Raw genomic sequence first — 221,749 nt, 5'->3', positions numbered from 1 at the left:
CTGACCTTATAATCTGTGGGATACCATATGTGGGGAAGAAATGTGTCACTAGGTTCATCTATTACAACTAGGCAATATTTCTTCCCCCGTGTTTGCAACAACTTATGCATGATCTGCAAAAATGATTTGCATAGTCAGAAATATTTATAGTGTAGCATTAATGCTTTACCAGATGTGACATATTCCCCCCTTGACACGTGGGTCTTCCCAATGTGTCACTGTAGCCGCTGTGTTGTATAAATGTTTTGGGAGGATTGGTTTATCTTCTATCTGATTGATGTCATCTTTTCTCTGTGCTCCTCTCTTTAGCCAGGCCTTTATTTCTGTCTTGGTTGCTGACTGTTGGGCGTCTTTCAGCACATCTGTGTCTATAAATAGCAGATCTGACATTTTCTCTTTAATAGGTTGAAATGAGTTAGTTCTGTCCCTGATGATGTTTTAAAACCTCTATTTTGCCAAATCTTAGCATGGTGATGTACTGATCCGAAAACGTATTGGCTGTCTGTGTATATAGTAAGTATTTGTCCCTCATGTAATTCACATGCTCTTACTACAGCATATAATTCTGCTGTTTGGGCTGAGCATGTATTGGGTAGAGATTTAGCTTCTATTATCCTATCGATGGTTGTTATTGCATAACCAACTCTATTCTTTCCATATTCATCTTTAGATGATGAGCCATCTACAAACACAACACATGAATCTGGTATAAGGATTTGAGAAATGTCTTGTCTGGGTTTTGTGTCTTCTTCAACTTTTGCTTTATAAGAAAGTGGTTTTCCATCTTCTGCAGTAGGTATTAGAGTACTTGGATTTAAAGGGCACATCTTTTTAGAGTTGTGTTTGGCTGTGATAATAATAGCGATGTCAGTGTGATATGCCTTGCATGTAGCGTCAGGTGCTTCTCTTAATATTCCTGACTTCAACATATCTTGTATTACTGGCTTAGTATCTTCTCCAGCTTCTGGCTTTAAGGGGTATTGGCGGACTGATAGCCTTTTTTCAGATATTAGTTTAACCTTGTATGGTGGGAACCCCTTTATAAGCCCTACATCAGTTGATGATTGGGACCATAGTTCAGGTGGGACAGCAGCTAGGGCAGGATGCATGTTGCTCTCTTTGCTCTCAGCTAAGCCCTGTATTTGTCCCTCTGCCTCATCTAAATGTATCCTTGGATGGACTTTGACTGTCCACGCCAGAATGAGCTTCCAGATTCCTGTATTAGGATCTACCTTTGACAGTGTCAGTGCTGTTCCTGCAGAGGTTTAAAGCCTCTGTTTTTCCAAATTCTTATTATTCTTTTTTATTATATTTTATAAAGTAAGTCCTTATTACATTTAAAAATGAGATCAATATTTTTGGTAGTTGCTATTATTATAAATAATGCTTGGTTTAGTTCTTATTAAAAATAAAAAATAAAAACTCACTCACTGATGAACACAAAAAATGAAGGGCATATTATATCTTATAATCTTAGTTTGTTTTACCCAGTTTTATAGATACAACATACACTTTCAGTCAGCTTTGTATTTAGTTCAAGTAACTAAAGTTTGTTTCAATTAACTAAAGTTTTATCTATTTCAGTCCAGTCCAGTAATTCTGTTAAGGTTAATTTAATCTTATGTTAAGTTTGAGTCTAATTCAATCATTTTGAACCTGACTGGAAAAAGTCTAAACATCTGTTAAAATCTTTTTGTTTTACCATAGAGAACTGACCTAATATTATTATGGTAATGTTGAGGACTCTAATTTTTACATAACATGAAACAGACATTTATTTCACAAAAACAGAAAGTCAAACACAGACATTTGGCCACATGAAAGTTTAAATAACCTGTTTGTAAAAGAATTAGGAAAAATTGAAGACGGGTCTATGAACTTTCTTATGGTTATCAGTATTTTCAGTAGAGGTAGAACCTTTGCCATCTTTAAATGATTTTTTGAAAAAGATTCTGGAAACCTTATTAAGATATAAATTTGGCAAAGATCATCAGAACATCAGACCTTTATTAGCGCTTTTAATGTCCCTCAAAGATGCATTACAATGAAATCAGTCATTCCCATTCACACACATTCACACACTACTTACTTATTTCTCTGTCAGAGTCATTTTATTTGCAAAAATTTGAACATAATTTGACTTCTATTATTCTTAAAATGCACATCGTTTCCTCATAACCCCTTTTGTTTCCACTAGGTCTGTTTTGAACGCTTCAATTCTTTTTTTTTTTATTCACCAAGAATCAATAAGGTGGTCTTAGTGGGTCCACCTTAAAGGTGTTATCTGTTGGGTGTCATGTTATCATTGTCAGGTCAGTGAGGTTCATAAGTCAGTCAGAACCTTGGTCATTTGTTCTGTGCACATAATGTTTCATAGATCCAGCCTATGATTAATCAGCAAAACGTCCACCTATAGGAGAAAAAATGATTGTTAATGAATGAGCTGCATTTCCTAGGAACACTGTCTTCCTCCTGGATGAGCATCACCTGTTGAAAAACTTTCATCATTGTTTGTTTCACATATTCAATCAGATCTTTATATTATACCAGTAGGTGAAGTTTTTAGTATCTCATGTAGACTGACATATACTGTTGCATTTGGAGAGGATCTCAGATTAAATAAACATAGTTAGAGCTTCAATCCAGGTTCATTTTGTGTCTGCAGACTTTAGCCAATTTTTCTTTTCTTTCTTTTTTTTTTTATACATAAAGAGCAAGATTCAAAACATTTTCAAAAGGCAGATTGTGGCAGAATGTAAACAAAACTGCTTATTGATTGACAAAATAACTTTCAAGCACACAATCACCATATTAAAAGGCTCTACTTCTAGAGAATCACTAAACTTCTGGGGTCCGGTTTTGGCCCGCGGACCTTGAGTTTGACACATGCAGAGGTAGTTACAATTTTTTTTTTTAGACCTTTCAGCAGAGACAGACTTCTGCTGTTTGCAGAAGTTTTATCTTTGTTTTCAGGCAGCTGCATCTCTTTATCAAGGTCGTTTCACAGAGCTGAAATTTAACTTCTCTCAAAGAGGAAAAATCAAGAATGCAAACAATCTGAGCCAAATATGGAATTATTTCCCTGTAAAATGAATCTTTTGCATTTTATCATGATATTGTTGGTAGTATAACACCATAGAATGATTTTTAAAGCACCTGTTTCTCACTAATGCTTGCCTACAAAATCTTTTACTCTCAGATTACTTCTTTAACAACATTCTGTTCTCTCTTCTCTAGTCATTGTTCACTGGGTTGTCCAGTTGGACAGTTTCCATGTTGTCCACATTGTCACCTCCTCTTTTAACTTCTTTTACCACGTCCTCTAAAACCACCTCTTAGTCTTTATAATTTGGGGCTACCTTGGTATTCTAAACTGGGATGGGTGGCAGTCCGCCCCCCTTTATTTGTTTTCAGTTAAGCTGAAAGTTTTTTCCTGTGCTTTTCTTAAGGCCTCAGTATTATGGCTATGTCAGTTAAAAGCTGCTCTTATTGTTGTTCTTTTAATTAAACTTTTTGTTTTAATCTGTTTATCAACTGTGTGCACTCAGGGACTGAAAAGTCCCCTTTGAAATTATAATCTGGCAAGGTTTTTTATTGTCTCTTGAATCTTTTGAATGCATAATCTCCAGTTTAAGATCCCCGTGTAGTTTTAGGATTTCAGTGATAATTAAGTTACCTGAAAATCCGTATTTTTATGCCATCGTGTACATATTTCTGTTAAATCAGCGCTTTTTCTCTGTTCTTTCCCCATTGTTCTTTGTTATTTTTCTCTTTTTAGTTTTCATTATTGCTAATTTTAGATCCCCTTGTAATTTTAAGACATCCTTTGTATCTAATTTGCCCAAAAACCCATGTTTTTTATTTTTTATTCCATCTATGATAGATCATACCTGCTCCTTTTACATAGTTCTCCATAAACTTTACCTCCCATTCTAAGTCAATTAGTTTACTTTGTTTCTTCCCCATTATGTTTTATGTTAGTTTAATTATAGTATAAATGTCCCAGATAAAAGGTCACTGGCATGAGACTTATGGAGAGGACATTAACACGCCCTTCTACTGCGACTAATTCGCAGCGGTGTTAATTTTCTGGAATGAAATCCGACCTGAATCTCCAAAGTCACCAGTACGTAGTTTTAATCTGGGCAAAAGAAAACACAGGACTAGCAGAATCCTGCTATGATTCTATTAAAATGCTTAGTCCTCCATACACACACAACACAGTCACACAGTTAGTTTCAGGTACCTTGTAATTTTTTCTAAGTTAACTTGGTGTTATTTTATGAGCTCAATTTACTTCGTTCTTTTTACTTTTATAGCGCTTATTCTATTCCCTCGCAGGGGAATAACCCTTAGTCGTTTTATTTGGCCCCCTTCTTGGCGGGGCCCTACCTTAATTTGTCTCTATTCCTTTCACGGTGGAATAAAACCATTCGAATGCAGCGTCCTTACCGGCGACGCACTACCAACGACTGTTAAGTACTTTTCCTATGAACTGTATTTTAAAACTGTCTCACCTCGGAGTTGACTTCTTGGTGACTCTTTGGACCCTGTGAGAGTCACCCCGCGCAGAGGAAGGCAATAACCCACTGGCCAGGTGTGAATTCACACACACCGGGACTTTCAGCCACTCCGGCTAATGGAGGCTGTGCAGCGGTGCTTCGCTCGACGTCAGGCTTCCCCCACGGATCCCAGAGTCACTGTTAAAGCAAAGAGAAATAAGGTTATTGAATTAATCCGGCTTCGAAGGACCAATAAATGTTAGGTATTATTTAGTCAACTCAGAGGTAAGAACGATACAGTCAGAGTTACTTGTGACAAGGGTAGCCCACTTTGCAGTGAAACTACAAAGTTTTGACACCCTATCTCTTTATTTATATGCACAGTTCAACAGACAGTTCAGACAGGGTGTGTGTGTGTGAGACGGAAAGGAGGCTGGTTCACACAAAGATAACAATGATCTCACACACACAGGGAGGAAGGCATAGTGCAGGTGCCTTCCAACCCAAGGTTTTTACATGAGTGATAACAAGTTTTTGCACCCATCCAACAAGATAGAACTAAAATTATGAGTCTTTAAAAAGGACAACACATTTCCTATAGTAAATATTTATATTAAAAAGTATTTTTATCAAAAAGTCATAGCATTTGAGGCTCTAAACAAGTTTTACTTAGCTAGAAAGAGGGCAAAAATGGTTCTTTGGATTATAAAGGTTGCAGACCCCTATGATAGATCAACACAAAATAGTGCATATTTGAGAAGTGCAAAGAAAATTATATATATTTTTAACATCGATCTAGTCCAGTTTGTGGTGGTAACATGACAAAACAGGAAACAGTTAATGGATGCTTTTGCAGGGCATTGTAAATGTATACAAGTCCAGACGTAAATCCAATTGGAAATCTGTAGGAAGACTTGCAAATATGCTGTTCACCGACACTCTCCATAAATTCTGAGTACTTTGTGTTGGTCCTAAAATATACAGAAGTTGGTAATTGTAATGTGACAAAAATAATGTTTAACAGGCATAACTACTTTTGCAAAACACTGCATCATGGCAGGCAATTCAAGAACAACATGTACAGGTCCTTCTCAAAATATTAGCATATTGTGATAAAGTTCATTATTTTCCATAATGTCATGATGAAAATTTAACATTCATATATTTTAGATTCATTGCACACTAACTGAAATATTTCAGGACTTTTATTGTCTTAATACGGATGATTTTGGCATACAGCTCATGAAAACCCAAAATTCCTATCTCACAAAATTAGCATATCATTAAAAGGGTCTCTAAACGAGCTATGAACCTAATCATCTGAATCAACGAGTTAACTCTAAACACCTGCAAAAGATTCCTGAGGCCTTTAAAACTCCCAGCCTGGTTCATCACTCAAAACCCCAATCATGGGTAAGACTGCCGACCTGACTGCTGTCCAGAAGGCCACTATTGACACCCTCAAGCAAGAGGGTAAGACACAGAAAGACATTTCTGAACGAATAGGCTGTTCCCAGAGTGCTGTATCAAGGCACCTCAGTGGGAAGTCTGTGGGAAGGAAAAAGTGTGGCAGAAAACGCTGCACAACGAGAAGAGGTGACCGGACCCTGAGGAAGATTGTGGAGAAGGGCCGATTCCAGACCTTGGGGGACCTGCGGAAGCAGTGGACTGAGTCTGGAGTAGAAACATCCAGAGCCACCGTGCACAGGCGTGTGCAGGAAATGGGCTACAGGTGCCGCATTCCCCAGGTCAAGCCACTTTTGAACCAGAAACAGCGGCAGAAGCGCCTGACCTGGGCTACAGAGAAGCAGCACTGGACTGTTGCTCAGTGGTCCAAAGTACTTTTTTCGGATGAAAGCAAATTCTGCATGTCATTCGGAAATCAAGGTGCCAGAGTCTGGAGGAAGACTGGGGAGAAGGAAATGCCAACATGCCAGAAGTCCAGTGTCAAGTACCCACAGTCAGTGATGGTCTGGGGTGCCGTGTCAGCTGCTGGTGTTGGTCCACTGTGTTTTATCAAGGGCAGGGTCAATGCAGCTAGCTATCAGGAGATTTTGGAGCACTTCATGCTTCCATCTGCTGAAAAGCTTTATGGAGATGAAGATTTCGTTTTTCAGCACGACCTGGCACCTGCTCACAGTGCCAAAACCACTGGTAAATGGTTTACTGACCATGGTATCACTGTGCTCAATTGGCCTGCCAACTCTCTTGACCTGAACCCCATAGAGAATCTGTGGGATATTGTGAAGAGAACGTTGAGAGACTCAAGACCCAACACTCTGGATGAGCTAAAGGCCGCTATCGAAGCATCCTGGGCCTCCATAAGACCTCAGCAGTGCCACAAGCTGATTGCCTCCATGCCACGCCGCATTGAAGCAGTCATTTCTGCAAAAGGATTCCTGACCAAGTATTGAGTGCATAACTGTACATGATTATTTGAAGGTTGACGTTTTTTGTATTAAAAACACTTTTCTTTTATTGGTCGGATGAAATATGCTAATTTTGTAAGATAGGAATTTTGGGTTTTCATGAGCTGTATGCCACAATCATCCGTATTAAGACAATAAAAGACCTGAAATATTTCAGTTAGTGTGCAATGAATCTAACATATATGAATGTTAAATTTTCATCATGACATTATGGAAAATAATGAACTTTATCACAATATGCTAATATTTTGAGAAGGACCTGTATTATTTTTGGTTATTTCTTAACTTGACTAATGATAAATGATATTCAAACAGAAAGAATGTCTGAACTCAGGTTTCTCTGAGCAATTATTGCCAGTAAACATGTTGAAAGTCACATACTTTATATCAAACCAAAATTTCTAAAGTCAGTTGCATTAATGTATAAATATAAAAACTAAAGAGGTTTTCCTTATTTTTTTCTATGTAAAGTCAACAAATGCACTTTTTGGTAATTTAAATACATTTATGTTTTAAAACTTGTTAACATTCCAAATTATGTATCAAACAAAATTGTTTTGTTAAATCTTATTTGAAGAAAAAGAAAAGCAACATTTGAATATTATAGAGACAGTATTTATTCCCTCAGAAGAAAATTTAATGTAAAAAACCTTCCATTAAGGACTTATTTTCAGCAAATAGTGGATCAGCCTGATTCAAATAGTTTTAGTAACAAAATAAAAGAATAATAAGCATATTTTCAAAAGCAATGTGATCAAATCTGGACTCTTTAATGACTTCTTTTTGATGTGTGTTAACTTTGTTAAGATTGTTCTGTGCTCTTTGTTCTTTCATTTTTTGAAAATTGCTAATTTCTTTTAAGACAAACAGAGACCCAGAATGGGTGGCTTCAGCCACCCATTTTCAGACTGTGCATCTTTATTTTATCTTGGATTTAGTTGTTTTTACTAATTAATGTCATTGGTACTGTTGAGTCTTTTTCTTCTACTCATTGAAATTTTCAGGCTGAAACAAACAGACAGATGGATTCTTAGTAAAGAAAGTGATCAAATAAATTCATTATGTAAGTGAAAAGTGTTAATCTAAAGCTGAGTCCTGCAGACACAGACAGTGCTGCACCTCATGTTGAAGGTAAACAGAGAAGATGAAGCTGTAATCTGTGTCAGACAGTGGAGCAGAGTTTAACTCAGACTAATGCTCATAGGCTTTATTTACAAATCCCCCAGGATTAGAAGAGGAGGTAGAACAGAAAGACAGGCAGGCAGGAAGAAAGACATTTCCCACCCTAAATGTGACCTGTTTCATCTCTAATTCAACTGAAAAACTAACAAATCTGAAAAACAAAAGTATGAATGCTGCATTAATCTGGTTTCATAAGTGTGTTTACCCCACAAAATACTTTGTTTGGATGCAATTTTAGCATTTAATCTTCTTTGGTATTCTTTTCATTATTGCCCAGTCTAGCTTGCACATTTCTTTCAAAATCTATCCTATGATGAGGAAATTTCTTGGTCACAGCTGCTAGTTCTGAAAGCTTTTACTTCCACGAAAGCCATTCTTTCGTTGTTTTAGATGAGGGGTGCCCACGTCCTGTCCTCAAGAGCTATTATCCTGCAACGTTTAGATGGATCTCTTCTCCAACGCACCTGAATCAAAGGCATCTGCAGAGCTGAATGAAGGACTTCGGCCAGGTGTGTTGGAGAAGGGATGCATCTAAACGTTGAAGGATGGTAGCTCTTGAGGACTGGAGTAGGACCCTTTGGTTTAGATGTGTGCTTGGTATTATGTTAAGAGTGTTCACACTTATGCAACCAGATTACGGCAATATTTATTATAAGAATCAGATTAAGGACAAAATATTTTGGTACGGTTTTCTCTGTTACTATATCGGGTACATGCACCCAAGCAAACACTCAGCAAGAATTACTTGTACTTCCAACTAGTATAACCTAACAAGAATGAGTTTGTATAGTCTTCGAAATAACAATCAGCTTAGATGCACATTCTGTATATATAGAAAGAACAATGTCTGATGTTGCAACACTTACTCGATTAACCACACAGGAAGCAGTCATGGTTTGGACAATAGTTTTATTGTTCTTGCAATGTAACTTTTTAACCACATCATGTGAAAACAAGGCAGAAAGGTCTCTGTGTTGTTACATAAAAGCTGTGTAGTGCGGCATTGTACAGTTTCAGCGTTTTCGTAGTACAACCATTCATTTAAGACCAAACATGGGGCTCAGTAGGAGCAGTTCCACACAGCACAAAATACACCTGTAGTAAACTGCTCTGTTACCTCTTGACCTACTTTTTGTTTTTTCCTTTTATCTATAATCACAGAGACAACTTTAAGTAAAATACCCAACATAAGCAATCCTTAGATTCAAACTATGAAAAGAAAACAGGTTGTCTGTCCTCCTAAGTTGCTGATTTAAAGCTGCTATTTACAGGCTTCAAGCCAGAACTTAAAAAAATTGTAATCAGTTGCAAAACCTAAAGGCTACAGAACTGGAGAAATGATTTAAACTAGTCTTTGTCAACTGCTGAAATATTATACTTTACAAAGTTATTACAAAAGGCAATTGGTGATACCTAAACTATTCTCCTGTTAAGCAAAGCCAACAAAGATAGAAGTTTGGAAAACGTCCTTCTGCAACGATTGATTTAGGACAAAGAAGAAAACAAAGAGACTGTAACAATGTCAGAATCATAAAAAAGGCATCTTTCATAGATAAACCAACAGGAATATGTTACACTTTATAGAGAAAAATCATAAGGCAACAATAAGAGTACATTTAAAGAAATGTAATAACATTTAAAGCATTACCTTTGATGCCTGCAGAGGAACTGTGAAGGCTTCTTGAACTAATCCAGCCCCAACTCAAAGAAGTTCACACAGTTCCCAAAACCTCTGAAACTACTGTGTACAGAATCAGGGCTGATAAAAGGTCAAATACTGGCAGCACATTTGTAACAGGTGACTTAGGTTTGCTACATAATGACAATTGCCATCAGTCACAAAAATGAGAAGAGAATCTTTTTTCAATATGGTGCATTCCACTTGTGCCACCAGGACAAACTTTTCCAGTTTAAAGGTTGGAACAATCAAGATAAAAGTCAAACTTGGAAAGTCAAGAGGCGACCAACTTCACCAACACTCCTCAAAATCCAATATGGCTGCCGCACAAAAAAGGCAGTGATAGCTGCTGTAAAGTGTGGTACCTTATTAAATCACACACACACACACACACACACACACACACACACACACACACACTCTTGTTTTGCTATATGTAGTGAGGACCTTGTGTTGACTCCCATTGACTTCCATTGATTTTCAGTCATTTTCAACCCTTTCTATGCCCTAGCCCTGACAATAACCCTAAACCTAATCATTACCAGTGCATGTCGTGAGGACCAGCAAAATGTCCTCACTTTGGTACAAACGGTCCTCAATTTGATGGTGAAATTGGAAAAATGGTTCTCACTGTGATGCCAAGACAGGAACACACACACACATACACACACACACACACACACAGTGTTTTAGTAGGGAAAAAATTTTAGTTACTGGCTTGGATTGCTAGTTGTAGTTAGCCTGGTTATTGAGATAAACAATTAGCAAATCCTGCTGCTATTTCAACTTGAAACTCAAGCACAAGTTGAAATATCTGCATTAATAAAGCATTTAGTTTATGGATAACTTGTTTTATCACTCCTCAAAATTTGGTTTACAGAAAATACCTGAACTGCCATTAAAACACTGGATTTCTACCTTTTGTTCCACCTTTTCAGTCTCCACACAAGTATGATTGAAAATAAGAAAAGTCATACAAACAAGGGGAAAAAAAAGAAAAAACTGTTTTTCCAAAACCCTTGGAAGCACCCACATTTTAAAGTGATGATTAGGAAATCAAGGCAATCTTAAGTACAGAGCTTTGGAAATGTTTACGCACAACTATTCATAAAAATCAACCAACATGTTGATTGGTGTCCTAGTGCATTTCTTGGAATGTCACTCCAGCAGGTAAAAAAAAAAAAAAACACTTCCTTTTACTTCTCCGTTGTCTCTTCTCGAAGCAGTCAGGCCATCTGAGTTGGATTGGGGTCTGACGGCTGCGTGTGCATCTTGGTGTTGAGGAGAGAGTTGATGTAAGGCCAAATCCTGTCTGTCTCTGTTCCAGAAAACGAGTGCAGGATTCCTTGTGATCTGAGGGAAGAACAGAAGTGGTCGTGGCTATAAACATTTCCAGGTGAAGGAAACATCTCACTGACCAACACAAGCAGACAAAAGTCTTTTTCTTGACAGCAGCTCAGATCGGAATTCAGGTTTCTCATTAAAATCCAAAAATAAAAAGACCTCAGCTGATACTTGGTAACGTCTGCCTTCCTAAAACAACAACCAAATCTTTGAAGCTTTTTTTTTTTAGGACTTACGGTGACATTTCTAATTTTCTCCAAGCTTTTTTTATTAAACCTTTTTATCTATAGTGTCTGTCTTTTCAAAAGTGGAAACTGAAGAGAAGGTGGGTGGTAGGAGGGGGATATAAATGAACAAATAATAATAATAGTTTAGGAATCCATTACCGGCCTGTTGTCTATAGGAGGACCAGTTATGGTGTTGTGCCACAATCATGTTTAATTCTAAACAAACCTATATCAAATCCTCAGATATGTAAAAGAAATAAAAAGATCCAATTCCAATCAACCAGCTTTAAGATTTTTATTTAAAATCTTTGATCATATCTGTCATCGGGACTTAATTTTTGCATAGAATCCACATCCTAATTATGAATTTTACAACTTTATCAAAAAAAGATGATACAAATAAAGTTGTTTCAAGTAGCAAAAGTTAATCTGGTCTGTGTACTGAAAAGTATACATTTAATTTTATGCTATTCAGTTTCTCAATAAATATTCCATATACAGGGGTTGGACAATGAAACTGAAACACCTGGTTTTAGACCACAATAATTTATTAGTATGGTGTAGGGCCTCCTTTTGCGGCCAATAGAACATCAATTCGTCTTGGGAATTACATATACAAGTCCTGCACAGTGGTCAGAGGGATTTTAAGCCATTCTTCTTGCAGGATAGTGGCCAGGTCACTACGTGATACTGGTGGAGGAAAATGTTTCCTGACTCGCTCCTCCAAAACACCCCAAAGTGGCTCAATAATATTTAGATCTGGTGACTGTGCAGGCCATGGGAGATGTTCAACTTCACTTTCATGTTCATCAAACCAATCTTTCACCAGTCTTGCTGTGTGTATTGGTGCATTGTCATCCTGATACACGGCACCACCTTCAGGATACAATGTTTGAACCATTGGATGCACATGGTCCTCAAGAATGGTTCGGTAGTCCTTGGCAGTGACGCGACCATCTAGCACAAGTATTGGACCAAGGGAATGCCATGATATGGCAGCCAAAACCATCACTGATTCACCCCCATGCTTCACTCTGGGCATGCAACAGTCTGGGTGGTACGCTTCTTTGGGGCTTCTCCACACCGTAACTCTCCCAGATGTGGGGAAAACAGTAAAGGTGGACTCATCAGAGAACAATACATGTTTCACATTGTCCACAGCCCAAGATTTGCGCTCCTTGCACCATTGAAACCGACGTTTGGCATTGGCATGAGTGACCAAAGGTTTGGCTATAGCAGCCCGGCTGTGTACAGGTCCTTCTCAAAAAATTAGCATATTGTGATAAAGTTCATTATTTTCCATAATGTCATGATGAAAATTTAACATTCATATATTTTAGATTCATTGCACACTAACTGAAATATTTCAGGTCTTTTATTGTCTTAATACGGATGATTTTGGCATACAGCTCATGAAAACCCCAAATTCCTATCTCACAAAATTAGCATATCATTAAAAGGGTCTCTAAACGAGCTATGAACCTAATCATCTGAATCAAAGAGTTAACTTTAAACACCTGCAAAAGATTCCTGAGGCCTTTAAAACTCCTAGCCTGGTTCATCACTCAAAACCCCAATCATGGGTAAGACTGCCGACCTGACTGCTGTCCAGAAGGCCACTATTGACACCCTCAAGCAAGAGGGTAAGACACAGAAAGAAATTTCTGAATGAATAGGCTGTTCCCAGAGTGCTGCATCAAGGCACCTCACTGGGAAGTCTGTGGGAAGGAAAAAGTGTGGCAGAAAACGCTGCACAACGAGAAGAGGTGACCGGACCCTGAGGAAGATTATGGAGAAGGGCCGATTCCAGACCTTGGGGGACCTGCGGAAGCAGTGGACTGAGTCTGGAGTAGAAACATCCAGAGCCACCGTGCACAGGCGTGTGCAAGAAATGGGCTACAGGTGCCACATTCCCCAGACCTGGGCTACAGAGAAGCAGCACTGGACTGTTACTCAGTGGTCCAAAGTACTTTTTTCGGATGAAAGCAAATTCTGCATGTCATTCGGAAATCAAGGTGCCAGAGTCTGGAGGAAGACTGGGGAGAAGGAAATGCCAAAATGCCAGAAGTCCAGTGTCAAGTACCCACAGTCAGTGATGGTCTGGGGTGCCGTGTCAGCTGCTGGTGTTGGTCCACTGTGTTTTATCAAGGGCAGGGTCAATGCAGCTAGCTATCAGGAGATTTTGGAGCACTTCATGCTTCCATCTGCTGAAAAGCTTTATGGAGATGAAGATTTAATTTTTCAGCACGACCTGGCACCTGCTCACAGTGCCAAAACCACTGCTAAATGGTTTACTGACCATGGTATCACTGTGCTCAATTGGCCTGCCAACTCTCCTGACCTGAACCCCATAGAGAATCTGTGGGATATTGTGAAGAGAACGTTGAGAGACTCAAGATCCAACACTCTGGATGAGCTAAAGGCCGCTATCGAAGCATCCTGGGCCTCCATAAGACCTCAGCAGTGCCACAGGCTGATTGCCTCCATGCCACGTCGCATTGAAGCAGTCATTTCTGCAAAAGGATTCCCGACCAAGTATTGAGTGCATAACTGTACATGATTATTTGAAGGTTGACGTTTTTTGTATTAAAAACACTTTTCTTTTATTGGTCGGATAAAATATGCTAATTTTGTGAGATAGGAATTTTGGGTTTTCATGAGCTGTATGCCAAAATCATCCGTATTAAGACAATGAAAGACCTGAAATATTTCAGTTAGTGTGTAATGAATCTAAAATATATGAATGTTAAATTTTCATCATGACATTATGGAAAATAATGAACTTTATCACTATATGCTAATGTTTTGAGAAGGACCTGTATATTGACCCTGTGGAGCTCCCGACGGACAGTTCTGGTGGAAATAGGAGAGTTGAGGTGCACATTTAATTCTGCCGTGATTTGGGCAGCCGTGGTTTTATGTTTTTTGGATACAATCCGGGTTAGCACCCGAACATCCCTTTCAGACAGCTTCCTCTTGCGTCCACAGTTAATCCTGTTGGATGTGGTTCATCCTTCTTGGTGGTATGCTGACATTACCCTGGATACCGTGGCTCTTGATACATCACAAAGACTTGCTGTCTTGGTCACAGATGCGCCAGCAAGACGTGCACCAACAATTTGTCCTCGTTTGAACTCTGGTATGTCACCCATAATGTTGTGTGCATTTCAATATTTTGAGTAAAACTGTGCTCTTACCCTGCTAATTGAACCTTCACACTCTGTTCTTACTGGTGCAATGTGCAATCAATGAAGACTGGCTACCAGGCTGGTCCAATTTAGCCATGAAACCTCCCACACTAAAATGACAGGTGTTTCAGTTTCATTGTCCAACCCCTGTACATGTCAATAAATAATTTTCCTTTAGGATCCAAGAGGCTATTAAAATGGATTCCTCTGTGACTTCATATTTTAGTCCATTAAATTTACTTTAAATTCAGTTGATTAAACTACATGACTACATTGTGATTAAAACTAAATAAAAATGTATTTAAAACATTACAATTAAACTAAACTTTGCTGTCAAATTGTTCTTAGTAGTTTATTTTTATTCTTTTGTGTACAGTATTTCACTTGAATCTGATGCTTTTCAGTGTAAGATCAGAATTCTGAGGTCAAATTACAGTTTCTGAAAATCTGACTTGTAAATACCAATTTTAGCCAATTCTGATTTAACTACTATAAGAAGATATAATAACAGATTATTTTTTTCTCTAGCCTTCCTGCCATAAGTAGTCACTAATTATTTATATCAGAATTTTACTCAACTCCGTTCAGCCTTCCTGTTACCTGCTGAATGTCTTGATCTCTCTCACACTCTCGCATCCGAAATGAATTGTAGACACATCTCAACTTCACCAAAAAAATACAGCCTCCTTTTAAAAGAAGCACAATTTTTGTGCTTTCCCCGACTTTATTTTTAACATCTCACTGATTCTCCAAATAGCTAACAGACTGAAGAACTGACCTGGTAGCTCTTACTACGGTGCGTTCACTGTTCAGAAATGCTATCAGATCTTTGGGTTTCTGACTGGCCGGTCTCTGGTCAGGGTGGATCAACCTAAAAATCATCTGATTCTGGTAACCGGTGGATTTCTTGGTGCATCTCTAATTTTCCCTCTATAATTCTATTGTTAATGTAAAAATTATAATCCTATTCATTCTTACTTAGGCTAAAGGTATAAGGATTCTTGTAAGTTACTGACACCATCAGGTTGATGCATGAAAAGAAAGAGCTGATAAGTATTTTTAGAAAATATGAGCAGTCTCATGATTTCACACCTAAGATCTTCTGTTTTCAGATTGTTCAGCATGAAAAGCGAGTATTAACCTACTTGTATAGGTCTATAACAGGCTTTGCCACTTCCTTGTAGTGTCTGAGTCGTGCCATCAGAGCTTCTGGCTTATCGTCATCGTGCTGAATCAGTGGCTCCCCGGTGACGTCATCTTTGCCCTGGGGATGGCAAGCCAAGGTCACAACAATTCAATGTTGCAACAGACAGTCTATCAAAACCTCTATGGCAAAAAGAATTGATAACATATAAATGAAAAACATATGACCATAAAATACTCCCCAAATGCTCACATATCAACATATGAGAGGATAAAACATCCAAAAATCCGAAATCTATTAATTAAAGCTTAGTTTAATAAAATAGGTTTTTAATAGATTTCAGTCATCTTAAAAGTAAATTATTAACATCCCCCAAAAACTCCCTATTTATTAATAATGTGTCATGTTTTCTTCCAAAAAGATCAATTTTATAAAAATTATCTTGTTCTCTAAACTAAATTCTATTAATCAAATCTCTTTTGCCTTTTAAATATAAACAGCTGAATAAATGGTCTCATCTCATTAAATTATATGCAAACTGGATTTATTTTATTTAATTATAAAAAGTTTACATTTATTGTGACAGGGTCTTTAAATTTAAACATTTTAGTACTTTAATGCCTGTAAAGTTTGAATTTATTGTGGATTTTCTCTAATCTATGCAGGGTCAAAATTATACATACAGGCTGAAATATATTCATACACCCCCACTGAAATTTAGTCAAATGTACCTTAGCAAGTTTTTTATGATCATTAGGTAGCTTCTGGCATAATTCTGTTGGAAATTTGACAAGTTGTCTTATCAGAATTGGTAGCACTGATTTTAGTATCAAAACCCGTTCTGATGTGTGTTTGGTATCACGGTCCTGTTGGAAAATCCAATTGTATCCAAGTTTGATCCACCAACCTCCTGACTTTAAGGTTAATATTTACTGTGTTTATAAATATAGTTAAAATACTTAATAGTATTTATAACTTTACCCATAATATTTTAATCAAGGTTGACAGATTGGTTCAGATAGTTGAAATTTGGACACAGATGGGTGTTCCAAAACAACAATTACCTCAAGCACAAATTAAATCTGTTTTTGGAATGAATCATCGCCAGCAAACGCACACTTTTACGTCTGATACCTGCACTTGAGGCGTGTTGAACCCCATGTTGTAAACTCTCCCGCTGGCAGGGTGGATCCAGCGGTCACTCAGCCTCTCCTTCAGAGTCTCGTAGGGAATGTTGAGGTTGATGACCAAGTCCATCTGGTAGAGATTGTTCAGGGCCTGAGCCTGTGCCAGTGTACGAGGGAAACCTGGACACATTTTCAGAGGGAGAAGAAAGAAACTCTGAGAAGCCGTTACAAACTGTGATTTATTAGTACACACGCCCTGTTTTATGTCTCCCAAAACATAAAGCTATATTTATAAAGCTGATTATTGATGTGCATGACTAATAGCTTTGGTCGCCATTTCAACCTGTGATGTTAAGCTGTCACCGGCAACAAAACCTGAACCGACAACGTTTGCTGATTTCCATAGAAATGGTTTGTGACTGTGCTGCAATAACAGAATTGTACTTTTGTGATTGAAAAAAAAAACTAAGAACTGAGTCACACTAATTAATTCAACAGTAGTAATGAAACACAGGACTCACAAGTCAAAAAAGCTGATGTTTAGAAATGTATGATTCACCTAACTTGCAAGAGCGAATGTTGGACAGGTTAGCTGATTGGATCGCTTTAAATTTACATTGAACAAGGCTGAGGAAGGCTAAGGCTAAAAAAAAACTTTTTTAAAACAAAGGTGTTTTTTATTTATAGGTCTCATGCAAGATTCTAATTTTCATTAGCTGTAAGCTGTTATCAACCAAATTAACAAGAAATAAGCAATCTGCTAGTATGAATCTACATGAGTTTCTAAATTGATATATTCACTTTCCTATTTTAATATATTGAGATGACCTTGTAAGCAAAAGCAAGGGCAGAACATTGGAAACCAGATCAACTTCAGTGAAATCTGTGTTTGTTTTTCTAACCTTGATTTGTGTCCTATCTGATCCTACTGATCCTTTACATGCTTAATATTCATGATCCAGCGTTTTAACATTTAAACACTCACAAGTTTGTTTCATCAATGTTTGGCAAGTATCTCACCCACAGAGGGTAATATTTAACTGTGAGAGAGACACACTGACCTCCTTCCTTTTAAGTGTGTTTGTGGGTGTATGTGTTAGTGTGTGTGTGGTTCCACACACAAAGTATGTTAACAAAACAATGAGCCTGGTTATTTCTCCTCAATCGGTGCTCAACAGCCATGGTGACAGATGTGTCACCACACCCAGCGATTACAGACAAGCTCAATACAGACACACCAACTAGAAATCCTTTATAGCTTTATGTACACTGAGTTAACAAAACTAAGCTACATGGATTTAGATCTTACATTTAAGGTAAACTGAGACGGACTTATAAGTTCATGAATTGCACCTGCTCTGTTTTCTTGACGTACTCTCAGCATTTCTACCTGTTTTCCAAATAACCCACACTTTTCCTGAGTACAATTCCCAGAGGCAACTGATCTTTTTAGCCTATTTTAAAGTGTAAATACAGAGGTTCAATATGAATTCATGGCAGGTATTTTTAAAGGGGTCAGATTCTAAATATGGAAACTGCTTAAACCAGATACAAAAAGGAAGGAAGAAAAGAACAGAGTTGAAGAAAATATGGATTTACGTATAGTCAATAGAGATGGACAGATGTCAAACAATGGACAAAGAGACTGTCAGTCAGTCTGATTATGAATAGGTTGACAATTGACAGACGGAGTGACGAATGTTGGATAGACTGATGGACAAAGAATGGACAAACAGACTGATGGACGGACAAACGGCTGGCTGGATGGATGAAACTTTTAGACAGTATGACAGGAAATAAAGTGTGGAAATCCATTTTTTCCATAATCTATTTTTGTTTTCAACACTTTGATGAAGAAGATGTTAAAATAACATTCCTTTCCTACAGCAGGACTGGCTGCTATCACTCATGATTATCGCGTAAGAGGACCTTAGGACTCATATTGTAACAATGTACCATAGAGAAAAAGACTTAAAGCTACAGCTGGACAAAATGTTCTCAAACTAAAATATCTAGGACTCGTGTTACTCCTCATAGCAGCAGGAATCCTGCTGCTCCAACAACAAAATGTGTCATCCTAAAATAATAAAGTTAAAGATAACAAGAACACACCAGCAGAAATCTCTACAGCTTGAGAACATAGTTTACATTTATCTATTCTGAGAGATGAACTCTATGAGAAAGATGTCAAGTGAGTTTAAAGTTTAAAGCCTGTCCAAGACCTTCTGGGTGGTTTTTAACACTTCTGCTAACATACAGTGGTTACAAGAAAAACAATATTAAATTTTATATTTGTTAAATATGCTCAGACCAGGTGTCAGCAACCTTTACAATCTTCTTTAAAACTACATTTATATTTGAATTAAAGAACAAATATTTAATATCTCATTTTAGGTTTTAGAACAAGAAATGTGTCCAACTTTTATGAGAAGACAATAAAAACTATTTTCTTGAATAAAACTTTCTAAACTTATGGAAAATGAAAAAAAGAACAAATTGTTTTCAGCCTAATGACAAAATGAAATAACTAAACAGAGAACAATTCCTTGTATCATTAGTGCCATTCGGCTGTGGAATGCAAATATATCATGAAAAAAAACTAAACTATAACTAGCTTTTCTTTACTTCTATATCTAAAAACATTTCTCAGGTCTTTATAATTTTAGGCCAAAGTTGTGAAAAGTCACTGCGGACAGCCGAAAGAACTGCATGTGGCTCCAGAGCTGCAGATTGCAGACTCCTGGCTTAGAGAAAGAATAGAAGAAAAATCTATAGTAAAGCCTCTTCCAAGCTGTGAAGGACAGTAAAGTGACCATTAAAGTTTATGTCTGGCTTGGTTCCTTGGTCCACAGGATACTACAAGTACAGCACTCGGTGATCTGGAAAAACCGAACGACACAAAACCAAAACCAGTAAGGTAAATCAACAACAGAATGGGTAAAAAGTGAGAAAAGGCCTTGCAATAGTAGTTTCAGACTCTTTTCCATAAATTGAAAATAGTAATTCAAATAAAACAGGAAGTAAAATCAAAATGACCAACATTTTTTTATTTTACTGTAGATCTATTCAAAGGATAGTTTAAAAAGAATGTGAATTTTTCTAAGTCAAGATAGTTTTCTAGCAAGGGCTGTGAATCATTACTCCTTTACTTCATAACATGAAAGGTACAAGTGTCTAAGCGTAATTAAGTTAAGTCAGTTAGTCAGTCAGTACTGTAGTTTTTACAAGTACAAACATGATTAAAATTGCTAAAAGTTTTCAGATTTTATTTTCAACCAACCCTCTATAGATAAGCTAAGTGGCTTTCAGATTCAGTGGTAAGGTATGTAGGCAGACAGACTTATGAAATTGCAGAAGTATTTGCATAGGTACCTGCTTATAAATTTGCAATTCACTGTAAGGTTCTGAGGGGTGGCATCTGCATGGGCCAATCAGATTTAAGGGTTAGCTGGCAGTTCCCACATCTACCTTAAGGGTGCATGATTAAGAGCATCTTTCAATATAGTTATTCATGACAAAGAAGTGAAACTGTTATACAAGTTCCGCTTTTCTTTAGTAAACAGAAGCAAAAGTGGCAAACACATAACTTTTCTTACCGTCTAGCAGCCAGCTGTGGTTCCTCAGCTGCTCCAGTTTGGGCAGCATCAATCTGGTCATCACCTGGTCAGGCACCAGCATGCCTCTCTCTATGTAGCTCTTCGCCAGCACACCTGCCTCTGATACATGACAGCCAGGAAAACATAGGGCACAGCATGTTTGTTTCTGCTTCTTCATACTGAAGATTTGAAAAAGATAAAAACCAGGATAAATCAGAGCAGGGCCTGTTTGACATGGAGTCACCACATCTGACCAGTTTCTGTTTCTGTAACTGAAATCTCGAAGTTTATGATGGAAGTATTGGAGCTCCTGTTGGTTATTATTACAAAAATACTTCTACTGAGTCCCTGAGTTCAACAAACACATCTTTTAACTGGACTCAAAAAGCACAAAAAAAAAAAAAAAAAAGCAACGGGTCCTTTTGAACAAATCACACCTTTCTTTAAAGTCATTGTTCTAAACTTTAATGCCAGTTTATTTCTACTTTGCATACGGTGTTTGGTGCGAAGAAGATTTAAATGTTTGAGGAAATTATGATAGAGCGACAACACTTAAAACTAAACTACCAAATTGTCAGAAGGTTCTGTGAATATCAAAATGATCAACCAGAAATCTTTGCTTGTTTTCATCTTTAGAGTGATGTTGTGGCATCAGGAAAGTGTTGCAGCCATTTACTCAATCGGCCTTTTTTTTTTTAAACCACCAGAGAATGGCCCTATAAAGTTTTTTTTTATGCTGCAGTTTTTTGCAACAATGTCTGCACGTTTTTCTCCCAAATATGATATTTATTATAAAACAAAAGCATTAATTGCGAAGATACACAAGACAAAATGAGTCATGTAGGGTACGCTCTTCCTGTCGTCATCAGTTAGTGTTGTTCTGGCTCTCCTACCTGTGTCAGCTGCTATGCCCTCGCGTAGAAAGTGGCCACTGGACAGGTACTGCAGACCAAAGCTGTGTGCAATCCTCTTGCAGATCGTGCCTTTTCCAGATCCCGGTGAACCCAAAACAGCAGCACGGAAAAACTTGGCCATACCCTCCTGCTGCAAAAACAAAAAACTCCCAATGTAAGAGGTGTCAGAGATGCTCCAGATTTAGGTTTGCACCAAATATACAAATATTCTATTCTGGTGTACACGTGAACAAAAACAACGCTTTGAAACTATTTCAGCGTGTCAGTGAGACCGTGTGGACCTTTACGCACTGCCTTATCTCTGCGTGCAGCGGAACTGTTCCCCTCTTGGACAGGAATTAAGTAAAAACGCCTTTTTTCTCTCTTTTTTCCTTCTCTCGCTCCTGTGGACGTGGGTCGCTTGCCTGTGTCTTTAAGAACAGAGATTGCCCTCCGCGAATGAATGAGGGAGTTTCCACAACGCCCTATTTTTCTACGCGCATCATCCAGAAAAAATGCGGATGGGTTTACCTCGCTGGGTACACTGGTTACTGTAGTTTTTAACACGATGGAGACCGTTGACCAAAGTCAGAGAGTGGCGTGGCTCAATTATTTTAATCTATCAATGATGGAAATGTGACATAGCATAACACACTTAGTCAGGCGAGAAAGCTCCAAAAAAGACAACATAGAGAGGATACCAAACGTAAACATTGGCAGAAGAAATTAGTTGCAAAGTTTCCGGTGTTGGTTGTGTCACTTCCGGTCTTTAGAGCACGGTTGTGGAGGGGGGATGCTACAGAAAGTAACCGCAAGTGCCCACACTATTGGCTGAAACAAAGATTTATTTATTTTAATATATTTGGTTTTCATATTTCATAAAGCAGTACTACAGTAAAACAAATCAACATAAAATTATACTACATACGGAGAACCCAATTAAAGAGAAACACATAATGTGATCATTTTTCTGTTTTATCCAGCAAAGTTTACTTTTCAAGTAATAATAATGATAATAATTTTACTACTACTACTGCTACTGGTAATAATAATGATAATGATTATTATTATTATATGTAATAGGCTCAGCAGAGACTGCACTTTTTGAGGGAACAAATAACATTACTTCCTGTCAGCATTTTCACAATATTCTACAGAGGGCCCTGAAGATTATCATTAGGGGAGCTGAAAGGGTCAATGGATGGTCCAGTCCCTCTGCCCGGAATCACTTTCAGTTTTATAGGAACATTTTCAACTGTTACTTCTGCCATATGTTACCACAACATCAAAAGCAGAACCACCAGACTGATACACATATTTCTGCCTCAAACTGTTAAAGTGCTAAACTGTTGTTATTATTATTATCCCTTTGATTGTTGAACTTATTCTATATCTTATCTGTGTTGTGTTTTTATCTGATTTTGTTTTCTCATTTGTATCTATTTAATGACTTTTCACACTGGTATGAATCCCACAGAAACATTGTTTTGTCTTGGTAAATGCTATTTAGTATGTCATTAAATTAAAAAAAATTATTTAAACTTATACTGAGTTCATTATTATTATTATTATTATTATTATTATTGTTATTACTCCTACTACTTAGATTATTTCAAGTCTGCCATCAAGTCTGCCATCTGAGAGCTGACATTCAAATATTATTTTCAGAGGTTTTATTTTTGTTTATTTATTTTTAGTTGTTGATCATGCATTAATGTATGTTGTGTATTTGTTGTGCAATTCTCAGGTATGTTGTGCCCAAGATTTTTATTCCTGAAATTATATCCTGTTATTATTTAGTAGACAGCCACATGTTTAAAATAAAGATCATATGCCAGTCTGTGATGAGCAAAATGATGGAACAGCTCTCAACAGCTGTCTTCTCTTTTCCAGGAGAAGATTTGTCTGGAGTTTATCCAGGAGGTCTTAAAATCCAATTGAAAATCACGTAGGTAAACACTTTAAAACAGGTTGAGACTATTATCCAAAATGTCGTAATTGACCATTAAATGTTAACATCTTGTTCCAATGGGGCTTTATGAATCATAAATGATATCATTAAATAGAGCAGGCCCGAGGCATAAAATTAAGCTTCTGTTTAGGGGGAATTAAACCATTAGGGGGGCCCAAGAACACTTAATTTCACACAGATTATAAATTTGTTTATTAAGAATGAGTTTACTTTCAAATTTGGTGCCATAGAACCTTGGGCTGACACTTCCAATAAAACAGTTTTTTTAGGTTTTCAAAGAATAGTTTTATACATACATTTTTCTATTTACAGAATTTTACATTTTGAGACTTTACAGATACATTTCAGTAAGTTACAATATCATAATTTGAGGGAGATACAAAAGGCATGAACTGCAGATAGGATTAAAACTTTAAGAGCCACCATGCACACATGTACTTCTGAGTGTTGGCACCTGAACATTGATTATAAAAGAGCTTTCCCTCACAATCCTCTCAAGGCTGTAGCCATTCCTGTTACCAAAGCACCTTTTTTAACTATTATTTCCTTCCACTCAACTTTACATTCATTTGTTTGGACATAGCATTCTGCAATGGCACTGGCAAATTCTGCAGCAATGATCTTTTATGTAATGACTATCTGCAGGACGACAGTTAAGTCAGCAGTCTTCCCGATTAGTGTGTATGTCCTTAAGATAACATGTCAATGTTTTCTATTTTTCTGAGAAGCTGAATCTGAGGTTTTCATTAGTTTTAGCCCACAATTAAAATAAACTGAAATAAATAATTTTAATAGTTTTAAGTTGTATGTTATGAATAAACGTTTACAACATGATTGTTATTGAGCTGCACCTATATTTAGGGAGTAAAATAAGGATGTCATGTTTTTTACCGCAAATATAGGGGAGTAGTGAGCTTTTCCTAGATTTTACCACTTGTCAGTGACTTCGCCAGATTAGAGATTTTATGATATAAAGTCAGTGGATTTTATTGTTGTTTCAAGATTTTGCTCTGCAAGCAGGAGGCGCAAAGAAAGGAAAAAAAAAAAAAACGGAGCATGAGTCGCATGTGATTTGCGGACGGCAGGAATCCAGTGAGTACTTGTTGCGAGCCATACGGCGGCGGCAGCGTCCCGAAGCTGTCAAATATTGCGCACACCCTCCAGTCGGCAGTCAGTGGAGTAACTCAGGCTAATCCATCAGACAAACAACTCGGAAGATTAACCTTTTTTTATACTAACGAGTTTTTCCCGGCGTGATCGGAAGCTTCTCCTGAAATCTTGATAAGTGTTTCCTTTTTTTCTATTGTCACATGGCTTAGAAGAATTCAATAACAACAAAAAATGGCGACAATCACGTTGCTCTGTGTGGTCTTGCTGCGTCATAAAAAATATTCATGTAAACACGGGGAAATAAGCGAGCGGGTTGTAGGTAAGTTTGCTCAGTGTTTGCTACAGATGCAAAGGAGGTTGAATGTAATTGGGAATAAATTGTTATTTTTGGATCGACCGCATGCTTTTTGTTTTTGCTCAGAAAAAAGGGGTGTGTGTGCAATGCTGGGCGTTAACGTGTGGCTGCAGGGTATTCACTGCAAGCGTTGCACTTATATTTAATCGTTCTTTTATAATTGCATTTACTTAAAATAGTTTAAAGAGTTTGTGTTGTTCCGTAGATAACGTAAGAAACTGCTGTGTTTCGCCTATAATTAGACATCTTTCTTTCCTTTTTTAAAAGAGAGCAGCAACAAGCTGTGGCGGTTCTCCTGCTTTGCTTATTATTAGTACACGTATCATAGAAGGGTTGGTACAGTTGCTGTTATTAGGCTGTTATTTACATTAAGCGTTTACGCAACAAGAACGCACTTTCATCACAGGGACTCTTTCTACATCACTGAGCGCAATGAGCGTCGTACCGAACCCCAACAATGTGTTTTATGCCTCGCTTTGTTTTAGTTGTTGCACATGTTGCTGTTGCTGCCCACGTCTGACACGAAGCGTTTTGGCCAGAGCCCTGTGCTGCGGAGCTAATGGAGTTGTTTACATGAAGTGCGGGAGGGCGGACCAAAGACGAAGGGAGGCGGAGCCACGACGTGGGCCAGCGCCGCTCACCGAAAGCTCGAGACGCTTCTCGCGCCAGGAAGGGGTGGAGCTCGAGACGAGAATCATAACAAGTCTGACGTCACTCAGCCTTGTAGTTGGTATGAATAATACACATTAGTTTTGTCTGCTGAAGCGGAGACAGGAGGGTGGGGAAACAGAAATATTCTTGTCTGTGTTATTTATTTATGTTTTACATGAAATAGATTTAATGAGGCTTATGTGCACCAGCAGGACATGAAACTGCGTTTACACGCCTTTACATTAGCAATAAAACATGGCGCTGGTGGTATACGGGTTAAGCACCATATACGGAGGCTACAGTCTTTGAAGCGGCCGTCCGGGGTTCGAGGCCCGGACCCGGCGGTATTGGCCTAATGTCTCCCCCTTTCTCTACCCCTCTTTCCTGACTGCCTACTGTCAAAAAATAATGGCATCTAGTCCCGAAAGAATATTTGAAAAATCTGCTGCTGGGGCAGGACAAGGAATGGACAAGCTTTAATTGTTTTTATATAGTCTTCCATAGTGCCATCTATTAAACGTCTGTAGTTAATTACTAGCCCCACCCTCAAATGATACCAGGATGTAATGTTTAGGTTGACATTTTATCAAGTTGCAATAGTTTAAAATTGTGGACATACAGTTTTACAGGGGATAAGTAACAATCTTCTAACAAAGAAGTAAAATATGACAAAATCATTAAAAGCTTACAGTATGTTATTATACATACTACATTCTAAGCATATCAAAAAGACTTGTTCAAGTGAAAAATATTTGTAATTTATTTTCAAAATTAAGGAATAACTTTAAAAAGTTTTAAATTTTTGTTATTTTATAATTTTGTTATAAAATAACAATTATTTTTCTCCTTCATAGTGCCTTGATTGAATGTGTGTCACTCACTCCTGGCCCCACCTTCATTTAATACCTGTATCATCCATAGTTTGGGTGAACATAAGGAAAGGTAAAATTTTGCAGGAGCTGAAAAAACATTTTATGAAAACAATTGCCACAATAAATTAGTTGATTTTTGAAATGAATGCACAGAACATCATTACCTTACAGCCTATTAGGTTATTTTAAAAAATCATTGGGAAGATCGTGATTATTTGTTTTTTCACTTTATTCGATTCAACCTTTGAGTTCTTCCAAAGCAACATAACATCTGGCAACCCTGTACAACAACTTTCTAGAGATACCCTTGAATAAATGTCCTGCTTTAAAACAGAAATTATCCTAGTTATAAATCTAGTTTTACAGAAGATGCAGAAATTTATTGTTTTTATATTTCATTACAAAATCCTGACAAATAACTTGCAGTTACTTTTAATCTGAGAAAGTTCACACACGTGGCTGAATGTTGTATTAATGAACCCCTGCCCCCTTTGGGGTGCCATTGATATAAAGAGAGACATTTTAATGATATTTAAAAAAAAGAAAGAACTGAATGTAGAAATTGTTGTGATGTAAATGGATGTATATAAATATGTACACCTGGAATTTGTTACAGACACTACCACTTGGATGTGGAGCAAAACCCATCAGTACATTGATTATTGGTTTAATTATGATCTTTTTTACATCTTGTTAAATTTGCTGTATGTTTCTGCTTTAACTTGATGTACTTCGGTTGTTTCTGTTCCAGAATAAAATAAATAAACAAATATTATTGTTGTGCAATGTGCCAACCTGCAGCCCGGACATAACGTGAGGATGACAAAAGGAGTGAAGCCACCAATGCTCCCAGACTTGACAGGCTGCCCTGGTTCAGTTATCACAGTGCTGATGCTGTCTCCATCGAAGGTACAGTACTGTGATAACTGAAGGATGGCTGCCAACTTGTCACTGGTGCCAGGATCAGCAGGTGGAGAGCTGTAAATATATAAAGATTTGTGAATGAAATTAAATTTTTCTAACAGGATCAGGGCAGTCTCTGTGTTTTTATTGGGTGCCCTACCTTGAGAAGTTTTTTTTCTGCCCACAAATTACAATAGATATATAGCTATCTACACATCAAGTTTAAGTTTTTTTTTTTTGTAATTATCCACTTGAAAATAAGTTCTCCAAAACAATCGTTTTGTGGTTTTTTTCTTAAAAGTTTCAAATAAAAACAGCATAATGTCTACATATGTATGTATAAACTTATTACAGTCATTCAGCTAGACCAAAAGAAGGCATGTGCTTACAGCTTCTTGTTGTATCGCCTGAAGTGCTTGAGGTCAAGGGTTAGGTTGGAGGTGGGGCTATATTATTTTCAAAAAGATGCATACTCGTTGTCAACATAAAAAAGGACCAGTTTACAGGTCTATTTTAAGGTTGTTGTTTTTCATATGAAAAAAAGATCCACAGTTATACAATATGCTTAGATGAATATTAAAACATAGAATTAAGTAATAATTGTCTTCTCAATGATTCTCTTTGTGGAGCAAATTTGTGTTTTCCTAGGAACAAACAAACAAATATCATAAACATCTCATCAATATTTGATTTATCAAATGTCAAAAAAGAAAATACCTTTCATGCTTTAACATAAAGTATGATTTCATCCAGCAGCTATTTTGCTATTGTTATTTATTTATTTGTATTTGTGGCTTGCTTACTTGTGTCACCTGATGTTCAGGTGACACAAGTAAGCAATAAATTTTCTTACTTGTAAATTTGTATAAATTATATATAAATATACAAAACAGACCAGAAAAGCCTGTTTTTCTGACGACTCTGCCCCAAAAAAGCTCTCGTTGTTTTGCATAGCTGTCAACAGGGGGAGCTATAGATTCGTATACTTTGTGTTGAATTCTGTTACACTGATTTGTCTTTAAATGTTTATGAAATTTTAGTGACCAAATATTTGTATATGGGTCATTTATATAATGAAAAATCATTGTTATTATCATTTTTTCTCTTAAGGTATATGTATAGTTTGCAGCTCCACTCAGCACTGCCACACAAGTAATTTTCTACTAATCACCGTGTCAGAAAAACCAAATCACAGTATATTTTTCTCACATTTTAAAGGATGGAAAATATTTTTTTAAACTCATCTGAGTCATGTTTTTCAACTGAAGGTTACTCTGCACCTGTCCTTAGCTGTATGTTTCACTTAAAGGGTACACGGTGCTTATAGGCTGTGGAAATCCCCTCAGGAGTCATGATAAATGTTTTGTTTTTGTCTCACACTAACTCCCGTCAGCTAATCGTGCTCTGAGCCACATGTTTTTCTCACTCAGACTCATGTGATAACTTGATACTTTGCGGTGGAGAACAGTTTTTGACAGCTAAACCTAAAAGTCAAGTGGATTTTATACTTGTGCGGAGAGTTATTATCTCCAAAACGAGATTCACCACACATGCCTTTCATGATGGTATGCTACATTACTATTAGCTTCTTAAAGGTCAACTTGCCATCAGTGTCCAGGATCATTTTTGGGGGGATTTTTCTTCTTTACACTTCCCTTCATAAAAGGCAACGAGTGACTGCTGAGTGGATGTGGGCAGTCCCTCTCTGACAAAAAGCAGCCCCCTGTTATCTTATGAGGAACTTTCAGGACCTTGTTCTTTCGATCCAGGAAGAAAAGTAGATTATTCATTTACCACATGTGCATTCCCTACATGTTGCTGGAAGTGGACGCCAAATGACTCATATGAAGTTATCTGCAGAAGTGATGTCATCTGGTGGGTTGTTTCACTTTGACTAAAAGGGGGAGGGGAGAGACAGACAGACAGAAAGCAAAAAGAAAACAAACCAAAAATTGGACCTAATTTATTCTGCCTTTCATCAACCTTTCATCAACCAAACCATTATATAGATGACTATGCAAAACTGTTCATTCCCCTCAAATGCTTCCCCATTTTGTCCTGTTACAACCAAAAAGTTGTAACAGGACAACTTTATGGTTGTAAAAGTTTAACATATTTTATGTCATAAACCAGCATAAAGTGATGCCTAAGTTTTCTTCCAGGATTCCGCTGGTTTCTCATCCATCTTCCCATCAACTATGCAGCTTCCCTGTCCCTGATGAAGAGATACACCCTCACATCATGGTGGGGCCACTACCATGTTTAATTGTGGGATTAATGGGCACAGGGTTATGGGCCGTGTCATTTTTCTGTGTCTTCCACTTCACAGTGGTGCACTACTTTGTGTTAGTCTTTTATGTAAAATCCCAACAAAATATTATGATTTTTGATTGTGATTGGGGCGACAGTGGCCAGGGTTTGTCCTGTAACCGGTGGATTGCTGGTTTGAACCCCCGCTCTGTCTGTCTCAGTCGTTGTGTCCCTGGGCAAGACACTTCACTCGCCTTGCCTGCTGATGGTGGTCAGAGTGCTCGGTTTCGCCGATTGTATGGCAGCCTCACTTCTGTCAGTATGCCCCAGGGCAGCTGTGGTTACAAAGTAGTTTACCACTCTGTGTGTGAATGTGTGTATGAATGGGTGGATGAGTGATTGCAGTGCGCTTTGAGGTCTCTTGATAGAGTGCTATACAAGTGCAGGCCTTTTACCATTGTAATGTAAGAAAATTGAAAGTATGAATACTTTTATAATATCATAAAGAACTCTTGGAACAGAATCAAATGTTTTATTCTCTATAAGTGGTCTATTTATCATTCTGTTTTTTATTAATATATGCACAAGGTATTACGACATCTAAAATGAACAAGCAGTTGTAGTATTATAGGAGGTCGTTCAACAGGACTATATCCTTTTTTATTATTAACACTAAATATTACTAAAAGTGCTCTTAAAGTTACAGATTGCTGTACATGCTGTACATCAGGACACAGCTGACATTTTTGTTTCATTTTTATGGAACAGGAAGGAAGTCATTGGGCTGCAGCGCAACCAGCTGACCATCAGAAAGAGAAGCCATACAGACTCCCAAGTAAATCAGTCTGTCACAAGGCTAAGACACAACCATCAAACTCCAACTCATTAAGAATCACTGATTAGTCTGATATAGAGGATTTTTTTACTAGAAAAACTGTTGAAAACACATGTAGGAACAGATGAGTCAAACTGCTCACAGAGAAGCAGCCAATAATTTTTCTAATTTTCTATTTGTTTGAATCCCTTATCTACAAAATATTAGATTTTTGGCGATAATGTCACCAACATTTGACTTGCTGACTTTTGAGTTTTTAAAAGAGAACCAATCTTCATTTTTACACCTCTGTGCCTCATTAATTATACCATTTTTTATTTCCTGTAACCTAAAAGTGACCTTTTAAAATATGCACTCAATGAATCAAACTGTGCCTCTGGCACAGATCAAGGCAGAATGTTTTTGTAATTAATGTAATTTAAGCAAATATAAAGAGGAAAACAATTCTATTTTATCCAAATCGGGATATTGGTTCTGTCATGTGACTTGCCAAAGTTATATGAATTTATAATATACATATTCATAGCTTTGCAAATGCAAAAAAACAAAGGTAAAAGGGACATTATCTCGTGACATCTGGAAACACATTAAAAAAAGTTTTATATATTAAACCCTAAAAGGTCTTTCCTAATGACTGCCACTCATGTAATGGCAAAGATGAATAACAACACCCAATTACTTCAGTTATATCTGTGCAAAAGTTCACTGCAGTAAATTTTCTTTATTTGTTACATTTTTGGTTAGTTTCATTGCTTGGATCTATGTGGTCATCCATTACATCACCTGGAAAATCAGTTTTCTTTTTAATCTTTATACATATTGTTGTTTATTAAATATTAATTTATATGAAATTCAAATGCAAAACTATGAATACATACTAGAGTCTAAAGTCAAGGTTTTTCTTCTGTATCTTACATTGCAAGCTAAATTTCCTGAGAGTATTCAAGAATATTTTGTTGCTCTTCGTTCTTCAGGCAGTTATAGAGATGACTACCTGAGGAAAAAAGGTATGTTCCCTTTGCTATTGATGATATGGGACTGAAGGTCAGGTGAAGGAGCAAGGCAAATTACAGTAAATCAGTAAATACACAAGTGGAGATTAAAACTTTTGGACCTTTTTTGTAATTCCGTCAGCCCAAAGAAGATTTGATGGTGAAATAATTTTTCAGGGTGATGATGATGCATTTTTGTCACCAGGCAAAGTTAAATGACATGGCCAGCACACAGTACAGATTTAAATCACGTTGAAAACCCAGGCTGGAATTAGAGTATGGGTCAAAGTAGCAAAAATTAACTTGAAATAAATGGAAGATGTAAAATACTGAACATGGTAAAACTGAGTGCCGTAAAAAGCAACATGTGATTATTTCGTCTCTGTGAAAATTAGTATCCGTCAATTTGTAGGTCATTAAAATGATAACATTGTAAATATTAATGTTATAAATACTAAAGTTTACGTTGCCTGTTTTCATTATCTGCCTTAATTTTAGCGACTCCAATTTTACTGCTTCAGTTCATCTTGTTCACAGTATCATGTTTTATTACTTCCTATAGACCAGAATACAGCAGTAGGACCGGCGCGACAGCGGAGTTGTAGTCCGAGACCCACAATTTCCCATGATTCATTCTGGGTCGAATAGGATTGGTCGAGCTCGGGCAGCAATGGTGGACGATAGTGGCAAAAATTGTGTATAAAAATATAAATAATACGCGTTGTGTGACACCAAATAAACGTTTAAGATGCTTTCAAGTGAGAATGTAGGTCTGTTTAACTCAGATACCTACTCGGTTTATTAAGACTCCACTTAATAAAAAAAAAAAGAGATTCACAAAAATTAAACTATGAATGCGATGAATCTTAAAACTCAAGTGGTAAAAATGGAGGCACTAAAATCAAGGCAATGAATGAAAACAGGCAACGTTAAATTTGATTACCTTGATATTTACCATGTTATCATTTTAATGACCTCCTAATTCACGGATTTTAATTTTCACAGAGGCGAAATTAATCACATGTTGGTTTTTACAGCACTCAATTTAACCATGTTCAGTATTTCACACCTTTAATTAATGTCAAGTACATTTTTGTTACTTTGACCCCTCATATTAGAGATGGTATGGTTATCGGTATCAATGAATCCCAAGCTTCTAAAAACGTAAAATAAATAAATAAATACAAATATCCCTTTATATCACTCATACGTTTAGTCATTTAATAAGATGCCAGAGAAAGGGCCGGGGTTAACAGAGTTTATATCAGTTTTATCAAACACAAAGTAGCTCTTCCCCTCCCCCACACGTTTCTGCACACAGCCAGCCACCTGGATGTAGGAAGAGTGATGAAGTTTTTCCTGCTTAGAAGAGATGCTAATGCAGTCCAAATATTTCTTATCGCAAAAATCAGGAGCTCCGCCCATGACATGACCCCTGTTAAGGTAAGGCTGTTTTAAAGCTACAGTTGGGAAGCTACAGGTATCACGTCTTTCAGAGAGCCCAACTAATTAACTTTGCTAAAATTAGCTTGTTTGAATTTATAAAGAGCATGATGTTGAAAATGTGTTATATTCTTTGAAAGAAGTAAAAGGTATGTTTAGTAAAGCCATAATGTTCAGCTTTTGTGAAGTGCCTTGAGACAACAAGTGTTGAGAATTGGCGCTATATAAATAAACTGAATTGAAAACTGAATTGACTGTAAAATCCCTTTATCTCATACACACAATGTTTATTTTTTATTTTTTAGAATGATTAATTTATGTTTTGTTATAAGGTGAAACAGCTTACTGAATAATCTTTAGATGTGATTATTTCTTTTTTTTTTCTATGATCAAAACCTGGATACTTCTTCAAAATTCACGGTTTTTGCCCCGAGTTTGTGCATTTAAAGGGTTAATTACGTCATGTTGATTGACGGGTGTATTAGCCAATCAGCCGCGGAGTTTTACAGACAGCTATTGCGTAACTTTCGGGAAAGGGACGTTAGTTGTCAGGAAGGGTTGGCAGCCGCAGAGGAAGATTTCGGTGCCTTCAGTTTGACTACCTAAAATTAAAATAGTCCACGTTATCTGTCGTTTTGGATACGGGACTATATTGGAAGCAAAGGTTCGAATCACACCGATGACAACGGATACACGAAAGTCGCTGAGAAAAGTAGAAACTCCGTCGAACTGTATTAACTAATGTACGACTAATCTAAAGGAAGTAACTTGCCATCCTGGCGGAGCTTGCTAGGTGAGTAAATGTCAGTTTATTTAATGTTTCCAATGGAAATGGCTGATGTCTTCTTGTCAGATGAAAACACCCACTCATTAACTATATTTTCTATTTATTGCATTGCGACGACCTAGCTATATCTTACCTGCTAACAAGCTAAGGTTAGCTAACACAAATCCACTTTCGATCATAATGTCTTCGTCCATTTTCTGTCAGCTCTGAAGGCAGATAGACGTCTCCATGCCTGGTTAACTTTTTTTTCTCTAAAAACCATCTACGGTAATAGACGAGAAATTGAGAGAAGTTCCTGAAAAATCCACATTTCACGGATGGCGTGACGGATTTATTTTTGCTGGATTTTTTAAGTTCTTTTTTTGTGTAAAATTATAAAATTAAGAAAGTGAAAGAGGATTTTGGGAAATCACTCCATATAGTCCTGATTATATCATTGTCACAATACGACTCAGTAAAAAATAAATAAATAAATATATATATATATACATATATATATATATTTATATATATATATTAGTTTGATTTAATTTCGATCCTTGGATGGCAACACAAGAATTCTGCTTTGAGCTCGAAATGATTACTAAAAATGATGGGGATGATGTTTTGTCATTGGAATATAATACGTTATATCCATAAAGATAGAAAGGTTTTATCCTAATACTCTAATTAAAAAGGCAGTGATGTGACATTTAAACTAAACAGTTAAAAAAATTTATTTATGTAATTCTATTAAATGCAAAGATTTTTTATTTTGATAATGTTTTAGGAGTTCAGTAAACATCTTGTATCTCCCCTCAACTTTAAACCTATTCTACAAATTTCAATAAATAAATTAGAATTGAGACATAGTGGCAATGACTGTAAGTAAATAAACCAAAAAATACCAGCGAAGCGTGGGCGGTTTTGTAAGTTTGAGGTTGGCAACTTCTTTATTACAAGGAAAGAACCTGCATCGTGTGAAATATTTCAATTTGCCCCTTCAATAATGTTGTTATATAAACTTTAAGGGAAATCTTAAATAATAGTTTATTTTAACAATAAATGGGAAGATTGGCAAGAAATAAATTGTATACATGTTTACATATTATATATCAGGACCTTTTATGACACATAAGGTCACTGTGCAAAGGCAGAAAAGCAATCAGCACATCATTGTAAAACAATAAATTGTTAGTGTCATAAAATGTCATGTAGCTCCATTAATTTTTGAATGTTACCATACTTTCACATTTTGGTTGGATTTTTGAATCACAGAGTAAGTACTAAAGAACATGGGGCCTTTTTTGGACTTGAATTTATATAGTAAGTGATGCTGTTTTCACAGTAGCATCCAGACTTGTTTGAACTCTAATGTATGCTTTTTATTGCAGTTTTTACACTGCATTAATAGATGTATAGCTTTACGAAGTTGCATAAATTAGTGAATATGTTTATATGAAACTGCAGTGTGACTGGATTGATGGGGACTCTGGATTAAATGTATGACATGATAGTGAGTTGTGACTGGAATGTATTGGAGAGTATCAAATGTGACTGGATTAGAATGAGACTTAATAGTTTTTAGTACTGTGAGAAGACCATTTGTTGTGGTTTGGTGCTATATTTATATTGAATCGATAAAATGCTTTACGGGAACATTAACAAAGGCATCAGAAACTGTGGATACCAGTTGGTGTTTCAGGTGTAAAATCCATTCCCTTTCTTGCCTGATGTATGATCTATGCTGTATTTTCGGTTTCATAATGTAATAGTAAATTTATTAGGTTGCAAAATATTGGGAAAAATGAACAAACAAATTCTATTATTGTTGAATATTGCTATCAACATTACAGCCCAATGATCTACTATAACCCCAAAACAAGCATATTTACCTTGTTCATTTTTTTTCCAGTATAACAAAAATCAGATCAGCCAGTGTTCTTTAATATTAAAAGATACATCTTTTTTGGTATTTACATTAACTTTCTGCTTGAAAGTCAGTCAAAATGCATAGTTTGATGGGAACTGATTCGTTTTCTATTTTCTGAGTTCTGTATGGGAGGCAAGTGACCATGCAAGTCTCCACCTCATTTGCTTTGGTTGCCCAGTTCCCAGATTCACAATAGCTTAACTTTTTCTTTTTCATTCCCAAAAAACACTGAAAGTCATGTCTTGTGGTGTGTTGTCTTCCTAGCTTTAAACTTAGCTTATATTTATATTGGGAACATTTAGCAGGATGTTGCTATGTAAGATTGTTGATCCTGAAGTATTAAATTTTTTTGTTTATATTTGTTTTTATGTTTATACAAGCTGTTAAAGTTCATGCACAGAATAATAATCTGTGTTCATTGACACTTTCAGTGTTTTGCTTTTAGTTAAACAGAGGGTATACAGGATATATGTGGGAATCTCTGCTGCTGAGTCAGTGGTGGGTAATACTCTTAGACCTACAATCAACCTGTGTTGAACTGAAGAGATATACTGTAATTCCTCATTTGTACTTCATTAAAAGAACAAAACAGTTCTACACTATTTGTGCAAATGCTGTAATTTTTTTTTGTCTTTTGGTATTGATATCTTTTATCATTTTTTGAAATATTCAGCTTTATTATGGATTTTTTTGCCCCCGTTGGAAAAATGGGAAAACTTGCAGAGATCCTCTAAAACGTGGTTGCTTTTGAAAATTAACTACTCCACATAGAAGGACCATTCAAACTCTAAAATGCTCTCTAACCATTGGGCTATTACAGTATATTTCAGCTTTTTCATTTACAGCTTTCATAAAATGCCTGCTTAAGATTTTGTTTGCATTATGAACTTTTTTTTTTTCTTTCAAAATACACATCAAAACATTTTGCTGTTGTTGCTGTTTTACTAAATGGCCACAGATCTTTCTGGGGAGCAGTTTGTGCAGGCCAAATGTAACTAAAGGCTGTGTGTTGTTTTTCCTTCATTTCCAGGCCTTTAACACTTTAGCTAACATTAGCATTTTAGCTTATTTTAGTTTACATATTGCTGTTAGCTTTCTAGATGGACTAAGTTATTGTTAGTCAACATGCTAGTGATTGCTGTTTAATCTTATTGTTGTGGATGTTCTTGATGACTTGTTATGGGTGGAGTTATACACTGGTGTGTTTGATTTTCAAAAAACTGCCTCAGATCTCTCTGGGGAGCAGTTCATGCAGGCCAAATGTAACTAATGTCTGTGTTGGTTTTCCTCCATTTTTTACCGTCATTTCCAGCCCTTTAAAGATGATTCTTTAGGACTTCAGGAAACATTAGCATTTTATCTTATTTTAGTTGCATATTGTTGTTAGCATACTAGATGGACTAAGTAAATGCTAATCAACATGCTACTTATATCCCACATACTAACTGTAGCATTTCAGCTAATTCTAACTTCTAAAAGCTAAAGTTGACATACTATGTGGCGTAAGTTAATGGGGGCCAACATGCTATTGTTAACCAACAGTGTTAACCAACGCTAATGTTAGCATTTTAGCTAAAATTATCATTTTAGCTAATCTTATTCAATTCAAATTTAAAGATACTTTATTAATCCCCGAGGGGAAATTATCTGATAAACTAATGTTGGCCTACTAGATGACAAAGGTTAATGGTAGTCAACATGCTAGTGATAGCCCAAATGCTAAGCTTTGCACTGTTTATAAATTAACGTTTTAGCTCATTTTAGTTTGCATATTGTTGTAAGCATACTAGGAGTATGTTAATGTTAGGAAACATGGTGGTTAGCGGCCAGCAAACTTTAGCCTTTTCAGCACTTTTTAGCTAAAAGTTGTACTTCTTCAGCAGGTCAGCTGGCTTGCTTTTTTAAAATGTCTACAAATTTCTAACCTTTCAACAGAGGTTTTTGCATCGATTTCATCTTGTTAAGCCATTTTTAGCATACAGTATTTCTATTTAAGTTGATCAGTTTTGCTTTAATTTCCTATGTTTATGCACAATTTTTTTTTTAATTCCTGCAAGTTTTTTTTTTTCTGTTAACTTCCGCTTCTTGCTCTCTATTCTCAGCAGAAGAATTCAGCTTACAGCATTCACACTGCATTTTTGCAGGAAATGCACATTTTCTTATTGACATTTGTAAGCCATTTGGACAGCCCAGACAGCCTTGTGTATCTTTGTTTAGGGGTGTTTTTGCACCATTAAACATTTGCAAAAGATTAAAAGTCCATCCATTTGTCCTTTTTTCACAATTTAGCACAGATCCCCAGATCTCCTACTGCAAAACTACCTCTTCCAGCTCTTGTGAAGGAATAACAATGTACTGCGACCAGCTGTGAGAGATAGTCACCTGAGTTGGTCGCTGCTCTGTCCAAGGTCTTCTCTCGCCGGGACATGTCCCTCATGATAGAGGTCCTTTACATACTCATATTGGATAGCCAAACCAAATAATCCATCACCTTTACTTATAGAAGAGCAACAGCTACTCTGTATCCTCTCTTTAATAGCAGAGGTTCATAGTTTTCCCTATGGGTAAAGCCCAGAGGAAACTAGTTTCAGCTACTTATATTTGCTGCTTCATTCTTTTTGTCAGCACGAGTGTTTGAGCAGAGATCAAATGGTAAATTGAGAGTTTTCCTGGTCAGGCATCTGTTCATTATGACAAAGTAAAGTATTTGCAAAAATGCAGACATTGGACTTATTCAGCTTGTAATCTTGCATTCAGTTCTTCTCCCGCTTGTAAACAAAATATAAGCTGTTTATGACTCTTGTGCCTGCTTCATCTCTGTGTTTGTACTGTAACTATGTAACCTATGATAAAACAACTGTAACCTATGCAAGTCTGTCATCTACAAAACAGGCTACAGACAGTAATATCTAACTGTTGAGTTAAATTTGGTTCTTGATAAAAATCGATGGTGCCTGTCTGTTTATATGTTCACATATTGGTTGTAAACGTTGCGCTGCACATGCATGTGCTATTTTTAGCTCACATAAGTGACTTCAGTTAGCGGCACTGCAGGTGATGTAGGCCGAATGTTTTATAGTTTGCAGCAGTTTGCAACGTTGCCAGGCAGAGCTGCTGCAGTTTAGATGAACCTTGTCCCTCTGATCTGCTTGTGCGTCAGAGTTCAGTTTCCCCCGAAGAACTGCATATACATCATTCTGAGCTATCGGCTTGCAGGGTATGGTTAAATACATTGATTGTAGTTATTTCCGTCCGCCTTTGTGAAGTTTCTATAAAAGGTCATTAAAAAATCTACAAACTTTTGAGTTAAATGTTTTTTTTTTTCTGTCAGGCTCAGGCAGCAAGAAAAGCCCAATTAGGAGCTGAATAATAAAAGACTTAACAAAATGTGAGCTATTTATAATATTATTAACATAACTATACATTTGGTCCTTCTAGTAGCTGAATACAACCTCTATTATATATATTTTACGGTTTAAAAGAAAAAAAATCATTTCTAGACTTTTTTTAAGCTCTTAGTCCATTAAATAATATGCAATTTAGATTTCAAACGGTCAGAAATAAGTTCCCGTATTTAGTTTAAAAAGAATGGAGCAGTAGCATGTGTAGATTGTGAGATATCTTCTGATGAGTGAGATCAGGAAATAGTGATGTGTGTAATAGTTTCCCAACCTTAGAGAACATCTAGAGAACTCGGGGAGAAGCAGAACAGAGTGAGACGCATAATAGCACTATATAGCTTTAGTCTGCATAGTTCTTTCCCTAAGCTTAAGTTCAATTTAAATCAAGTTTTCTTTTTAAGCAACTATGTAACTAGGTTGTGGCTAATCAGTTTTGACTTATAGAAATTGCTAATATTGAGCCACGGTGACTAATATTTTTTGAGCCCAAGGGAGTAGCCTGAAAATTTGTAATATGATCTAATCACTGTTATTGAAAACTAGGCATGGGTACTGGATTCGGTACTTTTATGGGAACCGATTGATTTATCAGTACTACAGAGTATCTATTCACATAAATTCAAATGGTACCATTTTTTGGTTCCTAAACACATCATTGTGACACTGAGGGACTGGAAGCAATTTTTCCAAGCCGGACATGAACACAGCATTGCACGCACAAGAGCTTAATGACGCCAGTAGTCGCTGCTACAGGTAAGTATGAAATGAGATGCAGATCACGCTCGGTGCAATATTTGTGACGCGAAGTGCAAGGCCAGCGGCACGAATGCTTTTAATCTGAAGAAGCACCTGGTTAAACATTATATTCTTCTCGTTAGCCTCAGGTCTACGGCTACAACTCTTTTGCATTCGGCACCGTTGGCACACCTGCATCTCTTACGATGTTACAATACAAAAAGCTGGATATTTTTTTTGATATATTCATTAATGTTTATATATTGATAAATATGTTAAATTCAAACATTTTGAGATTTTATCATTAAATGAATTAACATTTATTACCACATAAACACATACAAAAGTACTGAAAACTGTTACCGTTGAGTACCGATACGATTCCCAGGTACCAGGAATTGGTACCGTATTGGTTCAAATGTGATAGGTACCCATTCCTACTGAAAACATGAACAAATGGTAACGATTATTCCTGCTGCTGTTAAAATAATTATTGTTAATATTTATTTTTATTAACCACTTGTTAAATTTAGTAGTAGATTTCAAGCTTTTAATTTAAAAACGCCCTTTTGGCATTCTACTCTTCATAGAAATAACAGAGTAAACCAAGCTTTTATTAGCTTATAAAAAAGCCTTTGTATCTGCCCGGGTTGTTGCTTGTGGTAACTTGCAAACTCAAAACCCCGTTACCATCATCATAGTGATGAGTGGTGTTCGTTTAGTTTCTACACCATGACTTCCCATCTTCTAACCAAAGTGTAGTTGATTGTTGCTCATCTCAAGTCTGCAGAAACAATTTGAGGAGGTGCAGCTCTGCATTCTGCCGGAGGAAACTCCCGATAGGGTAGCATATTCTCTGGAATCTCTTCAAAAGGACTGTTTACTGTAGCAATGGTGTGACTGAAAGGTTTTGCACTACTGGAATTGTAGCTTTTTAAAGTGTTGGCATAGCTTTATTCTGGTAACAGGCTAATAAGGAGAAGAGGCCGTGCCACACCACTTTGCGCATATTCCCTGGAGATTATACTGCTTAGCTTAATTTGGAGATTTCAGAAGGACTGCCAGCTTTCCCATATCAGCATGGGGAAAAAAACAGGCAGCTCAAAGGCGTTCCTTTTCTTTGGTAGTCTTGCTCTTTCTTTAAGTGAGATCGGTACTATACAGCGTCTGTAGAAATGCATTTTCCTTTTTAAATGGCTTATTACATCTCCATGCTTCCACTGACTTAATTCTAAACACCTTACTGATACTAATGGACAGCCTGAAGCCTTATTTACTCAGTAACATTATCTACACCAAAGTGTGGTGTTGTCACAGGGACCTGGTAGCTTTTAGGAATTAAGTGTTCACACTTTGAGTTTCTAAGAGGTCAGAGATGATCAAGCTAAAAATCAGCAGTAGTTGATTTCTTGTGCCTGTCTGGACTCTATGGCTAAAGGCCCAGCTTCAGAATATTCTTGATTTCTCTCTTTTTGTCCCTATTTTTCTACATAACATAGATAGTGTAATAGAGTAGTTTCAGTCGCACCTGTTTCAAATTGGCTATCTGGTCCTTAGTAAATACTCCCGTTAATAATACATGTAAAGGTACCAAGCTAATACACTACGCTGTATCTTGTGAAAATAAAACAAGGATATAGAAGAATTGTCAGTGTGTTTTATTTTACCTCCTTCCAACATCTGAAAACCTTCAGGTTTCATTGGGTGTTAGAGCCTTACGTGATCTACTGTTCTTTTGGTAGACAAAATGAAACCAGTGATTTTAATATTCTCAAAGCCAAAGCTTGTAGACATAAAGACAAGTGATTCAACAACTCCTTCCTTTCAGTGTATTTAGTTGAATTTACGTGGTAACAGAAAAGGTAATTTATGATAGCATGTCGAGTAACCTGCTGTTTGGGAGAACGATGACTAACAGAAATCCTCTTCTGAAGAAATTCAGTTGCAGTGAACAAGATGATAGGATGGTTGACTGTTGGTTGACAGGCCAGTTGTTGTTTCATTGGCTTGGCTTTGTTGGCAACACTCATTTAAATTAATGCTTTAAGTTTGCAATGAAACAGAAAATACTTTGTCCTAAATAGTGTTTGTAGCTGCTTTTCATTTTTTTAAAGACATTCTTTCAGCTTAGTTGGGGAAGAACAAGTAAAAAAAAGTTAATAAAATGTTTGAACCAAAATGTATTTTTCCACCTATATGTAGCTATGGAATAAAGTGCTATCGATTCTTTTTTTTAATAGTAATTCTTTTCTCAAATGGTGGGAACATTAAATGTGGACTGATAAATGTTTTAAGAAGCTATGTTCATGGTATTTTGGGAAGTAAATTCATCAGTTTAGATCGAGTGTGTCCAAAGGGCCGCCCTGGGGCCATTTGCGACCCTTGGGCTGATTTTGTGTATGCATGACTCCAATTTAAGAGTGATACAAATTTGGCCTGCCAGCTATGGTGGTTGATGCAGATGGGCACTTTTTGTTTAATTTGCAGGCATGATTATTAACGACAGCTTAAAAGCTGCTTATAATGGAAAATATTAGGTACAACACAAAAGTGGATCCATATGTGCAAATATCCAAAAATTAAAATATTGCAATCATAGTTTATTGTTAATCAGTAAAAAAAGTTAAATATAGTTTTGGTGATTTTATTTATTTATTTTTATAACATTTTTCCCTCCTGTGAGTATTTTTGGGTTGACAAAAGGTTTGAACACCTCTGGCTTAGTTCTTTGATCGGCACATCAAATACTGACACATCAGGGGGTTTTTTGGTCCCCCCGATTTACTACTTTAGTCAAAACCAAGAACTCCCCCCATCTTTGGTCTAAAAACACCTCAGCAAAAAGCATGTGCTTTGTTGTTTAGTAAAAGCCTGTTGAAGGTTACGGACTATACTTGATAATCTTAAAATCTCTTTTGATTCAAAACTATGACCTATGACTTAAGAACCCACAGCTGTTTTTTTCTCTTGTGTTGTGTAGTCCTTAAAAAAAAAAAAAAAAAAGAAATCTGCACGTCAGACCTCAAATAAAACTAGAAACTGGTATTGACCAGAAGAAGGCTAAAAACCTGATTATAATAACATTTCATTTTATTGAAATGCATTTATGTGTTGTTAAATTTCTTTAAATGTTAAATGGAAATGTAAAATTTAAAAGCCGAGACTCGTTGCAGAAAAGCCATACCATTAGCCTTTCATGTTGCATCTGCCTCGTGTCATTTCTGTTTTTCACTTCACCTCTTCAGATCCTGAATGACAGCTTCATTCATGATGGAGTTGAGCAGGCAACTCTGTATGAAGATGAGGAAAAATAAGAAGACCCAATTTTCCTCCCTTCCTGCTTCTACATTGGGCCTGGAAATCCACTTTTACATTCCAGAAACACGCCACCTGGAGTATATCAAAGGATCCTACACTGCTGAGGAGCTATGTGTGGCTGCTGCCAAGAAATGCTGTAAGTAACTAATCTGTTGTTTGGTCAAGTTTACTGTTTGTATTAATGATGGTTTGGGACAACATTTTCCCTGATTTTAGTGTTTGAGGCATCAGGTTTACATGTTGCTCTAAAAAAATAACCTAGTAATTTCATAGATGCGGGCTTTATTATGAACTCAGAAACATGCATTTAAATTCTGATGCGAAAATCTAGAAAGTTAAAATAAAGATTCAGACACAGCTTAGCACATTTCAAAGCAACCTTATTTAAAAAAACTGCAACACTGTTGTAATACAGTAAAGATGTAGTTTTAGCAGCAGTGATAGAAAATCACAAGAAGTATTCAATCAGGTATACAACATTTATGCAACATTTTAAAGCCAGAAATCTTGTTGCAGAAAAGCCATTACAGATTTATAGGTTTAAAAAAAATAGAAAAAAACATTTACTTTAGAGTTTCTGGAAAAAGGATTTTAAAAAACTTAATAACGAGATGGGAAACAAAGTCATGACTTGGACTCATGTCACACTTAGGTCGCAAAAATGAAGACTGTAGACTTGACTCGGACTTGTGCTCTAAAGATTTGAGACTTAACTTTAATTTGAGATACCAGATTCAAGTCTTTTAAATAGTCTTTATCCTGACTAACTAGAGCTGACTGGAGGCTGGCTACCTGAGCAGATAGCCTGACTAGTTAGCCAACTAATATAACTGTTATATTGCATTACTCTACAAAACACAAAACAGGACAGGTGCAGACTGCAACGAATAATCAGGAATGCAGAGAGAATAATCAGAGCTGACCTTCCCTCCATCCAGGACTTATATAGGTCTAGGGTCAAGAAAAGAGCTGCTAAAATCTCTGCAGACCCCACACACCCTGCACATAAACTATTTAGAGTTTTACCTTCAGGCCGCCGCTACAGAGCACTGTTTACTAAAACCAGCCGCCACAGAGACAGTTTCTTCCCCCAGGCTGTTTCTCTAATGAACATTCAATAGAGTACAGAACAACAGCATACAGATGTTGCAAATGCACCTTCTTATCATATATGTGTATATTGTATATTGTAAATATGTATATTCTGTAATACAAAAACAAAACCAAAGAGCAAAGTGTACTGGAGTCAAATTCCTTGTTTGTATGTACGAACTTGGCAATAAAGCTGATTCTGATTCTAAGAGGAAAACAATGTACAAAGTGTAAATATTCTGTGAAATAAGCCCCTGAAAACTAAATTTAGTGGATGTTTTTATCTTTTTTTTTGCTTAAGTCCATGAATCAATATACTACTTTATTATACAACTTAACCAGCATTAGGAGTAATTGTTGCGTTTCTTTATGAAATTAAAGTTTAGAGTAGATCTGTTGAATCTTGAAACTTTGGTAGTTTTCCTGAAGGTTATCATACTGTCCGAATCTCATATTTAAATTGATCATATATAAGCAGTCATTGAACAAATAAATTTTGGATTCCGAACATTATCTCTTAGTACATTAATTAAAAACTGTTATTAGCAGGGTCCTGCTGGAAAGCAGTTCAGGAGCTATAATTTCACTCAGGAGCATTGTAGAAGCTCTGAGTAATTCTCTTTCATCTACTTAACGGTTTGGAAATAAAACCTGTTCAGTTTCAATTTAACTGAATAGGGCTTCTTTGTGCTTAAGAAAAATCTAGGGTCAAAACTTGATTCTTGTTTATCTGAGTGGGAAAACACTTTATACAAATCTCCGTATTGATTAACCAGTTTATCTTGCTTTATAGGCTAATTGACCTGTGCCATTTAAGTGCTCCTTTTTCCCTTTTACTGATTCTAGCATTTTTAGTATTAATCTTCTCCTTCTTTTACTTTTCTCTTTCTTAGCGATTTCTCCATTATGCCATAACTTGTTTGCTCTTTACAATGATGCAACTGACACCTGGTACTCTCCCAGCCACGAGTTCAACATCACAGAGGATATTGGTATCAAGTTGCACTATCGCATGAGGTAAGAAAGATGTCTCATCAGTGACTGACTACACTGGTGTTGGGTATTACATTTCTAGCAGAACAACAGCTGTTGCAGTTTGGTCAACAGTGATAACATTGCAGTTGTTTTCATGGGAGTTCTCTATCTCATTCATTCAGTACAAGCGCTTTAAAAGCCGTCCTGACATTTGTTGAAAGGGACAAATTACATTTATTTTATCATAAAATAAGTAGATTTACCATGATATAAAGAAATGTCCCTTTAAATAATTAAATGTCTTTAAAAAATATTCACTTACAAATACATATAATTGTTTCACTGTATATGTTATAAATAAATATAGTGTAAAAATTGTTTGTTTTAGGGGGTCGCCAGTCTCTGGCACTGTTATTTTGGGGGTCACAGGCTGAAAAGGTTGGGAACCCCTGCCCTATTTTGAAATACAATATATTGCCAAGAGTATTGGGTCACACCACCAAATCAATAAATTCTGGTGTTCCAGTCACTTCTATTGGTGTAGAGAAACTTGACTTTTAGGCATGAATTAGGGCAGAGGTTGCAATTCTGGTTTTCTCATCTATGAATACACTCCTGAACTTTGAGGAAGACGCTTACAGAATAGTTAAAGTTGCTAATGCTGGCAACAGTGAGTAAGTCAGCAAATTTGACCTTTTTTTTTTATAGATCAAGAATTGAATATCATCAGAGTTCATCTACATGTAAGTGTAGACAGACAAATACTTTTGGCTGTATAGTGTATAATGTCCTGGGGTCTGATTGAACTAAAATTGAAGTGTTTAGTCTTAATGACTTTTATTATATTTGGAGAACATCAGTGCAGCTTGCAAGTCTGAAAAAAAACCCCATCCCATCTATTAAGTATGGAAGTTGAAGCATCATTATGTGAAGCTGTTTTGCTATTGGAGCAACTGCTACCCTCACAAAATAGATGATGAGAACATTATGTGGAAATACGGAAGACATTAGCTGAGAAATTAAAGCTTGAGCGCACATGGATGTTCTAGATTTGGCATACTGCTAAATTAGTCACAAAGTAGCTTAGAGATATGAGAGTCAATGTTTTGGAGTGGCAATTACAAAGCCCTGATCCTAGTCTCATCAATCCGAAGTCCAAACTTTGGACTAAATTGCTTTTTATCTCCAAGTTCTGTTGTGAATAGTTTGCTGGTGCTTTAGGTTTTTGTTAGAAGACTTTAACTACCAAACTAACATTGTCATGTTTACACCTGCTTGGAACACTCAAGTTCCCTTTCAGATATTGCAATGTTCCAGTTAGGCAGCATTTTATGCAAGAAGGTAAAAGACTTCACTGCGCTGTCAGTCTCACTTCCTCTTTTGCCATTCTTGTCTTTGTTGAAAGCTGCAGAGAAAATTGCTCTGTGGATAGAGCTGATGTGCTTTGTGTTGAGTTTATCTGATTTTATGATCTACTCGCTGCAGTTTGTCTGCCTGCACTTAAGTACACCAAGCAAACAAGCAGCGTATTGTAGTTGTGTCCCAATATAAACACAGTTCTTAGCATAAACAAATGATGATTAGGTGCAACCAGTAGGGAGGTGACTGTGAAATACTACCTATAAGGAAATTAAAACTTACATAAGCAAATCCAGTAAATTAGAATAGATTTTACGGGAAAATTTATTATATTAATTAAATTCTTAATTTATTTTTATTATAATCTATTTATTATTATTAATTATTTATCATTGATTAATTAAGTGAAATTTGCTCATATACACACTTAACGCACAAAGTAAGGAATGTTGTTTTTTGGGTGATTAATACGTTCTTAGTTTCTTTATCTCCCTTAAAATGGTGCCTCATTTGTAAGAAAATGCATTTGTGGAATAGGCAGCAGTGTTAAGTATGTAGTTTAGGGTTAATGAAAAAGCAAACAGCTTTTTCTGCCATAGGCTCTTGGTGTTTATTGAAATAGATGATTGAAGTTTGTAGAAACAATATTGACAGTTGAACAATTTATTTCTTTAACAAACAGAGTAATTAGAGAGAGAACTGGTATAAGATGTTACTACCAAGAAGCATTGTTACAACAAAGAAGTAATCCACCAAATGCAAATTTCCTAACTTTTTGTGCAACTTTGGAATCGTTATTTGGAATATATTTCAACTGATTTTCTTATTTATTTTATTTTGATGATTATGACTTCCAGCTGATGAAAAAACAAAATTACATAATATTCACATATTAGTGGCACAAGAAATGCAACAGTTATAGCCCATGTCCTTGTTACATTGGTGCCTTTTAAAGCACTCAGTCTGGCTGCAGTCGACACTTTCCCCCTAAACTCTAAATACTTAGATTGGGTTTAACCCCACTTTTTTTCTTCCACTAAGCTTTCTATTAATATGTTTGGATACAGCAGTCTGTGAGCAATAACCTTTGATATCTTATGAAGGGGGTCACTGACTGGTTGCTAGACAACTGTGAAATCATACAGGGCATAGCATAACATTTTCCTACCAAAAATCTTTATTTGTCTTATAGAGTATTATGATTACCTTTAAATTATAATCTTCAAAATTAACAGTTATAAACGCTTAAAATACTTTACAATTTGATTTTAATTAAGAGCCAAATGTACATCAGCAAATAAGAACAGTCACCTGGAAGAAGTAAGTAGGCATAATAAAGTTCATTCATCGTGAAACAAGCTCAGAAATGTAAAGCAAAATCTGGTTTTCAGATGATGTTCTGTCTTCCTGTTCTTAATCTGAAGTTTTTGTCTTTCTCTCAGATTTTACTTCAAGAACTGGCATGGCACCACAGAAGGAGAATCACCAGTTTGGAGACACTGCCTCAGTAAACTCAGAGGTCAGAGCCCACAGAAAACACCAGAGGGAACACCGCTGCTTGACGTTGGTTCCCTTGAATACCTTTATGCTCAGGTGAGTGTTTAGAAGGTTTACCTTTTACGTCAGTAACTTATCGAATTAATATACTAATACTCCTTCCTTTCTGATCTCAAATCTGTTTTTTTGTTGGTGTTCTCCTATGAAAGGTGTCAAATTAACTTCTAACACTGGTCATATTTATGTTTTTGTACAGTGCCAGCATGACTTTCAGACAGGCAGGGCTCCACTGAGGACAGCGCAGTCAGAGGCAGAGCAACATGAGATAGAAAATGAATGCTTGGGCATGGCTGTGCTTGCTATTACTCACTATGCCAAGAACTTGGATATACCCTTTTCGACAGCTTCCCGTGAGATGAGGTAAAACCCAAACCCCAACATACAAGCATATGCAGTCCTACAACCTTTTAAATCTTTTTAATAAACATGTTTCCTAAGTTAAAACATGAGTTTTGCTAAATTCTTCATTTAAATTATGCCTTATTCCCACCAGTTACAAGCGTTTCATCCCAGACTCACTGAACTCCAACATAAAGCAGCGCAACATTCTAACACGGATTCGCATCAGCAACGTGTTCAAGAAATTCCTTGCCGAGTTCAACACCCAAACGGTTGGGGAGAGCAACATCACCTGCTATGATCTGAAGATCAAATACCTGGCCACACTGGAGGGGTTGACCAGCAGAATGGGCAGCGAACTCTTCAACCCCATCTCCCTTAGTATAATACAAGAAAAGGAGCTCTCCTCTGGAGGTTACTATGGTAAAAAATGTATTTAATAACGGAGGAATCCCAAGAAAACACAATTGCAACCTGGCTTCAACTTATACAGAGCAGGGACCCATATCTTTTTTACTCTGGAGCAATGTCCCCAACCTTTTTTGCATTCAAAGAAGAGGCATCTGTCATGGGACATTTGGTACTGCCAACTGTGTTAATTTCTACCTGCTTAAGTTACTTTTTTTAAAACTAGTGATTTTAAAGTTATTTTTTTATCATACTCATAGTTCAATTGAGGAATGTGTTTATGTAACTCTGATAAATTATATCTACCAGGACTAAGACAGTTAAAATTGATCTTTTATGTGAACCCAACCTGCTAGTCTGTACTTTCAAAACTGAATGTATAGATAGATATTTATGTCTTTTGACTAAGAATCTGTTTATATAATGTTGTTCTTCTGTTTGCTTGCTGTGTCCAGGGTACTATAACCAGGGCCAGGTGCAGATTAAATGTCAGAGTCAGAACCTGGAGGCAAGCCCTGACATGCAAGTTCTTATCACTGGCACCACTGGCATTTCCTGGAGGCAAAAACCTGCACCAGTGAGTAAAAATGCACAAGACCTCAGTGATCTCTAGCTTCATGAGTAAATGTGTCTTGATGTCCTGATCAAAATATTTTGTCACTACACTATATTGCCTGAAATATTTACTACCAATGCACGCAGACAGCTTCTACCAGGGGTTAAAGTAGTTTTAAATTCTTGCCGGTACTTAGGGGTGGAGCTAGAAAGGGGGCTGGGGAGGCACTGTGGGCATATATGCATGCATATATACAGGGGTTGGACAATGAAACTGAAACACCTGGTTTTAGACCACAATAATTTATTAGTATGGTGTAGGGCCTCCTTTTGCAGCCAATACAGCATCAATTCGTCTTGGGAATGACATATACAAGTCCTGCACAGTGGTCAGAGGGATTTTAAGCCATTCTTCTTGCAGGATAGTGGCCAGGTCACTACGTGATACTGGTGGAGGAAAACATTTCCTGACTCGCTCCTCCAAAACACCCCAAAGTGGCTCAATAATATTTAGATCTGGTGACTGTGCAGGCCATGGGAGATGTTCAACTTCACTTTCATGTTCATCAAACCAATCTTTCACCAGTCTTGCTGTGTGTATTGGTGCATTGTCATCCTGATACACGGCACCGCCTTCAGGATACAATGTTTGAACCATTGGATGCACATGGTCCTCAAGAATGGTTCGGTAGTCCTTGGCAGTGACGCGCCCATCTAGCACAAGTATTGGGCCAAGGGAATGCCATGATATGGCAGCCCAAACCATCACTGATCCACCCCCATGCTTCATTCTGGGCATGGAACAGTCTGGGTGGTACGCTTCTTTGGGGCTTCTCCACACCGTAATTATCCCGGATGTGGGGAAAACAGTAAAGGTGGACTCATCAGAGAACAATACATGTTTCACATTGTCCACAGCCCAAGATTTGTGCTCCTTGCACCATTGAAACCGATGTTTGGTATTGGCATGAGCTGTATGCCAAAATCATCCGTATAAAAATAAATACTCTTTGTTAAAACAAAAATATGTCCTCTTCTGTCACAAATAGCGAATATAAAATCAGTCTCTGGTGTAAATATATGTTCAGCCAAACAAACGTGTAGATTACATCATATTTACATACAGTCTGAGCGGTGAAGTGATTCAGCAAAATAACATGAAACACAACTAGTTTCTCTCCCTTTGCTTTTAACTGGGGTATTTAGCAGCGAGCAGACAGATATTAAACGTAGCGGTGCTCATTTTAAAGGCTGGCCGTTCACAAAAACCTCGAACTCCGAGGGAAGAGAAGCAAAGAGCATTGAGGCTCCAGCATAGCAGAACAGTTCAGAAACAATTTGGAATGAGGGGAAAAAAACAATATTTAGAAACAGATTAAGTCGTGTTTTAGACTGGCTATTGGTAGCGGTTCTGATCTTTGTTTGCTCGTGAATTTTTGCAGCCGTAACTGGTTCTGGATGACGGCTTCATAGCAGACAGCCGTTCTTCCATCTTCCCGGTACTGCATACCGGCGCAGAATCTTTTAGTAGTACGCAGTACCGGACCGTACCGGCTCACTTTCACCCCTGGCTTATACAAAAATGTATAAAAGAATTAGTTCCTCTTAGAAGCTCAGTAAAATTCAACATGGTACCATTATAGGATGCCACCTGTGCAATAGATCCAGTCATGAAATTTCCTTACTACTAAATATTCCACAGTCAGCTGTTAGTGGTATTATAACAAAGTGGAAGCACTTGGAAAGGACAACAAATCAGACAGGAGTGTCAGTGGATGCTGAGGGACAGAGGTCACCAACCCTCCTTTTGCAGAATAAATAGCTATAGACTTCCAAACTTCATTTGGCCTTTGGATTAAACCAAGACCAGTGTGAGGAGAGCTTCTTGAAATGGGTGACCATGGCAGAGCAGCTGCATCCAAGTCTTGAATTACTTGGGGGCAACTGCTAAGAGTTGGATGCAGTGGTGTAAAGCACACTGCCACTGAGTTCTGTAGAAGTACAGGTCCTTCTCAAAATATTAGCATATTGTGATAAAGTTCATTATTTTCCATAATGTAATGATGAAAATTTAACATTCATATATTTTAGATTCATTGCACACTAACTGAAATATTTCAGGTCTTTTATTGTCTTAATACGGATGATTTTGGCATACAGCTCATGAAAACCCAAAATTCCTATCTCACAAAATTAGCATATCATTAAAAGGGTCTCTAAACGAGCTATGAACCTAATCATCTGAATCAACGAGTTAACTCTAAACACCTGCAAAAGATTCCTGAGGCCTTTAAAACTCCCAGCCTGGTTCATCACTCAAAACCCCAATCATGGGTAAGACTGCCGACCTGACTGCTGTCCAGAAGGCCACTATTGACACCCTCAAGCAAGAGGGTAAGACACAGAAAGACATTTCTGAACGAATAGGCTGTTCCCAGAGTGCTGTATCAAGGTACCTCAGTGGGAAGTCTGTGGGAAGGAAAAAGTGTGGCAGAAAACGCTGCACAACGAGAAGAGGTGACCGGACCCTGAGGAAGATTGTGGAGAAGGGCCGATTCCAGACCTTGGGGGACCTGCGGAAGCAGTGGACTGAGTCTGGATTAGAAACATCCAGAGCCACCGTGCACAGGTGTGTGCAGGAAGTGGGCTACAGGTGCCGCATTCCCCAGGTCAAGCCACTTTTGAACCAGAAACAGCGGCAGAAGCGCCTGACCTGGGCTACAGAGAAGCAGCACTGGACTGTTGCTCAGTGGTCCAAAGTACTTTTTTCGGATGAAAGCAAATTCTGCATGTCATTCAGAAATCAAGGTGCCACTGTGAGGTACCTTCTCACAGTGTCAAAACCACTGGTAAATGGTTTACTGACCATGGTATCACTGTGCTCAATTGGCCTGCCAACTCTCCTGACCTGAACCCCATAGAGAATCTGTGGGATATTGTGAAGAGAACGTTGAGAGACTCAAGACCCAACACTCTGGATGAGCTAAAGGCCGCTATCGAAGCATCCTGGGCCTCCATAAGACCTCAGCAGTGCCACAGGCTGATTGCCTCCATGCCACGCCGCATTGAAGCAGTCATTTCTGCCAAAGGATTCCCGACCAAGTATTGAGTGCATAACTGTACATGATTATTTGAAGGTTGACGTTGTTTGTATTAAAAACACTTTTCTTTTATTGGTCGGATGAAATATGCTAATTTTGTGAGATAGGAATTTTGGGTTTTCATGAGCTGTATGCCAAAATCATCCGTATTAAGACAATAAAAGACCTGAAATATTTCAGTTAGTGTGCAATGAATCTAAAATATATGAATGTTAAATTTTCATCATTACATTATGGAAAATAATGAACTTTATCACAATATGCTAATATTTTGAGAAGGACCTGTAGGTAATGGTTCACTTGAGTGACACATCATGATGACTGATATTTTGACACATTACCTATTTCAGTGTGGTTACAGATAATCAAATGTGGACAAAACTTAGGCAAAAATGGATTTTCTGTTTTAGAAAGTTGATGTGCTTTCAACATTGTCAGTAAAATGACTACTTTTTCACCTATGCTTTCTGTGGCAGTCCTAATTGTGCATGGTCTATAATACAGATTTGTAAGCCATGTGCATGGAAATGGACAGACTTTGGAAACTGCAGCTGCATGCAGCTCTGGCGCTTTAGCGAATTTAAATTCACAAAATACAACGGATGTCAGGATTAGATCAGGACACAGTTAACAAACAACTAAAAATCTAATTGTTGATATTTTTCCTTAATTTGCTAGTTGTAAACAATATATTGGTATCATTAACTTAACCTAAGTTGATGATCTGCAGAAGATCTGCAGAAGGTAAAAAGCTACTTTTAAGTAATGTTGAATTTCTGAAACAGGTGCCAGTGATGTCCAAAGAAAAAAGCAAGTTGAAGAAGAGCAAGCAGGATGAAAAACAGAAGAATGACAGGAACAAGGAGATGAATGAAGGCTGGGTGATCTTCTGTGATTTCCATGAGATCACACACACGGTTATCAAAGAGGCAACAGTCACAATCATGAGACAAGATAACAAGAAGATGGTGAGACAGATGCACAAACTCACTTGTGAAGTACTGTTAATTACATGTAACTGAGGTTTTATGTACTTATGTCAAATACTTAACAAGCCCCATCCTTCACGTTTCCACCTTTTCCACTGAAAAGATGGGATTTAAATATGAGGGATTTTCTATACGCGGCAAAAATTTTAATTTATTTTTTCTACTGTGGTGAAAGGCCTTGAAAAATGTATTTTTAATCAACCTAATGACGTATGGGGAAGTTGTGACGAAAACTGCACCCGCCAATTATCGTTGCTCAGCACATAACCCCGCCCCTAAACAATCCCGAAAGTCCTAACTCAATACTAGGACCTTTTATCCAGGAAACTATGAACTCTGGAAAAAACTTGGGTAAAATTGTGTCGAGATGCGTGGAAGGCTTTCAAAGATTATGGTTGAAGGTCCTTGCAGTGGAAAAGGGGCTCTTGTCCTTGGTGTGTGTGTTATTGTAGAATGGTGTTATAAAATCAGGTGTGTATATCTAAATTGCATTAAAACTGGGGCCACAATTATAGTGTTGGAGACTCCCCCTGCTGATTGATGGCAGAACCTCACTCCGCCCCAACCCTGAAAGCCCTATATGTCTCTAATGTTTCAAAATTAAGGTGCGAGATGAGGCCAAGCAATAGTTGACAGCACTTAATGGTTGATTACAGGCAAGAGCAAAGCTTAGTCATGTTAGCGATGACTAACAGTGACTTCATAGTTCCTTTTAAAATGGGTGTGGAATGAGTAAAATTTAATCTCCCAAAGGGAACGCTGAAATGTTTAGAAGAGTGTATGATCTCTAATATCTTCACCTCTATTAATATTCCAATGTTTGGTTTTTCCACAGGAACTCCAGATGTCCTCAAGGTCTGAGGTTCTGTCCTTCGCGGCCCTTGTTGACGGGTATTTTAGGTTAATTGTGGATGCCCACCATTACCTGTGCAAGGAGGTGGCCCCTGCTTCAGTGGTGCACAATATCGAGACTGGTTGCCATGGACCCATCTGGTTTGTATTGGCAGCTTTTGTTGGTTAAATCATACGGAACACTTTTACTGAATATTATGATTTGTTTTATTTTTTTTATCTTTAAATGTAATGCCTCTGTTTTCCTGTGCAGGCAGAGATTAGACGCGGCCATATTACGTCAGTCAAATCCATGTACCACCTTTGACTTAAATACCTACATTGTAGCAGTTTAAATTTTAATGTACTTTTTCTAAGAGTTACTTTGGTCACTTTTAACATGAAAATAAACTTCATTTGAAAAAAAAAGTATACTGTACTAACACAAATCCACAACACCTTAAAATATTATGTTTCTCCTTCCAGTACGGAGTATGCCACCCAAAAGCTGCGTCAGGAAGGCAATGACGAAGGAATCTACATACTGCGCTGGAGCTGTACCGACTACAACTACATAATCATCACTGTGGTCTGTTTTGAGGTAGTGTAGAGCGACCATGACATTTTTGTATTGCTCAACCTCTGTTCTAGAAATTTTCATGTGGCACATGAAAGCTTTTTTTATGACAAATCATGTTAGGTCAGTGGAGTGAAGATTTTCAGAAACCATGGTACACCATGTTCTGTTTGTAACGGGTTTGTTGACTTTTTAAATTTAAATATGAGGGCTCAACCATACATAACCAGGGGCACACAAACACCTATTTACTTAGTTAAATATCAAGCCTTTTCTTGTAGAGCCACATCTGAATAAAATACAATATAATTGCAGTTACTTTATTACATAAAACCAATAAAAAGGATTTCTAATACAGAAACATTACCCTACTGAAAAATAATTTCACGTACTGTAAAGTGTATGCACTCAATACTGAAAATGACTAACTGCATCAGTGCAGTGTGGCATGGATTTTATCAGCCTGTTGCACTGCTGAGGTGTCAAGAAAGCCCAGGTTTCTTAAATGCCAGCCCTCCGCTCATCTGCATTGTTGGGTCTGGTGTCTTCGGTAAGGTCATGCCAGTTTGCTGGCCAATCAAGCACAGTGATCCCATGGTCATTAAACCAGGTATTTCTGCTTTTGACAGTGTGAGCAGGTGACAGATCCTGGTGGAAAATGAAATCAGCATCTCCATAAAGCTTGTCAGCGGAGGGGGAAGCATGAAGTGCTCTAAAACTTCCCTGGAACCTTAATTTCCTCATTTAATGCTAAATTTACTTTCATCTAAAAAGGACTTTGGATTACTGCGCCGTCGCCCAGTTCCTTTTTTTCTTACCATGAATAAAATGTTGATTCTCTAGGGCGTAACTTTCAGTAAAAAAAAATGCATTCTATATTACTTGTATGCAAATTTCCGATATCCTACTTGATTTCATGGAACCAGCAATGTCAAAGTGACAATCCCAATTATCTGGTCAGTTTGTGGGGTTCACAAAGGAGTTGTTATTATTGTTATTATTATTATTATTATTATTATTGGAAGAAGACTAATTCTTATCCTAGTTATCATTAAAGAATATGAAACTGTCCATCATATATAGTCATGATTCCCAAGGCATTCAATACAAGTGTTATTGCATTAGTTCAGTGGAACATTTCCCTGGTGTTGGTCCTGCATTTCTATAACCACATGTAAAACTTAAAAGAAAAAGCCTCGTCATTGAGACTTTTACAAAAAAAAGTTAGTTTTTTTTAATTAGAGCTTTTTTCATATCTTATCATTTACTTCTCACAATTTTTCTTTTTTGTTGGATTTGATGTTTGACATCTGCTTCAGCCTCATCTTCCTCAATTTTTCCTCAAAAGGGTTAAATTAACTCCTTTTAGTTTGATCATAACACTGTTTTTCTGTTTATTTTGGTCTGTGGAGATTTGTTTGTTCATAATATGCATTTTTATCCAGACTGACATCTTCAATGGACCCAATAAGATCCGTCAGTATAAGAACTTCCAGATTGAGGTAGACTCCGATGGATTCCGCCTATATGGAACGGACACGCTGAGGCCCACCTTAAAGGAGCTGCTGGAACACCTGGAACGCCAGTGCCTTCACACCGACAATGTGCAGTTTCAGCTAAGGCGCTGTTGCCCTCCACAGCCAAGGGGTAAACAAACAAAGGATTCAGTTTATTTATATAGCACCAATTCACAACACATGTCATCTCAAGGCACTTCACAACAGTCAGGTACATCCATTCCAATTAATCCTAACAATTGAACAGTGCAGTCAGATTCAGTTATTTATTCAAATTGGATAAAAAGTGTTTCTATCTAAGGAAACCCAGCAGATTGCATCCAGTCAGTGACTTGCAGCATTCCCTCCTCCTGGATGAGCATGTAGAGACAGTGGACCGTCACCGGCGTTGACTTTGCAGCTATCCCTCATACTGAACATGCATGTAGCGACAGTGGAGAGGAAAAACTCCCTTTTAACAGGAAGAAACCTCCAGCAGAACCAGAACCAGGCTCAGTGTGAGCGGCCATCTGCCACCACCAACTGGGGGTTTGAGAGAACAGAGCAGAGACACAAAAAGAACAAAGAAGCACTGATCCAGGAGTACTTTCTATGGGAAGGAAAAGTAAATGTTAATGGATGTAGCTCCTTTAGTCATTTCACCTAGAAAGAAAGAACAGATAAACTCTGAGCCAGTTTTCAAGGTTAGAGTCTGAAAGAGAGCACATATAATTAGTTACAGTAAAAGCTCAGTCAATCGCCATGTCTAGGAGAGAGAAAGGGTTAAACACTGAAAGACAGGGCCAAGTGGATCATCTGTAGAAGGTGAGTATTAAACTGTTGCCAGCAGAAGCTTGGACAATGCCCCTCTCTAGAAAGGTGTCACAGGTAGACACAGAGCCAGGCCAGGTGTAGCTTTTAGGAAGAGAAAAGAGAGAACAAAGTTAAAAGCTGAAATAACAGCAAATAATACAAAATTGGAGAGTAGTGTGAGAATGTAGTGAAGAGGGTGAAAGTGGTCATTATGTCCTCCAGCAGTCTAAGTCTATAGCAGCATAACTACAGAGATAGCTCAGGATAACCTAAGCCACTCTAACTATAAGCTTTATGAAAAAGGAAAGTTTTAAGCCTAGCCTTAAAAGTAGACAGGGTGTCTGCCTCACTGACTAAAACTGGGAGTTGGTTCCACAGGAGAGGAGCCTGATAACTAAAGGATCTTCCTCCCATTCTACTTCTACAGATGATAAACTAGTCAAATAAATCCAATGTAATAGCAGAGCAAAGAGAAACCAACCAGAATACAAAGTCATTGATTGAAAGGCAAACAGAGAAATGCAAAAGAAATTAAAAACAATTCCAATGAGAGATTTACCTCTACTCATCATGGGCATGAATATGTTTAGTTGTGAGCTTTCAATGATGTGGTGTAATTGTACTTTTTCTAAGGTTTAAATCATATAACTTATATCAAATAAAAATAGGTGCACAAGTTGGCATTTGTTGTCACAATTACACATATGAGGTTCAAATATATACTTACTCCCCTCTACTATGTGAATAAATATTCCTTAGTAAGCTTCAGAGAAACTAGATGCTTTTTGTAGCCATCAACAAAATATTACCAACGTATTCTGACAATATTTGACTCATCTGCTTATTAGAAATGGTGGAGCTCATTTAAACTGGTTTGTATTCTGACATAGACCTTGCCTTTTCATGTGTTCATCTATTTACAACAGGGTTTAATCAAGGCCATTTCTAAAGCTTATTGTTGGCCCTGTTAATCTATTTTTAATCAAATTTTGATATTGGTCCAGTTTGTCCAGTTTTTAACCATCTTGCTATTTATTTGAGGTGAAATGGAGAATTTGATGAAAGTACTCCTCTATTATTCCATCAACTATGGGCAACACACCAGCACTACTGGCAGCAAAGCTACCCCACAGCATGACCCTACCATCACTGTGCTTGACAGCTGGTTCAGTGTCCTTGGGTCTGAATGCCTTTCTTTGTGTCTCTTAAGAATACTTTGTCATTGTAGCTTAACAGCTCAATCTTTGTCTCATCTGATCATAATACTTTTACCCAGAAGGCATTTAGCTTGTCCATGTGGACACCTGAAAATTTTAGTCGAGCTTAGTTATCCAATTTGGACCCTACTTGGTCTGAACCTTGTCAGTCCAAGACTATGAGAAACTGGCTTCTCCATGGACAGTAAAACTAATATTACAATATCTTCCTGCTTATAAAAGGTTTCAACCTTGGTTGTTCTTAACATCGTAACCATTTTCTTTTCATCTGAGGGTTCCAGATTAGCCCAGATAGATTGTTGACAGCAGGACAATAATCCCCGTCTGATTTGTCCCTAACCTTAACTCCATTGAAAACGTATGGCCTACGCTTAAAAACAAAATCTGTGCCCGGTAACAAAAATGTGTTTGATACCTGGACTGGTCAAATATCGAGCAGAATTATGCCAGAACCTTGTTGACTGTGACAGAAATAATGTGTTTTCGCTGCAACTTGCTGAGGAAACTTTAATCATATAATTATGTTGATGTATATATAATTATGACCCTGTGTGGATTTTAAAATGGCCACAAAAAAATAAATTCTTGCTCATTTCCTTTTAATTGTGAGATCAGTCCACCATGGAAATACAATCCATTATTAAAAACTATTGACATTGACGTCAGTGATGAGTGGATGTAAATGTCTGACTAACTCTGTTATTGCCTGTATGATTTAAGTCAGGTATGTTTACACAAAAATGATTTCTGTAAGTGGAGCCTTTGTTACCGGCTGATGTAAAGCGAATGACGTTTACACAAAAGGTTACAGTAAATGTATTTATTGAATATAGGTACATTTTAGTTTTGAAAACCATTGTTTTTTTTGTTTTGTTTTTGCAACCTATTCAACACTTCCTTCCCTACAAAGACACATAATAGCAGCAGCAGAGTAACATCCATCTTTGCTCTGTGGTTACAGGCGTAGAATACTGCACATGCGTTTGATCGTCTGTATGTAACTCGAACATTTCTACCTTGCATATGTGTAACGCCAAGATTTCTAGAACATGGACTTGCTCTGAAGGCGTAGGTGTGTTTGTGTTGGGGCAAGGGAAACTGTGTTGGCAGCGTCTGTGAAACGGTGTCGGGGAGGAAGAGTTGTAAAATGTGGGTTTCCGGAACCAAATTAGCACTCTTCTGTTTACACAGGGAAAGACAAAGCCATGTTTGTATAAATGTGTGAGCTGTTTGTTTGAGGAGGGCTGGGTGTTGATTATTATCACACTGCTCATCCGTAAGCTGCTACATCTGTTTAAGTGGAAAATAAAAGATTGGGGCTGTTTTGTTGGCCGGGTTCATTTATAATGTTGCACAACGGTCTTGCTTGAACAATAACACATGCCCACATCCTGAGAGTACAGTTTGCTCTAACTTTCTTTCCTGGGTTTGCCTACTGTTCAAGTATTTGTAAATATAAGATTACATAAAGAAATAGACTGTTGTTTAAAGCATACATGTGTGTATGTTTTTTTTAAAGTAATGGCAGGATTATATGAAAGGGGTAAAGAGTGAGCGCAGCACAGTGTGCCACCTATTACGTCGTGGCAGATCTGAGTGTATGCTGTTTTCTGGGTTTGCATAAAACCCATATTGCATGTTACAAACTCCTTTGACAAGTTCCTGAAGGTGTGCAGACAACCCCCAACCCCACCCCCACCACAATTTGTTGTCACTACATGAGAAACCCACACTGCACACACAGTGTCCTAAAGTGGAGACACAAATACTCATGTTTACCATGTCCTCCCATGTGCAGAATCTGGCACAGACTACAAACTTCATGAGGTTTGATAGCTGAACATGAATATCTGTACTTGTCCCTGATGTAATTGTTGATCATTAGTTTTACCACCTGTAAACACAGTGTTGCTTTCATGCACACCTCCCTGCTGAGGCTTTACATTATACGTGGATGTTGAGAAAGATGCAGATTTCCTCCTTTGATCATTTTCGTTCCTAGTGTAGACAGATATTATCCCTACTACCTGAATGCAGTGCAGACATTTCAAACCAACCAAGATTTTTGGACAATACCTTCACCATGGCAACAATACAGGCAGATGTGCTTTCTGGAGGATTAACAAACACAGTTCTGTAGGCTTTTATCCAAATCTAGAATGTTTTGATTTGTTCAGACTACAGTAATGAGATCGACGTGCAATTTGTGCTGTTTTCTTACAAAAGTTTTTTTTTTTTTTTGTGGTTACAGAAATTTCTAACCTACTTGTGGTTACCAAGGAGAGAGCCCTGACCTGTCAGCCAACAAGGCATGAGAGGGAGCTCTGTATCTTCCATCGCATTCCTAAGGAGGACATTGAGCAGGTACAGATTCTCCTGTGCTATTTTGCCCTAATGCTGATATTATAATCTCGCTTGATCATAAAGGTAAAATGTAAAACTCAAAAGAAATTTAGGCCTTACAGTGTGTTTTCAATAAGCTTCCAGTGTTACAGTGCTATCCAAATGTATTCACACCTCTTGAACCTTTTCACATTTTCTCATGTTTTTGGGATTTTATGTGATAAACCAACACAAACTAGAGCATAATTGCGAAGGGGAAGGAAAAGGATTTATGGTTTCAGAAAAATGTTTTACAAACAAAAATCTGAAAGGGTGGCCAGCAATACACACTGCCTGGCCAAAAAAAAAGTCGCCACGAAAAAAAAAGGTCACACACTTTAATATTTCGTTGGACCGCCTTTAGCTTTGATTACGGCAAGCATTCGCTGTGGCATTGTTTCAATAAGTTTCTGCAATTTCACAAGATTTATTTCCACCCAGTGTCGCATTAATTTTCGCCAAGATGTTGCATTGATGATGGTAGAGTCTGACCGCTGCACAAAGCCTTCTCCAGCACATCCCAAAGATTCTTAATGGGGTTAAGGTCTGGACTCTGTGGGTCCCCACTATCCTTCCAGTTTTTCATAATGCGTTGGACAGTTCTTAACCCAATTTTGGTAGTTTCTTCTTTGATGTTTTCTCTGTTTGATGCAGGCCAATGATTTGACCCTTCTGAAACAGACTGACATCTTTTCCATGACCATGGGATGTGTCTTTCGACATGGTTGTTTAAGAACTGAGAAGCAACTCATTGCACCAGTTGGGGTTAAATAACTTGTTGCCAGCTGAAACATAATCATCAACCCATGCAGTAATTATCCAATGGGAGGCTCGTATATATTTGCTTAGTTAAGTCCAGGCGACTTTCTTTTTGGCCAGGCAGTGTTCATTCAGCCCCTATTAGTTGTATAGTTGGTAGAAACACCTTTGACAAGTCGGTTGAAGTGTGTCTTAGGGTCATTGTCCTGCTAGAAGAGGACCCTCTGCCCCAGTCCCAAGTCTTTTGTGATCTCTAACTGGTTTTCTTTCAGAATTATCAGGTCTTTAGCACCTACCCCTTCCCTGCTCAAGAAAAGTAACCAAACGTTTTGGTGCAACTTCACCTATTTCCAAGTTGCATAGAGAGACAACTTGTGGTCATGTGAAGACTTGAGCAACACAAGCCCAGACATGTTGGCATGTTTATACAGTTGGTTACCATTCAGGTGTCGCTTGAGTCCTCACATTACCAGAAAAAGCCTCCCAACAAGCATGGTCCTTCCACCACCATGCTTAAAAAGAGATACGCCATGTTTGGGATGATATGCAGCAATAATTGATTTTAACACATGCCTTTGCTTGTAGCCAATAAGTAAAATTTTGGTCTCATCTGAGCAGAGAACCTTCTACTACCTGCTTGTTTTTTCCCCTACATGGTTTGTGACAAACTTCAAATCCAGCTATTAATGTCCTCTTTCTGTAAGCAGCAGTTTTCTTCTTCCCTTTCTTCCACAAAGGTCCAATTAGTAGAGTTGATCACTTTTATAGTTGTCCTGTCTCCACCTGAGCTGTGGAACGCTTCAGCTCTTCCACAGCTACTTGGCATCTTTTTTTTTTTTTCTTCCTAACCTCACCCTTCTCTATAATTTTAGCCCTGACCTGTCTGCTGTGTGCCTTGTTCCTCTTGGGACTTTTTGTTCAATGATGTTCTTTAACAAACCTCTGAGGCCTTCAGAGAATTTATACTTAGATTAAATTGCACACAGGTTGCCTAGGAGGCTTCTGAAAGCAACTGGTTGTCCTGCATTGTATTTAGGAATATAAGAGTGAAGGGTGCAGAAACAAATGCATGCCAAACATGTTTTTTGTTTTTTTTTGTAAATTTAAAAAAAGTACAAATTACAATTATTGTGTTTTTGTGTTGGTATGTCATGTCAAAATGTCAGTTAAAATATTGAACATTTTGAAGTTTTTGGTTCTAACATAAGAAGAAATGTGAAATAAAAATAGAGCGTGTTAGAAACACTTAAATATAACACAATAGCACCACAAATACAGGTTTTAATTAATTGATTCTAACTTTATAATACAGATTAAGAAATATCACAATTAAATTATTCATTCATTCATTCATTCATCTTCTATACCACTTATTCCATACTGGGTCACGGGGAGCTGGTGCCTATCTCCAGCAGTCTGTGGGCGAGAGGCAGGGTAGACCCTGGACAGGTCGCCAGTCCATCACAGGACAAACAACCATGCACACACTCATTCACACCTAAGGGTAATTTACTGAGACCTGTTAACCTAACAGTCATGCTTTGGACTGTGGGAGGAAGCCGGAGTACCCGGTGAGAAACCATGCATGCACGGGGAGAACATGCTAACTCCATGTAGAAAGACCCCTGGCTGGGAATCGACCCCAGGACCTTCGTCCTGCAAGACAACAGTGCTACCAACTGCACCACCATGCAGCCCACTATTAGCTTAATCAAACAAAACATTATTTTGCTTGCTAGAATAGGAAAAAATATCTACCTTTGCTTTTAAAAATGCTAGTTTTTCTGAAGGCAACTCTTGTTGCAGTAGCAAGGTACTTTGGATGGATGTTCCTTCTAAACTCTTAACCATCTTGGCTCTGTGTTGTTGACCAGGAGGAGCACCTTGGTGTGGGCACAAAAACCAATATATACCTGGGCACACTGAGGGTCAAAAATGAGGAAGATGAAGATGCAGGTTACACATCTTTCCAGGAAGTCAAGGTGGTCCTGAAGGTGCTTGGTTCTGGACACAGGGACATCTCCTTGGTGAGGCACAGTTTCATAACAAGTATTCTAAAATGGCATGATTTTGCTTTTCCTTATGACTAGCAGCTTCAAGCTGTGTCAAATAATCATAAGCAGTAAGCGTGTTTGTCTCTCTGATGAAAGGCCTTCTTCGAAACTGCCAACATGATGCGACAAGTGTCTCACAAACACATCGCTCTGCTCTATGGAGTTTGTGTTCGTCATCAGGAGAGTAAGTGCTGTTCAACTGTCTGGTTGAGTTTGTGATGCAGTGGCTTAACCTGATCACATGTCTATTTCTGCCACAAGATATCATGGTTGAAGAATATGTCCAGCTAGGACCACTGGATGTGTTTATAAGGAGACAACAGAGTCCACTGAGTACAAGGTGGAAGTTCCAGGTGGCCAAACAACTCGCCTCAGCTCTTAGCTACTTGGTAAGAAGAACAAAGCTTTGTTTTTCACTTCGTGGCATTTTTCTCTTTTCGTTTCACTTAATCAAATATATGTATTTGTTTATTTTCTGGACCTAAATAAACCAACTGTAGGGTTTTAATATTAAAGGATAATGATCTGAACATGGATTTAACATGTCTGATATGGGGTTTTCAGAGCACTATTCTTGCTGAACTTTGATGAGAACAAGTCTAGAGCTGCGATGCTGCCTTTAAATGATAATAATAATGTAGACCTTCATGAGAATGAGAAGCTCACATTGATTAATGGAACACAATGTTTAAATGTTTTGAAATTAAAGCGCAGCCTTCAGTGTGATTTAACACACACACATGTACTAGTCTTTTAGTGCATCGTGTGATTTCTATGTGTAGAAACATAACAGAAAGGGAAGAAAAATGGAATAAGTCACTTTCTGCTGAGTGGGGTAGTCTCTGAGCTAAATAAGGACAGTTTCTGTAATAGATTAAATTATCATACAGCAGGCATGTCTCTAAGTTGAAAAAATGTGTCAGGAAAGACCCCAGATCTCATCAAACATGTCACTTCTGAATTAAAGAGAAGCTGACTTTTAAATAAACACTTTAGAACAAATTGCACTGTTTTATGCTCTTTCTGTATTAATGTGTCTTTATTGTTGTGTGTATTTTAGGAAGACAAAAAGCTGGTCCATGGCTTTGTCTGTGCAAAGAACATTTTACTGGCCAGAGATGGACTGGACGAAGAGGAAGGAGAGCCCTTCATCAAGCTCAGCGACCCAGGAATACCAATAACAGTGCTCTCCAGGGAGGGTGAGGACAAAGTGCTGGCAACCTCATTTCACTTTTGTTACAATGCAAATCAGAAAGTTGCAAAATAGCTACCATGGAACATTTCACAGCAACTTCCACTTTACCAGCTGTAAATGAAAGTAAAAGCAGAATTGAAAAAAAACAAAAACAAAGTCTGGCAGCTAAATGTAAGCTATTTAAGTTAACATGAAGTAGTTTAAATTTTATTTTATTAACACTAACCAAAAGATCCTGCAATACTAAAAGTAATTGGGCTAAACTCTTGATACTTTCTAAAATGTACAGGAGCTGCTAAAGGACCCTTTCTTCAGCTTAAATTGCCCTCTGCAGTATACTGTGTTTATCTTCCCACACAATACAGGAAAAAAAGAATGTTTCCGATGAAGGGTTTCCGATCTGGTAGTCGGAAACAAGAATCATATTTGTCGCCTAATCTTTAGACTTTGCATTGAGCAGCTCTCCACCTTTATTTATACGACTTTAGAGAAGTCAAACTGAAAGGAGAGATCTCAAATTGCTCAGTTCTCCTCATATAGCAGCTTCATGTTTCTGTTTGTCTATTAGTGCTAGAAATCGTTTGATTCGGCTGTGCAGATGGATCCGACAAACCACAGGACCAACTGGGTTCATAATGTGCTCAGGGTCTCTTTGGGAGTGCTCCTTCCTACTTCCCACTAATCTGATTGCTTTCCACAGGCTCAAGATGTTTTCCTCTCTTTCTTTCCTTTTATTGGAACCCTGACACTCAATTTCTGCCTACATTTATCTCTTTTCAGCCCCCGCCACCCTTCTCTGACTTCCCATCTCTTTCCTTATTACAAACAGACATCCTCTCATTCAGGCTATGGATTTGTGGAGCTAAAAAGCCAGCTATGGAAGTCAGATCACTAGATCCCTTTTCTAGTAGCAATGAAATATTTTAGCCAGGCAATGCATCATCAACCGTTTAAGCTTCCTACACAGTATTTCCGTATCGCATCAAACCAAGTACATCAGACCGTGACAGGAGCCCTACATGAGCATTGAATTTTTCATCAAATGTTTTCCTGTCAGTTTGCTTTAATCCACCTGTTTTACAGGTGGATTAAAGCAGAAATAATCCGTTCCACAATAGAAGAGGTTGTGAACAGTTTTTTTTTATATATATATTTATCTCTAAGCTACAGATTAAAGCAGGTTTTGATTTTCTGTAGCTTTGAAAGGACTTTGCTTCACACCGCTCTTAAGGATGCAGTTATTCCTGTTGCTTGTGCATCTATGTTCTAGGACAGTTTTTCCTTCCCCTCAACTTTACAATAATTTACTTGAATACAGGTCTGAGTGAGCTTTTTGGCTGTGATTTTGTGTTTTTATGGCTTGCCCTTCCTTTGGAGGATTTCAGTGACTGTCAACTGGACAACTGTGTTCTCATCAGTCTGACTTTGGTTTGTGTAAGATTGATCCTTTATCATTTCTGTCCTGACTATACGTTTCTTATTGGTCGTATGTAATACTCAAATTTCCTTGGAAACTGAATGTTGGATTCTCATTAGCTCTGATCCATAATGATTAAAAGTAACAGAACTAACCTCAAATATTTTACAAAAAGTTCTGAGAAGTCAAAGTTTTACTTTTTGAGTTGAATTACTGAAATAAACCAATGATATTCTAATTGATTGAGATGGATCTGTGGTAAAGTCTGAATATCAGTAAAGCAAACGTGATCACCCTAAGTGTTGCTCAGACAGGATTTTATGCACAAACAGCCGCTGTCTTCGCTGTCTTCAATTACAGAAGTAATATTTGTCAGACTTTCCTGGATTCCACCCATGAAGTCCCACTTAGATCACACAGAGGCAGTCAGCCAAAATCTCTCTCTCTCTCTCTTACACACACACACACAGTTAATAGTTCTTATATGTTGCTAAATTGACTTTGTATCTGTAGAGTGCGTGCATCGCATCCCGTGGATCGCTCCTGAATGCGTGAAGAGCATGTCAGCATTGAGTGTGGCTGCCGATAAGTGGGGATTCGGTACCACCCTGTGGGAGATCTGTTATGATGGAGAGGTTCCGCTCAAAGAGAAGAAACTAACAGAGGTAAAGGAAACATATAAACAGCAATAACTGCACACAGTCAGATTCCTCCTTCGTTCCATGATCGTTTCTTTTTCTTCCTTTCCGTACTCAATTTGTCGTGAGCAGAAGGAGAGGTTTTATGAAGCTGAATTCCAGCTGGCCACCCCAGATTACAAGGAGCTTGCTGAACTCATGACTCGTTGCATGAACTATGACCCCAAGAAGAGACCCTTCTTCAGGGCTATCGTCAGAGACTTGGATGAACTAGAGGAAAAAAGTATGTCTGAAAACATTTCTGGTTTGCACTAATTATATATTCAGTGTTTACACACAAGCTGTTGCTGATATAAGCTCCAACCTCTAAGACCCTTTTGTTTCAGTAGCTTAGCACCATTGTGTCAAGTTTCATTTTGTTTAAACCATGAAGACGCAGCAAAACACTGTCGATCAGACCAGCATTCAGACCGTATTTTTAACCTACGAAATACGACCTGGATGTTATGCGTGGTTTGTTTCTCACGTAGCAGCAGCCTCATATATAGAGAGAGAGTTGTTTACTTGCTCAGATGTTCCTCAGGAAGTTCACTGGGTGCATTACCAGTGATCTGCCCCTTCTTGGGCCCCACAGCACAGTTCAGTCCATTCTTCCACCTAGTGGCCACTTTGGGATGCTGCAGTCTGCCTCAGTAACAAAAGAACATTCCACAGATATTTCTCTATTTAAACCTTTAAAACTCCCAAAGAATCGGACAATTCAGAATTGGGCTTGAGAATCTTTTTTTAGTCTTTCTGTATAACTACATAAGTTTGGCTTAAGTAATGCAGTAGCCAATTACATGGAAACAATTGCAACCAAATAGTTACATAACCACAAACAATTCTAGAGAAAAACCTGACACAGACGACCACAATAGACTTCCTATAACTCAACTATACATATGTTCAAAGATGGCCCAGATTCTCTCTATATGTATATATATATATATATATATATATATGTGTGTGTATGTATGCGCACACACACAAACATATGTGCAGTTATCTCAGCAACTTGATTAACCAAGTCAAACACATTATATAGATGAATGACACAGCCTTTTTTCAAGCATTTATTTCTATTAATAATTTTCCACTTACAGCTAATAAAACATTAAACACAGTCAAGAAAAGAATATTACATCAAACCAATAAAAATAAAATTTTTAATACAGGGCCCAATAAAGAGTATGTTTGTTATTTTGAAACGGTACATTTAATCTGAAATATTATTTCTCTGTTTCTCAGATCCATCCATCAAACCTCATCCTACCACAGTGGATGACCCAACTGTGTTTGAAAACAGATTCCTGAGGAAGATCAGAGATCTTGGAGAGGTAAACGAACGCTGTTTGCTCTGTTTTGTTGCTTTTGTGTTAGACAAATAGAACAACTTTACCATCCGATTAACACAGTTGTTGTATTTTATTTTCTGCATATAGAAGTCAGAAACCGCTATCTATAATTACATTTTTCACTAAACCAAAGCTCAGAAAATATTGTATTTTCATAATGTTATAATGCCATAATTTGAAGTTGTTCACACCTTCTACTTAAAACACAGATGGTTTATGTTCTTCACGCAGGGTCACTTTGGGAAGGTGGAGTTGTGTCGCTATGACCCTCACGGAGACAGAACAGGTGAAATGGTGGCTGTAAAGTTTCTGAAGCCCGAGAACGGCGAGGAGCAGAGCAACAACCTCTTAAAAGAGATTGAAATCCTGAAGGCACTTTACCATGACAACATCGTCAAATACAAGGGCATCAGCCATGAAGAAGGTACAGCAGAGTGCAGACACACAAACTGGACACGGTTGCAGACAATAATACATGAAACAGATATCTGTGGTCAGCATACACTGCTGTGAAAAACTATTTGTCCCCAACAGATGTAAGTTGGAGCTGTATGTGTTAGACTTACATGTTTCAGATTCAACATGCAAGTTTTAAACACAGAATGCAGTTTTCAAATTTTGATTTTATTTAAGCAACAAGCTATCCTAACCAACGAGACCCAATGTGAAAAAGTCCTCCTCAAACCGAATGACTGGACGTGCTGACTGATGGAGTATTTTCCATCGCTGTGGAGGAGTTTTCTCACTCTTATTTGCAGAATTACTTTGATCCTGCCAGATTGGAGGGATTTTGAGCATTAGTGGCCTCATTCAGACTTAGACTTCCAGGTTTTTCTTGGATCATTTTCCTGCTGTGTTACCAAAGTGTGCTTGAGTGTAAGGTCTTGAACTGATGGCCAGACATTCTCCATCAACAGGTCATCCAGATCCAGAGGCAGCATAGCAGCCCCACATCATCACACAACCACCAAGTTTGCCAGATTTAACAGCTTTCCAGAAGTTCCTCTAGAATCTCTGGTTGTTAGATCATGAATACTGACCCTAACTGAGGCAAGAGAGTTCAGCTGTGTTTTAGATATTGTTTTGGTTCTTTTGTGACTTGCTTGATGGCTCATTGATCCACTCTTGAAGTTATTTTGGTTGGTCTGCTACTCCCTAACTGTGTTTTATGTTCTTACTCCCTTTTATAGATTATAGTTCTCACTGTGATTTGCAGGAGTCCCAAAGGCACAGATAGAGATCAATAGCTTTGTTTCTCATTTGTTCCTGATCTTTTATCCTACTTCCTGTGGTCAGTCAGGTTCAGTGATTCCTTGGTTCTTCAGGTCTGGCAGGAATCTAGCCTGTGCGTGAAATTTAACTCTTACTTTGTCCCGCAGGGCTAGGTTGGTTGGCATCGTTTTTTTTCTTTTACTAAATGAAACCAAAATGTGTTCTGACAAAAAAGAAGAAACAGAATAAATCCTTAATACCTTTTCATAGCACTGTATAGGGAACTCCATTATTAACCCACTGGATCTGCCCTACATGTTATATTCACTACGTATTTAAGTGATCTGATACCTTGTTAAATTTTCAATGTTACACAAACCAACAAGAAATAATTGATAGTTATCGTGGGTATCCTATCAAAGAGATGTATGTTAAAGACTAAGAATTAAACACTAAGAAGGCAATGATAAAAACTAAAACACCAAAATATAAAAACGTGGTTAACGTGCTGCTTGTAATAAAATATGTAGCCTTTTTTTTTTTCTTTTTGTTTTAGAAAAGTGACATCGATCAATGTCACGTTATTCGATGTCGAATAAAAATATCCTTTATTGTCCCTCAGCGGGAAAATTCAGGTATACCAGCAGCAGAGTGATCAGCGAAATTAAAGCAGAACAGATTCGCACAAAGGTACAAATATAAAGAATAAGGGCAAATTTACAACATGAAAGAATACAGTTCATTAAAACTAGAAAAATGTGCATTTCCTGCGAAATTGCAGTGTGAATGCTTTAAGCTGAATTCTTTAGCTGAAAGCTGGCAGAAACAAGCTGAAGTTGACTGCAGAAAATGTGCTGAATTAGCAGAAAACAGAAATGCTAAACCGCTGTTGACAGCAGACTATCAGCTGAAGTCTGATAAATTAGCAGAAACATTAGCAAAGAGAAACTGTCATATGATCTGTTTTAAATAGGAAGACTATATATGAAATGCAAGAACTGACAAAAACCTTAAAAAGAAAACAGGAAAGAGCTGCCAGTTGATGAGCTGAAAAAGCATAGACTAAAGCAAAAATATAACCTAAGAAGCTAAAGTCAGTGCTAAAATATGTTGACATGTTAAAAAAGGGCATACATTTCAGAACAAGAAATAACTCAGCAAATGAGCTGAAGAAACACAAACCCAAACTAAAAATTGCCTGAAAAAGGCAGAGTGGAGGACAGAAAGAGAGAGAGGAGACACACAGATGGAGAGTTAGATAGACGTAGACTGGCTTTGGCCACCATTCTCCATCCCCTGGCTTCACCCCTGCAGCTCCACAGTGATGGTTCAGTGGCAGTTGAAAACAGCTGATCTCCTTCTCCACTGAAAGAAATGTGATGCATCGTCTCGAACAAGCATCTCTCATACGAAAGCAGCATCTATTATCAAAAAAAATTCCTCAACTGTGAGTGAGAGTAAAAAACTGACAAGGCTCACGTCTCTAACAACGACCCTCTTCACTGAGAGTTGCAGTCCTCCCTTTTTTTTTTATAGCAGACTGCGGCTCAGTAGGAAGAGTAGTAGTCTTGCAATCAGAAGGTTGTGGGTTCGATTCCAGCTTCCTCCTGCCATATGTCAATGTGCCCCTGGGCAAGGCACTTAACCTCAAGTTGCCTACCGATCTGCATATCGGTGTATGAATGTGTGAGCGTTAGTGAATGTGGCTTTGAGCGGTCTGTATGACTGGAAAAGCGCTATATAAGTTCAGTCCATTTATATTTTGTATGGATCTCAATGGGTCAGGAGGTTTGACATGCCTGCACTCAGGGAATGTTTTAAAGAAAACCTTAAAACCTACAGCAATGACACACATTTCCTGAAAGCAGAAAGACAGAGCTACGTTTTGATGCATGAATTACTTTAGTAGAGGGAAATCTGTAAGAACAAGAGCAATTTGTTTGTAAAATTCCGTCAAGTTTCAAAAACGGAGAAAAGCTAGAAGGTGCACGGTGAGAGTTTGAAAAATTGAAATCTTGCGAAACGTTGCATAAAGCTTGAAATTGCAATGTTAGAAGAACTGTAAGAGATATCACAAAACTGAATCATTTGCAGATAGCTCAATGTCTTGTGACCCGTTTAAACTTTGAATGGAGTTTCTAGCTGAAAGGATGTGGAAGTAGTTAGCTGTGAAAGAGCACAAACTTTTAGCTGAATTTTGCAGGAGCAGTGATGGTTGTAAAGTCTATAAAACCGTCCATACCCCTTAACGTTCTCACATTGATACAATACAACCACCACCCTTAAAATGGTTTCTTATTTGGATTTAATGTGATAAACCAAAACCATAGAAAGCAAGTGAAGGCAATCGTTTTCCCTGGATTTATGAACGCAATGCAGAGCACATTTTTCCAATTTTCTTTAAGTCATTTTCCTTTCACTGCACAATTATGCTCTTTGCGTTATCACTAGAATCAAAATTGGTTGAAACCTCAAGGGTGAGGAGCACAAATGCAAGGTACTGCAACCAGAAATAGCTTAAATGGGACATTTGGAATGAAAATTCATAACATTTAGATGAAAATCATGTTATGTTTAAAACAAAAAAGGTGCAATCCATAAACCATCTCTCCCAATTGGATGTTGGTTATCCTTCAGAGTCTTTATTTTAAGCTGGATTCTGTTTTTACCAACTGATAGTAACTTGTATGTTTTAAAACCATCAGGCAGCTGATAATGCAGAGTTTAGCTGATGACAAAGCAACACTGCTTGTTTTCATCTGTAGGTGGAAAGGCCATAAAGCTGATTATGGAGTATCTTCCACTGGGAAGCTTGAAGGAATATCTTCCCAGAAACAAGACCAAGACCAGCCTAAGCGATCTGCTAAGCTACTCCATCCAGATTTGTCGGGTAATACATTTTATTTTCCTGTTTCTTTATGCTGTGAAATTGTTTCAAATGCCTAAAGACATGGTCTTTTTGGATAATGCGTTTTTTTTTTACACTTTGTTGTAGGGCATGGATTACTTAGGATCACGCAATTACATTCACCGGGACCTGGCAGCCAGAAACGTGCTGGTGGAGAGAGAGGGCACGGTGAAAATCGGAGATTTCGGCCTCACCAAGAGCCTCAAGGAAAATGACGGATATTACACAGTCAAGGATGACCATGACAGCCCCGTTTTCTGGTGAGTTCAGACTGTTGAAAGCTGAAGGAGGACCGTAAATGTTCTCTCCTCGTACCCCACCTTGTTTATGTTGTATTTGAAAAGGTCACTGGTAATTTAGATGAATAAATCAGCTGACTTGCTACAGCAGCAGTGGATATAAGAGACTTTGCACATGACTAATTTCCCTTCAACCCTTTTGGGTTTCAGGTATGCTCCCGAGTGTCTGACCTTCTGCAAGTTTTACCTCGCTTCTGATGTCTGGTCCTTCGGAGTGACAATGTATGAAATTATCACCTACTGCGATTCCTCCAAAAGCCCAATGACGGTCAGTCTTCCTTCCTCTTTGCTGAGATGATTATGCATTAAAACACACGCCACATACATTCATATTGAATGAACTGCAGCAGCATTGTCCACATGGGTTTTTGTCTGTGGCAGATGTGTGAGCTTCGTGATCTTTCACTGACATCTGGCTTTTTATCTCTCAATTTTGAGAACCAGGCTTTTATTGTCTGAAGGTTTTAGTACTGGAAGCTCAGTAAAGGAGAACATCCAAACCTTTATGGACTTCACCATTTTCATTAATAAAGTAGCTTTTCATGATTCCTTATTGAGTTTCACTGGCAGAGGATCAAACGTCTGGATCATTTACCTTTCAGTCAAGTTGTTTCATCCAATCCAAACAGTCACATTCCAGGTGCTTCTGCTCATGCTAGTCAACCTTGTGCTCTGAAGTAGGAACCAAAGATAGACTAACACCACAACCAACCCATAATGAATTTTGTGATTTGCTTTTGTCATTACCTTCACAGACCTTCCTTGATATGATTGGCCGAACTCATGGGCAGATGACCATCGTCCGCTTGGTGAAAGTGTTGCAAGATGGGAGAAGATTGCCTCGTCCTGATACTTGCCCCGAGCCTGTAAGTAACTTGTATCCAATTTAAATGGATGTACGCAACTGTTGCATGATTAACAGCCGATGGTCTTGATTTTTAATTTTCATTAAATATTAAACAAAAGACACAAAGTTTGATATTTTCTTCTGAATCAGAGCAACATCTAGAACATGCAGGACACCACTGCTTTGCAGACAAACGGTGAAAGAGTTTGAATGTTTATGTTCCAGGTGTACGAGCTGATGCGGAAGTGCTGGGAGCAGGCTCCTGAGAAGAGAATCACCTTCAAGCGTCTGATCGAGGAGCTGACCATCCTGCAGCAGCACCTTCAGCAACAGAACAACCTGTAGATCTCCAGCTACTGAAGGCCCTGGGAATGAAGCTTACTTTAACGGCCAACATGCGACCAGGAGCCAGCTGCCAAACTGGTCTCAGACCAGCAGCTGCACGTTCAGCTTCACAACACAGAAAATACAAAACCTTCATACTGGCTTAGAAACCTTCCACCTCGTCACAAAAATAGCCTCAATTTCTCGCATTTGGAACTTTCTATTAAAAACCCGATATTTCCTGTTGTGATGAACATTTACGATGAAATGAATCTGGCTCATGTTCTACATAAAATATGCGCTTTTTAAATGAAATTTAAACTCCATGGACAAAGCAGTGCTTTGAGGATACAGCATCATAAATGAAGAACTGAAAGGAATGATTTTGCATTAGTTTGTATCCCAGCCGTGACGTGTAAACAGCTGCTTGGACGGACAGAATTACAGACCAAGATATCAAGCCTACCTGTGGGGTGGTTGTGCTGCTGCTGGTTTATGGACTTCTATTTGAGAGAAAAATGGCACGAGCCGAGTTTACCGTCATGGGTTTTTATCAGTTTACTTAGATTTGTTGTTCCAGATGTGCAAATTCAGCTACTGAGAGGTGGAATTAAATTAGAGCCAGTAACCAGACAGCTGTATAACCTTCAGGTTAGGACTTGAGTAAATTAACCTGAAGCTTTAAAAAAAAAAAAAAATACAACCATGTATCTCAATTCTTGAAAATTTAATTCTTCAACTTGATGGGGAAAGCAAATAGTAACCTTGCTTTGTATCTACTGTTAAAACTGCAGTTACATAGGAACTGTGGTTTTTTTTTTTCTGTCTTATTGTGCAATTGATTAGTGAATGCTGTAACTTGTCAAACGTTTAAGGAAAGGTGTTTCTAAGAGCGACACTTGGGGGCAGCAAAGCTTCACTTTTCCTCTGTTTTGTACCCAGGCCCGTCAGAACCACACAGCTTTATGTCTATAAATGTTGCATGAGTCACAGCTGCAGATTTCAGCAGGAAAGAAGTTAGATGGGCAGGATTTGCACCGTCTCACATGGCTATTTTAAAAATAATCCTACATTTTATGTGTTAAACAAGTCATGTTTATGCATTTAGCTTGCATGTACTCAATATTTCAGAAATATATAAATGTATTTATCCACATATGTGAAACAGCTTGTAGCTGAAGGAACTTTTTCTGCTATAAATATCACCGAGGGGTGAAGACGCTTTAATCCACACTTTATTTAGGAATGTAAAAGGCAAATCCTTCTGCTCCAAGAAATGTATAATTTTTTCCAAAAAAAAAAAATACAAATTCACAATGAAAAAATAAATAAGGTCTGAGTTGCTTTCTTTAAGTTTAAATCATTATATTCAACTGAAATGGTTCTATATATTACAGCAGTATGTCATGCAAAATCTGCTCTAGAAATACCTTATAAACAGTAAAACAATATTAATATGATGTAAAACTTCTCAAACTCTGCAGTTGGAAAAAAAGAAACAGTTGAAAAGCAAAACATTTGTGTGGATCAGTAAACAGCTAACCAAGAACTATTTACAGCCATTAAATTGGTGAGAAAAACAAATGTATAAATAGTGCTAAGCTGTGGTCAACACACAATCATTCTCTATTGCAAAGCGCAGCCTCTCTACTGATCAATGTGCAGATGCTCACACATCACCGTGAAACGCAACAACTCCGATCCTGAACTTTAACCCAAGCACCCAACATCAGTGTTTTCATTTTGCAAACAAAATGAGTGAAACACCAAACCCTGCAACGTTTCTGCTCTGATTTAACCAAGCACTCTCCAAAAATGTTTGTTGCGTCAGGCCATTATTTGTAGTTTCATTGCTGTGCAAACCCTGAGGTGAAAAATGCCCGCCCACTAGCAGGCTGATATTAAGATGATCCGAGCATCCTTCAGCTCATGTTTACACCCGGGCTTTGTGCCGATTAGCATCATCGACAAGGTCAAAATACAGAAGAAAAACACCAATTCAGGGAAACTAATGCTAGCAGCCAAGCTTCACTCAATCCTTTTCTCTGGTGCTGAGGAAGCAGGAAGATTCTCTCTGCAGGTAAGACAGTAACAACAGTTTGGATCACACCTGCAGACCTGTGTCAGAGTCCACCTGGTTTATATCCCCAAGCAGTGAGCAGGCAGTTCCACAATGTGACAGCTCTACAGGTGCCTGCAAAGAGCAGGAGTCTGGCAGACATAACCGACACTTCAGTGAGCGAGCAGACAGTGGCGGAATAATCCCTGCAGGCTGAAGGCAGCTGAAGTTGTTTTTTTCCTATTTCTCTTTCAGTCTGTCTCTCCCTGTTTCTCTGTTGCCTGCCAGGAGCTCATTTTTAGACAGCGACACAGAAAGGCGCCTAGTATTATCTGCAATTCAATGGTTCGAGACAGCCGGAACTAAGAAGTTTTAATCAAGTCAAGATGGACCAGACAGAAACCTACTGAGAACAAATAAACCAAGGGGGCAACAGATTGTTAATTTATAATCACTCACATCTAGAGCCAATTGCTTCTTACAGGAAGATGATAATCGTGTACTTGCAGATACTGGCTGGATATGTTCACTTCAGACAAAAACAACTGCGCAAATTCATAAATTATTTGGAAATAACAGGATTTATATATCCTTAATGAAAGTGTGGAGGTCTGAAATCAATGCAAGATCATTATCAGTCTAGTCTGGTAATGATTCTTCTGGTGTAAACTGGCCTGCAAATATCAAAGGAAAACCGAGAATAAAAAGGGCAACAGTGCGACAACTTTGAAAAACAAATGAAATTTCTGCTATAAACCCCACAGCAATAACTACCATGAATGAATCTGCAGATACTGTTGCTAACAGGAAGGACGTTGAATAATAAAACATCCCCAGATCTTTAAATCTTTGAGCATGCTGCTACTGTAAAATAATAAACATGATGAACACCATAAATACAACTGTTCAGCATGTTCCTCTACCCTAACGACTAAGTTATTGCTACAATATTTTCAGGCAAATAAGCACAAATAAACACTTTGGCAGAATAAAACATAGCACATCAGATCCAACTTTGCACACGTCATTTTGTCAGTAATTTTGCTGATCTTATTTTTTATTAAATATTAGAAGTTGGTTGAGTCTGCACAGATACATGTTGTGGAAAATGCAAAACTTTGAAGCATAATGAAGCGTGATGGTGGAAACACCATAAGGGGCTAATCTGCTGCCTCACCTACACCAGAAACAATGAGAAATTGTTTTATGGGGTTTTACTGGACAAAGTCAGGGCAGCAAGACATCATACTGATGAGACGACGATATAAACTATTTGTTTTTTGTATATGTTTGAAAAAAAAGCAAACGGGTTCAGCTGAAACTATTATGTATGGTCGAATTAAATGACTAATTTTCCAGCTGGAGACAAATGTACCAATCCAGTAAATTATGGCTGACCCAAATATGATTGAAATAAATGTCATAAAGTCAGATGAATTTATAATAATAATAATAATAATGAAAAACAACAATAGTAAAAGGTTAAGGAATCCAGCAGATTGTGTCACCTTATTCTCTGCCTGGAAAATGCAAAGAGTTGGCGTCAAGCTTTTCATTTCCAGTTCTTCAGAGTGTTAATTTCTTAAAAGTAAACCAAGAGGAAATGTTATGTAGAAAATTATCTCTAATATTGTTATAGGGGATACATTTTCTAAAGACAAAACCATATGAAATCATGAATGTTTAGAAGCATCACCCAAACACATGAAGCAAAGAGTTTACAGGGGAAAGACGCTTCAGTTTTACAATCTGAAATGGTCTGTCTGCGTTCTCAAACATTTCTATAGTTTTAGACAGATGATGGGATATAGTGAAGAAAAAGTTGGCACAACAGGCGGATCTGAGGAAAAAGTAAAGGAGACGAGACGGCACAGGAGACAAGCCCGACCTGACCCCTTCAAATCCTGCGGCCTCAGCTGCTAAGCTCCACCTCCGGCTACAACACATTCCTCACTCCTCAGGAATACGTTTTCCTCTTGAAATAAGACCAATCACTATTTCATCTGCTCACAAGAGGAAACAAATCAACTATCAGCATTGAAATGGACCAGACAGAGGGGTCTGAATTGATTCTGTCAGGACCAGGCCCAAATAAAAATAAAAAAAAAGAGCAGAGAAAATGCAAAATGGTCTCGACAAAAAGCCAAAGTACAGAAATCTGTTATTCTGTAGAAACCACAAACTTCCCCCAAGGAGATCTGGCATTTTTTGTTTCACGATAAATCAAAAAAGAACAAAACTGTACACAGTAAGTGAGATGGGTCTATGAGCAAATACTGTGGAACAAATTGTATTTTTATAAAAACTAGGCACAACGATGCGTTGTGGAATTACACAAATAAAACTAAAATCTTAATGCAGTAAAATTCATCGTGAACATACAATCATTGTTTAAACAAAATTAAAGATAAAGTAAAATATTATTAAACTAATAAAAGGGATATACCTAAATAAGTTGATAATTAATATTTAGATTCATATTTAAACCTAGAATTGATTTACTTTAAAAAAAAAAAAAAAAGTGTTTTTACTGTCAAGCAGATTTTAATTAGTGTTTAAATATAGCACAGATAAAGCAGAAACATTTAGGTGTTTAATACGTAAACTGGCACAATTAGACATCATTAGGCAAAACCCAGAATACCAGATGGTAGCAAAGTGTTTCAATATGAACACTGGTATGTGCTGAATATGGATCAGCACCCGATGGTTGTTTACCTACTGGCTGTGTGGTCGTGTGCTGCGAATTCAACAGAATCAACAAGGGGCTTACACACTTTAGTAAGGTCATAACCCCAATAAATACAAAAGGTGGAGGACGCATCTCAGATGGATCAGTATGACAAAAAGAAAAACGTGGGCAGTGTGGATAACGTGTAAACCTGTAAGCACAACTACAGGGATGCAGACCGCGGCTAAAAAACACTAAAATAAAATCTATTTTCCTGGTTTGTACATAAATCTTAGCTAAACATTTACAAGTCCCATGTTCTGGAATTAAACACTGTATGACTAAACAGATCTTTTGAGGCTCACAAGGTTATAAACAGGAAGTTTAGATTCTGTCATGCAATTACAGTGCCTTGCAAAAGTATTTCTACCCCTACCAACGGTTCACCTTTCAGTGGGACAACCACCATATGCAGCTAGACCTACAGTTGGCATGTTCATCTCTTAGCCTAGACAAAGTCCAGAGCTAAATCCTACTGACAAACTGTGGCAAGACTTGAATATTGATGTTAACAGATGCTCTCCATCCAATCTGACCCTGAAGTTTTCTGTATAATGAATGGACACAAATTTAATGAACATATTTCAGTCTATATACAAAGCTGCTAGAGATAAACCCCGATAAAAGATGGTCTCAAGGGGACTAAATGAAAACTACACACACAGATTTTATTTAAGATTTTAAACAAAAATACAATCCATTGAGGTTTGTGATTTCATCATGAACAAATGTGAAACCATTCTAGAGGTGGGAAAACCTTTGCAAAGCACTGTCTACTCAGCAATTAGGTAAATGTTAAGATTGGCTATTTGAACTGCCATGCACTTCCAATAAAACATATTTTTTGTAGATATATTTTGGAGACCTTGCAACAGCTTATTTTGAACAAAGATAATCAAGAATGGTTTTGGAGCTTTAAACTCCTTCATGAAGTCTACAGTAGTTCCTTTCAGTTTGAGTTTTATTATCTTAATTTGATCTTTTTCTAATGACCTTTGTGTGACCTGGTTCAGTTTAGGAGTAGATGTAATTTTCTTGTATAAATTTCTTTGACAAAAATTGCACAGGTATGTATGAAAATTAACCTTACTGCAATTTTACCACCTAATAAACATGTCTGCGTGGATCTAAACCTCACGTCTATCCTACCTACAGTAAGAAATACATCTGGGTTTGCTTCAGCTCATCCTGTGTGCTGTTGGTTTTCACAGTATGTGAGCATGACTGCCATGGCAATACAAGCGATATTGTTCTTAGAGATATAAAATTCTGATTTCTAAGCAAAATGCAAAGACATAAAAATATAGATAGAAAACAAAGAGAAAGCTTTCACCATGAGTATAAACCAGTGGCAGTTTAGAACTGCTAAAGACTTGAAGAAAAAATAAAAACCTTGTACATTCATCTTTTGACTGTGGCTGGAGCATTCCTTATTGCCGTTTATTTTTTGACAAGTCGCTGCACTTAAACAGTGTTCAAAATGTGAAATAAAAACAAGCCACCTCCTCTCACTATACTAACTCTGCAAACTGTCTCTGCAATATTATTATCAAAACTTAAGTCATTTTTGCAAGAAAAACATAGAAAATAGCAATACGACAATTCATCAAACAACTTTAAGGAATTATAAAAACATGAATTGGTTGCACAACTTCATTGTGGATTTTATCTAATCCACACAGAACAAAAATTATTATTACACTTTCCAATACATGCATACACCCCCACAAATATTTGCATAAAGGTCACTTGGCAAGTTGTGGAGACCCAGTCTCCATCAACAAGGTTCTGAAATAATTCTGACTGGATATTTGATGACTCTTCTTAGAACTTGTAGAGCTCATTAAAATTGATTTGTTTTTCCATCTTAAGCCAAGAGCATGAACGGTCTTTAGGGTAAAGGTCAGGACTGCAGCTGCATTATTCATTCCAAACCCAGGTGTCATGTGTATTTGGGATCAATGTCCTGTTGGAGTTTCCAGCTTCAACCATCTGGCTGTTGGTTTGTGAAGAAGCTGAAAAAATTTAAGGTAGTCCTTTATCTATATTACTCAACATACTTCAGCATGATACTGACACCGCCAGGCCTGACTGTTACCGACGTGTGAGGTTTGAAACCCTCACTTTAACTCTTCCACATATACTTCTTGTAACTCAGCCAAAATACCTGAACTTGTGCCTCATCTGACCACAAAATGCTGCTTTTCCGTGTGGGCAGCTGCAAATTTCAGCTGAGCTTAATCTTTATTGGTTGGCGTCTCCTCAGTTCATGATGATCTTAAACATTTCTCACTGTGGGCAGTCTCAGTGGTGTCTCAACGGTTTCCAGTTTATGACAGGTTAAAGCCTTGATGGCTGATGGGTTAGAGCGTTTAAACTTGGCCATGTTGCATCAGGACAATGATTCCCAAATGTTCACAGAAAAATGGTTTTGGAATGGTCCTGACTTCAACTCTAATGAAAATATATTTACCAAGCTTTAAAGCCAGGTCTGGGGCAGGAAATCAAATATTTTTTCTCAGAATATTTGTGGTAATAGTGGCCTTTATTTTGTACGTTGACTGACAGGAAGTTGGGTGGAGAGAGAGAGGAAAACCTGCAGCAAAGGTCAACAGGCCGGGACTCCATGAGGGCTGCGTCGAGGACTGTACCCTCTGTATTTGGGTCACTCGCTTTACCCCAGCACCACCACCAGACCCGGGAAACCAACCATTTTCAATTGAGCTGTACCAATTCTGCCCAGAAGAGTGGCCAAACATTCAGTCAACATTCTGCCAGGAGCTTGTTGATGGCTAAAGAAAACACGTAATTTGCTAAGGGATTTTTATCCAAATATTAGCAGGGGTATATGTACATGTTATATCCCTGGCAGATTTAGATTTAAAGTAATGTTTTAATTTTACCAACATGTTTCTTCTGACTGGAAGTAAAATGTTTTGGAGTGGTCCAGTCCCAACTTGAAACTGATGGCGAGTCTGTAAAGGAAGCTAAAGATTAGGGTGATGGGAAGGAGGTCACTACAAACGGTCAAACGAATCCAGCAGAAACCTGCAAAAGGCTTTTCAGTTATTACAGAAAGAGTTTGATTACTCTAAAGGCAATAGCCTTTTCCACCGATTATGGAAAAGAGTATTGGGGCGTTGCTCCTGGAGACGTTTTATTACTTTTAATTATTACCATTTAACTGTTTCCGAGTAGCACCCTCAATCATGTTTTTATAACCGAGCGAACCATTTCTTGGTATACAGTCTGAGCGTTTCATGAAAGTGGCAGCTGAATATGGACTTAAAGCTTCTGTAACAGTTTTAAAACTTTCAGAAAAAAATATGTTTTACAACAAAAACAGCAGAGGAGGAAAACCGTACAAAACAAGACAAATAACTACGTTAAAGTCTCATCAGGACTTATTAATACAATACTCAAACTCAGATTATTATGTTACAAATATATAAGATTATACTGTAGATCGACAAAACGCTGAATATTCTTTTGTACACCACACTCAAAAATGAGCATCAAAACGCCCTTTATTATACGTGTTATTGTCTGTTATGCATGGCTTCATATAGTCTATACTACACTGCAATATTTACATAACAGTTAGTTGTTTGTTTTAATTCCTTCAACTTCATCTCAGAAGTCCAATTACTGAGATGATCTTTTTTTTTTATTTTATTTACCAAAATTAAGGGCTTTGATTGATTTAGACCCTTTTTTCCTGATCTGCTCCCAAAACATGGGATAGAAATGGCTGACACTTCCTACAGATAACAGCATAGCAACACACAAAACACACACACTCGCACACTCACACACCCTCAGGTAGGTTAAGAGAGGATCCTAGGTAATAAAAGGCAGTGAAGCTAGAAGAAACAGATGTCAGTCTGACTGACGAATCAAATCTGAGAGTGCGATCCTAAAAAAGACGTGAAAAGGACCAACTGGGAGGGCAGTTTCAGCATCCAGACCGGATCAGCTGCCTGAAAACACAAAAGCAGCTTCTACAGACAGATATAATATACTTTAGATTATGTTTGAAAAAAAAGATGTACAGGATTATATTATATAGGAACAGTGACAAAGCAACAAACATTTAAGATAAATAGTTAAGGCTTGAACAAGACAAAAGCAATACTGTGAAAGAGTACGAAAGTTTCAAAATCAAAGAGCACTATGGCTTGTTTTCACTCCAGCCATCTGCAGGCCTGATTTGACCCAACTCAACACCTACTGCAGGGATGCAAAATGGCAGCCACAGAAAAGGCCACTAGAGGGAGCCGTGACATCCAGCTGGTTGTGTGTCCCTCCTGAAGCTATGGGTTTTAAGATAATTTGGTTCATTCTAGAGCCTCTTCCTCTTGAAGTAGTCAGCATACTGCCCCCCCAGGCCCTGGGAGTGCTGCCCGATATACGCACCCTCTGATGGCGGCGCCTCCTGCACTGCTAGCTGAGGGTAGTCCCTCTTAATGCCCCGGGTCTGGTTCTAAAGAGACAGAAATGACAGGGGGGATGGCACTGAAAACATTTTATGCATAGTTGTGCTTTGGAGTCATAGTCGTTTAGTTTCAAAGCCCTTTAAAAAAGGAGGTTTTTAGGCCAGGGTTTAGCAACCTTTATAACCCAAAGAGCACTTTTTATCCACGTTTGTTTAAAGTTAAAAAACAATTACTTGGATTTGGAGAAAAGGTTAATACATATTCTAGGAATTGGTTCGATTCCTAGAATATGGTTTCCTAGGAATCGATTTGATTGTGAAGCTGAAGCACAATTGTAGTTTTAGGTCTAAGAACATGTGAACAAGTACCCCACATACCATTACTGTAATTCTGTTGTCAAATGCCTTCGCAGAGGTTGCATGGAAACAGAAAAATTGACTTAACATTAGCTTATGTAATTAAACAGAGTTATTAGTAAAGCTAAATATGAAAAGAAGACAAAAGGTCACTGTCTGCTCATTAGAAACTGGTACTCTTTATCTGCCAGTTGAAGGGGGCAGATTCAAAGAGGTTCCTGAAGACCAATGTCTATGTGTGTTATGTGAACTTAATGCTGTTGAGGATGAATTTCATTTTATTTTTCAATGTCCTCTGTATTATGTTTTGCGAAATAAATTGTTAAAGAAGAACAGAAAAAATCCTAATTTTTGTTGACTAAGGCAGGTATGTTAAGTTGGCTATTTAATGAAGATACTTTTGTTAAGGCAAAATGTATTGAAAATGCTTGACAGTGCAAAAGAGTTTTGAATCTTCTATAATGTATGGTTGTTTTGTTTTTTGATTCTTGTTTGGTGGTGATCTTGGTGTTTCCTCTTTGTGACCATGGTCATGACACTAATAAATAATCAACTCAAATCAAATGACACTATTAAAACAGTAAAAGGTGTACTAACATGAAGTAAATTATCCAACTAGGCGTTACGGAAAGAGGACATGTCTTATATTGAAGCCACAACTAGTAAGTAAGTAAGTAAGTAAAATTTATTTGTATAGCACGTTTTCGCAGATAGGATGTAACAAAGTGCTTCACAACAGAATAACACAACAGAATAATATGGCGGTAATCAGTACAGAATAAAAACACAGTACAGTTATAAATACATATCATAAGCTCAAGTCTAACTAAAAGATTCGTGACATAAAAATGTCTTTCGCTGCTTTTTAAAATCATCCACTGAGTCCAAACTTCGCAAGGAAGTAGGCAGTGCATTCCACAGCCTGGAAAGAGCGGTCACCTCAAGTTCTGAAACGAATGTGAGGAATCATCAAAAGATTTTGATTTGACGACCTTAAACTGGGACAGGAGTTATATCTTTGTATCAAATCAGAAATGTATAAAGGAGCCCCACTGTGTAAAGCTCTGAAAGTTAAAACTAGAATTTTAAAATGAAATCTCAATCTAATAGGCAGCCAGTGCAGCGACTTTAAAACAGGGGTTATATGGGTTCTTCTGTTTAAGCGAGTTAGTAATCTCGCAGCAGAGTTTTGGACGACTTGAAGACTGGCAAGCCCTTTCTCATTAAAACAAGTAAACAGACCATTACAATAATCCAGTCGTGTAGAGACAAAAGCATGTATTATCATCTCTAATTCAATCGAGGAAACTATAGGTCTAAGTTTGGGGATATTTCTCAATTGGAAAAAGCAGATCTTTATCATTTGTTTTAATGATGCTCCAAGGAGAGGGCTTGATCAAAAATGACACCTACATTCCTGAGGCTATCTTTTTGTGAGAGAGTTAGATCACCCAATTGTTGTTTAATTTCAGACATAGCACTGTCCGGTGCAATAATCAAGGTCTCTGTTTTTTCTGAGTTTAGTTGTAAGTAATTATTGTTTAACCACTGCTTAATGTTTGTTAAGCAGCCGATCAAAGAGGACAGTTTGTGAGCCTCAGTAGGCTTAAAGGAGCGGTACAGCTGAATGTCATCGGCAAAAAGGTGATAAGAAACATCATTAAACTTTTGAATTATCTGACCTAAGGGAAGAATGTAAAGTAAAAACAGAATAGGTCCCAGCACGGATCACTGAGGAACTCCACATAGCAGTTCAGTAGAATCTGACATAATGTGGTTTGCAAACACTAAAGGTCCTACCAGATATGTAGGTTGAGAACCACTTTAAAACAGACCCAGACATCCCTCAGTCTGTTTATCAGGATATCATGATTAACTGTGTCAAAAGCTGAGGAGAGGTCTAATAAGACCAAAACTGTGTATTTACCGGAGTCTGCTGACATCATAATGTCACTGGTAACTTTAAGTAGTGCTGTTTCAGTCGAATGCATTTTACAAAAACCAGATTGGAAACGGTTATAGATGTTGTTTGTTTCCAAGTAGGTTGTAAGTTGGACAGCAACTGCCTTCTCAATAAGCTTTGACATGAAAGGAAGTTTAGAAATTGGCCTATAATTTTTATGTAGTGTTGAATCCAAATTAGGTTTTTTAAGCTTTGGTTCCACAATAGCATGTTTAAAAAAGCTGGGGACGACTCCAGTCAGGAAGGAAACATTAAACAAGTTTACAACTCAAGGACCAATTTTGTCAAAGACCCTGATAAAAAACTAAAGGCAGCAGGTTGTATTAATCCGACGTGTTAACTTAATGATGTGAATTAAAGAAAAGAACTTCATTATCTTTATCTGAACCACCATACTAACTAGATACAGTTAGTTTGGTTTGGAAACATACCTCTGGATGTGACGGCACTGATGAGGGCTGTGAAAATTACATCGAGCATTAGGAATGTCCCAGTGAGGTATTCCCAATAAGTCACACTCTGATACTTCACTAAAATCAAATCCATTGTGTGCCTCAACACTCAGAAGCTTCAGAGTGCAGTAAAATAACAAATTTCATCAGCATTGTATGGCCTATATAATCAGGACTGAGTCCCACTCAAAATAAAAAGGATGTTTCAGATGATGATGACAGATAATTTATGCACACACACAAACACGAGTTTCTCCAGGACACTTTTTTTTATTTCTAAAGATATCTGACTTGACACACACAGCTACAGTGTTCAGAAAGCTCACATCTTGCTTCTGCTGACAAGCAGTCGCGTGGAGCAGTTTGCTGAAGTCTTAACGTAAGTATGTTAATGCTCTTTTGATTTGACTCCTTGATAATAAAACTAACATATTTCTGTGCTGTTTCAGTTAATCTTATGTGGACAAAATATACAACGAAAATGTATTTTTGTGTCACATGGCATGAAGACAGAAAGATGCAGCAACCAATTCAGTCTCTCTTTTTAACAGAAAGTCATTTTAAATGGAGAGAGTGTAGAATTTCTATAGCAGCTCTGCCTGCTGTCTACTGCTGATAAGACACTGAATATTAACAAGTCTTTAAAACAATGCGGTTTAAGTTAAAATACTGAACAGAAAGGGAAAAAACAAAGTAGCTACTCTTTGTACAGTTGCTTAGTTTGAGTGTTGAGAACTGGCAGATTTAGCATTCCTTAACCACAGAGTGAGGGGGCCACAGAAGCAGTTTGCACAAACAAACGTAAATCTCACTAAAGGCAAGACCCAGCAAGGAAGTCTGGAACCATTTGGTTTTTTTATTTGTCAGTTTTCCTTTCTCCTCTAGCTTTTTTCTCTGACAGGTTTTTACAGCCTTAAACTTAAACTTCAAAAAAAGAGAGAAAAAAGAAAGCCAAGTAAGCTGCACTGATGTACCTCTACACGATCATTCTATTCATAATAATATATTTCATAGGGGTCTGTATGGTGGAACAGTTGTTAGCACTGCAGCCTCTAAACAAGAAGGTCCTGGTTCGTAGAAGTAGGACATAAGTATAGATTTGGTCACCACAATGAAGGAAATAAGGAAGGACCCAATATAGGAAGGAAGGAAAAAAAGAAGGAAGGAAGGAAGGAAGGAGGGAGGGAAAGATGGATTAACCCTGTTAATTGGTTCTATGGTCTGATGAACACTGAAATTCAGTTTAACATACAAACTATATACAACTGAATCCCACCTACAACCTAGAACAGCCTGAACGAATATGTTAATGTTAAGTTTAATGTTCTGTTCATATGAATTTTGTGCTTTGAAAATTATTTGTTTGGTTCTCCCTATTTGTGTACTTTTTATTGACTAATAATAACTTTTTTTATATAAGGACTCAGGTCAATATAACTGTTCTGTTAAATTTAAATTAAAAGCTTAGAATGAAATGCACTTTTTATGCCCCTTTAGCTTCTGTTAATGTAAAAGATCTGATCGGCAACATACTACTGCAATTACCTGGTAGTGCAAAAACCTTCAGCAGCACATTGTAAAACATTTTATGTAAAATTATCCAGAAAAATAGAAAGAAATGTACAATTATTTAAAATCATGTTAAAGCTGAATGTATGCAGGTATTTTGTAAAGATGGATCTGATTTACTCTGCAGATGTCGCAATGTGGGCCAAAACTGTCAAGTTTAAAGGATTCAAGGACCACACAAATCTGATTTTGTTTTAATTAAAAAGCGCTTAATAGCTACAAAAGGATTTCTAAAAGGATTTTTGAATATTTAACACTTAGTTTTTGTCATGTAAATTGCAAAGTACTAAAACCACTTCTGTTTGTTGTTTTGTATTGTCCACCAGGCACTTATTCTCAATTATTAGGTGAGTTCTCAGACTTCTTATCTGATTTACTGATAAATACTGATAAGGTCATTACAGTGGGGGATTTTCATGTTGAAACTGAAAGTGAAAGCCTAAATATAGACTTTAATGCTATGTTGGACTCAATTGGCTTTGCTCAAAACATTTGCGGACCTACCCACTTTTGCCTTCATACTCTGGACCTTGTACTTACATACGGCATTGAGTGTGAAGAAACTACAGTATTTCCTAATAACCCTGTCCTGCCTGACCATTTTTATTAACCTTTGAGTTTAATTTAGCTGAGTACTTCACACCTGAAAGAAAATTCCATTGTAGTAGATCGTTATCAGAGAATGCTGTAACACCCTTTAAAGAATCTGTTCCATTTTTTTTATTTCATCATTATAAAAGGAAAAACACAGTGGAGGTCAGTAAGTTAATTTTTTCCCTTTCACAAATTAATGTTCTTGTTCATCGTGTTACTTCCTATTTACGTGGTACATTAGACAATGTATCCCCCTTAAAAAGAAGGTAATTATTCATAGAAGGCTGGTGGTTTAATTCAGAGCTGCGTACTTTAAAGCACAATGTTAGAAACTACACAGTTGGGGTCCTACCTAATCGGGAAAAATAGTCTATTATAAAAAGACGCTTTGACAAGCTAGAACAGCTTATTTGTCATCGTTAATAGAGGATACTGAGAATAATCCTAGGTTTCCTTTTAGTACAGTTGCTAAACTTAGAGTCATAGCTTTGTTGAGCCATCCATTCCCTTAGCTCTCAGCAGTCATGACTTTTTGGAATTCTTAGATATTTAGATATGATTAATCTATCCTTAGTAAATGGATATGTACCACAGGCTTTTAAGTTAGCTGTAATTAAACCTTTACTTCAGAAACGTTCTCTTGATCAAGATGATTCAATAAATTACAGACCCATATCCAATCTTCCGTTCATATCTAAAATTCTTGAGAAAATAGTTGCTAATCAAATGTGTGAGCATTTACACAGCAATGACTTGTTTGAAGAGTTTCAGTCAGGCTTCAGAGCTCATCATAGCACTGAAACAGCTCTGCTGAAAGTCACTAATGATATTCTTATAGCCTCAGATAATGGACTTGTGTCTGTACTGGTTCTGTTAGATCTCAGTGCTGCATTTGATACAGTCGATCACAATATTCTCTTAAAAAGGCTGGAATATGCTGTAGGGATCAGGGGAACAGCGCTAGGCTGGTTTAAATCTTATTTGTCTGACAGATTCCAGTTTGTTCATGTAAATAATAAATCTTCAAACTCCTGGGTTACTTGTGGAGTACCACAGGGTTCAGTGCTTGGGTCAATTCTCTCCAATTGGTAAAATTATCAGGCAGCATGGGATAGGTTTTCACTTATGCTGATGCTGATGACAATGAGCTTTATTTATCCATAAATTCTAAAGTCTTGAAGACATAAATACCTGGATTACTTTATCTTTTCTGCTTCTAAATTTAGTCAAGATAGAAGTTGTAGTCTTCAAAAAAGAAAATAATCAATCAAAGTGGATGGCATTAAATTGGGCACATGTAATAAAGTAAAAAAACCTTTGTGTTATTTTTCGGCTGATCCAAAATGCTGCAGTAAGAATTCTGATATATGATTGCTCTTTTTATTACAACTCCGATTTTAGCTTCTCTTCCTTGGCTCCCTGTTAAATCCAGAATAGAATTTAAAATTCTCCTCCTCACATATAAAGCCCTTAAAGATCTAGCTCCATCATACATCAGAGATCTGATTGTTCTATATGTTCCTAACAGAGAACTTCGTTCTCAGACTGCAGGTTTACTGGTGGTTCCTAGAGTCTCTAGAAGTAGAATGGGAGGCAGATCCTTTAGTTATCAGGCTCCTCTCCTGTGGAACCAGCTCCCAGTTTTAGTCCATGAGGCAGACACCCTGTCTACTTTTAAGGCTAGGCTTAAAACTTTCCTTTTTGATAAAGCTTATAGTTAGAGTGGCTTAGGTTATCCTGAGCTATCTCTGTAGTTATGCTGCTATAGGCTTAGGCTGCTGGAGGACATAATGACCACTTTACCTTGCGTTATTTAATGTTATTTCAACTTTTAACTTTATGTTTTCAGTCTACGGATGATACACTTGGCACGTTGGAGTTTTTTCTATGACTAACTGTATGTGTATGTTTCATACCCTAGACTTGAAAATTGACTCAGAGCCTATCTGCTTTGCTTCTCTCCTAGATGAAGCCACTAAAGGAGCTACTACTGCCTTTAACATTTAACTGTAAATTAACTTCAAATCTTGGCCTAAAAGTTTTTCAAAAGTTCCATCTGCATAACCTTTTTATTATTTTCAAAAGTACCTTTTGAAAATAGAAGTAACTTTTGAAAATAACTTTAAGCAGGTAATAAACATATTTTTCATTAAGCCCACATTTCTTTATGACAAATTGTGTTTTTTATTGATCTGGTGCAATATTCTAATCTTAAATGTCTTGTTTTTATGAGATGTAAGCAGAAAATCAAAATGAACAGAAATAAAGGCCTGAAAACTAGTCTGTATAATCAATCTATATATTGTGTTCCCTTAGTGAATTAAGTTACTACATTAAATGAACTTTTTATTAAATTATTGTAATATTGTAGTTTTTTGAATACGACTGTATGATGAACTGTTGTTTGCTTTTGTTGTACAACAACTTTTTTCACTTTCATTGAGTCTTTATAAAGCAAACAGTCTTCTGAATGCTTAAAATACAAATGCATTTGAACCAAACAGTCAAGCTTAAAATTCATAATGCTGCCCTTAATTAATCTGTTAAACACAAATACACACAGAACACATTTTCTAAAAAACATGTAGTAAAAAACCTGAACTTCAGAAATTGTGTGTGCAATTCTGAGGAACATATCTGCAAAGTCAAATGCTAAAATTTCCTTTTCTAACCGTAGGAAAATATGATGTGATCTCTACTCACATAGTAGTACGTGTTCCAGTCGGTGGCCGTGGTGTGTCCGTGCGTGACGGAGCTGGGTGTAGCTGCAGATGGGTGTGGTGCTCCAAGGAAGCCAGGCATCAAAGGCAGAGTGCTGTAGGCTGGGAGCACGGCGGCAGCAGGTAGGACTGCTGCAGGAGGTGCTGGACCATTACTGACTGCATGCAGAGGGACCCCTAGAGGCTTACAAACTTCTACTTCCTGCAGCAAACACATCAACACACAGAAAACTATGATCAGTCAACAAGCTGCAAGGTGCCCAAATGTTTGAATCAATATGCAGGATAAAACACTCCCCTAAAATGTTAAATTTATGTTCCTTATAGTATTGCATGTCATGATTTATCTACTTCATAATTAATTTAACTTTTCTGTCCTCTAGTGGTTGTTGAAAGTCATCCTCTACTTATTTTATCCCCTTTATGACCAAGTTTGGAACATTTAAGTAAAACCTGAATAAAAATTTCCCCGCCAATATAAATTTTGTTAATTACCTAAACTTCAGCTGAAGAATACCAAAAAAATATCTGAATGCAAACTCTTCAGAGGACCCTACGAATTTATATCTCCTCCTGCACAGTAAATCACTCCTGAAGCAAACAGGATTACTGAGGTCAACTATCTACATATAGTAGATAAGTTTGTATCAGGTTGTGGATGTAGAGTGATGCTTTTCTCTAGTTTATTAATACCCTTAAAGATGGCATCAGTGGCTGACAGGGATGTCATCCGGTCTAATCAAACCTGCAAGTATTAACTTTTTTAAAGCTTTACCACAAATTTTTTTTTATACTGGCTGGAAGAAACTTGCATGACATTTACTGTATGTGTAAAGTAGATGCAACATATTGTCTTAAGGATATCATTCATATTGGTGGATTGCATCAAGCTTTAAGACCTACTTGACAGCTTCTTATATTTCATTTAAGGGTTTGCATTCATCCTTGACTTGTTCTAAAACATATTGCATACACTTGCTCTTTTGAAACAGAGCATGCTGATAACAGAACTTTAGGTGTAAATGGAGAAAATATGAGGTGCCCGTTGCAACTTTGCCAGACTGCATGTGTACCTTGCTGGCGAAGACCTGGTTGGTTGTTGCAGGTTGGGAGTAGTACTGAGTGACAGCCTGCATGTAGGTAGAGTAATCCCCGTACGTGGAGACGGCAGGAACCTGAAACACAAAGAGATCACAATAACAGAGATTACGATCACTCCACCAATATATCGTAATTAATCAAAAACTCGAGGCAATTCTCCAAAACTGGGGTGGGGAAACCCTTTTTTCAAAATAAAATCTGTCACTGTAAAGGGTGCTTTGCAAAGGAATTCGTACCCTATAAATGTTTTCACATTTTATCATGATGCAACCATAAACTTCAACGTATAGTACTGCATAATTCTGCATAATACGTTAAAGGAAAATGATACATGATTTTAATTCTTTTATAGAACAAATCTGTAAAAATTGTGGCAGGCATTTCTACTTAGCCCCCTCTTACTTACTCTTGTACCTCTCAATAAAATCCAGCACAACACATTTAATCTCAGTATAAATGCAGCTGATCCTTGTAGGCTTTAGAGGTTTGTTAAAAGAACAGCAGTGAAGAAATGGCATCACCAACTAAAACTGGTACAAGTAAGGCACAGCTGCACATCTACCAGGTCCACTGAAACTGACAACCCAGGTATGGATAGTGTTAATCACAGAAGCCACCAAGACCCAAAGTATCACTAGAGGAGCTGCAGAGATCCACAGCTCAGGTGGGAGAATCTGTTGACTGGGCAACTAGTAGTTTTGCACTTTACCAATCTGACATTTATAAAAGAGTGCCAAGAAGAAAACTATAGGAAGTTCTGAATGCAGTTTGCTAAAAACCAGGTAGGAAACACAGCAGGTGCTCTGGTCAATGTCACCAAAATAGATCCTTTTGAACTTTTGTCTTGCATACAAAATTTGGTCACAGAAGACTTACACTGCACCTTGCAATGAAACATGGTGCTGGCAGCATCATGCTGCGGGGATGATGGATTGAGCTACAGAACAGGTAATCCTAAAAGAAAACCTGTTGGAGGCTGCAAAACACTTGAAACTGGGGCGTAGGTTAAACTTCCACCGGGACAACAACCCGAAACAACCCACTGCGTGTCAGTATTATTTACTAGAGTCGAATAGCCACTTTTTTCTTTACTGGAAATCATCGATTGTGGACGCTGGTGGTGTAGGGGTTAAGCGCACAACCTTGTGCAGAGGCTATAGTCCTTGTTGCGGCTGTCCCGGGATTGAGTCCCGGACCCAGTGACCTTTGCCGAATGTCTCCCCCTCTCTTTGCCCTCTTTCTTGTCAACCTACTGTTGATAAATGAAAAATAAGGCCTGTAATGCCGCAAAAAAAAAAAAAGCACAAAATGGCAGCAGCTGGTCAATGATTTAGCAATCTGATTTGATAAAAGTATCACCAAGCTCTGATACGGAACATATACCAAGGTATCCTCCACAGAAAATCTCTGGACGTTTTGTAACAGTATTTTCATCTATTCTCAAAAATCAGGGGCAGAATATTCTCAGTCAGGCTGAATTTGCTCTTTGAATTTCCGTGGCATTACTGCATGCTACCTGTGTGTGCTCCTTGCTGTAGTCTGCAGCCGTGCCATCCTGTGGGGCAGCGGTACTGTAGGTGTGGGCTTGTGCAGCCTGGTAGTGCTGGTACCACTGGTGCATGGCCTCCTAAGGAACACAGATCAGCAAGCATCAGGTAAACAGTGTCAGACATTTGCTATTCTCTTGATGTTTTTCATGCATCCATCGTCATGCTCCCTTCTTTGTCACTCATAAACCATTGTTCCTACAGACAGCTCTTTTGTTTCCCTTCTTTGTCTCGTCTTTCCAGACAAATTAAGCCGACCGTTTTATTGGTTGTCTAATCATGACTCATTTGTTTGGATGAGCAGATTGTAATTAACATTTAAAAAGGGGTTTTCTTCTGGCTGCTAAATATCAGATATGTCAGTTGCTGCTAGAGGAAGCACAACGACAAGTGCCGAAAAAGAAACGGAGTGACAGGGAAGAAGGTAAAAAGAATGGACAGGAGGAACAGACAAACAGCCCGTAGGAGGGCTTCAAGAGTTGTTTTGAGAGAAGGACTGAGTAGCGAGGGGAGCAGGGGACAGATGGAGACACACGTTGCTCACTGCCAAATTCACTCTCATTCTTCCTGTACCGTCATCCAAACAGAGTCTCATTTGTCCCAGATTCCCATAGTTACAGCTCCCCGTTGCTGCAGCAGTCCATCCCATCACCTATGCAGTTCAGGTCCCAACTGTGACCCAGGAGGCCAACAGATATCTATTTATTAGCATACTGGTTTTGCAATACCTGTGTGTATGCTTGGTTGTACTGGGTGAAGTCAGAGGAGGTGTCAGAGCTGTACGGGGCAGGAGTTGTAGCTGCTGTGCTATGGGAGAATGAGGCAGAACCCTGAGAGACCATGGGAGCGACCGGGTTCCCGTACACTCCGGTGCCTGGCTGTCCTCCCTGAGGCTTGTTGGCCACAGAGTCTAAAGGGACATAAACAGGAGACACGGTGTGTGAATTCAAATGTACAGTGCCTGGCAAAAGTGTCCGTACCTCTTAGGCTTTTTCAAATCTTGTCACGTCACAACTACAGACTTCTATTGGAATTGTGCTTTTCTGACTAATACAAAGCAGAACCTAAAGATGATGCGTAAGAACAGGCATACATGGTTTTCAAAACATCTTATGAATAAAAATTTTAAACCCACAGGATGTGTTTGTATTTTGCCTTCCTGAATCAACACTTTGAAGAATTTGCATTTGTTCAATTACAGCTGTAAGTCTTTTGGGGTATATGTCTCTACCAGCGTTCAAAATCTACAGAATAAAAGTGTTTGCTTATTCTTTTGCATAACAGCTGGAGACCAGTCAGATTGGATGGTGCATTCAGTAAATATGATGTGCCCCCACAGATTCTCAAATGAATTAGGTGTGGACTTTAACTAGGCCATTCAAACATGAATATGGTTTAATCTAAAGCATTCCATTGTAGCTCTGGCTCTATGTTTTAGTCAAGTAAATCTCTGCCACAGTCTCAAGTCCTCTGCAGACCAACAGTACTTTTTCCAACAATTGCCCTGTTTTTACTCCATATGTTGTCCAATCAGCAGTGACCAGCTTCCCTTTCCCTGCTGAGGAAAATATCCACACAGCATAAGGTAGCCTTCATGTTTAATGGTAAGGATGATGGGTTCAGGGTAAGGTGCAAAGCAAATCTTCTGCGACAGAGTTTTGCATGTTTTCCAAAAATTTTAAATGATTAAATTTTGTGGGACCAGAGCACCTTGTTTTGCATGTTGGCTGTGCTGCGTAAATGGCTTTAAGCAAACTATAAATGAGACAACAATGGCTTTCTACTGCATTTACATAAAGTGTATGACTAATAGTTGACCTTTCAAGAGATTTTCCATTTGAGCTGTGGATCTCTGCTGCGTACCCCAGGGTTACCTTAGGAATTGTGGCTACTTCTCTAAATAATGCCCTTCCTGCTCATCAGTTTAGGCCAGGGGTCTCCACTACTGCCCTGCAACGTTTTGATACATCCCTGCTCCAACACTGCTGAACCAAATGATTGAATTACCCCTACAACATGCCATTGAGTGTGGCAAAGGCCTGGTAATGAGCCATTCATTTGATTCAGGTGTGTTGGAGCAGGGATGCATCTAAAAGCTGCAGGACATTAGATCTTGAAGACTGGAGTTGGAGACCCCCGGTTTAGGCACACTGTCATGTCTCGGTTTGCAGTTGTGCCATGCGCTTTCCATGCTCAGATGATGGATCAAACAGCACTCAGATCTTCAAAGCTTAAGATACTGTTTTATAATCTAATCCTGCATTAAACTTCTCCAACTTTATCCTTGACCTGTCTACTGTGTGTTATAGTCTTCATGATGCTGTTTGCTCTATAATGTCCTCTAACAAACCTCTAATGTTCACCTCTTTCTATTAAACCATTACTAATCTCCCATTGCAGTAGGGAGTGTCTTCATATCATTTAACTGAATCTCCTGTGGATTCTTTCAGTTCACTCTTGCCCATAGAGAGCTTAAAAATGTTGAGCATTTTCCCCCCATATTTGGGTACATTCTCCTGCTGAAAGGGGCTGCTGCTGTACACAAGTTTATTTTTCTCCAACAATGTCCAAGTAGGTGGTAGTTGTCAAAGTAGCTTCCACGTAAGTGGCAGCACCCACAGTTACGCAGCAGAACCTTTCTTGGCCTCCACATGTCAGAGGATTTGATGTTGCAGCTGACTGGAGAGTGGAAGCAGAACATACACAGAAGATCCTGGCTCTGATTGGCTTCCACCCAGAGCAAGGCTACGTGGAAAAACATTGAGCCATCAATGTTTACACTGTACTGAATGTGCATCACCCGCAGGGAAATAAAGTGATGCTGCAAGAGAGCTTCAAAATTTCCCTTCCACGTTTACAGTGCATCTGGAAAGTATTCACAGCGCTGCACTTTTTCCACATTTAGTTATGTTATAGCCTTCCTCCAAATGTATCAAATTAGGCTCTTTTCTCAAATTCTACACACATTACCCCATTATGACAATGTGAAAATTGCTGCAAATTTATTACAAATAGAACACGCAATAGTTCACAGCTATTGCTTAATCCTTTGTTGATCCACCTTTGGCAGCAATTACAGCCTAAAGTCGTTTTGAATATGATGCCACAAGCTTAGCTCGCCTATCTTTAGGCACTTTCGTCCATTCTTCTTTGCAGTACATCTCAAGCTCCATCAGGTTGGATGGGAGACATCCGTGCAGCCATTTTCAGATCTCTTCGGAGATGTTCTATCGGATTCAGGTCTGGATTCTGGCTTGGCCACTCCAGAACATTCATAGAGTGGTTCTAAAGCCACTCCTTTGAGATCTTGACAATGTTCTTTGGGTCGTTGTCTTGCTGAAGAATGAGCCGTCATTCCAGTCTGAGGTCAAGAGTGCTCTGGAACAGGTTTTCATACAGGATGTCTCTGTGTATAGCTGCATTCATCGTTCCCTCTATCCTGACTGGTCTGCCAGTTGCTACTGCTAAAAAACATCCCTATAGCATGATGCTGCCACCACCATGCTTCACTGTAGGGATGGTATTGGGCTAACGATTCCTTAGACTTCAAAGACTTCGTGTTTGGGCTCTGACATTCACTGTCAAGCTGTGGGATCTTATATAGGCAGGTGTGCCTTTCCAAATCCTGTCCAACCAACTGAATTTACCACAGGTGGACTCCATTTAAGCTGTAGAAACGTCTCAAGGATGATCAGCGGTAACAGTTTGTACATCAGCTCAATTTTGAGCTTCATGGCAAAGGCTGTGAATACTTAAATAAATGTGATTTCTTTGTCATAATGGGGTATTGTGTGTAGAAGTTTGAGGAAAGAGATGATTGTGAAACCCTTTGCAATACAGGCTGTAACATAACTAAATGTGGAAAAAAAAAAGCAAAACTGTGAAAACTTCCCGGATGCACCCCAAGAAAGCAACCTATGAGATTTTTAATACCATGTTGCAAACATTTAACCTGTTTAACTGGAGATAGAATGTTAAAATATTTAATCCAAGTGTAGTTTTGTGTATAGAAATGGACAATCCACCATGGTCCTATATTTAGTCTTCCTGTTTAATGTACAAAAGCAACATTGTGTGTAATTTTGACAGTTTATACAATGGACAACAGAACTAACCAGGCTCATTACTGTGTAAATATCAAATAAGAGCTTATTTTATTTTTTGTGTGCATGTTATTGCGCTCACTTTGCAGAACAACTCCCGGCATCACACTGGCCAAGTTCAGGTAAGGATTTGAGGGCAGTCTGACTTCTTTAGGAGGATCACCCAACAAAGAATTCTGACCACTGTTTACCTGATGAGAAAAAGACATTTTAAGCCTTTAACTTCTTCACATTTCAAACACAAAGTTCATTGTATTTTATTGGGCTTTTATGCGAAAGAACACCACAAAGTAGCATGTAAATGCAAAACAGTAGGAAAATGGGACATTATTTTACAGATTTTTACAACATCTTGAACATCTTATAGAACACCGTTAAAATAATCATCGCAAGAATGGCTAGAAGATGGCCACAGATGAAAAAGTCCTGTTTGTATTTAAGCACAATCCCTTTAAGAGTCACAGACAACATGTGGAAGAAGGTGATCTGGTCAGTTGAGACCACAATTAAAACTTTTTGATTTGCATCCAAAACACTCTAAGCTGTAGGGATGGTCATTAGCAAGCGCAGGGAAGCAGGATGAAAGGAGCTAAATACAGAAACCTGAAGGAAAAACCTTTCAAGACTGCAAAGGACCTGAGACTGGTGCCAAGGTTCGACTTCCAGTATGAAAGCAATCCCTAAACCTACAGCCTAAGATGTATGCTTAGGATTGCTGTCACAAGAAAATAAAACTAAATTATAATAAAAAATGGAAAACTATTAAAAGCTTGCAGCACTGTGATTTTGTCAGTGCACTGACTTGTAACAAATAACGGTAGAAAATTCTGCAAGTGCTGTGGCATAGTTAAAGGCCAGTGCAGGTGAACGCTGCATGGGATTTCAGAAACGGAAAGACAGCTGGAGAGGCAAACAGACGGTTCTGGGATGAAAATATGAGGCCATGAAAGACTGAAAATATTTTTACTTTTGCTTTCCTCTCTCCACCTGCGTTTTCAGTTAGATTGATTAGGTTAAATGAGAAATAAATACCCTTTGTTAATATAAGAGATAACCAGGTAATATTCTGTGTCATCAGTGTAGGTTAGGTTACTGTACCAGGTTATGATTACAAGTTACTCCATTTAAAATGCAATAGTGTATCTATTTAAACAAAGCATCGCTTCAGCTAGCTTACTTCAAGCTGATTATTGCACTAGTTTAACGAGGAAAAAACAAAACTGAGAAAGACAAAAAATAAAAAACACACCGGTTTCGCAAAATGAATAGTATAGGCCTGACTTATTGGCAGCTGAATTTTAAATACCGGTAGATGTAATAAAAAACTTGTATCTGTCAAACTCTAATTGTGATACAAAAAGCTAGTTTGTGTGTATTTTTTATAGTTGCAATGTCTGGTGTGGACATAGGAAAATAAAACTTATATTTATAGTTTATTACCAAATACACACTTGCAAAAATAGTGTTCAGCATATAGTCTGGTTGTCAACAGCAGTTACAGATGCTTATGTGGCTCTTTAGAAAAGAAACTGCCTACCCCTGTATTACGGCAAAGTATTCATCAACAGCAATTCTAGCTGGCTCATATTAACACCGTTTAATCTACTGGTGAAACAAAGATCTTTAGTGACTAGAAAAGTGTGATCTTTGCTGATCTTGCAAGCAGAAGGACGAAGCTAGATGGAACTGGGTGGCTTTTTTACACCTTGCTGTGCTCACCATGTTAGTCAGGCTGTTACCATCTGAGCTGCTGTGCTGGCCTGATGATGTATACACTCCTCCAGGGGGTTTAGGTGGAGGCGGACCAAGGCCTGAGCTACTTAAACTCAAAGTGTAGCTCTGTCCCTGTGGCTGGGAGCTCCCCATCGTCCCAGGAGGAGCTGGCTGCCTGTCGCAGGAGGTGGAACGGGAAGAGGTGGAAGCAGAAGGGGTTGTAGACACAGTATGGGAGATGTTTTGGTCTCCCCCTCCTGTTCCTGATCCTCGACCCTGAAGGTAAGGCATCACACCTGCTGCTGAAGCCACTACTGCAGAGCTAAGGGTAGAAGGTGGCACAGACTCCTGCAGCAACTCTAGGATGGAAAAGATGAAAAACATATGAGAAAAGTTTTAAAAAAGCAAAGGAAATGAATGAGAGGAAAAGGGAAGATAAGAAAGGAGGAAGATAGCACGAAGAAATAAAGAAGAGGAAATTAAGCAAAGTAAGGTGGGGGAAGGATACAGACTATATAAGAAACAGCTTCCCCTGATGACCATCAGCATTCATCTCCTCTGGAGGAAAAAAACCTTTCTCTGTGAAACCTGAGATCCCAGCCTGTCTCAGTAGAGCTGACGGTCATATTTTAGAATGGGCTTTCTGCTCATACTTTATCACTTATCAAACTCATCTACAGCTCAGCACTTAGCTGCACACTCCTAATATCTAACTCGCTCACTCCAGGGTTTAATAACAAAAAGATGTACATACACATAAAAACAAAAGGCACACACATACAACACTAAAGGTGAACACACACAGTCATAAATATTACAGATCTAATATGGCTGTGACAAATAACCTCTGCAGCACAATGATAGAATTGGCTCCAACGAGCCTTAAGGGCAACATTCCCAGCTAACACTGATCAAGGCTTTAGATTACAAACAAACAGAACTGAAAAAACACACATACAAACACAGAAGGACAGACCCACAAATACATTAGTACACGCAAATGTCTACTTTGTCTCTGCGCATTATATGTGAACTATAATTTCCATTTATAACAATCCACCTCGTCTCTACAGGGGATTCGAATTGGAAATTCACTGCTGCTTTCTGGGGATGTTTTGCACAGTAATGTACAGCTATGAGATATGCAGCACTAACATCCCAAACATTTGCAGTTTGTGACAGCGAGTTCAAATATTTGCGCTGATCTTCCAAGATGAAGATATCCCAACCTTTGGGCACTAGAGGTCAATGAATAGCTTGCTGAGCATGAACACGATGTGAATTAGGCTACGTTCACACTGCAGGTCTGGATGCTCAATTACGCTGAATCACATTCTTTTTAAATGGTTGTTCAAACTACTAATTAAATGTGATCGCCATCTGACTTCAATTTGACGGTTCACGGCCCCAAAGCGACCCGCAAGCGCAGATGGAGAATGAAGACGTTGCACAGCAGCGCACCGTTTATGGAAGTAATAATGGATGTCGGCGTCTGTGTAATATTAAGTTGTTGAGCAATTGGAACCGACGATGTTATGACCACATCATAACAAGGTAAAGAAAGGTAAGAAAGTATGAAGGACTGAGGGGAAAGGCCATGCAGATTCGAGCTATGCAGGCTAAAGCTAACCTGCCAACAGGCAGAAGTTCACGCCTGAAGACACAGACCCTCCTCATTTGCATAATGAGGCGGAAATGCATACGGAAATGTAAAAAGCACAAGCATAAATGAATAGCAATGAACAAATAGTGTAAAAAAATACAAAGGAGAAATAAAGGACAGAAAATATTAAAACATACAGATAAATAAATACATTTCAAAATAAGTCATTAATAAATAAAGTTGAAAATTGTAATGGATAATAAATAAAAAGGGTAATTATTACAAAGGTGAATAAATAAAGAAGCTAATTAAATTAGATATATATTTATGTTTCATTGAATAATTTAATTGGTGCCTACATTTATTTATTTACTGCATTTTTTGTGTATTTAATCGTATGCTTATTTATTTATTGAGCATTTATTTATTTATGTACATATTCTTAATTATGGCAAGATTGGTCCTCCACAAGAAAGAATAGAGTACAAGTGTTAACAACGGCCTTATGTGGAGCAGTGACTACAACGGCTATGACGTGAAAGTCAGATGAAATGCGACGTGAGCATTTAAAATGCGAACACTTTGAAAACTATCAGACGCGCATCCGATTTAGTTCCACATATGAAAGTGGCACAATTCAGATTTTTTGGGGAGGTAAAAGAACAGACTTAGGCCATTCTGACTGCCATGACGAAGTTGGATTTGGGTCGCATTTGCCCGCAGTGTGAACATAGCCTTAGATTTTAATATTGTTTTAAATTCCTCCTGTTTAAGCTTCTTCTTAGTGACCTTGAACACCTTGGAATAGAGCATGATGGACTTAAATCAATATTTAGATTCAAGAACCTTGGAGGTTCTTGGAGGTTTAATTTACCCCGGCTGTTTTTTTTTTGTGTTTCCAAGTCCAAAGATGGGCTGAGTAGCAACTCTTCCCACTGCCTTTATGTGGACCGAGGTCTCACTTGGTCTTGAAGTGTGGGGGAGAGATTCCCGAAACAAAAATAACAGTTCAAGCCATAAACGTCTGATCATATATCACAGTTTACACTGCAAAACTGAATCAAAATCAGCTCACAGTCAGAATAAAGTTAGTAAAATTCAAAGATTTGATAAATAAAGCATGAGAGTTGCGTCCCAAAGGAACCTGAACCACACACCTCGTATCAGCTTCCTTGCCTCATTTCTTAAAAGCTTGTTAAAGACCCACAGAAAAAAAAACAAAAAAAACAAAAAAACTTAAAATATACATTGGATGAAGGATTAACTTCTCCTGTTACCATAGAAGTTAATGATTTGAAGTATTTACAGTTAAACCTTACAGAAAATCATGTTGAAAAACATTAGACCAATTCATAATGCTTAGCACTCTTCCTCCACTAAACTCCACCCAAAGGCTTCTGGTAAACGTAAAAGCTCTACCTCTTTGAAGACAGGCAGTGGGTGAGAGATATTACTGAAGCATCTGCATAGCGTAGCGTGAGATTTGGTAACATTACTAGATCAATGCTGCAACATTTGATTTCATTTTGTAGCAGGCCCACAAGCCTGTCCATAAAACAGTGTATGCTACATTATGGCATAGTGACTTCTTATGAACTGTTCCTCCAGCTCTTTCTTAGTGTTAGTATTCATTATCTATATTTTCTTTCAGATTAGCACATTTGATTATGATTTCACTTTATTTGTAATATTACATTAAAACTGTTTGTTTGCCAATATGGATGCACACATTTGGCAACCAACTGTTATGTTTGTTTAGATCATTAACTGTCTCTATTTTTGCTGAGTTTTATAAAATTGTTTGGAGGAGAGGACTTGATGGAACACCAGGAAGTGGAGGAATCCATCAGGCTGCTGGAAGTAGGGGACTTGACTTTGTAGAAGCTGCCAAAGATCTCTCAATCCTATTGATTGAAAACATTGTGTTTATGCTTTTGTAGTTTTAACATTTTTGTTGTAGTTATATTTTGTTGGTTAGAATTAGTTCCTTAGATATATTTACTGTTTGTCTTAGTGTCCCTTCCCCCCTTCTTGTTTCTTGTAGGCTGGCCTCTTTGTTAGGAGAGTTTTTTTTTTTGATTGTTACCTTTCGGGTTTGTCTGAGTTGACAATTCATTTTGGGCCCTTTTTCTAGATTCTTGAATTATTTCATGTTCCATGGACTTTTGTTAACAATTTCTTTGAAAGAATTAAAAAGAAAATATTTTTTTAAACCTTTATCCTTGTGCCTTAATGCATGATCCCTGACAATAACCAATAGTGCGATTAGGAACTGTTTCACACTCATTAAATAACATTTAAGGTGAAAAACAAGATTGCATTGGGTATTGCAGCTTCCATGTTGTCATGTGACCTGGTGTGCACACAGTGCTTGTGTAGGCCACAACATAACATTTCCATATCAAAAAAAGCTTCTTCAGTAGTCTTATGTAAACTTCAGATTTTCCATGAAATGAATTTTGATTTTATATGGGCTCTAAGCCAAAATCTTCTAAATTAACAATAATGCTTGAAATGTATCACTCTGCTCGTAGTTTAAATTTTTGAATTTAATAACTGAAATCCAGTTTTTGACGATATTCTCATTTATTGAGATGCAAATGTAAAGGATATGAATTCTTTGGTTTGCCCCCACTAGGCCACTGTTGTAACATGGCAGTTCAATAAGGTATAAGGTGTGAAAACAGACAGAAAATGTGCTTTTGAGTAGTACTTGTTTTTCTGGTTAACAAGAACCCCACTGAAATTTCTGAGATTACTTTTTCAAGATGGCAGAAATATGATATGAAGTCTGTTATCTTCTCCTCCTCCAGCGGATCCAACTCACCACCAGGTGATGATCAGTGGACAGCTCAGCCCCTCTCTTCACCCGAGTGTCCAAAACATGCGGCCGAAGATCTGATGATACGACAACAAAGTCGATCATCGACCTCCTGCCTAGGGTGTCCTGGTGCCAAGTGCACTGATGGACACCCTTATGTTTGAACATGGTGTTCGTTCTGGACAAACCGTGACTAGCACAGAAGTCCAATAACAAAACACCACTCGGATTCAGATCGGGGAGGCCATTCCTCCCGATCACGCCTCTCCAGGTGTCACTGTCGTTCCCCACGTGGGCGTTGAAGTCCCCCAGCAGAATAATGGAGTCCCCAGGAGGGGCACTATCCAGCACCCCCGACAGAGACGCCAAAAAGGCCGGGTACTCCGCACTACCACTCGGCCCGTAGGCTGAAATGATAGTCAGAGACCTCTCCCCAACCCGAAGGCGCAGGGATACGACCCTCTCATCCACTGGGGTAAACCCCAACACGAGACGGCTGAGCTGGGGGGCAACAAGCCTGCCGCCTCTCCCCGTGGGCCACTCCAGAGTAGAACAGAGTCCAACCCCTCTCAAGGAGATGGGTTCCAGAGCCCACGCTGTGCGTGGAGGCAAGCCCGACTATTTCTAGTCGATATCTCTCGACCTCCCGCACAAGCTCAGGCTCCTTCCCCCCCAGCGAGGTGACATTCCACGTCCCTAGAGCTAGCCTAAGCATCCGGGGATCGGGCCGCTGAGGTCTCCACCTTCGTCCGCCACCCAATCCTCTTTGCACTGGTCCCTCACGGTTCCCCCTGCAGGTGGTGGGCCCACTGGGGGATGGCCTCGCGTCTCTCGTTCGGGCTTGGTCCGGCCGGGTCCCGCGAGGAGCAACCCAGCCACCAGGCGCTCTCCGACGAGTCCCGACCCCAGGCCTGGCTCCAGGGTGGGACCCCGGCTCCGCCGTACCGGGCGACGTCACGTGCCTCGATATTTTTTTCTTCATGAGGGATTCTTGAACCACTCTTTGTCTGACCCATCACCTAGAGCCTGTTTGGCATGGGAGACCCTACCAGGGGCATTTAGGCCCCAGACAACATAGCCTCTAGGATCATTTGAGCACTCAAACCCCTCCACCACGTTAAGGTGATGGTTCAAGCCAGTCAGACTTGGCAGGCCCAAGCGCATAGTGAGGGTCTGCTGGGAACGTCTGGCGGAGCCCTCGGCCAGGGATGTATTCAACTCCCACCTCCGGGAGAGCTTCGACCAGATCCCGGGGGATGTTGGAGACATAGAGTCCGAGTGGACCATGTTCTCTGCATCTATTGTCGATGCTGCTGCCCGTAGCTGTGGCCGTAAGGTCTGCGGTGCCTGTCGCGGCGGCAATCCCAGAACCCAGTGGTGGACACCGGCATTAAGGGATGCTGTCAAGCTGGTCAAGCTGAAGAAGGAGTCCTATCAGCTGTGGTTGGCTTGTGGGACTCCTGAGGCGTCTGACGGGTACCGTGAGGCCAAGCGTGCTGCGGCCCGGGCTGTGGCAGAGGCAAAAACACGGGCCTGGGAGGAGTTCGGTGAGGCCATGGAGAAGGACTACCGGTTGGCCTCGAAGCGATTCTGGCAAACCGTCCGTCGCCTCAGGAGGGGAAAGCAGTGCTTCGCCAACACTGTTTATAGTGGGGGCGGGGGACTGCTGACCTCGACTGAGGACATTATCGGGCGGTGGAAGGAGTACTTCGAGGATCTCCTCAATCCTGCCATCACGCATTCCGTGGTGGAAACAGAGGCTAGGGACTCGGGGTCGGACTCTTTCATCACCCAGGCTGAAATCACCGAGGTGGTTAAAAAGCTCCGCGGTGGCAGGGCTTCGGGGGTGGATGAGATCCGCCCTGAGTACCTCAAGTCTCTGGATGTTCTAGGGCTGTCATGGTTGACACGTCTCTTCAACATTGCGTGGCGGTCGGGGACAGTGCCTCTGGACTGGCAGACTGGGGTGGTGGTCCCCCTTCATAAGAAGGGGGACCGGAGGGTGTGTTCCAACTACAGGGGGATCACACTCCTCAGCCTCCCTGGTAAGGCCTATGCCAGGGTATTGGAGAGGAGAGTCCGACCGATAGTCGAACCTCGGCTTCAGGAGGAGCAGTGTGGTTTTCGTCCCGGCCGTGGAACACTGGACCAGCTCTATACCCTCTACAGGGTGCTCGAGGGTTCATGGGAGTTTGCCCAACCGGTTCACATGTGTTTTGTGGACCTGGAGAAGGCATTCGACTGTGTCCCTCGTGATGCCCTGTGGGGGGTGCTGCAGGAGTATGGAATCGGGGGCCCTTTACTAGGGGCCATCCGGTCCCTGTACGAGCGGAGCAGGAGTTTGGTCCGCATTGCCGGCACTAAGTCGGACCTGTTCCCGGTGCATGTTGGACTCCGGCAGGGCTGCCCTTTGTCACCGGTCCTGTTCATAACTTTTATGGACAGGATTTCTAGACGCAGCCAAGGGCCGGAGGGGGTCGGGTTTGGGGACCAGTGGATTTCGTCTCTTCTTTTTGCAGATGACGTGGTCCTGCTGGCCCCCTCTAGCCAAGACCTACAGCATGCGCTGTGGCGGTTCGCAACCGAGTGTGAAGCGGCTGGGATGAGGATCAGCTCCTCCAAGTCCGAGGCCATGGTACTCGACCGGAAAAGGGTGGCTTGTCCTCTTCAGGTTGGAGGGGAGTTCCTGCCTCAAGTGGAGGAGTTTAAGTATCTCGGGGTCTTGTTCACGAGTGAGGGAAGAATGGAGCGGGAGATCGACAGACGGATCGGTGCAGCTGCCACAGTAATGGGGGCGCTGTGCCGGTCCGTTGTGGTGAAGAGAGAGCTGAGCCGAAAAGCAAAGCTCTCAATTTACTGGTCGGTGTACGTTCCTACCCTCACTTATGGCCATGAACTTTGGGTCATGACCGAAAGAACGAGATCCCGGATACAAGCGGCTGAAATGAGCTTCCTCCGTAGGGTGGCCGGGCACTCCCTTAGAGATAGGGTGAGGAGCTCGGCCATCCGGGAGGGGCTCGGAGTAGAGCCGCTGCTCCTCCACGTCGAGAGGAGCCAGTTGAGGTGGCTCGGGCATCTATACCGGATGCCTCCTGGACGCCTTCCTTGGGAGGTGTTCCAGGCACGTCCCACCGGGAGGAGGCCCAGGGGACGGCCCAGGACACGCTGGAGGGACTATGTCTTTCGGCTGGCCTGGGAACGCCTTGGGCTCCCCCTGGAGGAACTGGAGGAGGTGTCTGGAGAGAGGGACGTCTGGGTGTCTCTGTTGAGTCTGCTGCCCCCGCGACCCGGTCCCGGATAAAGCGGAAGATGACGAGTACGACTACGAGTCTGTTATCTTACTTTGAAAACATTTTTTACATCCTCCTAAACTCATGATTCTCACAATGTGGTACTTGGGATGCCTTTGGTGGCACTCAGCGAAAAGTTTATAACATTTATAGTCAAATTTAACTATTTCCAAGATAAATATGACAATTGTTTGGTTAAAAAGCCAAACGAGTTGGAAAAGATGGATAGTTTAAATTACATTAATCTTGCCCTGTGATGGACTGGCGACCTGTCCAGGGTGTACCCTGCCTCTCGCCCATAGACTGCTGGAGATAGGCACCAGCTTCCCCGTGACCCACTATGGAATAAGCGGTAGAAAATGACTGACTGACTGACATTAATCTTTGCTTCAAACAGATACTAATAAGTACAGTGGAGCAGGTTCTAAAAACCAACCCAGTAAAAACTAATCCAGATGACAGAGAAACAAAAACGAGTGCCAGCGGCAGCGGCAGCTTTCGAGGTGATCCATTTACCTCTTAATGTGGATCGAAGACTTTCATGAAACCCAACTCATCCATGTTCTACTTAGATGTCAGATCAGTAGGATTTAACAGCCGTTGTACTCTGATCAGGCTAGCTAGACAAGCTAATAGCAATATCTCAGAATTTGATGAATCTAAACAACAGAAGTAAGATGTTTACAAACTGAGATTGCACATGCGTGAACATTTATGACGATATAAACTGCCAGAAGTATACATTTACATTCTATTACTCCATCTATCACTAGAGTTAGAAACACGGCAGCCATATTGACTTCTAAGGTGAGGGTTGGTGTCTTGACAGTATGGTGGTAGTTATAAAACATTTCAGAACCACTGTTTTAAACAAATAACAGAGCAGTTGTAGCAGGATCAATGAACTTTTTAAAATGCTATTCAATGTTATAAGACAGAGCTAGTTAAAAAAAACCCAGGATGAAAAGCAGTTGTGGGTGAGATAGACCGTTGGCCTTGGTTTTATCTCTTTTGTTCTCAATGTTTCAGCTGTATCTTATGAGTCAGCATTGCTCACCTGTAGGAGAGTCTCCCAGGAGGCCTTTCCCCAGCGGTAAGAGACCTGGAGGTCGCAGAGATAAAGCTTTCTGCATCAGCAGCCTGGAAGGGTCTCCAAGCAGACTGGTGACCTGATGAAGGTAGGGGAGAGGGATGAATCAGATGAGAAGCAACAGCAGAGAGGACAGAGTCGGTCCAATTTCATTTCCATAAAACAAATTACAACAAAATGTAATCTCAACTAAAATGGAGTACAAGAAACACACAGTTTGTATCGTTATTAACCAATTTCTTTCTTGCATTAGCCATAGATTTTGGAATCATTCAGAAATACCACTGGGCAAAAAGAGAAAAGCTATGTTTAAAATACATAACAGCTTAGTGTTTTCAATGCTGTAGGGACCCTGAGGGGGACAAGAAGCATAAGCAAAACATCTGGTCTCTCAGCTTTAAAAGCAAGCATTTAAGCATCACCAAGTGTGACTTTTAGCTTTGTTCTCAGCAATTAAAGAAAACATGAGACATTTGAAAAGAAAATATGTAAATGCAGATGAAAAAGTAAACGTCATTACCCCCAGGTTTTACTTTAAACAAAAAAAAAGCCAATTAGGTGGAGTGATTCCGAGGTGATTTAGTTCTATTGTGCATTTAGAGCAGAAGTTGAAAATGTAAAAGCACATATGTCAAAGAACACAACCACCTCTCCCAATAATACATGCAAATTGTGTCTCAAACACACAAAAACACAGGTGTCTTACACTGCTGATGCGCTTGTCTTTGATGTGAAGAAGCTGCTGCTGTGCGAGCTGCATGTGCAGGAGGTTCTGGAGGAGGAGTCCGTTACCAACCAAAGCGTTCTGAAGAGTTACAGCAAAATGATAAAAATTCCACTGACATGTCAACAAACACGGATGCTGGGAAAAATCTCACAAAGATGGCAGCGTTAATGTGACCTGGTGAGCTTTTCCCAGCGTAAGCAGAGCTGCAGTGAGAGGAGGTCTGAGGAACGGGAGGCCTGCGTTACGCCCGTACTTTCCTGAAAAACACAAAATGATTTACAGAAATACCAATTAGGCATCACCTTCCATTTTCCCCTTTTTAAAAGCCACTAATGGATAAAATCAAAGTTATGTCATTTAAAGCACATTTCAAGCGATCACAAAGCTGTCTGTTGCATAACCAACACAGGACAAGCAATATTAGAAAAAATTATAAACCTCAACAAATTTAAAATGTAAAATTCAGTTTATTCTTCAGGAGGCTGAAAATGTTACTGCAATTACCTGTAGGCTTTCTTTGTGTTGCATAAGACAACTGGCCAGGTAAAAACCATTACTGTGAATATTTTTGCAGAGGTCCAGTTTGGCAGCAACGAAAACATTTTTATATGCAAAAAGGTACTTTGAGCTATACTGTATATGTGAAAAAGTTAATTTATTTCAGCAGTATCAATTATAAACAATCATCACACTCAGTGATACTTCAAGTTTTTATTTCATCATGTTAATGATTTTGGTTTAGAACTAATGAAAATCAAAAATTAATTTTCTTGGACAATTTGAATATTTTAAAGAGGGAAACATATTATGGTCATGGTGCGACCTACACAATCTTTGGTAAGACTGCTGACTTGACAGATGTCCAGAAGACAGTCCCTGACACCATCCACAAGTGGAATAAGCCACAAAAGATCTTTGCTAAAGGGGCTAATCGTTCAAAGAGTGCTGTATACCAATACAGAAATGGAAAGTTGAGTGGAAGGAAAAGGTCCAGTAGAAAAAGCTGCACAAGCAACAGAGATAACCGCAGCCTTGAAAGCATTTTGAAACAAAGCCCACTCAAAACTTTGTGTGAAATCAAAAATTGCTCATGTAAAGCCCCTTCTGAAACAGAGACATTAGAAGCAAGGAAGAAGGACTGGACTACTGCTCAGTGGTCCAAAGGTGGGACTTCTTGATGTCTCCCTTTGACTGGGAATCTTGTCGAGGTGGAAGAATAAGTAACGTTAGTTTTTTCTTTTTAAGAGCAAGCCTAAAGCAGTCAGCAGCAAAACTGGATCTGAGTTGTGTTTACTGCACAGTCTCTTATTCCTATTTTTTGTTTATATATTTTCTGTCTTTTTGTATATCACCATGTTTCCATTTGCCTTTCACATTGCTGCTGTTACACCTGAATTTCCCCAACGTGGGACAATGAAGGATATTTCTTTTTCTTCTTCCAATCTGACAAAAAGCCAAGACATACGTTACTGCTGAGGGAAAAAGCACCTCCAGAAAGCCAAAGTGAACATTATTGACAGACAAGAACAAAACCCTGCCTGAAATTGCATTGAAAAGCTGCGGGGTAAACTAAAGATAAACGTCAATGCCAGAAGGCCATCAGATCTGGAGGAACTTGAAAGCCAAAGAAGAATGGGCTAGGATTCCTCAGGAGACTTCTAACAAACCTGTGGAAAACCACAGCTACTGCAAGCTGTTATGCAGCAAAAAGGATGTTACAAATGATTAATAGTACTAGTAAAAAGCTTGGCGTTTTCCATCAAGGGGGCTAATAATTTTGTCTTCACATGGAAGTCGAATTTTCACCACAATTTGTCTATTTTCTTCATTTTCTTTCAACAGAACACAAACATCTTCACAAAGGGTTTTGCAAAAATGTGCATTTAAGAGAGAAGCCTTTAATGAATTATTAGTTACTGAATTGTCTCCTTATTTGTTAATATGGAAAAATACTAGTTTACTGTGAAAATATAGGCATTGGGTAGTTGTGAAAAATTAGTCAACTGGGCAAATTATCAGCCAGAACCTGTTTAAGTTTTTGTTCAACTTAGAAGAAACAATGCAGAAAAAGAGACCCAAGGAGATATGGAAGCAAATCGTTACCATATTTCAAATGAAAAAGCATTTCCAGAAATGCTTTTTCATTTTAAGAATGTGGCTGCATTGTTTGACTCATAAATGAAATTAGTAATCAATCATCCTATTTGCATTTTCTTCTTCACAACTGAACATTTTATGCCATAATCAAAAAGAAAACAAAGCAGACATTGCTTTTTCGTTTTCTGCCCGCAAAGTACTGCCCAGAAATCGAAAACGAAAAAGCATTCCGAGCTGCGGGCGCAGCAGAGTGACGTCAGCAGCCGCTCTTCCTCAGCTCCCTGCGGACCGAGCTACCCATCTTGTTCGGTAGGGGGCGCTGTGCACATTTGCATTGCATTACATTGCAAACGTGCCGAGAAATTGATTGAATTGCAGCAGGGCCGAGCTCAATTTGTGGCAGTGGCAGGCAGAACTGGTAGTTCTGGTGGCAGGCTGGCAGGGGATTCCGCAAGGATGAAATGTGCAGTCGTGAAGAAGAAAATGCAAATGCAAATAGGTGATTGATTACTAATTTTATTTATGGGTCAAATAATGCAGCCACATTCTTAAAATGAAAAAGCATTTCTGAAAAAGCATTTCTGGAAATGCTTTTTCATTTGAAATATGGTAACGATTTGCTTCCATAAGGAGAGAGCGATTCATAAGCAGTTATTTGTGCAAATGATGTTTTTGTGACTTGGAAGAGAAAAAACAAAGACTGGTGGTCTATCTGACAAAAGAGAAAACAATGCAGGAACAGAATCCTACCGACCAAAATTAAACGTGTTGTTTTTGGGTTAGTTTTATTAGCACAGGAAGCCTCATTTATGGAGGTTCTACCTGATTTCAAACACCTCACTCACAGGTAAGTCCCATCCAACCTCCGCCTTTACTTCAGCTTTAACCCGACTTACCCCCGCCCCCTCAGAATAAATGTAAGCGTCAATGCTAATGGTAGGTTCCACCAGAATAGGTGCAGAAAGTTTAACATTTAATCAAGGTCCTAATTTTAGAGTTTAATTGTGCATGCTCCTGTTTAAGAGAGCGCCACCACCCCTCCCATCTTCTCTCCTTCCTGTTCTCATTTGTTCCACTAATGTCACACAATTTCATTTTAATACCTGATTAGCCATTCATCAAATAATGAAGACTAGATGATTACAGAAGCCTACATAGCAGTGCCTAAGAGACAGACACACTCAAAGATGGCAGGTCTTTGATTAACAGCTAAGTCCCCTTCGGAGGAAGAAAATTACTGAAATAATTTAGGGCTTTGATGGGCCTTAAAATCTGTAAAATTATACAAAATCTGCAATGTGCATGTAAGCTGTCAATGCACACATTTTTGGCTGAATAGTTTTTGGCTCTACATATTCTACATGTAGCAAGAAACATGCAAACAGAAAGAAGTACAACATTTTTATATTTCTCTTGAGGGATGTTCTCAAATTAGAGTGTAAACATATTTTAGCAAACAGATGTAACGTGCCATTATTCTTAAAGCTCTGAAGTCTTAACCCGTTTGCCTAAAATATTTTTTCAATAACTGCACAGCTGGCATTTTCGTTGCACCTAATCTTTATGTAAATTAGATATACACCTAATCTTTATGTATTCACATTTGCAACATGGATTGCAAACACGAATATATAAAAGGTAAATTTGTATACAATCATTTGCAATTTTAAAAAAGTACACTTTTCCTCATCAGCTGCAACTATTCAAAACAAGCTAAATAAACATAAGACTTAAAGTAAAACTGAAAATAAACACCACGGAAATCTTAGCATTTCTCTTTGAATGAGATAGGAGAGTTTACACATCAATGTTTAGATATGTTGGGAGTTATGATTATTGATTGATTAATCTTGATCAATAATTATAATTAAAAATCATAATTTGACAAAATTAATTTCTTAACCAAAATCCTCATTTATGAATCGAGACCAGAGATGTCTTCTGGTGTTGTAATTGTGGCTCAACGCCGTTGACAATTACAACCGTTAAATTCTCCGTATAATTAATAACTATTACCAGAGATGTCCCTGTTTAATTCACCGTTTCCGCCGAAACGTGTGGAACTTTAACCTTATCTTGACTGACGAATCACTCTTGCACAAAATAAACACAGAACGCCTTCTGTTTATCTATGTGAACATTTATTAAATCACAGCCTGATACAATCCGTTCTTCTGATTTAATAATCTTCACCTACTCAACATGCAAAGTTCTACATAAAAGGGGTAAAATATCTAACTAAGCAAAAATAAAGCAAAACAGCAGTTATGGCAAAAATAACAATATGACACGGGGTGTGGTGGTGAGGGGCGGTGGGGCGCAGCTACACTGTAACTCAGTGATACTCAGTCATAAAACCTCCCCCAACTCTTGAGCAGACAAAGGGTTATAAAACCTTTGGCGGCAAGCTAGCAAGCAGTGAGGTTGAAGACAAAGAAAATGGGGAATTTCACCATGAGGTTATTTTAGCAGTCCAGTCTCACAGTGCACCTGCGCTTGCTCTCAGGTGTTCAATACCCCACAAAACATGCACGAGCTGGGAGCACAGCGGCTTCCAGATGTCCACACAGCACATCAAAGTTTCAATAACAAGGTTACATGCACATATCATTCAGAACACATTAGATTCTAACTGCACTAAAAATCTCCTCTACCCTGCCCGGCTATTCCTAATAAAGAAATAAAAAGATTAAAATAAAGGATGGGTTTTACTTGGTGAAGTTTCCTTCTAGGGCAGCGAGTGAGAGGGAAAAAGGGGGGTGAAGCGTTGCTGCGCGTCCGCAGTTAAACTCCAAGAAAGCGGTCAGTCTTCGTCCTTTGGCCTCCTTGGCGAAAAGGGAAAAAACGTGATCTGACCAGCAAAGTCAACTTAGGATGAAACACGGTGGCGGTTCGTCTCCTCGTGTTTTTAGTTACATGTTCAACTCACGTCTTCAATCGGCAAAGTGAAATTTCTGGCCTTCTTAGTCCAAAAACCTCAGTTATGAATTGTTCGGTGGCCAACGAGAGAGAATTAATGAAATCCACTCGGGACTCTTCTCCAGGTGATGCTTCAGATGTTGGTAACCGAACCCGTTCTCCAGCTGAAAAGCAAGTGTTCAAAATGGAGGCCCTGTTATATAGCTTTTTGTGACGTTAGTCTTGGGACGCCCCGTCATATCAGTCGTAGTGTCCGACGGGGTTTTGTAGGAGCGGACTGTCCTGGATACAAAATGGCCGAAAACACCAGGAGGCTTGGTGGCGTCCAGCACCGTGCAAGTAGTCCAATATTCAGCCAACAAGTGGTCCAACAGATAATGAAGGGAAAAGAGGCTAAATATTCTCCCTTATGTGTTTTACTATTTTCTGTGGCTAACTTCTGGTTTGCAGAATTTTGCATTGCATTCCTGTCAGGGCTACACTGCAGTCCAGTCTGCACCCAGTGCTTTTTTTTTTTTTTTTTATTGCATCTGTTTATTTATTCTCCTGAAATTTTATAATCAGGGTCATGGGGAGTTGTGCAGGGGTAAAAATAAAGGCTTACATCACCTGATCTCGAACCGAAAAGGCTGAAAGTAAAAAAAAGTAAGTCCTACAAGAGTAGATTCATGACAGAAGAAATTCCAACTTTTAACTTGGACTCAGAACATGCTGCTTTTTTTATTTGGTTTGTGTTAATTATTGTTTGCCTAATAAAGGAACCAGATAATCTGGCTGGGACGAAGTAGAATGCTGCTCTGCCAGTTTTCTTTGTATAAACGCACACAAAATACGGATTGAATTTCTGTTGAGATGGTGTCAAAAAGTGGGAAAGGCTGCCTAATCCTGACTAGCACCTTTTTTTTTCTTTCTTTTTTTTATAACTTTATATATTTTCAATATAACACATATCAGAACAACAACAAAGAAATCCCAAATTCAAACTCTTAAAAAAAAAAAAAAAAACGGACGGGGAAGGGGAAAGGGAATGTTACCTCCATAGTAAATGCCTAGGTGTAAACATCACTAGAATTGGTCAAGGCAACCATGTGGACTTAGAAAAGTTATTATAACTTTATCGGATATGAGTAATTTTTAAATATTCAATAAACAAAGACAAAGTCTCTGCGAATAGCGAGTGCTTTTTAACATTTAGAGGACTTTATTCAGTTTTATTTATATAGCGCCAATTCACAACACATGTTGTCTCAAGGCACTTCACAACAGTCAGGTACATACATTCCAATTAATCCTAACCATTGAACAGTGCTGTCAGAGTTAGTTATTTATTCAAATTGGATAAAAAGTTTTTCTATCTAAGGAAACCCAGCAGATTGCATCCAGTCAGTGACTTGCAGCATTCACTCCTCCTGGATGAGCATGTAGAGACAATGGACAGTCACTGGCGTTGACTTTGCAGCAATCCCTTTATATATGGTTAAGGCTCTAAACAGTAGGATAAACCGCTGTGGTATTATTTTACCTGCCCTGACAAAAAGGCCTGCACTCAAACACATCTAACAAATTGGTAACAAGTTCAACAAACAAATCAGATCTTTGCATTAGCTGCTAGTAGGTAGCTAGTAGATGCAGGAGAAGACCATTGTATTTTCCTTCTACTTGTAGTGAGGACAAAATGTCTTCAAAAAGCTTTACTTGAATATTAATGAGGTCCAGAGTAGAGTTGCATTAATCAATTTGTTCTCTATGGTGGTTAAAATATCCTGCTGTGTTTTTACTGCTTTCTGCAGACATCTGCAGCGACTCGTGACACAATGAACAACCAAAACACTGAGTTTTTAATGGCAAAGTAACGAAAGGTGGCTTCAACTGTGATTTTATTTTCAAACACCAAAAACAACGATACTAATACTTAACTATTGCCACGCTGTTTATTAAAGCCACTTTCTTCCCTCCTATACAAGTTCATTCATGAAGCTGCAGGAAAAGGAGCAAAACTAAACTGATGTGTCTCAGCAACAGCATAGAACAACATTGCATAAAATAAGCAACATAAGTGAGCCCTTGATCAACCTGCTTTGGCTTGCTGTATTTAGCCTAAATTAATGGATAGGTGTGCCCAAGTAGGCTTTTGGTGCTGAATGCTTGTGGTCCTATTTACTATTAAATTAAAGTGAGAGAAAGGGGTGTGGTTAATAAAACTTTCCTTTTCAAGTAGATTTAGATTTGTCTGTAAAAATCTTGATCTTGACCTTGAGATGACATTGTTGTAAATAAGCGCTATATAAATAAATAAACACCATCTGTGTAGTTATGTTGCTGTAGGCTAAGGCTGCTGGAGGACATAATGACCACTTTCTTCGCTACATTCTCATACTACTCTCCAATTTTGCATTATTTTCTGTTATTTCAGCTTTTAACTTTGTTCTCCTTCTTTTCTCTTCCTAGAAGCTACACCTGGCCTGACTCTGTGTCTACCTGTGACACCTTTCTGGAGGAGCATCGTCCAAGCTTCTGCTGGCAACAACTTAATGCTCACCCTCTACCGATGATTCACATGGTCCTGTCTTTCAGTGTTGAACCCTTTCTCTCTCCTAGACATGGCGATTGACTGAGCTTTTACTGTGACTAACTATGTGCTCTCTTTCAGACTCTAACCTTGAAAACTGGCTCAGAGTTAATCTGTTCTTTCTTTCTAGATGAAACAACTAACGGAGCTACATCCACTAACATTTACTTTTCCTTCCCATAGAAAGTACTCCTGGATCAATGCTTCTGTGTTCTTTTTGTGTCTCTGCTCTGTTCTCTCAAACCCATCGTGGCAGATGGCCGCTCACACTGAACTTGGTTCTGCTGGAGGTTTCTTCCTGTTAAAAGGGAGTTTTTTTCTCTCCACTGTCGCTACATGCATGATCAGTATGAGGGATTGCTGCAAAGTCAACACCAGTGACTGTCCACTGTCTCTACATGCTCATCCAGGAGGAGTGAATGCTGCAAGTCACTGACTGGATGCAATCTGCTGGGTTTCCTTAGACAGAAACACTTTTTATCCAATTTCAGAATCAGAATCAGAAATAACTGAATCTGACTGCACTGTTCAATGATTAGGATTAATTGGCATGTATGAACCTGACTGTTGTGAAGTGCCTTGAGACAACATGTGTTGTGAATTGGGGCTATATAAATAAACTGAATTGAATTGAAATTGATCTAAAATGTTTTTAGTGTCCTTTGCATCAACCACCTTTACTGGCAACCTGAGTTTGTTTCATTCATTAACTGTGATTGGAGGTGACACCAAATTCCTATTAATGGCCCCTTGCACCTCACTTTGGGCATCCCTGGGTTGAATAATCTGACAATTATCATAGTTCTCTACAGAAGTGCTGGTAGTTATGAATTGCAGACATACCTCCTCTTTTTCCGCCCTGGTACGGCCTCATAAGGATCTGCAGGGCAGCTGGATTGGTCATACTGGTCAACAGCTGAGCCAGGTTTGGTTCTGGTAGTAAGCCTTTCCTGTTACTCATAATCTGAGGAGATGAGGAAACAAAAATGTCAAAACAAGTAAGAAGAAATTAGTTTAAGTGTATGTGTGTTAGAACAGGATGTGTTTTGATCTTATCTTTAGAAGCTCCTGATAGCTACAGTAACCATTACAGAGGTTTACATCAGAAAGATGTATCTGCAATGTCAGCAGAGAGGAGTCGGTCTCAGGGAAAAAGGAGAAAAATAAAATGGAAGGACAGAGCTGAGAAACAGAAGTAATTGGATTGGGAGAATTTACCAAAAACAAGCCAGAAAAAGACCTGAAACTCGAGAAGTGTTTAAATTCACACTTTTTTTTTTTTTGGCCAATTTTTAGCTTTTTCCAGTTTCCTGCAAGGCTTATTTATAACCTCTGCTTTGACATGAGGTGAATTGGAAATTGAACATTTTTTGCAGACTTCGTCGGTTTAATCAGAAACACCCAATTAACAATCCGATCACTCATCACTCGCAGTGAATTAAATTCAACAAAGTCAAATGAAATCTGACTAAAGGAGTCAAATGGAATGGGCAAATGCTCGTTGTGATGGAACCTCAGCAGCACTGACAGCGTGGCAGCAGAACTCGCCGGCTGGCCCACAGACACGGATATTTAAAACAACATTAGCAAGATGGTGATATTTCCTCCCTGTCTGCCCCACAGCTACTGAGTGGGTTCGACTCAATCTCGTCTGCAGAGGTGGAAAGTCGAGTGCGCACACACGTGTGTATTTGTGTGTTACAGGAGGGAAAACTGGCATTTGTGTATGTAGTGGTGTTGAACAAGGCCGCTCGTAGCTGACAGCATCTTTCAAGGGAAGAGAAGAGCAGGACAGGAGGAGGAGAGGAGCTTTCATTTCTTTTTTTTTCTGCTGGAGAAAATGTCAGCATGCTTCAGTCTGTTTGCCTACTGGCCAAAAAAAAAAAAAAAAACAGCTACATACCAGCAGACTCATGCCAAGGAGGTAAGAAAGCAGTGAAGAAGGGAAGGCGAGAAGTATCTCAGACGAAGGGATGGAGAATAAGAGGAGGAGGGAGCCATCTGGTCCTCAACATTCACAATCATACTCATCCAACTGGAGGAATGAGAGAACCGCCTCAGAGGAGAGCTGTAGCCCAGAGTACGTCTTGATCTCCTTCTTGAGGTCTGATGTTTCTCTTACCAGGTGCCCACATTCACTGAAATAATCCTGAATGACCCTAAGGCTACTGATTTAACCCCACTATTCTCACTGATGTTTCCTTTTCTTCCTCCTCTTCATTGTCCTGCCCTTCTCTAGTTTCCTTCTGAACTACAGATTTTACACTGATTTTTTTCCTGATACAATTCAGACAACTGTGACCGAGTCCATTTAAAACTTTTTTACCTGAACCAGATTTGGAAAGGTCCAGTGTTGAAATTGCTGTTAAAATACAAGAGTTGGTGAATATATACAGAGGAAATGCCTTCAACAATGTTACCTTTACAGCTGCCCATCTTGAACTCACATTTTACATATTTTTATTTTAATGTTTGTTTTCTTATGGTTGTCTATCAGTTTCCTCCATTATGATGTGTGCTGCAGCCTTTCTTGGCCAGATCACCCTTGTGAAAGAGATCTTGATTTGGGTCTTTTTTCGCTTAAATAAAGGTTTAATAAAAATAAAAAAGTAATCTACACATTTTAATCATAAACTTTTCCAAGTTCCAATAAACTCCATAAAGTGCAATTCATAACTGTATATCCTTCTGAATCATTAGACAATAACAAATTATTTAAGAAAATCCTGCACAGCATTTTTATTACAGCTGATTTACAATTGCAGCATTTTAGAATACAAAAACAAACACATTTATCACATTTCTGATTATAAACCTTTTCTTCGTCTTTTTAGTTGCTCGGATTGTTAATATGGACAAATCTGAGTAGTTAGATAAACCTGCAAATTTTGAAAAACAAATAGAAATTTCCCTGATCTTCCACCAGGAGATTCAGCCTTACTTGAGCAGGAAACTTGGTCAACTTAATCCTTTTGAACGTTTAAAACTAAACCCCAACTTTTGAAACTAAACCCCAAATCTACAATTTTTTAGCAGATAAACTGTATAAATTGGGCCTTAAGGGTGCTATCTTTATGTTACAGATTTTTTTTACATTTTCATGTAAACTTGTTTAATTCTGCAATATTTACCCTAAAACCATATTAGCGCTGCCCTCTTTGGGTTGAACGGTGGCTACTGCAATTGAATTTTCCTATTGATTGAAACGGTACAGCTCGGCCCATGTCTACGTCACAGCCCCGCGTTCGGGAATAAAACAGTCTCACTCTCCCCCATGGCGAGTCAGAAGTTGGAATTGCGAGCATTGATCGTAGCGTTATATGCTTTATACCTTCGATCATAAGCTGTACTTGAGATAATATAATATCAAGGCAGCGCCTTGAGCTAGTAGCATGAACCAATTAGGCTCAGGCCTGCTGGCCTACATAAAGCCTCTCCCAACCTGCAATGCTAGAGGGGTGAAAAGTCCTCCACCTCAAAAGATCTATCTGTGGTGGAATTACTACTATACTATACTACTACTATATTTTGAAGGTTGATCCTTTATATTTTAGCCTAAAAAGTCAGAATCGACAATAGCAAGTCAATGTTTTACAGAAAACAAATGGTAATTTTTCTGAGATTCTGAGAAAGTTATTGATAAAATTATAGGTGAGTAAACAATTTTAAGGCCTGGTGTAACAGCCTCTAAAGTTGTTATTTTTTGGTTTTGATTATTTCAGACACTGTCTGATTTTGACAAGAAAGAAGACATGGTTAATCTGCAGTTTTTATTCTAACAAAATACAACTAATAGGTATCTCTGAAGGTGAATATTTAAAAATAAATATAAATATTCTACAATTGCTTTGTAATGGTGGCTTAAAGATTGGTAAACACTGGACCCAAACATGATGATCTTAAAAACACAACCAAAGGCATCAGGAAGGGCTAACGAGACAACAATGGCCTTGTGTAGTCTCCCATCAATAGTCCAAATCTCAGTACAATCAACATTAAATCGTGGGAGATGATCTACACAGTGATGGGGAAGAAGCCAACCCTAAGCAAGACTAGGCCATTATAAGAAGGCAAGCAGTGAAACATGCCAACACTGTAGGGGAAATTATAGCAGCTTGTTTTTTACCATTGATTTGAAATTAAAGATTCAGTATCGATTACAATGAAAGGGCAAATATAATTTCAGAAATTCTTTGTGTAAAAAAACTAATAAAAAAAGCTGTTGTGCACCTACCACATATGCCTCCAGCACATCTTAAAGGAGCTTTTTCAAAAGTGTTTTTGCATTTGTAAAAAGTGTGGGTAATAATTTAGGGTTAATTACTCAACCAAACCCACAAAGATCATCAGGTAAATTTCCTTCACGGCCACCGACACAAATAATTCTAACTTGCATTTGATCTTGTGTGGTGGTGCTCATATATTTGAAAGCACGTATCTATATGTGAGGACGTTACTGTGTCTTAAACTGTGACTTTGGTTTATTTTAGGCAGTAGGAGACAGTGGAGGAGCCCAATCAGTCTGCAGAACTATAATTATCGTGTCAATGCTTCTCTGCAACCACGGCACTGTGTAGGAGGGACGTCGCGGCTACAAAGAGTCTGTCAGCCAGAGGCTGGCTGCTCATGCATGGGAAACCAAGTCAATCCCTGGTTCGTCTCAAAACTGGATGTAAAATAACCAGTTGGCATTAGCTTTGCAATTAGCTGTGAGCATGTGCGCTTCTGTGCTTGCAAAGTTCAATGATTCGGTGATGCAGCGTATGGTTTTCCAGATAGTAAATGTTGTGATGCCAGCGGCAAACCGTAAATCTGAGTTTTAACAAATGAGGTTACACAAAATCTACAGTAAAGCTTTAGAGAGCAACAATGTACAGCCAAAATCTTCTACAGTTCTAAAAAAAAAAAAAAAAATCTGTGTTGACATTACATATTTCATCTATTTCACGTTTCACATTACAATTTAGGATTAGCCAGCTTTACCCAACATGACTCAAGTTTCTTACACTGCAAGGTGGATGAAGTGAAGAACAGAAACTATAGGGCTTTCTAATGAAGCGTCTAATATGTTGCTTGCTAACTGTTGCTTGCAACATTACTTCAACAAATAGGTAACAACTATAGGTAAGTAGAACAACTCCAGCTCCCCATTTAAATGTAAAGGTTCATGAGAGAAAGATAAACTGCAATTTAAAGAACTAAGCATAAGAGCTGAGCAGCTGAAACATTAGATCCATAAGCACGGGCATATCTACTCTACTATCATCAATAATTTCCAATATGGAGCAGATTAGATGACATATGGGAGAACAGGAAAATGTTGTTACAAGGCAAGATATCCTAAATTGCCACACCAGGCCTTCCATAGAAAAGGCATTTTTTTAGCATCTAATCAACTTGTGCCAGTTTGGAATTGATGCGATCAAAGTTTAATGGAATCAACTGGCATTTCAGCATTGCCCTGTAGGCTTAGGTTGAGTTTCTTTTAATGTTTTCTGTTCTAAAAAATAGCTTATTAGGACAACAGGATTACCAGGTAAAAGGCAAGGCATGTTTATTTGATTAGAACATTTTAGCAACAAGTTAATTCAGAGTGTTTTACATGATGAAAACATAAGGAAAAAAAATGAAAAGTACATGGTGGTGGCATAATAAATGGAAGTAAAGAAAAATTGGACTGCAGAAATAATAGTAATAGTTTAAATAAAACTGTGACAGGCAACTCTAAAGAAATTGGTTTTTGACTGATTTAAAAGAACTCCAGGTTTCAGTGATTTTTCAGTGTTCTGGGAGTTTGTTCTAGATGATTGGGGCATAAGAACTGAATGCTGTATTTCCATGTTTGGTTCTGATTCTGGGGATGCCGAGTAGACTTGAACTAGAAGATCTTAGTGGTTTGGAAGATTGATACAACAAATATTTAATGTATTTTGGTAATAAACCATTCAGTGACTCATAAACCCACAGATGTATTTTAGAGTCTATTCTCTGGGATACAGGCAAACCTTTTTCATTTCCTAGCAAGTATAGGTTTGAAATTAAACATGAAGAAAAGCAGAGAAATATATGATCAAAGACTTTTAGAGTTTAACCGAGAAGGGTTTTAAAACCCAACATGTGGGCATCAGTTTGTACTTGAAAAGCTGTGAACAGTGCACATGATGTGCTCCGTTCCTCACGTCTGTGCTGCTGGCGCTGCCTTTCTTTGAGTGCAGTTTACTCACCATACCCTGGGCAGCAATGAGAGCAGCCAAGGTGCTTCTCCCTGAGGTGCCGGGGGTGCAGAGCGACAGACGAACCTCCTGTCCTCCCACCAGAGTTCGGTCCATCTCAGTCAGCACAGCTTCAGCCTGCTCTGCGCTCTCGTATTCCACCACACCAAAGCCTCTCACTGGGCTCCCTTCATCCTGAGCAAGCTGTAGGACAGAAAATGACAACAGAGTTTTAAAGTAACCCTACAGCAACATCTCCTAGAGCTGTCACCCAGGCAGAGTCCTGAACTGGTTGGTTCCTCTTTTTTTAAGTGGCTATTTCTGGCTAAAAAACTGGTGCTGGTCATCTTCTCTCCTAGCTTTTTTGCAAAGAAAGAGGTGAGTAAGGAGGACATAGATTTTCTGATTAACTGATTAACATTTCAGTCAAAGCCAATTTTAAAAGGCTACACACAAACCCTTAGTTTTTACCAGCTGATCACATGTTTAGGTGTCTGAGGAAAAAAATAAAAATAGACAATGAAAATGGCTGAAATTCCCAACTGACTTCCTGTGACTACAGCTCCATGTTCAATGTATCTTGCATCCATCCCAACATGTTACTTTAACATCTGATCATTTTGACACAGAACTCTGTTTTTCCTTTCATTCCCTACAGCTGAAAATGTTAAATCACTCACCTTTTAGTATACCGGTTAGAAAACTGGTTACTTTTTTTTATAACAAATACCACTTCTGTAATTTTTTATTTTTTTTCCCAAGCACCACATGACTGACAGATATTTTGAAACTGTAGTAAGGACTTTGATCAATTTCTGCCCCAAAAGCAAGAACAAAAATGTTTTAGGGATCGAACATATTCATGCAGTACATTTTCGCTCAGAAGCTGAAATGTTGATTGGGAAAATTAAATGGAGAGGTCGCTTGAAGTAGAAATTCCACTTGGGAAAGTCAGACGTTTCTCACCAATGCTGCCTTGCATCTACATTTAAGCCAAAAATTATCTCTGCAAAGTATCATAAACAGCCTCCCAAACTCACACCTGTATGCTGCACAAAAAACATTTAAAAATGTTGCACCAGCCAGTGATCAACAATGGCCAGTTTTCCACTAACTGACTCACTGATTCTTATTCATTTGCCATTAAAAAAAATGCATCAAGTCTGAAAAATCTCAACTTTTTCATTCCGTAAACAGATTCACAAACAGCACGCTTATTGATGCATTAATGGGGTCTAATAAAAAAACAGATAAAGTTTGCAATTATATGCTTCAATGCAACAAGGATTATGTAGTGCCCTTCTTTTCCCATAAACTCCAAACTACTACCTCCATCCACAAACCTGAAGCATATTTTTTCCTTTGATTTTTCAGTGTTTGCTACATTTGTCAATTCAAAACAAAGTTCACACATAACTTTGTACTGTACATGTTATAATTCTTAAATAGATAATCGGAATCAGCTAAAATGGAAATCTACAGGTCAGACCTTAAAGAAATCCAGACATCAGTATTGAGTTAAAGCCTGATCAGGAAATCTCTAGACATTTGAGCAACCAATTATGGCAAACTGGCATGCAAAGAATTTAAATAAAAACATAGTATGCTTTGAAGAAAAGTAGCACATACTTGAAAAACAGTATTTTGACTGTAAGCTAGCTGAAAACTAAACAACCCAGTTTTAACCTTTAACTATTTGAGCTGCTTCTCCTCCGTATCAAAAAGTCAGTTGAGGATCTTGGTGCATCTGATCAGGATGCCTCCAAGGCGTTTCCCTTTGGATTTGTACTAGGCAGGTCCCACTGGAAGAAGACCCTGAGGCTGGCCCAGAGCAGGCTGGAGGCGCTGTACACCAATCAGACCTAGTATTAACACTTGCCAAATAGTGTGTTGGTCCCCCTTTAGCTACCAACACAGCCCTGACCTGTCCGGCCAATGAGTGCTGTGGTATCGGGCGCCACATTGCACATCCTGTAAAAAGAAAACTTGTTGCAAGGGTGAGTTTTCCATGGATCGGACAAGTATGTCAAGTGCATCCTACAGATGCTTAGATGCAAGTCAACACCTCAATCTTGTTGGGTTCCTCAAGTTTTTCTGCACTGCAGGAAACCCTGTGCATTATTTTACTGAAAGGCTACAACCATCAGATAATACAGTTTCCCCCTATAGCTATACCACCTTAGGCAGCTGGTATTTGTCACAGTAACATCCTCATATGTGGCAGGACCCAAAGTTTCCTGGGAGAACATTGCCCATAGTATCATGGACTCCGGTGGTTTGTTTTCTTTCCATAGTGGACCCTGGCATCCCACATACACTGAGGTTTTCTGTTTAACCTTCACTTCCTATGTGCATCAGTGAGCCTTGGTGCCCGTTGACCCTGTTGCTGGTTCACCATTGTTTCTTCTTCGGACCACCGCTGCAGACCAAGAACTCCCCAGCAACAGTTCTGGTGATGCTCGTTCCAAATCATCTAATATCACAATTTGGCCCTTGTCACGCTTGTTCAAATCCTTAAAGTTTCCTATATTTCCTGCTTCTAAAAGACCTTCTTTCAGGATGGGATATATTGTTGCCCAATATATCCCACCCACTTGCAGGTGCAATGATGGAGATAATCAGCGATATTAATTTCACCTGTCGGTTTACATAATATGCTTGATTACTGTGTGCCCCTTTTGCCCTGGGGGGGCCAGGGGATACGCCAGAATGATGAACTTTATAATGAATGTCTGCGTTTCCCTACTGATCCCATTACCTCTGTAGCCTGACATTAGTAGAAATAGAGAGGGATCGGAAGGATTTTGGAGATTAACATAATTCCAACCATTTCCCCTGAAGATGACTATGAGTGGGCATCATGGTCAATCATTAAGTTTAATTTTTTCACGTGTATTTTCTTTGCCCTGACCTCAGAAGTAATTCTTCCACTGACTTTGATGGGTCTTAGCTGCCAGACAACCAGAACTCACTGCTACATTTACAAAAGTTCCCGCTCTCGCACTTTGTCTCTATAGCAACGACTTTGATCTTCTTTTTGCCAGTCAGTGGAATCAGGGTAGCTCTGCCAACTTCTCACAACATTTGCAACTGTTGGTTCCTCAATTCTAATTGATACAAGTATAGCAAAACGTCTTTTGCAATATTTATGGCAAAAAATGAACACATGCAGTTTTCAGGGAAACTTTATGGTTATCCGTTTTTTGGGCATTAATTTGTGCTCGAAAGAGTCTTTCTTAAAATAATTTGCTAAAGCAAATGTTGCAAGAACAAACTGAGCAAATTTCAGCATCAAGTTCTCAGACAAAATGTTTGAGCCACTTCCGATTTTGAAGGAGCAGCTAAATAATGCAGGAAGGGTAATAGAGTAAAGCTAACGGTAATAGTGGGATAGTGATGGCTAAAAGCCTATGCTTTATAGTTCCAATACATCATGTGTTATGCTGTATTGTTAATCCAATACATGGAGTAAAAAAAAAAAAAGGGATTAGTCAAGTTGGCACAGTTTTTGACCAAATTAGACTGGGAACTTTAGATTTTTCTAAAATGTAAAAGCTTTCCAATTACATACATCATGTTTAAGTGGGTTAAAAACGATTTCTGGAAGATCTTTAGTTTCTGACTTGTTTTTTTGAAGTTTTGATGTCGTGACTAAAATGACAGCAGAGTATTTCTATTCTTTGTAGCTGAATTGAGTGCTCACAAGTAAAGCTCTATCACACCAATCTTGTGTAATTTTTCTCGCTTCTTTTACTCAAAGTCCAATAAGTCACAGAGTTTGATGTTTCAGAAGATCTAGAATGAAAAAGGCACATTTCTGCATTGATCAAATGTGCAATGAGTGTTTCACAGCCTGTTCAGGAACATGATAGTCTTATAACAGAAAAAATTAGCCTGAGTCTTCACTACAATGGCGTGCCGGATCAATATGATAATAACAGTTGGAGAATTAGCATAGCTATAACCCAGTCCAAATATCTCAACATCACTCAGATATTTGCACTGATAGAATTCCTAGAAACATTTATGCCATTTTCCATTTCTATAAACAGCTCCTCTGTTGTACTGGGACAATGGGCTCTGCTCCGGAGAGTATTCAGTCAATGAATCTCAGCACAAGTGCTGGATTTCTTCTGAGAGAGTACTAAACCCATCCCTGTAGAGTTATACAACGCAGATCCTGGCACCACGTAATACAGAGAGGGCAAAACACATAATGCACCGGGAATTTTTAGTTAGAAATCCGAGCAGCGGGAAGCTGCTTTGCAACAAGGAGAAATAAGACAGCAACAGCAGCTTGAAGCAGGCGGTTGGAGGAAATAGGCAGGCACATGGTGGTTTGAATGAGTTAGTGAATTGCTTAATATGATGTGAGATTAAATTAAGGCTTCCTATTAATTAGTTAGCCATTTTACTCTTGACAGAATTATCCGAACAACTCATAATTCCCATCTCGGATATTTTATGGCAAAATTCCTCAAGTTTTCTGCCATTTAAACACAGAACACTATTTTCCTGCTTTAAAATGTTTTTTTGTTGTTGGAAAAACATAACTTTTTAGCTTTTTTTAAACTTTTAAAAGGAGTTTGTTAGACACTCCTGGTTTTCTTCTTTGGTCCCCAGATGGAGACTGGATCCGGAGGTTTTCCTACACCTAGCGCTGTCAGAGTTTTTCCACACTTTCATGATCCATGGTGCTCATGGTGCTGGTCTTTGGTTGACTCAGGATGAAATTTAAAGATTTTATGTTGTCTGACTTGGCCTAGCCCATGTCTCTTTTGCTGCATTAGCATCCAGACCGGTGTGGTAGTGAATTCTGCAGGTTGAAACATTGCAGCCTACGTTTCTTGACTTGTTCTTTCATAGCTGGTTGCTTGACCTTTTATTGTGACCCGATCTTGGATAGGTGGAAGACAATGTTTGGAAGGACCATGGGTCCCAGTATCAGCTGCCCTGGGCACGTTGCCTTGAGTGAGTGAACTTTGTCCGATAATATTCATTCTTCCTGGTTCTGACCACCCTCCTCCTGTTAAAGACAGCTTTGTGACCATACTTGGCAGAGAAAACAATTCCCTAATTCACAAGGACAGAGGAAACACTGATCTTCTAAAGCTATTTGAATTCCCTGTAAAAGATTTCATATTATGAGGAGTGCAAACACTACACTGAGCTCCTCCTGGTCAGCAAATCTTCTTAAAATGTCCCAAAATAGTGAAATCAGTCACCATGTTTGAGGGAGTTCTTATTATGCAAGATCATTAGTTGCAAAAAAGTTTACCTTCATATCTTAAACTTTTCTTTTGCTGCCAAAAAATGTAATTTTATCGTTTTTGTTTCACTACTTGCCTTTTTAGAAGTCCGCTTTCTTTTTTAGTTTGAGCTTGATCAGTAATTAATATGACTGTATAGTAACATTTTATTTACAATCTGGCTTTTATTGGAAAAAAAATACAACACCACTCATTTTTACGTTACCATATCTGTCAATAAGAAACACCATCCAATCTATTTGTGTTCAGAAAACAACAGTTACAATACATTTCGAAACCATCTTGTCAATTTTGCTTTTTTGTGCTCATAATTTTAACCATCATCAGTTTGGTTTTAGTCCCATAGCTTCAACTCTACACTGTGTGAAAATGGATATTAACATTTACATCAACATTAAATAAATGTCTGTTGTTTTTTGTAAAAATGAAAAGAGCATGAATCAGAGAAACAAATGTGTTTTCATCTCCTCACTCAGTCTGAAAAACAGACGCCTGTTAGCGTCAACGCTCAATCAAATGGCCATCCACTTTTGCCCTCCTCTCATTTGTCTGCCGTTCCCTCCACTCTGAACAACGGATGGATGGAAAGAGAGGAAAATGCATATATTTGTACAGGAGTGGGTCGATAGGTTATTATCATCAGCATATATTAAGCAAAGTGTGTGGAAATAACCTGAACAACTCGATCACTTGAAAGATGGATGGATGGAAAAATGGGTGGGTGTGAGGAAGGGAGGGAGAGCATGGGAGCGAGGCGGAGATGGAGACAAATGCTGGAGAAGGAGAAGAGGAAAGCAAAGCGAAGGAGGAAAACATCAGTGATGGATCGAGCTGAGAGTGTGAGAAAGAGGGCTGACGGATGCGAGTCAGAAAAGAAGAGGACAAACAAAACGCACTTAAATTTGAGTTCAGGCAACAAATACAACTAAAGTATAGGTGTGTGTGTTTGTTTTAATGGATTTCAAAATATCAATATGAGTGTGCAACAGGAACATAACGCAAATTGAGCTCATCTCAGCTCCCATTTTTTCCTCCAGCTGCACTCGTGCTATTTATTCAGATCTGCACTAAGCAGGTCTGTTTGGACTGGATGAGCTTTGTAAATGCCAGCTGTCATCAAGTTCCCCCTGTATGTATTCCTGTTTTTAACATACAAACTAACGTTTTCAGCACAAGATGCAGTCAGGTGCAAAAAAACGAAGACACCAAATAAAATAAAAGGTTACATTTCTTCCCCCACACCATGTTTGAAATATTTTTTTTTCCTCATTTCCCCATGTGCTTCTGCTGTGTCCTGAAGGTGATAATTAAAGAGTAATTAAGTCCACAAATTTGGCACCTCGTCTTTCAGCCTCTAAATCATTTCTGATGTAAATCAAAAACAGATTGGCCCAGCAGAAATTATTCTCCTCCAATTTGCAATTACCCTTTGTCAGTCTAATTAAGAGAGTAAGGGGTTTTTCAAGCACTGGCCAACAAGTAGTTTAGGTGGAAAATCTCATTAAACAAATCTATTGTACTAAGCTATGTCCAAGGAAATGCCCTAAAGGAATCTAAGCAGGTTTTTAAATATAAAAAGAGCTGAGTGGTACAGTTTTTGGCACCCTAGGTAAAAAGATTTGAAACATCCTTAAAATAAATTTGTCTTATTGCAGTGTTACAATCTCACAGCAAGATTTAGAAAAGTCACTTTAGGGTCAGTGCATTTATTCACTAGGGGAAAAAATCCCACATCACAAATTGTTTTTTTTCTTTTTTCTTTTAAACAAAAATCATCTTTTGCACACCTTTTGATACCCCTAAAAATCCCTTTAAAATAAATTTACCTTCTTGAAACAGAATGAAGAATAGATGTGAAATATCAAATATTTAGGGTAGATGTGTGTCAGAAAGTCTGTGGTAAACTTTGTATGAACTTTATAATGAATGTGAATATTTTTTATGTTAATCACCAGATACACAGTGCTCTCAATTAAAAACAGTGCGATGACCTATAAATGACTGAACTAATCATGCAGCAGTAAAATACTCACCTCTTTGACTATAATGTTTATTAACTATTTAGTCCTCTGAATAATGCATAGTTTCTTGTTTAAAAACCTTGACTATCGCTGTTACTTTGTCCTAGAAAATATTTGCATTTTCATGCTTTCTGACTGAACTGGTCTAATCTTACACAGCCCAATCTGTATTTAGTTATAATGTTTTTCCTCCAGGCCAAGGAGAAATATTAATCAGTCTTTGAAAAGCATGGTTAATCCAGAACTGTCAGCAAAATAACACAAAAGAAGCAAAAAGTTCAAATGTAAAGGGGAAACAAGTATAAATATTTGGACATTAATAAAAAAAATAGTTCCCCTCTTAACGGTGTTAGGTGTCTGACTACAGAAGATGCAAAGCTAGCAATCAGTGCATGTGACAGCTGCTGAACTGGGGCTGCGGTCCCCAGACAAGAGATGCTGACTGCGTCACGAGGAGGACTGGAACTCACAGGAGCATCCGTCAGAGGGTGTGTGAGTGTGTGTCTGTGTGTAAAAGAGCCTAAATGGCCACGTCAGTAGTCTGGAAAGAGTGATGAGGTCATGACAGCCCTGTCACAGCTGTCTGCATTGAAATGTATGTGACCTCCCACATTGACAGGTTTAAGTGTTCAGATATGTTAGAAAGAATGAGCATAACTCTGTACATGGAAGTAAAACGAAAGACAGAGCAGATTAGGATACAACAATAATGATTTTTTAACGGTAAAAGTGGAATTAAATTATGCAGTGATCAAATAGTAAATGTGTCCACTAATGTGTATTCATCAGGATTTTCCACATCGTTGTGCAAATCAGGATAAATTAACTGGAAATTATTTTAATTTGACTTGATTGAAAAAGAACATCACAAGCAGGTCAACAATTGTGTCAAGAACCTTGAGATTGTGCTTCGAAATGTTTAATTAACAATGATTGTCAACGATTGCAATAAACATGCGCTTCTCATCAAGATATTGTTCTGGAAGAATTTAATTTTGAAAATGAACATAAGACTGGTTTCATTGTGATAAATAATTCATACATACCATCGTCTACCAACAGTGCCTTGCAAAAGTATTCATACCTCTCGACCATATCCAGTTTGTCCCTTCACAACCACAGACTTCAGTGTGTTTTAGGGGGATTTTATGACATAAACCAACATTGTAACACACAATTATAAAGAAGAAATATCTCTGTAAACAAATAAAAATCAGCTAGAGATATACATTCACTTGTTTTCAGCCTCCCTGACTCAACACCAGTTTTTATAAAACCACCCTGGAAATATAGCTGTGAGTCGTTTCGGGCAAGCATCTGTCAGGTTTTACATCTAGAGACAAAAATTTTGCCCATTGATTTTAACCGCAATTTCCAAGTCCTGCCACAGATTCTCAACTGGATTCAGGTCTGGTCTTTAATTAGGACATTCTGAGACGTGAATATGTTTAATCTGAGCCACTATTGTAGATTTTGGTGTAAGACCTGAGTTATCACAAGTGCTCTGCAGCTTGCCTGTTGTTTAACACCATCCATCTTCTCAATAAGTATGACAACCTTCTCTGCCCCTGCTGAAGAAAAGCATGTCCACAGTATGATACTGCCACTATCGTGTCATCAGGGGTTGGGTGTTTTCAGGATTGCACACGGTGTTTGTTTTCGTCCACATCTCACATGTAGACCAAATAAAATTAATATATTAGACTCAGAGCAGAGCAAATAATCCCAAAACTACAACCAGAATATTTATTCATAGACCTTCTTATATATTTATCCATGGGCATATGAGTGAAGAGTAAATCATTTTGACAATCATTTATCCTTTTCTGTCCACCTTAAATATCAGAATCAGAATCAGCTTTATTGCCAAGTTCGTACATATAAACAAGGAATTTGACTCCGGTACACTTTGCTCTGTTTTTTTTTTTTTTTTTTTTTTTTAAATGCGTTATAAGATATACAGGTCCTTCTCAAAATATTAGCATATTGTGAAAAAGTTCATTATTTTCCATAATGTCATGATGAAAATTTAACATTCATATATTTTAGATTCATTGCACACTAACTGAAATATTTCAGGTCTTTTATTGTCTTAATACGGATGATTTTGTCATACAGCTCATGAAAACCCAAAATTCCTATCTCACAAAATTAGCATATTTCATCCGACCAATAAAAGAAAAGTGTTTTTAATACAAAAAACGTCATCCTTCAAATAATCATGTACAGTTATGCACTCAATACTTGGTCGGGAGTCCGTTGGCAGAAATGACTGCTTCAATGCGGCGTGGCATGGAGGCAATCAGCCTGTGGCACTGCTGAGGTCTTATGGAGGCCCAGGATGCTTTGATAGTGGCCTTTAGCTCATCCAGAGTGTTGGGTCTTGAGTCTCTCAACGTTCTCTTCACAATATCCCACAGATTCTCTATGGGGTTCAGGTCAGGAGAGTTGGCAGGCCAATTGAGCACAGTGATACCATGGTCAGTAAACCATTTACCAGTGGTTTTGGCACTGTGAGCAGGTGCCAGGTCGTGCTGAAAAATGAAATCTTCATCTCCATAAAGCTTTTCAGCAGATGGAAGCATGAAGTGCTCCAAAATCTCCTGATAGCTAGCTGCATTGACCCTGCCCTTGATAAAACACAGTGGACCAACACCAGCAGCTGACACGGCACCCCAGACCATCACTGACTGTGGGTACTTGACACTGGACTTCTGGCATTTTGGCATTTCCTTCTCCCCAGTCTTCCTCCAGACTCTGGCACCTTAATTTCCTAATGACATGCAGAATTTGCTTTAATCCGAAAAAAATACTTTGGACCACTGAGTAACAGTCCAGTGCTGCTTCTCTGTAGCCCAGGTCAGGCGCTTCTGCCGCAGTTTCTGGTTCAAAAGTGGCTTGACCTGGGGAATGTGGCACCTGTAGCCCATTTCCTGCACACGCCTGTGCACGGTGGCTCTGGATGTTTCTACTCCAGACTCAGTCCACTGCTTCCGCAGGTCCCCCAAGGTCTGGAATCGGCCCTTCTCCACAATCTTCCTCAGGGTCCGGTCACCTCTTCTCGTTGTGCAGCGTTTTCTGCCACACTTTTTCCTTCCCACAGACTTTCCACTGAGGTGCCTTGATACAGCACTCTGGGAACAGCCTATACGTTCAGAAATGTCTTTCTGTGTCTTACCCTCTTGCTTGAGGGTGTCAATAGTGGCCTTCTGGACAGCAGTCAGGTCGGCAGTCTTACCCATGATTGGGGTTTTGAGTGATGAACCAGGCTGGGAGTTTTAAAGGCCTCAGGAATCTTTTGCAGGTGTTTAGAGTTAACTCGTTGATTCAGATGATTAGGTTCATAGCTCGTTTAGAGACCCTTTTAATGATATGCTAATTTTGTGAGATAGGAATTTTGGGTTTTCATGAGCTGTATGCCAAAATCATCCGTATTAAGACAATAAAAGACCTGAAATATATCAGTTAGTGTGCAATGAATCTAAAATATATGAAGGTTAAATTTTCATCATGACATTATGGAAAATAATTAACTTTATCACAATATGCTAATATTTTGAGAAGGACCTGTATTATGCATATATCTTTATGTCCTTAAAAATACATATATACAAATATACACATATACAAAGGTGCATTTGCAACATCTGTATGCCGTTGTTTGGTACTCTATTGAATGTTCAACAGAGAAACAGCCTGGGGAAAGAAACTGTCTCTGTGGCGGCTGGTTTTAGCGAACAGTGCTCTGTAGCGGCGGCCTGAAGGTAAAACTCAAAACAGTTTATGTGCAGGGTGTGTGGGGTCTGCAGAGATTTTAGCAGCTCTTTTCCTGACCTTAGACCTGTATAAGTCCTGGATGGAGGGAAGGTCAGCCCTGATTATTCGTTACAGTCTGCACCTGTCCAGTTTTGTGGATGAGCCAAACCACACTGAGATGGATGAAGACAGGACAGACTGAATGATGGCAGTGTAGAAGATGACCAGCAGCTCCTGTGGAAGGTTGTACTTCTTGAGTTGCCTCAGTAAGTACAGTCTCTGCTGGGCCTTCTTCCGAACAGTGTCTATGTGTGAAGACCATCTCAGGTCCTCAGAGATGGTAGTTCCTAGGAACCTGAAGTGGTCCACAGCTGACACGGTGTTGTTGAGGATGGTGAGGGGGGTGTATGCGGGTGGTGTTCTCCAAAGGTCCAGCACCATTTCCACAGTCTTGAGTGGGTTGAGTTCAAGGTAATTCTGACTGCACCAGTGGACTAGCCGATCCACCTGCTGTCTGTATGCAGACTTATCACCGTCCTGGATCAGTCCAATGACAGTGGTGTCGTCTGCAAACTTAAGGAGTTTCACGGACAAGTCCGATGAGGTGCAGTCATTTGTGTACAGAGAGAAGAGGAGTGGGGATAGAACACACCCCTGGGGGGCACCAGTACTTATTGATCTGGATCGGGAGAAGATGCTCCCCAGTCTCACCTGCTGCTGTCGGTCCGTCAGGAAGCTGTTGATCCACTGACAGGTGGAGGCTGGGACGTTGAGCTGGATGAGCTTCTGGTGGAGGATGTCTGGTATGATGGTGTTGAAGGCTGAGCTGAAGTCTACAAACAGGATCCTGGTGTACGTCCCTGGGTGGTCGAGGTGTTGCAGGATGAAGTGTAGACCTAAGTTCACAGCATCATCTGCCGACCTGTTTGCTCGGTAAGCAAACTGCAGGGGGTCCAGCAGGGGGCCTGTGATGTCTTTCAGGTGCTTCAACACCAGCCGCTCAAAGGATTTCATGACTACAGACGTCAGGGCTACAGGCCTGTAGTCATTTAATCCTAGGATGGTGGGTTTCTTGGGCACCGGGATGATGGTGGATCGTTTGAGGCAGGAGGGAACCTCACACTTCTCCAGAGATTTGTTGAAGATCCTTGTGAAGATTGGAGCGAGTTGATGTGCGCAGGCTTTCAGGCATGATGGGGAGACGTTATCAGGTCCTCCAGCTTTCTTTGTTTTTATGCGCTGAAAGAGCCTATTTACATCTTCCTCAGAGATCTTTAGTGCAGGCAGAGGATCTGAAGGTAGGGGGTTGGTAGCTTTGTGGGAAGAACTTGTTCCTGAATGGGATGTGGAGGAGATGATTTGAGGCGTGAACGGCTTCCTGTCATGTCTACAGTAGAATCCATTCAGACGGTTGGCCAGGAGACGACTCTGTTCAGGAAGGGTGGTGGGGCTCCTATAGGCAGTCAGGTTTCTCAGACCAGTCCATACAGCCGAAGTGTCACCAGTAGAAAGGCTGTTCTTTAGCTTCTCACTATAATTTCTCTTGGCTGCTTTGATCTCCTTTGTTAGTCTGTTCCTGGCCTGCCTGTACCGCGCCCAATCTCTACTGCTGCGAGCATCTTCCTTATCCCTGCGCAGATTCCTGAGATGTGGAGTAAACCATGGCTTGTTACTCCCAAAGGTGCAGAATGTCTTGGTCTGCACACACATGTCAGAAACTGATGTATGATGTCACCACATCGGTGAGTTGGTTTAAGTCAGTGGGTGAAGTTTTTCTTTCTGCTCTCGGTGGAGGAGGACACTTTTTATCTGTCTCCCGCAACCCTCCCATATCTGCCCTGCTTCAGCTCTGTGTCTTGTCTTCTTTTTTTGGAGCCTCTTTTTGCATACCTTCCAAATTCTGAGTTATGGATTTGGTCAGCTGGTCTCTCAATGCAATTGATCAAATTTTCTCGACGAGAAGACAGGGTGAAGGAGAGCCCAACTTGTCCGGACTGGACGTTTTTCTCTGGATACACAATGGACTCCTGGCAGAAGTGGAGGATTGTGTGTTTGTCGATAATGTCAGTCGAGGATGTGGAGAATATGTATATAATTGGATGTTTGATATCAGGATTTCTGCTTTTTGGAGTCAGCGGTTACCTGGGATATCGAGAAATTCGGAGAATGTCAGCAGCTGTTCTGACAATTGTGAGGCTGCCTCGCATGTGTGATGAGATCTTCAGAGTGATCAGCACTCAGACTGAGATGTTACGTGAGCTGAATCGCAGACTGGATGTGATCCTTACACAGGATCGCAGGCAGGTTGTGGTTCCTGGACTCAGGGGTGAAATGGGATAAATCTTGGAGAAAGTTGTTCACTCGGATCTGGCGAAAGACCAGGAATTTGGCTGTTTGGATTCGCCTTTGAGAAGCACCAGCGAGACTCTCAAGGCTGACGGAAAATTAAGAGTCAGCCTGACCCAAATAATTATTGTTTTTCTGAATCTGGCTCCCCTGTACGGCCTTGATGGCTGGCTTTCTTCAACTTCTCCTGGAAGTTATGTAAACATGACGCTCTGCTCCCTCTGCCCCCTCCCTTCCCTGAGGACATCTGTGGACCTGCTCAGAACTTTGTGGCCGGTTGATGAACATTCCAATGTACCATCAAGGACAATGGCCTCTGGGACAGTGCTTCATGGACTTACTTGCACACACTCACATGCACACACACACATGCTCAAGATAAACATATGCACCCCCTCACACCACCTTCACCGTTCCCGGCATGATGTTGTTTTGTAAACTTGTTGCTTCTTTGTGCTGAGGTTTTTTGCAATCTCAAACTGTATCCTGCTAAGGATAAAGTGTGAAATATGATATTTTCCCTCTACTTACCTAATGTGGCCTCTTTTCTCATCTAACAAGGGCAGCGCCTGTGAGTGGGCAGCAAAGCCTCGGTGACCCGTCCCCCCTTGTCTTGTGTCATGATGTATGTTTGGATGGGTTGTACTGGAATTTTAATTTCCCCTCGGGGATCAATAAAGTATCTTTGAATTGTATTGTATTGTAAGTTTCAAAAACAGTCCGGTCTGTGTATTCAAAGCAGGCCTGTAGCGTCTGCTTTGATCCCTCAGTCCACTTCTGAACAGTGTGAACCGCGGGTTGGGATGAGGTGGATAAGAGAATGATCGGAAAATCCCAGAGCAGCCCTGGTAACAGCATGATATGAGCCCTTTATAGTTGTGTAACAATGGTCCACTTAATATGCTGTCTGTATTTGGGGAGTTCACTGGAGAGGTTTGCACTGTTAAAATCTCCCAGTATTATGATGAAAGAGTCAGTGTATTTTTTTCTCCACGTCTGTAATCAGCTTAGCGAGATGTTTTTCAGCGTCGGAAGTGCAGCCATACAGTGGAAAATATGAGCCAATTATTATAAACAAGGAAAACTCTCTCGGGGAATAAAACGGTTTACAGTTTATGAAAAAAGGCTCCAGATCTGGACTACATGTTTTCCCCAGATCTTTTATGTCTCTGCACCAACCTTCATTTATATAAAAGCAGATTCCACCTCCTCGCTTCTTCCCCGATAGCTCCACGTTGCGATCCGCTCTGAACAGTTGGAAGCCCGGAATCAGCAGTGCGCGGTCCGGGATGTTTTCACTCAGCATGTCTCGGTAAAGCAGAGAACCGCTAATAAATGTGAAGTTCTTTATGTTGTTCCTTTACATAAAATCCCACCAAAACATATTGACGTTTTAGGTTGTAATTATGGCTCCAAGATATCAGGAAAACATGTAAGTGAGATACAATTGGTCAATATTACAATGATGATAGATTATGATTTTCCAACTCTGTCAATTATTTTTCTCCATCATAATGTTCCCACCACTCTTTTTGCGAGCTTTAACATCTCAGCTGCTAAAAATATACATGTAGTTTGGGCACTAGAGGCTGTTAAGTCTATTTCACAGGTAAAATATGCTGCTGAACCTGAAATTTGATATTCAACAACATATTGCATCCAAGCAGTCCCAAGCAATTGCAGTTTTGCACACATTGATGCTGAGATGACGACTCAACATTTTGGACAGCTCTTGTTGTAATATGACAATGTAGAAAAGTTCAAGGGGTGTGAATATTTTTGCAAGAGAGTGTGCTTATTCAGTTAAGACATGTGCTCAAGTATGCCCAATGGAAATTGCTGACGTTTTTGTCATATTTGAACAAAGAAACATCTGATCTTCATTAAAACAGTAGACAGTTGACTGATGATGATGTCTTGAGTAAACAAAGTGAGGAAGAGTTCTAAGCCTAAGTGCCATGTGTCCCTGTGCTGAAATCTGCCACTGAAAAAGCATCGTTGGGCTGCATTTGTTCTGATTAACCCATCTGTCTCTGTGCTTCGCTCCTGTCATTCCTACCTCTGTATTGTTCTGTCTGCTCCATCCAACCATCTATTCTTTAACATATGCACTGATGACAAATTTAACTTCACCGAGTGTCAGTGTGAGTGTTTAAGTCGCTCTCGATCATTAATAGATTTTATGCTTGCATATATGTCAACAATCCTTTTACCCTGCCATTCACACCTACACCCCTTCGTTTCACCACGTCTTCGTCCCTCCATTAGACTTAACGCCATCACCTGTCACCTCTGTCACTCCATCCACTTTAACAGGTCTGGCATTCTTCAATCCACCCTCCTTCCCTACATCCCCATCCTCCTGTCCTTCCTTCTAATTTGGCTGACATTTCTTCCCTCCATCTCTCTCGTTTGAATAGACTAAAGTGCTGGTTGGAGGGCCTCTTTTGTAGGTGGCAGAATTACAGCACTCAGGACAAGGCCACAGGTTAAGTGCACTCTGAACAAAGAAAAGGTGTCAAGAAGGTACACAGAGGAGAAAGAGTGTTTATATGCAAGATTGGAGCTGAGGACAGGAGGAAGTTTAGTATCGGTGTAAAGCAAATCAAGGTGCAATGAATAAAACTGACAACATGCCTGCCAAACACTGCAGCCTAATAATTGCGCTCACAGCCGCTGGGTATGATTCAGCTGAAGGCCGACTTCCACTCCAAGTGCAAAAGAGTTAAAGGTTAGCTCTCAACATTCATTAGATATTTAGTTGTTTACAACACAAGCAAAGCTGAGATGTGGGAATTAAAGAAATCAAAGTGTAATTGCAATGTCCACAAGCTTTCTAAAGAGCAACCATCGAGCGATTTAAATAACTAAATTCATACCAATTTTTTAAGTCTTGCCATAAAATAACAATTGGATTCAGGTCTGGTCAACCAGCCGAAGACACTTAAATCTCCCTTTTAATGCATTTATGTAAGCATCTGGAAGGCACAAAACATTGTGTAAGGCTTTTTTGTAGAATTGTCTTTATCTCATCTTGAAACTGGGTTGGTGAAATTTACACAGTTTAATGAGGAAGTTCCTGGCTGTCAGGGCGTCATCTCTTAAAAGCTGCTGATATTAACATGTTCACCCCAAACAATGCATCTTGCCCCTTCTACTGTAGATATGTTCAAATGATAGAAGTATGCATGTAACAAAACTCAGATGCTGAGGATATCATAGGCCACTAGTTTATTGCTTTGTAGATTGTTGTCACAAACAGTTCCTGAACTTAAATGCCAACAAAACCAAGGACATGGTGATCCTCAATTATTTATTGAGTCTCTTTTACCCTTTTGTCTTGTCTCTTGGTATAGTAATGTCACAATGTACAGGTCCTTCTCAAAATATTAGCATATTGTGATAAAGTTCATTATTTTCTATAATGTCATGATGAAAATTTAACATTCATATATTTTAGATTCATTGCACACTAACTGAAATATTTCAGGTCTTTTATTGTCTTAATACGGATGATTTTGGCATACAGCTCATGAAAACCCAAAATTCCTATCTCACAAAATTAGCATATTTCATCCGACCAATAAAAGAAAAGTGTTTTTAATACAAAAAACGTCAACCTTCAAATAATCATGTACAGTTATGCACTCAATACTTGGTCGGGAATCCGTTGGCAGAAATGACTGCTTCAATGCGGCGTGGCATGGAGGCAATCAGCCTGTGGCACTGCTGAGGTCTTATGGAGGCACAGGATGCTTCGATAGCGGCCTTTAGCTCATCCAGAGTGTTGGGTCTTGAGTCTCTCAACGTTCTCTTCACAATATCCCACAGATTCTCTATGGGGTTCAGGTCAGGAGAGTTGGCAGGCCAATTGAGCACAGTGATACCATGGTCAGTAAACCATTTACCAGTGGTTTTGGCACTGTGAGCAGGTGCCAGGTCGTGCTGAAAAATGAAATCTTCATCTCCATAAAGCTTTTCAGCAGATGGAAGCATGAAGTGCTCCAAAATCTCCTGATAGCTAGCTGCATTGACCCTGCCCTTGATAAAACACAGTGGACCAACACCAGCAGCTGACACGGCACCCCAGACCATCACTGACTGTGGGTACTTGACACTGGACTTCTGGCATTTTGGCATTTCCTTCTCCCCAGTCTTCCTCCAGACTCTGGCACCTTGATTTCCGAATGACATGCAGAATTTGCTTTCATCCGAAAAAAGTACTTTGGACCACTGAGCAACAGTCCAGTGCTGCTTCTCTGTAGCCCAGGTCAGGCACTTCTGCCGCTGTTTCTGGTTCAAAAGTGGCTTGACCTGGAGAATGCGGCACCTGTAGCCCATTTCCTGCACACGCCTGTGCACGGTGGCTCTGGATGTTTCTACTCCAGACTCAGTCCACTGCTTCCGCAGGTCCCCCAAGGTCTGGAATCGGCCCTTCTCCACAATCTTCCTCAGGGTCCGGTCACCTCTTCCCGTTGTGCAGCGTTTTCTGCCACACTTTTTCCTTCCCACAGACTTCCCACTGAGGTGCCTTGATACAGCACTCTGGGAACAGCCTATTTGTTCAGAAATTTCTTTCTGTGTCTTACCCTCTTGCTTGAGGGTGTCAATAGTGGCCTTCTGGACAGCAGTTAGGTCGGCAGTCTTACCCATGATTGGGGTTTTGAGTGATAAACCAGGCTGGGAGTTTTAAAGGCCTCAGGAATCTTTTGCAGGTGTTTAGAGTTAACTCGTTGATTCAGATGATTAGGTTCATAGCTCGTTTAGAGACCCTTTTAATGATATGCTAATTTTGTGAGATAGGAATTTGGGGTTTTCATGAGCTGTATGCCAAAATCATCCGTATTAAGACAATAAAAGACCTGAAATATTTCAGTTAGTGTGCAATGAATCTAAAATATATGAATGTTAAATTGTCATCATGACATTATGGAAAATAATGAACTTTATCACAATATGCTAATATTTTGAGAAGGACCTGTATTATTTGTTGCAGTTTGGACTTGTTCTGTTTTGTGGATGAGCCAAACCACAGTAAGATGGACAAAGACAGGACGGACTGAATAATGGCAATGTAGAAGATCTTTGGTGCTGAAAATCCTGTAACCCTTGTTGTGCCATTTACATTTCTAATGATGTCACCTCACTTCCTCACCCTACCTGGTAAATAAATCTGCAAGTTCTGCAATCCTTCGAAGGGCGAGGAGACGGCGGTTGAGTGATGTGCTATGGACCTTTTGGGGGAACTGAGCTTTAGTCACGATGACATTATGGAAAATAATTAACTTTATCACAATATGCTAATATTTTGAGAAGGAAATGTACAACAAAAATGATATGTCTTTTGGAAAGAACACAGCTAGTAAGGTAATTGGCATACAGTGCTTGTCAGAATTTTGTCAAAGAGAACCTGGAGGAAGTTGAGGTGTGTTTTAACCAGCAGTGTTTAGGGAGGAATTCACTCTTCTCCCATCTGATCAGAGATACTGGCTACCCAGGGCAAAGTGCATTAGATTTAATCTTTCCTTTGTTCTGAGTGCAATGAATGCACCCAATTAGCAGAATCCTTCACTGCCTTTAAGAACCACTACCTAATTTTGTCTAATTGAATGTATCCTTTCATGGCTACAAGGCTCAGGTTTCTGGTTTTACCATAAGTATCGTCTTGTGCATCTTTCTAATCATTTTCTTAACCACTACTGTAAACCAAATTTCCACCTGAGAGACAAGGGTCTGAACTGAACTTTGACTGGGCCGTTTTACCATGTATATGCTTTGATTTAAACCAGAGGTTGTCAAACTTTCTACATGTACCACCTCAGTAAACACTGATTCGAAGTACCACCATAAATGAGTGTACTTAAAGCAGCAGTATGAAAGAACTTAAACTAATTAAGTTTGTGGTGTTTTTCAAAACTAGCTCAAGAACCACAAGGGGCACTTGTAACACATTTTGAGAACTATGGCTTTCAACCAGCCAACATAACTAGTTCTGGCTGTATGCTAAGGGTCTCTGTTCTGCTGGAAGGTGAACCTCCACTCCAGTCTAAAGTCTTTTGTAGCCTCGAAACCGGTTTTGGTATGTATTTAAGTCCATTATTCATCCTATTAAATGTGGTAAGCTTCCCTGTGCCTCTTGAAGCCCATTCCCACAGCATAATGCTGCCATCACCATGTTGCACTATGCAGACGGTGCCTTCATGATAACATGCCGTTTTACCCCACGTGTAGCATTTGACATGTAGGCCAAAACAATGTTTTGGTTTCATCTGACCACAGCACCTTCCCTTACATGTTGGCAATCTGCAGAAAGGACTAGTCTCTTCTTGCCACTCCTCTATTGTTCTGCAGTGAAAGTAAAGGGATTTGGTGTTTAATTTTCTGTTCTGATAAATTCAGATTTTCCAACAGCATCAGAAGAAAAAACATGAATGTGCTAAAGACATCTGTGCTGTGACTTTAACTGTATTTACAAGTATAGGGGGAGAAAGTTAGTTGCTACAGATGGTCTTGCATGTTTTTTTCACAGAGTCCTGAATGTCCTAACATGCCATAAGTACAACACTGTATGTGCAAGCAGCTCACAGGCGCTGCTGAGTTGTGTTGAAACAGAACGAGAGAGAAGGACACCTCTGTGCAGCTCTAAAAGTTTTAAACTAGTAGACTCACATTAACAGCCTTTTCACAAAAGAAAGAAATATCTAAGAACTAACAAGTGGCTTAAACATCATAGACATGAGAAGAAGTATAGAGCATGCACAGCAGGTATGTGTTGCTTTTGAATGTTGAGTTAATGCTAAGTATACTCCCACAGGAAAATAAATCAAACTAAGAAGAGAAGTGAAATAGCAGGAAAAAAACAGTTCTGATTTCTGAAGTTTACTTTGCTGCTCATTTGCATCTCGCTGTTTGATTGGCCTCCTGAGTCAGTCTCTCGCTTCTTAGATTAAAACATATATTTTCATTTCTTAATGTTAACATTATAATAATTATTGCAAAGAGCAAAATGTTGCTCCATGCATTCCGATGTGACACCATGTGCATGTGTTGCATCTGCACCATGTCCACTTGGGCTTCATAGGCTTTTTGCATTAAGTATTCAAATGCATTGAAATGCAGTAAAACATTCACTTAGTGGCACATAATACATGATACAAAAAAAACTGAACTTTAGGTCAAACCCTGCTGGCTCTGCAACAGCAAAACAACATGAGCCAAACACCCACAAAGCATCATGGGACCAGGATGATGTGGGTGTATTGATTTCTATGTGGGAGGGAGGGGAGGAAGGGTGGAGCTAAAAGTGGATAGCAGGAGATGGCCGATATCCACTGAGTGATCTTTAAATGGGCATGAGGGGGAGGAGGGGATGCAATGAAAAAACCGCAAAATATGAAACAAAACAAAGACTAAAACAAGAGTAAAATGTGAGGGAGGAAGCTGATGGGTGGTGATCCTGCAGCCACACCTTGCCACAAAAACAGAGGCTTAGATGTTCTCAGAGGCAGACCAAAAGGGAGGATGGATCTTCTATTTGAGCTACCCACCTGGTGGTGAACAATTGGAAAATGTGTATGAGAAGATGAAGGGCATCATTTCAAAGAAAGTGGTTCACATTGTTGTAAGAAATAGGATCGAACAGCAGTGTTTCTATAAAAATAGGTATAGAAAATCTTTTTTTCCCCTAACTTCATCAAAGGGTCAAAAAAGAGCAGGATCTGGAAACATACAGTGCATTGGAAAAATATCTATACCCACTGAACAATTGTCACATTTTGTAACAACTAACTTCAATGTATTTTTTTGGGAATTCAGCCGATAGACCACAACAAACTAGTGGAGAATTATGACATAGAAGGAAATCAATACAAGTTTTTTGTTTCTCTAACTCCTGAAAGTGTTATTTAAACTACTCTGATACCCCTTCATGAAATCCATAAAGTTCAGGACTAATCTGTGAGTAATTTCATTTTAGAAAAAATGAAATAAGTGTCCATGCATATCCATCCAGCCCCTAGACACCTTTCCTGGCAATTACAACTGCAAGCCCAATTGGGTATGCATGTCTTTAACTGCTTCATGCATCTAAACACTGAACTGGGAACATAATTTTTCAAGTCATACCACAGATTTTTTATGAGATTTAGGTCTGTACTCTGAGTAGGCCATTCTAACATAAATATGCTCAATTTTAAACCATTCCATTGTAGCTCTGGCTGTTTGTTTAGGGTCACTGTTCTGCTGGAAGATGAACCTCGAACCTCAGTCTCTAGTCATTTGAAGCTTTTGTAGGTTTTTTCCAGGATTGCCATGTACTTGGCTCCATCCATCAACTTTGACTTTCTGAGTAAAAACATCCCCATAGCATGATGCTGCCACCACCATGTTGCACAATGGGGAGGGTGTGTTCACAGTGATGTGCAGTCTTAGGTTGTTTTCATGCCTGATAGTCCTGGTACATGTATATTCATATATTTTATAGAGTCCCCCCCCCACACCTTTCTTCATCTTTCCCCAACCTCTTTTCCCACTAATTCACTTGCAAGCATCTGTTCTTGTTTGTGCTTACCAGCAGTTGTGATGTACTTGACCATATTTCAGAGCTTTTAGCTCATCTTCCCTTTACATGTCCTTACTCCTGAAAATCTTACTACATGTGTTTGTTTTGGTTGTGTTTACCCTCAGTGCCTTGCATTTTAGTCCACATCCTGCAGCTGGTTCACTTGAAGTGGAACAAGACTTGTATTTTCAGTTGGACCAGGGTTTGTTTGTTTGATCCACACCAGAATTTGATTGTACACCTCCTCAAATAAACCAGATTTTCAGAGGAAACGCGCTAGAGTTCGATTCAAGAGGGACGGTGTGAATGCACCCATAGCTTTCCAAACCATATTGCATTTTGCACATAGTTAAAAAAAATTTGATTTTGATCTGATCTGACCAGAGAACCACTTTCAAACTTCTAACTTCTCATGGCTTTCTTTCAACAATGGCTTCATTCTTGCTATTCTTCCATGAAGGCCAGATTGAACAATTCATGGTTGTTGCAAGGTCAAAAGATTCTCCCACCTGAGCTGTTGATCTGTGCAGTCCATACAGCATTACCATGGGGCTATTGGCTAATTCCGATGAATGCTCTCCTTTTCTGGTCTGTCAGTCAATTTCAACACCCATGTGATGATAGTTCTGTCAAGTTCTTTCCATTATCAGATATTACTTTGAACAGTGCTCTGAGAGATGTTCAAAGTTTGGAATATTGGGTTTATAGCCATAAACTTGTAAAGTTTATGTCTGACCTGTCTGCTGTGTTCCTTGGGCTTCATAAAGCAGTTTGTTGACTACTGTTGTCCAACAAACCCCTGAGGCCAGGTGTGAAAAATGTAAAAAAAGAAAAAACCTACCTTATCCTATCACTTCACATAGATGCATCATTGTGTTTTGGTCTATCATTCAACACCCCAATAATAAAATACAACATTTATTGTTGTAACCTCACAAAATCTAAAAAACTTCAAGGTTTTAAGGTCGTTTTGCAAGGCACTATAAATTAAAAACCCTCAGACATGTTCAATAAAGATTACCCCTAAGAATCATCTTTTTCTAAGAGATTATACAACTTGTAGCACGAAATTGATACCGATTTAATTGGAACTAATACTGACCTTTCTGACATTTTCAAGCACATACTTCCCTTTAATGGGAAATTCCGGCTTGCAGCAGTTAAAATGCAACAGAGTGACTGAATCCTACCTGGCAGAAGACTGGTTTATACGTTTCAGAGAAGAGCTGGGCCAGTTCGTCAGAGTCGCAGAGGTCCAGAGGCAGCCGGTCCACACACAGACACTTTGAGTGCAGGTTCTCCTCCTGGCTCAACTGGTTGACATCCATCCACTGCACCATCAGCGACCGATCCCCCTGAAACATTCAGTACAGAGACACAAATTAAGATCAGTCACACTCACCAAATTTAGATTTTCAGTCGTCCAGGTCATGATAATCGCAAAGTGTAGATTCTCGAATAAATATATTTAACGTAAACTGAGCTAAATTTATTTGTGGTATAAAACTGTGCAGGCGTCACAAGTAAAAACTCAGAAAGCTTTTGAGTGCACTGGTATTTGTACAGTAAAATAAAGATGTTGCCATCAGCATATTTGCTCATAAAAACTAGTTTTAGTTTATTGTAACCAAGCTGAATTGGCAGAACGCACATTTGGTTCGCTCCTGCACTCAGTGACCACAAATCAAGTTCTACCAGACCTACCAGAAGTGACCAAAAACTTAATATGCATTTAACAGAACATTTAACAGCTGATAATAAATGTTCTCTCTATTTTTATGCTCACTTTCATGTTCAAGTTAAATCAGACTATCAATTTGCAAATTTCACAAAGAAAAATAAATCAAAGAGTTTGTGCCATCCTGCAGATCATCAAATATTTCACCGTCTTCTGGGAGACATTCTGAGTTTCTGTACTTGATGATAGCAGCACTTTACAGCATAATAACCCTTATAAATAATTTAGTAATAGTTCTGTTATAAACACTTTAGATATCATTTCATAAGCTGTTAGGGAAGGCAGCGGATAGAAACTTGTACCCTTGTTTTGCAATAAGCAAGTGATATTTAATTCCTCGCCCTTTATCGAATACACTTTAACTGCTTATTATGTTTATGAAGTGCTTACAATGCATTAATAACTGGTTTATAAACATTAGTCATGTATAGAGGAAATTGTTTTGTCCCCTGGATATTATATGGCACAGAAAATATTTTTATCCATCAAGAAAAATACATAATGAGCTTTTTGCAGCTAAAAAAGTAAACTGAATGATTGTTTTGTTTTTTGTTGCAACGTACCAGAGGCCGACCCAGCAGCTCCGAGCGGGCCCGCGATGCAGAGTCCTTTTTCATGTACTCGACAAACCCATATCCCTTGGAGTGGCCCGTTAGCTCACTGTAAACCAGGAAGGAGCGTTCGATGTTTCCGTACAAGCGCACCAACTCCTCGAACTGCTGCGCCGTGAAGGTGTGGGGCAGGTTGGTGAGGCACAGCAGGGAATCTGTGGGCTGCAGGGTGACGTTGATCAGGCGTCCTCGGACAGTGCTGTGGTGGAGGGAGCGGATGGCATCCTGAGCCTGGTCCCCGTTCAGCAAAGTCACAAAGGCTGGAGGAGGAACATTATGGAGACGCCGACGAAGGGGACAAGACGAAGGATGGGAGCAAACACAAAGAAAGAGATGCACAGACATGGGTGGGGACAAAGACAAACACAAACACACATTTAAAGCACACACAAACATGCAAAACATGCCCAAAAGCACACGGAAAACAATGTTAGATGACCAGCCGGATGTGGCAAAAAGAAAGAAATTGGGCAAAAACAACAAGACACAGTCATAAAAACAGACAGACACATACACAGAGAGAAAGACAACACATTAGCTAGAAGCCAGTAGGGGGCCAGTATGTGGGGGAATCCACTGTGACACACACAAACAGTTTACTGTATCTAAAACAACCGACTAAAAGCAATGACATTCATAAATACAGGAATACAGAGACTGTTCACCATCATTAACATCCAGCAGTTATTTAACACCTTGAAGTTCTTGCATCAGGCAAGTTAAACACTGTTCTTAATAGCGCAGAACAATGAATTTAAGTTAGTTACATTAGAACCAGTAATCAATCTCCTTACTGTTCCACTACGGAACAGCAGAGAGGTTTCACCAACATCTTGCTCTTCTACTGACTCAACGCATTTTTTCGGTCTTTGCAGCCATTGGAGTTTGGAGTAGGAAATGGAAAATCGCTTTATGACAAATGTTAACCTTGTGCTTGGTCTCATAATGTATAAATATATGAAAACAAGCACTAAGCTGAAAAAGGTTGTTAAGTACTACATGATTTTCAATGAAAATATTCAGTGAAAAAGTTTATTGGGAGGGCTGACAGTTCAAGTTGCAATTTTTTGCATCTGTCAGCCGTTTTAAGAACAGCTTTTCTAAAAGGGACCATTTTAACATTTACCATAAAGAAACAAAATCTTTTGAAAAGCCAATTTACAAAGATGGACACAAAGCACATTGCTGCAAAAAAAAATAATTCAGATTTCTTTTGTTTTGCTTTTTTGTTACAGATCAAACTCATTTTAAAATGAGAAAAAAAGATAACCTAATTAAATATAAAATGCAGTATTTAACTCATTATTTTATTTACTTAGGAAAAAGGCGATCCAGACCAACCAGGTGAAAATATAAGTGTGCCCCTAAACCCAATACCTGGTTTGCCACCCTTGGTGAGAACAACTGCTTTCAAGTGGAGGAATTTGGTCCACTTTGCTTTGTATAGCTATAATAATTCAGCAACAACAAAGGGACTTTCTACCATAAAAACACTGTCTAAAGACATGCCATATAATCTCCATCGGCTTAAAGTCTGGATTTTGACAAGGTCACTCAAAAGATTTTTTTTTGTCGTTTTTTTTTTTTTAACCCATTCAGTGGTCTTGCTAGTAAGCTGTGGGTCATTGTCCTGCTACATAACTCAAGTGTGATTGAGCCTAAGGTCATAAACTGAGGCTGGACATCCTCCATCAGGATTTCCTGGCAGAGAACAGAATTCATAGTTTTATTAATTATGGCAAGTCCTCCTTAATGCACACCTTCCAAAAAGTTCAACGTTTGTCTCATCTGTTGACAGAATATTTTCTCCAAATAATCATCAAGATGTTTTTTGGCAAATGTGGAACGGGATTTTTGGTACTTGGAGTTACATTTGATGGGGCATGATTTGTTGCTTTTTGAGCCCAATTTATGTTGTCATAAAGGTTCTGTTTAACCACAGTGATCATCGTAAAAGGTCAGGCTTTAATTCGACCTGTAGAAAATCTGGTTTGGCTGGTAAAAATCAAACAGAAAAAAAAAAGGTTAAAAAAACAGAGTAATTTACTCTTGATTATTTTTGGCTGGCTAAAAAATGTGCCGTGACTATCCAGCGAATTCCCTATGCAGTAATCTGAAAAGATACTGTGTATAGTATTGAGCGTAGTGACATCAGGTAAAACACCTGAGTCTAGGAAATGGAGAAAGGCAGCTTTTTTAGGTTTCAAATAGATTTTATTCAAACTGTAAACAATCTAAGCAATTTCGTTGTGTAAGGTACATACAGGTAAAATATGCTACATTTAATGGAAATACCTACCTTTTTAGCCATTAACATTAAAACTGAAGATTTATTTTTTTAATGCAGTAACTAAATATAAGGTTAATTTAGCCAAAATCCTTCAGGAGCCCGAGATCACAAAAATGTAACTGTTACTATGTCAGGCTGGTTTCTATAACTAAAATACATGTGCCCTACACTGTGAGCTATGACCCGACTGAAATGCCACTGTGGGTCTGGAAAATGATGCTTTCTTCATGTTTATGCCCTTGTATCAGAAAATAACCCACTGTTTGCTTTTTTATTGAAGCTCAAACTTCGGCTGTGTGACCCTGACCCCAAAGTCATGCAGCTCTACCTTTTAAAAGAAAATAGTTTTGAGTGCTCTAAAAGTGACTCCCATTAGGTAAACTGGCTCTGTTGGGGAAAGCTGTGCACCGGTCAGGCCAAAAAGAATTTTGTTTCCTGTTTATTTTTTTATTACTCCTTTCTAGCTGGATTTTCATCAAACTGCAGTATTTTCATACCCAGTTTAAGCTTGCATTGCACATCCGTTTTCTGCATTCCCATAATAAAGTTACATGTTAGAGCAACTGCAAAAGCCCCGACACGAGTAACTCGTCTTCCTTTTCTGAGTGAAAAAATAGAAAAGCTATTTGCTGCCAGGCTGGTGTTAAAACTGACGAGGCGAACAGAGCTCCATTTGTGATGTTGAAAGCATTCTGAACTTTTCTGATGCACAGATATGGACACATTTACAGAGGTACAATTGACTTAGACAAGCTAGAATCTATAACAAGAGGAATGAATACTAAATATAAACTATTTACTTGTATTTTTAATAGACATGTTTTTAGGATGGTCTTTTTTTAGCAACAAGATTCCTGAACACTGGGTGAAATAATCAATACTACTGACTGGTCACATATTGTAGATGTTCGTTAAATTAACGCATGTATACTACGGATGTTAAGATGAGCCGATTATCGATATGCGGACACGCATGTTCAAAATACCTCAGTGGAGCCTTAGGGATTGAATCTAGACTCATTGGTTTTCACTTCATTTGTTCAATGAGTTGCTTGACACTTTTATTTAGAAACACGTTCTATACAACTGTTTTAGTTTGGGGGTTCTTCCTTCTGTTGACATATACACTGTTAGAAGGCAGATGGGCTGAGCTGGTAGTGAGCAACTTCTCTTCTTACAGCTTTTTAACAGTTCTGCTAATTTAAAGGCAATTACAGGCCCCATCACCTTCTTTAAACAGATCCAGCCTTAAGTGTTACTGAGAATGGCACTTTCAATACCTCTTCCATGTTTTTTTTTAATGACCATCTCCTTGTTTCAAAGCACAGCTGAGCTACCTCACTATCATTACAGTTTCATAAGCAGTTCTGGTGTCAGTTTGCAGCAGCGTTGAATGAGCTTTAAAAGCTAATTTTTAGTTTTATTGTTCAAGAAAATGCAAGTTGCTGCTCAGTGCTAAGTTGTTGAATGAGTTTTAATTGCTTCTGCTTCTGATAGGTTATACATGTCTGCACTCCATCTCAGTGTTTTTCCACACTGTAAGTCAGGTTTTATCAAAGTTCACTGAAATTGGTGGACAAGCCCTGTTTAGGTAATTGTATTTACTCAGCGGCATAATATAACTTCTTTGCTTTGTGTTATCACATTAAATAATTGAATAAGATGGTGGGCATCAAGGCTAAGCAGTCCTTTGTAATATTGCATATATTGATACTGCAAAGACAACTGCAATGTGTTATATTGTGTGACTCTGATTACTAACCAGGTGATATTTTCTGCGGGTTGGCAATCAGTCTCTAAACCTTCCAAAGTTTAAACACCACCTGAGATCATGTTAAGATGCTTTTAAAAACCTTAGAGAGACAAAGCAAGCTTAGCTGAAAATTGTCTTGGCCAGAGTGTTGCAGTTCAGGCTAAACTCCTAATTTTGGCAATGTGCTTTCCAGACTGGGATCTAAATAACAGGTAATTTTAAGGTTTTAAAGTTCTGACCAAAAACTTGTCAAACAACTTTCAAACAACTGTGTGATAATCAATTACACTGAAAACTGTGGCTCTTTATAATGCCACCGTTTTGTAAAGTCATATATTTGAAAGGTATAAATATAAATGTCTGGACAAGTTATTTATGAAAGGTTACTCTGGGCCGATGTTGAGGATAATGAGACTCAAATCAATGATCATGGAGCTCAAGCTAGCTTGGTTTTTTTTTGCATTCATTCATCTGTTAGTGACGGTATTTGATTATGTTTGTTAAAAGAAATCTTTCAAAAATAGACAAGGTCTGCAAGTTTAAAGTTTGACATTTCTGGAAGATTATTGTAGTTGGAAAAATAGAACTCAACGTATTAAAGCTAAAACCACCTAAAAAAGAATAGATTTTTTTTTTTCCCGATCTATTCAATTACTTAACAAAATTTCCACACAGCTGTTAATGAGCTTTTCCAATAAGGAAATGCTGTAATGCGAGGTATAAGGCGCGGCGCTGATGGTGTAGGGGTTAAAGCACCCAACCATATGCAGAGGCTACAGTCCTCAAAGCAGCTGTCCCGGGTTCGAGTCCCGGACCCGGCAACATTTGCCGAATGTCTCCCCCTCGCTCTATCCCTCTTTCATCTGCCTACTGTCAAAAAATAAATAAAGGCCACTAGTGCCGAAAAAATGTCTTAATGTAAGCTATAAACGTTCCTTTCTTCTCGGATACAAAGAGATCAAAGAAAAATGTCTTCAACAACAAACCATACAGAGCGGAGAGCGGAACTGGACTTTCCTCTGATCCACAACATCCTCACTCACCTGCTCATGATCATAGCTTTCATCTTAAATCAAAGCTACAATGAGAATCTGAATACCAGCTCGACCACAGAGAATCCTCGGACAAAGAATCCACACCGTTTAGGTAGAAAAATAAACACTGATGCCACAGTGAGAGACAGTAAATTCTTCCTTTTATTGTGCATGATGAAAGATACGAGCAGGTCAAGCAGGCAGTAGGGTCATGCATGGAAAATATTAAGAAGAACATCAAAATAGTCACAGATTTAGAGATAAGAATACCGATAGTTAACATTTATAGTTGTATAATGAAAAATCCCAACACGGAAATCTGTTTTAATGTCCATCAGTGCGAAGGGTCAGTCTTCCTTCAACTGCCTGCTGTTTTTATTCAATTTAAACAACCAATCCCCACATTATCCAGAAGTCATGGGCTGTGTCTCCTACAGCCAATCAAAAGTATTGTCTTTTAGCGTTGCTAGGATGCACCTTACAGCACTGTGAGATGTTGAGAAAGGTATAAGCAGAGTTTCCTAGTAAAAACAATGAAAGGCAGGTGCCCAGAAAAAAGAAACAGGAGTTTAAAAAAAGGTTATTAATGCTTTGGAAATGAGTTTTTCCTCAACATTTTATTGCTCCAATGAAATTTACAATGTACTAACTGGAAAACTATTTGGAACAGATTTTTCTCAATTATACACTTCTTGATTATGTCACACAAAATGGTGGAGAAATTGCAATGACGGAAAAGAAAGGAAAGTCAGGAAAATGTAGGAAAATCGTAATAGATATCTTCATAATATTTTAGCAGCTATGCTTTCCTGATAATGGAAAAGCATAGCTGGTTAATAAGGAACATGAACAAGAAAATACACAAACCCATGTAAGTAATATTACAGCAAGTACCTGAAATGACATGAATTTAGCCATAATTTGTATCCTTGGATGAAATCACTGTGGGTATTAGATTGTAATTAATAAATCTAATTTTTGACTACTCATTTGTTTTATTTTTTACTGAAATTCTACTCCAACCACTAAAAGTCAATTTTAGTTTCAAACAACACTAAAACAAGCTAGTTTTAGTGTGTTTTTAGTGCTGAGGATATGCTACAGTGGGCTTCGCTCTTCAACAGGACAACAGCTCACAACGCCTGTCTGACATACAGGTCCTTCTCAAAAAATTAGCATATTGTGATAAAGTTCATTATTTTCCATAATGTCATGATGAAAATTTTACATTCATATATTTTAGATTCATTGCACACTAACTGAAATATTTCAGGTCTTTTATTGTCTTAATACGGATGATTTTGGCAAACAGCTCATGAAAACCCAAAATTCCTATCTCACAAAATTAGCATATAATTAAAAGGGTCTCTAAACGAGCTATGAACCTAATCATCTGAATCAACGAGTTAACTCTAAACACCTGCAAAAGATTCCTGAGGCCTTTAAAACTCCCAGCCTGGTTCATCACTCAAAACCCCAATCATGGGTAAGACTGCTGACCTGACTCCTGTCCAGAAGGCCACTATTGACACCCTCAAGCAAGAGGGTAAGACACAGAAAGAAATTTCTGAACGAATAGGCTGTTCCCAGAGTGCTGTATCAAGGCACCTCAGTGGGAAGTCTGTGGGAAGGAAAAAGTGTGGCAGAAAACGCTGCACAACGAGAAGAGGTGACCGGACCCTGAGGAAGATTGTGGGGAAGGGCCGATTCCAGACTTTGGGGGACCTGCGGAAGCAGTGGACTGAGTCTGGAGTAGAAACATCCAGAGCCACCGTGCACAGGCGTGTGCAGGAAATGGGCTACAGGTGCCGCATTCCCCAGACCTGGGCTACAGAGAAGCAGCACTGGACTGTTGCTCAGTGGTCCAAAGTACTTTTTTCGGATGAAAGCAAATTCTGCATGTCATTCGGAAATCAAGGTGCCAGAGTCTGGAGGAAGACTGGGGAGAAGGAAATGCCAAAATGCCAAAAGTCCAGTGTCAAGTACCCACAGTCAGTGATGGTCTGGGGTGCCGTGTCAGCTGCTGGTGTTGGTCCACTGTGTTTTATCAAGGGCAGGGTCAATGCAGCTAGCTATCAGGAGATTTTGGAGCACTTCATGCTTCCATCTGCTGAAAAGCTTTATGGAGATGAAGATTTCATTTTTCAGCACGACCTGGCACCTGCTCACAGTGCCAAAACCACTGGTCAATGGTTTACTGACCATGGTATCACTGTGCTCAATTGGCCTGCCAACTCTCCTGACCTGAACCCCATAGAGAATCTGTGGGATATTGTGAAGAGAAAGTTTAGAGACTCAAGACCCAACACTCTGGATGAGCTAAAGGCCGCTATCGAAGCATCCTGGGCCTCCATAAGACCTCAGCAGTGCCACAGGCTGATTGCCTCCATGCCACGCCGCATTGAAGCAGTCATTTCTGCCAACGGATTCCCGACCAAGTATTGAGTGCATAACTGTACATGATTATTTGAAGGTTGACGTTTTTTGTATTAAAAACACTTTTCTTTTATTGGTCGGATGAAATATGCTAATTTTGTGAGATAGGAATTTTGGGTTTTCATGAGCTGTATGCCAAAATCATCTGTATTAAGACAATAAAAGACCTGAAATATTTCAGTTAGTGTGCAATGAATCTAAAATATATGAATGTTAAATTTTCATCATGACATTATAGAAAATAATTAACTTTATCACAATATGCTAATTTTTTGAGAAGGACCTGTACTTCCGGCACTGCCACGCAAACTGTAACAGCGGAGTTCCCATGATGCCACTGTCTGTATAAGAGCACCCCCCCTCCCACAAGGCTCCCTCTTCCACGGCAGTTTTCATCAGGATAGGAGGGGAACAAAGCGCACTGATGTCTCTTTGCTGGCAAACAGACATAAACTCTTCAAACTGGATCCAAGGGTGTCATACGATCATCAATCATATGCACAAGATAAGTACAAATGAATCACTGTCTGCGTATCCGGTGATTCTCATTCATGAACAGGGTAATCAAGGTACAAGCATTGCTGACTGTTCTCTCTGAGATCTGCAGAAGCGAACTGTTTCCAGAGAGTTCCCAGCACGACGCCGAGGGCAGCAGTTTCCCCAAGGAAGGACAACGGAGGCCGCATCACCGTGGTAACGTGCAGTTTGGTGGGCCCGACAGAGCGGCCGCACCTTCGAACCCCTCAGCAGCTAAGGAGGTTAGCTGTAGCTAACCATTGTTCACTTTGGATGCTTTCTTCAAACTTCGCCGTCCCGGACAGCTTTTCTTCAGCATGGTCAGAGGTTAGGTTTGGGCAGAACAATAATAGAAACGTTTAGATTGAAATGATCTAAGTGTTTTTCATTTTATGAAGTTTGGTTTTGTTTGTGTTGAACTCAGCTATCTTGATGCTAGCAGAATATCTGCAGCACACGTGCTCAGGTTGTGTTCTTTGTTTGTGTGTTTTTAAAGTTAAGACAAACTTTATTTAAAGGGTGATTTTAAACAGAAGGTTGATCATAATGCGCCGTCCACGCTTATGCATTTTAACCCTTTTATTAACGGTATTTTAAAGGTATATGTTTGATTCTGGTGCTAAGCTATTAGCTCAATGCTAACCGGTAAGAACACGTACTTGCTACTAAAGAGTATTTAACAGAAATGTTGTTAGTTTTCAATCCAGTAAATAATAGTCCCTGAACATCATTTACTAGATGTGATAACTAAGTAAACACCATTAAGCCCCATTTCTCCAGAAAGATTTGGCTCGTTTCCAAAATACTCTCTTAATAATATTTCTTTAAATATTATTTTAATAAATAAAGGCAGCTAATTAGACACCGCTGAGAAATGGTCATCAGAAGGTTGGTTTTATTCAGGAGATCATTATTTAAAACATTATTTTATTAAATAATATTTTATCTGATCTTGCATTGTGATTGATTGTCTAAATATTGCTGATTATTGCCTAAGTTAGTTCCAAGACTAACTTAACTTCACTTCCAGGTTCTTCAAGATAATCTTTGATTCTCAAACATAAACATTGCATGGTAATGTTGCATCACTCTTTTTGGTCATAATTTCCAATCATCTTTAATCAACTTGTTTATATTGTACATAGCCCATTAGTCTTCATTATTCTTTAATTCTGCTTGGTAGTTTAGTTGGATTGTTTTAGCATAGTAAAGAGTTTGTTGATTGAAATATGTTTGATTTTGAGTTGACTTATTTTTGTTAATAAATTCTTGAGATTTAAGAAATTGTGTGAATTCATTCCATGTGTGCAGAGTTTATGCTGTTCAATAATGTCAGAGCTCGTCTCACACCTTTCTATTTTGTCCTAATACCATCACCTTACTGGGCTGGTATTCACAGGACAACCCTTAACAGACCGAAATATTATTTGATAGAATATTAAAATATTAATATTAAATATTAAATAATATTCTCAGATTCATAATCCTAACAATACTAAGAAACATTCTGTACCATGTTTTTTGAACAGCTGAATAAAGATATCAAAAACCCTAACAGAAATGTGCTGAACCATGAATTATGTGTATTGTTACAGTCCTTAGTATCTCCAGAATGTTTACTCATCTGTTGATTAGTATTCACATCTATCTTCTGTTCTTTTTCACTTTTCCAATAGCATCTCCACGTCCATTAGCCTGAATTGATCTTCACAAGCTGTCCTAACCCAAATTAATTTCCTCAAACCCCATCTAACACCCTTACAAATTTCTATCTTTAAGCGTAACACCTAACTCGTTAGGTATGCTTCCTAACATCAGACAAAAAGATTAAGAAAATATACTTTGGGTTTTATGGTAGAGCTCTTTCTGTTGCCTCTAATGATCCGGAGCTTGTCAGGCGGAGGCTGGCTTTAAATGCTGCTCAGTACTTTCTCCAGCAGTGACAAGGAGACCTCCGACATTCAAATAGCTCACAAAATAATTTTATAATTCACATCCTGTCAATAGCTGAGTGGGCTACCCAGTGAACTTTGACAACAAAAGGAGGAGGAAGAAAAAAAAATTACATAAGTGCCACATCTTAATTATTGGTCTCTGCTTCTGAATGCGTTGATTATTTCACATGTAGATTATTCCCATGAAGAATGTGCAGGGCCACAAGGGAAAAAAAGAAATAGTCAACTAAAATTACCTCCCAGGCTACAATTCTGCTGCCACTTTCTCCTGCTGAAGGAGCCAATTAAAAACAGGGGAGTTGCGAGCCGCACAGCAGACCCCGAAACTCAAGGGGCAGGTTCTCAAGCTGGGTGCAAGAAGGTCCTGCTGTTTCATCCTAGCCCCCGAGACCAAGATGAAAGCTTCAGAAGAAACAAGAATTCTCTTTGGTAAAGAGTCTAGTTGTCTGACTGAAAACGGCAGAGACCCACTTCTGCAAGTGTCATTTTTGTACAGTAGCTTTGAGATGACATTGGAGTTAAGCAAGAATGATGGGAAATACTTTTACAATCACCTAAATCCTCATCTAAAAATGAAAACAAAGGCCTTAAATTTGATGAATTTATACAACAAAAAACATATAAAGTCCACTTCAGGGGGTTTGAAAATCTTAATACACTTTTTTCACTAATAATACATTTACTGTAAATGGATAAATCCAGGTACGGTAATATGGAATACATGAATGTTTTATATCCCTGAACCTGTCATCTTACCTATAAGCGCAATCCAAGCCCTGATTAGTGGAATAAAAAAACCCTCCCGTATATATTATGCACAGTGCTAACCATGCTAATCATGCTAAAATAAGACGCTAAGACAATAAAATGTCAACTATAATTATTCTTTTCTTTGTTTTGAAACAATAGTTTCACTGCAGAGCTGTATTACGCTGACTGCTCCCTCTCACATATACAGTGTGAGGTCATGTTATAAATGATTATACAGTAGATGGATCAGCTGGGAAAGGCTTCTAAAGGCTCAATCATAGTTACGATAAATGAATGATTTAACAAGTAAACACATAACCCTCAAATATTAAGCTTAACAAAAAAGCTAAACAATTTAATGGATTTTGATTTTTTTTTAAACTTGTAACATGGCACATTTTTACATTTTGAGGTGAGAAATACTGTATAAAGGAGAGTAATGAGATATTATTTCTTTCTTTTTACTTTTATTCTTACAGCTGCCTCCAACCCACAACCTGGGGGATTTTACAGGATTGGTAAATTAGTTTTAGATGTAGAGACAGAGACTGGCTTTTGGGTCATCTGATTTTATTTTTAGGACCGTTACATTTTTTATTAACGCAAAAAGTAGAAAAGATTTGTTCATACTTATAGTTCTTAACTTTAGATTCCAAAAAAATAAATGCATGTAAAATGTCAACTCGAATACCTATTGTCTTGAACACATGGTGTTAAGTCCCCTCTGCTCCTAATGGCTGAAATCTTCAACACCACAGACCACATTTCAGCTATAAAACTCAAGCTATTAAGATTTCTTTTCAGGAATCTTTTACTGACATTTAAATTTAGCACTGATTTTCCAAACATTGATGTACCATGTCCATCACTATCAGTGAGTTAAATCTGCATCAGACTTCCTTAATATGATACGTCTGTTAATATAAAATCACTCTTTTTGGGCTGCGTTTGTCATTCACTTGTATCATTTTACAGACCTTTGTGTGATTCTTTGCTAAAGGAAAATCTTGAGTAAGATTTTTAATTTTATTTCTTTTAAATCCAAATAAATACAAGTAACTGTTTGGAGCTTATATTATTTTTGCTATTTAAAGCAGACAAAGTTTGTTTAAGTACGTAGAAGCCAAGGCTGACATGTCTGAAAGGACACGCTCTCTATGGATCTGTATCTTACACACAGTCCCCTCTGAATCCTCCACACAATGAAGCTTCCAGAGATGTGTTGGACTTAACTGCAAAGTGTATAAATCCTCAGATCACAACCAACGATGTCTGTGAGGACCTCTGCTTTTATGCAATATGCTACCCAAACAACAAACACTTCACAAAAACACTAAGGATTAAACTAAAGAATAAGAAAGTTAAAAGGCCGTGTGGCAACTTTGACTGTGTAAGACCCTTTCTGTAAATCAGCACTTCTCACCTCTGTGGCACTAATTAAAAAAAATAACTAATTCCTTTTCGAATCTCAGTGGCTTTACTCTTTCCTGCTTCTGTTCAACATTAGCAAACACTTCAGGGGAGCAGAGTCCTTCCCTCTTCAGTGGTTCTTCAAACACGTCTGCCCTCCCACACACTCCTCTCAATCATTACAAACAACTTCCATTGCTTCCTTCTTGTCACTGTTTCTATCCGTCAGCCCCACACAGTCCTCCATCTGATAGAAACCTTTACAGCAGTGGAGGTTTGGGGCGTTTGGTAGATTTTAAGTCAATCGTCATAAAGTACTTTAAAAAGGTTTGTTATTTGGAAAAATAAAAACAAAATGTCACATTTAATGTGACGTATGGATGGCTAGATGAACTGATGTTTGGAATGATGGACTTCCAGATGGACAGATAATTTGATTTACAGATGGAGGGAGGTGTGGGTTGATGGATGCAGATGGATGCGTATGGATGCGGATGGATGGATAGGAAAACGTATTCTCAGAATTAAAACCAATATCAGAGTTCTTGATCATGCTATTTATCTTATTTTTCACAGTTCTGTTTCAGCCAAAAGTAGTAACTTTTTTTTTTTTAAATGGAACTAAAACTTGTTTTTTAAATGGCCTCTTAAGCTGTTACACTTAAACATAGACTGTAAACCTACATTCCCGAACCACGCTGCATGCAGAAACCTCTAGTTTCATATTAAAGCATCACACCACACAGCAAATGGTCCTTGAGAATGAACTAGTCAATAAGACATATATGGAAGGTTGAAGAAAAAAAAAAGAACTGCCAAATGTAATATAATGATGCAACAAAATGTCTTCTTCAACCAAGGTTATAAATTTAAAAATCAACTGTAGTGACATTTGAATTCTGTTTGAGGCTGGAAGGAGTGTTTGATTTATGGAACGATAAGGAAGGTGGAAAACCAAAGGGATGGCTGGATGAAATGTATCAGAGGCAGAGCTGAGTGGATCTAACACTCAGCCTCTCTTCAACCAGCCGCCCACTCTTCCACCCACAGCTACATTGTTCGCTCAGCTGCTCAGCTACTCTTAGAGGCATTTTGCTCTAAAAATGGATGCATACTTCAGCATCATTTACAAACATTTTGTAGTATGCATGCAGATTTCCATTTCAGAGGGAAAGAAGGATATGCATAATGTCAAGCAATGTCTACAGATTCTCCAGGTCTGAAATAAAACTGCACCCACATTTACAGTCTGACTTTTAAAAAGTTTTTCACTTTTTCTCCAATAGCTTTGACCATGAGTTTAGACAAGCCGATTGCTCAGTGTAATAAATATCGATTCCTCTTGTATATGTTCCTTTCCTTCATTTTTCTGACATTTAATGCCTTCCATCTCCACCTTTTTTCCTTATTAACCATCTTGTCTTGGTCTTCACCTTTAATCTCTGTTCCTTATATTTAGTTCCCTTTACTTTTGATTCACAGATATAATGTTTCATTCACTTGCTTCACAGCCTTACTACTGTTTGGGTATTCACTATATATTCTGCTCTTCTGTTTTGAGTATAATCACCACAAATTAAACACAAACTATATACATCAAATCCAATCTATTAGACTAACTGTTACTTATGACTGTCAAAATCCAAATAAAAAAGAAACATTTCCACCCTCAGAATATATATATATATATTTATTTATTTTTTATCATTTTATCTAGTAGTACCTTTTCAATTATTTAAATTTATGTAATTTATTATAATGGCACATTGAAAGGATTCTCTGTGTACTTTACAGAATATTAAACAGGCTTCATTTGACCTATTAACATAGAGTTCAGTTTAGTCCAGCTATAGTCTGTTTTAAAGCAGATTAAAATTAATTTAAGTTCATTTAAAAAAAATTACATTTGTTTTTAATTTAACTATAACCAGGTTTAATACAGATGTATTAAATTGGTTTAAAACCAGACAATTTGTTAAAATTTGTTTTATTCCTTTGTGTCCCTTCCTGACATCTTTGACAACCACCCGCCACACCCAGGAGCACCACCATCATTCTGCAGCTAACAGAAAGCTCGTCACCCCAATATCCCCACAGAGCCAAGCAAACACATCCCTACCAGAAGACCGCAATCTGCTAATAAGAATCTGCCGGTGCAGGCCCCTTTAGCCCTAAAGCATAAATAAGGATAATAAAACAAACATCAAAGTCATTAGCACAAAACAAAGATGTAAATAGGAAACCATCCACAGCCTGCTATGAGGTACAAGGCTTGTTTCTAGTCTGGTGGAATGCCATGTTTTTTTTATGTAAAGGTATAATACAGATGAAATTCCAGGTTTTTTTTTCTGGTTGTTTGAAGCATCAGAGCCCCCTTTTCCTGCTCAAATATTCTTTTTCCTTGGGTCCAAACAGAAATGCCAGCATTCTAACTGTTCCATGGATGCAGATCCTAGAAGCACAATTGAGAAGCTGCCAAGACGCCCTGGCAGAGGGCAGTTATGGCTGTTGGCACGACCAGGTGCTGAGGGTAATAGCAAAGGCCATCTCTTTTGGGATCTCTTCAGGTATTGAGAATCATGCCCAGTGTTTCATATCCATCAGGATTGGAAAAAGCCCATCCAGCAGGGGAGCTCTTGGCAAATGTTGCAACTAGCATGTTAAGGTCAACCTGGGGAGACGGCTCAAGCTCCCAGAAACAATCACTTTGACAATTCTCGGACCAGACATCAGTATTATGTCTAACATCAAAGCAGGTTGTTGTCTTAGAAATGATTGTCAGCTGGGAAGACGGGATGATAAAATCTGTAAGAAAAAGGGACAAAACTTGTGCTCCAAGCGGAATGTTAAAGCAGGGATTGGGAAAATCCCTGCCAACGCATTGAGCTCCTCTGCCACAGATTGAAATAGTTGCTTTCCAGAGTCCTGAAGATGTTAAAAATTAGAAGTACAGTACGGACATGAACATTAATGTATAGACATTAACTTTCTATAATTCATAAAGTCATCGCTTTGCTGCCAGCAGATTTTCTTATTAGGCAATATGTTTTGAAAAAACAATGATGGACATTTCCACTCAGGGGAGTACTCACTTTTGTTGCCAGCAGTTTAGACATTAAAGGTTGTGTGTTGAGTTATTCTGATGGGACAGCAAATATACACTTTTAGACAAGCTGTACACTGACTACTTTACACTGTATCAAAATGTCAAATCTTTAGTGCTGTCCCATGATGAGATTTAAAAGATTTACAAAAATGTTAGGGGTGTACTCACTTTTGTGAGATACTGTAAAACTACCTCTTTTATTTGGTTATTTAAAGCTAAATTGTAAAAGTATTATAAGTAAAATTATAAGTAAATTCTGCACAATTAGTGCTTACTATTAAGTAGGTTTTTAGTCTATATTTTTTAAGCTTGTATCAAAATCAAAATGTGTGGTATATATAACATTACATCTCTAATAATATAATATTTTAGCTGAACTAAAAGACTGTTGCATTTTTTAATAACGCAATTAGATCAAACACTTGCGTTATTACTACGATACCATGAAACCGTTGCTGTAACATTGTTAAACTACGGTCTAAATCTTCTTAAGATTATCAAAATGAGATGAGCCATGAGATGTACTTCCTCTTCTAATAGAGCCTGAAACTCTGTGAGCTTGGTTGTGGTCGGCTGGTTATAGTGCACCGATTATCTTCTGCTTGCATTTGTGTGCTTCATAAACAGAAGCAAGGCTGGGAGCCCTGATAACACTAACCTTAACTATCAGGCCTCAACACTGTGGGTTGTGTGGTAGGTTTGGCTTGTAGCTCAAGGATGTGATTTATTCGAACGTTTTCAACCACAAATGTGAGGTCATATATGCATTCAGCTGTGTTGTGCACCTGTGTGTGCTGCAGACAATGCTGTTCTGTAGAAACTATCTATGCATTATCTTAACGTTATTCTTGATGTGGAAAGTCACATGAATGATAAATGATCAAAAACGTCTTTGCTGTGTATTGTAATGAAAAATGCAAACAGGAACAGCCTGAACGCTGTACTTAAGATAACTGAAATGTATCTATTTTTAGTTTTAAAAAAAACAGAACAGTCAAATAATACAGAGTCCCAGCAAGATGGGACAACAGCTGTTTTATGTTTGCAATAGGAAATTTATTCAGAACCAGCCAACAATTACTTTTAAAAAGCCCAAACTGAAGAGGTTACTTTAATTTTACACACAGCAGAACCTCCTGTAAGACTGTGTTAATTTCTTTCCAACAGGGAAATTAATTGGCTGTCTCACTGCTACACCATGAGTCCTTTTACTGTGATCAACCTTGGACCCCACAGGGAAAAAGATTGAGAGGTTGGACACATCTTTTCCACGTTGTATACTATCCTTCTGTAAATTTACACAACAAACTGGAGAACATTTTATAAGGCTCATGGTGCTAAAACAGCATGAGCCCACCACTCTTCTACACGTTGCTGAGGAACATAAGAGCCCTGTTTTTAAAAATAAATAACGATAGTCCTTCATAGCTAAAGAGACACTTCATCTTGGGTTGAAGAATAATTGACTTTAAATTTAAGGAAGTGTGCTCTTCTGATTAGCTAAATACTTATTCCCCAATATGTTGACAGAGAACTCTATACAGATGTCTGCAGAAAAACTAAACAATGACTAACCGTATATAGATCAGCACAGAACGTACAGGATGCCAGGTGGGTAGCTATGGGCTGCTTACAGGAACCTTCTGAGCTTTTTCTACTGTTGGTGTAATAGGCTGTCAAGTAAAGGACAAAATCAAATAGTCTAAGAGGTAGAGTGTCTAGCAGAGGGAATTTGGCCCTGTCAGGAAGGAACAGGAGTCTGAAAAGCTAAGAAAAGTGCCAGCCTAAGCACAATCTCGAGGGGGATTTCTCCTATTGACTTCAGGCCAACGTTATACTGTGCCAAAGACCACATCAGACATACAGGATTTGTTGTATTCATATTAGGTTTTGGTTTTTTATTTGTTTTAGCTGATTTGAAATATCATTTTTTGGATTTTTTAATGGTATTACTCTGAATGCTGAATGCCACTCCAAGCATTCAGTACACAGAGGTGAATCAGTCTTTCATGAGTGCAAACGAAGCATGTGCACACTGCACTGGGATTGGGATCCCGCAAGACCTGATGATTGCTGCAGGTGTGAGCATGTGGCTTAAAATAGACACTGGGTCCCAAGATTGTTGGACGGATGGAGAGTACAACTGTGGCTGGCAATAAAATCAAGACGGTAGAAAAATAAATTGTATTATTGAATAATACAATCATTGAATTGAGAAAATATTTAAATAAAAAAAAACAGATAAATAGCAACTTAAATGTCTTTATGAATTAAAATATGCCCGGTTTCATCTAAAGATGCAAAACCAATTCTGTAATTTCCGTTAAGAAATAACAGAATGACTCGGTGCCCGACTGTCAGCCAACAGAGTCCCACACCCATGTTTCTCAAGGGTTTTATCTTTTGTTGTGATATTGTATAATGTTTGATGTTTCTACATTTTTACATCAGATTTATGTTATTTTTTGGGTTTTGGTCTCAGTTTGGCATCAGTTTACATGAAAATTTGTAATTTAAAGCAGAAAGATTTTTGTTGAATCAATTTAGCTTTTGTTTGACTGCAGTCAAATGAATATATATTCATTTAATAGTACAATGTAGTAATGCAAGTGTCAGTGGGGGCAGGCGGGACTGGTCGCAAATATTGCCTGAGTGGAAAGTAGTAAGAAACAGCGAGGGCGGGCAGTAATGGTCAAAAATGTAGTGCTAAGGGTGGGAGCGCGGTCAAAATGGGCCAGTACCTGAATGTAGCTGTTCAGAAATTGATCTTTAATCACTCTCAACTCCAAGGAACAAAAGTAAAATGCTTTAAGTGTGAAAACAATCATAGCCAAAGGCACTGGATGAGAGACTGGATGGCATAAATTTAATGACAGCTGGACTGATCTGTTGCAGTCTGATGGTCTATGTGCCAAATGGTCTAAATGATTCTGGGACCTTGAAAAAAATTATTTCACATCATTCTTCATATTCTATAGCTGTCAAACATGGAGGCACAGAAGAATAGCTCCATTAGCTAACCAGAGCAGACTTCACCTGTTTTGAAAGAACCAATCATCATTTCAATAACCAACAGAAAAAAAGTGTGCAGACAAAGAGATAAAATGTGCAAAGCGTGTTTGGAGTGTTTGTACGATCAAAGATATCCAGCCGCATCGCATTTGCATGGCTTGTGATGATTTGCATTTAGTGATTCACACTTGGACAGACGGACAGAGGATGACAGAGAGAGACAGAGGAGAAGAAGATGGAGGGGATGAAGAAGGGAGAGCAGTGACAAGCTGCTGTCCAGGGAAGCAATTAGATGGACTTGGTTGCTGTTGCTGAAGACAGAAAGATGAAGAACAAAAAGGTGAATAACAGAAAAAGAGCTGTGTTGACTGTTACTACAGCAGCTGCTTTTCAGTCGTGCGAGAATCCCAAACACACGAGCTGACAAAGACCAAAAGACAGGATGTCCTGGCAGCCTAATGATTGAGATGAAGACCACAGAGCCACAACAGCCTTAGTTAAAATCTCGGCGGTACCAATTTGCCCAACGTTCCCTTCTCTCCATATCTTTAATGACATCCCAACCAAATGAAATTATCGCACAAAGGGTCATGTCAAGCTCTACTCCAGATCTACAGGACTAAGTCAAACTTCTATTTCCCTAATCTGAATAATTGTTTTAAATGTGCAGTCAGGCAGTGGCAGTTACATCACTGACGGCATAAAAACGCTTTTTATCTTTATCACTAAAAAGTTACATGACGGTTGTTGGCATAAGGCTTATATAACTGAACATCTTAAAATGCAAAACATTTTTTCAAGTTGGATGTTTGAATACATCTTTATTTTGCAGATTTCTGGCAGGCAGAGTGAAGGAGGAATACATTTGGCACTACACTCCCATCATTTATGCTCCCAGAGCCGGAGAGGAAAAATGTTTTTACAGCTCCTACAGCTTGGAAAAAACTTAAGCAGGTAAATTTAAACAAATTTAGAGTGAGTCTGATGGAGATACATTAAGATGTTTTAAATTAATCACATTGCTCCAAAACAATATACAGAGATGCATCTCAATAGGTTAGAATATAATCGAAAATGTAATTAGGTAACTCGATGCAAAAAGCCAATGTCATTATTTCGATTCATTAAAGATATATTTTATGTTTTTTTTTCTGTTAATGAACTGGCTCCAGTACAGAACCACAGCTCTGTGTATAAATTCCTTGAGATGCAACTATGAAATATTTTTGACACTTCTAAATCCAGCATGTTACATGAAAACTTTGCTGTACTCCCTTTAGAATTCCTGTGATCCACTTCAAGCCTTGCTCTCTCTTGCCATCTCGCAGCCTGAATGAACCACAGACATGTCTCAACATGCCATGAAAATGTTTCCGTTTAAATAGCTTCTTACATCTTTGTGCTATTGTAATGAACTGGCGACCCGCCCAGGGCGTACCCCGCTTGAATCCCAAAAACTATTGCCAGGTGCCATCACCCTCCCCATGACCCTGGAACTATAAGCAGGTAAATACCATAGATTAAGCCCTGTTCTCCCCTTGGCCTCATTTTCAGATACAGTCAAAGTTATTATGAAAAAGGCTAACCTTGACATGTCTTCCTTTAGTACTAACCTCCCCAACAAAGAGTGGTGGTGTTACCACTCAGCGGTAGTGCTTAGGATTGAGGTGTTTCAAAAAAAGAGCACGCCTTGTCAGGGCCAATCGAGCTAAAAATCAGCTGATCTCTCTGTGGATCTCTATATATTTCAACATACCCCTGGAATTGATCACTAGCCTCCGTTTGTCAACCTTCCCATCATTTATGTTCAGCTAAGAGGGCCCTATCAGAAAAGGGTGTCATCACAGGTAAACACAACAGTTACCCAACCAATCATACATAGATCTTTAAAAAGGGCAGTGAAAAAAATTGACAATATAATTCATTATTGGTATAAACAACATACCAAAACAGGAAATGACAGTGAAAATGTGTTACAAATAAAGCTCTGACATGAACGTTTTCAGCATTACATCCACATCATCACATAAACACAAAGCGAGCTTTTTTTGCCAGCATGAGCTGTCTTCATTACTGCACAGGAAAGCAACAATCACAAAGGCCTCTACTGAAAACCAGGGATTCCCAGGATAACCCTCGCCATTGTATTCCCAATCCCTTGTTCCGCACCATGGCCAAAGTCCTGCACATACTTCTGGACTAGTACCATTGTGTGGAAGCGAGATGTTCAAAGTGAATGGAAACATAGATGGATAGAGATTCCAAACAGGCTGGCAGGCACCTTCCTCTTAATGTTTGTGGGGTTCATATGGAAATTTGTGCCTGTCAAGCTTCATCTCTGCCATTCTGACAGGCAGGCTGGCATTGTCTTAGCAGTTGACACCAGATTCTCAACCAAAACTTTTTTTCTCTTGAATTTTTTTTCTTTGTAAGTTTGTGAAATTATTTTTTGTTAAACCTGAAAATGTGGATGTTGATTAAAAATAAAAAGACAATTCTCAAGTTGGGTCCCTACAAATGAGAAAAGATACTGATCATGCTATGAAGAACCTCATTAGGCTGCCTGTCAGGGCTTCCCTCTTCTATTAAAGTAAGGTAAAAGCTAAAACATCTGAATAAAATGCGTGCATATGTGATCAAGCAATTCACAATAAGCACAATTATTTATCACAAGCCTGAGGCTGCATGTAAACAGACATTTTAAAAGCTCAAAATTTAAATCAAACACAAATAAAGCTACTGTGTGATTGTGCCAAAAGCAATGCCATCGAATTAGACAGAAACTAATGATGGATCTTCGGATTTCAGAAATAATTCTCTCCAATAGTCTGCTGGTGAAGTACTTCTTGTGCGGTAGAAAGGGTACGCAGCAGCAATGAAGGCAAAATCTGACACCCAGAGGTCGAGGCAGTAAGACAGGATAAGGAGGCAAACATTAAAGGAGGGGGCATGTTTAAAAGAGCTTTTCCTAAGGCAATATTCTGGCAACAACCAGTGTAGAAATTAAGCTGAGAAGAGTGCCACTGGTACTGTCCTTACTGGAAAATCAGGACGATAAACAGTCAGGGAATTCAGGGAGTCCCTTTAAAACTCACAATAACACAGATATGTGCACTAAAATAAACACTCATCAGTCTGACCTAATAAGTCGAACAGAGGAGAATGACTCCATAGACGGATATGGTCATGAGGTACAGACCAAGCATACCGCAACTCCTCAGAGCAGTCCATTTCACTCCGAGCAGAAGCTGGAGAGGAGCCAGCAGTAAGAACACCTCACATAATCTGACAGGGAGAGGTCCAGTAGTTCAATATGAATCTGTTGCTGCAGTCCGTCATGTCTAAAATCTCATCAGTGAAATGCATGTTTAAACAAGAATGGACAAAACTTTCTATCTATCACCAGAAAATGTGCTATTCATTGATAGTCTGTCTTGCGTCATCTGAGTAAACACAGAAGATCCGATCCACTCACTGTAAAATATGGGTTGTTTGAAAATGGTATCATCAGCTTTAGCTTTAGCTGTGATTAAAAGATTCGATTGTCTACAATTATCTGATTGAGATCATGCTTCTGCATCATAAAAGTAACTTGAATTTTAATGGTGAAAACAGCAGTTTTTTGCTTTCTTTTCGCACTCTTGCTTTTCTGTTTGCTCAGTGCTTTCGATAAGATACAACTTCTGCGACAACAATGTGAAAACATTATAATATCAAAAACAATAATTCGAAGACATACCTATTCAGTCTTTCTAAGGACTTTTCACTGAGTTCTCTTTGCACACAGATGTGTGCAAAGAGATGTTTAAAAACAGACTCGATTTCCCAGGAGACTACTGAGTGCTTTGCATGCTCTGCTGTGTTTCTCTGCTCCTGAATGTGATCCTCTCAGCTCGGGGAATATCTTTAAATTTCACACCAATTACAGACATTTCTGAAGACATAAAACACTGAGATCCTTTTCTGGTTCCTTGGGGAAAATGGTGCAATTCTTGATCTATACCTGGTAGACAGCTGCATCTGACCCACATGGGGTCCTTAAATACCACATCTAGTGTTTGAAGATAAACGTGAATAGTGACTTCATTTAACCTGAAGAAGAGGCCTCGAGGGAACAGACGCCATCACTGCCTGAAATCTCTCAAACAAGAACTACTTTAGTTTTGCTCATTAATACTGCTCAATGTGTGAAACTAATGGACTTTGACTGATGAATGAACAGACTAATTAAGACTAGGGCTATGAAATTATTTTATAACCAAAACCAATATTTTCTGTGCTAGGAACACAAACTTTACAAAAACCCATCAACTGTAAACATTAAATAATATTTCATTGTGTTTTTATTGTAGCCCAGAGGCTAATGATAAAAGTAGAAATAAATATAAAACCTAATTTTCATATATTAGGCTAATATGACTGATAGTCACCAAGTTCTGAGGTATAACAAAGAAAAATCAGCTTCTTTTGATGGTAATGATATGAAATTTGCAACTGAGCTCCTTGTCTTTTTTGCTGAACAAAAATATTTTGTAGTGAGTAGGAAAAAAAATGCAATGAACGACTTAGTCGGGCACACTGACTTGTACGCACATCATATCATATCATAAAATATTTAACATCTCTCCAGTTTAACCCCAGGGCCAAATGAACCGTCTGACTTGTTGATCACCTCCTTTGTCACAGCAGGACACATTACATCACAGCCAGTCGAGTCCTGTAAGATAGATGAACAGATTACTCAGGCCGGCTAAAGCTCCTTCATGGATAATTCTCTGCTGAGAGCTCGGCAACAATATGAGGCCAGATTGATTACAGTATGCTCCCTCAGTAAAACCCCCTCCCTGTACTCCACCACCTGCTGTTACGCTGGGGCAAAGTCCTGGTTCACCAACGTCTGTCAAACCTTTTGGTTTGTAATTACTTTGCTCTTTTAGTTTTTATTGATATTTAGAAAAGAGGAACAAGGTCCTGTATTTCAAATATATAATTTGATACATACCCACATTTCTTCTGCTCAGCAGTGTTTCAGTATCTTCTTAATTATCTGAAGCAAAACTCTGGCTGCTTCACAATAAAAGCAACACCACTGGCAGTTTATCAACAGGTTGTTTTTGGTATCTGTTTTACTAATTAAATGGCATTGAGTTCATTAAGCTAATTAAATGCTGTCTAAAATTTTAAGGGTGGTAAGGAAAATCTCTTACGGTCTTTGTCCCAAGTTGACCTAAGTATTGATTGCAATCATCTTGACTGGTTCAGTTGTTTGATTTCTGTAAAGCCTCAAGCTTCTAATGGCAACTTTGGGTAATTCTGATTAGAATCTGAGAGCTATAGCTGAAGCCATATGTGTAATAAATATTCTGACTTGTCAGACTGGATTTGTTTTACATTACAGATCTTTTTCCTCTGTATGTCACTGCAAGTCTACAAATAAAATGTTCCTGGATGCTGAACAGAGATATTTTCTAACGAGAAAATAAATACAATAACATTTGTTCAATTGTATTTTTTTAATTTTACTGATAGAGGAAAAACTGAACATCTGACAATGGTCAGCTTTTTTCTGTACTGATGAGCTGTTCTCTGGATGACTTCTGGCCACTGCATGTCAGCTGCTGACATGGTGAGGAACCATGTGGAAATTCCAAGTTGTCGCACCAATGGCCTGGCAATGACAAAGAATCCTTCAAAAAAATCCTGGACCCAGATGGTGCTCCGCATCGCAACCAAAATCTAATCACCTGCTCCTTGTCCGAATACACACCTTGTGTGAACATTTCATTCAAATCTGTGCATAACAATTTTAGATATTTTGCAAACAGACAGACAAAGACATAACCTCCTTGGCAGAAGAAATACCAGTCATACCCAACATACCAGAACACTGTACACTAGGCACTACAAGAGTTATGAGCTCATTAAATTAAACAAAAATTTGATTATTTGCTAAATGCCAGAAGATTTCTTTAGAGATTTTATTTTACTTTCTAATTTTGATGAACATGCATTTAAACAAAATTGGGAAAGCCCAGATAATAGTTTAAGATTTACAAGGTTATTTCACAAAATTTAAGGTAATATGCGCATCGCCTTTGGATGTTTTTTAATAAAACACCTCCAACACGCTGCTTCCTTGTGTGTCAACATGAAAAAGAAAATCAAAGGAAAATCAGCCAAGAAGCTATTATGGACCTCCACCAGTCAGATTCATCCTTGGGTATAATTTCCAGAGGCCTGAAGGTGTCACATTAATCTGTTTAAATAGCAGTTATACACAAGTATAAACAGCAAGCCTAGGAACACCATCCCTCCTGTGAAGTACGGGTGTGGCAGCATCATGCTGTGTGGGTGTTTTGCTGCAAGAGGAACTGATGAACGTTAGAAAATACATAGCATCATGAGGAAGGAACATCATCTCTAAATTTTAAAGCAAATCCCAAGACATCATCGAGGATGTTAACACTTGCGCACAAATGGATCTTGAAATGGACCATGACAATAAGCATACCACCAAATTAGTTAAAAAGTGTCTCAAAGACAACAAAGTGGTGTTTTTTTGTTGTGGCCATCACAAAGTCCTGATCTGAGTCAGACAGACAGAGGACAGAATCAGAAGCCTTGGCATAATCCTCTAATTTTTTTTTACACATTGTATGAAGACTTAGTAATCACTGAGTACGTAAAATCTTTAATATAAAGTTACACTAAAAATTGTTAAAAATGTCACTATTTTGGAATTTAGCAAATGGGAATAAGTCAGGTAATTCTAAGGAAAGACCTCCACCCCAGGGAGAAACATTTGCTCTTCTGATGAAAAAATATGGACCAAAAAGCACAGAGTGCATCAATGGGTTAAAGATTTAATTTGCTTTGTAATAGAATTTTACAAAAATGTTGAGGTCATTAATTTCAGGCTGTAGTCCAACTTGTTTTCACTTTTCTTTCCTTTATCATGCCATTGCAATGTACTTTTTTAATGTTTTTGTCATCATGTAAAGCACTTTAAATTGTCTTGTTGCTGACATGTGCCATACAAATAAACGTGCCTAACCTTGCCTAATACTAATCCTAAACAGGATCTTAAACAGGAAAGGTTTAGTCTGATTTAATATCAGGCAGTAAAGGAAAAACTTTTTACGCATCTTTTTCTGTACATAAATATCTGATTTTACCTGTAACACGGGTAGGATAGAAAAATGTATTAACAGGTTTAAAACTGATTTCCAGGGTTTAACATTTAGTCTGACCTTAGGGTTAGGGCAAGCAATGGTGCATCACTAAAGATGGCACCAAATTTATTTTCTGTAAAATTTAAGGCTCAGTGACTTACCTGCAAAACGTAAAGTTCCAGAAAGCTTACATTGTTTCCTTAACAAATATATTAAAAGTTTCATGAAGATATGGGCAGAGAGATTTAATACCGGAAAAAAGGAAAATTTTATATTTGCATTTGTAGAAATAAACAGAAACTCATAACAAATACAAACAAATGCCAGAAACTATATATAACTGTTAATTTTTTAAAAACTCATCCTGATCTAAAGAATTACTATGCAGCAAGTTTTAGAGAAAACATTTTCAAACACAGGTGGCATAAATAAAAGTAAATATAAATTACCATGTTTGGTTACCAATGCAGAGGGTCTCAACCTGAACTTTAACCCAACATTTCAGCTACTATGTGTACACTACATTGCAAACGTTATTCCTAAAAGACAGACGATTATTTCTCAGGCTGAGCGGTTGGAGAGACACACACAAAAAAAGAAAAGCTGAAAAGGTAGAGGGGATAAAGGAAAGAGAGGGTGAGTCAGACTACAAACACTCAGTTGGGTTGATGTTATACAGCTGCCTTGAACGCTGATCCAGAGGTTGGCAAGTCAGTCACAAACACAGAAAAACAGACGCAAACTTGGCCCCCTCCCTCTAAAACCCACATTAAAAAAATGTGATGACTCACACTGTATGTATACAGTACTCCAGAACACACATGTTTACAGCACACCAGCAGTAACCAACAGACATCACATGAAGACCCCCAGGCACTGGGTTCGATGGAAGAAGGTTTGTGGTGCGGGTGACAAGCTGGGGAGGGGTTGTTACAGAGTCGAGGGGAAAATAAATCTGTCAACACACACACACACACAGAGAGAGAGAGAGAGAAAAGATCCAGTGGCATGAAATCAGTGCCCTACACCTCTCCCAACACACTCAAACAGCCCACGACAAACCAAATTTAATGATCCTCCATGCTCCATCTTGCTAAATAGCACTAATAACCAGAATAAGTTAAAAAGCTTATGACTGCTTCTGTGGAAGCTGGACCATTTAGACTACTGATGCTGATAATCTAACAGATAGAAACCTGAATCAGCCAATTTACCCACGAAAACTGGTCAATGATTGGAAAAATCAAGGGTAGAAAAAAATATTTTCAAACCCCTATAATTTTCAGCCTACAAAAGCATCACCCAACAACGCGCACTTTGACGCACTAATAAAGACAAATCTGATCAAAGTTAGAGACATATTCGCTGATGCATAAAAAAGGAATAATCTCAAATTACTTAATTTTTGCTTTGGTTCAAAACTACGTCTATTAACATAACCCGCAGCACATTTCTCCCTCAGGTCAGAGCAAGCAGAAAGCCAGAAACCAGAATTGGCTTGATCAGCGCATTTCTGGGGTAAACACCAACAGGCTCTGAATACATGGCTTTGATAAAGCTAAAAAAAACTAAAAACTAAAAACTCAGAGGTAACAACAGAAATCACAACTTAAAGGTTTCACCTCGAAGTCAAATGTGTACAAAATATCAGAAAATACTGCATTTGCCAAAAGGGAGGGTCAGGGTTCAATGACAGATTCAACATCCATCTGAAAAATAACCATAAAAGCTGGAGGTTTTTTGTTCTTCAGGAGAACCACTGTAAACAAGACATGGTCTAAATAAATCAGCATGACAGAATAAAATTCCCCAAAACATTAAACACACGGTTTCTACTGTTGATGACTAACAAATTGGACAGAAGGAGCAGTGCCAAGCTCTCCCATTATTTGAGTAAATACTGGCAAGGAATCAGGAAGCAATAATAACATTTTAGGATTTAGGTTTGATGAAAATTAGACTGAAACAAAATCAATTATTTAAATTTTTCTCAACTTTCTCATTTTTGGACTAAGCAAAAATCATCTTGTGACAGTCAGCCAAACTAACTGACCACTTACTCTTGATAATTCATTTATTTTTAGTGCAGAAAGAAGAGAAGGTGATCAGATATTCTACTTGCCTTTAAAACATGCCTATAAAATATCATAGAGGCAGGTAAAAAACTACTCGCACTGTTTTTTTACAGCACCAGTGGCCTTTATTTTTGTAATTTGTTCAACAGTAAGTTGACAGGAAAGGGGTAGAGAGAAGGGGAGGGTCACCTGGGCCTGGAGTGGTACCTGCTATGAGGACTGAAGCCTCTGAATATGTGTCGCGCATTTAACCCCTGCACCACCGCCGTGCCCCATATTCCTACTGTTTAAAAAAATAAAATTAACAAAACATGGTGAAACGTTGCCAACCAAAGCCCAACCGTTGGGTGCAAAATCAGTCCATAAACATGACTGTTAGTTAATTGGTTACTCCATACTGTCCTTAGGTTATCCTTAGTGTATCATTTTGTTGCCCTAACCCTACCCTAGGGACCTATCCAGCGTGTACTCTTCCTCTTGATCAATGACTGCTGGAGATAGGCACCACGCCCCCACATGGATAAACAGGGATTTAGAATGAATGGATGGATGATTTAATCCGTTTAGGATGAGAAAATGTGGTTTTGTAAACCTTTTGCTGGTAGATATACCAGCTGGTAGATATACCAGCAAAAGGTTGCTCAGATAGTATTTTGGGTTGATCAGGGGTCCTCAGATTCAACGGACCTAGAAAAAAAAACGCATCAGAATCATCAACACTGGGAAGTAGGAGTAATAAAAAAAAAAGTCTTTGTTAAATATTAAATTAGAAATGAGATTTTTGTAGAAAACAAATTACGGGAAGATTTATGTTTAAAGTTATCTCATTTTTATCCATGTTTCCGGCTCAGGCAGAGTTCTAACTAAACTCTGATAGAAACTGTGGAAGGAGCTAAAGATTAGGGTGATGGCAAAGAGGCTTTCCAACCTCAAACCCTTGAGGCTTATCATTAAAAATAATTAGTCTAAATATCAGTGGAAACATGCAAAATCTGGTCAGCAATTGTCAGACGGGTTTAATTTTTGAAATGCCAATAAAGATTTTTCCATTGATCATTCAGAAACTTATAGTTTTCAGTTTTTATCTTTTGTCCATTTCTCTAAGTCTCTATTTCTTCTAGTCGGACCTGGTTTCATTTACTTTTGGCAGGTGCTCCTTGTTTACTCAAGTCTCACGTTTTCACTCCTTTCTTTACAAAGATCCTTGCAGGTTTGCTACATTTTGGTCCTTCAGGTACACATTTGATCAGGAACATTTTCAAGTTTGCTTTTATTTCAGGACTTTCTTGCAGCAGCTTCATTGGGTCCTTCATCCAATGAATTTGTGTTCAATCTGTGAATCTATCCGAAAACAAAGTCATCCGCCAAGACAAGAAACCTAAGGTTACAAAAATATTCTGCACATAGCTTAAAATGTATGTTGCTGTTGCACAGGAACCGGCTTAAAGCGGAAATACGAGACTATTAATGCTTATGCCTTGGAGCACAAAAAGCATCCCACCTGCCTCACTCCTGTAGCCGTGTTGTATCTTAATAACAGTCATGTCAGTATTACCTGGAAAAATCATTTTAAAGGAACATGTTTTTCTCCTAAGGCCTTTGACGGAGCTCTTTGAAGGTGCATCTGTATTCCTCCCCAAACATTTTTAATCTTCATTCAGATAAGCCAAGCATTTGACAACAAGAAGTCACCACATTATGTTGTCAACTTACTGAAACAAACCCTTGAAATTAAAGTGTTTCTCCAGTGAAGAACAAAGTAATAAAGGAAAAGAATGAGCAGGGTGCATGTGTTGATTTATGAGACAGAGAATGAAAGGAGGCAGACTCAAAATGACAGCAAAAGGTAGAAAATGAAAATGCTGCTCCTGCTTGTATTTGTGGAGTTTGAGACAAATTCAACTTTGTTTTAAGGAAACTATGGTCCTTGATGTCCAACATAACTACAGTCCTGCAAGAGAGTCCTAATTAGAGGAGGTACAAAGCTGAAGGTCCAACAGGGGCCTGATGGTCCACTTTTCCATCAGGCCCCCATTAACCTTTTGGACAGGCTGCTGCTCTGATAGTTCAGCTGTTTACAACTCTCCACCACTTTCTAAAAGTGTTCAGTTTCAGGTGCTTGGCTGACTGCATGGCCTAAATATAGGCACCAAGTAAGATTTCCCTGGAAAGAGACACACTCTCAGGGCAGAGGGTCGAATCTGTGTGTTTGTGCCTTCTTTCTATTTCCAGATCTGTGAGGAGCAAATGTCAGAAAGTGAAGGTGATATGGATAAAATGACACACAACACAGCTTTACAGCTAATTTCAAAAGCTAATGATATGCTGAAATTATAGCTAATGAGTCTGTTAAAGCATTCAGAACAAAATGTAGCTGCTCTAGTTGATTTATCCACACAACAGCAACTAGAGATGCATTAATCAGTCTTTCCTTGGCCATTAATGATTTCTGGTTCTCTATTTCTGTTTAACTTTGACTATTGCAACTTTTTCTCTAAAGACTGTATCACATAGGAACTGCTTTGCAGTTTCTTTGACAGAGGTACAGAAAATTAAGGAGTACCAAAAAAATATTGTTTATTTACTGAAAATGGTTGGAGTCCTTTGTTTTTCTGCATTTACGGAACAGTTTTTAACCTACTGGATCTCCGGTCAGACAAAGGAAAAATTAGCCAATTCCAATCCCTTGTTGACTGTTTGGTGCCTCTCTAACCGTCAGAGGTGTAATGATACACATATTTTTAGCGAAAATATCCGATACAGCCCTGTCAATTTGGTACACAGGTGTACCGAATGAATAAAGAGCTGTTTTATACCTGCACTCATGCAGAATATGTATGTGCTGAATAAGTACGCAATGCAATGTTCTGTAGCGCAACTTTAAAAGCTGAAACCAAAACAGACTGAACTCTAAAGGTTTCTTATTCTGCTACAGTAAGAAAGGTGAACTGAACCCAAGCTTTTCGTCAATGTTTTTCAACAGCGATAGGTTACTCTCTACAGCCCGCTCTACACCAAACTGAATTACTCACCTGAAAAAATGTCAGGCTGAATGTAGACATCACAGATACTGGAGAAAAATCAGCTGATGTCTAAATCCTGTAGCATCCAACCAGCCTAAACTCTGTACATCGTTTGATTTGTAAGTCAAGAAATCTCAGAGATTTTCCAAACAGCTGTGCATGCTGCATCCAGGTATAGGTGGTAAACTGGATTGTTGAAATTTTAAGACATTTCCAAAGAGATTTAAACATGTTTTATTATCAAATATGGTCATTGTCTTATTTAAACATTTGTAAACATTAACAATGACTGTTTTCAAGTAGTTATATAGTTTTATAATCTATCTAGACATTGGCTATGCCTGCTGACATTACTTTATTTATTGAAAAGATTCCAACCTGATCTCAAGTCAGTTTTTTTCCACATTACGTTTTTGAACATAAAATCAAACTAATTTCGGAAATTTTAGAAGTTTTATTTATTTTTCTAGCTGGAAGCATACCAAATTCGTGCCAAACTGATTTGCGACCGAATATTGGCAATGCTAAAGGGAAAAATCAAAAAGCAGAAACAGAATAACACACATCGCTCCGACCCATCCTGTCCAACACTATTAGATTAAAAATCAGGTAACAAAAAGGTGCACAAAAAGGCAGAGACAGTCAGTCTAAATCCTGGGATGATTTTAAGATAAAGATACGTGAAAATGACGTGGTCCATTTCGTTCATGGCACAGTTGAACTGGCATACCATAATAGCACGACGACATAAAACACCCTACATGGACTGTGCCAGATATTTCACCGGAGACCAGGTAAGTCATTGTTGGAGCTTGATATATGTTTATATTTGTCTGATGTAACGCTCATCGATGGTACAATGTGCTTTTTGCAGACATGTCAAGTGTAACACTTGTTAAAAGCCTAGGTTGCACTGCAAAGATGTCAACACATACATATATTGCACATAAATTTGTGCTAAAAAAATAATGTGAACCAGGGTTGCCGAAGTAATAGATCTCAATAAAATTGAAAATGTAAAGTAAAGTCAGTAAAGGTCCTGGATCTGCAACAGGGAAAAAGTAAACCTCCCAGACGACATAAGCTAACGCTAGCTTTTTAAATATTAGCCTCACGGACACAGACAGCCCGTGTGCTGTCAGTCTGAGCTCCCCCGCCAAGAAGCGCTTCCCAGGTGTGTAGTTCAGAACCAAGCAACATTTTGTTTTACTGCGGTATGAATCAGCTCAGGAAAATGTTAAAAAAGCTGACTGCTCAGTTAAACAATAACTAGTGAAGCAACGAAACAAACCAGTGCACCCTCCCATTACACCACCATTTAGTTGTAAAGCTATTGGAGGCTCAAGTGGCTTCTACAAACACAGGGTATGGTAGACGGGACTGAAGCTGACAATTAGAGCAGAAAAAGTAGGAACCCTGCTGCTGTTGCTAATAACTAAAGACAATAAAAAATTACCAGAAACGCTGAAATTATATAGGGTTGCTGCCGAATGCATTGACATAACACAGATCCTTAATTTGCATGCGCCAGATACATATTTGTTTTAAACTATTTTAGTTTCAAATGATTTGTTAATGCCATGTTCTGAGCATTGAGGATTTGTTTTTGTTTTTTTTACATGTTTTTGCCAGTAATAATACATTTAAAATGTGCAGTAAATGTTTTTTTTTTTTTCAAAACGCTTGTTTATTGAGGCATGCTATTTAACTAAGAGTATCTCTTGTTAGATTAAGTGACTAATCTAAAGAAATATTTGCTAGATTAATCAATTACTAAAACAATCCATAGCTGCAGCCCTAGTAAGCATTGCACTCGTTATTGTGACAGTCTTAGGTTAGAGTAGGGAGGGAGTTTGGCAAAGTGAATTTAGTGATTTTAGATTTGCTTTTTGTTTCATTTTAAACTGGTGTAAATTCTTGATTAGAACCACAATAATCTCTAATTGCCAAATCATAAATGTTCTTGATGTTGTTCAACACAGAGTGATTTATAGGCTAAATTTAGTGTGTCACAGAACTTTTGGGTAATCATGTCTCTTTATTCAGTTTGGGAATTAGCATCTGTAGAGCAATCAGCAGGGGGAATATTAGACTGCAGCTCAAGCTCTATAATCATATACTGAATTATTGTTGAATTCTCACTGCTTCAGATGAAGACACTAACGTGTCAAACTAACACTATTGACCTGTTATGTCCCTGAAAAGGTACTGTCCAAATTTTTATACTTCATTTAAACTTATCTAGGGTCAAGCTTAGGAATAATGGAAAGAGGAAGTCAGCAGATACCAGCAACTGACATCATATTTTAACAACCACAGCACATTAACATGGTAATGCATATTTTTTACTCATAAAATTAAGAAAATTGGTTGTAAATTAACTTTAGTGTTTAAGGGTTTCTCTGTGTGTAATTTCCAACCTTGCTAATCCTTGTAGTAACCTTTCAGATTAAGATATTGTTATTCATGGTCCAAAAAGGTCTAATGTTGTGAATAATAAAACCTGGAAACCAGTAACGTCTCTGACTCATGGGTTTTAGGAAACCATTGGGGTTTTTTGTCTTTGTATCTAGTTGGATGTAATTCTTACCTGTGCCTTTATTGCGATCCACAAAGCAGTACTTCAGCTCATATTCTTTTAGGATTTCATGGACTTCCTGTAACGAAAAAATAAATACTAGTCAAAAACTGCTTCACACAATACTATCAAATTTTCAGTTTGAGATTTTTTAAATTGACTCCAAACGCCTTAATTCAGTCAAAATTATGAATCCTTCTTAATCCACTTGATGACCCCAACAAACCCCAACCCTGAATGATATCACTGCCTAAAATATAAAGTAAGATGGCAACTTTTTTCATCTTATTTACATTTAAAAACAAAAAAAGCCCAAACTCATGCCACAGTTCAGAGCCCTTTATTCCAACAAGGCAATTCAGTTTACAGCATCTTACAGACACTTAAACCCAACAATAAAAAGACAGAAAAGCCCAGTACTAGCCACACCGTGCTTGTTCTCATTTGAACCGACCCAAACATTCGCAGCGAATCATTTTCTGTTATCCTCCCCAACTTGCTCCTGATTGCTACAACCATTCCTCACATGGACGTCAGACTTACTTAAAACATTAAAGTAATGATTACCACTACAATTAACAAAAAAAAAGACTAAACTGACTGTTCAATAACTGAAATGATAAAAGCTAAGACGTTCTGTTAATCATAGTAATGAAACACAGCCAAAAAGTCTTTCATGGTTGTTTTATTGAAGGGAGACAAATTACAGCATTTTTTTTAAACAAGTAGCTACTTGGTAATAATAAAGTGAATTTGTAAAGATGAAACCCTTTCTTTTGTCAGCCTTACAAGGACAGCTGCACTCCAAGCCACAGAACGCTGATGCTTTAAAGCCATAAATCAGATCTTCCTGTCCAGCCAAATGCATTTGTCTCTTTGGTGACTGGATATGATGAGGTGGGAAAAGACAAGAAGCAGGAAGACGCAATAGTAAAGCAAGAGATCCTTACACCGTTGCTCACTGCTAAATTCTCTTGGCTTCAGTTCCTTCCTTTATAGTTTCACAGCAATCTAGCCGTACAGCTTCCTGTCCACACTCTAGTAAATTGCAGTACAAAGTGTTCAGAGGTAGGAACAAGTGTCTTTTTAGACATCTGTCTTGAAAAGCCATATTTCTCAGTGTGACATGGTTGTACAGTACAAAGCTTAAACTTAAAGTAGATCCCCATTTCAGAGCCTTCTATAAGTAAATGGCTAATCTGTATTTATACAGATTAGCCATTTACTAGCGAAAGCTAGCAACTAGTCCAAACACCTCAAAACCAGAGCAGATTTATACATTCTTAAAATCAAATCAGTTTGTAATATATGGGGTCAATAAAGCTTTAAACCAGTATTACAGATCTATCGTTATTTACAATGAAGATTGCAGATTTTCTAGTGCCAGATTACAACAGAATTTACATAGTTGCCTATCGTATAGGACAGGTTTATAGTTGGTTCTTACATTAAACTGATCAGCCTTATGTCGCTCTGTATTAGTTAGACAACAGAATGTAATTTCTGTCTCTCTATGGTCTCTCTCTGTTCTTAGGTATGGGATGGTTCTGCCTCAAAAGACAATTTTACAAAGTTACACTTTTAAACCACTATAATATTCCGTTCTACTGTTCTTAAGGTTAAAAGTTTCTGTAATAAGGAGTTCCTCAGCTATGAACTACAGCAAGTCATTAAGATTAAAGGTCAGGGAGGATCTTTTAATCAAATACATTTATTCTTCTTAGAACAAAAAAAACTTCTGATATCTAGAATGGCATTCTTCCCACCTTCAAGAAAATAAAACAGTTCCTCTATCTCAAACATCATTAAATAATCTAATATTATGAGATTGGTATGGTAATTGTTGATATCGTAATGAAGTAGCTCATTTGTTTCCTTTTAATAACAGTATTTGTATTTTTGGGGTTCTGACTCAAAGCAGCTTGATACATTGGCAAAAGACTACATTTGTAAATACTTTGTCACATTTATAGATATAACAACAACTGCCATAAAATATTGTAATAACCTAAACTTCATCCCTAGAAAAGACATGCTTGCATTTCATTCAGGCTGAAAGCGGGCAGGAGAGAAAATAATAAAAGACGAGTTTATTTAGCACGTTTATAGATAAGGGAAAAAGCACTTTATACAAAAACAAAAAAGCTTTATACTATGAGAAGAACTGCATAAAAACAAATGCAAAAACTAAAATGCAAATAGAAGCATGACATTTAAGATTACATCACTCAGTGGTGAGGCAAGCAGGCCATTAATGAGATTCTTTGAAAGCTGCAGTAAAACATTTCAGTCCTGATTTAAAGGAGGCAACAGCTTCTGCACATCTCAGGTTTTCATGGAGTTTGTTCCAGAGCTGAGGAGCATAGAAACTAAATACTGCCTCACCTTGTTTACATATGATCCTTACAGCCCTGAGTAAGCAGGTCTCTGAAGACCTGAGGGGTTTACATGATTCATATTTGACAACTCCGAAATTTATATCAGACCATTTAGTGCCTTGCAGACCACTGGCAAAATGTTAAAGTCCTTTTACAAACAGGGAGCCAGTGCAGTGATTTAAGGACTGTTGTGATATGATCAATGTGTTGGTCAAGGCTCTGGCAGATTGGATGAGCTGTAGTTACCGGATTGAATTTTTCAGAGACCTGTAAACAAATGATTACAGTATTTCAACCAACTGCAAAAGCATGCCCCAGTTTTTCCAGTGTCCTGTTTTGACATGAAACCCTTTTATTCTGGCAATGTTTTTAAGACGATAGTAAGCTGGTTTAGTAACAGATGTTATGTGGTAAAGATTTAGGTCTGTGTCCAGAAGGTTTCATGCATGCTTCATCTGTCTTTAGCTGTATTAAATCTAGATGGTGATCTCTATTCTTAAAATTTTTGGAGCATAAACAATGTCTTATGTCTGCTTATTAAGCAGGCAACAGGAAGGCTAAATAAGGTACACTAAATGTTTTCGTTGTAGTCTGAGGTTTTCTGCTACTTTCTTGATGGATCTACCTTCTCTAAGGAATACACACCCGGACTGCTGTTTAATAATGTGCTAAACATTTATATATGATGCTAAAGGTTTAAAATGTCGGTTTTACAGTGTTATAAATCTCATACATGCACAGTGACATTGCCTCTGCTAACGTGAATAATAAATGTCTGCTTACAGCAGAAGATCCGAAGTTTCTTTACAGACAAAGACACAATGAGAGAAAGCTACTGCGGGTAACATATTGACTGCTCGCAACTTCTTAAAAAGACATCAGTGATAAAAATCAACCCTTCAAACAAACCTACATGATCACTAGTGTAATAAATAATTTTGGCCCAAACTGTATAATACCGTTAATTTTGCTACATAAAAGGGCATAAATACAAACTTGTATGCACACAAAAGTTGATATAATGGAAAGACCCTTTAGAGGACACTGCTTTGTTGTCAGGTAATATTACATGTGCTTATTCACCGTCAGAAAATAAAGGACATGTTTTCTGTTTCTATTCAACTAGGAAAATAAAGACTTGAACTCTGCATTGTAATAATGATGCAATTTATGATCATATTCTCATAAGTGGGTGAAAGCAGATTTGACGTGTTTTGGGACATTATGTGGGCTGGCTGTCCACTCCAGTCATTGTTTTACATAAAAATTACATATACACAGCAGCAATAAAACCAGCATTGGTGATTTGGTACATTCTGCTGTTCTTCTTTGCATCTAACCAACAGCCAGCCCACTCCTGTACTCAGAGCTGACATGTTACATATCATGGATCAATAAATCTTTTCAGAACAAATTTAAGATGTTATTGTCTGCAAAACATTTCCTCTCTGGAGCCTTCTATCCCCACCACGTTTACTGCAAAGCAAGGAATAAAAAAACAAAAGCATCAGACATCAACTGAAAGGATCAATATTTCAGACTGTTTTATTTCACACAGACACTTCCAGAGCACTTTGTGATGCTAAGACAAAGTCCGTTGAGTGCTTTACTCGGTATAGAGCTGTTTCAATGCCCATCCCTTTGCTCTCTGCACTTCGACTGAACTGAAAGTTAGTTTCTCACATATAACAAGATATTTAGACACTATGTATGAACCTAAACAAAGCTGCTTCTCTTCTGAGCTTCGAAGTCTAACTAGTTAGACCAAGATACAATTTTTGTTGCCAGTCTGTGCCCTTTTTTCAGTCTTTAAACTTTCAATTTACATATCTATTTACATTGTTTAATTATTGAATACTGATGAGGGATCCCAGTAATGGGTTGAAGCTCATGTTCAGCATAGACTAAAGAACAGGAGGTACTCTCACTTTGCATAAAGCATTAAAGATCACTGAGAAATCAGGAACCGCAGTCGGTAGACAGCAACAGGACTCTTTACAATGAGACTCCAGAACTGCCTGTAACACTGCTGCTCCACTCAGGAACGGCACCAACTACGGTACATCTAAAATAATAAGAATATCATTTAACAGTTCAATATTTTTGTCACTCATTTCAGAAAGTGAAACTCGTATATTATATTACTTCTTTACAAAGAGTAATTCATTATTTCTTGTAGTTTTGATGATTATGGCTGTCAGAAAATGAAAGTCAAAGATTCATTGTCTCACATAATTTGAATATTACATAAGTCCAAATAAAAAAATATATATATTTTTAACAAATGTCTGGCATCTAAAAAGTATGATCCTTACTTCGCACTCAATACTTGGTTGGGGCTCCTTCTGCATGAATTACTGCATTGATGTGGCATGACATGGAGGTGATCAGCCTGTGGTTCTGCTGACATGTAATGGAACCCCAGGTTGCTTTGATAGCAATCTTCATTTCACCTGCATCTTATCTTTCTCAAAATGTCCTGGTGGATGGCTGTGGACAGTGAACTTAAGAAAATGCAGTGGACCAACACCAGCAGATGACATGGCACCCCAAATCATCACTGACTAAGGACATTTCAAAGGGACTTCAAGCAACGTGGATTCTGTGCCTCTCCACTCTTAGTCCAGACTCTGGGACCTTGATTTCCAATTAAAATTAAACATTACTTTCATCAGAACATAGGACTTTGGACCACTGAACAATTGTCCAGTTCATTTTCTCTTTAGCCCAGGTAGACAATGCTGACAAGGTCTCTGGTTCAGAATTGTCTTGACATGAGGAATGTGACGCTTGTAGCCCGTGTTTTGGAATCGTCTGTGCTTAGTGGCACTTTCTATGAATATGCTTGGGTACAGAACTTTGAACAACCAGTTTCTTTAGCAATGCCTTTTTGTGGCTTACCGTCCTTGTGGAGGGTCTCGTTGACTGTCTTCTGGACATTTGTGAAGTCGTCCCCATGAATGTGTAGCCTACTGACCCAGACAGAGATCATTTAGGGGCTCAGGAAACCTTAGCCGGTGTTTTGAGTTATTAAAGCCTTTTTCCATGCGCTCTGGTCAGCTCCACTGCACTGGCAGTTGGCCGCTCACACTGAGCCTGGTTCTGCTGGAGGTTTCTTCCTTTTAAAAGGGAGTTTTTCCTCTCCATTGTCGCTACATGCATGCTCAGTATGAAGGATTGCTGCAAAGTCAACGCCAGTGACTGTCCACTGTCTCTACATGCTCATCCAGGAGGAGTGAATGCTGCAAGTCACTGACTGGATGCAATCTGCTGGGTTTCCTTAGACAGAAAAACTTTTTATCCAATTTGAATAAATAACTACCCCTGACTGCACTGTTCAATGATTAGGACTAATTGGAATGTATGTACCTGACTGTTGTGAAGTGCCTTGAGACAACATGTGTTGTGAATTGGTGCTATATAAATAAAATAACAACTGAATTAAGCCCATTTTTCGATCATTTCCATTGCTGGCTTTTCTGGCAGGGTACTGGATGACTTGGTACCTGCCTGGCGGCAGGCCAGCAAGGCCAAAGTGTGATGTAAACAGAAGTCTGTTCACTGATTGGCCATTGGCCAGCTGTATGAGTCCATGAGCAGAAAAATAGCCGCCACTTTCCGACATCGCAACATTACAGGCAAACCATGGAATCCTCATGAGCAACCAGAAACTCTATCCCTTGGTGCAACGATGAGGTTGAGGCTTTCCTGTGCATCATTGGAGCTCAATGGTGTCTTCGAAAAATGATGTTTGTTTGGGTCGGAAGGTTATTAAGCATGTGGAGGTGGCTTTAATTCACACTTCCAGCCGTCAGAGAATCAATGGAAACAACAGGTTTTGTGCTGAGCAGAGTGAGGTCCAGCAGAGTGGAGCCATGAGTGGAAAAGAGGCATTAGGTAATTAGGCTGACACCATGAGTTTCCAATAATCACTTTTTTACAATATTCTAATTTTCTCAGACACTGAATTTTGGGTTCTCGTTTTCTATTAGTCATAATCATCAAAATTACAAGAAATTAAGGCCTGAAATATTTTACTCTATGTGTAATGAAACTATATATGCATTTCACTTTGAAATTTGAATTTCAAGTGACAAAAAATATTTTTTTTAGATGTACCTGTATGCTGTTTGGTGTACCAAATGCAAATTGCAAATCTGCATGTGTACCTAACTGTGTCCAACTTGGACCATTACTTTTTGGTACTCAATATGGTAGTTAACTTTTTTTCCCCAGTAATAGTAGTTGACCAAAGCAGTTTCCCTGAGCCAAGCAGTTCTGTAAATATTTCCTGTTCATTCTTAGCAATAACAATCACTCTGCAGGATTGAACATTTTAAAAACCTGACATTTCAAGTTAGTTCAGCCAGTATCACCATGAACAGCCTACAGCCTATTTCTCTGCAAGCATGTGTGAGTGCACTGATGGTGAAGCTTGAAAGTAAACTGCCTTGAGAGCACATGGCTTGATAAAGAATGTTACCGCATCCTGATCTTGCACCTGGCAGAACTACATGTAGGTTCAAGCAGTTAAAAAAAAGAATCACTAGTACTACTCCAAACAGCTGATAATGACCTTCCCACCTGTCTGCTCCATGATCACAACACACTGCCGCTGCCTCAAGCTGTAATTCACTGCTCAACAGCTGCAGAACAAGATGAAACGCACCATCTACCTTAGCAGCCTTACCTAAATTGTTATTCCAATTGAAAACTACCGCTGTGAAATTCTGCATTCAATCATGCATATTTCCTTTAACTTGATTCATAATACTAAGTTTGATATTATAAGTGCAGATTCACATCGGAACTAAGGTTAGATTAAAAAAGTAAATGTTTTGGGATGCAGAGGGGAGAGTTGCAGGTGTTATGGGATGTATGGGGTAGCTGATAAGCTCTAGTTTCTCATCACAACATAATGACTTGGAGTCTGGTACATTAAAACAGCTGACAGGGCAGCATATCAATCATTAAAAAAATATTTTGAACAGAAAAATAAAAATGGGTCACATATGACAGCTCTGCAAGCGATGTGTTCAAGTATAGACGAGAAAAAATGTGCTACTCCTTTCTTTTTGTCCCCCAACATGAGCACAGTTTTTCTTTACAACTACAGCTCTGATCATGCTTCTGTCAACAGCTTTTCTTTAGAGTATAAAATACAATTTGGTAGAATTTCTCACCAGTTGTTTCACTACATTCTGATAAACTTTGTGCTGTGTCTGTACTAATGAGAGGTAATCATTTAAATCTGAGATTATTTCATGTCAAGATTTTGAACCCAGATAGAAATCCTGACTGCACATCATTTTCAAACTCCACAGATATAATTCAGTAAAATGAAATCTAACGGTTCATGTTTGGTTTATTTCAGTGTTTCATTATTTAATTTAATGAGACTAAGATTATTTTTAATACATACTTGGGCTTCCCATGCATTGCAAGTAAACTTTATTGAGACATCATCTAGAATCTTTCTCTACATTAGAGCTCATTCACCTTTTAATTTTTTGCTAGATAAGACATTTGTTATCCTGTGTACCACTCAGTAAGTTTCAACACAGATCACACTTTTTACAGAGACTGTGAAATGTTGACCGAGTGAAAGATGAGACAGATAAACAAGCGGGATTTCCCCCTCACGCCAAAATCATCTAAGATGAAAAACATGCTTACTGTGACATCTATTCATTTAATAAACACAAACATAAATTCTCCTTTTGTTTAGCTGTTGAAAGTTTCATGGCTCACCACTAGAAAGTAACAGTCTGCTATTATTTCAGTATCTGCAGGAGGGAAAGGTGTGGATTGGAGGACAAAAACCCTACGTGACCTCCTTACCAGTACTAACTGCGTCCTTGACCTACTGATGGAGTTTGTATGTTACAATGAAAGTAAAAGATGAAAGGATGGAGCTAAGGACAAAGTGTTTGCAAATTAAAGCAAACCTGCACAATTGCCTTGACAAGACAAAGATTTTCTCCCTAATTATGGTTCAAACTGATTTCTAATGAGTATTTAAAACATACTTAAGAATGACAACATGTAATCAGTAAATGCTTGATGGTCAGATAATGTGAAATCTTTACATTTACATTCACAATTTCATGTTCTAAAGTGCCTTTACTATTACAGAGAGAAGGAAGAAAACTATAACTCCGCCTGTCACTAACAGATCTTAAAAACCTTTTATATTCCATCCCATATTTGGTAAGAACTGAGCTCTGTATCTGTCTGCGTTTGTGACAGGTGGCTCGAACCATGCACAGCGCGGATCACTGGCCCATTAAATGGCTGCCAGGAGAGCTTCATGGAAAAAAGTGCATACTCACACATTGCAAGCAGGCAAACACAAGTGTGCAGATGTATTTTCTTCTTTGAGCTTCTTTCTATCTCTCAAACCTTCTTTGTGCCTTCACACCTTGAACATTATACAGCACCCTGTCACTCCAAGCACACAGCTAAGACTGCTTTAGCAAGTGTGTTTCGAGTCCTCTACCACTCTGTTCTTCTGTTTTTCTTTAAAAATTCTGGCTTCATACAATAATTTCCTTTTTTCCTTTGCTTTTCATTGCTGGGAAATAGTTTTGCTTTTTTTGGTAAAATCTTCCATAATAGTAATTGCCTGTCTATAAAAGCACACTAAATCAAATTTCCTTTCCTTTACTTTGATTTAAAAAGAACGAGTGATACCTTACTTTGTTGTTAACACCTTGTCCTCTCCCCATCAGCAGATACTTTGCTAAATTACAGTTGGGATAAACACATGATGCACTGGAGCTGGGCAGCAACAGTAGAGACTCAATACCAGAAAAAAGCTCAACAACAACAGAGTCTAGGAGAAAATACCACCCTGGTTCAGATTGCACCAATTAATCAGCCAGTGAGCAAAATCTGAGATTTATGCTTTCAATTGAAGTTTCTGTAAAGTTATCCTTTTGCAAAGGACAGTTCTATTTGTTGTTGTTTTCTCAGCCAAATAATGTAAGTTTTACCGCACAAAGTGGTGGTATGATTGATACATCCAGCTGTCACCGCAGAACTTATCAATCCGCCTAATCAGCGACTTAAAAGTCTGCTCCAAGAATGGAGTAAAGGTTTGGATTTTGTAACAGACCAGATGCTTAGATGTACTGTGATAAGGAACACATTGTCCCACTCACTATTCTGGTATTAATGACCCTTTTCCCATGGGCTGTACTTTGACCGGCCCCACTCCACTCAGCCCGTTTTGAGACTGTTTCCATTACAGGCTTTTCCGGCTGTTCACGGATTGGCCGGAGCCCACAACGTTGATGGCTGGAGGTCGGGCTTCAAGCCGTAACTGCAGCTGTCACTGAGTCAACAGAAACAGCTTTCGTGTGGAGTACAGCGAGATCGAGTGGAGCCGTGCGGTGCTGGAACCATGAATGGAAAAGAGACATAAGTAGATACAGAGATTCTGTAATTTATTAATTCTAACTGACCTAGAACAGGAAATATTTATGTTGAGTGTCTTTTTAAAGTGTATGTAATCATCTGGTTTTAACTGCCTATTTTATTAATTTATTAAATGTATATAAATTTACAACAGCCTGTGTGTTTTTCTGACAGTTTTAGACACGAGAATATTTAAAATCAATTTTAATAACCCTGAAATATTCAATTAATATAACCAAATAAAACAAAAGACAAGAAAATGTAACAAGAAAATAATTTTTCCAAATTAAAATGGCCAAACCTACATATTAGTGTATGAAATCATGTGTACATGATTACAACATTGTTACCTATCATTTTCAAGGAGGTTTGCTATGTTTAAACCTGAGAAATACGGTTTGTTGTGCTCCTGACTGTTGAAGTGATGGTCCAGAAACTGTTCGAGGCCTTCCGAAAAAATATTGCAGCTTATGATTCTGGTAAGAGATTAAAAGGGGTTTAAAAATAATCTTAAATCAGTTGTACAGTCTTAAGTTCATTATTGCCTGATCTACATGAAGATCACAGTACAGCAGTAGAAAAGTATTTTATTGCAAATAAATGCATCAGATTAATTTATGTTTAACTGACTAATGCTTCCCATTTGCGCAAGGCCTTAGTGTTTCTGCTCCTGTTGATCATCCTCAGCATATTTATCCCAAAGTGATTTTCCAAACATGTCAATTAACAGGTGGAGTTGAGGGGCCACAAGCAACAAACCTACCATTATCATTACATTTTAACCTTTTCAACAAACTTGCAAATAAGAAAAAGCCAAGCCTGAAAACAATGATAGTACTGTGTTTTGTGTCAGAGCTTTTACTGCGTCAGTGTAAAAATGCAAAAGAAATGTAACGTTGCTTAATCAAACTGCTTCTTTTTCTGGTGTTCTGTTCTCTTTAATGTTTTTCCCTCTAAGAAATCTGTTTGGTTTGATCTCGGCGAGGGCAGAACCAGTGGGCAGACGGGAGCAGGTGGTTTGCCCTGAGACGGGACCGATTCTGCTGTCAGCCAGTGTGACCCCACTTCCCTCCCTCCTCTCCACACCCACCAGTCTCTGTGTGGCTCTGGCCCTGAAGCAACGGCACTCACACTGAAGGTCATGTTTTTTTTCTTCTGAACTAAAAATCAATCACTTGGAAGATATGAGTCCAGCTGTCACAAAATTTGCAGATATCCATCATTTCTGCTGCTTCTGACTTGTTGGCTTCTTACAGAAGGAGGTCCATTAATAGCAGCAAGTGATTGTGAATTCTTTTTGTTTTTTTATTTTGTTGTCTGAGTGCCAAGGAGAAGCCCAACAGATTTACTTTCACAAGTGGAGCATTACAGCTAGCAAAATAATGCTCCACATGATATATAACAAAAAAACTTTATTAGAAACTGCTTTGGGAATATTTCAATTGCAATGGATACGGAGACAGATACGAAAAGGAAATAAAAACGGCAAGAAAGGGAGAGAGGTGGAGAGGTGGAGCAAAAAGGAAAAGGGGAAAGAAGGAGAAAAGAACAGATGTGAGAAAGAAGGGTGAAGAGATTACAAGATAACACCCTAGAAGACTGCTTCTACTGCTGCAGAAAGATATAACAGCATTGTTACCAAAAACTGCATGATACTAATGAATGCAAGATGTGTTTGTTGGCAACTGCTGCTCAATATAGAAAATCAGTGTATCGGTGTATCTGTTAACACCTGAATCCAAAGACCTGTGGGTGTAAGTGTGAGCACGCTTGTGTATATAAGGTTTCTCCATAAAAATATGCAATAGCGAGTGTGAGAAGGCACAGACCTGACCCCCTGGACCCGAGACAGACATTTAGGAGATCTGAGCCACAGACATTCAAAGCCACCTGGAGCACGGTGTTGGGACCCACAGCCATGGATTTCAATATTAAACTCCGGTACGGACTTTTCTGGAACTTTCAAAATAAAGTGCATTAACCTTCTTCCGGCACAGCCAGGAAACGGAATAACTGCGGACTTCCTGTGACGCCGCTACCCAAATAAAAGCACAGCTGTTGCTACATCCGCCCTCTTCCACACGGCCTTCCAGAGGGACCGGATAGGGGAGAAAAGCGCGCTGATGTCTCTTTGCTGGCAAACAGACATAAACTCTTCAAACTGGATCCAAGAGTGTCATACGATCATCGATCATATGCAAAGATAAGTACGAATGAAATACTGTCTGTGTATCCGGTATTTTCATTCATGAACGGGGGTAATTAAGGTACAAGCATTGCTTGACTCTCTCTCCGAGCCTTGTAGGAGCAAACGATGTTCGAGAGAAACCCCCTGCAAAGACATGGTCTCCCAGTCTGGAAGAAGACAGCAGAGACCGCAGCGGACAGGACGGGCCGCCCAGCTACAGCTCCGGAGCTAACCCTTTTGTTCACAGAGCGAACGCACCTTCAACCCCTGAGGTTAGCTTGTTGACTGTGGACGTTTCCTCAACCTTCGCCCCATGGACAACGTTTCCTCACCAGGGTTCATGAGGTTAGGTGTTTTGGGCAGAGACAGATTTAGAATGAAATGATCTAAACGTTTTTCATTTTATAAAGTTTTGTTTGTGTTGAACTCAGCTATCTTGGTGCTAGCAGGGTATCTGCAGCACACATGTTCAGGTTGTGTTCTTTGCGTGTTTTTAAAGTTAAGACAAACTTTACTTGAAGGGTGATTTTAAACAGAAGATTGATCATAACGCGCCGTCCGCGCTTATGCATTTTAACCCTTTTATTAACATATTTTAAAAGGTATGTGTTGATTCTGGTGCTAAGCTATTAACTTCTTTTGTTAGCTCAAATCCTAACCGGTGAGAACACGTGCTTGCTACTAAAGAGTATTTAACAAAAAGGTTGTTAGTTTTCAAGCTAGTGAATAATAGTCCCTGAACATCATTTACTAAATTTGATAACTAAGTAAACACCATTAAGCCCCATTTCTCCAGAAAGATTTGGCTCTTTTCCAAAATACTCCCTTAATAATATTTCTTCAAATATTATTTCAATAAATAAAGGCAGCTAATTAGACACCGTTGAGAAATAGTCATCCAGAAGGTTGGTTTTATTCAGGAGATCATTATTTAAAACATTATTTTATTAAAATAATATTTTATCTGATCTTGCATTGTGATTGATTGTCTAAATGTTGCTGATTATTCCCTAAGTTAGTTCTAAGACTAACTTAACTTCATTTCCAGATCCTTCAAGATAATCCTTGGTTCTCAAACATAAACATTGCATGGTAATGTTGCATCACTCTTTTGGTCATAATTTACAATCATCTTTAATCAACTTGTTTATATTGTACATAGCCCATTAATCTTCCCTATTCTTTAATTCTGATTGGTAGTTTAGTTGGATTGTTTTAGCATAGTAAAGAGTTTGTGATTGAAATATGTTTGACTTTGACTTTTTTGTTAATAAATTCTTGTATTTTAAGAAATTGTGTGAATTCATTCCATGTGTGTGCAGAGTTTATGCTGTTCAATAATGTCAGAGCTCGTCTCACACCTTTCTATTTTGTCCTAATACCATCGCCTTACTGGGCTGGTATTTACAGGACAACCCTTAACAGACCGAAATATTATTTGATAAAATATTAAAATATTAATATTAAATATTAAAATATATTCTCAGATTCATAATCCTAACAACGGGAACGCCATGAGGACCACCGCAAACCCCCAGGGAAGAGCAGAAAACAGCCCCAGGGGAACCACCCAGCTGCCACAGTGCAGAAGCCAAAGGGACAAGCAGCGACAAGCCCACTGGCCCTGCCTGCAGCCGTCTACACCGGTGCAGATCCAGCCATGGACCCGAAGACCCGAGACCCTGGGGCACATCACCCCCCAAGCAGGGGCCTGACAGAGCCAGGGGGCCTAGGACCCAGCAAGCAGCCACCGGGTGCAAGCCAGCACACTCCAAAGCACCCAGCCCCAGACACAGAAAACCACCAATACACCAGTGAGCAGAGACACCAGCCACTGAAGGGAGTGTGGCAGGGAGGAAATAGGCCCCACATTTGTTGGGGGGCCTAAGCTGATCCAGGAGAGGGAGCAACCTAAGACCCAACCTTACATAAAAACGCACACAGTCCCAATCACACATTACCACCCTCGTGTGTACACATAAAAACATTCACACCCACACACCCAACGTAAAGACACACAACAATGGACGTTATACAGCCACTCACACTTCCCATACATACACTATACTCCCAAGTGCGAGTACCAATACCCCAGAGGGGCAACCGGCCCCCAGACCAAGGAGGTGGTCCCCTTCATTCCGGGGTGGAGACAGGCAGGCTGCCCCAGCACCAGCCCAGACTAGTGCCGGCACCACCCAAACCCGAAAGACCCGGCCCAGACCCGACCCCCGTTCCCATGTGGAGAGAGGGTCATGAACAGAGCCTGCTAACTAGAGTCCCAACCCCCCCCAATGAATTCTGATCTTAACCCCATTAACTCCCCACCCCTAATGAACCCCAACATGAAATTCCCCACAGGATACAGATATCAAACACATGCCCCAGAGCCCAAACGCCATGAATCCCCTCCCCACAGGGGCAAAACCCAACAGACGAGCTCCACCCCCGAAAAGCCAATGAAGACACATTCACACAGCGCAAGGGGTGTCCAAACCTTTTGTCATGTGGGCCAAAATGTATTTTTTTCTACCAGCTCAACAATAAACTCAGCTAACATTTTAATTAAATCGATATGGTAGTCGGAATCTTTGAAGTAAAGAGAAGAATATGTCATTGTAGAAAGAACAGAAAGGCATTCAGTTCACCAGTTCTTTTGGGTTTCGAATGACAAAACCTACAAAACAATTTAGTCTATTTTCAGCAGTAAGAGGAGGATTTGTATCACTCTTCAAAAAAGCGATCTGTATTAATTAATTAAAAGCAGATTTGGGTTCATCAAACTTCTTGGTAGGGTTTGTGATAACACGACAGGCTACAGATAAAGTCTGTTTTTAAAACATCAAGACAAGGACAAAATCAATTCTGAACCAGTTAAACATAAAAACTCGATTGTTCTAATGTTACTCAAAGAGTGGAACTTGGAACTGCGTAGACAATCAGAGGACAATTTAATGAGTGACCACCACTGAAAGTAGTTTAAAACCAGCACTGTTTAGTTATAGCATCTCACACTGAAGATACGCTGCCTGGCCAAAAAAAAAAAGCCGCCACCAAAAAAGAAAGGACACACACAATAATATTTCGTTGGACCGCCTTTAGCTTTGATTACGGCAGGAATTCGCTGTGGCATTGTTTCAATAAGCTTCTGCAATGTCACAAGATTTATTTCCACCCAGTGTTGCATTAATCTTTCACCAAGATCTTGCATTGATGATGGTACTGTTGCTGAACCCAGACTTGACCAACTGCAGCAACCCCAGATCATAGCTCTGCCCCACCAGGCTTGTACAGTAGGCACTAGGCATGATGGGTCAATCACTTCAACTGCCTCTCTTCTTACCCTAAAGCGCCCCTCACTCTGGAACAGGGTCAATCTGGACCCATCAGACCATATGATCTTCTTGCATTGCTCCAGAGTCCAATCTTTATGCTCCCTAGCAAATTGAAGCCTTTTTTTCCGGTTAGCCTCACTGATTAGTGGTGTTCTTAATGCTACACAGCTGTTCAGTTCCAATCCCTTGAGTTCCCTTCGCATTGTGCGTGTGGAAATCCTCGTAATTTCACTATTAAACATAGCCTGGAGTTCTACTGTTGTTTTTCTTCGATTTGATTTCACCAAATGTTGTAGTGATCGCCGAACACAATCATTAGGATTTTTTTCCGGCCACAGTTCTTTCAAGAAGACGATGGGTCCCCACTATCCTTCCAGTTTTTGATAATGCGTTGGACAGTTCTTAACCCAATTTTGGTAGTTTCTGCAGTCTCCTTAGATGTTTTCTCTGCATGATGCATGCCAATGTTTCAATAGGAGGCTCGTACCTATTTGCTTAGTTAAATCCAGGTGGCGACTTTGTTATGGGCCAGGCAGTGTATTTCCCTGACATCTGGAACTTGTTTCAAGTCAAACATCATTTCTGATTGTAGGAGAGAAAATGCTTTTTTCCTGGAACGTCTCCTATTAAATGCTTGGCATTTAGATGGTGTAATGGTTGTTATGGAGACATTGTGGACCCAGGATGCCACTTTTTGCTACAGTTATTCAACTGTCTGCTTCTTCTTTTTTGACATCCCTTACCATCCTGCTTGCTCGCTGTGGTAGCAACAAACACGCAGGTTCTCATCCAGGCTTGTTGATGACAGCTCCAGTTGTTTTAAGTTTTTTTATTTTTTATTTTACTCTAACTGTAGATATGTGCAAGTTTAGAGCAATGGGTCCCAATTTTCTGGTACATATTTCCTGATGTACAAACAATGGAATATTCTCTCCTTTTTTCCATTTTGTTTCAGTTACATATGTTTCGTACAAATTGTGGGGGGCACCAGCTATTGTAGTCAACGATAGTTTTGTTAAACAATTATTTAAAGTCTGTTGGTTTTAAATAAAAGTATTCTATTAATGTACCAAAATTAAAGGCCCAATTTTTAATTTGACATGGGAATTTTTTATAAAATTTTAAAACGCTGGTAGGCATAATCAGACCGCTGAGAAGCCAGTCAGAAACTCAAAAATTCTCTAATTCTCTAAGCAGTGAACACAACATGCTTAAGGTTGCTGTAACAACACTCTTCAGCGTAGAGGTTGTAACTGAAGAAAGAAGAGTCAGTGACAGCCATTTTCAGAATTAGTGAGGTGTTTAAAATGTAAAAAGCTTTTTCGAAGTAAAATTTATTTTTACAACGAGACTTTTAGCAGTGAAAAGGCTAATCACAATAAAGCAAAGTTGCTCTGCTGTTTCATTTGTTTGGGTTTTTAACATCCGTGCATGGATTTGTAAAAGATTACTTAAAAAATCTCAGAATTTAAGCAGGTATCTACAGTCTTTAAAGAATAAGCACAGAAAGGGGCATCAAGCCATGTTGACCTTGCTGGATACTAAATCAAGTTGAATATGGGAACTCTTTCATCATTTTGTCTTTGTTTTAAAACAGTAAATCGCTATTTTACAGCAACTGCTCTTTTACACACACATGCCGTGATGTTGCTTGTGGTCCTGATGCAAAAAAAAGGATGACCACTTCTATTGCGATTCCTAAAGAGAAATCTGAAATTGCTGGGACTGGTATTGGCAAGTCAAAGCTAATTTTTTTCCATATTTCAAAAGGCATATATATACTGGTGAAGTCTTCCCCTTTATCCTGGTGGAATTACAGATTTCATTGTTTCCAGAGAACAAACCAACATTCCTGAAAGAGATTTATGAACATGGACAGTTGAAGATTTGATGACTTCAAGCTGGAAATCCTGGCTTACATCAGTAAGCAGCAGTGTGTATATTTCCACCTTGTCATCATTTTTGTGGACTGGCTGATTAGAAGTGGAATCTTAACTGGTTTGTGTCTCTGACCTGACTGCTTTGAACATCTATACAGGTTTTCTCCCACTAACCTTATTGTAGGCAGTTGAGTCAAATGGACCCAGTAGAGTTTTCAATCTGACAACCATTACATCTGACTTATTACCAGTGTCAATTACCCCATGTGTCATGTAATCACATGGTTGTAATGACTGTGGGGCTCACCTCCAAAGGAAGGTCAAACACACATCAAAACGACCGTGTCAGCTCAAAGCACAATCATTTACACCCTCCGATGCAAGCCTGTGCCGCTAACACCAAAGTTGGAGAGCGGTAGTGAAGAGGAACCTCCTGGATCCAAAGCAGTGGCAACAAACCCTTCACCAGCCCCATGACACAGATGCGTGTACACAGAGATGGCAGCTGATGGGAACAGTAGGCAAGTAGCAGAGAAACAGTTTAATCACTGCAGAAAGAAAGAAAGAAACAAAGAAAGAAACAAAACAAAAAAACACCTTTCCTCAATATCACACACCCTCATTTTCCTTTAGCCTTTTATCCAATTAGTCTCCTCTTCACTCCAACCGCACTTATCCAGTCAATCCTTTTCTTTCGAGGGTACTTCCAAACCTTTTATCCTGTCAGCACAATTCCCACCTCTGCCATTCACTAGATAAGTTTTGAATCTCAGTGGGATCATGTGATGTGAAAAATATGAGAGCCTATTGTGTTACCAGGTTGCAAAAAGCTGTTCACAAAGAGTCTGATTTCTAGGTTAATCAAAATGGCTCCTGTTCCTCTTTCCAACCACAACCAGCTTAGCAGCTGAAATGAGCTAATGCAAAAATACACAACTTGCATGTATTACCTGGACAGTCATAGCTGCACTGTAAATCCTGTCCATTATTTAGCTGCTTGAAAAAATAGTGGAAAAATACATTTTAAATGCCTGAAGCATGCAAGAAATTCTAAATATTTATACAAACTTTTTAACTGAAGAGAAAATTATTGGTTTGGTTTTTCTTGGCCAACTTTGATATCTGGTTTACGTTGGGATTAGTAGACAATACCTCAATCTTTTTTTTAAAGACTATAACTGATAAAACAGGGGAAAAATGTGTTGTGTTCTTTGATAGAGGTCGTACTTTTAAATCCAACACAAACCAAGGAATTAGAAAATTATTCCCATTTATGCAAATGATATCTCCCTAACATTTATCCTTAATAAACAAACAAAATGCAAAATACATGCTGTTGAGTGAGGTGTTTAAGCACCAAAAACCTTCTGAGTATTTAGTTTTAATACATTTATTGAAAAGAAAAAAAGTTGAATTTCAGGTTTTTTTTCAAATAACAACGGAGAGCTGGCTACCAAGAAATGAAAGAAAGAAAAATAAGACACCTGCCGTATGTGAGAATCATTGCAATTTGTTATTTTGATGAGAAGGCAAATTGTGGATTTTTCATAAACATTAACATAATTATCCTATATACACTGAACAAAAATATAAACGCCCCAAGTAAAATATTGCTGCATGTTGAGTTAACAACTGTAAATGAGCATTTGCTGACATTTTATTGTACAAAAGTAATATTTTTCTTGATTTGTGTATAATTTTTAATCAAACTTGCCATCAGTGAGCATTACTCAGTGAGTTGTTTTTTACTGCATGGGTGGGGCATGTCTAGTGGATGATTAGACAAAATGAGCAACAGCTGGACAATCCTTGGACTGGGGACAATAAAAGGCCACTTCAAAATGTCAAATGTTGTCATAATGCCTCAGATGTCACAAGTTATGCGGGAGCGTGTCATTGGCATGTTGGATGCAGGGATGTCCACCAGAGCAGTAGCTGCACGGCTCAATGTTTATTATCGGACTGTCTGTAACTGCCTACGAGAAGCCAACTTGCATGCTTGGTGCCCTCACCATGGTCTGGATCTCACTGATGTCCGGCGTAGGAACAAACTCGCACGGGCAAATGGACATGTCCGATGGCCCTTGGCACGCTGGAGAAGAATGATGTTCACGGATGAATCCAGGTTCCAGTTGTATAGTGCAGATGGAAGACGGCGTGTCTGGCGACGCATGAGTGAACGGTTTGCAGATGCAAATGTTATGCCCAGGGTTGCCCATGGAGGTGGTGGCATTATGGTGTGGTCAGGCATCACATACGGGCAAAGGACACCATTTCACTTCATTGAAGGGAACCTTAATGCACAAAGATATTGGGACGAGATTCTCACCCCATTTGTTGTGCACTTTGTGCGCCAGCATGACATCACCTTTCAACATGACAATCCCCGACCTCATGCTGCCCACATCTGCATGGAATTACTTCAAACAGAGGACATTGAAGTTCTGGACTGGCCTGCATATTTGCCAGACATGTCCCCTATAGAGCATCTGTGGGATGTTCTGGATAGGCATGTCCGGGACCGTGTTCCAGTTCCAGGCAATGTGGGTCAGCTCCGTGTAGCACTCCAGGAGGAATGGAATAACATTCCGCGGGCCACCATAGACAATCTGATCAACCCCATGCGAAGAAGATGTGTTGCTCTAAGAGACGCAGCTTGCGGACACACAAGATACTGAAGAATCAAATTCCTCAACCTGACCCCTATCATGTTCAAAGGGCTGTCAATCCGCTACAAATGGTCAAACCACGATGTTATCAATGGCGATATGAAGATCAATAATTACTGAAAATATATTTTGTTTGTATATATATTGCATAACCCAAATCTTAATACAACTCTTATATTTGACATGGGGCGTTTATATTTTTGTTCAGTGTATATTAAAAAAGACTTAATATGGGAAAAGCCTCATCTTAGATCTTGTAAGACAGAATGGAGTCATTTAAATTTTAAATATAGTAATAATGACAGTAAAAAATTTATAAAAATTGTCAAAAAGATATAATAAAAAATAAACATCAAATATTTTAAGTTAAAATATAAAAGTTCAAAGGGTCTGTGCTGAGAGCTTTGGAGCTTCGAAAGGCACTACGCTCCATGAGGGGAGAAACTCTTCTTCAGTTTGATGGAAGAGTGAAAAAATGTGATTGTCCAGAGTGAGTTTAGCCACTTATAACACCATTTGATGAGCTGGGTGGATGTCCTCAAGCTTAGGATGTGGTAACCTGATCATCCATTTTGCGGTCTTCATTATTTGTCTGTCTGTAGCAATGCAGCTGGGATACCCCACGGGACACAGCCATGTGTGAGGACAGATTCTGTTCTGCAGTGGTTAAAAGTGTTTGCAGCCAAGATCTTTGTAGAGACCTTAAAAAGAAAAGCCTTTTTTTATAGTAAAGCATTCAACCATCAGTGAAGATCCTCTGGTACATGTACTTACGACCAGGCCTACATTGGTTGTATCATCTAAAAATTCAACGAGAGCATTCGGGGTGTGCTATGCATTGCACTCGTGTGTACAAAGTAAAGAGGATTGGCCTAAGCACACACCCTTGAGGTACACCTGAGTTGATGGGGATAAGTAGTAAATGAGAAGGTCAATTCTGACATGTTGTAGCCTTTTTGTTCACGATCAACATAAGATGCAATGCATGTTTACTTTCTAGCACAGCAGTAAGACTGGGTGAGTGAATAGTAGATTTCAATACCTTTGCCAAATTCCCTGAGACATATTATATTTAAAAAAACTACATTTATTTTTGTCTCTAAACAAGTAACTGCACATACAAATGCTTTGAAATACCACCATATTGTAACATCTAACCATATTTTTGGTCTGTCTAAAGGTTGCACACTCGGTTTTCAAATTTGCACATCCACTAATCCAATTTCAAGCTAACACTTTGTTTCGTAATACACAACAACAGGTATATTTTTTAAATGTGTGCAAACCAAAAGACACAGAGAACCTCACCGCAACTGTGCAACATTAGACAGGTAAAATTACACTGAAAGCACACAGGCTCACAGGTGAGAAAGGGGATGCAGGCTGCCCACTGTCAGGAGTTGCACATTGCCTGAACATCTGCTCCTGGCACAGATGTACCACAGCATGTAAAGTGAAGAGGAGAAGGAGGATAGGGAGGAGGACGTTGGAAAGAAAACAGTGTTGGAACTTAGTGCTTTGTCCAATTTGAATCCATCTGGGCTTACCAGTATGCACAAGCAACTGAATACATACTCACGGTGTTGACGTGGAACATGTCAACATGCGCACATACACCTTTTAAAAAGATTTTTAAAGATGCAAATCAATGAAATTTGATCAAACCACTCTCTCATGTTGACAGACAACTACTACCCATTCATATGTAGTCTCATGGAAAACAATTTTTTTTTTCAATACTGGATGGAATTTTGTGTAGAAGTATATTTTAGGCAAAGCAGGAAAAACAAATGGGAATCCTGTACAGGGGTTGGACAATGAAACTGAAACACCTGGCATTTTAGTGTGGGAGGTTTCATGGCTTCATTGATTGCACATTGCACCAGTAAGAGCAGAGTGTGAAGGTTCAATTAGTAGGGTAAGAGCACAGTTTTGCTCAAAATATTGAAATGCACACAACATTATGGGTGACATACCAGAATTCAAAAGAGGACAAATTGTTGGTGCACGTCTTGCTGGCGCATCTGTGACCAAGACAGCAAGTCTTTGTGATGTATCAAGAGCCACGGTATCCAGGGTAATGTCAGCAAACCACCAAGAAGGACGAACTACATCCAACAGGATTAACTGTGGACGCAAGAGGAAGCTCTCTAAAAGGGATGTTCTGGTGCTAACCCGGATTGTATCCAAAAAAACTAAAACCACGGCTCCCCAAATCACGGCAGAATTAAATATGCACCACAACTCTCCTGTTTCCAACAGAACTGTCCGTCGGGAGCTTCACATGGTCAATATACACGGCCAGGCTGCTATAGCCAAACCTTTGGTCACTCATGCCAATGCCAAACGTCGGTTTCAATGGTGCAAGGAGCGCAAATCTTGGGCTGTGGACAATGTGAAACATGTATTGTTCTCAGATGAGTCCACCTTTACTGTTTTCCCCACATCCGGGAGAGTTACTGTGTGGAGAAGTCCCAAAGAAGCGTACCACCCAGACTGTGGCATGCCCAGAGTGAAGCATGGGGGTGGATCAGTGATGGTTTGGGCTGCCATATCATGGCATTCCCTTGGCCCAATACTTGTGCTAGATGGGCGCGTCACTGCCAAGGACTACCGAACCATTCTTGAGGACCATGTGCATCCAATGGTTCAAACATTGTATCCTGAAAGCGGTGCTGTGTATCAGGATGACAATGCACCAATACACACAGCAAGACTGGTGAAAGATTGGTTTGATGAACATGAAAGTGAAGTTGAACATCTCCCATGGCCTGCACAGTCACCAGATCTAAATATTATTGAGCCACTTTGGGGTGTTTTGGAGGAGCGAGTCAGGAAACGTTTTCCTCCATCAGTATCACGTAGTGACCTGGCCACTATCCTGCAAGAAGAATGGCTTAAAATCCCTCTGACCACTGTGCAGGACTTGTATATGTCATTCCCAAGACAAATTGACGCTGTATTGGCTGCAAAAGGAGGCCCAACACCATACTAATAAATTATTGTGGTGTAAAACCAGGTGTTTCAGTTTCATTGTCCAAACCCTGTATGTCTGGTAGTGGTGGAGGCAAACGATATACTCGATTTAATATAATCGAGTAATGGTGCCATTTTATGCACCATTGAATGAAACATAAATCCACTACTGCTTAACATGTGATCTTTCTCACACTCTAAAGAATATATCAAGCGTACCCCTATTTAAGCTGCAAACCACCAGCTACACTGTGCATTTCATTTGCTGCCGCTCCTGCATGCCTGCCGCTGCTGCCAACAACCTCTGCTTGATTTTCAGAAGCCTCTACACCACCCCAGCACCTCCCTTTAGCTCCAAGGCCAGAGACGCTCGATATGCAGAAGACATGGTCAGGGGGGTAGAGATCCACTCATCACCCAAACACATGTTAAGCACCATGGCCATGGAGTGAGGAGATCAGAGCCTAACCACAAAATGTAAACTCATTTTGTTTTAGATAATGAAGATCTATCCAAGCATTTACATACATCCAAGTCATCTGATTTATGATTTTTTTTAAATAATTTCACAGTTGTTCACATTCTGAAGGATATAAGTACAAACCACACATCTATGCCATTTTTTTTAAAACAGCTAATTTGCGCTAAAATGACATCAGCAGCTGACTTTGAATATACAGGTCCTTCTCAAAAAATTAGCATATTGTGATAAAGTTCATTATTTTCTATAATGTAATGATGAAAATTTAACATTCATATATTTTAGATTCATTGCACACTAACTGAAATATTTCAGGTCTTTTATTGTCTTAATACGGATGATTTTGGCATACAGCTCATGAAAACCCAAAATTCCTATCTCACAAAATTAGCATATTTCATCCGACCAATAAAAAAAAAGTGTTTTTAATACAAAAAACGTCAACCTTCAAATAATCATGTACAGTTATGCACTCAATACTTGGTCGGGAATCCTTTTGCAGAAATGACTGCTTCAATGCGGCGTGGCATGCAGGCAATCAGCCTGTGGCACTGAGGTCTTATGGAGGCCCAGGATGCTTCGATAGCGGCCTTTAGCTCATCCAGAGTGTTGGGTCTTGAGTCTCTCAACGTTCTCTTCACAATATCGCACAGATTCTCTATGGGGTTCAGGTCAGGAGAGTTGGCAGGCCAATTGAGCACAGTGATACCATGGTCAGTAAACCATTTACCAGTGGTTTTGGCACTGTGAGCAGGTGCCAGGTCGTGCTGAAAAGTGAAATCTTCATCTCCATAAAGCTTTTCAGCAGATGGAAGCATGAAGTGCTCCAAAATCTCCTGATAGCTAGCTGCATTGACCCTGCCCTTGATAAAACACAGTGGACCAACACCAGCAGCTGGCACAGCACCCCAGACCATCACTGACTGTGGGTACTTGACACTGGACTTCTGGCATTTTGGCATTTCCTTCTCCCCAGTCTTCCTCCAGACTCTGGCACCTTGATTTCCGAATGACATGCAGAATTTGCTTTCATCCGAAAAAAGTACTTTGGACCACTGAGCAACAGTCCAGTGCTGCTTCTCTGTAGCCCAGGTCTGGGGAATGCGGCACCTGTAGCCCATTTCCTGCACACGCCTGTGCACGGTGGCTCTGGATGTTTCTACTCCAGACTCAGTCCACTGCTTCCGCAGGTCCCCCAAGGTCTGGAATCGGCCCTTCTCCACAATCTTCCTCAGGGTCCGGTCACCTCTTCTCGTTGTGCAGCGTTTTCTGCCACACGTTTTCCTTCCCACAGAGGTGCCTTGATACAGCACTCTGGGAACAGCCTATTCATTCAGAAATTTCTTTCTGTGTCTTACCCTCTTGCTTGAGGGTGTCAATAGTGGCCTTCTGGACAGCAGTCAGGTCGGCAGTCTTACCCATGATTGGGGTTTTGAGTGATGAACCAGGCTGGGAGTTTTAAAGGCCTCAGGAATCTTTTGCAGGTGTTTAGAGTTAACTCGTTGATTCAGATGATTAGGTTCATAGCTCGTTTAGAGACACTTTTAATGATATGCTAATTTTGTGAGATAGGAATTTTGGGTTTTCATGAGCTGTATGCCAAAATCATCTGTATTAAGACAATAAAAGACCTGAAATATTTCAGTTAGTGTGCAATGAATCTAAAATATATGAATGTTAAATTTTCATCATGACATTATGGAAAATAATGAACTTTATCACAATATGCTAATTTTTTTAGAAGGACCTGTATTTGATGCTTTGTTCTTGGTTACATGTGCAATGTCTGAAATGAGCACATCGTGACTACTGATTACAAATTTCCACAGCAACTATTGCCTTCTGCAACTATTTTGCTGAAAGCTCAGTTCCCCCAAAAGGTCCATAGCACATCACTCAACCGCCGTCTCCTCGCCCTTCGAAGGATTGCAGAACTTGCAGATTTATTTACCAGGTAGGGTGAGGAAGTGAGGTGACATCATTAGAAATGTAAATGGCACAACAAGGGTTACAGGATTTTCAGCACCAAAGATCTTCTACATTGCCATTATTCAGTCCGTCCTGTCTTCGTCCATCTTACTGTGGTTTGGCTCATCCACAAAACAGAACAAGTCCAAACTGCAACAAATAATACAGGTCCTTCTCAAAATATTAGCATATTGTGATAAAGTTCATTATTTTCCATAATGTCATGATGACAATTTAACATTCATATATTTTAGATTCATTGCACACTAACTGAAATATTTCAGGTCTTTTATTGTCTTAATACGGATGATTTTGGCATACAGCTCATGAAAACCCAAAATTCCTATCTCACAAAATTAGCATATCATTAAAAGGGTCTCTAAACGAGCTATGAACCTAATCATCTGAATCAATGAGTTAACTCTAAACACCTGCAAAAGATTCCTGAGGCCTTTAAAACTCCCAGCCTGTTTCATCACTCAAAACCCCAATCATGGGTAAGACTGCCGACCTGACTGCTGTCCAGAAGGCCACTATTGACACCCTCAAGCAAGAGGGTAAGACACAGAAAGAAATTTCTGAACGAATAGGCTGTTCCCAGAGTGCTGTATCAAGGCACCTCAGTGGGAAGTCTGTGGGAAGGAAAAAGTGTGGCAGAAAACGCTGCACAACGAGAAGAGGTGACCGGACCCTGAGGAAGATTGTGGAGAAGGGCCGATTCCAGACCTTGGGGGACCTGCGGAAGCAGTGGACTGAGTCTGGAGTAGAAACATCCAGAGCCACCGTGCACAGGCGTGTGCAGGAAATGGGCTACAGGTGCCGCATTCCCCAGGTCAAGCCACTTTTGAACCAGAAACAGCGGCAGAAGCACCTGACCTGGGCTACAGAGAAGCAGCACTGGACTGTTGCTCAGTGGTCCAAAGTACTTTTTTCGGATGAAAGCAAATTCTGCATGTCATTCGGAAATCAAGGTGCCAGAGTCTGGAGGAAGACTTGGGAGAAGGAAATGCCAAAATGCCAGAAGTCCAGTGTCAAGTACCCACAGTCAGTGATGGTCTGGGGTGCTGTGCCAGCTGCTGGTGTTGGTCCACTGTGTTTTATCAAGGGCAGGGTCAATGCAGCTAGCTATCAGGAGATTTTGGAGCACTTCATGCTTCCATCTGCTGAAAAGCTTTATGGAGATGAAGATTTTTTTTCTTTTCTTCATATAAATATTTAGCTGTACATAATCATACATGTCGATACTGTTCCTTTATCCCTCTTTTATTTCCTCTAAAGTTTATATATTTACACTTTATGTCTGTACGCTGAGAAGGCTTGAAACCAAAATCAAATTCCTTGTTTGTGAACAAAATGATGACCAGTAAAGATAATTTATTTCTGGATCATGAGATATGGCTTATTTTTGCACATTTTTCCTTTCCAATGTACTTTTTTCTGCCACACTGCAGCTTTGTTTTGGTGATCTGGTTAAAAATCCTCCAACATCAAATACTACCAATCAGTTTGTTTGACCACTGATTTAATCATTTCTCCAGCAAAGATTACAGGAGAAAGAACACATCACACTGTTACCCCCGCTGTGCAAGCCAGACTGAGCTGTGCATATGGCATTAATAATTAAAACTTCAATAATTAGATCTGGAAACCACTGCTTCCAGTGCTGAATCAGACAGGCCATGAAAAAATATATATATAAAACTGATTTAGAAAAAAAGAGGCCTTTAGAAAAACCTTCAGCTTCTGATAGTTTAGTTACTACGTACTTATTTAAAAACAGTAATACCTATTTATCTGTTTCTCCAGGTAGATGAGGCTAAGTGCCATTTCCTTGGCAGTTGATTTAAAGTCAGAGTAAAAGTTTAATTGTTTTATTCCAAAATGAGAGGCTCCTTTAGCAGGCCGACAGGCAACTTATGACATATCTATGCCCATTTATGTAACAAAGAAAGTTATCAGCTGCTTCTTTAGGGAAAAAAGAAAATTATATGTTTATTATTACTGAGAATTCTGCTTTGTTTTTGTAACAATAATAAAGATCTTTTTTATTCACGCTTGCCAAACAGTTTAGGGAAATCCACCAATACTACCATCAAAGTGATCAATTATCCATCCAGAATATAGCCATAAGCTTCTTGATGGCAACCAAGCATTAAATGGTTTCTCTACAACTTGCTAAAAGGACATTTAACTAAATATTAGAGGCTAAATATTGGAGTCCGACTATATAAGTTTGACCGAAAAATCATCAACCAATTCAAGCTTGTGCACTCACTCATTTCATTGAAGCTGTATGTTGTATAATCATTCGAAACTGGAAAAGACCAAAATTATTGACCTTCATGACCAAGAGGAGTTCTCACTAGAACTTTAAATTAATTTAACTCCGGATTTTCTTAATAGACAAAGTTGTTAGACTGAGAACACAGCCAGCAAGAGTAAAGATACATGCAAATATTTTATTGATTCTCTGTGATAACTCTGTCCATTATGTACATAAGGTAGCAATGTTTAGATTATATCTATGATTGCCAATACTTGATTTAATGCTCCAACATTTACCAGCACACTTTCACTCAGCCTGTAAAATAATGTTGAATGGGTGAATTTCATACATTTGAATTTTGCAACACAGTGGCGAAAAATGACTTAAACTAACGAGAGTGAGTAAAAATGGCTTTCCAACAGTATCCCTTGTAAAGATTGATGCACTTATGGGGGCTCTTGACAAACAGAGATACTTTTCAGCTCTGCTCACAGTGCTCGAGTAAATCATTAGAAAACTGATAAAGCCACTTAAAGAAAAAGATCTGCCTCACATCCTCACCACTCAATAGATCCCATAAAGTTATTTCGTTTTCACTCCAGACCCAACACATCCATCTCTCCGGTACTCGTAGTCTTTCTTTCCAATCGCCCACCTTTCCCTGAGATGAAGACTGTCAGTAGACCATATATCTGACATAGTGTGACATGCACTCACACTAATCCAGTCTGCAGCAGAGTGTTCACTAGCGTATGGCTAAACAGGGAGACGGAGTTGGATGGAATGTGCCGAGTCACCAAGACATGTTGGATAAAACACCAACTTTCTTCAGTCACCGATCTGAAGGCTTATAAAACATAGCATAATGTGAACATCAGCTTAGGGCGAAACGTTACATAAAATTTGTTATTTTTTAATACACAGACTTAATCAACAATATAGAATAAACACTCTTTAGCAGTAGTTTTTAAGCGCTTATTGCAAAGAATTTTATCTATTTTGTCGTTCTGCTCTCTATAGAGTAACACAGCATTGCTGTATGCAGCATGTATATCACGGACTGGCTGGACTGCATTCAGAGTTATTTAATGAAGTACCATGCATTCAGACTCTTTATGCGTGCAACATGTTTTGTAACACTTTTAATTTAGAATACGTTTTCCAAAGTAAAGATGAGGTAAAGTGGTTGTCATTAAGAAACAAGTTTTTCATTTGCAAAACAGCTGATGTCAGCCTGTAGCAACTTTTTCACCACGCACGCAGACAAACGCCAAAACGTCAGAACAGCTCCTTTAAATTGCTCTGCCTTTCTCAAAACTCAGTTTGACACACAAACAAGGTAGAAACACAAAGAAAAGGATTTCCACATCTGCTTCTTCACCTAAATCCAAGAGACTTTTCCCTTTTTCTTCCCTCTTCTTGTCATTTCTTACACGCACCATGCAGTCACGCTCTTTCACACTCCCTCTCTCATCGCACTTGCGCACACGCACCGACCAAGCGATGGCTCTCCTTGGCAGCGAGCCTCTGGAAGAATCTTTGGCGCTAAAGCCTGAAGGAACCCACGCCATCGGCGCAGGCTGCCTCCTGGAGGCCTGCATGCTGACACAAATGATGAATGACGCTCAGCGGGGGAAAATCAGAAAGGCCATGTAGTTATAAACAGTGAAGTCACTCTGTAGTCTTTAAAAAGAAACACACCAACAGTGAAGTCCGCGCACGTAAAATAAACAAAGGATAAAGTGATTGGCCTTGAGTAAAGGAATCTGAAAGGAGCAAATTGTTTAGAACAATGGCTCCACCTGTTAGTTCATCTCATATTTCCATTCTTCATTAGCATTTGTGAGAAACATATCAGCTGATTGCACCACTGTTTGCTGCTGTTGTACATGGTGGACATGAAAACGTATACAGTGAAAAGTAAGAAACAAAACTGGAAAACTAACAACCAGCACACATACAATATGTAGCAACGGGTGGGGGAGGAGGTTCTTACTGCGTGCTTCATGCTGCCGGAGAAAACTCAGGTCACTCCGACACATTCTTCAGTATCTCATTAAAAGGTACTCTCAATGAGGATGGTACTATTGATTCTTTTTATCTGAAACTGTGTAACTTTTTAAAAGCTTGGAAGAACTTGACACTGGTAAGTGATCCATGTCTAGATTGCCGGAAAGAAATGTTCTGGATTTACCATTCTGTCTACATTTTTACTTTCACTTATGGTCAAGAGATATGGATCATGAGCAAAACAAATTCTAGCAGCTGAGCTGAGATTTCTCTGTAGGGTAGTCGGGTTCAGCCTTAGCTGTGAGTCTGCTGTGCAGTTCGGGCATCTTAACAGGATGCCTTTTAACCATTTCCATGCGGAGATGTTCCATTTATTCCAACTGGTCAGGAGACCCCAGGCAAGCCCCAGAACTCACTGAAGAGACCACAAGCGTATCTCAGTAAATCAGAATATACTGAAAATGTTCATTTTGACTTTTGTCCAGATGGAAATGAAATTAGCATCTCCATAAAGCTTTTCAGCTAAAGGAAACATGAAGTGCACTAAAATGCCTTAGCAGATTGTTGCGCTGACTCTGGCCACAGATAAATGTCTTGTAAAACTCTAAGAAAGTCTTGAAGGGGCTTTGCTTCTCAAATATCTCAAGGCCACTGTTATTCCTGTTGCTTCTGCAACATTTTCTACCATCATTTTTCCTTCCACTCAATTTTCTATTAATATGTTTGGATGTAGCACTCTGTGGACAGCCAACTTCAACAGCAAGGAGTTTTTATGATTTACAATCCCTTCTGGAGGGTATGAACAACTAGCTGCTGCACAACCATAAAGTCAGCAGTCTTCTCCATAACTGTGTAGGCTATAAAATGGCTACATCATATCATTCCTCTGTTAAAAATATTTTTTTCTTATCGGTTTTATGTTACGTTCTAATATTCTGAAAAACTGAATTTAGGATTTTTGTTAGCTGTAAGCTATAATGCTATAATCATCAATATTAAAGTAAATGAATGCTTGAAAATCATTACTTTGTGTGAAATAAATGAATCTATATCCCAGTTTTACCTTTTGAACTCATTTATTGCAAAGATTTAACAAGCAGATGTGATTTATATTTATTGAAATCTATCTGTACATCCCTCCTGGCCAGAAAATGAACTGGGAAACCCTCAGAGCAAGCAGGAGAGAGATGTCTGGGTTATTACTCCTGTGCCTGTTGCCTCTGTGAGCCCATCTCAGATTAGTGGATGGATGGATGGATGGATGGATGGATGGATGGATGGATGGATGGATGCGTAATATCTTTTAATTTCTCCAATATGTCTTTGTAATGTGAGTAATGTTACTGCTCTATATTTACTCTCACTCACTTAAAACTGTGCACATATATTTATATTATATTGTAGATATGTTTATACTGTTTAGTTTGTACTGTATTGCACCGACTACGCCAAAACAAATTCCTTGTATGTCCAAAAACGTACTTGGCAATAAAGCTTTTCTGATTCTGATTCTGATTTGAATTTAATAAAATACCCTTATCTCACTTCATTTGTAGCCTCTAATCCATTTTTACACATGGTTTAACTCTAAAGTTTGCAGATTTTGACCAGCTCATTCATTTATGCAGATTTTTTAATTAAGTGAATCAAATTTTCTTCAATCATAGACCTTGCTTGCAAAGATGCATGTACTGTTGGTGTGTTGGCAAAAGATAACAAATGTCCGGCTCGAACTAATCAAATTTAAGACACTTGCTGAGTTTTTAAAAAACTGAGTCAGGTGAATTTTATTATTGTTTTAATGTACATAAACAAACATTCTTAAAGTTGCTTTAAACGTTTTTATCTTATTGGAAAAAACCTTTGGAGCATGAGATAATATGGTCGCCATCTCCACTGCCTTAATTATAAACTATAACATTTTACGGTTTAATAAGAGCGACAGTCGATGCAAACTGAACCCCGGAATCGCGCATTAACTGCCCCGGGTCTCCCTGGAGTGCAAAAACTCAAAGCAAACTGCACATTGTTACTTTTTGCACCAGTTTCCTGTTGGCGTACCTGGTTGGAGGTGTCGGGCGGCAGGTTTTTAATGAGGATTTTCCTCCTGTTGCTCAGCTCCCTGCGAGTTTTGGCCAGTCTCCTCTCGATCTCCTCCGACTCCAGGTCCGGCAGGTCGCGGAGGCTGACGCCCGCCTCGGAGGGCTGCGCTGCAGCCGCCGCCACCGCTTCTTCATCCTCCGGCTGCCTGCTTTCGGGGCTGTCCATGTCCGGGGAGAGCGCGCTTTCCCGGGTGAGAGAAGAGTGAACGCTCGGCGGCTGGATGGACGACGCTGCCGCCATCTTGGGTAGCTGAGAGAAAAGTGTTTGAAGAGAGAGCGAGGTAGAGAAATACAGACGGATAGAGGAGAGAGAGAGCAGGTGGGAGGCGTGTGCGTCCCAACAACCCGGAATAAACGCAATAACATTAATTTAAATGACTCAGATCTAATCATTTACCTTTCTTTGGGTGGGAAAATATTTGCGATAAATATATTTACTTTATAGAATCTCCCTTATTAAATATTTAACGTAGGCTATATTATTTTTGTCTTTGGTTGTTCTTATGTAACAGAGGAGTAATTCTAAATAAATCTACAAATGATTGCGTCAGCTTATGAACATTATTTATTAAAAAAAAAAAAGTTTTGAGATGTTTGAAAATAAAAATTGTTAGTTGATGTACCCAGCGATCACCTTGAACCAGTTGCGCCCCCAACTGTCTGTTCAGTGTATGACAATTAAGATTAGTCAGAGCATTTGTTCATTTGAAGCACCTCATTGTTTCTATGAGCCCCAAAACTTTTATAACCCTGATTTTGGGCAAAAAGGAATACAATCAATCACAGGCTGAATCTGTATAATGCTTTGTGTTCAAGTGAAGAACTCGTGACTTCTACATTTCAGCTCTTATTCTCATATAGCAGCACATTTCAAAAGAAAAAAAGAAAATAAGCCTTTCAGCGCAGAATTTCTTTTAGCCACCACAGCTCTGCTGCTCTCCCTGTCCATTATGTGGCTATGAGTGGCTGCATGCCTTCCCTCCTGTCTACCCAAGTCATCCAGTGAATGCCAACCCAGCAGCCGACTGAGCCAGCCTGCCTGCTCGCCCACCGTGGGAGGAAATCTGCTCCTGGCAAGCACAAGGGTAGCAGAGCTCCCTGCCGAGTCCTCACAATGCCTATGTAGCTTCCGCAGGCAGCGTGAGTCGTTGACAGGAACACACGCTGTAAACTCACATTCACATGCTGCATTGACACTTGTATAGACACACAAACATGTCAACAAGCACACATCAACCCACTTAGGAAATATTTAGACCACAATTGTGCCGAGGCCTTTTAGGGAGATGGTGAAATCGGGCTCATCGTTCTCTCATTCGCCATCTGTGTGGAGTGTTTCTTGGCAGATCGAAGTCCAGACAATCACAGTTGTCAGTGGGTGAAAATGATCTCGCATTGCCAAGTGGCTGAGCCAGTGTAGCTAAAACTCAGTGACTGCACAGTGTGTGGACTGAACGCTTCAATTAGGCTTGTACTCAGTCTACTCCACAGCAGAAAGGCCAAAGAAAGGGCAGTGTGTGTAGCTCTGTTTCAAAAAGAAGCAAATTTATAATTTGGCTCTGTTCAGTTTCATTTTCAGTACTAAAAAAAAGACCCAATTCCTTCTGAGAATCACAACATACAGGCTTCCTCTTTTTTGTGACACTGACATGTCTCACCACTCTAGAACCACCTTTCACTGAAATTACAGCTACAAGCATGTCTCCACCAGTCTGACACATTTGGACAAGGAATGTTTTGCCCATTATTCTTTGGAAAACCCCACAAACTCAGATTGGATGGAAAGCATCTGAGATCATACATTTTCAAGTCATGCCACTGATTCTCAATTGCACTTAGGTTTTTGATTGGACCATTCTACCACATGGATAGGCTCTGATCTTAACCAGTCCATTGTAGTTGTAGCTACGATGTTTAGGGTCATTGTCCTGCTAGAAGGTCAGCCAAGTCTTTTGGAGCTTTTAACTGGTTTTCTTCCAGTATTTCCTTTGTTTAGCTCCATCTATCTTTCCATCAACTCTGACCAGCTCCTTTGCTGTGCTGAAGAAAAGCATCCCCACAGCATGATGCTGCCATCACTGTATTTCACTGTGGGGATGGTGTGATCAGGGTGATGTGTAGTGTTAGTTTTCCCCAACAGATTTTTGCATGTTGGCCAGAATGTTTGGTCTCATGTGACCAGAATACCCTCTTCCACATGTTTGTCCCCTTCATGACTTTTGGCAAACTAAAAGCAGGACTTCCTTCTTTCACTCTTCCATAAAGACCAGATTTGTAGAGTAAACCATAGGTATCTCTTCTGTCAACAGATTCTCCCACCTGAGCCGTGAGTCTGTCGCTACGCCAGAGATACCATGCGTAACTGGACTGCTTCTGTGATTAATGCTGCATTTAAACTGAGATTAAATTGCACAAAGGCAAACCTGATACATTAAATTGGTCATTTTAAATGTAATTGATTAATTTGGATTTTATTTAATGGTATAAGACGAAAGGGGCTGAATTAAAATGTATGCTACACCTTTCTTATTTGTATTTGCACTTCCTAATTATACATTACTTTGTATTAATCAATGACACAAATTCCCAAATGATTTATCTGTTTTTACTGTGACAAAATAATGAAATGTTCAAGAGGTATCATACTTTAGAAAGACAATGTAGGCATTGACTCAGATTAGGCCATGCATTGATATTTATCTAGTCAAACATGCAATTTTTCAAGAGCTGGACATATATTCATGGAGCCAAATCTCACCTCATGTCTCCCATGTCCTCATAAAGCGATAACATTGAGGCAAATAAAGGTCATAAAGTTGAAGCAGACATTTTTTAAGATTAAAAACAGCAATCAAATTAAGCCAAGTGATGCTTTTACAGTAAGCAGTGATGGTGGACAGATTGATGGACATGAATCACTGAGCGATGGTGTTCTGAAAAGACAACAAGGAGTCGCCTGTCACTTAAGTAGGATGATTTTTGGCGTCGCATGAATCACTCCACTTAGTGCCAAACAACATTTCCATAAGAGAACAATTAATTTCTTCTCTCGGTCCCTTGGCAAATGCATGCCAGCAGAGTGTTACAGATAAAGCGCCCCACGTGGTGTGGTTATGCAAACTATATTTCCAAAGCTTTTTACCTATGCAAAAAGTCAGCCTCTATTATAATGGACTGTGCTTCTGAGGAGAAGAGATGTTAGACGTTCTCTGTGTAAAACACAAGAGCCCTACCAAAGCAATGTGTCAGCCAGTGATTCACAGCCCTTTGGAGTGGGTGGCAGTGGAGAGGAGAAGAAGAAAGCGGGAACACATTTGGTGCTGCTGCTCACTGGGACTGAAGAGTGCGAGGGCGTGGGTGGGCTGAGTGGCTGAGCGGGCAAAGCGGGCACCTGGGACGAGCTCAGTAGGCGTGAGGACAGGGAGGGAGAGAGCAGGAGTGGGTCGGGAGGGAGGGATGGTCTACCACAAACATTAAAGTGGCTCATTGTGTGGGGGAGCTGGAAGATTAGCGAATCCACGTGTGCATGTAGATTGGGTAGAGTGATTATTGATACCTAAAGCTGCATTCTTGTCAGAAATGGATGAGATGGTTGGAAAATGACCTGCAAGTGCCCCCCCCCCCCCCCCACTGTTTTAGAGCTCCAGCAGACGTCACTTATAACAATTTCCGGTTGCTGAGTGGATTCATCTCACTTATGGCAAAAAAAAAAAAAGATTAAGAGATGTGTGACCCACTAAAAACAGCTGACCCAAACACAAGGGGACAATATGCAAAAGAGTTCCCTGCCCAATTCATGTCCTAATTACAGCAGCCATGAACATACCGCATCATGAGAGCAGAAAGGGCTTATTTACTGTAGTGAGCAAATAAGTCAGACGTCAATAAAATGATGACCTACTTAACTTTTTCTACAATCTTCTGTGTTGTTCACAATATTTAAGTGACAAAACAGAAATCTTAAATGAGTTTCAAATTGGGGCTGCACGGTGGCGCAGTTAGTAGCACTGTTGTCTTACAGCAAGAAGGTTTTTGGTTCGACTCCTGGCAAGGGGTCTTTCTACATGAGGTTTGCATGTTCTCCCCATGCATGCGGGTACTCTGGTTTCCTCCCACAGTCCAAAAACATGACTGTTAGGTTAATTGGTCTCTCTAAATTGCCCTTACGTGTGAATGGGTGTGTCTTTGTGTTGCCCTGCGATGGACTAGCGACCTGTCCAGCAGTACCCTGCCTCATCCCTGTAGAGTGCTTGAGATAGGCACCAGCTCCCCCATGACCTTGTACGGAGGAAGTGGGTAAAAAAAATAGTTGGATGGATGGAATTTCAAATTGCTATCATTTTCTTTCCTTGCATGCAGCATCCAGATCATGAAACTGCCAAGGTGCATAAAGCAAAGTGGGCCTGGGAAACTGGATAGCAAGCATACACACACACACACACACGCATTCAGAAATAAGTGTGCTGCTGGAGCATGTCTGCTGCACCAGTTGGCAGAGCGGAGACTGACTGAAGTGACCTGAGGGTACTTGGACACCAAGCTTGGTGCTCTAATTCAGTGTTTTCCCTGACAGGGAGCAGCAGACAGCTCGGGGGATGGAGGAGGAGCAGGAAGAGGCTGACAAGGAAAAGCAGGCATAGCTTTCAAGAGGACTGATGTGTGAATTCAGACAAATGGATCAGATATTTGGGACACAAGGAAAAAGCTCCTATCTATCATGTCTCCGCAGCCTCGAAATACTTTTTACCTCAAGGTTAAACTAATTACCTTGGAGCAATGACTGAAGTTTATAACAACAGTGAGCTGCTTTTATTAGAACACCACATATTCATGCCTACAGTATGAAGCTTATTAAAAAAAGAAAGCATGTTTTAAAATGGTGTGATTGAATAAACATGTCTTTTTATCCAACTTGTAAGTGCAAAGATGTTTTTGAATAAGAACCTTTCACTTTTGTACTCTTTGGCCAATGTGTCTCTTTCACAATTAGACGTACTTTTGTGATATTTACAGTTTGTGCCTTCATGGAGAAGTGTCTTACAATTTAGTAAATTTACTAATGGACTACTTTGTGTTGGTCTTTCATGTAAAACCTCAATAAAAAAACATTATAGTTTGTTGTTGTAAAGTGCCAAAGTGTGAAAAAGGAGTTAGGGTACTTTTACAAGGCACTATAGCTGTAAGCTTGAGTCCCCCATTTTTATCACTCTCCAAAGCAGCTCACTCTGACTGCTCTGCGCTAAAGGTAAAATACTGACAACCTGTAAATGCTTCGCATAACCCCATTTTGATAACAAATTTCCCTAATAATGGTTTTAATATGACAATGAAAACCAACCATAAATTAAAACAAAAAAATATATATTCAAAAGTTAACATACACATTTTGTTTCTAAATTATACAGTGTGGTTATTTTTATGATTTTGATTTTTTACCACTGAAAGTTGTGCTGCCATTTTAGGTTTTGGATTCCAGACATTGTTTAAAAACCAGACCAATTGTAATTCAATTAAAAGCATTGTAGCAGATAACCCTTTTACATAGTGCTTCATTTGTTGCAACATCTTGTTACATACTGTCAGAACCATGTTACCTCTCCATCTGTGCTTGTTTCCCAGATCCCCTGGCAGGAAACACTGTATGTACAGAAAGGCCTCATAAATAACTGATCATGTCTTCTAGGCAGTACCAACCCCCATCCCTCCACACAGCCTGACCCATGACCAGCAGCTTCGAACATATTGCAGGAAACATTGCTTTTGAGAAGAGCATGTCATGTAAAAGAACACATTATGCAAAAATGGCCCGTTTCTCAATGCAAAGGTCTACAGTCACCATGTAACATCCTTGAGGAGGATGCTAAAAAAAATTATAGGCACACAAAGGTGTCACTTCCTTTTTAAACTAAAGCATGGTCCTTTTGACAGGCACTGAAAGGTTTTGTTTTGTTTGATTTTTGGCAATGAGAGATTAATCAGAACACATTTTATTTCATCCGTTTAGTTGCACCATACAATGTTCAACCTTTCCAAATTAGGTTTTTAGTCAAACGATCCAATAAAAAAACTGTACAAACTAGCAGCAATTTGCAGAAGACACATCAAACAAGAGCTAGTGATATCAAAATACTTTTTCCACTTTAGTGACTACTGTAGTCTCAAGGTTATTCAGTCCCTTCATGACAATCATCTTTAGTACATAGCAGAGCAGCTGCTGGATGTTATTACCTGCTGAAAAAGTCATACATAGCCAGACAGCAGTTTCTGGCAGTGTAGCCCAATCCTTAAAGGCAAACGGCTCCAGACCGCTAATATTCTTTGTTTTGTGTGCTGCAACCGCCTTGTTCCCAATTCCTACCAGATATTTTGAAGAAACGTCAAGTCAGGTGAGTGTGATTGCCACTCTAGTATCTCCTGGGACATCTATAGCGCTATCTGATGGTCCAATGAATCCCAAGCTTCATCTTCCTCAGAGGGCATGGAATTTTTCTCCCAGGATGACCTGATACTTGATTGAATCCAACTTATCACTGAATGATTCTGTCTTCCTCCACCTCTTTCTTTATTCCCCTGGCCTCTTCAGGAATATGGTGGCCGCTACTAATAACTTTCTCTTTCTGCCACTTCCAGGTGGGGTTGCCACTGTTTGTTTAACTTTAAACTCGAGAACTGTGCTCCCAACTGTATCTCAAAGAACATCCAGGATCTTTGCTTTTATTTTGCATCTTCTTCCTCATTTGTCCAGTACAATGATCTCTTCGCTGAACATTTTGAAAAATTCCCTTGACTGCCATATTTCCTGTAAACATGTAATGAAACATTACCATCAGCAGTCCAAGTGTTTGAGGTGTTCTATTTCTACCTGATGCTTTTGAGTGATCAAATCAGGTTGGGCTTTAGGGGGTTTCATAATTTTGAGTCAGCAGAAGTAACTGAAAAAGCTTTGTGTTTACTTGGGATAATATTGTTGTATAAGTAGTTTAACTATTTAAACTGTTCCTAGTTTCTTGCAACCTAAAAAAACCCCTGAATATATGCAAATAAAGAAAGAAAACAACACACAACCAAACCTGAAAGCTCGGCCAGCTCAGTAAAGAACAAGAAAATCTCGTAAAAGACTACCCTCCAAATAAGGCCAAAATGCCTCTGAAGAGCAGCTCTTTGGAGTGCAGGTGTCCCAAATGTCCCTGCATGAACCAGAGAGAATAATATAGGGTGGAAAGGCTTTGGAAAGCGTTCTTCTGCTGCTAGTAAATGTGAACACTGGGCCAGGAAATACAGAAACAAAGACATACAGACAGAAAGAAAGAAAGAAAAAAACTCCGTCTCACCACAGAGGATTTGTGGGCGAGGTGTCCAACAACATTCTAATAAGGTAATGTTAAAATGACCCTGACAAAAATTTTTAACCATTTGTAAATAAATGAACTTTTGTATGATGGGCCTTGAAGGTTCACGATTCAGCTTTTCAAGTATATCAAACCCGAATTTTTTCAGGGTTTTACTATGAGATTATTTTCCATGTTTGTGTTCTTAGAAGCAAAATCTACTTTTCCGATGAGAAGTCTATATATACAGTGTCTTGTAAAAGTATTACTACCCTTTGAACTTGTTTGTGTTAGGCTACAAGCCCAAACGTCAGTGTATTTTATCGGGATTTTGCTTGATAGACCCACATTAAGTAGTGTAGAATGGTGAAGAGGAAAGAAAAGCACATTCAAACATTTATTAAGAAATAAAAATCTGAAAAGTGTTGAAGGCACCTGTATTCAGCCCACCCATTTCAGTACGTCAGTCGCCCTGACGTCTGTGACCATGAAATCCTTTGAGCAACTGGTTTTGAGGGATCTGAAGGACACCAAAGACCAACTCCTGGACCACCTGCAGTTTGCTTACAAACAGGTCAGCAGATTGTGTAGTCAACCCGGGACTACACTTCATCCTGCACCACCTCAACCACCCAGAGACGTACACCAGGATGCTGTTTGTGGACTTCAGCTCAGCCTTCAACACCATCAATGCAGACATCCTCCATAAGAAGTTCACGTGGCTCAAAGTGCCAGCTACCACCTATCAGTGGATCATCAGCTTCCTGACTGAGCGGCAGAAGCAGATGAAGCTGGGGAGCATCTTACCGTACAAGAACCATCAGAAACCTTGAGGGGCATGTTCTCTCTGTACACGAATGACTGCACCTCAGCAGACCAGTCAGTGAAACACCAACGGTATTGGTCTGATCCAGGGAAGTGATGAGTCTGCATATAGACAGGAAGTGGATTGGCTGGTCCACTGGTACGCTCAGAACCACCTGGAGTTTAACCCTCTCAAGACTGTGGAGATGACAGTGGACTTCCGGAGAACTCAGCCCACACTTCCACTGTGTCTACTGTGGATCACTTCCGGATCTTAGGAACCACCCTTTTTCGGGACCTAAGATAGCCTTCACGCACAGGGGTGAAAGTAGTTTTAAAATCTTGCCCAGTACTTAGGGGCGGAGCTAGAGGGTGGAATGGGGATATATATATATATATATATATATATCCCCCACCCCAAAATAATCATCTCTGGACAACATGTTGTTGAAAAGGCCTCAAGATCACACTAATATGTCTGATTATTACTTTAAATATGATATTGTGTTTTTCTATCCCTGCGCCTTCGGGTTGGGGAGAGGTCTCTGACTATCATTTTGGCCTACGGGCCGAGTGGTAGTGCGGAGTACCCGGTCTTCTTGGCGTCCCTGTCGGGGGTGCTGGATAGTGCCCCTCCTGGGGACTCCATTATTCTGCTGGGGGATTTCAACGCCCACGTGGGAAACGACAGTGACACCTGGAGAGGCGTGATTGGGAGGAATGGCCTCCCCGATCTGAATCCAAGCGGTGTTTTGTTATTGGACTTCTGTGCTAGTCACGGATTGTCCATAATGAACACCATGTTCAAACATAAGGGTGTCCATCAGTGCACTTGGCACCAGGATACCCTAGGCAGGAGGTCGATGATCGACTTTGTTGTCGTATCATCAGATCTTCGGCCGCATGTTTTGGACACTCGGGTGAAGAGAGGGGCTGAGCTGTCCACTGATCATCACCTGGTGGTGAGTTGGATCCGCTGGAGGAGGAGAAAGCCGGACAGACTTGGCAGGCCCAAGTGCATAGTGAGGGTCTGCTGGGAATGTCTGGCAGAGCCCTTGGCCAGGGATGTATTCAACTCTCACCTCCGGGAGAGCTTTGACCAGATTCCGAGGGATGTTGGAGACATAGAGTCCGAATGGACCATGTTCTCCACATCTATTGTCGATGCTGCTGCCCGTAGCTGCGGCCGTAAGGTCTGTGGTGCCTGTTGCGGCGGCAATCCCCGAATCCGGTGGTGGACTCCTTCTTCAAGCTGAAGAAGGAGTCCTATCGGCTGTGGTTGGCTTGTGGGACTCCTGAGGCGGCTGACGGGTACCGTGGGGCCAAGCGTACCGCGGCCCGGGCGGTGGCAGAGGCAAAAACTCGGACCTGGGAGGAGTTCGGTGAGGCCATGGAGAAGGACTACCGGTTGGCCCCGAAGCGATTCTGGCAAACCGTCCGGTGCCTCAGGAGGGGGAAGCAGTGCTTCGCCAACACTGTTTACAGTGGGTGTGGGGAGTGTGTGTTAATTGTTACTCTCATCTGTGGACCCCTCGAGATCTCATATATATATATATATATATATATATATATATATATATATATATATATATATATATATATATATATATATATATATGTATATGTGTAAAATCTCCCAGTCCATTAAATCGAACGCACCGATCTCCTTGGCAACCGCTCCTTGGCATGCGCTCTCGTGTAGTGTATGTGAAATCTCTGGTTATGGTTAGCGATGTTTTCGAGCTGTACTGTGTTGTCGTAATTCAGCAAAATAACATGAACCATAACTAGTTACTCTCCCTTTCCTTTTAACTGGGGTATTTAGCAGCGAGCAGACAGACATTAAACGTAGCGGTGCTCATTTTAAAGGCTGGCCGTTCACAAAAACCTTGAACTCCGAGGGGAGAGAAGCAAAGCAAGAGCATTGAGGCTCCAGCATAGCAGAATAGTTCAGAAACAGTTTGGAATGAGGGGATAAAAGCAATATTTAGAAACAGATTAAGTCGTGTTTTAGACTGACAATTGGTAGCGGTTCTGATCTTTGTTTGCTCGTGAATTTTTGCAGCCGTAACTGGTTCTGGATGACGGCTTCATAGCAGACAGCCGTTCTTCCCTCTTCCCGGTACTGCATACCGGCGCAGAATCTTTTAGTAGTACGCAGTACCGGACCGGCTCACTTTCACCCCTGTTCACGCATAGACGCTGTTCCGAAGAAGGCCCAGCTGAGACTGTAGTTCGTGCAGCAATTATGAAGTACAACTTTCTACAGGAGCTGCT

General features: G+C 39.0%; 3 protein-coding genes and 1 long non-coding RNA gene across 9 annotated transcripts; 2 read left to right on the top strand and 2 right to left on the bottom strand.

Annotated features, from left to right (window-relative positions):
- Positions 1-10,356: 10,356 nt before the first annotated feature.
- Positions 10,357-21,780, bottom strand: ak4 (adenylate kinase 4). Of its 2 annotated transcripts, XM_047374100.1 has the most exons (6): positions 21,623-21,780; positions 21,311-21,461; positions 20,418-20,537; positions 16,829-17,001; positions 15,696-15,814; positions 10,357-11,144 (listed from the first exon to the last, which is right to left on the bottom strand). In XM_047374100.1, the coding sequence occupies exons 2-6, from the start codon at positions 21,450-21,452 to the stop codon at positions 11,018-11,020; spliced, it is 681 nt and encodes a 226-aa protein (XP_047230056.1). In that variant the 5' UTR covers positions 21,453-21,461; positions 21,623-21,780; the 3' UTR covers positions 10,357-11,017. The 2 variants fall into 2 exon arrangements, with proteins under 2 accessions (XP_047230056.1, XP_047230057.1); XM_047374101.1 differs by lacking the exon at positions 21,623-21,780 and having other exon boundaries at positions 20,418-20,596; positions 21,311-21,449.
- Positions 21,781-24,362: 2,582 nt separating this feature from the next.
- On the top strand, positions 24,363-32,943 carry LOC124874550. Of its 4 annotated transcripts, XR_007039835.1 has the most exons (4): positions 24,363-24,711; positions 25,233-25,477; positions 29,336-29,417; positions 30,192-32,943. It is a non-coding gene; the product is annotated as an uncharacterized LOC124874550 (long non-coding RNA). The 4 variants fall into 4 exon arrangements; XR_007039834.1 differs by lacking the exon at positions 29,336-29,417; XR_007039832.1 differs by having other exon boundaries at positions 29,336-32,943.
- A 292-nt stretch (positions 32,944-33,235) lies between these two features.
- jak1 (Janus kinase 1) lies at positions 33,236-74,916 on the top strand. The gene is made up of 25 exons (XM_047374815.1): positions 33,236-33,486; positions 42,774-42,982; positions 44,832-44,955; positions 47,715-47,865; positions 48,026-48,189; positions 48,323-48,591; positions 49,032-49,153; positions 53,018-53,200; positions 54,057-54,214; positions 54,539-54,653; positions 56,075-56,276; positions 60,407-60,519; positions 63,171-63,323; positions 63,447-63,534; positions 63,612-63,739; positions 64,411-64,549; positions 66,476-66,627; positions 66,733-66,883; positions 67,891-67,979; positions 68,229-68,421; positions 71,975-72,099; positions 72,205-72,377; positions 72,567-72,684; positions 73,172-73,282; positions 73,489-74,916. Exons 2-25 carry the CDS (start codon positions 42,781-42,783, stop codon positions 73,606-73,608), a joined length of 3,543 nt encoding a protein of 1,180 aa, XP_047230771.1. The 5' UTR covers positions 33,236-33,486; positions 42,774-42,780; the 3' UTR covers positions 73,609-74,916.
- On the bottom strand, positions 74,805-211,636 carry raver2 (ribonucleoprotein, PTB-binding 2). Of its 2 annotated transcripts, XM_047374817.1 has the most exons (17): positions 211,300-211,636; positions 179,684-179,750; positions 146,514-146,821; positions 145,403-145,567; positions 122,272-122,463; positions 116,891-117,011; positions 108,637-108,719; positions 108,442-108,540; positions 107,703-107,814; positions 98,938-99,290; positions 97,301-97,409; positions 93,844-94,025; positions 93,085-93,195; positions 91,541-91,642; positions 90,451-90,669; positions 82,794-82,860; positions 74,805-82,357 (listed from the first exon to the last, which is right to left on the bottom strand). In XM_047374817.1, exons 1-17 carry the CDS (start codon positions 211,579-211,581, stop codon positions 82,350-82,352), a joined length of 2,580 nt encoding a protein of 859 aa, XP_047230773.1. In that variant the 5' UTR covers positions 211,582-211,636; the 3' UTR covers positions 74,805-82,349. The 2 variants fall into 2 exon arrangements, with proteins under 2 accessions (XP_047230773.1, XP_047230772.1); XM_047374816.1 differs by having other exon boundaries at positions 74,805-82,860; positions 211,300-211,635.
- Between the last annotated feature and the right edge of the window lie 10,113 nt (positions 211,637-221,749).

This window comes from Girardinichthys multiradiatus, chromosome 9, assembly GCF_021462225.1.
Source record: "Girardinichthys multiradiatus isolate DD_20200921_A chromosome 9, DD_fGirMul_XY1, whole genome shotgun sequence".
In the NCBI taxonomy this organism is placed as follows: domain Eukaryota; kingdom Metazoa; phylum Chordata; class Actinopteri; order Cyprinodontiformes; family Goodeidae; genus Girardinichthys; species Girardinichthys multiradiatus.
This window is presented reverse-complemented; position numbering and strand designations above follow the sequence as displayed.

Excerpts from the sequence above, each read along its gene's own strand:
- ak4 (XM_047374100.1), bottom strand. The coding sequence starts at position 21,452 with ATGGCCAAGTTTTTCCGTGCTGCTGTTTTGGGTTCACCGGGATCTGGA. Across the intron at positions 17,002-20,417 it reads CCACAGCTGGCTGCTAGACG|GTTTCCCTCGTACACTGGCA; the intron begins GTAAGAAAAGTT and ends AAATGTGTCCAG. Across the intron at positions 15,815-16,828 it reads TCAACACGCCTCAAGTGCAG|GGCAAAGATGACGTCACCGG; the intron begins GTATCAGACGTA and ends TGCCATCCCCAG.
- jak1 (XM_047374815.1), top strand. The coding sequence starts at position 42,781 with ATGACAGCTTCATTCATGATGGAGTTGAGCAGGCAACTCTGTATGAAG. Across the intron at positions 53,201-54,056 it reads GACAAGATAACAAGAAGATG|GAACTCCAGATGTCCTCAAG; the intron begins GTGAGACAGATG and ends GTTTTTCCACAG. Across the intron at positions 56,277-60,406 it reads TTGCCCTCCACAGCCAAGGG|AAATTTCTAACCTACTTGTG; the intron begins GTAAACAAACAA and ends TTGTGGTTACAG.
- raver2 (XM_047374816.1), bottom strand. The coding sequence starts at position 211,581 with ATGGCGGCAGCGTCGTCCATCCAGCCGCCGAGCGTTCACTCTTCTCTC. Across the intron at positions 146,822-179,683 it reads GGATCGCAATAAAGGCACAG|CCTTTGTGACTTTGCTGAAC; the intron begins GTAAGAATTACA and ends TTCCTCCTCCAG. Across the intron at positions 82,861-90,450 it reads ACTGGAACACGTACTACTAT|AACCAGACCCGGGGCATTAA; the intron begins GTGAGTAGAGAT and ends CTGTCTCTTTAG.